Genomic DNA, 288,358 nt, shown 5'->3' with positions numbered 1-288,358 from the left:
GAGCTCACCAGGCAGCAGTCCAGGCAGGGCAGAGACACAGGAAAACTGGTGTTGCCCCAACACCTCCCAGTGTCTTTCTCAATAGCTCTGGCTCTGTACATAGCCTATCCTGAACAAACTTCAGTCCAAAGACTTTAGATGCCTCCAGGCTTGGGCAGGGTGGTTGTGAGTACTGTTTGTGCACAAGTAATGGAGTTAATTCCTTTCATTTTAAAAAATGACTACAAAGTATTTAAAAAGATACTTTGATGTCCTAAATAGATGCCTTATTGTATATGAAAGCTACCTTCAGAAATCAGACCTTAAGGCTGTGGTTTCTATCTGAGACTTGAAAGTGGTTAAGAAGGAACTAAAAAGAACATGTCAGCAACAGTGACGCAGAACACTGTTGATGTTTACTATGACTTACATTAAAGTATTTCTCCTGCATATGGTTTGTACTACTATTTTAGTTATGACATCTAGAAAACAGCAAAATTAAAATACTCCCTCCACCTTTGTGTATTAATTAGCTTAAACTCACAATATCTGAAAAATGAGTGATATTTACTTAGCTGTGAAGGAAAATGTAGCAAGTGTAGTCTGGAGCAGAAATGGATGACAACATGCCATGGATTTTCATAGACAAGGGGACTAGTGAGATGTGTCAATCATGGAATTTCTATCTGTATTTCTGCTTTGTTAATGTCTTAAACTTTGAAATGAAACAAAACTAATTTCAGTTTGGGAAAAGCAAAGAAGTTCCCGGCAAATGAAAGACGTAGCTCAGATGATGTTGGAAACTTCAGAAGCAGGAATGCTGGAGCTGCCTGTATACACTCAGTGAACAAGAGAAGGTTTCTTGTAACCATGATTTTGTTATAACTCATAAATTATTGCTGGAATTAAAGGCCTCTTGGTTGCCAGCAGGGCAAATTTATCCATAAACGTAATTTCAAGTATTTGTTCTGTATGAATAGGAACTTTACTTGGAATCCAAGAGCAGGTATGCAAATTAGAGTCACAAATATAACCTGTTACCTCTAAAATTCTTGACTGTACAACAGTTGACCTAGACCCACTCCCTTGCACATGAAATCTCAGGCAAAAATCCCTTAATGACTTTGCTGACAGAGAGCAAGGGTGACCCATGTGCAAGCTGACTGGAACTGGAACACTGGATGCTGCCAGGGAATCAGCATTACCATGCTGGAGACCCACAGCTGTTATATAAAAGCCAGAAGTAGGTCACACACTCATCTTTGTCAGCAGTAAGATATTTTTGAGGCTAGGATTGTGCTGCCAGGTCTGAGAGTTTGCAGCACAGCCAGGAAGGAGGTGCCAAAGGCACTGAGTTAAGCAATGTTCATGGCAGCACAGGCTGAAATTGCAGTTTTACAGCTCAGAAGTTTCCCCTGCACAGAGCTGCTCTCCCAGGTTTTGGCCACAGGTCCTATAATGCTACCAGAGTTCAGCCTGGCCAGGACACTGAGGGTACATAAGGCAGCAGAGAGGAGAATTTCAAGCTCTGAGTAATTAAGCCCTTGGCTTTGTACAACAAGACAACTTAGTTTCATCCTATTGAGGCTCTAAGAGATGTTCTTTTTTTGCCTCTGTACTACATAATTCATTAGTTTTAATGAACTGTGAATTAGCAATAACCTTTGTGTTAAGGTTAATAATAATGACAATAAACATATTGTGTTGTATGTTATGTCTTGTGTTATATGTCTTAGGGTGGGCTATGGGAATGCATCCAAGGCAGAAGATTAATTCCAGAAGAGGAAGAGATAAGGGCAATCCTAGGAGCTTGCCCAGACAACTTTACAGGTTGTAAAAAGGAGAATATAGTATTTTTCACACTGACTTCTTTAAGCTGAAACCAGAGATAGGCATTATATATTGTGTTACTTCTGGATAAAGTCACCTCAAAGAACAACATCAAAGAAAGTCTCTGTGATAATGGAATTTTCTTTGTGAGGCATATTCTAGGTGGTTGATCTCCTGAGAGAAATGGAGAATAGTATCAAGACAAGTGAGAAAGAGGTTGACAGAGTAGCAAAAGTATGTGCTTGAGAAAGCTGATAATCAGCAAACTATATAAACTTCATTAATACCTTCCTAGGTGGTTTTGATGCCTTTTAGTAGCCCTCTCATTAGAAAGATGAGGGATGAAAATTCAAGACCTACAGGCTGGAAAGTTACTTCTTCATTCTAGTAAACATGGAGACACTGAGGGAAAAGAAAAAAGAGTTGAAAGGCTGTATGTGGCTGTAAGTACCAGAAGCTATTTCTGCAGAGAGGTACTGTCAGTGTGTAAACTGTACAGGAGAACTCTGCACCAATTTTTGGATTCATCTCACCCACTCTGGTACACCTCACAAGGGAGTCATTACCAAAAGCTCCCTCAGGGGATTGCTTCTCCTTGACTCAGCTGGTCTGTTTTTGGTCATTCCCTGTCCATCTCCTTCCAGGACTACAGAGAGGCTTTTTTCCCTAATGGAAATGCCTCAGGTAAATGTCTACTCTTAGGGTAGGAGTTCAGTCCTCAGTGACCAGATAACCCCTGTGGAGTCACCCCAGCCTTGCCTTGCTCTTTTCACCTGCCCAGACCTAGCAATCCCTCATGTCCTGCCTGTGGATGGTCGCAGGCATGCTGTGCTCTGGGGATCCTTCTGGTACCAACACAGTACTCTCAGCAGGAAATAATTTCAGCAAACACCTCTAGTGTACAATATATTTATAAACTCTCCTTTCACATCTCTGTTATCCTGGCAGCTCTGTGGAAGGGGGTTTATCTCTCTGCACATTCAAAGTCTCACCTGCTCCTCAGTGCTACAGGCTTACCCAAAATCCTGTGTCAGCCCCACACAGAAGTCTCGGATACGTAAGACTGTCTTGAATGGCAGTAGACATCTCTCTTCAGGACTTCCATCCCCACTGCTTTGTCCTCATTTGTGGTAGTGATTGGGCATGGAGAAAAAGTGGACCCAATCTAGAGTGGGCCTGCTGTTGAGTCTCAGCAGTTCTTACCACCAATGGCAGAAATGGAGAACAGAGGAAACTCTTTGTGGCAAGGACAGCCATCAAAGAGTTTGATCCAGAAAATCTCATTGCTTTTTAAAACCTTATAGTAAGTATCAAAGAAGGAGAATCTGAAATTAAGTCTTCGGGCAAGTCTCTGAGAACAGTAGGAAAAATGCTGAATAAAAGTAGCATGAAAACATCTTGGCTCAATTTTTTATAATTTTTATATATGCTGGGAAAACTACTTTCATTTTTTGTGTTAATCTCACATTTTCTTGCAAAAAAAAGATCATTTCATCCAAGTGCAAACTGTTTTGAAAAATAGCATAAACAAAGCACAGCTTCATAAAGCAAGGAGTTATAGCAGTGTAACTCAACCAAAGAGAAAGATGGTGGCACCATAATAGCCTCCAAAAAAAAAAAGGTGTAAACTCCCCTGGGAAAAAAACCTAGAAAACTACTTTTCTGTTTGTAGTCTACAGTCCCATAACATTCTGTGAATATTTATCCCTTTAGGCACTTCAACAACCATTCTGAAATCAATATTATCTTTGAATGGAAAGCATTAAAGTTATATGCTTTATGTTTTGGAGAGTAAGACTACATTTTAACAATTAAAAGGTTAATAAGCTCATAAAAAAGAACTACAGGTCTATTATCTTCTCATTAATCATATTTCCATGTTGCAAAACCTGCACAAGGGTGGAACCGGATGAAAGACAGCACTGATCTGTTTTATGGTAAAACTCTTGTTTTGCATGTTCTGTTGCTAACTAGGCATTGTGAGAATCAGTGAGTCAGGCATTGGAAAGCTTTATAAAGCAAAAAAATACTATATAAAGGTGAAGCAGGTGTGTGGCAGACTAGAAAAAAGACTTCTACAAAGGCTAGTGGAAATGAGAATGGGAAATCTCCCATTTCTTCTATTATTATGTGTAGCACTTTCTTGTGCTTTTCCTGCAAATACAAAGCAGACAAAGGAAGAAGACATGCAGCTTATCCAGGTGAGGAAGGTAGAGCTCTGGGGAGTTATTGAGGTACTGTTAAGCATCCACAGCAGTCTGTGTAACCAGTATAGGGCAGACAAAGAGCAAGTAGAATAAATAACTGATTGAATATTTCTCAAAATGGATGTGTGATGACAAATGCTACTTAAGCATCATCTTATTATACTTTTTTTAAGAGATCAATTAAATCCAATGATGCATTCACTCTGTGTAAATTCTACAAATAATTAAACTCCTGAATCAGTCTAGGGTGGGTTTGTAGTTCAGGTGGAAATGTGGTTATTTATGTGACTTGTGATATTATGAAACATAACTGTTCATGAAGTAAGTATAGTATATTTTTCCAAACTATTACTGTCTAAATTGTGGGGAAACAGGATACAACTACTGAAATTTCATATTCAGTTATGTATTTCAAATTACTTCCTCCAAAGGACTGTAGGTAACCTTGGGGGGCAGGGTAGGTGGAAGGCACATTATCAGAAAATAATCTTTTGAACAAATGCTAATTTAAAATGTATTTTTACAACTACAAAATATTTATAGTGATAATGCAATTTTTAAAACACCATTAGGAGAAAAATATTTATACAAGCTATTATCCATTCTGCCATAGAACAGAAAGAAAAGTAGCAAAGACACATGACTGACTGATATTAGTTTAATATCTCATAAGCTTCAAAAGCAAACATCATTGATTGTTCTAAGTTTTGAGTTTTGTTTTGTTTTTCCATTAGAAGTACCTAGAAAATTACTATGGCTTTAAGAAAGACGCAGAACCTTTTGTTTGGAAAAGAAACAATGCAATGACTGAAAAACTAAAAGAAATGCAGGAATTCTTTGGGCTGGAGGTGACAGGGAAACTGGATTCTGGCACTTTGGACTTGGTACAGAAACACCGCTGTGGATTCCCTGACGTGGCTGGATTCTCCACCTTTGCAGGAGAGCCAAAATGGACAAAACAAGTCCTGACATACAGGTAATCACAGTGGAATTCTTCATGTCAAGACAGTGTGAAGTACAGGGTGAGTGGTAGTAACACAACTTGTTCTCTCCTGCATTTTGAAGGATAGTAAACCACACACCGGACCTGAGTCCAGCAGATGTCCATGCAGCCATCAGGAAGGCGTTAAGTGTTTGGAGCAGTGTGACCCCGCTGAGGTTCATCAAGAAGGACAGAGGTGATGCAGACATAATGATCTCCTTTGCAGCCAGAGGTAAATCTCTATGTAACGATTGCAATGTTATTGCCAAATTACTGCCTACATGGTGCAGTTGACCTGGAATGATTTCTCCCATACAAAGCACATGTGGAGGTCAACACCCAGTTGAACAAGCAGACAGAAAAAATACAGTTCTTGCTCTAGCTGCTATGGTTACAACTCATGGCAGACTTTGGGGCAGGGCACAGAGGCAGATGAAGACAAGGAGGAAAAAAATTTAGGGAGCTGCAGGTAGTTCACTGGATCTATACCTGCTATGGGCTGCTCAGTGTGTGCATAAACCCCCAGTCAGCTGTGTTTGGGGTTTGCTTCTCAGGTCACAATGACTTCATCCCCTTTGATGGCCCGGGAGGCTCCCTTGCCCATGCCTATGCACCTGGCAAGGGCTTTGGTGGAGATGCTCACTTCGATGAGGACGAAACATGGAGCAAAAGCACAGAGGGTAGGTAATTTAGTCCTCCTTCTCCAAGCCCTTCCTGAAGCAAGTTGCACATGGAATCCAGGGTGCAGTGTCTGTTTCCTCTCTTCCTTAAGAAATGTTTAAATCACCACTGATTTGAAGGAGTATATGGTTTGCATAGCTATAAAAAGCTCTGAGCCTCATGTTTAAGATGTTAAGGCCCCAGCTCAGCTTCTACCATACACTGGTATGCATGAAAGCCCCATTTCTTTCCACTCCTCAAACCTCTTCCTACACAGTTACCTCACTTGCACTGGCCCAGGGTCCTTCTTCCACACTGAATTCTACAGGATCAGACTATTTCTACAGACTATTTCCTTGCACTCTGCTATAATGATTCAGTTTTTTTACTTCTGATCAGAATTTCTTCTCCAACTGAATTTCCCACAAGAAGCTCATTTGCTTGGGCAAGCAGTTCTTGTGACCTACCTTATGCCCTTCCTGTTATTCAGGGCAAATAGAAAGACACAGCTCTCATATTATGTGTTTTGTTTGATGTTTTCAGGCACAAATCTGTTCTACGTTGCTGCCCATGAGTTTGGCCATTCACTGGGACTTTCCCATTCCAAAGACCCCAATGCTCTGATGTATCCAGTTTACAGGAAATTTGACCCTTCAGTACTCCTTCTTCATCAGGATGATATTACTGGCATACAGTACCTCTATGGTAATTCAGCATTTTTCTTCAACTACTGCTTATAATTTCAAAGACCTCAGATACCATTTAGTAACATTTTTGTGTACTGGATGTACCTCAATGAGTTCACACTATAATTTCTTCCATAAACTGCTTCTTTTAGGATCATCTCCTAACACAAACAATGATCAAGGGGAATCCACTGAGATAAAAGACCCAGCTGAGTCAAAAGATCCTGCACTGCCAAACAGCTGCAGCTCCAATCTAACTTTTGATGCTGTCACAACTTTCCGTGGAGAAATAATGTTCTTTAAAGACAAGTAAGTCAGCTTCTGAAAGTAGAATATCTGAGTGTCGGTTTTTAAATTATGCCCCACAGCACAGAAAAATTAATTAGAATATCAGCCATTTTAAACAGGAAGACAAGAGAGGGAATCAGGAGAAGAGGTAGGAAACTAAAACAAAGAGGGTGGTGGAGAAATGAAGAGAGATATCAATAAGGAGGAGGATGACCTTTGGAACAGGGGATGCTGTGAATAGACTGAGGGAAAATGGCTTCTCTGCACATATGTGCTGTTTTCACTTTAGGCTGTAAGCAAGTCCCAAGTGTTCAGCATCTGGGAGAGTTCAGCTTTGGCAAAACACATCAGCTGCTCTGGGACACTTCATACCCCCTTTGCTATCCTTGCTTTGGGAGAGCTGAGGAATTACCAGCCCTGACAAAATACCTGCTTGAAGAGCCCCTGTAGTGAGGATTCAGTGTACTAATAAAAGGAAAGGAAAACTGGGCTTTTGTTACCAAAGCCTTACAGCATATCAGCCTTGTGAAACACGTCTCTCTAAGCTCCTCTTCTGCATAAGGGGAAAGAAATGTTTGGACAAAACCGTTCTTCTGAGCATTTTAGATGTCTGCATCAAGAAGAGAGCAATCCCGCCATGGAAATAACTGTCTTTACATTAAGTTTACAGAGAATGCAGATTTAATCAGATAAATACTGCCCTTGTTGCCATAATGTGGTTGCATGCATTAGTGTGTGTGAACCCAATTTTATTTAAAACCTGTTCTATATTTACTCAAGGCATATTTGGCGCAAACATCCAGCAGTCAGAACAGCTGATTTTGAGTTGATATCTTCATTCTGGCCACAGCTGCCACCTGGTGTTGATGCTGCATATGAAATTCCTGAAAAAGATGAAATGGTCATTTTCAAAGGTAAAATGTCTTTTTGTTTTCCCATGTTGTCTTCCCAGTTAGCCCAGAGAGTTTGCATCTGGCTTCAAAACCAGTTAAGCTCTTTCTGCAGGATTCCACAATCTTGAATCTAGTCCAATAGATTGGTGTGTTTCAATCACAGGAATAATAAAATTTTCATCCAAGTTAAAGAAAATCTTATTTTTTAATATCCACATTGAAAATTTTCCCTGCCAAAATAAATGACATTACTTTTCTTCTGGAAAATTTTCTATTGAATTTAAGAATGATACTAGCATTAGTATGAAGAAAGACTGAAATTCCAGTTTTCAAAAAAAGTAATGCGGAGAACTATTGCAATTTTTTGGACTCTGTTTTCAGTTATTTTCAAGTTCAATGATTATTTTCAAGTAACCATCACCTTTCATGAAAAAGATTGTGTCATTCCCAGAAGAAGATTCTCACAACATGTTGTTATCAACTTTTCTTAATAGGGAATGAATTCTGGGTGGTGAGAGGAGATCACATACTTCCTGGATACCCTCAAAAACTCTACACCCTGGGCTTTTCAAAGGATGTTACCAAAATTGATGCTGCTTTTCATAATGGAATTGAGGGGAAAACATATTACTTCATGGCAGACAAATTTTGGAGGTAATATTTCCTGTGCTATTTCTCTAAATAGAAGCAAACATAGGCACATGATCAATATCCTGTCATGATTTAGGATGCATTAGTCAGACACTTCTGGTGATCTCTTTCAGTGTCACAACTGGCTTTGGAAAATATTTGAAGGGAGGTGGAACAGTGCTTTTAGTTATCCTTTTTGTTCATTTAACAGTTTATTTGTTTGTTTGTTTTCATTTTGCTGTCATGGTTAGAAAGCCATTGTACAGCTCCACAAGTCATCTCAGGAAAGCAGGCAGAAGTTCCCTATTCACACATCAAATATGTTTCTGTGGACTTTGAAGGAGAATGTCACCCACTTTCCAGTGACTAACAGTTTCATAAAGTTGCTGATAAATGCCATGTACTGAAAAGAATTATCTGCTGTGCATGGTTGTTAATCCTTTCTTTTCAATCCCATCCCTACTGCTCAAGTTTGTCTTACAGGACATAGATTTCTAACAGCTGAAGGAGGTGCTCCTGTAATGGAAGCACTAAATAACCTGAATTATTTTAGATGAACAAAACTTCTCTTTCCTTCCACCAGAATACCCAAATGATTGTATATACAGAGATCACCCTAGAGTAACAATTCAGCCACATATCTGTAGTTTAAACACAAAATCAGACTTCCACATTTTAGGTCAAACTCTTGTAACTTGAATGATGAAGAATTTGATCATTAAATCTCCTGCTAAGCAAATTATAGAAGGGAAAAGCTTTCACAAACCTTCTTGTTCCAGCACTGATTGATAAACTGCACCTCACCAAAAATGTAATATCTTTCTGTAAGTAACTTGAATACATTGACTTAACTTCAGAAAAAGCCCAGATTTTTCCTGATAAACATATCTTACCGAGATACAACATGAAAGAAAACTTTTTATAATCTATTATCTATTGCTCCTTTAGGCATGGTCTCTTAGAAAAAATAAAATATTTATGGTGATGGTTCCAATATTAGGTATTCTTAGGTGGAGTAAATAGAAGTGAATAATTCATTCAGTGCAGCTAATAAAGTAATAATTAATTTATGGTAAATTGTGTCTCTTTCTACACTACCAAATGACACTGAAAATCTTCAGGGAACTTGCTTATCTGTTGATAGGTAGAAGATAATTAGCTGAGAGGAATTAATCATGAGTTGTTTGCAGGTTTCACTGACTCCTGTTTGTTTATAATTTTTCTCAGTTATGATAAAAGAAGTCAGTCTATGGATAGGAAGTCATTACTGATAAGAGATGAATTTCCAGGAATTAATGGGAAGATTGATGCTGTTTTTCAACATGAAAGTGAGTAACACTCCTTGCTAAAGTCTGTATGAAATGCTCAATGTGATAGGGCTGAAAGCACTTGGGCAGAGACAGGTACTTCTTCTTGCTGGTCAGAACTCACAGTATGACCAACAAGACCCTGAAGCAGTCACATAACACTCCCATACCTCACTTTACCTGCTTGAAAGATGGTGATGGATCTTTGGTGACAGCTCCACATCTGGAAAGGCCAGCTCTGAGGGAGAGTTGTATCTGTGTTCATGCTGATGTGCACATCACACCGTGAAGACTGACACTCAGCACAGTGGCATCTCAACGACATAAGGTGTACCCATCACAGCCTGGCCCTCAGACGGAAAACAGTCAGCACCAGCTTCTCCTGCAGGAGGGCGAATGTCCCTTAGGCATGGAAACACTGGACTAGACTCAAGGATATATTCACACTGCCACATGTCACAACTTCCCAGTTGCCTCCTTGCTCCTCATCTGCTGCTCATCCAAGCCCATGCATGTTCATTGTTCCACAGCAAATCTTACTTCCTCCTGAATGAGTCTCACATGTGGTGCTGAGAGACTTCACTCCCAAGAGGGCAGTGTGGACTTGGCTAGCCCAGGCTGGAACCCTCCCTCCCTGCGTGGAATCTGGCAGCACCCATCAAGCAACACCTGCTCACACCTTGCTGTGCTCTGTGCCACACTCTGGTCTGTGCAGTACCTACCAGGAGGGCTGGAAATGCCCTCCTGGGAGGGTTCAGCACAGCTGGTGTTTAAGAGCAGATACTTTAAACTGAAGAAATGCTCAGGATACATCTATTGTAGAGTGACCTTGTGGGGTTCATCAAGTACATGATGCAGCACGTGCATGGCTGGTTTGCTGTGGCGTGTCTCCATGCTGCTGGGCCATGTTTTGCAGAGGTTACACCTGGGAGTAGATGCTGTTGGCAGCATAATTGTATCCAAAGGTTTCTTTGAGCTCTCTGGGGTTGTTGTTAAAGTGTATTAATCTCATTTCTGCAATACCGTAATTCATCTGGGTTTGGTTTTTATGTTTGGTTTTGTTTTTTTTTTTTTCTAGACTTCCTTTATTTCTTCAGTGGAAGAAAGCAATTTGAGTTTGACTCTGATAAGAAGAGAGTTACACGCTTCCTAAAGACAAACTTTTGGTTTCTGTGTTAAGAAAATGAAATCTGTAATGGTGTTGAAAAGAATGTACTGTTACTGTACTAGAAAAGCTTTTTCTTTTATAAACATACAGAAGGTAAAGGTACTTCAGCACTAGTCAGCAGATATCAGCCCCTGCACAAACTGTGTTTCTTTAAATAACAGAACAATATTTAACATATTGATGTGTACATATGCATGATGTTAACATCAGGCTGGGTAGCTCACCAAACAACAACACAGTTTTTACTTTTCATACAAAATTGTGATTGGTTTTACTATTTCTGCCATCTTCTTTTCATTCTTCTTGCCGTACATCACCCTACACAGTCCCCTGCCATGGAGCCAGGAGTGCAGGAGAAAGAGTAGTTCTCTTCCTAAGCTCAGATTGCTTTCAACATAGGTATTTCAAAGCTTTAGATATTTCAAAGCTAAGCAAGAAGACTTAGCCAGTGCTCATAGTTACAGTGAGACATACAGGAGTTCCAGAGACCAATCCCTCCCAGCCTAAGGAATGCTGAGAGGTGGAAGTTCTTTTTTATACTGTTTGGAGAGGCAGTTTATGTTGGACACCTGATTATAGACGGCTAAATTTAAGTGTGACAAATTCTGCTATAAACTATTTATTGATATATGTCATTTCCTGTTCAGTGTGCTCTCGAGGAGGTTGGAGCAGATGAACCTACTGTTGTCCCTTCCAGCCTTACCTGTGTGAGCCAATTCTGTGAGCAAAGGCTTATTTCCACAGACATAGGGGCAGAGGGGCACAGTGGCATGTAGGGAAAACCCAGACACCACTGACCTGCCTCTGCTCCTCTCCAGTTTTCCCTGGGGAGTTCCCATTGGTGGGGGACACTCATTATGTGTCAGTGAGAAGGTCCCCATCACCTCACCTTAGGGTTTGGGGGGGATAGGCATCAATATCCCAGGTAAGAGCATTTGTGCATTTCATACAATTTATTCTGTCACGTTCAAAGGGGACAGTGGGAATGTTCAAAATTTATTGTAAGTTGGTTACTGGAAAGAACAAATGCAAGGAAATGAAAGGATAGATTGGGGAGGAAAGGGAAAACAGAGGGATAAGTGTATGAGAGGTTGGTTGTGTGCAGCTACTTCTTTGGCCATGCCCTGCACGTTTGGTCTCCTCAGTAAATCACTCCTTAGGTGTGGATGAGCTCTTTCTGTGTGAGTTTGGGTGAGCTTCGTGCTGGACTGGCTGTTGAGGAGCTTAAGAGAGCTGAATGCCAGCAGCTGGAGCATGGCTGCAAGCTACAGGGACGTGAATGTTCCTGGGGATACAGGAGGTGCAAGGCCAGCTGCTGTGCTGGGAGGGCTGTGTGTCTAAGCACAGCTCCTGAGGGCCTCCACACTCATTATTTCCATGTTGGTGCTTCACCATGGGACAGAAGATCTCATCAGAGGGAGGTAAGAAATGAGGTGGGGCCACGAGTCCTTTTCATATTTGTCCAAGTGCTCCATGGTTTCTGTCTGTGATGGTCTCTGTGGGCAGTCTCACAGTTCTCTGCACCCAGGGGACAGACATGAACCAGCTGTCAATACTGCTGACCTCACCTGAGGCCCACAGTTATTCACATGGACAGCTAGCAAGATCTAAGGTCTCAGAAGAGGTATCCTTTCTTTCATGCATATAAAAAAACCTCTCCCAGTATCCAAAGCCTTTCCCATTAAACAACATCCCCCCAAAAAGGAGAAAAGCTGAGAAAAAATAGTTGTTCTATTTGATTTTGCTTCTTCATGGATCACAGACTCACCAAATGACTGAGGTTGATTGGGCCTCTGGAGGTTATCACGTTCAACCCCCTCTGCTCAACCCACCTAGACTGGGCTACTGAGTCTCTAGGTGGCTTTTGGGGAACTGCTCTTGCACAAAGGAGAGACATCATCACCTCACTGAGCAACCTGTGACAAAGTTCTGTCCCTCTCACAGTAAAAAAAGTGTTTCCTGATGTTGAAAGGGAACCTCTCATGTTTCAGTTTCTGCTCATTGTCTCCAGACCTATTGGGAAAAGGGGATTGTGTTCTATTTATGCATAAAATTGTACTGCAAGATTGCAATGAGATATTTCAACACACTTTACCTACCCTTTTTTCTGATGCATTTTTAAAACCTCTGGTAGTAGGGCTACTCAAATGGGGCACTTCAGTCACTGAGGAATCTTTATCTGAGCTCAATAAGGATCAAAAATGTATAATGACATTGTCAGTCTTGCAAGACAAATACTGCTGCCCCACCTGCTGTGGAGGTGGCAAACAAGGCTTTGCTGTCCAAGTAGAACTAAAGTCAAAATGATTAGTTTTAATCACAGCACATCAAGAAAAGGAAATGAGTAGCTCTGGTCTGTCTGATATTGCTAAGGTCAGAGAAGAAGGTTCAAGCCCTGTAATTTCAAAGTTTCTATTGAATTTAGCAGAAAATATTTTTGTGCTGTTTATTTCTTTCTTATTAGTCTCCTTGTACTATTCCTGGTTTTTAATTCTGTATTACTTTCATGTTTCTAGTATGTCTTATTGATTGGTCTTGCAGCTGCAAGTCTTAATCCGTCCATGGTCTCAGTTAAAACATTGAAAGTTAAAAAGATGCATGAACAGCTTGGCTCACACTTTATAGTGTTTGTCTATTTGTTTTGGTTGGTGGGGGAATTTGTTATTTCTGGAAGTTTCTAACTGTTCTGGTTTAATTGTTTTCTTCTGTTGTTCCTACTGCTGATGTTCTTCTATGGTATCTGTGCATTGCACATCATTTCCATTGTGGATAACTGCATGAAACCATGTTATTTTAAATGGGATCATCTATTCCAGCTCTGGTCTATCTGACTTTCTTTTGGAAATGTCATCTTTCAAATGAGATTATAGCTCTCAGGACAAAGCTGGCTGGCCCAAGCCTTTCATGACTGTTTTGTAGTTTTCTGGCTGTCACGTAAGTATTGAACTAGTTCTTCTTTGGGTTTTTTTTATGATTTCTGATATTTGGAGTTATTTCTTTACCTATTCCTGTGCACACAGATAGCCATACAAATTGTGAAGTCTTAGATCTGTGGCAGAAAGAGAGCTTAGCTGACTTTAGTACTGTCTGTCTTAATATAATTTAGTTGGTTTAGTGTCAGATGTTGGTATCCTTTTTCCTTCCGAATTCTTATTTTTAAAATCTCTGGTAACACTAATAAGACAGTCTTACCATTTGAGTGAAAACGGGCTTTTGAACTTGAGGTGATTGACCTGTATTCAATGCTGTGCTCTTCTAAAATACAGTTTTAGGTTCTGAGTTAAATGCATTCATTGTCTGTGGTACACTTAGTCCAAGCATTCCAGTTATAGTTTTCTCAGTCTTCTAAACACATCAGATTTTCCATGTTCTAGACAATTTCTGCCCCGTTTGCATAGAAACTTGTGTGAGACACAAGTCTCTCTCACAAGGAATAGGCTTATTACGTGACTGTAGAATTCAGATCACAAAAATGTCTCTGTTTTATTCTGTGTTTTATATATAATAGTCTCATGGTTTTCACCATCTTGTCCTGGAAATTTTAGCTACATCTGTATATATTTGCCTTTTGCTTTTCAAGGACTTCATAGTATGACCATCAGACACAATCCAGAAGGTCTAACATGGAAATCTCAACACTATCTACCCAAGGAAAAAACCTGTTTGGCTTGCAAGTTGTTTTTCTTGCTATTGATTGGTTTTCTTTGTTTCACACACTCATTCTGCCTATAAGAATGACCTTTGCTATTATTCTTGGCAGGATTACAAATATATGATCAAACAAGGTAGGTCTGCAATGCTGGCCTGAACTGAAAGACATTGTGTAGTGATTTAAACACTCAGACTAACAGCAGAGAGTTCACCACCTCGGTAAACCAGACAAAGGTAACTGATAAGTTCTGGCAGAATAGAATAAGATAAAAAATGAGTTAGTTTAAACATTGTCTGCAGGAACTTGTTCCTAGTAAAATGTTTGGTTTGGTTAATGGAAATGCTGTGGGGGAAAAAAGCTCTCTTGGTAGCAGAAACAGCAGATTCATAGGTTCAGAAGACAACACAGAGCTGCAAAGATGCATGTCTTAGGTGATGTTACAGAGAAAATACTTTAGAACTGCCAAGGAGCAGGCTTTGTTTCCAGATTATTCTCCGGCAGCCTCTGAACTTCCATCTGGCTGCCAGGAGGAAAACTGCCTATGCAGGTTCACAAGCAGTAGCTTTCTCATGGGATGTTTTGGCATTTGTACCATGTATCCAGCTGGGGGTCTATGAACTTATAGGAGTTCCAGTATGTCCCAAATGCTGCAGATCTGCAGGAAATATGCAGATTTAGTTTGTAGATCAGTGTGGACACGTTGATTTCTTCTTGCTGCCTCTTTCAGGACATCTGAAGGTTACATCTGCACAGCTGGTGTAATAACCACCAAGTTTAGAGGCAAAAGGCTTCAAGCTGGTAATGCTGGTTCTGCAGGGCATTCCCAAGGCCTATCTGCCATCAGGGAAATCAAGACTTGGACAAAACAGACCAGATTCCTATCCCAGGTAACAGCCCAACTGCAAAGATGAAGAATGTAATTTGATTTTCCTGTGTTCAGGAAACAGGTACTTGGCATGAAAAGTGGCACTCCTTCCCTTCTCCTTTTACTGAAATCATTGATGATGCCATCTCTGAGACTGTGCCAGTCACTGAGGTGTAACACAGGCGCTGCCCCAGTGTGGGACTGGTCACACTGAATTGCTTTTCTACAATAGGTTAATTAGAACTGATTCAGCACCTGTCATGCTGAGCCGTATCACAGTGGCCTTTGGACTTCTGCGTGGTTTGAACCATAGAGTTGTGCTCCTAACACTGCCCAGCACTGCACCCTGGTTTGTAAACCAAGTGACTGATCATTCCCTTGGAGCAATACCAACAGCAGTTCCATAAAGGAAATGTTTAACACTGGGTGATGTGAAGCCATCAGTCTGTGCAAACTTCAAGACAGCTGATTTGGAGGCTTGCCTTTGGCTGTTTCATCTCAGTATTAAAATGTACTTGGTCCATTAAGGGAAAACTCCTCATGAATCCTCTAACTTCAAGCAAGTATCTGACAATCAGTAGAATATTGCTGCACAGTGACACAACTTACATCTTTGACACATTAGACTTCACATGAAAAGTGATATCCTCCAAGGAAAATAGCTTGTTTCAGGATAATATTCTAGGTTTGCAGAAAGATTTCTACTTTGTAGTTTCAAAATTGATTGGAAAGACATTAGAAGATTAGGATATGCATAAGAGCACGGAATGGAAAGGAAAATACTTCCTGTGGGAATGATGGTATTTTGTCATGCCACCTGCTACTGAGAAAGCAGTTGCAAACATCATTGTGACAAACTGTAACAGTAAACAATTCTTAGAATTATGAGGTACCAGTTTTCATTTTTGTAACATCAAAATTCCATAACTATCAACCAATGTTCCCTTTTCTACAGTAACTTTGTAGTGAGAGGTTTGATTTAGGGAAACCCCACAATGATTCACACCATGAATTTTGTTTTTCATTATTTAGTCAGTGATGTGGGTGGAAGTCATTAGAACATGTTACCAGAGATAGCTGAGGAAAAGGGGAAATAGCTTCAAGAGTCAAATCCAAGCCTCAGGTAAGTGAGGTACAAAGTAAATCGAAACACTGAGACAGAAAATTGTTCAAGGCTGGGAAATTCTTCTGGGGAAATATGTCTTCTCTCAACACCTCTGCCTAAATGTCTTTTTCAGTTAATGTTTGAAAAGGGAAACAATGCTGGGTAGACCTCTGGCAGTGCTCACATTCCTGTGCAGACCTAGAGAGTGAGGAGCAGTCAGTAGAGTACCTAGAAAAGGGACATTTTGAGGTCTCTTGTCTCAACTCAAGGAACAATTTTGCAGTTTTGCTGAGGAAGTAGTCTAAAAAATAAAGCAAGATTATTGCTAATACAGGGAGACACAAATTTGTACTGCTGGGGTGGACACCGGAAAAACCCTTTAAAGCACTGGCTTAACTTGTGTGCCACCTTCTCTTCCTTAGCAGTGGCTTAGCAGATAGGTACCAGACCTAGCAGGGTGATTCAGGGTGAGTGAGGCACTGATGCATTTGGTCCAGACAAGAGCTGCCTTTGAAGAGCTATTGGGGATAGGTAAGTGTAAAGTTTCCCTCTCTCCTTTGATTACATGGAGATTTTCCATGCATGCAGCTCTGGGACAGCTCTGCTATGAAGACAAGCTGAGAGAGCTGGGAAGAGAAGACTCCAGGAACACATCACTCTGGGCTTCCAGTATTTAGGAGAGACTTACAAGAAAGAGATTTAGGGACTTTTTAGAGGGGCAGATAGTGATAGGACAAGGGCAAACAGTTTCAAATTAAAATACAAGAGATTTAGATTAAATCTTGGGAAGAGGTTCTTTACTTGGGCTGTAGTGAGGCACTGGAACAGTTGCCACAGAAATTGTGGATGCCCCATCCCTGGAAGTGTTCAAGACCAGGTTGGATGGGGCACTGAGTAACCTGGTCTAGTAGAAGGTGTCCCTACCTATGGTAAAGGGGTTGGAACAAGATGACCTTCCAATACAAGCCATTCTATGATTCTAAATTTCTATGATTTTAAACAAACTCCAGACAGTGTGTTTGGAATTGTCCAGATCTGGTACCCTGATAGACCTAAGGCTGCTGCAGCTCCCTGAGCCCAGGTCCAGCAGTGAGGCTGTGCTTGTATCCCAGCAGGTACATACACATGTACATGTCCCCAATGGACTTGTGGACACCCTGGCTTCTTTCCAGTCACAGTCCAATGACACATGGGCCTCCAGGCCTGGCCCCACCCCAGAGGCTCTCACTGAGATCCCCCAGACAGGACAGAGCCAATTACATAGGAAAATAACTGGAAATGAGGTTTAGTGAGAGGCCAGGACAGTGCCAGTCAAATGCAGGTGCAACACAATGGTCCCCCAAGAAAAATACAGAACTGTGCAGACACCAGTTGGCACTCAGTTACAACTCTCATGAGACCTCCTCCTCTGAAGAGGTCTCAGTTTTGGCATATTCCTGTCTCTGTCGGGATTTGAGCCTTTATCTGAAGGCAAGTGCTTGAGAAAGAGAAGAAGGTGGTGTTGTGCTGGCTGCCACACCATGGGAAAGCAGATGAGTGAAGCCTTGAGCGTGGGTTCAAGGCAGCTGTGCCAAAGGACACGCAGTAGGAAGTCAATGCAGATGGTGAAATGAGACATGACTTTGTAGCCCAACACCATGGAAATTCCCTAGACAGGGGGATGCCACTGCTTCTGTTTCCTCTTTCTGATGCTGCTTAAAGTTTTTCACTCATCAAACACACAAAGAGTTCCCACAGGTACTGCTGGAGTCCAAGATGTTCTAGTCCTTCCACTAGCTGCCTTAGAAAGTAATTTATTTAGTGTCATAGAAAAAAAGCCAGGAGTCTTCTCTGACCCTCTGCCCAACTCAGTATCCTCTTGATCACATTAAAATTTGGCCACAGACCCTGCACAGAAATCTGCAAGGCAGAAGAAACTGTGTGTGAAAGCCACAGCACAGGATTTCCTTATGTTCCCGTCTCAGCCACCTGATTAATGTGTTTCTCCTCTTTGCGTGTATGTGCTTAAACATGTCTGTGACGCCTTCAGAAAATAAAAGGGGGGAAAAAAGATAGAAAAAATAAGAAGTTAACTACTCCTTATGGAAAAAAAATAAGAAGTGAAGATATTGAATCAGGAACTATATTAACCATCCTAAAGAAACATAGGAAGGAGAAAAGTTTACAGGGTCATAAGAGTAGTTTAGAAACAGAGTGACAGAAGTTAAGCAGCATTTGGAGAATCCCAAAATCCTTTGAGTTGTGGCCAAATCTTTGGAAAAGTATCCAATACAAAATTATTTTTGTGTATGTCTGAATCAAGATGGAGTAAGAATAACCAGTAATTAAGTCTCCTTGGACTATGAACCATGAAGTTGAATTTCTTTGGTCTACAACAGCTGAACCTTTTGAGGAATTCTTTTCCTAATAATTTCAAATCCCAGCTTCTGCTGTGGAAGTGTCCTGTATTCATTTCAATCAATCACTCCAGGCAAGCTGTGTGAGTCACATTGGAAGATATAAGGTAATTTACTTTTCCCAGGAGTGGTGTAAGCTCTGCTGAACCCAGATGTTACCAGGGAGTGGTACACTACAGTGAGTGCAGCATCTCATATTAAATAGATTAAATTTCATTATCTTTGGGAAAATAAGTGAAGAATTTCCTGGCATAATTAAAATAATGACATTTATTGGTACTTCTCCCTCTCACACTAACATTTACTGTTTGTCTTTTAAGGCTTACAAGGAGGGTCTTTATCTCCAATAAGGACAGAAACATCAAAAACATCCTGAAAGATGTCCAGCCTGTACCTGACAGCCTGCAAAGATAGCAAATGCACATCCCCTTCAGGCTAATTACTCTCATGTTTGCAGTTAGAAATGTTTTCCTCCGTTTGGGAGTCTACAGTCCACGATATTTAAACTTCTCTTATCACTGTTAGGGAGCTGGCCAGCACAGTCAATGTAGTATGGAGGGCAATTCTTCTCATCTAGAGGTCCGTGTCATGTGGTCAGTTGAATCACTCTCTAGAATTCATTGTCCAAAATGGGAAGTTGGAGACCTAAATAACTTACAGATATCTACACAACAAAACACTTAAAGCAGATTCCACCTCATTACTCATTTGTCCGTACTTCGGACACCCACCCCAGGGCTGGCTGCCATGGCACAGGAGCTGTGGAGACCTACATCCTTCCAGGGCAACTGGAGATCAGTTGTGATTCCCTAGAGAATTTCAAAGAACACTAATATTCAGGCAGTTGAATCCCAAACCTCATTTCTAAACTTAATCACTGTTGTTTAAGACCATACTAGGGTCTTGGAGACTGGAGGCTGCTAAATATTTTTTAAATGCTTCCTTATATTTACCAGCTTTTATCATGGCTCCTCTCACTCTTCCTTCTATGAAACAGTGAACACAGGACAAAAATGATTATTTTAATCTTCTTTTTCCACACTGATGAAAATTCCTGTTGTCTTTCATGGTGTCTTTTCCTCTCATCATCTTGCTTTGCCTGAAACGAAACACACTATTGCAGCAGAGACCTTATCCATGCTGGCAAGAGTGGAGATGTTACTTACCATACAAACGAGAACCCAGGTTATGCATTCCAGTAGCATGACCAAAACTGATAAGATCGGTAAAAAAACGTTGAATCATTTTAGCACTCCTGCCAAGATCATAAAATTGTGTTAGATAGAACTGTTAGATACCTGTTAGATGGATAACTCCTCCTGTAGTTATGCTGCTCGTTATTCCCAAATAAGATTGGCTCTTTGTTCTGTCATTTATATCTTGCTATTACACATTGCTGCATAATATGATATAGTCTGCTTAAGATTAAATCATATGTACCATATGTAGCATAATTTATCACACAATATATTATGTTGCTCTTAAATGTTATTTCTCATTATTTCTCCAGTTTGTTGAAACCTTGCACAATAAATAGTCTAAATTCATGATTCAAAAAAAATATTAAATGTAGCTCCACATTTTACCTGAAAAACATTTCCTTAGTTGTTAAACACGCTATAAAATTGCCCAAACCAGAAGACTTGGGCAAAATAAGGACAGTAATATTTGTTAAACACCTTGTGTCACTACCTGATGATGAAACTGCTATGCATCATTTTTACTAATCAGAGGATATTATACAGCATGAGTCAGGCTGTCACTGATTTACTATCAGCTATATAAACACAGCTGAGAAGTGTGCTCAGTAGCTCAAGAGTGAAACTGAGGCAGACAAGCTTAGATGAGAATGAAGACCTTTGCAATTGTCCTGTTGCTGTATGTGGCTGTCTCCTCTGCATTTCCTGTGGCTCCAGAAGCAGAAGATGAAAGAAAAACCCTACAACTTGTAGAGGTAAGTAATTTTTTTCAGTGTGTATCTAAGGGAAACATAAGGTATTCTGAGAGATAACTATAATTGCAATTCCCAGAATATGGGTGGAAACTAAAGATGTGATATTTTGCAGAGGTTTTAAGAGAAAGCTTTTCTCATCAGCCTAGAAAATGTGTGAAAATTATGTGGAACTTATTTACCCAGAAGTCATCTGAATATTATATACTTCACTTTTGGTATTGTCAGTAAAGTAATAACAAAACTACTGAGACGTGTTCTAGCAGAAACAGTCAAACTCAGCAACAATTTACATTTCAGAATATGCTTTAAAACTTGTGATATGACTGACTGGTCGTAATAATATAAGGAAGGAAACTTGATTGAAGTAGGCATGTTTTTCTGTGTTTTGGCTGAAGAGGACTCTTGCAGAACATTTTGGAAAAAGGGAACTCACACAGACACAATATAGTTTGTTGTAGACAAAATTCTTGAAATTCAGTAGAAAGGCCTGAGTTTCTAGTATCATATTGTGTAGCTAAAAATAAAAGGCATGGTTTGCCAAGTCTGACTCTAGCGGTAGTCATCTGCTTTGGTGAGAGTCCTGGCTGTGTGGATTCTCACTGCCAGCCTCAATTAGCTTGGATGAGACCAGTTATAAGCTTCCTTGTAAATTTTGTTGTTAGTGTAATTAAGCACAGTAAATAATGTGGAATTAATTATCAATAGTAGATATTAGATTTTCAAGACATTTCTTGATATATTTCATCAGTGAAATAACAAATTCATAAAACTATAGGAAAATTGTACTTAAGAAAAAAGGTTATTGGTCCTGGTAAACACAGGGCATGTCAATATGGGAATAGTTTCAGATTTTTTAGAAAATTTTAAGTGTGACCAAAACAGTACTGATAAGTCACAATGCTCTTTTTTTTTTTTTTTTTAACTCTGATTCAGAGTTATCTACAGAATTTCTATGACCTTCAAAAGGATCCCCATCCCCATTTAAGAAGCAGTGGTGAAAACCCCCTTACTGCAAAGCTCAAGGAAATGCAGTCATTCTTTGGACTAGAAGTGACTGGAAAACCTGATCTCGACACATTGGAGATAATGAAAAAACCCAGATGTGGTGTACCTGATGTAGAAAAATATGTGTTCACACCAGGGAATCCCAAGTGGAAAAGAAATAATCTGACATACAGGTAATCTTTCCTAATCTGGTTCAAAAATGTATAACTAGCACACTGACTTTGGGGTAATGGGTCTGAAAGAATCATATTATGCCATATATGGTCATCTGGAGTGATTTATATCTAAGACTTTTGATTTTTTCACAAGTAATTATATGTCAGCTAAAATGCTGAAATTTCCACTACTTTCTAAACAATGTGTTGGGTTTTCTTTGAAGGATTTTGAACTTCACCCCAAAGATGAGACGAGCTGATGTAGAAGAAGCAGTCAGAAAAGCTCTCAGTGTCTGGAGCAAGGTGACACCACTGACATTCCGAAAGGTTGAGGACAAAGAAGCAGATATAATGATCTCTTTTGCTTATAGAGGTAACAGCGATAACACAGGATATTAAATACCCATCTGAAGCTATAGAAGCAATATAGGATTATAAGTAGTTTTTTACTCTTCATTTTAGACCACCGGGACAATTCTCCTTTTGATGGCCCCAATGGACAGCTGGCTCATGCATTCCAGCCTGGTGAGGGCATTGGTGGAGATGTGCACATGGATGAGGAGGAAGCTTGGACAAAAGATGGAAGAGGTAAGTTTCTGTACCTGAATCTATATGGCTTTAACCTCATAAAGTCTTACCTCATGTGATGTTTACTGTTTCATAAGCCTGACTACAGGCAGAAAAGTGAGTAAAAGGGACAGGGCTTTAAATTTATAGTTGCTTTTATTTCCTTTGTTGTTGTTTTTTCTGCCACTTTTAGGCATGAACATAGAAAATAGACACTTAGATCATAGTGGCATTTATAATGACATATAAATAATTACGTCATAAGGGTTTGTATTGATTTTAAAGTCAGCACTTCAAAATACTTTTTTATTCAGAGGAAAGCTAAAACTAAAGCTAAAACTTCAATACAGGGAAACCTGTTGGTAGACTTCTGAAGGCAAATTATTTCTTTTTCTTAATCTAGCACTAACTACTGTTACAAGTATCACCGAAACTGTAGGCTCATTGTTTGTTTTGAAGTTCTTTTTTCTGTTGGATTACTGCCAACAATCCCTCACCATGGACATGATCCTTGATGTGAGCAGTTTGTGTGATAGCAGGGGAAACAACTCGTGCATAAGACAGAAAGACACTAGAGAAATGACAATGAGAACACAATTAAGGCCAGACACTCTTTACATAGTCAACAGCTCTTCTGTAGCAATGTTTCTGTGATGTTATGATGATAGCATTACTTACAGTCTCTCTTGTACCTCTAGAGTATATTAGTTTCCCATTTAGTCAATCGTGCAAAGTACTGAAACAGATTTTATCTTGTTCCATGTGGTTTTCATCCTACAGGTTACAATCTGTTCATTGTTCTTGCCCATGAGCTTGGCCATTCACTGGGTCTGTCTCACTCAAATGATCCTGGAGCACTGATGTATCCAACTTACTCTTACACCGACCCCAATGAATTCCTTCTTCCTCAGGATGACATTGATGGAATTCAGGCCATTTATGGTAAGAAAATATATATTTATTTAATATATATATTTGGGAGGCTGGCAAGTGGTAAAACGAAGGTATTTAATATTACACCAAAAATGAGAATTTTAACAGTTTCAGAGAAATAGATAACAAAAGAGACAAAATTCCTGGCAGCTAACTTCACCTGAAGTCCAGTTCCACAAAAATCTCATTTTGGAAAAGATGAACACAACTTGTTTTATCAACATTAGAAATCTGCATTTAATGACAGACTCCTACTTTAAAATTATATCCTTTTTCATTTTATATAAAACGTGTTTTCTGGGTCCTCTGAGACCTTCTGAACCCTCTCCTTATATTTGTCCACACTAAATGATAAATATTCATCCTACAGGACGGTCTACTGCTGCTGTGCAGCCAACAGGACCCATAACTCCAGAAGCTTGTGACCCAAATTTGACATTTGATTCAATTACTACCCTACGTGGAGAAATATTCTTCTTCAAGGGCAGGTAACAACAACGAGCATATAAATTATTTCTTTAAAATATTCAGTAGCTTAAAAGAATCCGTGAGGGAAAACTGTCCTTTTGGAATGTAATATGAAAAGAAGCACTAGAAGATCATTCTCAGATCATTAACCTGAAGAGCCCCATTTGGCAAGAGCAGGGAAGGTGACAGGGGCTTGTAGGTTGTTTTCCAACCATTCTATCACTGTGCCCACCACTGTGACACAGTATCTCTGAAATTGGTTCAAATAAACAGCAAAGCAAGAGCACTCATATCTTTTGGCGATGTGTCCATGGGTCCCACACCCATCCAGTACATGAGCAGGGACAGAAGTAAAAGCAGTGCCAGGCAGAAGGATGTTGGAGCCTTATTGCCCTACAGAGAAGTAGAAGGTCTTATATTCAATTTCCTTAATTTTTTGGCACATAATTGAAGTGCAAAAACTATGAATGTTTTTGCTCTAGATTTCTTTTACACTCAGTGGCTGGGAGTATTCACATCTCCCCTGTGTTATATTCCAGGAGCTATAATAATTATTTTGAATTTTTGATAGAAGTGGAATTATTTTATGACTTTAATTTTGTTTAAAACAGATACATGCTGCGCAAGCATCCCTCAAGGACAGAGACAGAGCTCAATTTTATCTCACTGTTCTGGCCACGGTTACCATCAGGAATTCAAGCTGCATATGAAAACATTGAGACAGATGAAATTACAGTTTTTAAAGGTAATTGAATTAGAAGGTCTCCACTTTTTCTGACCTGTTACTTTCTGCTTCTTACAAACTGTGCAGTTACAGAAGATAAAATGTTTTTAAGTAGAACAGACAATCTTACAATTCTGAAAATAATTACCAGAGGGTCATATTTCTGTAATGGATCTTCAGATGTCATAATCTAGAAAAATTTCCCCTCTTCCCTAAATAATGCCCTGAAAAAACAAGTTATGAAAGCAGCTACCCTTCTTTGGGTCTAGTTCTCTACAGGTAACAGCACTCCACTTTGTGCAGAAGTATTTTTACTGAATTCAATTGACAAATACAGGCCTTTTTTTTTGCTACAGTTACTGATATGTTTATTAGTATTTGTTATATTTTGAAAAAAATGCAAAAATATGTTGGTGGAAAACTGTACTGTGAGAGGAAAATTGTTCACTGATCTAAAAATCAGTCCTTCTTTTTCAAGGTCTCAAATACCCTTTAAATATCTCAAATAAATTCATTATGCACATACTATAGTACATGAGCTATTACCATATATAAATATGTTAGTTGCATCAAAACTTACCAAAACATTTTGATTAGACATGTGCTTTCTTTAATAGTTTAATTTGGTGCACATTGCCTAGTTTTGAAAATATTATATGGGACTATAATCAAATAGCATATTACAGGAATTTAACAAATTCAATATCCCAGTCCAAGGTCAATGGTTTAACTCACTAACCTCCAGCCCTCCCCAAGCTGTTATGCAGAAAAATACCTTATATTCATTTTTTTAAATTCTGGGCAATGTTCTATACAACACAGCTCATGATTCTAATGTTTTATTCATAAAAAGAAAAACCATTTCCTTTGTCTTCATGTTTTAGTCCCAGTGAAAGAATTAGAAACATTTTTGAACGTAGTAAACTGAAAGGAATAATACTGACATCTAGACACATTGTCTTCCAGACATCTAAAACACAAGTTTCATTTGCTTTTTATAAATAGCAAAAACAAAGGAAATTTGCTCATATTTTTCAGAGGATAAATATTGGGTCATCAGTGGATATGATGTTGTACCTGGCTATCCCAAATCAATCTATCGCTTTGGCTTCCCGAAGACTGTTAAAAGAGTTAATGCAGCTTACAATGATGAAACCACAGGAAAAACATACTTCTTCGTAGCTGACAGATACTGGAGGTAAGATTTAATGTTCATTTACCAGAAGACATGTTTTCATTTCCCTGGGGACTGATGTATTACTATAAAGTTTGAATGGATTGATGTTTAAATCAGGTATATTCCAGAAATTTAAATGTGTTTCTTTGGGGGTTTGGGTTTTTTTGGGTTTTCTGGGGGTTTTTTGTTTGTTTGTTTGTTTTTGGTTTTGTTTTTTTTTTTAAATAAATATTTGCTAGAAAATGTCACCTTTTCATCAGGATTTTTTTTCTAAATATTAGTTTTCTGTAGCAGGATTATAAGTATTTCCACCACAATCAAAAGCTACCCAATAAAAAAGATAAAAAATAGATTACTCACTTTTGCTCCACAACAGTGCTAATTTTTTGTGCCATGTTGTGATAGTGTCCACTCTCAATTTACTTTTCAAACAAAATGAGTCATCAATGTAAAGTGTTGGAATTTAATTCCTCTATGAAATAATTATAAATATTCTCCAATTTTAAGGTTGTTTGTATTTGTAATTGAAGCTCGTGACAAATTTCAGAGAGCAATTTTGTTTAAGAGGTCCATCATTGACCCTAATTCTACTATGGTTCAAGACTGTGCCACTGTCTTCTCTGAAGTTTTATGTTTTGTTTTTATGTTGAACTAGATATTCAGTGCCTTGAAATAGAAATTCATTTTATGTGCAAGTGATGGTCAAGGCTCTGCTAGTCCAGAAATACATAAATAGATTTCTGAGCTGTGTTTCCAGGGTCCCTTGGAGCATTGTGAAAAATTTTACCATAGGTAGGATTTTCAAATCTCAGGAGATTTGAAATCTCCTGATTTTCTCAGGAGAGAAATCTCTAGGAGAAACTTAAGAATAAAAAAGCTATTGTAGTCAATCTCTGTGAGACTTCTGAGTAACAGTAGAGTTGCATGTAAGAATTTGCTTTTGACTTTCAAAATATTGTCTACTTCCTCATAAATTATAATTATATTTCTTCTTCTAAGATATGATGAAAAGAAAAAATCCATGGATCATGGGTATCCCAAGAAAATAGTCTCCACCTTTGGAAACATTGGCAGAGTCGATGCAGCTTTCCAGAAAGATGGTGAGTTATCTTAACTTACCTTTAACCTGTGTTTATGTGAATATTTGGGCCTCTCTAGATAGAATAATTTTTTCTTTCAAAAAGCTGCTATTAACCTTAATGTAAAGGAAATGAAAAATATCAGGTATACATAGACTGTCTACAATGGGAACTTTTTTTTTTCCCAAAACAATAAAAAAAGTCATGTATGAAATATAACTGGATTAAATTTTTCTTCTAGGCTATGTGTATTTCTTCCATGGAACAACTCAGTTCCAGTTTGATCCTCGTGCCAAACGGATTGTTCAAAAAATGAAGAGCACCAGCTGGTTTAATTGTTAATTGCAATGTTTTTCCATGTGCACACTCTATGTTTTTATCTGCTGCGTTTTTTCAGCATTTGATGATTCTCAGGTCAGAATGGATTTCTGTTCAAATACTATGGTAGTATAGTCTTAATAATTATTTATTTTAAGCCAAATAAATATATGTAATTTATCACAACTTATCCTGTTATGGTCAAGTTTTCTAATAAACTATGTTTCTGATATAATTTTGTCCTCAATGTCTTTTTTTGCCCTGATGGTCAAGAGCCTAGTCTAGCTTTCGAACACTAAAAATTGTATTCTGACAGAAAATGTCAGGGTTTTTTCACAAAGACAAAGAAAGGAGGACACACGTGTGTCTGAACCCCCCACTCTTCACAAACCCTGGTGAAAATCAGGTGGTTAATTATTTGGGGCTCACTATCATCTGTGTACAGAACTAATTCCACTTTGTGTTCCTCTTTCCCCTACGTCTGCTCTTGGACTGCTCTCCAGGGTGCATGTCTTTACAACTGTAGGCAGAGGGCAGGGGAGAAGGAATATTCTCATGGGTTTGGGTTTAGGAAATGTTTTCAAGTTCAGAAATGCAGAAATGTAAAGGACCCCTGAGATAAGAAAGAAGTCACTTGGTCTCAAAGGTAGCCACATCATATAATAAACAAATAAATCTCCTTAATCAAGGCTCTTTCTAGTCTCTTACTACTTCAGTAATTACTAAATCCCACTAATTCCAGTGGATTAGAGAATCAAGAAGTTTGCTTAAAAGATTAAAAATTCTTGATCAAAAACACTTCTGATACATGAAAAGGACAGCTTGATTTCCAGCTTAACCACATTTTCTGCAAAAGCCCTCAATTAAAATGGTGTTTGAAGGGTTATCCACTTTCTCTTCAGTCTTTGTAGCTCAGCTGATAACATTAGAAGCTATGTGAACAGAATGAAATGTATTATATTTTATTTCTGTATAATTCAGCAGGCTTCAGAGGAAGATTTAAGGTTAGTTTAATATAAGTTACTATATTTTGAGAAAATAATGTGTAGTCTCATAAAGACATATCTGTTTCAACTTTTCATTACTTATCTCTCTGTATTAGAAGGCCGAATTTTATCCTTCATAAATAAAGAACAGACTTGGTAGTTCTTATTTTTATTAAATTCAGTATAGATCAGTTTCAATACTATTCAAAGATAAGAAATTGTATAGTTGAAAATTAATTTGATCATATACTTTATAAAACCTAAGAAAACATTACAAAATAATAAAAATAAATTGCAGCAAATCAAAGGCTTTAATTAAAAAGCTAATTTATATGAATCCTGTTCTCACAAGGTGCCATAGGTACTAGTTCTTTAATATCAAACCTCAGCAGCAATGCTATTGAATCATATTTTCTTGTGTAAGCCAGGGTTACTGAATGACAATTGAGCTAAAAATCGTTTTAGAAGTGTATAAATCTAAACTGATTGTGTTATGTTCTGCTTTTTTAGCAGAAATGGTCTACAAATACGAGATGTACAAGCAAAGATAATATTTCTTACTAGAACAATTTATATTAAAAAATAAAAACTGGGGACATAGGTTCCCTGCACATATGAAGTAAAAGCACAGGATCTCAAGGTGATGCCAAAAGAGCTTCTCAGATTTAGAATAAAATGCTAGTCCCTCTCTAGAAGCAAATAGTGGTGATTACTCATGGGGCAGTGAAAATGTTAAATGGGACATGAGGGGTAAGGAAGTGGTTACATTTTAGAGGAAAGAGAAAGAAAGGGTAATTTACAGACCATGGAAGATGAAGAAGTTAAAAATAGGATGACGTTTCCAATGCAATATTTTTAGTCCGTGCCTTTTCGCATCCTGTCCAATTTTTAGTTGCCAGACTCAGTTTTGAAATTCACTTTGTGAGTTTCCCAGGAGCAGGAAGACGAGAGCTCAAAATGAAGTGATTCCTTTGTGAGAAATCCGCCCTGTGCTTATGTGAGAGAACATTTCCTCTGCCTGCGGGAGCGCAGCGATTGCTCCATCCCAGCCACACCGTGAAGAGGAGGGCACATCTGGTGCCGCCTGCTCTTGTCTGCCCTCGGGCACAAAGCAGGCTTTCAGAAATTAGGAACTGGGGTGCTTTGTCCATAAAATCGCCTGCCACTTTCTTTCTTCCTTTTAAAAAGTTTAGGTCTATTTGCTAATTACTGTACCATATTAGAATACTGTACCCCTCCCCAGGGTCTTGCTACAGGTGTGGTGTGTAATTGTAGCCCATATCATTACTAAGACAGATTTGCCCAGCCAGGAGTTCAATTCCCTGAATGTGTTTAGTCCATTTGCAGTTCTGTAAGGTCTCCTAGTAACCCATGCAGGTATGAAACAAGACTCCTGGGAGACCAACAGTTTCCAAAGGCCACAGAGACTACACTGTCTCTAGGGTCCTGTGTTGGCGTGGTTGAGTCCTGCCCTCACACACTGCAGTCTACTAAAAGTCCATCAAGAGTCAGACAGCACATGGACCGTTTGCCCTTGCCCCATGTTTTTCACTCAGGCTGAGTAACAACTCAATTTTATTGGCTCTGTGTAAGGATTGAGCCTGAAGAGCAGTGGCACAACTCTTCTGCCTGAACAGTTCTCTAGTGCCATTAAGGTGCCTAAAGGTTTCCAGCTGGCTTCCAACTACCAGTCTAGAAACCACACGTCCCCTCTAGGTACTGGATCACAGCCACCACTGTGGCTTTCTTTTTGGAGATCTGTCTTATGTTTTCAAATGGATATATTTGTTTATGCCTTGGAAGGCTGACTTGAAACAGAGACTGGACAGAGCCGGAGAATAAAGCAGGTATTTATTGAAAGGCCTTTAGGGTACACCTTGGGCAGGACAGGAGCCCGACCAGGGCTGCACCCAAAGTGGACTAAAGATAGTCACAAAAATATGGCTAACCAGTCACGAAATCTTACATTTTTATACATTTTGGTCCATTTGCATATTGGGGTTTAATTGTCCAATTACAGCTTCAGGTTGTGAGGTCTCATCCTTCTTATTATTCCCTTCAGTCCACTGTTGTTTATGCTTTTGGGCCTGAAAGTTGTCCTTGGTTCTCAGCAGGAAAAGGATTTGTTTTGTTTACCTACTCTGTGAAGAGAACTTACCAGCACTTAACATGAGGCTCAGAACTACACCTAAGCAGCACAGAATCTGAAAACATGAAAGCTGAAACTTAAGGCATCAGTCTTAAAGGTTTCAAAGCTAGAAGGAAAGACCATTGTGCTACAGTCTGATCATATTCATCCATATGTCACAAAAGACAAACGCTGTTCAGGGCTTTTGCACCAAACAGGTTTTCCCATGGCACTAGAATACATTTTTGGAAAACATATTTCAGCTGATATGAATTCAGTTTTATAGAAAAATCAAGAACTATGGGCAGATTTGATATGAACTGGAAGAAGTGGTTTTCTTGCTCCCCACTGTGGCTGGCAATCAGCTGTCTGCCATGTAGCAGTGAAGGATAGAGACAATAAGAGCAGCTAGGTTAAGATCAGCTGCATCTAACTGTATGCATTTATTAATTAAGCTTTCTTCTACAGAAAACAGACACATCTCTGGAGTGATTCAACCAACAATCCTAAAATAGGGTCATCTGACCTCTGCAATGTCTTCATTCAATCTAGAGAAGTGGTAACCTCTAATTTAGACTACATTTTTAGCTTCAGCTAGCATTAGTGTATGCTCAGAAGACATTTGAGGGACAAATGATGGAGATCTTCATCACAGAAAACCCTACCAGGGTTTTGCAACACAGCTGTCTACAGAACACAGCAGCCACTTCCCACTGTTCATGGGAGAGAGACCGGAAAAGGTTCACAAGTGCTGTTTCACAAACATGTCTATAGCTGGCCTTGGGGTCTGGGAAAAGAAGAAGCTGTATAAGCAGCTTCTGGTTACTGTTTCCTAATGCTTGTCTTTGACATTTACTAAAGTTGGTGGATGTTGAACTACCTCCTGACTTCTTTTCTCCTCTTAGAAGACAGCAGCAATGTGACCCTGTTTTAACCTAGAAAGTTCACTGCCTATCCTCATAACATCAGTAGTGCTGGTGATGTTACAAGGAGCATCCCAGGAACCAGAAATAGTGCTGCAAGATGGTCATGATCTTACACTATACCAGCAGGGACTCAACATTCCTAGTTGTTCACAACATGGGGGTCTGTTAGGTAGCTGCCTAAATGTGAAATATATATAAAAAAATCTAATCAATAAGGTCAAATACATACAGAACTGAATGGGACCCATACAATGCAGTGATAATAATCAAGAGAAGGATTTGATTTTTTTATTTTTTAAGTAGCTGAGAAATGCCTTTAACAACGAGTTTAACGAGGCTATCAACATGAAAAAAATCATCATTAATGCCTCTAGATGAAGAAAAGTTGGTTGGAAGGGGCAGCAAAAAAGCCAAGAAATGGAAGCATGGATTTCTAAAAAAGCCATGGTCCAACATGAAGGCATTTCTTTCAACAGTTTTGTAAAATTTGAGTACATGCTGTGAGAGCTTCTCTGAGGTGTCAAACACCTTCATCTCCCTTTGCTGCCAATGGAAGAGGAAGGTGCTTGGCTGGAACAGGGTGAAATCTCATAATTTGTCACAGCCTGTGTGACTCTTGAAACTTCCCTTATTCTGAATTACTTAAGACAGGAAATAATCATATCCCCTGTGGCTAATGTGGTTAAACTGAAAAAAAAATTTTAGTGATGAAATGGCAGATAGAAAAGATAGATAGATAGATAGATAGATAGATAGATAGATAGATAGATAGATAGATAGATAGGTGCAGACAGAGATATAAGATTATTCACATTCTTTAGGCTCAATTTATAAGGTAAAATCAATCTCATTTATGTATATCTTGGATTCAACTAGAATAATTTAAAAGAAACACACTATTTCAGAAAGTCGCCAGAAAGAGATGGGTATGGAATTGGAATTTTCATCCATTTTCCAAAACATTCTCTCTCTCCCACTTAATGAATAAATTTGAAAAGAAAATATTCTGCTTACAGTTATATCTCCCAAAATTTGTTTTGTTTGTAATTTATGGGATTCATACCTCATGCACAATTCCCATTTTCTAGACTGAGAATGTAGAGTACCCCTACATTTGGTGGTCCCATTTCACACAAGTGGGTTGGGACAACTTACAAGGTTTTGCATTTGTCCACCACTTAATCTGGCATGAAATTGCTCAGGTTTGTCAGAGTCAGTGTAAAACAAGTAAAACTGAGTGCCAGTTTTGAAAGGGTAGCCAAGCGGCTTAGACATATTCAAATCCCAACTGATTTCGGATGACTGTGAAATCAGAGGGGTTCAATTAAGTTTTATTGTGTCAGTCTGCACAGTGTTACAGCTTGTATGGAGGGAATCAGAGCATGATGAGCTCTGAGTCAGTCTACAGCTGACTCTCCAAAGCACCCCATAACCATACGAGCAGGAATACCAGCACATGGAGCAGAAAGCAGACGGCTCTCCTAGCAGCACAGGGATGAGAGTGAAAATGAAGGCTCTTTCACTTTGGCTTGTAACATGCACGGCTGTTTCTAGCACTCTTCCCACCCACCCAGACAAAGACAATGAAGAAGATGCAAAGCTGGTACAGGTAAATGCATTGTCCATATCTGGGTTCTATTGAGCCCTCTATTTTTAGACCTATTCTGTCTGTTCCAGCTGCACAGCAGCTTGCTGCCTTTCTGAGACAATGCTATCGCATAGAACTTCACTATTGCCTGAACTTCACTAAAGTAGGATAGATGTGTACAAACTGGAAATGTTAAGTAAATAAGAGTCAGGACAATGTTGTCTGTTTCTGTTTAGCTATGATCCTCGGGAAAACATCTGCTGTGCTCCAAAATCACAGGCAGAAGGTTTTGCCAGCAACCTACACAAACAACACCAGTCCCAAGGTATTTATTTCTTCAAGACACAGATCAAAATGTGAAACGTGTCACTTTTTTTTTTTCACTAGAACTATTTGAATAAATTCTATGCTGTTGAGCCAGATCTAAATCAACTTGGATGGAAAATAAATGCTGAGTCTGGAGCTGAAAAACTTAAAAAAATGCAACAATTTTTTGGTTTGAAAGTGACTGGAAAACTGGATAATGAGACATTGGAAATGATGAAGAAACCCAGGTGTGGAGTTCCTGATGTGGGTCACTATGGCTTCACTCTGCCAGGATGGAAAAAAACCAAACTGACATACAGGTAATATTTCAGTAATTACTTTTTGAGTTTCAATTTTAGGTTTGTGGATATCCAAACTTATTATATTTAAATATAACTTCTATAGAAATTTTTTCCTGGTGGGAATACAAAAATGTTTCTCTTTCTACAGCTGTTAGCTCTGCATGCTCCTGAGAGGAATTTCAAGCTGGGTAATTGACATTTACTGGTTTAACCATAGTATTCTGCCTGTCATGTATCACTCCTGACATTCTGTAAGCCAAACAGAAACATCAATTTCACCCTTCACAAGCCTCATTATCTTTAAAATTTGCTGAGACAACAGTGTAGTAATGACAGAAACCTGAGGAGATAACTTTCCTCATGCTCAAGTGACAACCTCCTGGCTAAGGCCTATTTTAAGAAAAAACTGATTATGTGTACACAACTATTATTATGAGAAAGACATATTGGACAGTTATCACATATTCAAACACGCTCAGTTTTCACCTATCAAACTCACTCAGCCCAAGATGAATCTTGGGAACTATTTGTTTGCAGGTTATGTTGTTTCTTATATTTTCTGTTCATCTTCCTAACCATATTAGGGATTTTTTTTTCCTGCAAATATTAATTATTTTACTTGAATTCTCATAATTGTAGAATTGTGAACTACACACCAGATATGAGCAAGGAGGATGTGGATAAAGCAATTGAGAAGGCATTTAATGTGTGGAGTGTTGTCACCCCTCTGATTTTCACTCGCATTCATAGGGGAATAGCAGATATAATGATTGCTTTTGGGAGCAGAGGTAATATGAATAATGCATACAACAGTACAATTAATTACTGGATTTTTCAATAGTCTTAACCTAAGCTTGGTGTTGTATCAATTTAATATTATTTAGTTCATGGACATTGCCCTCGCTATTTTGATGGCCCCCTTGGAGTTCTTGCTCATGCCTTTCCACCTGGCAATGGTTTAGGTGGTGATGTACACTTTGATGAGGATGAAGACTGGACCACAGGCTCATCTGGTAGGTTCAAAAAAATGTTTCTAAAGTGTTATGCAGATGAATAAATTCCATTCTGATTTTATTTAAGTGACGGAAAAGACTGAGACGAAACACTGCATTAACCATAAGAGCAATCTGAGGATATTGCAGACCTTCTTCCAACTAGGATACTCATTATGACATAGACTTAAATTCAGCTTGATCTCCTCCAGTCTTTATTTAGTTCTGATAAAAATACCAACAGGGCCATCCTTTTCAGGCAAGAATGCCACAGACACAGCCACTCTTACCTGGGGGCTGGTGGTAGCCCAGAGTTTCAGAACCCTTGACAAAAACTTTCTCTTTTCCCCTCCTTGTGCACACCGGGCCTGGCACTGCCATGGCCTGCGCCTTGCAACAGCCCCCAGAGGACATTCCCACCACCTAAAAATCAATACAGACATCAGTGATAATGAATAGTCTTCACTAAAATTCCCAGCTTCCTACTAAAATTCCAGGTTCCAGGAACCAACTAAAAATTGTAGGTTCAACAATAAACAGCAGAGAGGAGAACACTGAGTGCCCAACCTGAATCCGTCTGGGATGCGTCTCCTTCTCTCAGCCTCCAGGCTGGCCATGCAGCACTTACTGCCTCTGGCAGGTCTGTCAGTACATGGGAACCTCACCCTCTGGGACTTTGGATCCTTTTCTCACCCACTTTTTGAGATGGAAAGCTGCAACAACAGAACTGAGGTCAGGAAAGAGCAAGGCACTAATGAACAGAAAGGCGGTGTAAAATGCACAAGGAGGAGAGTGTGGGTTTGTTGTGGTGGGAAAAAAAGAGAGATGAGGGCTGGATATGTCATGTGATTCAAGGTAATGTTTTCCCCATACTGGGACTGAAAGGGTCAACCACAGTTTTTCTGCTGTTCCTCAGCAGCACAGCTCCAGCAGCCAGACATTGCAGAACTCATAGCACTCGGAAGACTTGTGAGAGGGGAGGACTGCCTGGAAATGTGTGTGGAAAAAATCAGGGTTATTTTGTTTGGGTTTTTGAGAAATTAATGTCTTGGCTTCAGCCAGCCTTTCTTGGGCAATCTATGACCAGTCCTATCCTCTGCCACAGACTTTTGACCTTCATTAAATCTGTTAACATTTCTGGATCTTGGTCTGCAGGGCAGATGATCATTATTCCCTAATTCAGAAAGGCGTGTTACTTGGATGGATACTTGGAAATTCCATTTTTATTTATTTATTGTGTTAACATATTTCACTGGGAATAAGCATGCAGAAGCATATTTTAAAAATTTATTTTGCTTTACAAATCTCTAAAGAAAACATATGTTTTAAAGTCCCAGTGGTAGAAAGGTAAACTGTTCTGCTAACATTTTATTTTTCCTTGTCTATTCATTATCTCACCTTTTTTTCTTGTAGGAGGGAGAGTGACACACAGAGTGACACTTTGATACCTGCAGTGAGCACAGAGTGTGTCCTCCTGCCTTGCCCTGGAGAGCTGTTAGTTTGATCTGACTCACTATCTAATCTGTTCTACCTCAGCCAGGAAACCCTGCCAGGACATTCCAAAGAGCTGCACCCACACTCACCCCCAGATATCTACTCATTACACACACACACTTTCAGTAGCTAACAGAAAGCAAGAGGGTCAAAAGCCTCTCCTTTCCAATGGAGGAAGACCACAATCTTGTCCTACACAAAACAATGTTCACATAGATGCATTCCCTAGTGAACGTCAACATATTGTGTGAAAACTGCCACACCCCTGTTGTGACTGGATCAGCCATTTACTGAGTAAAATTTGACTAATCTCTTCTCTCTATCCATTTCTTAAGGGTTCAACTTGTTCCTTGTTGCTGCTCATGAGTTTGGCCATGCCCTGGGTCTCTCCCATTCTAAAGATCAGAGGGCACTCATGTTCCCTAATTATGCCTACATCAGCCCCAGTGAATTTCCCCTCTCTCCAGATGATATAAGTGGCATTCAGTCCATTTACGGTGAGTAAAATCCATGGCTTTTTAAAAAAGGCAAGCAGGGGAGAAATAGTCTGTTTCTCAAAGTTTCACCATAAACTTAATCATATTCGCATAATATTTTTAAAAAAACAAGGTGTGGAAACCGTAATATTTCTACAATTTGGTGTACTCTTTCCAAAATGTCTCCCTCAGGATCCCCACCAAATGCCCCAGATGAAAGGCCAACTACCCCTACCTTACCTAAAATCTGTGGCTCCCAGATGTCTTTCGATGCTATAACCACGCTCCGACGAGAAGTTGTTTTTCTAAAGGGCAGGTAAATACTGATATGACATTTGTCTGAGGAGGGTTTAATTTTTCTTGATTTATACAAAGACTGAATACTTTTGTGGTTCACATGCTTACAGGATTTACAATGAGACAAATTGATTTCAATTGATGGAAATAAAAGCTTTAGCAGGTATTAGCTATATTAATATTTTCACAGGATCCCCTGAAAAGCTTTTCATTTTTTTCAAGAAAAGACGTCAATCTTAATGAGACCTTAGTCCTAAATGTATAGGTGGTCACACTGAGTAGTGACTTGACTTAACAATGCAAATATTTCCTGAGAATCACATAAAGGTTTGGTTTGGAAGGTACCTCAAAGATCATCTAGTTCCAAGCAGGGACACTTCCCACTAGAACAGCTCGCTCAGAGCCCCATCCAACATGGCCTTGAACATTTAATTAAGTGCTTAATTAATTTTACTAATCTAACTAACTAACTAAGAAATAAGAATGCTTGATAATACAGTTGAGCCCATTTCTCCTCCAATCACCTCTGCAAGCCCAAAATCATCTGAGGAATTCATCTGCTGAAGAGGTTACAGTAAGTCCCACCTGGGCTCCTACAATCCTCTTACTATACAGTACACGAACAACCTGAAACATTCAGCTGCTTATAACTCATCCCATTTATCAATCAGTATCAATGAAATGTCAGAATGAAGATGGAATTAAAAAAACCAAACACTTTCCAGCACAGAGAGTTATTTCCTATTTGACACATCAAGTTAAGTAGCTCCACTGACAAGAAAGAACTTGTAAGTCGCAATGTTGTTCACATTCTCTTACACATATAGAAGTTTCTGTGGTTTGTTATGTACTACAAAACCTGTTTCATATTTAAATCAGGCACTTATGGCGGGTATATCCTGATAACTCAGAAGCTGAAAGGGAATTAATTTCTGTCTTCTGGCCAAATGTGACTCCTGGTATTGAAGCTGCATATGAGAACACAAAAGATCAGATCTTACTTTTCAAAGGTGAAGTATGAGATTTTTCTTTTATTTTTTTTTCTTATTTTAATTGTGTGAGAAGAAAGGATGTGTTCATAAAATTCACTTTCCAAATACATAAAATAAAAACTCAGAATATTCCATCTAGTTTTTCTACAACCTAGATTAAAGGAATGCATTTTATCATTTACTGTCTGAAAATGAGTAGTGAAACTAAATATTTTAATTTCTCGTAACAGGCAACAAATTCTGGATTGTCAGTGGATATCAGGTGTTGTTTGGTTATCCAAAGAATATCAACACACTGGGCTTCCCTAAAGGTATCAAGAAAGTTGATGCAGCTGTTTGTAATAAAAATACAGGGAAGACAGACTTTTTCATAGGTGACAAGTACTGGAGGTAAGAAGAATTGACAAATGTTTTCCTATGAATGACTGATATAATCTGGATAAAAATTAAAGTGACTATGTGCTAAAAGAGAAAGTAGACCTTTTAGGTAACTGTCTGTAAGTAGGTAATTCTAGTAATCCTACTTTTCATAGAAGTGTTTCTTTGACTCCTGCATAGGGAGAAGAGTATAGCTTTGTCTTTTGAGAGCTTAAGGGTGTCCTGAAGTAGGCATTCAATATATAGACATGTTTTGATACATTATGCCTGGAAGCTGGAAAAAATTCAGAATCTAGACAACTTTTACAAATACAAGAGTATCTCTAAAAATTAAAGATCAAAGCTAACATACTTCAGCAGAAGGCTGGCTGTGATGGCATGTGCAGGATTTCTCTGGTGTCTGAAAAGTCCTAGATTATTTTGTCCCTTTCAGAAAAAGGAAAGTGAGAGTTCCTTTCCTGTCTTTGACTGGTTAGAGCTGGCTTTTTGACAGGTTCCCTCTAAATCCTATTCCCAAACTGGCATGAATGACTCCTGATACCCAAAGAACAGGCAGGTGGAAGAAAGAAGTCAGCTTTGGGAAGCTGAAATATTCCTTCTGAGTGCAAGGACAATGGCTGCAAAGGTCTTCCTCAGCCAACCAATGCAAGGATGGGTCACACAGATTTTATTGTGACTAATTGTGGGGTTCCTCAGTGATACAGTGTCAGCTGGATTTTAGGATTCCTGTGGTTTCCTGTTTTTTGGGTTTTGATCAATTTGGGTAGAGTATTTACAATATCTTGCATTTTTTTTACTCCCTTGGTCACAAGACAATAGCATGCAAGAAAACCACAACACGCATTTCTTACCTAGTAACTCATTCTCTCAGCCTCATGTGTCTGGGAAAAATATTTCTTGTATCCAAGGAGAAGTAAAACAAAGGCTTTGTTGCTTGGTTTGTTGTTTTGTTGGTTTGTTGTTTTTTTTTTCCTGAGAGGGTTCCTCAAATCTGAAAGAACACTTTAGGTTCTCCTTTCAACTCCCTTAATTTAGCCCTATCTCATAAAAATTGTCCCGTCTCAGTTAAGAAGAACTTGGTTGTATTAGAAATAAGCCAGGTTCCTTGCCTCCATCTACATCTGTCAGCTAGTAGAGGACTATGTACAATATCTTATTAAAGTCTGAGAGGGGGAGTCAAAATTCATGTTATAAATATGTGCTATAGCAGGAATGAACCTGTCCGGTTTCCATGCACTGTCTGTCGCACTCTTGTCATGAGAGGAGGTAAATTCTATCCCTGGAGTCAAAAATGTGGGTCTTCCTTCAATTTTTCTTGCTTAGGATGATTCTTTGGAGCCGTACCTGCCTTTATCAGCAAACAAGTAACAACCTCATGGAAAACACAATGGCCAGCATCCTGCAGCCATTTGTGCAAGTACATAACAAGTGCAAGTACATCTCTCTTGCAACCCCAGTGAAACCAACTAAATTGCTGATGGTGGGCACCTTTTAAAAGCTGCTTAACTCTGTGCAGAATTGAGGTCTAAACTCTGGAAAATTGCATGTCTCCCTTAATATGATTCAGGTTTGATGAAAACAGCCAGTCCATGGAGAAGGGTTATCCTAGACCGACAGTCAATGATTTTCCAGGAATTAGTCAGAGGGTTGATGCTGTTTTTCAACAGAAAGGTAAAGGAAATGAGCTTTTAAGTAAAATCAGTTTAGTTCTAAAGATCTTAACTTCTGAAATTATGATGAAAATTATTATTGCTGCAGCTTGCAAAAGACAGAAATTAAGAGATGATCTTCTGTGTGTACAAAGCTGATTTGTCAGAATGAAGCTATTTCTTGTATCCATAACATAATGTTTTACTTTTTCATTTCCAGGATTACTCTACTTCTTCCATGGATCAAAACAGTGACCCTCTTGCTAAAAAAGTTATCAGAGAAATGAAGAGTAATAGCTGGTTTAAATGTTAGTATCATTAAACTTTCTTACGTTCAGCAAAATACAATAAATACCATTCCAGAGATCTCAGAAATTGTTTGTATGTACACTGCTCCACAGAATAGGCAACAGGACTAGTTTTCATAAATGCTTTTCATGTATTTTAATAAATTAACATGTCAGCTCAAATTTTATTTTCAAAGACTGGAATAAAACTGCATTTTTCCTGTAAGTAGAAATTGTACAAAACAATTTGTTACTTTATTCTCCAGATAGTTTGGGGATTTTTTAATATTGTGGCAATAAACATTTTTAGGTTGGTGGCACCTGTTTTCTCCTTCATCTGTTGAAGTCATGCTACTTTTCTGAGATGTGGAAGGCTGCAGGTTAATATGCTAATATCCCTCCAGCATACAATGTTTGTACTTTGCCTCTTTTCTCTCCAAAGAGCAAGCTTCTTTTCTCTCCATCAGCAAGATACAGGATTTCATTAGTCACTTGCTTTTCTGCATTCTGTAGAAGATGCATTCTGCATCTTGTTCTTCTCTTCTTTGGCTGTTGAAGCCTTGTACCTTTCACATCACAACAGTACTTTGCCACCAAAACCACCCTTAAGTCCCAATGTCTAAATAAATTATCTCACCTGATAATCACCCTGATCAGTCTTTATAGCATAACAACACTTCATCAGTGTCCACTTCTTCTGAAACTATGAATTACATCCTTCACAAATCAGTCCTTCCCAGTTCAAGAATAGATTCAATTACCATGTCATGGAGCACAGCCTTTGCTCTGCTGACACAAGTCACATGCTTTACATACATCTGACATTTATTGCCTGTTGCCATGCAAACTCCTCACAAAATCAGACAGAATCTATAGAGTCACAGTCATATTCTCTCCAGGTACTTCTTTTACATTTAGTTCTGGAAACAGGCCCGGAACACCCTGCCAAGTTGTTGGCCATGCTGTGTGCATGGCTGGGGATATCCGAGAACATGGTCTCAGTAGTGGTTTGTCCTGCTGTTCCCTGGTTCTCACATACACTCTTTTACACACCTCTCGCATGCTTTAGTAAAATGTTTCTTTGTGCTGTGCATTTTTATATGCAGGGATCCCAGCATATAAAACCTTGCCCACCTGATTTGCAGTAAGCAGCAGCAGTACCACCGTGCTGCTGCTATTGCTGTGGGAAACCCACTGGCTTTGTTCCCACCAGGAAATCAAAGTAAAGGATCAAATGTGATGTTTCACTAATCTACAAGTCTAGTCATGGTGAGCACCACCACTTAGATCCTTAAGAAAATCTAAGCCTTAAGTGGGGTGGCATGGTAGACATTTGAGGGAAATTCATCTGACTGCTTTAGCTTTCTGTCTAGATACATGAGTTAGGGAAGATCCCTGTGCTGAAGGAAGGCTACCCAACTTGCTTAGAGTAGCTAAGTTTCAGACAGATAAGGGTGGGTGGATTAATAATATCTTTGATGGACATCCTTCAGTTTTCATTCAGAATAGGGAATCCTACATTTCTCTTGTATGATGTTCGCTTTTTTGACAAGTTACAGCAGCAGCTTTTTATATCACCACAAGCCAGTGATAAAGTTGTCTGAAAGCACCTGCTTGCACTGCAGCTGTGGAGTGATTGTGATATCCCACACAGAAAAAGCAGAACATTCTGGAGGCAGGTGGGACAGAGACAATTCCTTACATATTTCTGTATTCTTGGGCTCCTTAAACTCTTATCCAGCATTCAATTAAATTGATGGCTGTATAGTAGAAAGCACAGTTTAACAGCACAGTCACAGAAGCTGCCAATCTACACCCAAGTGTTTATACTTAGAAGCAAGATTACTCTTTCACACACAGTCTGCTCAGTGTGTAATACGACTGTGATTTTAACTTCATAAAATGTTTAATCACTGAGTCATAAAGGAGGTTATTCAGCTCTTTGCAACAAATAGGCAAGTTCCACTGTCTTCAGATATATAAACAGACATCATAGTTACCCTGTGTTCCTTCTTTTCTCAGGTGAACCATTGTTTCATGATTTATATAAATCCCTGGTCTTAAGGCAAGTTAATATTTAACAGTGAAATGTAGTTAATGAAGTTTTCTGACTGGCAGCTCCGGCATTCTCTTAAACCAGTGTGGGATTCACGTCCACGGGTCATCTGTGAAAATTAATAAAGCAATCAGTATTGCTTTTCCTTTATTAGCAAAGAAGGCCTAAAAAGTCATTTGCAACACAGAAAGACTTGACTTCTGATTAGTGGTAACAGCCTGATCACTCAGTTTTCCCTCTCTGATTGTCATTTTATTGGAGGAGTAGGAACCAGAATAGGACAGGAGAGAAGAATGCTTACTGGTGGTCCTATCCTTCCATCTCTTCCAGGAGCCTGGACAGCATGGGATTATGTCTTGCACCTCACCATATCCTCCCACAGCCCTAAAGAGTTCCCAATACCTCTCCTCCCCTCTTATGCCTCCTATAGCTCCTCATGTCCATATGCTATATTTAAGAATCTAGCTGAGTAATGCTGTGTAGTCACCCATGGGGTGACCAGCCACTGGCCCCACAGCCTGGCCCAGGGATGAATTATCTGTCTTCCCATCAACAGGGATTTTCCTCCTCTACCCAGCTGCTATTTTCCACAAAACCACAGTAGGAACTGTGGAATTTCAGTTTGGCTTGGAAAAATCAGCCAGTACCTCCAGTTGCTGTGGGACCAGCTGGACACACAGACACACAGAAAATAGGATCCCATGTGGTCAAGCTGAAATAATTTTCTCATTCTTTTTACCAAACATTCTTCTTGCTTTCCGCTGAAGATTTCCATTCAGTTTTATAATATTATATTCCCCTACTGTTGACAAGAGAAGTTTGAGAGAGCAGACAAGGAAAGATGGAAATGATATATATATATAACCAAGGAGACAGCTAATCTGCACTTGCCTTTCCAGTTGTTCCATTCACGAAGAAAAATGGTCATTTGCTTCTCATGCAATTAATGTTTTTCAACAGCTGTTTTTCAAATGACTGAGATGATGAGACTGAACTGAAATGAGGAAATTATTCATCCTAATGTAATGTGTTACTGAGGTACACAAACTACAGCATTCCTGGTAGATTGTCCTGAAAAGTCCTGCTCACTTCTTTGCCTACAAGAACCCAGTCTCCTGACAATGGCATGGGATTATTTCAGCTAACAGAGTGGGGCAGGAACAGTGGATGATCAAATACTTGCTAGTTAAAGGAAGAAAAAGTCAGCATGAGAACTAATGAATAAAGAAAGAACTTGTTATTACCTGGCTGTACATATCCATTCTTCCCTGCACTTGCTCATAGCTTCATGCCCCTTGCTGCAAATTGCCCAAATCCCAATAATAGGAAAGGAAGGTGCAAGGCTGTGTTTAAGTGCTGGTAGCCAACATGCTCTTTGAACAGCTTATGTGTGAAGTTTGAACCTTTTTGAACACTTGTCCATCAGACATGCCAGAGCCATACCCAAAGCAGAGAACTGAAACCCAGTACAGACATTGCAGGTGCTGAAGCAGGACATCAAACGAGAACTGCAGATGAGTGGCACAGTGGGGATGAGGGGCCTGGCCAAACAGGGAGAGCACTTTTCTGAGGTCTACACACACAGGCAGAGAGCCTTGCAGGGTGAACACTTTTAATGACTGCCATCTCAGTGATCTTACTGAGCGTACCTTGCACGTGTACTTTGCAGACATGGTCTAGAGGTTTGAGATGTGAATTCTGTGTTTTTTGCTGTAAATCAACTTTTTCATGATCTGTCTGCATTCATCGATTAAATCAGCTTGAGATAAGGGATGTCTGTTGGATTTTTCCTCAGGCATCCCAGGCTTCATGTGTTTTTATGGTCTGTAAGCACCGTATCTTGCTAACTTTAGGCAAGTTAGTGGACATAGATCCATGTTTGTTTGTGGGCTCCTTAAAATGCCCTGTCCCCATATGGGTGCACTTGAGTCTGCACAGGCTCTGCAGGGCTCTGCAGCCTGCAGGAGCTAAAGGAGCAGGGAAGGTGTGGAAGTACCTTCTCTGTGTGATAGGAACAAACGCTGCTGGTGGAACCAAGGGCCATACAACCCCCATATTAATGAGCAGCACAAGGTTCAAACTATCAGATAAAAATCCAACATAGGCTCATAAAGACTAGGTGTGGGTCTGGGGTCGGTAACTCAGCCTCTGGATATTGTGGCTGTGGGCTGTTTGACCCTGGACTGATGAAGAAGGTGATTACTTTTGGAGCATTTGCTGCGGATGCAGGAGGTTAGCACAGGCCCCCAAAGAAAATGCTGCTTCCTGCAACAGGCTGGAGTTACGAGCTTCACCTTGCCGAGCACAGCCTAACAATTCCCAAGGGGACAGCCCGCAGGTACCTGCCAGCACTTCCCGCTGCCGCTGCTTCAGGGTCCGCTGCCCTGGGAACGGGGGTGGCCGCTGCTTCCCCAGGGTCACAGCTGGCACCGCACGGCCACAGAAGCCACCCCGCGGTTACAGCCGGCACCAAAGTCACAACTGTCCCCACGCACGAGATGTCACCCAGGGCTCACAGCTGCCACCTCGCGGTCACCGCTGCCACCTAGCGCTCACAGCTGGCACCTCGCGCGCACAGCTGGCACCTCGCGCTCACAGCTGGCACTCCGCAGTCACATCTGGCACTCCGCAGTCACATCTGGCACTCCGCAGTCACATCTGGCGCTCACAGCCGCGCCGGCATCTGCTCGGGGGTGGCTCCGGACAGCTCAGCTGCCCAGATGTTTAATTTCAGGTGTGCGGTTGCTCGGGTCACGATTTTCTAAATAAGCGTCTGCATAAACGTATTTTATAGAAAGAAAAGTATGCGAGGAGAAGCACTTAGATTTGAAAATGAAAAATGCTTTGTTAAATCTATTAATAGGGTAATTTAAATTGAATAAGCTGAGCTCTGTGTGTTGCCATGTTGGTGGTGATTCAAAAACACCAAAAGCACCCAAAGAAAAGCACCTAGAGGGTACTAGAAACGATGTTCTGAAGGACTGAGTCCCATAAATTATCAGCAACTATTTTAGGAGCTGGTAAAAGCTGTTTTGCCCTAGACTGAAAAAGTTGCAGTGGTTAGGAAGAAAATGCTTCAAAATGCAGGTATTTTCAAAAAAGAAATACTTACAGACATATGGAAAATGTCATTATTAAACAGAACAACTTGGTAATAAAGATGAAAAATATATAGTTTGCAAAAAGCAGGGAGAACCATTTTTCAAATGTGTGTGTGCATGTAATACAGATATATATGCATATATTTACCTCTAGCTATATTTGAGGCTATCACCATTACTTTTATAACTACTGCTTTTTGATTTTCACCAAAGATTATAGAGGACATGATTTTCACAATCAGTATATGAACTCTTTAAATCATGATGCAATTTCTAGTTTGGTTATAATTTTCCAAGCAGTTGAACAGTGCATTTATCACTTCACACTACTGTAAACAGGATTAGTGTGAACAGATCAGGCCTTTAGTGTAAAATAAACCCATTTAGTGTAAGAAAGGAAGGAAAGTTTACACTGATCTCAGGAGAAGACCAAACAGGTACAGGTGTGTTCTGGAGCAAAATTCTGCAAGTCAATAACTGTTTATGGAGATGTACAGAGCATAGAAGGAGAATGACTGTTAGTAAAGACATGTTGTTGATTGCTCAGTGTGATAAACTCTTTCCTCATTTCCAGGAACACAATGCAGGCAGTGTACATTGTGAGCCAGAGGACAGGATTTATTAGAGAAGAAAGTGCTGATTCAGCAAAGCCCTCAATCTCATGCCAAAATTCCAAAATGTATTTAGGTAACACTACTTTTGAAATCTTTTGCAGAGTCATAGCCCTGATGGGACATCTGTGCTCATTAAGACCATAGAAATATACAGCCCCAGCACAGTTCACACAAAGCATGGCCACTCATCAAGCACTTAGTTGAAGAAATGTACATTCACACCAGCACATTCAAAGGGATCTGTGTGTAAATGAGAATGGACCCCATCATGTTCCTTCCCCTTGCAGTCCCCTTGACTCTCCTTCCCACAGCTTCACCCCCAGATTGCAAAGCTTTCTGCCTCTGCCTCTGGTTTTTGTAAAGATTATTTTCAGGTAGAGATTATTGGGAATTTTGGGAATCAGTGCTATCAAAAGGCAGAGGTGTACACAAAATGCAAATTGCACAAAGGAAGATACAGAGATCTTTCTTTTATCCCTGAATATGCTGTGAAATATTTTTGCAGACATAGCATTTCTGTAAGAATTTGGTTACACTGTGAAGGCCAAGTTCAAGGTATCTAAGTACGTGATTTCCAACTATATCCTTGTGTCTGGTGTCCTCATGACTAGATCTGAGCCTTTCAAGATGCTTGACCATCAGGAAAAGTCTCTGTAATTTGGGATGAATTTGACCATTATTATGCCATTCATAAAGCTTTAAGGTCAGGGAATAACCTTAATGAAATGCTTGTAGAAAAAAAGATTCTGAGCTTAGAGAACATACTGCCAACAGGCAGGAATAAAGATCTTATCTCTTAGAGCATTTATGTGAGGAAAGGACAAAGGAAGTATCGACTTAAACACAAGGATGGTTTTAAAACCAGCTTCTTCATTACATTCACTTGCTTTGCATGGTTTTAGTTTGTGGAGCATTCTGGGGCCAAAATCCTGGTAAGAGCTGTCCACGTGGCTCATGGAGACATCTGAGCTCAGTCCAATGAATGTTTCTTTGGACATGTTCAAACCATGCAGCCAAAGGCAAGTGTTTTAGCACCATAAGTCAGTCCAAATCAGCTGCTAAATACTGTGTGTGGCTGACAGCAGAGACTTAGAGAAAAGATGGATATAGACCTCAGGTAAAGGTTTTCTGCTACACCTAGCAAAAAAATGGCACATGGTTATCTCCTGAAAGAAATTTCCAAGAGCCTTTTCTTCCTTCAACACGGGGCCAGGAACCATTCTCAGTGAGGCACAGACTACTTAAAAACCTGATCTCTGCACCTACTCTTGGTCACCAAGGCTGGGCTGACACTGTGAGAGAAATACAGGGCTGCTGGGGCTCTTCTTTCACACTGAAGAAAACAAAGTGTGAACACGCTGTAACCATTGTATGAACCACTGGTTTGCAGGACAGAAGGGTTCCTATCCTTTCTCTTTCTCTAAATGCAATTGTCTTCCTCCAGCAATGGTGACACCCTCCTTGGCTGGCAGCTGGAATTACCAGCAGTGTGTGGTATCTGACAAAGGGACAGAGGTCCTGTTTTATTGCCACATACACTTAGTAAGTTTGTCTCCATGCACAGTAGTAATTTTACATCTCTCTTTTGAGAAAAATAGTGAAAATAATAGTATTTTTTCTGGTGCTAATGCTAGACAAGGGCCTGTGCAAGTCATAGCTGATGTCACAGCACAATCTGTTTATTCAAAATAGAAAAGCTGAGTACTAACCATCTACAAAATAATATACACTCTACATACTGCAATAAAGTTGTTGTTTTGACCTCTTTGCCATATTTCTATTTGCTTTAGAGAAAGGTGATGCAAATAACCTAAAATCATCAAAACCTGAATGTTTGCTATCAAAGAAAATACCAAAATTACAATTTCCTTTCTTTCTGAATCAAACTTCAACCAGCATAAGATCTAAGTTTGCAGTATAAATACACCATACTGTCTTCATACTAATGAACTAATCACTCAGTTTTTATTGCCAGACTTTTCTAATAATCGTATGTTTATCTAGATAATTTTTAATCATCATTTCATACATTAAAAATTGTAAAATTTTATTGGATAATAGTCAATTTTTGTCAATCAAAATATTGACACGTCAATGAGCAAAATTAGCTTGAATTTTTCTGGTTTTTTAGGATTTCTTTCACGTGTATTATATCCAAAAGAGAGGGCATCTGCTAAGATGGCTGCAGCAGCATGACAGGAAATCTTAAGGACATGCAGCATTCCTAGCTTTTCTGGTGACCAGAAATGTGGCCTACAGCCCTATGACCATGAAGGACTCGGAGACCATGGCATGGTGCTCCTGACACAGCAAAGTACCAGCTCTTTTCAGGAGAGCCCAAATGGATAAAGAATACATGAATGCACAGGTGATGAGTTGTGGATTTTCTGGCTTTGGAAATGAGTAGGCATTGTTTGGATGATTTAAAAGGACCTTTGACTTTTTAAGTTTTGACAATGTTGTCTTCATTTTGTATTTCAAATATTTTACCTCAACAAGCACTTTGTGAATAAAGTCTCTAAGGTTTTTTTCTCATAAATTCCTAGTACTTAGAATTAAAGGAAGACTATTATAAAAGGGCACAATGCAAGTTCAAATACAAAATGTTTCATCTGTTTTAGTGCGAAACACACACTTGTCACTGCTCCACTAAGTGCATAGCATTACATTAAGAAGGCTGAAAATTTAGAAACGTAGATTGGTTATCAGAAAAATATACAATATGAGATCATGAAGGGCTAGAATTTTCCCACAGTGTGACATGCCCCGGCTTTCTTTTAGACCTTGTCCCTATGCACAGCACTGCCACTAGATGTCAGACGGTAAAAGGGCCCCCACTGGTCCCCACAACTGATTCTGGTCAACAGATGAACTGGAAAAAAGTATTGCACAGGGTAAGAGGAGTCGCCAGGTAAAAATAGATAGCTATTGATTTTTAGCTCTTGTTAGTATTAAATTATAGGTTTTCCAGGACAAATTGCAGTGCTGTGACACAAAAGAACACAGGAAAATTCCTGAAGTCATTCTCTGGGGTGTGACACTGTTTTTAGAACATCTTTCAAAATGAACCCTGATTCATTACAGGAGCTCTTCAGCATTACCACAATGATAACTCTAAATAGAAATGAATAACTGAGACTCAGAGCTTACTCAATGGAAATTAAAGTGAGATAAAGAAAAATAAATTATCACATCTAATTCCTTCAATCAGTATAGGCTTATCTGTATTTACATCTCAGCTGGCTCCACGGCCTTGCCCTTCAGCCCCGCACTCACATCTAAATTGCAGTAACTGTGGAGTTTGGTTGTGAAACATGTTTACATCCAAGGAATTCTTCAGACTGAACACTGTGAAGGAAAGGAGACTTGATACATCCGCTGTGTTATGTCATGGAGTCAATGAATACTCTCCATAGCAGTTTAAGGGAATTTTTGCAAAGATCAGCCCTGGACCATACCCTGGTGCACAGCAGAAGCACCAGCCTCAGATCAAATGCCAATGCCATCATGATCAAAACTTCCCAGGACAACAGCTAGAAAGGTTAGGGACAGGGAAAAGACAATATGTTTTGTAGAACAGAAGAAAAAATCTTCCCACTTTTATCAGCATACAGGTCAAGATGTGTATTCTGTGTTTGCAGCAGTTTAATCTGGTTCCTCAATCCAGGTTTATAGGAAAAAATGTGCTTCAGAGAAATCCATTTTCTTCTAGTACCTTGTGTAAAGTGGAATGAGGCAAAAGGATTTTGGTCACAGTGAATGATACTTAAATCAAAGCTGATGTCAGATTTATGCCTTCCCAACTAGAGAGGGAAAGCCATGGGACATAGTGAGTATGGTGTTGAATTCAATTACTTGGGATGAGTTTAAATTGCGTCAGAATGGTGCTGTAGCACAATTTCATAGCACTGCACAACCTTAATCCTTCAGTTGAACAAGTGAGCACAAAGCATCGTGTATGCAGTAGTGGAGACACAACCTTTTTTCCAGATTGATTTCCTTTCCTGATGTGTCTAAATTATTGATTTCCATGCAGTCTTTCAGTCACTGTTCATGGTCACAGCTGTGAAAAGGCACGTGCTCCTGTTATCTGGTTCCAAGGCTTATGCTGGGTTATCTTTCCTTTCAAGAAAAAAGTGCCTCAGTCATTCACTAAAAACAGAGTTTCTGGAATGCTGTGTCAGGGTGTTCTTCCTCTTTCCTCTGCTGTTATTTGCTACATCATTGTGACTCTATCCCTTTGACAGCCCACGTGGCACCCTGGCACATGCTCCTGCCCCAGTGAAGGGTTAGAAGGGGACAATGATTTTGCCAGCACAGAGGAATGGACTGTAGAAACAAAGGGTACATGGAAATAGTTTATAAACTTTGCAAATTCAAGGATAACCTGAGAACCAACCCTTGGAATTTACTTTGAGAAATCCGTCTATTCCTGAGCTACATGGGGAGAAACAGCCTAACAATGTGGGACATGAGAACAGTTTAAAATGTGGGAGTGTGAAATACAACATCCTACATCAGGGGATAAATTTGAGGTCAGTTTAGAAAGTTAATACTAAATAAGCAGATGATTAGCCTTAAACCCAAACAAACTCATTGAAACAATTATAAAGGAATTTAATATTACTCTTTCAAAACTGGACTGACTCAATAAACCCTGAGAAAGTTGTTTCTGACGTATCATTGTGAAACAGGAGGTGGAAGAACAAAATTTAATCCATCATTTCCAGCAAAAATTATTTTAATTCTACCCACAGGCCACAGCTTTTACTGCTGGCCAGTAAGAAGCAACATAAATATTAGTATAAATTTATAAAGTTGCTTTTTGTTGTGGTTTTCTATAAGGAGCCATAGTTTCCCTGTTGTGTGAGAGGGGGCTGTAATACCCTAATATGAGGGATTGTTGCTTTAATGTTAAACACATCCTCAAGAGCTTTGCAAGATCGGGACTGGAACAGTTGAGGAGAAAAATCCCAGAAGGTCTGTGGGACATACTGGTTCCTTGTCTTCAGTGAAGTAAATTGACCATCAGCAGAGAATTCATGCTCTATACTGTTAAATTAATAACTTTATCCCTGACACATTTTTTTTCTGCACAAACTTGCATTTGGATATTGTTCATGAGTCAGTAGAATTCAGAGACTTTCCAAGAAATCAAGCAACCTGCATGTATCTGCCCTGTTTTGAAAGACAATTTAGATAAGAAGAGAGTGGTTTCAGCCCTATTTTTTATTAGTACAACAGGAGTCAATATTTGCTCTTTGCACCTTTGATGGCTTGCCACACTCGTGTGGATAAGCATGACATACCCAACCGTGCTTTCTTGTCTATATCACCACATTTTATTCTCCTCTAATAGGTCATCTGTCAAGCACCTGGGTCTTATCCAGTTCTTTTCCCTTCAGGGTGCTCTGATAGCATATCCAAGTTTTAGTAGCCCTTATTTTGGGAGATGATAAGAAAAACAAATCTGAAAGTTAGATAAAGGTCACAGATGCAGTCTTAAAACCCTGAAAAAAATTGCAAAAGCCTTTTTTTTCCTGAATATTCCACTGTTTCATAACATGTTTTTGTGGGTTGGATTTTTGGGGTTTTTTAAGTGCATACCCTTTCAATCATCTCAGTCTGTTTGGGTGAGTTTGCTTAATGGTGCCACTGAAATCTAGTGCCATTAGGAGGTCTGTCCAATGTCTGCTGGTTGTCCAACTCTGTAATGTCCTTCTTCACAAGACAGAGTTAACACTGAAGTATTCTATCAGTGTGGCACTTGGTCTTTAGTCAAAGCAGCAATCAACTTGAAGCATGTCCAAGGCATCTGACAAGCCACTGACTGCAGATCTCTCTGCCAAACACCAGGCTCTTCAAAGCTCTGGACCACCTGTTTTCTAAACTGCCCCAGAGCTCATCTTTCATCTGTTTCATTTCAGCATCCATATAGGCTGTCTTGTCTGAATAATTTAGAGCCAAATCCAACATCATTTCTCCAGTCCTTTGACTTACCAGAGAGGTCCAACTCTAGCCACAGATCTCTGACCCAAGTGACTTGTTACCCCCTTCAGCAGCTGGAGAGGATGAAGATGGATGCATACCATTTCTGCAAGAGAATCAATCAAATTGTCACTTAGAAGAGGGTAGACAATGTTTGTTTGGATCCATTTCAGCTCAAGTTTACAGCAGAAATCCCAAACCCTAATTCTTCCACTAAGCTTTACAGGCCTGCCACTTCAGTTATTGTGAAACCAGAGACCAAGGGGATCAGAATCTCCTCTGTGAAAAATGTAAGGTTCTTTCAGACAAGAATCAATGAGCACTGTGCCTAAAGCTGTGACAATCACTGTTTCCACTGAGATTTCTAGACTTATAGCAGTCAGCCTGTTTATACCAATTTGGAGCAACAGTCCAGTGAAATCCCACATACTGCAGCCCTTCACCACAGCCCCCCACAAGCTGGTAGAGAGCCACACAGGATTTCACTGGACTTAGACCTTAATGACACTTTGCCAAAAATAACTAATGGCAGGAAAAACCTTTGGAAAATAAAGAAAAGTTCCTGAAAAACTGTGCAATTTATGCGACTTTTATTTTTCATCAGGAACTGAAAAATGCCCCAGATTTCATAAACCAGTTGCCTTATTCTCTGTGGCCTGTGAGTCATCTCCTAGATCTGTTACAAGACTAATTTAATTACCACTCAATCTGTCATTCTCAGGCTCGCAGAGGATGTACCACCTGCAAAAATGCCTGACAGACCAGAGGTAACCTGATTGTATCTCAGCTAATACTTTAATCGGTGCTGGGGCCTGGTCTCCAGCTGTAGATATAACTGATATGGCCAGATCAAAGAGAAATCACAGGATTGAGGCTACTAGAGTGAAGCATATAAGATGGCATCTCAGATGGAGCCTAAAGCCTAAGGCTATGTGTCTAGCAGAGAGAATACAGAATAGAGATGGAATGCGATTGGGACTATTCACTGACATGGTGCCCAGGAGACGTGAAGCAGCTCACACTCAGGCTATTACACCCACTTAATCTCTCAAGTAGTTTGTCTACTTCCAAACAGGTTATTTGGGAATTTTCCCTGACACATGACATGTCCTGAATAGCACCTGGGAACCATTCAGAGGGTTGGTATGAAATGAAGACATGCAAGAGCCATTTCAGCAATTTAGTAGGAAAGAGAATTGAGATCTAGTGCCTGGGAATGTTTTTCAGAACCACAAAATTTACTGACACCAGCCACAGACTGAGCATCATTCCATCTCTCTCAAAGTCCATCTAACATCAGGCTCACAGATGCCAATGCTGCAGTTTTCCGTGAGGCTCACTGGAAAAATACTTTGTGGACTGTTTCCTTTGAATTTTATGCCAGTTTAGTTTGTTTACATTTAATTTTATGACTGACAAGACAATTTATGTCTGACCAGAGTATTCAGATGACTTTCACAAGAATTTGAATCAGAGTCGCAGCTGCTACAACCATTTCACAAGAGGCAACATAGCAGTGACTTGTAGGCAGCCACCATACCACAGTTATAAAATGGGAAGAAATTATAAAGTAGGATATCCTTTGGAGACTGCCATTACTCATTCAAAACAGATGTGAAACACATTGGTCAGGTGGTAGGATGAACAGAGAGAAAATTATGCTGGAGAGCTGGCCCAACAAAATAGCACAGAATCTTTTTAGATGTACACACAAAAGCACATACATATATATGAAACAGGAAATCCTACATTAGGGGATAGATTTGAGGTCAGTTTGGAAAGTGAATACTAAATGAACAGACTGATAAGCCTTAATCCCAAACAATCAATCTAGTTGAAATGATTATATGGGGGGGGGGGGGGGGGGGGGGGGGCTGTGTGTGTGCGTGTGTGTGTGTATGTGTACTTATATAACTTAGAGAATTCAGGCAACATTCTGCAGAGATGCTGATCTGCAGCCCTTTGACTCTCTTCTGCTCCTTCCATCCCACACAGCCTCCATCAAGGTGACTTAGGATTCACTATGACCAAGGCAGCAGCCCTTGTTGCAGCAAATTCTGTGCAGATTTTCTGTGATCTCTTTTTGGCAGATTTTTTATACATGACCTACATTAGTGTTCCCTCTGCTGCTAGCCCAGTGGTATGGTTCTGACAGGTGTTTTTAATCTCCTTGTCTAAAGGGAACACAAAGTTGAAGCTGACAAGGAATCCACTGCCATGTGCTATTTATTCATCAAAGCATCATCATACTCAATCCAGACCTTTGATTCACTCCAATCTCTGGACAGTAATTTAGGGGATGCTTCACTGAACAGAACTAAAGACAGACAGAGATTGATCTGCCATCTCTCTAGTATCCCCAGGGCTGCCAATTTAATAGGCAAGTTGAGATCTACACTCAAGCCAAGATTAAAAATAAGCACAGGCACGGTTCATCAAATCATGCCTTCTGCAGTTTTAGCAGTAATGATCTCTAAAAGGTCCACAAAATATTTATCACATATTCTTTCACATAGTACAAGGCCCAAAATAGTCCTGAAATAAACTGTTCAGGTAACAATATGTGGACACAGAAGAAGAGAGAAAAAAACACAGAGATATCCCCCAAACTACACCAGATGAAAACAACAGCTGTCACAGAGGTATCTTAAGTTCGAGGACCTAAATCAGCAGAGAATGTATTAAATACATGTAGCAGATACCTTCTTACCTTGAGCACATTTTCCACCATCACTACTGCTCATTCTCTCTCCAGAATATGCTGGGGGAAAATATGCACAGAAGTCAGTCTAGTCAAACCTGAGTTTAAAATAGAATTTATTATTCTTAAAATGCTCTCGTTTCATCTACACAGAAGTGAAATTTGAAATATTTCCATGAGTTAAGGAAGTGAATAATAAAAATACCTTTAAATTAGTAAAATTATAAAAGAATCAGTGGAAAAGCTATGAGTTGTTTTCACATCTTTTCCCTCCCAATCAATTTTGATAATTTACATCTCCTATCTATCATACTGCTTTTTTTCTGAGTCATTTAAATAATTTTAATTTGCTTTCTTTTTTTCTCCTAGTGAAATGGGAAAAAATGAATGTTAACTGAAAATTGAAGAAAAAGGCAGTTACTTTAAAAAATTCTCTATGACTTTTACGAGAAATCTTTTCTGGAAAATTCTAACCCACCTATCTTAAAATCAGCTCACACTAACTAATCAAATGAAATAAGGTTGCACAGTGAAAACAATGTTATTACAGCTGCTCCAACCACTGAGCAAACACATTGATTCATTCTAAAGAAACCACAGTGGAAAAAGCTATAAAATCTTCATAGGAGGTATTGAATTCATTTGACTTGGTGAATAGAAGGTTTGTCTGTTTTCTGGCATAGGCATGGGTAATAAAATAAACACATATGGAACTAAACCAAAGGTCTGTGCTGCTGCAGTTGGGATGCAGCAAAGGTGTGTGGAGAAGATCAGACTTTCCTTGAAGACTAAGATTAAAAGTATCATCAAAGATTTAAATCTGATTTTCTAGATCTTCTTTCCAGTGGATATTAGCCTTAGAGAAAAGCAGCCATGGGTTGGTGTTCATGAGCTTTTTCTACCAACCCTAGAAACTTCTCTCATTTCCTAATGATATTTCTTACTTGCAGTTTCTTTAGCTTTCTTCTTTGTTTTTGAACCAATTTCCTACAGCTCCCTATAGATTTTCTACTCAGCGCATTACACCAAAATCTTCAAATATTTTGTTTTTCTGGCTTATTTATTCTAATTTTTTTTAAGGTATAAGAAAGTCTAGCTGCATCCCTGCAGATTATATTATGTAAACTGTATCAGCAAAGTGAAATTGTCCTAACCAAATTGCGTAGATAAGGACTCAAGGTTAGTCAGCCCTAGCAGGGCTGCTGGAAGTGAGCAAGTGTAAGGATTGCATGCTTTCCTGAGGAAGACACAGCAGGAAGAGGAAGGAAGGGATTGTTTATTGTCTCATTGCTCCTCACACACCACCAGCAGGTGAATAGACCTGCCTCTGCCCACTTTCTAATATCACATATTCAAAGTTTTCTATCAAAGGAACTATTTAGATGCCACTTGTCCCAGCCCATGGCAGGGTGCTTGGAACTAGATGACCTTTAAGGTCCCTTCCAACTCAAACCATTCTATGACTCCATGATTACATGACTGCAGTGAAGAAATCTTGCCATTTCAAATACATTTTCAAGAGTATGAAAAATACAGCATTAGCTGTTTATAATACCTGGCTTTTTCTTCTAAATCTATGAATTAAAAAAGAAATATCGGAAAGAACCATCCAAACAGTGTTTGTAAAAACTTCAGAGGAATCAGCAGCAAAGTGGATGCAACACTGAAAATGAAGGATGAGTATTTATCCTTGCAGCAAACAGGCCTGATCCTGTCAGCCTGTGCTGTGTGGAGGTGAGGACGTTAACATAAGCACGTTGTCACTTTCCAAAAATAGCACATTTATTGATTTATTTCTGCAATTAGGCTGAACGCAACTTCTTTACCAGCTGCTATAACAAAGACTCTGAAATGTATCAGCTCCATATCCAAGGCATGTAATCATCAGATTATTTCAAATCCCAATACATAATTGTGTTTTTCTCCCTGGGATCTGCTGATAGGACACAGGGGAATGGTTTAAAACTGCACCAGAAGATGTTCAGACTGGACATTAGGACCCATTTCTTTACTACAGTGTGGTCAAACACTGGAACTTCCTAGAGAGGTGACAAGACTGTCAGTGTTTCAGAGGCATTTGGACAATGTCATTAGGAACATGTTTTAACTATTGGTGAGCCATGAAGTGGTCAGGCACTTGGGCTGGTAAGTCCCTTCCCACTGAACTTTTCCAGTCTAACCTAGCCTAATCTAGGGCTATTCCATGTTTGTTTTGACATAAGACCTGCCATAACAAAGAAATGAGTAGCTCATGCTGATCCCATGAATGTCAAGAGCAAGCAGGGATGTTAGTTTTGTAGTGACATCAGTATTTTAGAATTGACTTGACAGTTAATTAGGGTTGTTTGACAGTGAATGTACGGAGTGCACTACACGTAGTGCAGCCCAGGGAGCCAAGCCTGGGCTGCCCTCGGGCACTCTGTGCCAACAGCTCAGGCATTGCTAAAGCTGGAGCTGGGCAAACCCAGATTTCAGTGCTGGTTCATGGTGCAAGCTCAGTCTCTGAGGCACCCAGATGAGGGGAGAGCCACCACTGCAATGAAAAAAGGAGGTCACAGCGAGCTGGGTCTCGGTCTCTTCTCCCAAGTGACAAGTGATGAGTGGACAAGAGAAAATGGCCTCAGGCTGAGCCAGGAGAGGTTTCTATTGGATAGTAGGAAAATTTTATTCATGGAAAAGGTGTTATTTAGCACTGGAGGAGCTGTCTAGGGAAGTGATGCAATCACTATCCCTGAAAGTGTTTAAACAGATGTTTTGATGTGGAATGTAAGAACACGATTTAGTGGTAAACACAGTAGTGCTGGGTTAATGGTTGGACTTGATGATTGTACAGGTGCTTTCCAACCTAAATGATTCTGAATAGATAAAGAAACACCTATAAAATAAAGAAAACATACTTTTTTTTTTCCAAATAAGTAATATAGTGATTCAGTAGTTAATTATCTAACAGTTAATGATATTTTATTCAAAATATAAATTAGTTTTCTAGAGCATGAGAAAGCTGAAAAGAGGCTGGCAACAGTCAGGCAAAATGTTTTTCCTCTGGCAGGCAGCAATAGCTACTGACATGGATTCAGCACTACAGATGTTCAGGGGGATCAGTCAACAGCTGATGGTTCTCCCTGGGACTCACATCTCACACTCTTCTACAGAGGAACTGCTTCTCAGAGCTCTGTCTAGAGGTGATTATGAAACTCTTCTCAGTGACTCAGCATCAATCATGTGGTTTTGCCAACAGACATGTTAGCCCAAAGAGAGCAGTGGGAGCATTTCATGAATGCAGACAGGATGTGGCAAGCATGAAATTCAGTCCCAGAAATTCTTCACCAAGGTTCTTAATCCTTGACAGTAAGTTAAAGATACATGAGAGTGAATTTGTCTGTCCTGTTTGAAAGACATTGTTGACAAATAGCCTAAGATGAGGTAAAGGACCCCAAGAGGAGTCTAGATTTGCGGTTTCTCTAATGAACTTTTTTTTTTTCTCCTTTTTTCCATTTTTCTAATTTTTAAGGATTTTCTTTTTTTTTTTTTTCTGATCCAAAGCCCTATAAATATGCAGAGAGAAGGAAAATGTGATCCGTATTATGAAAGCCAATTTCTAGACTGGTTGCTATAGCAGTACTCAGCAGAAGATCAGATGGGGGTAGAAGAAAGTAAAAACTGGACCACAAGGTCCAGAAACAGGGTTGATCCTTTTTTTTTCTTTTATGTTAATGCAGAGCACAATGAAGAATGCCACAACTCATCCTAGCAGTATAACACTATTCCAATAAATACATCTTTATTTAACCAGTGTTGGTATTTTAAAGACCTTCAGTCTTACTTCAGAAATTCCTGGACACAGAATATTTTTACTTTTCTTTTATGTAGAATCTATTATAATGGAATTCAATGAGAATCCTTTTCTAACCTCTTCTCAAAGACCTGCATTTACAGGGAAACCATTGAAGAAACTGTGACTAACCATGTTCTTTCCCAAAAGAACCAGAAAAATATTCTGGAGACAAGCTCTCTGGAAGAACCAGAGAGGAAGAACCATCTTGTTATTTAAGTGGTCTTATGCAAGACTAATGAGCAAAGAACCAAACATTCACACCCATCTAGTATCTAATTTTGGAATTCAATCTACAGTCTCTTCAGCATGTGCTTTTATCAACAAAATCTGGTTTCATCAAGGTGATGACAGAGCAGAAACCACTCACCACTTCTCCATTACCATTTTGAAAGAATTGAATGTGTGATCTTATGAATAGGACCTAACACAGTAACTGCACATTTATGTAGCTGAAAACAGTGGTAGAGGATTTGCATATCACTCATTAAAATACTGAGGAATCATAATTCAAAGTATGGATGTGAATGAAGTCTGGTGCCTTTTGTTGTTGTTCTGTTGTGTTGTCACAGTTGTGACATTGCACTGTACAGAAAAAATTGACATTGCATTGTACAATGTGTTTGCATTGTAGAGAAAAAAAAAGATATTTAAACATATTTTGTTTTTGTGTTCCTTCCTTTGTGCCTTTTCATGCCAATCACAAATTTTCTCTACCAGAAACTGTTTCATCTAAGATGCCTCAGATGACTGCCAGAAAACTGGCCAATGGATCTGTGCTGCAGATAAACTGCAAGTGTTTAAGACACTTGCACACAAAGCAGTTTAAGCAAGAACTTTGCTGCCTTTGTTCCTTTTATTAATAGATGGAATAAGCCATTTTGACTCCCAGGAGAGCCTGAGAGCTAGGTATAAGTGGAACACAAAACTGTTATGCCTACCCTCAGAACTGTGGAACCTATGCAGAAGACAAGCATATTTCATGTCTGGTATCTGCAATTCCTTGAATGATTTTTAGTGTTTTGCCCTACTTCTTTTCTACCTACTTCAGAACAAAACCAAGAGGAAAAAAGCTATGATCCAAAACTGGGACAAATTTGTTCCTGATTCACATAGCCTCCAGATCCACATGAGTGTACATATCCCTTTATTTTCCACTTCCACCAGTGAAAAGCAAAATCTTTTATAGCTCTTGCACTTTGAGCAAAAAAGTGAAAACATGATTTGTCAAATATGCTGATAAAAAGAAACATCTATTGCTGTTATTGAATTTAGCAGACATCAGTGAGCAATCCTGAAAATCAGGATAAACACAACAAGGAAGCAGTTGTCAAGAGTTTAAGAGACTTGTTCAAAGGCACAAAGCTAGTACAGTAACTTTGTGCATCAGAATCCATAAATGACTGGCTAAGATAAAGACAGACTACTATTCCCAAGATAAAAGCAGGTGCCATTTTAACAGATGAATTCTCCATGATATCAAGATCTTAGATTGGGAGTCTGATTATTTTCAGTAATACATCTCTTAGATGAAAATTTGGAGAAGCCATACCACCATCTGTCCATCAGAACAGAATATCCTCAGACAAAGAAAACAGGACATTTAATCAGATTTTGGCCTTGTGGATAGAGAAAGAAGAGGAATAATTACTCTATGGAGGAAAACAGAACTACTTCTGGGGTCATATGCACTAAATAATCAATTTGATTTTTATACACATTCTAGGTTATTGAATAAAAACATTTTAAAACATCAAAAAAATTAAAAATTAATATAAAACATGTCATAATTACAAATTATTAAAATGCATTTTCTAAGTGACATTATTGTCACAGTAGAAAACATATTTATTTGTGGACTTAAAACTAATCATTTATTTCTCATCTATAAGTCTTGTATTTCATAGAATCATAGCATTTAAATCATAGTATTTAAATACTTTTGCGTGGACTTGTAAATACACCAAGAAACTTGGGAGCTAACTGAATTTTAATATTCCATCAAAAATGGCAGTTTTCTAGTTAAATAGTATATTAGAAGATAGCTTTTTTTGTTGTTGTTATGTAATGTTTCTTGTTGCGATTTTCAGTGCAACTTTGTGAATTTTAACATAACATTTTAGATCTGAACCATCCAGATAGAACGATTTTCTGTTTGTTTTCACATTAAAATATCTAAATCAAGGAAAAGTTTGCAAAACATTCAGACTTGCACAATAGGAATACATTTTTCCCTGGTACTTTGTTGCCAAAGGAGCATGGAAAAAGTCCTGGGTTTTAATATGCATGATTTATGAAAATAGCAATAGGTTTATTTAATATTAACAATGGAAATATTTTGAAGCATTTGCTATGTTGTCCAGAAAGGTGGAATTTTTTCACTATTTCAGTCTGAAAAAGGATCCCATCTACCACCACTGTTTTCAGCAAGATAATGGAATCTTGCTTACTGAAAAAAAAAAAGTGCTGTTCCTAATGGTGTCTTTGAAGAAACATAATGTGTATCCTAATTTCTGCAGGGTAAAAAGAAAAAACTTGTGAGTCTATGGAAAGGTTACAATGAAACAGTTCTTTGCCTTCTTTCTCTATGGGTTGTGACACAGTGACAGCTGGTGAGAATGGGGTAAAGAGATCCAAAGGGAAGAACTTACTGAAATCAGTGATTTTTATCATTGGCCTTAAGGGGTGAGAGGTTTTCCCTGAGACTTGAGACTTGTGGAATCCAAGATCCCAAAACTTTGCTCCCACACATAGTTTATAGTAACTTGACATGTGTTGTACCATGCTTATGTAACCAAATTACGGCACAATAAATCTATTATGTCCGCATTTTCCTTGTTTTGAAGTTTCCCATTACCTGTGCTTTACAATAATGGCTCCTCTGTTATTTGTGTGAAGTACAAAGTTGCATAACTCAATGAAAATTAAGAGAGCCCTGAGCAATCTACCCCCACTCAGGTACCAGAAAAAGGCTCTGCACTGTCCCAGGTGAGCGCTGGCACTTGGTGTTAGCCCTCCCTTCAATATCTCCTCTCTCTCTCTGGTTAAGCAGCAGCACAGCACACTGTCTAGAAAGCCAAGACACAATGAAGGTGCTGAGCTCATGTTGCCACACATCAGTGAAAGCTCTACTTTGGGACAGAGGTCTTTGTCACTGCTGTCACCCCCATTTTTCTACTGGTGGTGTACCGTGTCACAAATGAGAAAGATAAATGCTGAAAATGGAGGATTTCAAATGTAACCTGAGCACACCCAGCAAGGAAGAACTTAAAGGACAGGGCCCATGTGAAAGACATTCTAGTTCACTGAGTTCAGAGATGTCTGGAAAACACATTGAGTAGTCCCTTGCAAAAATTTACCAAATTCCCTTTTGAAGACTCTCCAATTACTGCTCTTCTCACAAGAGAATTGTTTCAGAGCTTCATTCCTCTGGTGGTTAGAAACCTGTCTGGCATTTCTCTGGGGTTTTTTTTCCACAGAAATTTCTATATCCTGTAAATTCAACTGTCTTCCCTGTAGTTTAATCCCTAATATGTACTTGAATAAAATAATTATGTCCTCTCTTCATTGCAAAGATGCAAATCACTGCTGTCAACTGTCAGTAGTCTGGACTTTAGCTGTGAAATTAACTCAGCTGGGAGCTGCTCTCCCATTACATAGATTTTTCACACACAAAATTGTTGCAGAGCAGAAAGCAAAAAAACTGATTCTATCAAAATTCAGCAGTTCTTCTGACACAGCAAAGATGACAGTGAGGAAACTTGTGAAGTCCAACTTAATATATGATGGACATCTGTAGAATAGGTGTGTTAGAACAATGCAGTTATCAGATACTTTGCAACACAGTGTAGATGAATCCTCTTTGACTACCAACAAACTAGGGCATATAAATACTTGTAGGCTACAGTTTTTAACCACAGCAATGTGTATTGTAGCTATCACTAATGTGCATGGAGATAGCACTAGTATCAGTGCCATGTCTTCCTTTAGTCAAAACTTCTTTTTTTTTCTGACTTTTTACTGTTTCATCTAAACTTCCAGATTTCTTTGTCATCTATGAATTTGTCTTATTTTCTACAAGGTATGGAAAAATATACTGTATAACACTTCATTTCATCAGCTCTGAGTGTCTGACTGATTTTACCCCACAGATATTTCTGCCATACCATGCAAGCTTCTACAGTGATCAACTTTGGAAGGAAAAGCCATTCAACTTTTGTTCTCACTCTGTAAACTTACTGAATGTTGCATTCATTTCTTCCCAAACACACACTGCAGATATATACTGCTTCATATTTCATCCTGATCGTAGCCATGTTCTACACCCCTTTGATGCACTCTTACTTCAACTTTTGAAACTGATGAATCCAAGGGTGAACTTGCACTTTGTTGCTGCTCATGAGTGGTGCTACTCTGACTTCTCCATTCAAAAACAAAGTACCTCTGGATTGCCCATATACCAAAATCACAGCATTCCTGGGCTACCACTTTCCCTTGAGGATGTGAAGACAGGCTGTGAGACTTGGGGTTGTACAGGCTGGAGAAAGCTTCAGGGACACACTATAGCTGCCTTCCAGTACCTAGAGGGGACCTGCAAGTGAGCTAGAGAGGGGCTATTCACATGGGCACGTAGTGATAGAAAAAGGGGGAATGGCTTTAAATGGAAAGGGAAAAGTTTTAGATTATGTATTAGAAAGCAATTCTTTCCTGTGAGGGTGATGAGACACTGGCACAGGTTGCCCAGAGAAGTTGTGGATGCCCCATCCCTGGAAGTGTTAAAGGCCAGGTTGGATGAAGCTGGTCTAGTGGAAGGTGTCTCTGTCTATGGCAGGGAGTCAGAACCAGATGTTCCTTACGGACCCCTCCAGCCCAAATCATTCCGTGATTCTGTGAATCTACATGGATGAATGAATTAGCTCCATTTTACAGCTCTGCACTCTGTGCATTAAAGCATGTTTCACATTACCCAACAGGGCCTGCTGCCAACAGCATTGCCTGGTTTAATATGGAAATGCGAAGATGCATTAAGGGGTGCATGGAACACTAATACAAAGTTTTGCAGTTTGTGAACCCAAGGGTTTCAGTCTGAAAGCAAAGGTGAAATTTGAGGAAGCCATAAAGGCTGCCAAACCCAGCAAATCCCTCCTCATACACACCTCTTTATACCTGCATTCTCAAGTAGGGGAGTGCTCTTTCTTAGAATTCCATTCTGCAAATGCTTGTACACAGAGAAAATATGTTTCCTCGGAGCAGCCTTGCCGTTTTCCGTGAAAGGACTTCATTGTGCAAAGCTAAGCAAGCACAAAGAAATGTGAAGAACATAGATCTTCTTTTAAACATTGTGTTAGTTCTCCCTTTGTTTATGGCACTGTAAATCTCATTCATACCCTCTGGAGTTAAAATACGACAGTGAAAGTGGCCAAAAGAATAAAGCCCACCATAAGAACAAGACCTAAAAAATGGACACAAATGGCAAATTTCATAGGTATTTTATTCTCAAGACCCTATGCAGCACAGATCTCTGTACAACACCTCAGGGTGCAAACATAACACAATTTATTTAACATTAGCATGACAAACATCCCCTACCTTTTCTGGCTGCTGTGCAAAGTGAACAGGAAATGTGTCATCAAGATTTTTTTTTTTCTCCTTTCTTAATAGATCTCATAAAAAATCAAACCTATCTTGCATTGAAATCCAGGCCCACTGAAAATCTCAGCTAAACTGACACTGACTTTAAGATACAAATGACAATACCTTAGTTGATGTGATTCAAGGTCTCCGTGACAGCCAGTGACAGTCACTGGAAAGCACAAGGCAAAGCACATAAACAATAGGCCCTGCTCTGGTAAATAACTTCAGTGTTTGGACAAATATGTTCAAGATTTCATTTATTTTGCATCACTTAGAGATGATCAGATAAAATCCTCCAAATCCTCAGGTAAAACTAACTTGATCCTGTTAGTAGTCTCAAAGAAAACTGCTATAATCTTCAGAAATGGTTGCAGTAAATATTACACCATTCATTCTGGAAAGCAGACAGAAAAGTTATTGAATTCCAGCAGAAACAGGAGATTTTGATTAATTTGTACCAGTAACAAGGAAGAAAAGGCAATCTCTAGCTGAGCATGCTTTATAGAATTAATTTCCTTCTATTTTGAACTTTCCTCTGAACACAGAATCCTGCACTCAGGAGAAGGCAACAGGATGCCTCTTCAATGTTATGTGCATTTGTATCTGATGGAGGTTTTAAGAAGTTTTTCTGATCTTCATAAAGTTCTGTGACTTTCATAAGCCATTGAAGGTTTTCAAATTCATCTGTGTCCAAAACAGACAAGAGGAAAAGGATGTTGTTTTATTTCTTCTTATCTGAGACTTTAAATAAACAGATATAATCTGTCTATTGTTTGAATCATAAACAACTGTCTGTTAAGAGTGACCTTCAGCATGCTGTATTGAGAAACTTACAGAACATGTAACATATTGAGGTACATTTTTTAATACAAGGATTCTGCCTCACCTTTCATAATCCCTGTAGAATGGAAACTATCAAGAAATGCAAAATTTTCCAAAATGCCCTGTTAGAAGAAGAAAAATTGATTGAAGTAAAATACATCATTTAAGTATTTCATATGTGCTTTCCTCCGCCACTAGCAAAGAATCAAAACTCTATAAATTCAAGTGCTAAGTCAATTTAACATTTTGACTACTACTGTTAATTTTCATTTCCATGGAGAAATGTTTTAACTACAGCAGAATTGTTGCATCTAAAGACATGCCTTCTCATTTACTTCATTGCCCATTAATTATGTCAACATTTAGTCTATCAGAACAGGCAGATAAGAGGACTGGGAAACTAAAGGAGAACATATATCTGTTTAAGGAACCTGTGGCTAATGAGGCAATTCCTAAAGAACTTGTAGGAAAAGAAAGGGAGAAGGATGGCTTTAAAAGGGAAGAGACTGATGTGAGATGGAATAAGGTTGGTGAAATGACATCTGGCAGTAGCTTCTAGTGAAGGGGAATGGAATCAAAACAACCAGATGAGTAAGTCTCAAACTTCCCCAAGCTTGAGACTTGGGGAAAAGTGGCTGGGAAGGCTGCCCAGTGGAAAAGGACCTGGTGGTGCTGGTCAGCACAGCTGAACATGATCCAGGCTGTGCCCAGGGGGCCAAGAAGGCCGATGGCATCCTGGCCTGGCTCAGCCATGGTGTGGGCAGCAGGAGCAGGGCAGTGACCGTCCCCCTGTGCTGGGCACTGCTGAGGCCACTCCTCCAATGCTGTGCTCAGTTCTGGCCCTCACTGCAAGAAAGACCTTGAGGGGCTGGAGCGTGTCCAGAGAAGGGCAGCGGAGCTGGGGAAGGGTCTGGAGCACAGGTGCTGTGAGGAGCAGCTGAGGGAGCTGGGGGTGTTTATCCTGGAGAAAAGGAGGCTCAGGGGAGACCTCACTGCTCTCTACAACTGCCGGGTGGGCAGGTGGGGGGTTGTTCTCTTCCCCCAGACTACAAGCAATAGGATGAGAGGAAATGGCCTCAAGTTGCACCAAGGAAGGTCTGAAGATTGGGATGATTTTTCTTCACAGAAAAGATTGTGAACAGTCTGCCCAGGGAAGTGGTGGAGTCACCAGGCCTGGAGGTGTTTAAAAGACATATAGACATGGTCCTTAAGGTCATGGTTTAGTGGTGATCAGACAGTGCTGGGTTAACAGTTCTACTTTATGATATTTTCCAATGATCCTAATGATCCTAAATAGGCAAGGAAGTTCCTTGAAAATAAGCAACTTTTTTCTTTTACAAAAGAATAACATAGTTGTTAAACACTTTGCTCTTTCAAAGTGTGGCTTCAGTAGCAGAAGCTGAAAGTCTTCTTTCACAATCTTGGAAAAAGTTCTGAACTAAGGATGAGAAATAGATGATATAATCCCCATTATATCATCCAGAGGAAGGCAGGACCCACAACTTAGTATTTTCTACAGTTTCTTTCAGCTGACTAAAGCATTTTCTATTGCCTATTTTAGGACAGGATAAATCATTTCCTGTCATTGAAAATAATGACAAACAAATAGTGCTTGTTTGTCATTATTTTCAATAGAAAAAGAACATGTGACCAGCTAACATTAGATGGCTACCTTGCTCATGAGCTTGTAGACACTGATGTTGCAATCAGACAGAGATAAGTTCCCCAACCAATTCCTACTCTTCTGCCCACTCATTCTCCAAGGTATCCATAAAAGGGAACAAAACAAACAAACAAACAAAACTCCCAAAACAAATAAAAACCTGAAAAAATAAAACCCCTAAACAAAAACAACAAACAAAGCAAGAAAAACCAACACACAAACAAACCCATGGAAGTATGCAAATTTAACTGGCATAAAACCGGTAGAAAATGTAGAGAAAAATAAAAATATATTTTGAAGAATAAATAGGGAGGAATATTATAATAGAGGGACCACTGGGAAAACTTAAGCATTCTAGAAATTTCTGAATTTTTGTCTTGTAGGGATCTCAGACACTGCCCAGTAACAACTGAATAAAAGTTCTAGGAGAAGAGAGTGAAGATGAGCTGCTAGGAATAGAGGTGTGACATAAACCACACAGGACTGAGGAGCAATACTCTGTGGCTCATTTCACTGAATAGTATAAAGAGTGAGAATAAAGACATTCCCATGATGTTCTGTAAGTAGGTTCAACAAGACAGAGGATGTGAAGATCAGAGACCCTGTACATCTGAAATGAGGTCATGGCAATTTGCCAAAAATGAGAAACTAAACGGGTTTAGAGAGAAAATGGTAATCTCCAGTTCATAGTTATAAAATTGTCAAAAGATACAGGTTTTCATTATAATTAGCATTACTGATTGGTTACTTGATCCTTCCTTCCAGTAAGTGCTCAAAGACTAATTGTTGTGCAAAAGTTCACCCCACACAAACAAGGACGCACATCTGAAAAGTAAAATAATGTGATTTTTAATGAGCTGTCCTGTGAATCAGAGAACACAGAAGTATCTCCCTTCATTGCCTTTGAGTTCAGCAAAGTCCTTATCAGACACTCTACATAATTAAGCTTCTGCGACTTTGAACACAAAACTCAGCATAATTGGATCCCTGCGTTATGCAAAAGTTTCACTGCCAAGCCAGGAAGCACAGCTCATGCACTGTGAGCCGTGTGACAAATCACACTTGACAAACACAGATTAGTCAAAGTAAACAGTTTTGAAGCAAACATAGTTTGCAACCTCTGTCTTCAACAAGCTGTGAAGAATGAATGCATTCATTAGCAACCTAATGGTCAAGCCTAAGTACACTGCAGGTTTGTATAGAGATCATTTCCATAACAAGGTCACTTAGAACTCCCTAGCCTCATGTTTGTGTAACCTTTATCAAACCTAGAGTTGAGGAACTGGGCTGGAAAATTTGATTTGAGAATGTGAAGAGATTCACAGCGGGAAATGCAACCCAGAAATCTATTCTTTCAACTACAGAAGGCTGGCATCCTCACTAAATGCTGGTTAACTTAAGAAGTCCTGGGACTTCTCAGGAGGGAACAGAGTTTTGCATGATTAGGTCCTAATTGGAGGAAGTGCTTGCTTCACTGTTTCATGTAACACAGCTGCACATCTACTGAATTTTCTGGACTGGATTTTAATTGACAACTCTTTGGCATATATTTTTTTGTTGTTGTTTCCTCCTAGCTAGGCTTTTAGGAAGAGTAGAAGATGAAAGGATTGTTATTCTTCTTCCACTAAATTTCATTTTAAACCCACTAAATTGACGTGTCCCAATTTCTGTAGATACATTCTTCTGGCAGGAACCCAGATAGTAGGAAATAAGATTGTTCTAGGTCTGCTGAGTAGAGGAACATTCAAACAAAAACACTTGTTTACCATGAAACACATTCAGCCACAGTAAGTACATCCAGTACAAATGGTAAATGCAAATATTGTAAAAGAAATTGCTATAGACGAGAAGAGGTGTCAGTGCATCCAATACCTTGAACTGCAGAGAATACAAGTTAGGGCCGACTGTCCAAAACTTGCCCTTTTGTGTGGTGTTAGTTTTGCATTAACTATCTTTCCTAATGGTTTAAGACATTGCCAGAGGTAAATCCTGTTAATGCACAGGGATGACCCTGTAATTTCACAAAATGTTACGCATTCCAGCCATGTTTCAATTCAGCTTCCTGAAGTTTTGACATCTACCTTATGTCATTTCAAAAACAAGGAACTCGTTATACAAACCTAAATTTCCCAGTCAAAATACCCATTGTCCCAGTCAGATCTCTTTAGAAAAATTGTGTACCTTCCTTTTCAAAACATTAAGAGTATATTTGAAGGTACATATTTGTTCCCAGAAAAATATCCAAATGTCCAAGAATCAAATCCTACAAATATTTACAATCAGGGGAGCTGCATTAGTAGTAGGATTACCTGGTAGGGTGATCAGCACTAAGTGTTTGGAGCAATATATCTCACCTAAAGTCTCTCAGCAATAGAAATTAGCATTTGGACATCGGATTACAGATAAATGCTTCAATACTCAAAAAAAACCACTTTTGTAGGTTTCCTTGTGTTTTAGTCAAATGAAATATTTTGCTTGACCTTAAATATTTTATTGGCTTCTTTTAAAATTTCAGGTACTATAGCTTTGAAATATCATCAGTAGCATGAAACTACTTTATCTAAAAGTTGCAAAAATAACCAAATATTTGGGAAGGGCTGAAATTATTTAACGAATTGGGGTTGAGCTCATAAACTGTTCTATGTAACATGAAAGTACATTATTTTAACAGATGATTCATTTGTAAGAGTTCAGTCCATTCTGTTTCTGTCACTATTTGAAATGTATTTGCAAGATGCACTGTTCTCTGTTTCTGCACTGCAGGTACATTTGCACAATGTATATCCACACATCACCAGTTGTTGGTGACGAGACAAAGCATAAATTTGACTGGACAGAATCTTTGCTTGGAGTTAGTTATCACCAGTTATGTAGAAGTGCATTTACCTTTGGTCTTTGAGTACACTCACGACAACTTTCTTCCTAAAATATTTGATCCATCCATTGTCATACTGCCATCTCCATAATAGTCTTGGGCTCAGACGTGGACTCCAGCTATACAAAATAAATGTGTATAAATCACTTACAGGAAGATTGAATCACATCCATAGAGCCAGAGAAAGACAGTGGGGGGAACTGGTTTTGAGAAAGAAGTTCTGTCAGAAGATAAAAAGCTAGTAGTTCAGTTTTCCTCATTTTGTTAAACTCTGGACTTTAGTTTTGATTAACCTTGCCACACAAAGCTGAAGGTATAACTTTAATATGATTTTTCCTCAGCAAAAGGAGGTGTGAATTCTTTCACAGCCTGGAAGGCACCAAAATAAAGAAGGCAGGATCTTTGGGTTCCATGGGTGCTATGTGAGGCTCTGAGGACTGCTGCAGACTTTGTGAGTCAGATCCTGATCTTATTGTCCTGGCTAAGCTTCAGGACCACAAACAGCCCTAACAAAGCTAGTGGGAAAGGGTGGAGAAAAAAATTATTTGTTATCAGCAAGAGCTGATGATATCTATGATGCAGTGCTTGTATTCCTTACTCAGACAGACCATCTCCTTCCAGATGGAAGGTGAATAAGTCTACAGTAGATGGAGAGGGCTGCATTTGCTCCCAGGAATTGATTTGACTCCAAAGGGTTCCTTCAGGTTGATTCACAAGGCAGCTGAAGCCCTCATAAATCAAAGTCTGTGGTGGTGTTACAGAAATGAAAAAGCAAAACAACATGTGCATCACCATCAGACTGTACTACCAAGTATTTCTGGTCATCCTTTTGGATGGTTTGATTTTGGAATAACCATTGATAAACACTACATCATTTTATTTTCTAGAATAACCTTAAATACTATAGTATCCTCAGCTTCATTAGAAGCAGAATAGCCAGCAGGACAAGGGACCTGATTCTCCTGTTCCACTCAGCTCTCATAAAAAGCCACTTGGAGAGCTGCATCCAGGTCTGGGGCCCCTCAACATAAGAAGGATGTGGACCTGGTGGAGTGTGTCCAGGAGACAGCCATGAAAATGAACAGAGGGCTGGAGCAGGCTGGGAGAGTTTGGGCTGTTCCACCTGAGGAGGAGAAGGCTCTGGGGACACCTTAGAGACACCATCAGGTACCTACAAGGGGCTGCAAGAGAGATGGGGGGGGGACTTCGTACAAGGCCACATAGTGATAGGACGTTTGAAAGGGAGGAGGTTTAGATTAGATAAAAGGAAGAAATTCTTTGCTATGAGGGAAGTGAAACAATAGAACAGATTACTCGAAGAACTAGTGGAGGTCCCATCCCTGGAAGTATTCAAGACCAGGTGGGATGGGGCTCTGAGCATCCTGGTTGGATGCAAAGTGTCCCTGCCCATGGCAAGTTGGGCTGGGTCTTCAAGGTCCCTTCCAATTCCAACCACTCTGTGATTCTGTAAGTACTTGTGAGGTAGGATTTTCTCTTAATGACTGATTTCTGTGTCTTCTGATCCCAACATGTGCCTACTTTCAGGCAGACTGGCTCCTGTCTGTTCCCTCCCATACTTGCAGTGTCCTTCAGCTCCCTACAATGCACATTTTGAACAATTCACATCGAGAAATAGCTTCATGTCTTTCAACAGGATAGCCTGAGATGTGGGTTGGAGTGGCAAATGTGTGATCTGGGCATGAGGTTTCCTCTGTTCCCTAGCCTGTGTTGACAGCAGTTTCACTCATGCTGCTTTCTTACTCACCACTACTCAGTCAGTGCTAATGGAAAATAGAAATGACAAAACCTATGTATTTGCTTCTGAATTTGCATTTGATTTTTTTGCCTAAAATATAATCATTCTTAGGTTTTCCTTCAGAGGACAGATATATTGCCTCTTGTTTTGACTATCTAGCTGCTGCCATGAACAACTTCTGAACCTGCAGTTTTCAAACAGCAATATCTGCCACAGGTTTATAGATAGTTCTTCAGGGAGGGGTAGGAGCTATGTTCAGTGTCTCAGAAATAAGATCAAATTAATGCAAACATTCTTTCAGTTTCATGTCCCTAGAAAACTGGATGCTCAGAAAGTCACAAAGAGAAGCAGGCTTAATGTGGAATTCCTGATGTGAAGACAGAGCAATTCTCTCCCTCTTCTTGTTTTCGTATGAGTGTGACAGCTTGCTGTTTGTCATTCTTACACACTGGCTGCAGAACTAATACTGCCTGCATTGCTCTAGAGTTGTAGAATTGTAACACAGTAGAAAAGTGTCCTCTTTTGGTAATACCTGGAATGCTTTATTCTGATGAAAATTTAATTGAGTAAAAATTTTACAAACAAATCTATTCAACAAATTGAATATGGTCTATCTTCTGCACTGTCAGTGTGATTGCCATAGTCATACTCGCATAACCTCACAGCCTTCAAAATTTCAAAGAAACATCAACTAATACATGGACAAAATATAGTTGCACATTAAATAACACGAGTGAGAAAGGAAAGAATAACCATGGTGTCCAGCTGAGCACTCTGCAGTGTGTCTGTCAGCACTTTCATGCTGTGATGCCATCGCTGTGCTGCTATACCCAGGGGACCTCTCTGCTTGGACCTCTCTCATCCCCCAGAGCATTTCCTTCTCCCTGAACTATTTTCTCAGGAATCAATGTGAGTATCACTTCCTGGTCCTGCACTGCAAAAGCACATGTTCCCATTAACATTTAATATTTGAATGCATGTTTTGACCCTCAAAAGTGCTGGTCAGAAGAGAAATGGTGACTCTCTAAAAACATCTCTGTTTACTTGGTCATTCTGAAAGCATAAGATGATGACATTATCCCAAACATCCATAAAGTGACATAGACATTTTTCCAGAATTGTCTAAACAATAAAATACCACTGCATGTAATTCAAAAGCAAGAACCCTTCTGTTCTGCTAGCTAGAGTAATGCCATTATTATAGTCCAAAATAAATATTTAAAATAAATCTGACTAAGAATTTTGCTTTAACAGAAAGGTTAGTAAAAGATGGAGATCTGAGCATTTTTAGGGAAAATTGCTTCTGACTTTTAAAAAAAATCTACTTCCTGAAGTCACATAGCCAGTCAAAATTCATCCAGAGTCAACCTTCATTGCTCAGAGAAATTAGATCACTAGGTGATGCTGGTTTAGAACACTCCATTGTATATTTATCCCTACAGAAATTTGAACAAAACTCCATTTTATATTTATCATTATAGCACAGATACAGGATTTCAAAGCATGTGGCCAAAAGCCAATTTTTTTTAACCTGTTAGCAGATTGTAACTTTTCCTTTATGATACGTGTGGACTTTGAGCAGTACTCTATATCTTTGTCACCTTGATTTTAGATTGTAATGCAACATTACCCTCAGACTAAAAAATGCATATTAAAAGAAATGTAAAGAACACATTTTGTGTCATTCTCTTCAAACAAAACCTAAAGGTAGATTACAGTAATTCTTCAGGGTGTGATGTGCACCTGTGGCTTCCTTATGTCGGCAGACAATTTTCCCCACACAAAGGGAAACCCCAGTGCCAGTGGCTTTGGATGTACTTAGTGCTATTTTCATGAGGCTATAAACAAAGCAGAACTTCCTAGACTGGATAATAAAATACTTGTCTATCAGTATGGATATTTTTAAACTTTCCTTAAATACAATGATAAAGATACATCAGGAAAAGGTTACAAAGAGTCAAAAGGAACCCTAAGGAACTCAAGGGATGTGACACCTCAAAACTCCTTATAACTGCAAAGTGAGGACACCAATATCAAAAAACAGTTTCTAAAGTTGTTTGATTTCTCTGTATTGGTGGTTTAGTTTTGTTGTTTGGTTGTTTGGTTTTGGTTTTGTTGGGGTTTTTCTTTTGCATATCAGCTGTCAAAGAGAAGGTTTTCTTCTCAGAGAAGTGATGAGAATCTCCCTGCTATGTTGATGCCTTAAGTTTCAGCTTTCATATTTTTCAGATTCTGTACTGCATTAGTATACAACTCTGAATTTCATATAAAGTGTTAGCAAGTTCTCTTCACAGTGTAGTTAGACAAAACAATCCTTTTCCAGCCCGAGAACTGAGATCACCATTGTATCTTCCAGTATACTAAGAAAGTATAAACAACAGCAAATTGAGGAGAGCAATCTGAGAGGATGGGACTTCATAACCTGAATCTGTAATTGGACAATTGACCCCAATATGTAAATGGACCCAAACTTATAAGTGTGAAAACATGTGATCCGTGGTCCATCTTGGCTGTAGCCTTGCCAGGGTTCTTGTACTGACCAAGGTGTATCCTTTAAAAATGTTTTTAATAAATACCTACTTGTTGGGGGTTAGATTTGCCTCTTTTTCACTTACAGATTTTTTTCCCATAAATTTCTAAGAAACTTTAAGGACAGTACTTAGCCAGAACAAAGGGAGTAGTTGAAGGACATGGCAGCACAAGGCTACACCTATTGTTTTTGAGTCCCTGGGAGTGTCCCTCAGAGGGGAGAGATAACACAAGCTTTGGGAAAGGCAAAAAGACAGATCTGGGGGAGGGGAGCTCACTCTTGCTCTCAGCATCGAGGAAGACAGTCAAGCTGCCCCTCGCTGCAGGAAGAGTTTGCAGCCCTCACTCTGCCTCTGCCTCGTCCTGGGAAATCTACCGTCATCTACTCCTGTACCTGGGAATCCTGAACTCGCTTTCTCCAGCCTCCCCCCACCGCCGCAGCTTCTTCGGAGTTTTGAGGTTCCCCTGCTGCTCTGTAGCCCTGCCCTGCCCAGCCCTGCCGGGACACCCCTGCTGCTCCAGCTGCCAGCGCAGAGCTCCTCATCTCATCCACCAGCCCGGGACTTTCCTTCCTTCCAGCTCGGCCTCTCGGAGTCCTGCAGGGGCACCGAGATCAAACTGCCTTGGGCTTTTGTAAAAGAAAGCCCTCAAGGTTCTTGGTTCTGTTTATTATTAATGCTGTAGTTGTTGTTTGTTTGTTGCTTTGTCATATATACTAGTAAAGAACTGTTATTCCTACCCCCATACCTCTGCCTGAAAGCCCCTTTAATTTTCTAGATTAGAATAATTTGGAAGGAGGGGATTCAAATTCTCCATCTCTAGGGAGGTCCTGCCCCCTTCCTAGCAGATACCTGTCTTTCAAACCAAGACACTACTTTATTCCTTTAACTCTGTCCAGCCTCTGTTCCTGGTAGCCTCTCAAGGCATCAATGTCCCCTTCTCATGCGAGCACTGTTGAGGAAGGACAACTTGTTTTGGTCTTAGCATGTACAGGGGATTTGAAAGTACGTAAAGTTAACAGGGAAGAAAAATACAAGGATTATTGTCCTCTAGGTTCAAATTACACCTGTTTCTGGTTGAACTGAGTACAAGAACTGCCAGAAAAAATTCAATATGCCTTTTGCTACAGCAACAAGAGAATCTTTCTTTCCATTTGATGGATGTCTTGTTTTACTAGCACATGTATAAGGATGTGAAGGGAAGGAAACAGGATACTATACTCACTAAGATGAAGAAGGACTTTAGACAACAGTCTATGTCCTACAAGCTCAGTTATCTGCTTCCTGCCAGTAAAACCTTTCTGACGATTTCCATGAACTCTGGATCCTGTCCAGAACAATGAAGTGGCAAACCAGGAAGTGTGAAAATCCAAAGCCATTTGTGTTCAGCAGCTAACAAACCTGTCACTCAGCGTGTAGGTCCACACTGACCTTCAGCCAAAACCAGGGGTTTTCCACCACAGATCTTCTACTGCAATACGTGCCAAAGGGTTGAAGAACAATCAGTTCCAAAGACTCAGTGGGTTAAAATAACATATGAATGGGACTATTTCCTTGGTCATATCCACAATATAGAAATTTTTCAGCAGAGAGAAAATTCTACTCTTTCTGTTGTGCCTTTGGGCAATAATACATGTCTTGTACGGCAAATTGAACTGAAATGCTCCCCATCTGCAGGACTAAACTTCTCTTCTCCTCAAACACACCATAATATAATAATTTATTCTAACCTATATATGGATTAATTTTTTTTTAATTTAATAATTATTATATTACCTCCTGAGGCCTGGAGGTAATATAATAATTATAGGTAAACGGGATATGTGAATGTCCTTTAAAAATATTAGTTCTCATTTAGGAAAAAAATATTATTTTTAATAATATCTCTCTTATTAGTGAGAACTTACATGTCCTCTGGAAAATTAGCTCAAGAGCACCTTTCACTGCATAACATTCTAGAACAAATCTATATTTTGGTGCATATGTAACAGATTGAACAAAAATCCAGAATGCAGAATAATAAATAATTTATATGCAGTTATTTCTGCTCCAGCAAGAAAAGAAAAACCCCTGCTGTTATGACTACTTGCACAGTGGCCTTATTAAAAACCTTTAGATTAAGTTCAGATTCCTATTCACAGTACTATTTTCTTCTGTTTCTTCTATCTCCCCTTTAGCTGAGAATATTTCCCAACTATTTTTTTTTTTTAAGGGACAGTTCAATAATCTCTTGATAGGCAATGCGACACCTCTACAAGCTAGATCCAAAGTAATAAATCCCTATTGTGCATTTGGTCAAAATGTCTTAGGCTTGCAAAAAGATGTGCAAGCTCTGGCCTATTCTTTTTTATTTTTAAGGCAAATCTGTGTTTTTTCAGTGGATCTTCATCCTTGTTTTGAAGTTTTTCACACCTCTGGGATCTCACTCGTCAGGTCATCTGTGAACCAACACACCCAGTGAGCCCCCGGCACTTCTTGACTCACTCTAACATTTCAGGAACGCTCCCAGTAACATGTGAATGAAGGATACAAATGATTTGAAGATCCCTTGGATGATTTGCTAGTAAGTACTACCATGGGAATAGCTACAGACTGCATATTTGAGCCAGATTTTTCCATGAGGTTTCCATTTCTCTCAAGCAAAATTAGATATAAACATATTCATTGTCTGATGAAATTTACAAAATACTTCAAAGAAATATAGTAAGCTTTCTCTGGGATTAGCAGAAAATTCAGGCTTTGGAAGAGGAGTTGGTTAGCAAATATAATGTTGAGAGAAAAGAACAGGTGTAAGTATTATACTTGCTTTACATGTACTATTCACTTTGCAGAATACCAACTGGCTCCATCAGTCAGTTGCCAGTAGCCCCTGTAAATTACTTCCCTTATGTTCCCTTGGAACAAAACCATGTTGTTCTACAGTGGCTGTGGAGTCTTAAAACTAAAAGCAGAGTCAGCTGAGGCCACTAATGTGGTATCCCTTGAAAAATGGTTTATTCCCTCAAACTCCATTCATGGTTCAGCCCCCATGTCCGTCAAACCCAACTGTTATCTCATCCCACGCCCACCCCATGTCCATCATCCCAGACCCACCTCCCAGTTCTGGAATGTTCTCCCCAACTCTGTTCCCCATTTGGCAATATGTTCAAATCACACCTTCGTGTTTTCCCTGATTGGTTCTCCCCCTGTGGGGTGATCCCATACCCCACCCCTGAAAGTTACTGATTGGTTCCTGATTTTTGTACCACCCCTCTTTAAAAAGGCTCGCATTTCTTTGTTCTCTGTCTTGTGGTGCTGGCTGCCTTCGGACGGTAAGGGTGCTTCAGAACTGCCAACCCTTAAGACCCTTCGTGGTCCTTTATCAGCCCTCTGTCACCACCCCACTTCTTCTGGACCTTATCACAATCCACTCCACCGAGCTTGCCGGGGTTTAGGGGTCCGGGATTGTGATACACTAACATGCTGCAATCATTGCTACAGAACACTGGGAAAGAAAATCAGATGTTCCATAGCCATTTATATTGACATCATGATGGTTTGTGGTCCAGAAAATCAATGCTGGCCATGCACACGTTATTTCCTTAACCTCAACAATCTTCATAGCCTTACATAATTCATAGGAACTATGAGCAAGTAAAAGTCAATTAAGGTTTGGTCAGAGTTTTTTCTAGATTTCATTTAACTTTTTTCCTGACTCTCAGGAACAGACATACAATTACAAACAAAAAAAGTCCTGCCTGGATGTTAGTGTCCAGAGACATCAAATGGACATCATATACATCAAATGCTGCTGTTGATATGAATGCTGAGCACTCCTTTACACTCATGCAACTTTGAGCATTTGAGTACTTTGCTCAGGTTTTTTCAGGATACTTCTGCCACTTGTACTGCAAGAAAATGAAGCATGCAAAGTACATTTGGTCAAGCAAGACTACCTGAAAAATCAGTCGTTTTCTTTTGTACCACAGGTCTAAATCAGACACTGTAGTTCTGGTTTTCTTGCTTCTGTTGGCCTTAAACCCAACTGGCTGTTAGGAATGAAGCTCCAATTCTCCAGAGAGAGTGGCAGACAAATGAGTGGTATCTTTTAACCTGCTTTTCTTAAAAGTAGCCTCATCAAGCAATTTACTGCAGCCTCAGCTAACCTCTAAACTTGGTGTTACAGCATTTGCTCTACCTGCTAAGCTGAATCTATTCACAGCAGACACTTCCTTCTCCTTTGCCAGTATGACCAGTATAGCTGTGGGGTCATTATCACATCTTTCTTCAACCCTATCTTCTCTAGATCTAGCAAGCCCATTGTCTTGATCATTTCCAAGGAAGTTATGTTTAAAATAACATTCCTGTGGCTCAGCTCTCTGCCCTGTTCAGTTGGTTCCCACCTTCCTAGATATATGGTGCATAAAACTGCATGTGAAGCTCTCCTCAGAGATGTACCAGCACCTCTTGGGGCTGGCAAAACAATTATTTCATTTGTTTCACTTCCGGGATAATGTTTGCCTTTTTCAAAAGAGCAAAACACTCTTTTTATTCCCATTCGACTTGTGATCAACTATTAACCAGTTACTCATTATGCCTGGTGATGTGCAATACTTAATCACAATCACAGCACGTAAGTTTAATTCCTTTTAAAACTGCACTGTTTGGCTGGATCTTGGAGGTCAAAGGATAGGTTTCCAACTGAAATGTGTATCGTTGTCTGATTTAAAGTGCAACAGCAGATTCTTCAAGTCATCACTGTTTCTATCTATGATACTTGTACTTCACATGAAATTATTAATTTAAAAATTCATTATTCATCATTAAAAATTTCTCTACTTGATTTTGATTCAGAACCTGACAACTTATTATTATCTTATTTTCTGTTACAGTGAGTTTATACCAGCTAACTACTATTGTAGGATTCTCTTCTTTCAGTCCCACTGGGATAAATATATTCTATAATCATTAAAAGCTAACCCAGCTTCTGTTGGTTTTTCCATGCTATGTGAAAGAAATCCAGCTGTTGGGAAGATGCTGGCATCTGTGAAGCAGCTGATTAAAGTCCTAGTTCACACCAGGCCACTTCTAAGTCCATCAGTGCAGCTCTCGCCTATCTAGTCCAGCTGAGCTGTATGAATTGCTTGTCCACCCTCACCCACTCTGCAGCATAATAAGCGTGCTATAACCCTGCTCTGGTTGTAAGGTAAACATAATTTCAGAATAAATTTGTATTTAAAAAAACCCTAAACAAACAGCTAAGAATCCTAGAAAAAAGCACCTGTTTTGCTCCCTGTCAAACTAGAGTAGATATGTGGTTTTGAGGTCTCTCCCATTCTGCTCCTGCAAATCCACAGATTTTTTCTAATTGCCAACTCAATTACCAACTCATCTCATTCATACATTTGAGAGCACCTTTAGCTATCTGAAACATGCATCTGTTATCCAGTCACTGACCTCAGTCTAGAAGTTCTCCCATTCATGACAGTGAAATGAAAGCTATATTTTATTCTCTTTGGTAGTGTTCAAACGACGTCACTGGCAGGAATCTTACCTAGTACAGATCAGTACAGTAAGTAAACCACTCCTTTCCCCACAAAGAAATTGCACTGTAATACCATTGTCTGGCTAGAAAACTGCTGAAAAAGATCCACACCCAAGTTCGAGTGGGTTGCCTTCCCAGTTCACTGAGGAAGTGCGGATAGCTTCCTGATCTCTGCAAGGATGCTTCACATCCCATGATAGCTCAACAACTGAAGCCTTCACACAGTTCAACTGGTAAGTCAGTAAAGTTGCATAAGGTTGCATCCCTAAAGTAGAAACTGGCAGAAACTGGTTTCAAGCAGATTCATCATCACAGAATTTTTCCTTTTCACAATTAACAAAATTTTTCTTGTTAGGTATAGGCATTTTCTCTCCACAACTTCATATAGGTCTTTTCTCTCCACAATTTCTCCTCCTGTGTATCTCCAACCATAAAATCTCACTGTTCAAGTAGCATAATATCCCCTTAGCTGCTCAGTGTATTCATTTGCTGCTTGCTCACCACATGAGAATCTATTGCCATCCGGAGGTATACTCATATCACACTTTCTTCCATTCATAGCATCAAAATCCACCCATTTCATTTGCCCTTATGCATAGAGTCCTTAATGACAGAACCTCTTTCTATATTCCTCTATTATTACACTTGGCTTGCAAGTTAGGGTTGTGGCACTATGAAATTATGTGGTGTGAATAGCCTGCTAGCATATATGCACTCTATTAAAAAAAATAAATAACCTTACATATCTTCTAATTTCACGTATTTCTCCTCATTCAAGTACCTCTTACAAGACAAAGTTGCAAAGAAATAAGGCACATATAAATTCATAAAAATATTATGTAGAAACAAAAGAATCGTGGGAAATGTCTGACTGCAATAGAGTCAAATTCTGTAGAGGTAAAGAAGGGATTATAAGCCATAGAACAGGCCAGCTATATATCAGGTCCAACAGAAAAAAAAAGTCAATCACCATAAAAACAGTTGATCAAACATTAAACCACATTTGCATCCTAAAGACCTCTGGTACAAGCATGTGAACTTTGTTTTCATGCAACAATGCCCACAGCTTTGGTTTGTTGGGCATCTCTAGAGTTGTTTTATGATCAGCTGCAGTTTTGATTCGTATGGTTTAGGGGTTTTTTGAAGCCTGGGGGCAGGTGTGGCAAACCATGGCAGAATTCTCCAGAAGCCTACTCCTGCTCTTGCAATTAATGTAATTGCCCTCAGTGTTTTAGGTCAGATGTCCTCAGTGAAATTAGGACAGTAAGAAATTGTTATTTCTTCACAAGGAACAATGATAATAAGGCAAGGAATTAAATCTATTAATTCTACAAATACTGATGTCACCAAGCGCATGATGCAATTGCTCTTTAAAGATCTGTCACTTTTGTCTATATTAAGTGGGGAAAAAGTCACCCTTGCTTGCCAAAAACAATCACATTTTTGAAATTATTACATATTTTTTCTCAGGATTTGGGAAGCTGTCATAATCCCCAGGTAGAATGGCCTGCACAGTCCTGCTCTGACCTGGACAGAGGGCACATCCCCAGGGCAACACTGCTGGTTTCGCTGTACACAGGAGATTAATTTCAACTAACTGTAAACTACAGAAAAACAGTTATATTGCAACTACGTAAAGTCTACTGGGTTTGCTTTTTTTCCCCTCCTTGTTGTAGTAGAGCCATGGATCTGTTATTAGTGTGATGGAGTCAAACTCCTTCCACCCTTTGCAGAGCAGTAACTGACAACAACCTGCAGAGCAAGGCAGAGTTACAGCAGGCTGGGCCAAATTAATTCTGCCTGCAAAGGTGCTGCTCATCTGTAGGGGAAAAAAAAGAAAAGAAAACAAAAAATTAACAAACACACACACCAAAAACATAAGCAAGTAGGCTAGTTTCCTCCTTTCGTAAAGGAGGAAAATTATGTAAAATGCAAACTTGATTTACAGTAAACTTCGTAGACATAGAATGAGGACTGGACTGAGTCTTCTTTCAACGTGCAATCTCCTGTTGTTACACATTAATGTAATGGATAATTAAGGATTAATATTTACAAAGGCCTATTGTTCCTGCCCTGTGACCAGCCATACTCACCTGACAGTGAAACTTGCCTCTGGAGAAAATGTAATGATGTCAGTTAGATTTTAAAGGGCCAGGGTGCTGGGTGCCTCCAGGAGTGTTCCATGCTGGACCAGGTGTGTGCTTCCAGCCTTGTGACCATCTGCACTTTTTGAGCTTGAGTTCACACAAGGATCAGGTGGGCATGAGCCAACTGTGTCCCTTTCAGATGGTGCTGAGCATTCCACTGAGGATGTGCTGGACCAGACCTGAACTGGTCTGGGACATTTCCCTCCCACACAGGCACCCCAGCACTCACTCTTTCACCCTCTACAACCACTTAAATCCTTAGTACAGACAGAGACTTTGGTTTACTCAAATTGAGTTTGATTAAGCAACCACTCAGACTAGTGAGCAGCTGCCTGAAAACATTTTCTAAAGTCAGCAAGGCTTCTTTGTGACTCATTTCTCACCAACCCAGTGCTAAGAGTCCTTATTTGGTTGTGTATCTTTTAATGGTTGGATTGCTTTTCAATGGTGCCAAAGCCAAAACCCACCATGTTGGAAAACTCATTGTAACTTGCTTTGTGGGACACAGAGGCTGCAACTCTGTTCAAGGAAGGAAATTTTTGGTGAAAAAGAACCTCAGTGGTATAACCAGATTTAGCAACAAAGTGATGTTATTGTCTTTTTACTTAGGTACTGGAAAGCAGACAGGGCAATAGAAAAGGACTCGTCCCACACCTGGAGTACCTGCCTGAGCCGCAAACAGCTTCCAGACATGAATCAGTGCTGGGAATCAGGAATCATTTGAATAGCAACAATAACATGATGAAACCTGGCAAATTCCAGGGAAATGCCGTACAAATTTTTTTTTAGCTGTTCACATACATCTGGTTGTGGTCTTTTGCAATGCTAATGGTTGAATCTCAGCTCTAATACACAAGATAAATCAAGATTTATTAAATTCTGCACTGATCTTATATTGACTGCATTCAAATTCAATCTCACACCTTCTATACTAGAGCATAACACCATGGAGGTAAGCCTGTAATTCCTCTGGAACTGCTTTACTGCATGTCAATTTACGATGAAATCTTGTATCAACCTTTTGGTATTTCAGGGCCATTGATTTTTTGTATAGAAGTAGGATTTTTCAAGTTGGGCTAAATGCAAAATTTTGGTTTATGTCATTTATACTCTGAGCACTTCTTCCAAAGACTGATAGAAGTCCATAAGGCTCAGCACAGGTCAAGTCCTGCAGTGTCTATCCTGTCTTTCAAGCCCTGTTCTCCATAATCACCAGAGCCCAAACTCACCATGCTGTCCCAGCACATACAGACACTTGCAGATTGTCAGGATGAGTCAGGAGGAGCTTCGGACATTGACTGTTCCTCAGCGTGGGCTACAGTCAGTGCGGACAGACCGAGTCCAGCATGCCTCCCATGCTGTCACAGCTCCTCTGCCTGTCCTCGAAGCACCACTACATGCTCAGTCTATTTTAGGTGGGACTCTGCAGCTCATTCACAGGGTTCTGCTGCAGGATTACAGGCAGTCTGAGATTGTCATAGTGCAAACACTAAGTTAGGGAACCATTTACCATGAAGTAATATAGTTTTGCCAAGACAAGATGTATGCGGTGTTCTACTTTACATCTTTACATCAGTCATTTAAAGACAGTGTTGAGACAGCCATAGAAATGGATGTGGACAGCCAACTACAAAAAGTAGATTCACAAATGAAAGCTGACTATGGGAGGTTATGTAGCTTTTCCTATCCAGCACGGTTTCAAATCACACTGCAGCGAAATGCAGCTGACTGACCTCTGGCCCTCCTCCCTTCCCCAAGTCCTGTGCATTGCTTCTGGAAGACAGAAGGACTGCATACAACTAAAGGTTGTGACTTATGTTTAAACGGAGTAAATTTAATTGTTACGTAGGCATTTTTGAGAGATCCACATGTCTGTTAGCTGGAGGAAGGAGACTCCTTATCACTGGCTAAAGGACGAGACAAATCAAAGAACTGGAGGAGTCTGAAGGTCACACAGGTAGGTAGCATTTACAGGAAAGCCATTTCTCTTGTGGTTTGTTGCTCAAGATTATTATTGTAAAATCTTATCTCTATATTTGCATCTTTTCCCACCAGGTGTCCCAATTAAACTGTTGTACATACAAAGTAATTAGAGAAACAAAGCAAAGCAATTCTAGACACTGTGAGAAGATGGTAAATCCACAAGTCGAGATGTGTTAAATTTGATTGCTTAATTATTAGTGACATAGATGTGCTAGTTGTCATCACATTGTTTGTGCTGAATCTGAACATCTAATCCCTTCCTCAGGCCTTTCCTTCCCTAAAGCAGTGGGATTGTGCTGAGAAATAGCTCAGTGCAGCTTGATCCAGACAAACAGGAGAGAAGAACTGGCTTGCCTTTCTCCTGAGATGAGCTGATGCAATGCCAAGGGGCCCTGGCACGACCCGGGTGCCCAGGCAGGAATGACTGGAGGGTTTTACCATCACACAGCCTGCAAAAATTACACGTAGCCCTGTATCACAGGTGCTAAGGTGCTCCTTTGAAGAGACCCCCCTCAGGGGTAAAATCTCTGGGAATGGACCACAGAAGCCAGGAAGGTTCTGAATCAGACTGCACCTCGTGCGACTTAGCTTCAGAAATTGCAATGAGAAAACCCAAACATTTTACTCTGCAAAGATACTTGCCATGTTTGAATTTTATTTATAGTTAGTCCAATTGAATAACCAGATAACAGAAAAAACCAAACGTGTCCTGCAGATCCTAAGAAAACAGGTCTATCCTGTTTGGTAGGACTTTAAATACAATATTGCATAATTCACAAGTGACCCAAACAAAACATTTCTCAGGAATTTTCGGCAATACTTTTTTGCTTGATATTCACCATAGTGGGTAGAAAACAGCCAACATCTAATCACCCATATAGCCACTTACTTGCTCCCCATGCACAGTGGGAAAGATTAGGAAGTACAGACAGTTTAATAAATGAAAGGATGGGCTGAAGGTGGAGCGAAGTGTTGCACAGGATCACCACCTGCTGTGAACAGATTGATGTCCAACCATTCTCCAGGAAATAACCACCTTGGAAGACAACCCTCACTCCGCCTCCTTCTTCTGCTAACCCAGTTTCATTGCTGAACATCACATTGTATCATATGGAATACTCCTTTGGAGAATTCAGGTGAACTGTCCTGGATGTGTCCCTTCCCAGCCACTTTTCCACCCAGCCTCCTCCAGCTCCAGTGTGAGAGCTAAGTGTGAGCAGAGAAAGTCTTCACATTGTGGGAACACTCTTCATCAATACCCAGAGCATGGGGGTAGAGCACCATACATGCTGCTATGAACAAATTTAATCTATCCCAGATAGATACATAATACTCACAAAGATTTTTGAGCAGTTCTCGACTTGTATAAACTCTGTTGTCTGCATTCAGATTGGGCAGAATTCAGCTGAGCCTTCTGCCCCAGTCAAATGACCAAGACAATGATCATTCACTACTGAATCATTTATTTCTACTTCACTTTTTCATCCTAGTCATGCTCGAAGGAGACTCTGGTATTAGTTTTTACTGAAGTATTTCTCTCTAGAACTCAAAAGGTCTGGTGTCTATCAATGAGTTCCACATAAGACATAGTTTCATTAAGCATTCTTGATCACAACAGGCTTACTCTCCTCAAAAATGTCACAGTATAAGATTTTCCATGGCAATGCTATAAGTCTTCTTAACAGAGTTTACATCATGGAGTACTTTTGTCTTCACCATGTGGCTACAGCAACTTCAATTATTAAATGTTTCTACAGTGTTACTTCTGATCTCCTTGATCTTTGTCTACACAGGTCACACTCTCCAACACAGACACTGGTTCTCTGCTGAATATGATTTTTATGCAAGAAATTATTTTTCCTAACCCATAATATCTTTTATTATTCAAGACCAAGACAAAGCAACATAGTCTGCAAAATTCACGCAGGTAACTCTAAAGAAACAGAATCTGTTCCTTTTTGATACTGATCTTATTAGAATTGGATTGATTCATGCTGATTTTGAGCCCAAATAAATGAAGTCTTTTCACGGATTTTTTTTAATTTCCATTTAAGCCTAAAGTTCTTCAAAATCTTCTCACTTTTTTTGGGAAAAGTGAGCTTTTGGCAAGCTTACAGCAGAAAATGAAACACTGCACAGAGCTTGTCCTTTTTCATCAGGCTCTGCTGTTTAAACTCTCCTTTTTAGTTCTGTTCACAGCCCAGTTAAAGATATACGTGAATTGCTCAACACTTCATCAGCTCTGAAGCCCTCCAGATTCCTCTTGTCTATGAGGAAATAACCAGTCCCACACACTGGAGTCATGGAGTTCAAAGTGTTTTAAACACATCCTCATCTCCTGCAACCCAGACCCTGGTCCAGATCCAACTTTACTACCACAGTCAGACAGAAAGGCAGATGTTGAGGAAGAAAAAGCTCAACCTACTCCTAGCAAAAAAATGTTTGGACTTTTTAAATCAAGCTTTAACACTTGGACATGGATTGATTTTCTGTATGATGCAAAAACATACAGAATTGATCACATGTTGGTAACTAGGCTGTTTTCAATAGTAGGTGACAGCACCATTCCTTTAGCAACTGTTTCAGACATTGCTGTGTAATCTCCTGCACAATTCAGCTGTGTGAAGTATAGATCTTTCTTTGAAATGAAATTTTTTCTGATCCCATCAGTCATCATTGGATACAAGTTAATAACCCACAAACATTTCCATACATGTTCAGCTATAGCCATAAGAACTCTCCTAGTGTAAGAAATGTCAACCTTCTTTTCCTATTTATGCACATTTCCTTTCAGATTAGAGGTAATACGGTCACAAAACTGCACACTCTGAGATAAAAAATCATAAACTAGTCTGTGGACTGGTGTTTTCAGGCCTCAAAAACTATCCAGTGGAATTTAATGGAGTGAAGGTGGGACCAGTGTTGGAGTCAGGGGTTCAGGGAGGCTGCATGCTCTGTCAGTGCTTCATGCAGCTCTTCCGGATTGCACTGGTAGAGCAGGAGGTCTAAGATAGCTCCATATTTGCTAGGGAAAACTCCTCTCTTTTCCCTGAGAGTTTTCACCTACTCTTGTAGACTATATTCTATATGTAGTTCTCAAATGTAAAGAGATTATTCTGAAAGGCCATCCCATTTGGTAGAAAAGGGACAAAGGTACCTGATGTCCTCCTAATTCTAGAGGGTGCTTTTAAAGACCTGTCTCCTGATCTCTCTAAAAACTGCAGAAACCTCTGAAAGTTTATTGACCTGGGCAGTGCTGCTCATGCTCCCTGGGTAATGGCAGTGGTTTCAGTGAGACAGTGCTCACACCCATCTCCTCTCTGCATCGAGTGATACAGGTAGGCAGCCAAGGGGCTCTTGCAAAATGCCTTTGTGTATAAGGAACATGGGAAAGGCACGGTGTGAAGTGATTACACAGTAACTGTACCGATAAAGTTACAGAAAGTGAACTTCCCTATGACCCGGTGGTTTCACTGCTGGAATAATATGAAAAGAGCGAGACAAAGCTGGCTGCTAGCTGTGACGTGACATCAACAGGGAAGTTACAGGAAAGATTTGTTTAACGTGCTTTCATTTACTTCTTCGAGCACTGATGACATTACACTAACATCAAAAAGTGAGTCACATGTGTAATTGCTGCTGGAGCTTCCAGGATCTATATAAGGGGTTAGCTCTGGTCTTGGGAGACAGAAAGTCAAACCCTTTCTGCTGCAGCAAGGCTCCTCATCAAGATGGGCACCATGCACTACCTCCTGCTTTGTGCTGTCATCTTCCTACCTGAGACTCCTGCTTTTCCAGTACAACTGAGAGCAGAATCATGGACCAGCATAGACCTTGAGAAAGTCAAGGTATGTTACATGGGGGGAAACACAACTACATGATGAATAATCTGATTTTTGATGTAGTTTCTACATTCCTTTTATACCTGTTTATATTATCCTTCTCTTACATTACAACAGCTTTTGCAGACGTGATAAAAAGCAGTTTAAACTTGCTTACTGACTTAAACCTCCTGAGACTAACTTTAGAAAGAGACCAAGTTCCAAGTAGTAAATGAAGGGGATTGTGTCATTTTAAACATAAGTCCAAAACTTTATGGGTACTGTGTTAGAAGGCTGTAGATTTGAATGTTCAGTAAATTGTGGTAACTTAAAAGGATTTCTTACTTACAAAGTTTCATTGCTGTTACAATTCTTTTTATATATGCTGATCTACTCTACTGAGAGAGCAGAATTTGGCAAATTGAAATGGAAAGATACAACTAAAACTAGACGTGGATGATGCAGGATGATGAAACAATTCAACCAAATGTAAAATGCAATTACCAAAACATCACAGATATATGAATTAATTTTTATTTTTCCTCTCTTCTTCCAGGGATATCTTGATAAATTCTTTCCAATTTTCACAAAAACACAAAACATAAGCATAGAAGAAAGGATTAAAAAAATGCAGACATTTTTCCACCTGACTGTAACTGGAAAATTAGACAAAGAAACAGAAGAAATAATGACACTGCCTAGATGTGGTTTGCCTGATGTAGCAGAATACAAAACGTTTTCTGGAACTCCAAAATGGGAAAAGACACATTTAACTTACAAGTAAGTGATGTTTCAGGTTTTATGGGGAAGGGGATTGCTTCGTATTTAACTAGGTGGGTTTCCTTCACAGCCTAAATGATATTAACCTGCTTTTCTTTGCTGACAGGATTCTCAGCTATACATCTGATCTACCCAGAAAGAAAGTGGATGATGCAATTAAAAAGGCCTTTAAGGTATGGAGTGATGTGACTCCACTGCACTTCCGAAGAGTCCACTTGAGCCGGGCAGACATTGAGATTAGATTTGCACGTCGTGGTGAGAATACCTGTCATTTTTAAATTACATTGGTCCATATTTTACTCAAAGAATGCATTTTGATAGCCACAGCTTTAAGAAAGAACAAACAGTTTGGAATTAATCAAAGTCTGCATAAATTTTATCTTCTTTATATCATGTCATCAAATTTGTATGTTGTGATTCAGTTTTACTCATATAAAACCACTAGGAAAATCTTTTCAGAGTCACAGCTGTGAAATGAAGGGACAATTCAGCTCCAGAATGAGACACTTAAATTTGATGTTCAAGGCTCTTTTTGCTTTGATAAAAAGTGCAAACTACTGGGAAGAGCTCTGTAGAGCGAATCAGCAGGTTCTGAAGCTCCAGCCTCCACAGGCTGGATTCAAGCAGGTTAAGGCAGGTTTACTTAGGCCTGGATCTAGTCTGGTTCCCAGGATAAACACCCTTTGGCAGCTGGGGTGCACTGTTTGGCCATAGAAAGTGTCTTCTGGTTGATTTGCTCCTAGAAGGAATCGTATGTTGCACCCCAATATTGCACCAAGGTGCAGCCGAAGAGTGGTAAGTGGGGATGAGCAGAAATCCCTTCACAAATCCATCTGTGATCTGGAGCAGTCTAGGGATGTAGCCTTGCCTTTAACTTGTGCCTGGCATGTGAACTGACTCAGCTTAGACAAACTAAATGCCTACTTTAAGGTTATCTGACTTGTTCTCCAGATCCATTGACAATATTTACTAGGGCTCCATTGACTGTAAGTGAAGACAACTGGCTTGCAAGCAGATGACTGCATATGAACACCAAAATATGCAAAGCCTGTGTGTCACTGATGGGAAGAACACCATGGTGCCATAAAGAGGTGTGACCTAATGTCCCAGTCAAAGTGAGAAATGATCCTGCAAACTGGAATGGGTTTTAATCCCATGTCACACACTAGGATTAGATCTCTTCTGTGTTAGTTGTGCCCTAGGGCCATCACATGGTCTGGGGGAAAGGACACAGGATGGCATCTGATTTCCCAAGAACTCCTCAATAAAGTCACTACAAGGGAGAGGGAAATTTTCAGAGTTGGTACAACTCTGATCCAGCTCTTGCACTCGAGGTAGGAAACAGTAATATTCCACCTGCACTATGACAGAAGCAGATGATAGACCACACCTCAAGGCTGGGAATAAATGAATTTATCTCTTCAGAAATATGGTTATCTACCCCAAATTACCATCTCATACTAAAATCACTGCAAGTGAGAATGTCTACAACTAATATTGCCCAGCACTTCTTAACATCAAAAGCATTCAGATGTTAACAACAGTGTTGTAAAGCATTAAGTATTTATTCTGAAATAATCCCTGGTTGCTGCCTCAGAACCACACTTCTGACAAAAGCTTAGGAAAAAAGTATTCAGCTTTCTGAAAGGTGCAGTAGACTGACCTATCAGATACAAGATTTGAACTTAAGTCATGAATTTGGAGAGTGTTTCCCTAAGCCTCATGTCTCATTTTCACAACCTTGCTGCCATTGTGATATTTTTTTAAGGATTGGTAACCAGCAAAACTAGCACAAACCAACAGCATGCTTCAATTTGCTGAATCTAAATGTGACAGCTGATCTCATCTGATGACATTGATTTATTTCAAATGCAGAGCACGGAGATGGATTTCCTTTTGATGGAAAAGGTGGCACGCTGGCCCACGCATTTCCACCTGGAGAAGGACGTGGTGGAGATGCTCATTTTGATAATGATGAAAAATGGTCAGAAGTCAATCAAGGTAAAGCTCACATGTGTATATGAAAGGGAAAGGCAAATATTGTACATGTTGGAAGAACACAGCCACAGGAAGTGCTTTCAATTACTCTTCAGCCTTCAGTACTACTTCAGTACTAATGTTTCTATTCTTTTCAACTACCTTTTCAAGTACTTGTGCTTCATTACTATGAACAGCTACATAATGCCTGTTCCGTCTATATTTTAAAGCACTTTTTGCAGGCTAAACAAAGACTATAAGCCCCTGTTTTCTACATAAATTGTGAAAAGGTAAATTGACTTGCTCCTATGAATGAGGTTGCTCAAAAGCAGAGTCAGAGACTCAGGGTCTCCAGATGCATATGCAAGGAATCAGTAGATTTTTAATAAAATATTACAGCTATATAAGACAGCTCAACAATAATGGATCAAAAGCCTGGGTTTTCATTCCAAGATGAATTGAAATATAAAAATTCTCTTGCTATTTCAATTAATTGTATTTCAAAAAGAAATGCCATACTTTTAACACAAATTTATATGCTTCTCTATTGCAGAGGTCAATTTGTTCCTTGTTGCTGCTCATGAATTTGGCCATTCTTTGGGACTTGACCATTCAGATGTCCGTGGAGCTCTGATGTACCCCATCTACTCATATCAGAATCCAGAAAAATTCAAACTTCCGGCAGACGACAGGCGAGGAATTCAGAAGTTATACGGTAAACTCATGATGAAATTTGATTTTCAAGACAAAACCTACTGGGGTACAGGTTTCACTCTCCCTGATTGCACGGGCCTCTTCATATAACCAAAAAGAAAGAAAGTGAACAAATTTGGGAAAAACAAACTCCTACATACTCTGTCCACTCACTTTGTTTCTTCTGTAGCCTGTTCCCCTGCAACCAAGAGGTGACAAAGCATCAGTGCATGGTCTGGTGCTCTGTCCTCCTACACACCTGGGTTCTGCCAAGCAAATCCTGTGGCCCTTGCTCTGCAAATGAGCTGTTTCAGTGAGTGGTGTTACTGGCAGGAAAGGAGAGGTACTGCTCCACTCACCAAGCTCAGTAAACTCCTCAGCAACAAGGAAACATAATTAGAATTGACCCCACAGGACAAAATCTGTCAGGTTTGCTTTTCTTTATGCACTGCCTGACTCAGGGCATGCTAGAGGAACGCTAGGAATAAAACATAGTTGTCTGCATTGTCAATTTTCAGTAGGGTCCCTATGTTTTTTGCTTCTTTTCTACAGGGAAAAAGTCATCAAACTCTTGAAGAAAGTGCTTAACGAAGATCAAAGAATTCACATCTCATTGCTTTGGTGTTCCAAAACAATTTCAGTCCTCTGGCTAATTAAGATGGTAAACTCCTGGGCTGCACTTTCTCTCCCTGAATTTGTATATATTGATTTATTTGCACTTTACACAATTTTACCTAAAAATAATAATAATAAAAAAGTATACTCTGTTTTCTAAGGTTTTCTTTTTTCTTCTGGAGTTTCACTGAGGGATTAAGTTACTCCTGTATGCATGATAGATAGACAAGTATCTTTGTAAATAGGTTTATAGGCACCTAAAAAGCTCGTGTGCATTTATTGTTGTAAGAACAAACCCTGTTCCTGGCTTGCTTTCAATTCCCATGCATGTCCTGCCATTTCACAGTATTGACTCCTCAGAATCAGCATGCTTCCCATATGGCTCATACATAAAGGAGGTCTCCACAGTGCTTCCATCACTATGGGCTGGGAAGTTTTCCCAAAGGGAAAAGCTTTTGACTATCTTGTCCTCCCTGACTTTTTGGAGAAGCAGGTTTGAGAAGTAGTGCATTCCCATTGTCCTCTGTGATATTCAAACTCTCTTCTGTATTTTTAAATAAAAATTGGAACTAAAAAACCAACCAACCAGCCCACCAAACCAAACCAAAACACCAGGAATATCCCCAGGAATATTAAAAATCTTCAACATGAGCAAGGTAGAAGGTGTATTTATTAATAGTTTCCAACAGGTGGCTCCCTGCACACAGAGATGTGGAGCACAAACACCAACTCAATGTCACAGCCAGCATCTTCACCGTCTCCTAAACCAGTGTTACCCAGTACTAGGGATTACCTTAACCCAGCCCCCACAGGTGACATGGCACAGCAGGGAACGTGGTACTTACCCAACGCAACTCAGAGAACAGACTACAATTCTAAGAGCAAATAAATCAACATTGTGACCAGTGACTATTAAACTAACGCAGTGGATACTTGCAACAGATTTGGCTTAACATGCTCTGGTCAGATCTGCTGTTATCTCAGCCCTTCCTGACTCATGTTGGATGCCAAAAAGGACTAACACTGTTTAACCCGACAGGTAACCAACACCACACTCACTGCAATCCCCTCAGTGGGATGGGGGAGAGAAATGGAGAAAAAAGGTAAAATACATGGGTGTAGACAAAGACAGCTCAATAAGATAAGGAAGGGGAAATAATAAATAACAAACACAACAAGAAGGAGGAGGAGGAGGAGCAAGGGAGGAATATACAAAGCAAGTGATGCATAATGCAATTGCTCACCACCCACAGACCAGTGCCCAAGCAGAACCCTCTGGCCAGCTTTCCCTCTAGTTTAGATACAGAATATGACATCCTGTGGTATGGAATATCCTTCTGGCCAGTCTGAGTCCCAGCTGTGTCCCCTTCCAGCCAATATCCCCCAGCCTTCTCACTGGTGGGGTAGTGTGAGAAGCTGAAAAGTCTTTACTTAATGTAAAGGCTGCTGAGCAACAACCAAAGCATCAGTGCAATATTGTGAGTTTGAAAATGTTCCCACCAATTACCAGACATTTCTTCCACACAAAGCTCAGAGATGAAGTAGCTGGTGCTAAGTGGATATTATTCTGAGGGCACAGGTGAATTGAGGTATGAGAAAAGATTTGAAGCCCCAGGATGCAGGGTCAGATCCAATCTGTATTAAAGACTATGAAGAAGGGGTCTATGGTCCATGCGGATGCTCAATCAACTTGGGTTGACCTGGAGGGTCCTGGAAAGGCGCAATGTTGACAGAAAGTACCCTCTTCCCTTGGCCAAAGTCCCCACGGGGAACAAAGCACAAAACAGAGACAAACCACACTCGTTATCAAGCTCAAGTCACTTGCTAATGCTCCATAAAGAGAAAACAGCCCTGGAAGACAGGCTTTATCAGAGGAAAGACTGTGCAGAAAAAAAACACTCCTAGGGCCACACAGAACAATTCGTGCACAATGCTGGAGACACTGTGACAAATGAAGCCAGGAGAACAAACACTTGACTGAAAGTAGCAGATTTGTTTTCTAGAGTACAATTAGTATCCTTATGAACTGATATGAATGGGATAAAACCCAGATGTGCATTCCTAGGAACACTGTCCTGACAATGGGACATATCTGGGAGACAGCTTCCTGTGACACCATGAGGTCAGTGGCCTGCAGTAGGGCCAGCACAGGCGGCAGTGAGGCACCCTTGTGCCTTGAAGGATACACCTCAAGAGAGACAGCAGTGCCAAGTTAGCATCTGCACAGCAAGTGAAATAAAATAGAAGCCAGGAATTTTGTCCTCAGAGACTGTAAAGGTACCACTGTTGAGGCTGCCAGCAGCATTTTAGCTCTTGCTGAGCTCCTATCGCGTTTCCACTCCCATACGGGACCTCCGGTTTGGGGAGAACTGCTGCCATGGGCACACCTAACCCGGCCTGGCAGGTGGGAACTGTGCAGTGTTTGCCTCCATCTAGCGGCACAGCTCGGCCAGCTGCCCTGGCTTGGCACCCCGCTGCAAAGTGCGTCCTGTCCGCAAGCGCTCAGCTGGGCAGCTTCTGCCGTACGTACCATGGGTGGGAAAATAGGGACAACAGCAAATCCAGCAAATGGGCTGCTGCCTCTTCCTTCTTCACTTTCTCCCACTGCATTCTGTGTCAGTTTTTACATGCTCTCTCTAATACACATCTGAGGACATCTAGGCACCTTATGTTACTCAAACAGCACCTTGTCCCTCCTTTTCCATACCAAAGGAGAAATGGCTAACCACAACATATTTTAGTTTGTTGGGGATTTGAATTTTTATTTGCTTTTACCACTGTTCTTTTAAATAAAAGTATACTTAAAGGCATCTTTAGTGTTCCAGATAGTACAATAAGCAGTAAATGAATTCTCAGATGTGTTAACATTTCTGATAGATCCTTTCATCGTGCACATGTAGAGGATAGGCTCTACTCCTGTACTATCTAGAAAAGCTATTAGGGGGACTTACCCACTCATTTAGGTACCTTGACCCCACTCCATCAACACAGAATGATATCCTGAGAGGGCAAAATCAATACCCACTATACCTGGTATTAACAAGAGAATAAGATCTCAGAAAAAGAAAATTAATGATATTAGCAGCCTTAGCAATGTATATTGAAGCTGTCACACATAAAAAGTTCACAGATATGTGATGGGAAAGAGCTGATGAGCTGCAAAAGTGTAAGTATGCCCTGACCCAGTAATGTCCTCTTGACTTTTTCTTCACAGTGTTAACTGAAAATTTAATCCCAAATCTTTAATATTCAAATTTAAAGGATTTGAAGATGCCTTTTACTTTTTTGTTTTTGTAAAATTATATCTTCAACAAAACCTGCCTCAAACAGGATGCTCTTCATGGTATCATTATGGTGTTTTCAATTTCAGCAACGACAGTAGGAAGTAGCTCCACTGATGTCAATGGAATTATTTTGGATTTATCTATTAGAGTAAAAATGTTAGCAAAAGACTAGAGAAATATTATCTGTTTTGGCTATTTTTACAGCAGGAACCACCACAAGCCAGAAAGCTACAGATAATCACTGTTTGTTGGAGAAAGCTGAGGAAAATTATTAGGGGGAGAAAATTGTTACTGCATTCTGTTAGCCCTAAAAATAAATTTTACAGATAATGAAACAAGAATCAGAGAGAGAAGCAGCAGGCAGCTCATGTATATGGAAAAATATGGAAGTCTATCCACATCAAGAAAACAGAAAACATTAGAGGTCTTCTACTTGGCCACATGAAATGATCTGACAGAGCTGCTGTACTGTGTGCAGTGAGAGAGTCAGTATTTCTTGCATCTCAGAAAGCAAAACACTTCCAGTTAAATGTTGTGGAAGATTTTAAATGAAGAAGGGTATACATTTTTACATAGCAAGCAATTCAGTTGTATATTCATTAACACAGGACATTCAATGACAATGGTGACCCAAATTCATAAATGGAATTTGGAAGGTTTAGATATATTTATGTAGCCTAACAGCTACTAAGCATGAGGGTTTGGTGGCAAATGGTGGCTCACTGTTTTGCTGAATACCAAAGGAAGGATCCATCTAAGTTTACCTAGTTGTGCTAACATTGCAAGACTTACTATAGGGAAAAGGAAGCACCTTGGCTACAAATACTAGTTAAAGATTGCATCTAACATTTTAGTGACGGCCTCACATTAGAAGATTGTGTGGATCTACCTATCTACCAAGATTTCAAGTTCTTTTCAGAATCACTGTCCCACTTTTCAGAATCAAGGCACACCACCCTGTTCTAAAGGCCATAATGAGGCTGAAGGGGATCTCTGGTACTACTGTGGGCTTTCTCTAGATGAATTCTTGCCTCAAAGCAGAGGTATCAGGAGCAAAGTAAGATGGCACCAAAAAACCAGTTTGCATTCAACACCAATCACAGTTCAGGCATGAGTTACAGAATACAGTATGAGTGAGCACACTCATAGGAATGCCAAGAGCATGAGAATGCCAGTCCATTAACTGTTGTTTGTGTAAAAATTCTGGAAGTAAAATTGAATCTCTAATGTTAAATATCTTTTATTTTCAATTACAGGACAGTGTCATGGTAGTGCTCCTGATTGCATATTACTTTTGACAGTTAATTCATTCCAACCAGTACTCTGAAATGAATGGTTCCCTAACATAGAAACAATTCATTAACTACAAAAATGAGATTTGTAAAATCAAAACCAATGTTCTTGTCATTTGTGACTGGACATAGGATCAGGAACAGCCTGAAACAGTACACTGTCATCTTTCCTTGAAGGGAAACACTCTCATTGTAATCATAGTATTTATGCCCAGCAGAGCCTCTTTCTCACGATGGTTACAACAACAACTCACAGCTTTTAAGGATGAAAGGGAAAAATGTTGCAAAATACACTAAGAGACTTCCTAGTTGTTACTCTAATGCTCTCAATGCTGCTCCATTTTTGAATATTTGGGGGAATATGCAGTACAAACTGACATTGCTTTGAAGTAGAGAAGTATACAATAATGGTGCTGTTGTTGGTAATTTGTCTTAGCAAAGACATTTTTGCCTCAAAATTATTTTAATACTTTCTAGGGGTTCCAATATGGATGGACAGAGCAGTAGAAGAGGTGGAAAAGAATTATAATGAGCTGAAGAATTAACTTTTTCTCTCTGGTTACATTATTTTCTTCATTCCTACCTTCATTGCCAGAAATAGGAATGAGGATTGATTCTTTGCATAAAAAGATTTAAGCTTTTACCTCCTGAGAGTGAAAAGTTAGGTAATAATATGAGCAGAAGTCAAAACGCTGGCACTACTCTAGTATTGGCACAATATTCTTTTAAGTGTGCCTTAACTTTGCAAATAAAACTAAACCACTAAGAGTTCTCCTTGAGATAATTTTTCCAAACCTGGAAATCAGGTGATCATCCAATCCTGATGCAAAAAGATGTGATTTTGATTTGCAGTGAGTAGAATTCTTTAAGATAATAAGAAACACGATCAAAGAAGAATCACTTCTCTTTCTCATGTTTGCTATGGCTGTGAAGCAGAATGTTTGTACCATATCACTACCAGGCTACTTCTATAGCTGTTCCAACAGCTCAGAGTCCATACACATTGCAAATCATCATCAAGAGGATGGATAAATAATGGTCAGCACTTTCCACTGAGCTACTTGCTCCCACCAAATGATGTCTACAGTGCAGAAATGTGGATGTGGGATGCTCTGTACACACTCCTTGTATGTAAAGTGAGGAATGAGACCACCTATTTGGAATGCCAGCTATTCAGATCTAGGTTGCTTGCCAGTTCAGCTCAATCATTTTTCCACGTTCTCTCATACAACCTTTAGAAAAGCCCACAAATTCTACTCTTCATTACACTGCCCAGCTTCATGTTCTGGCTTAACACCGGGTTTCAACAAAAAGGTGCTTAGGAATCCAGCATACCTATCCCTTAAAGCACTAATCCTAACCTTTGCACGCTGTCATCCTGAATTTTTTATTACCTTGCTATCTCTTAGCTCTAATTTCTGTTGTAAATCTTTCAGTTGTTAGCTGTGGTTTCATCATGTTTATATGGTACCTAAAATAATTGGCCCTCAGTCCTGTTTGTTTGGCCTCCTTGTTATTACAGAAGAGGAAGCAGTAAAAAATAATATTCACCCCTTTCACACAAATTAATTATTAATGCTAGAAGTAGTACCTTGGCAATAGTTTACTTAATTTAAAAAATCCCATAGCAAGAACTTCAGTGTGAATAGCCTGGATGTGCCTGATCAGACCAAACACTTTGTTTTTAAAAGTATCCTCTATTTTTGTCAACCTGCCTGACATTCCTCCAGGCACCTGTAGATTCTGCACTTCACATGCCAAATGTTGCCACTGTATCTATTTGAATAAAATATATTGCAGTGCAATCTACTGATCCATTCTGAGCATACCACAGTTTTTTCACATCTTCATGCCATTTATCACTCAGGAGATCAAGGGGTTTTTTACCAAGTAAACAATGCAAAATCTGCATAAACAGAAGTTTTATAAATCATGTCTTAAGTGCCTAAATGCATTTTTTATTTCAAGCAGTAATTTAAGGAGTTGAAGAAAAAACATCATCTGGTAATTTGTGCTATCAGAGAGGTACAAACTGTGAAAGTTATATTATTCCCTATTGGCACTTAATTTCTAGGCTATGTCTATAAAGCACAGGAAGAAGTACCATTTTTGTAATTATTTCAAATTTAATTTCAGGTATCAGATGATATAAGCTGTGCATTCACAAACTGATGTGCATCATTCACAGCCACAGATGCTTCAAAATGTACCTGCTTCAGCATGGGCCACAATCCCTTCCCTAATCACCACCATAAATGCTTTGAGGTATGTTCTGCTGGGGACTTGGCCATGGCCACAGGTGTTTCAGGGTGTCCTGCTCTTGAATGGATTCATCCACAGGTCACAGTCCCTTCAATTCTAGTTCCTGCTGTAGTTCCAGCCTGTCCAGCACAGCAATACAGACAGCAGCCATCTGCCAGCCCAGATGCATTTCCTTTGCTGTTACCAAACTGATCCCAGGCATAGCAGAGTCTGGTGATAAGCAGCACAACACTACAGCAAGCAGCAAAAGGAAAAGCAGGCATTAAGGAGCACTGGGCTCTCATACACAGTCAGGCAAGCAAGCACAGGAGCCTGTCAATCAATAGCTAAATAGCAAGAACCGCTATGAATTCAATCTCACACATTCCAATGAAATCCATCATTATCTCAAACTCTTCAAGCCCCCCAGTAGGTGCCAAAAAGGGTTGTTGTCATTTAACCTCAGAGGATTCCCAGGAATCTCTGTCAGCAAGCCACTTAAATGAAAAAAGTGAGATTAAGAGAAGACGGATGCACAGGCAATCACAGTAAGAAGTTCAGATATTTGGAAAAGTTGTCTCAAAATATCAAGATTTGTAAAATCAAAACCAATGTTCTTGTCATTTGTGATTGGACATAGGATCAGCAACAGCCTGAAACAGTACCATCTCAGCACATTTACTGATGGAAAACAGTTTCTTGTGATACTGATTTTTGCCCTCTTGAATCCTGTAGCATGTTTTTTCAGTCCAGGACTAAAGTCTGATATTTCACCCTTGCTGGTTCAGGAGAATGTGCTTTCCAGCTGCTTTGTGTCATTGTTACAATATTGGCCCACGTGTGCCAATATTGTAGTGCTCACCATGAGCAGTGCATCAAAACCTCAAACGAGTTTGGAGCTCACAAACTGTTAATTCCCCTAAAGGTGACCCAATTTGTCAAACAAAACGATGGCCTGACCAAACTAATTCCAGTATAAATATTTCATCTTACTATTATGGTAGATTTGAGCAGAAACAGAAGCAGAATCCTCTGGAATCTAAAACATTTTCAAAATGAAGACTCACATTCCAACATATTGCAGCAGTGACCTAGTTCAGATGCATTTTCATAGCAACAACAGACATATCTGCAGTCTTTGCTTAAAAGACATCAGTCATAATTACTATCTGGAAAAAGGATCAGTTAAAGTGGATGAAAGCATTTTAAGACCATCAATACTGAAAGCATGGAACTCTGTGACAGACATCATTTACAGGTTTTTTGGCTGCTAAATCACAAACAGTATTTCTTGCTTTCAGAAAGAGTTTAGTCTATGTTTTATATATCAGGACTGATTAATTTTCTCGACTGTTTTTCCTCAACAGAAATAAGAACAAACAAGAACAATTATGAAGCCTACTAGAAATTCCATCTTACTTCAGGATACGCAGTAAAATTAAAATTAAAAAATTAGGAAAAAAAAGGAATAAAACTTGGCAGCCCTGTAGTTGAAGTAGACTGCTCAATGCTGCCTTCCTTGCAATGCACTGTCACCGAGTGCCAGGCTCTGAATTAATACAGTCTAAAGTTAAGAAATCTTTGCAGCTGATCTGGAAAGCTTGGCTATTTAAAAATAAAAAAAATTACATCTCTTACAAATCAGCAAACACTTTAAAAGGATATAAAATGACTGCAAAGCAAGCTTATTAAATAAGACTGAACAATGTATTGGTTGTACAAAAGATTATATAAGGATTCTTTTCAACTAGAAAAAGAGAAGTCTGAACATTAGAGACAGGGATGGTAGTGAAGATTAGGTAGAATAACCCAGGTTTGGCAGAGAAAACACCATCTTGGGAATTTTCTAGTCCTTTGACTGTGGAGTTTTAATGTAGCTGTTTTTAAAAGCATTTTTGTAATTTTCTGTGCCTTCCATCAGCCCTGTCTCCCCGAGTGCTGAGGTGGCTGTCACAGTGGGTGGAGTTTTGGTGGTGGCTGTGGCAAGGTCCATGAGCCATGTCCTTGGGTCAGTGGGATGAGGCAGGAGGCAGATGGCAGGAGGCAGCCTGTGGCACATGGGCTCCATGCAGACCTCAGTACAGGGTCATTTCATTTCAAGTCCACAGCTGGGATGTTTTCTCCTCTGTCTCTGTAAATTTTCACTTCAGGCTGTTAAAGGAAAACATTTCACTGTCTTACATTTTTTTTCTCCTAGAAAACACCCACTAGGCATGGAATTCCCTAGAGATTCATGTGAAGGTGCATATGGCTGCTATTCTGGATTTATTAATTGCAATATTACCATACAGTGCATGGAATCTGGGGCAGACTTTATTAAACACTTAAATAGTTTTCCTCCAGTATTTCATTCTATAGATTTTAACCCTCTTCCAGTTCTCAGAAACTCATAAATCTAAGTCAATGACAACAAGAAAATACTGGTATCTTATAAAAAATATATTGGTAACTGCCCACAGTCATGGTACAAATCTAAGTTTTGACATAGCATGTAAGACTTTTTTTTATGATGCAGGTGTCTCTGCAGCAGATTATGTCATGAAAGCTGGCACAGCAGTGAAGCCGAGCTCTGGTTAAGCCGGGGACTAGAGTAACGTGCGTCCACACCAATATGGTTTCAAGCACGTAATCCAATTTATTCCATGAGATGGCGGGTTAAATACAGACAGAATAGTTTACAAGAACAGGTGCATTCTGATAGGCAGTGAGAATACAGAAGTATGTAAGCTATTGCAGTTTAAGGTAGCCACCGTGTCTTCCCAGTAACTGTTTTATGCTAGTAACACTACTACCTTAACACATTCTCAGTAGCAGATAAGTTTATCTGCTACTACGTATGCTGAACGTCTAAGGCCTAGTAGGATCAGGCCCGAGGCCTGGTCAGAGGCCCAGATGTGGATAGCTCTACCTTATAAGTTATCCTCCTACACAGCACCCTTTTAATTCCTACCTAGATGAATCTTATTTGCCATCTTTCTATGGTTAGTTTTTATTTAAATAAAAAGAATAACAGAATTGTTTGAATAAAAGAGACTGCTAATCAAATAATACAACACAACTAATGCACAGGAAGAGAGTACTGTCTAGACTCACAGACATATACTGGGAATGTAACCATCTGTTGTTTTCTTTCCTTGCGCTCTGCTATGATTTTTCAAGGCACGTCTCTCCCAGAAATGTCAATGCACAGAAAAGAAATGCATAAAAGTCATGTTCTTCAAAGCCTGTCGGAGTCTAGAACATCCCTCTGGCCACCCTGGAGGGTTTGGAGACCGGACAGGGGTGTCTGGGATCTGTACAAGGGGGTCAGCCAGCCTCACACAGAGCCCAGGAGGACACTGACTCTGATCCCTGTCCATGGGAGTGAATGCCCACATTGTATGAAGAATCACAAGCTGAGAAAATTCAAAATAAGTAGTATTTAGTTTATCATAGAATGTAAATGTAGAATCTAGGATTCTCAGTATATGGGGTTGAAGAGGCAAGATGGAGGAATTGGGGAGTGGCCCCTGTGCTCCTTGTTCTTGCTCTCGTCCCCCATTTTCTGCTGCGTTGGATCTCAAGGATTGGTTTAGAGTAGAAATGACATGTTAACATAGGTAGTAAGTATTGGTGTGATTCTGTAAATAAAAAGTACGTTGTGGACGGTGGTTGGATCAGGGGAATGGTACAAAAGGTCCAGGACCCTCTGATCCGCCCAGTCTGCTGCGTGTCCTGCTCTGCTGGGGATGCCTCACAGAGCTGAGACAGAACTAAGATAAGGTACCCTGCCAGGGAGACCTGGCAGAGCTGAAAAAGAATTGAGATAATGAAGAATAAACAGCCTTGGAAACATGCACTGGCAGACTCAGCTTGTCATCTCCACCTCTGGTGTGAAACACTTAGGGCAAAGAGAAGACGAAAAACCTTATTACCTCTGGGAACAGCAACCCAGAGGAGAATCTCAGGGAAAAGCAACCCTGAGAAAAGCCAAGTGTGACACCTTCATGTCACTCAAAGTGACATGAAAAAGAGATAAAACAGGACTGTTGCCAAAAGATCTGTCAGATAATTAGTCATGTTTCCAAACCATATTCTAAAATAGCTTTTTACCTTTTTAGTTGCAAGGGCATGCCAACCTGGGAGACAACACATACGACAGCTCCTAGTAAGCTTAACAATTGCAGAATCCTGATCCCAGACCTAATCAGACTGGTTTTAGGATTTTTGTTGTTAGGTTCAGTGCAAATAGAGGCCAGAAGCAGTAGCAGGAAGACTTCATCATATTCAATTAAGAACATCCATCCCAAAGCAAAGAGTTTACCCAGCCACCCTGTCAGTGCAATAACCCATTTATATTATCCAGCTCCTCTGCACTCTGACAAGGTCAGCAAAATCTGCTTGCCCCACTTCTTTTTAAATAACATCATCATCATTTAATATTACTTTTCTATTAGTTATTATAATAATAACAACTAATAAGTTTTCCTATTATATCTACTGTTTCCTCAACCTGTGTGTTTGCTCAAGAATCGAAAAGTAGAAATCCTCCCCATTATCAACCCAATATTCAGCTGGGAAAAAAAGGACAAGTATTATTTTCCATAATATACTAGAATTAGAAATATAAAGGAAGCACAATTTTTATTGAACTGTCTTCTGCAGACTCTTCTAACCCCTATTTGAAACCATCTTCTGTCTAATTTTTGAATTTTTTTCCTCTGTAAATGGCCTTCATGTCATTAATTTTCTAGTAAGTTTACAATGAGGTCAGATTAGTGTCTCTGGAACACTTTTTTTCACAAAAATTAGAACAGCAATATGTTCATAATGGGCATGGACGAATAAGTAATGGAAACAAGGAGAGAACTAGCATGCTCCTTCTTCCCAAACACAAGAGAAGAAGAAACCAAAAATTAAAAAAAGTCAGTGAGCACAAGCTAGTCTCAGCTGCAGAACAAATAAAAGAGAGCTAAATACTCCTTGCAACAGCAGCAGTCATGCATGACCTGCAAAGGCCTGAATTAGGACTCAGGCTCTTTTGAGCTGATGAAATTGTAATAACGCAAAGGCAAACCAACAGATTGGTAAGAAAGTCAGGATAGTTTTAGCATTGGACACTGCAAGGTGCTGATGCTTCATGTGGGTACTGATTTTTAAAACAATATGGCTAATCCTGGTTGTGTCAATATAATTTAGAACTTAATTCCTTACTTTTTAAAAGAAAATTGCATGAAGAAACCCAGATTTGCTAATGGTCCCGATTAAGGAGATTGACACTTTGGTCAACCTGTGTTCTTATCTCTCCTTCTACAAAGCTCAAGTGCTAACTTTGTGTTGCCAAGAAGCAAGGATTAAAGCTGCCCTTGCTAGTATTTTAGCAAAACATGTTACATGTTCTTGTCTTTTCCTGATTGAAATACTTTGCTCTAAGCCAGCAGTGTTGCTCTAACATTGACATCTAAGAATATAAAAATTACATGGGATGTGAAGAAAAAAATAATCTATTATGTTTGGAATAAGGCATTTTGGGGTGGAGAATAAAAGCTAATTTAAAAGTGGGATCTGTACAGAGCAGACATCAAGCTAAGTACAGGCTAGGAGTGACTGCTCTGGTTGTAACCTGAATTAATGTTCCTTAAGAGAGTAAGACAGCTCATCAAGTATGTCAGCTAGGGGAGATGACAGATAATAGAAGTGAAATTCCATGGCACAACAAGTAGCTCATGAGATGTACAGAAAACAACAGTGCTTATAAAATTTTTGCTGATCAAATACTGAGTCCACAGTTTTGATCATGGACTGGAATTGTACTTCGAGTTCCCAGATTTGCCTTTGTAGGTCTTTCCTGAGGACCAGGTTTCACATGTGAATAAAGATAGTTTTCCATCTTCAGGCTGGGTGTTTCTGGTTTTTCATTGACCATCCTTGTGAGTTAACCCTGAACCTGTTTTGTTTCACCTTCACCATTTCCCCAAAGCCATTTAAACTTCTCACGGATAAAATGGATCTGAGATGTTTATGTTCAAGATGTTTAGGTTTTTGACAATTCTGTTGTGAGGCTTTAATTTGTAATCCTTGCGTGAATGTCCCAGCAGTTACACATCTACCTCAACAACTCTTGTTAAGAGCAACTCTTACCAATCAAGGACTTTCCTCTAAGAGGTCAGATTGTCCCTCTGAAAGAACTGCCTTCAGGCTGTTCCTGTCAGGGCTCTGAGTGCTCTGGCAAGCCTAAACTGGTAGTAACAAGCCCTGACCAACCTCACCTGTGACCTCCACACACATGCCTAAGCTCATTCACCCAGCAGCTCCGTTTTAGCTCTTGCCTGAGCCTTCAGTCCCTGCCTGAGCTGCTGCACAGCTGTGCCTGTCCCTAGCTGCTCTAATTTAGAGATTGGTTTTACTAAAGGGACTCCAGACTGACAAAGATGGTAACTTTATATCATGTCTCCTGGAATGACATTTGACCTATAACATAGCCTTGTTCCTAAACCCTCTCCTGCTCTTCCTTCCCAACTGGACTCCCAGGATCAGGCTCATCACCTTGACTGGGGCTGCTGGTGGATCCTGTCACTATCACCATCCTGCCCTGCTCAGGTCCCATGGAACTGCACCAGGTGAGCTCCTGTGGTTACCCTCAGCACCCATTCTCGCTGCTCCCTGCCGCTGGATGTTTACAAAACTGGGGGGGAAGAGTCCTCCCACCAATCTTATATGGGAAATCATTATTTACACCGTGTACCAAAAGTGCATGATTACTCCTACTAAGTTTTCCCAGAATGTTTCCTTCTCAGTGTAGGAACAACTTTTAGCTACTCCAATGCTTTGCCAGAAATTCACCTCCCACAGAACAACACCAAAATGAAACAAGACCACACCAAAGCCATCAACAGAACTTCCAGCACCTCTTGCTTTACACAGCAAAGAGCCTGTGCAATTTTGAAACGTGCCTCAGTGCCTGCTAACTCATCACTTCTAGGTTAGCTACATGCCTGTCTCTCACAGCCCCATGACTGCTCTTTGTTCCATCTATCTTAACTACTCTTTTCCTGCAGGTAGACAAGTTAAGCAATGTTAATTAGGATGTTCCCAAATAAATTGTTTCTAGTCTGGTTAAACCTGATGCTCAGTAGAGTTGTGCAAGAGCTGAAAGACTCAGATGTGTTAAAGATACACATATAACTTCTATAGAGAGATATATTCTCTAAATGTATGTTAGTTAAATAAAATACCATTTCTTTTCCTCTCTATAAGTTTTGCCTCTGTAACCAGAGGTCCTTATACTTAGTGGCATGGATTACTAATATTTCTAAGCTTTTCTGGAATTAGGCTAGCTGAAGATGCTAGTCCTGCAGCCATCATAAAGAAAAGCTTTGGAGGATCATCTCAGAAAATTCACAGTGAAAAGATGCATACTGATCCTTGGGTACCTCAGTCATGAAAATCACACAGGAAACTGCAGAACAAAGGCATAAGAGAATGCTGGAAGTATAATGCATGCAGTATTTTCACTGAATGCAGACTGAGGGGCCTAATTAGGGTAGAACTAAAAAAGAATGAAATATTTATTCACCATTTTAATTCACCACTCGCTTGCTGAGACTTACAGGGTAAATAACATGGGAACACCGTTGTGCTGCAGTGAACATAAATGTAGTAGTACATGTGAAATATTCTACTGTGGCTTTGCTACTGATCCTTAATTATCCACATTAAAAATAGTTTTTTCCTCTGCTATATATTTTTCAAGTTGCTTTCACTCCCAAGAACATTAACAAACTCCCTTTGAAAAACAAATTCCCAACACCACTTTCATATTAGAAGTACTCAGGAAAAGTCTGAAAGAACTGAAGTTATTCATGGTTATTCCCTTTCACTTTTCCCTATGGCCTTTGTATTCGGTTTCACAAATTTCCAAATGTATCAGGAAATTTCAGGATGCCTCCAGCCCCCCGCGGCTGTGACAGCCAGCAGCCCGCACACGGTCCGAGCAGCGGCACCTCGGGGAGGCGTGCGCGGCCAATCCAGGCGCTGGTTAGGTGGAGATGATTAACCAGGATGATAAATCTACGCAGTTGAGGCTCTGCGGGCAGATGGTGAATGGTATTTGGAAAACACACAGCCTGACATCACCAGGCGTGAGCGCAGTTCGCAGGCGGCGCTCCTGGAGCTTGCCCTGTTTCCACAGATGCTCACAGAGCGCCACTCGGGTGTCACCTCTGTAGCACCCGGTGAAGCACGCACATCTCTCCGCTTGCTAGTCTCCTCTTACGGCTACAAACCCGTTTTGCCGTCCAGCCTGCTGGAAAACGCTGGGAGCAGGGAGGGAGAGAGCGGAGCCCACCTCGCCGCGCCCAGCCCGGCCCCGCCCCGGCCCGCCCCTCTCCGGCAGCGCGCAGACCGCGCCCGGCGAGCTCCGGGCCTCTCCGCGGCCATGCGGCTCCTCGGCGGCGCCTCCTGCGCTCTGTGGCTGCTGCTGCTGCTCGCCCGCGGCTCCCGTGAGTAGCGCCCGCGGGGGCCGGGCGGGGCCGGGCGGAGGCGCTGGCCCTGCGCCCCTCGCAGCCGCTCTGCCGCCACAACTCCGCTGGGCCGACCCAGGCCCCGTCCCGCCGCTGGTGGCCGGAGCGGGGCCGGGGCTGAGCCCTGGCGGCCCCCGAGCGCCCGGGGCGCGGCCGCGGGACGGGGCGGGACGGCGGCCGCTGGCGCTCTGCTCCCGAGAGGGAGCCGAGGTCGCACGGCCGGCGTGTCCGGGAGCTGTGACAGAAACGGGGAGCGGGGTTAACATGCAGGATGTTTGTTCCGTGGAAACGACAGTCACCGAAGAAGCCCCCGAGCAGCGTTGGGCTCGGGGGTGCACGGCCCGCAGGGATGCGCGGCCACGGCCGGAGCGGCCCGGGAGCCGCAGCGGGGCCGCGCCCGCAGGTGTCCGGCCGGGGGAAGGGCCGGGCTGGGCAGGGCCGCTCCCTGCCCCCTTGGGTGCTGCTCTCTGGGGCTGTGCTCGGGGCGAGGGGCTTCGGGCTCACGGTGGCGGTGCGGACGGGACAGCCGCTCTGCTCGGTCGCGTTTCTGTCAGGCGCTGGCAGCAGTGCCCCTTTGTAGTGGCCGGTTCTAGCAAATGCGCAGCCCTGTGCCCAGGCTCAAAACACCGCAGTCAGGGGATCGGCGTTGACAGGCACTGAAATAAACCGAGAAACGTGCAGGTTTGAGCTGCCGGAGCTGCCTTTTCAGAAGGAATTTTCCACACGATTTTCCAAAGTAAAGAAGCCAAAAGATGATGGGCACCGGAATTAACCTGTTGTAAATACTGCTGAGGAATCTCAATCCAGCAGCGTTAATATGCTGTTGTTTAATCTGGTGAAGTTGTAATATAAATTGAGGGGTTGTAAATTGATTTAAAAAAATAGAATGAGGAATGTAAATAGCCGTTCCAAAAGGAAGCTCCTTTTAAAAGGAGTTTACAGGTAACCCGTTTATTGCTTTGCTAAGCTCTTACGGCCTCCATTTAACAGCAGCCTGTCATTTCATGTGATACAAGATTGCACTGATCTGGTTTCTATCATGTTGCTTCCTGAGTGCATGTGGTGATTCAAATCAGAGTACAGTCACTGCTGTCTCCTGGGACAGGGGTGATCGCGTGTAGCTCCTGAAACTCGAATGTGGTCCTTCCTCTGCGTGTGAATTGATTGTCTGGAGCTCAATTATGATATGTTGAAAGAAGTTGTGCCCTTTTAAGGCTCAGTTTAATGTATCTGTTGAAATAGCTTCCCCCCCCCTCTGTCCACTTAGAAACTTCCAGAAAGTACTGCTGAGATTTGTGTTGATTTCAGCAGAAGTTTGTGATTATCTAATCAACACTACAGGAGGAAGTGTGAACCTCATCAATTACTCTAATATGCAAAAAGTGAAAGTGGCAGTAGATGTGTCCTTACTCCGGTTAATATTTTTGTGCAGTCTGGTTATTTCAGTATAATGCTGCTTTTTTACTCTGCTGGACAGTTTATTTCTATGTCTCAGTCAAGTCAGTGGAAGAAACATCACCAAAAATTTGGTTTAGAAAAATCCTTCCCACTATTATGTAATATCCATCTGGCTTCCTGGTACCTGAGTGAGGAGAATCCCGTCTCCCTGTCAGGAAGTGGCCCCCACCCCCTTCCTGCTGTGTTGAGAAAAGATAGCTAGTGACATTTTCCAAGAGCTTACTTGTATACAAAACTACTCACAGTAAAAAAATCAGCAGCAGCAGCAACCTCCACGCCTGAAAACAGGCATGATATTTTGATTTTAGTGTATCATCTTCTCTTAGAAGAGAATATATTCATACTGCTCTAACATCTCTGCTTTAACCATTCCAGCATCTCAGCTCTTCCTTATCTAGATTTCTCAGAGATTACTGATCAACTGGGTTATCTTTCTGATGGACTGCACATTGTCAGTGCTTCTGTACTTCTGGGATTTTAAACCAACAACAGCAGAATGACTTGGGCATAAAACTCCCCTCTGTGTCTGCTATGCATTAAGCTTGAAAAGAAAAAATGCCCAGAGAGAATTTTATATATGACTTTTGACATGTCTCTGATGCCTTGGGAAGGCTGACCTGGAACAGAGACTGAACAGAGCTGAAGTTGATATTTATTGAAGGGCCTTTGAGGGTACACCTTGGGCAGGACAGGAGCCTGACCAGGGCAGACCAAAATGAGTATGTAAAGCTGTGCTTAATGAAAATGAGTACCAGCATTTTCTGCAGCATGAAGTTTAGCTACACTAAAGTGTGTGAGTCCTTAGAAATGTGTTTATCTTTTATTGAAGGTTGGAGTGAGCAAACTGACCTTTGTCATGTGCAGGTAATTGAATGACTATTGCCATTCATTTGTATAGGTTTCTTCTACCAGAGTTCAGCTGTGCTGAATAGTAATCTGGTATTTGTCTAAGCTGGAGACTACAGATTCCAAACATGAATGTAATCCACTGTGTTGATTTTTGCAGGACCTGGCAAAATCAAGTCCATTTAACATCCCATCCATTTCATTTTTAGCAAATATCAGAGCTACCCCTATCACTCACCTTGTATGTATTTGTTTAACACACAAGCACAAATCTTCAGTCTCTGCCACTTCAAAAAGCCCAATTCCAGCTACAAAACTGGAATAGCTGGACTGATCTTATCCTTTTGAAAGTTTGCGTATCCAAATTGTCACCAGTTCATGACTACTGACGTGCTAGATCAACAAAACCACAGGAGGCCCTGAAAGCACTGGAAATGCCAGACTCTGACAGGGGCTTTCACAGGAAGCACACTTGCCTTCAGATACACCCCAGTCAGCCACACTTCTGTGGTTTTTTACCTGCATCTGCGCCTGCCCTTAAACAGAGCAAAACAGGCAAAAACAAGGTCGGACAAAAATTCTGTTGATCCTGTCTCTGTCCTTCTCCAGTATGTGGTGCTCCCATCCACTTTTAAGTTGGGTATAGCCTTGTGTTGGTTCAGCTTAATCGTGAAAATGAAAATGAGATCCTTTCTGTCCGTCCCCCCTCTTCTGGGTGTCATGGATAGTAAACCTCAGCACAGAGTTTCTCTGTTTAACATTCCTAGGCCCAGTCTTGCTGCTGATGCTGTGGCCCCAAGAGCTCTGTGTCTGCTCATGCACAGGATGCTGCAGCTGGCTGCTGGCGCTCCCCCCTTCCTTCCTGTGTGTCTACACCTGGTCAGTGTGGATTTCTAACCCTTGCACTTCTGCTTCCTGGAGAAGGCCAGAACCCCTCCCTGTTTTGCTTTGGGACAGCTGAACTGTGAAGCCTGTGGTCAGGGATGAGAGCTTCTACTTGTCAGAGCCATCACTGCATGAAAGCTGTGGAGCTTTTTGCTTTGCTTAACCCAGAGTCCTTTCTGCCTCCGTTTGAAGTCTTCTGCTTGTCACTGCAGTGATACATGCAGCTTCAAATTCAAAGGCACAGTCTCAGGATAGAGAACGCTTTGGGAGTAGTATCATTTTAAGATGTTCTTTTATCTCTCTTGTCCCATTCACTGCCATGTGTTCCAATGTGATGTATGCTTATGCAAGACCCTATTTAAAGTGTATTTATATTCTGGACCCAATGCATGTTGTTCAAACTAAGAAACTTACCAGTGTTTGGGTATGTTTAAGAAGGAAAACAAAAAAAGCGTCTTTTAAGCTGGATAAGGTTCTTGGTATCTTTCAACGTGTGCAGTCCAAGCTGATCTGAACTAAACTAATACAGTCCTGCCTTTACTTCCACTCTTTCCTGCCCCTCTCTTTCAGCTAATTGTATATGGAGCCCTTTCTGCTAGTTAAAAAATTTCACTGCAGAAAAAAAATTGTGTGATGTTGAGGAGGGTCGTAATGTCAGTTTTGTGGTGGCTTAGCTTTCCCAATGAGGTCATTGTTTCATGTGGGGAAACTTGCTGGGATGTAGAACAGTTTTTGCAGCATTGGGTCCTCTCTGGGAAAGCTTAGTTTAGCAGTGTCCCATCTTTTGTTTGTTTGTTTCCCTAAACTCCCTAATTAAACAGCATAAACATACCGTGCAGTGCTACCCTCAGTCTTGATATTGCAGAGATGAGATACGAGTTATTTTGCCATTTGTATTTGCAAACTTCACCATTTTGAGACCTTGTCTAGGGTTTTTTAAGCACAGATAAAATGTCCTATTTCTGTGATACTCAGTTCAGGTAATTTGCTTGTCTTTTACATGATATTAGGTGATCAGAACTAAACTGCTTGGCAAAGGCAGAATCCACAACTGATCCTCTTGTATCGGTGTGAATGTCAGTCTGTTCATTCTCTGTGCTTTATCTTTAAATTTTACCCCTTCTTTGGAAGTGTGATCCTTCTTAGTCCCATTCCTCACCTGCCAAATGCTCAGGGGATGCATTAACGTGCCCTAGTCCCAAACTGAATAATGTAACTTCTTAGTGGAGCTAATTGTGTTATCATATTGGCCGTGCAGGCCCAGAGCAAGGACTTGGCTGCCTGAAAACCCCTGGCAAACTTCACAGGAAAGATTTAAGTGAGTTCTTTCTCTTCTACTGTAGGTGATGCAAGTCAGATGTTATTACTGAAGGAAGGTGCCTGATATTTTGGCTCTTTTGGTCTCATTTCATCTCAAGGAAGATGAAAACTTCTTTTCATGGGGTGGGGATGATGGAGAAGATAAAGCAGAGGATGGGAGGAGTTCCAGTTCACTTGGTGCTTGGGTAGTGTAAATGGTGTCACTTTTAATGTGCTCAGAGCATGATGTTGTGCTAACATGCTTTTATATCATCATTATGACTGACTCCTGTCCATGGTAAATTAGTCATTTATATGCCCAAAGCAAGTGGTAGATGCCAAACCTTTTTTCCTTCTTCCACCTAAACCGATCTTATTATTCCTGCTTTTTTAAAATGTTTTTTAATGTAGATAATGAAGAAATGAACAGCACTGAAGGTGTGAACAGTACCACTCCGACTCCAGGCAATGGGTTGCCAGGTAATACTTTGGCATTTCTGTTGTTGTGCCTCAGTAGCATTGAGAAAAGCAATATGTATTATTGTGTGCCTTAAACTGTCTTGTAATGATTTGCCCTTTATTTTATTTTACTGAATTGTGAGCAGCTGTAGGGCAGAAGAGAGTCTGACTCCGATTGTCACATCTATTCTGGGACAACTAAAGACATTTAAGGGGAACAGTAAAACACAATTCAATTCTCATATCCTTGGGTACCCCAGAGCAACAGAGAGAGGAGAAATATAATGCAAAATACTGTGTGTAAAACTAGAAACATCTGGCAACATCAATTTGCAGTTAAAAGGAGAACCAAGAAGTCTGCTAGATTAGAATTCAGTGATCTTCAGATAAAGGCAAGGCATTTTTTCATTTGAGTAATTTTTGCCCTGTACTATTCCAGCCATCTCATTTGCTGTTGGCCAACAATACTCTGCTCATTAACTCCCTCTGTGTTAAGTGCAGTACTGACTCACATGCAAATTCCAGGCAGCAGATGTGGCTTCTTTTTACCTGTATGAACATGCTGAGCTGTCCCAGGGTTGCAGAAGTAAGCACTTGGAACCTGGGGAAAACTCAAAGATGTGTTCTGGTTACAGGATTGGGTCTGTGAGGAAAAGATTTAACCTCAGGCATATCCATGGCTTATGCTGGGATAAGGGTCAACATATGCAAGAAAGAATGTGTTTGTAGTTGTACAATCATAGACCCTTTCTCAAAGGCAATTAAACCTGCACCTTAATGTCCCAGTTATGTCAGTATAAGAGTTGTGTGTTCAGTACAATGTGGGGGGCTACTTGGCTGTGATTATACCAAAGGAAAAGCAAATTCCCTCTGTAATTTTAACCCCCTCCTGCCATTTTTTTGTATGAAGATGTAAATTTGGTGCATTTGTTCTTAACCTGACCTTTCTCATAACATGTATGCAGTTGCAAAGAGTTTTAGACTAGACTTTTCCAGTGCTAAGAACAGGATTCATTCAAAGGAACAGATCCATTCAAAGGAAATAGATATAGGTCTGCTACTTGATTGCAGTAGCTCTGTTGCTCTCCCCTTAATCTCTGAGGTTACATGCTTTGTTTTCCAGCCATGCTGGAAAGCAGCAGAGCTGCTGCAAGGCACATAACCCTGCCAGAGTGGGAGGGTGCTGTAAAAGATGCCTTACTTCAGAGAAAAGAATGATCATAGAATGGGCATTCACAACAGTGCAGAATGAAGGGAGGAAGGTATGGGCAGTGACACTCCCAGGAGCAGCCCAGTAGATCTTTGCCAGGAGGAAGGGACACTTAATCTATGAGAAATACAGAAGAGGGGTGCAGCAATGACGACAGAAGTGAGTGGGAGAGTGCCTGAGAAACACAGAAATAGGAAAGAGGACCATGAGGAGGAAGGAGGGACAAGAAAAAGAGAACTGGAAAAGGAGAAGTGGAACAAAGTAGAGAAAGGCAAACCCACTAAGACTGGAAACAGGTACATTCTTAAGACTCCTTTTGTGTAGAGAACATAAGTATGCAGCAAGACGTTTCTCACAGTATCTGTCTGCCCCTACTTGACTACAGTATATTCCCAGTATCATCCCAGTTTGCAACAGAGATGCAACAAAGTGAAGAAAAGATCAAGGGACAAGAAATGGAACTGAAATAGAGGAATAAAAATACAAAACTGCCCCCTTCCCCCCATAGTGCATAAGTAGGTTAAGAAAGTTAGTGACAGTATGGCTATTTTACAGCAAATGGAATAAAATGTGAGATAGAAGTGGAAGACAACAAACAGAGGATGTGTAAAGAATCAGATGCAGACCATTTGGACACTGCTGTTCATACAGTGTTAACTAAGTTCTTTTGCACTGAGATCTGGAAGCATTTTGCAGAAGGATAAAAACCATCTGCTTTGGGATGGGCTACTCTCTGCAGTATTCCCAACTGTAGTCTCCAGGCACTGATACCCTGAGGGCAGTATTGTGTTGTGGGTACTTTAATTATAGTATGTTAAAATTAAAATTAATAATACTGATTTTCTTGTTTCTTTTTTTTTTCCTTGAAGACAATAGCACTTCATCCATTGTCACTGCATCATCCACACAATCTGCATCAACATCTGCAGGAGGTATGTATCTGTTCATCATTACTATGAAACTAGAAGTTAGTTCCAAACCTAACCCTGATCATACCAAATTCCAAAGTGCAGGCCATCAGAAGTGGGTATTTGAGACAGGTGTTACCATTTTAGGGCTGGGAAGTAACATGTAAAACAACTCTGAAAAGAAGCTATATTGTTTTTCAAATTTAGGTACCATACTTCATCAGTAATTACATTTGTGATGCCATTTAAACACAGGAATCAAAATTTAACTTCAAGGAAGAATTGCAAGAAGTTGGATTTTTTAACCTTTACTCTTCATCTTTAAGCAAACTTCTTCCATTTTCATAAAGTAAAGATGAATAGGTTATTATGCAAACAGTGCATCTCTGTTTGTTATTTCACAATAAACAGATTTAGGGCATAATGAACTCCTGGGAGCTTGAGTTTCAGGAGTAGGACTCCATTTCCTTTTACTTAAGACTCAGAATCACAGGATCGTCAAGGTTGGAGGGGAACTTCAAGATCATTTGTCCAGCCATCAGTGTAGCACCACCATAATCACCCCTAAACCATATCCCCCTGTGCCACACCCAGGCTTCTTGGACACTTTCCAGAGACGGTGACTCCACTACCTCCCTGGGCAACTTATCCCAATGCCTAAGCACTCTTTCTGTGATTTTTTTCCTAATAACCCCTGGCACAACTTGAGGCCATTTCCCCTTGTCCCTTCATTTGACCCATGGCAGAAGAGACTGACCCTCACCTCACTATAACCTCGTGGCACCTAATACCATAGAAAATAATCCTTAGCGAGCTCATAGCACAGAATAGTGCCATTTAAGCCAGTATCAATCAAGTGGAACAATTTGTCCTGGGTGTATTTTCATTGTTCTGGCACTACCATACTTCCTTCACAACCTGCAGAACAACTGTAAGTAAGTTTAAAAAGGGAGTTAAAACACTCATCTTCTGGAAGAACTTGCACAGGCAGATTTCACTGCATTAGTAAGGACTGGATAAGAGTTAATGTCATGGAGTTGTTCAGGCTGTGATGAACAGAATATTACATCTGAGAGAAGCTAGTTCTAGAAACTGGGGCCCCTTTGTGCTAAGAGCCATATGAAAGCAGGGAGGAAATGCTGTGTGTGCTTAAGATGCTTTGTGTATTTGTGGAGTTTTATGCTGATCATAAAGCCCCAGCTATGTCATTTCATTTCCAGTATGACTCTCACATTCTGTCTCTGTAATTTCCAGATAAACTCTGAGGTACCACACTCAGAAGTTGCTTGTTTTTTTCATTTAAGTATAAAATGCTCACTGGAAGAGATAAAAACCACCTTTGCACAGAACTTCCTTTTGAAAGCAAGCAAGTGGTGCAGTCTCATTGCATTGCCTGCAGTGTAGCAGTTCAAGCATGTCTAACTTGGAAAGTCCAGGGATTTCTGTAATCTCGTTGTTGCCTTGTGGCCATCCCCTAAGTGTGTGAAGCCATAGTGTTTCAGGCACCCTGTGCTCCATCTGACTTCTGCTCCAGCCCTTGCAGATTTCTTGGAGAGGTCTGAGTTCTACTAGTTTTGGATAATAACAGCAAAAAGAAGCCTGAGCCCTTTACTGTTAGGCATAGGATAAATCTAACAGATAGCTGTGCCTTACTTTCCAATGTTCAGCAATTCCCATCCTTTTCTCTTTTTTATTTCTTTCCCATTAGAAATATAATAGGTTTTAATACAGTGTTCATATATTTTGATTATCCGTCTCAAACTCTTCAGAATAAAGACTAACGGGTATATGTACTTACTTAATTTTGCTTAAAATCTCTGCCATTGTTTTTAGGGGTGTGGGGGAGGGGGAGGAAGGAAGATTCTTGTGAAGGAAGCAAAAGTCTCTTTTATTCAATAATTTTCCATGCAAGAGAAAGCATTTCTTTTAGGAAGGGCATTCCATAGTAATCTTGCATGTTAGCACAGTGCTTATGCAATTTGAGTTTTGTGCTCATTCTTGTTGAATTAGAACACTTAAGGGAGTAGTAGCATGTGCTACTAATGATTCTTATCTATATGCTATATAATTTTTTTAAATTGATGATTATAGCATAGCTATTTAATGCTTAAACACAGGTAGCAAACTATGTAAAACACTTGCCTCTTTTAAAAACAAAGCGTCATAAACGTGACTATATTATTGGCATGCATCCTTTTTAAATAATAAAAATTAACTTGGGCAGTCAGGGTTTGTTTACTGTAGTGTTTGATGAAGCCCAGCTGGTCTTTTGCAGGGAAAGTAGTTAGGGAAATAAAAGATAAAAGGACAGATGTTGCTAGCAAATATTCTTTCATCTGTTGATGAAAGCATTGTAAAATAATACAGGTAAGATTTTCCAAAAATGGAGAACAGATTTGTCCCTGATTCATGTCAGCTTCCCAAATTCCCCAGCTGCCTCAGCCTCCCAATGATGTTTTGAAATGACTGATGCTAAATACATCATGAAAGATAAGTGTAGAGATTAGGCAGATTTTACTGTTAAAGTGACATCACCAAGGGCTGTAATCTTGATTAAGTAAAAAGAAAAGGATTGCTACTAGAAAAGAGAAGGGAGGAAAGTAATGTGCAAATATGCTGAAATTCCTCATAGATGTTTGGAATTTTTTTGCCATGACTCAAGTTTTGTGTAGGGTAATTTAATACCCATGGAATGAGTACCAACTTTGTGTAACATCATTTTATAGTGCTACACATCTAACAGTTAGCCATTGTATTGCTCAGAAACAGAAGGCTCTTTGACACTCAGAAATCTCGGCTCAAAAACGACCCACAGAAAACTGCTTGACACTTGCATCCAAATTTGTCCTTCTTTGGTATTACTTATGCTAGGAATGTACTTACCAGGTGTGGTTTCATGTCATGTAACTGTAGGTGGTTTCCATGTAGACATTTCCTTGCTTACTTCCTACAATGTGGAACCATTTGATGTTTATGGGTCATTATGCCTTTGGGGGAATTTTACCTGTCAGTATTAAAATGTGCCCTGAATTTTATCTGATGTATTTTATGCATGCTTCATAGAGGAACTGAATTTTCATAATGGTAACAAGGTAAGCAAATGAAGATAGTGTTCCAATTGTTCCACCTCAATGAATGCTCATTTCAAAGGGTTTTCTGGGTTTCTGGCACAATACAGTTATAACATTAAAGAACAGGAAAACAAATAACATTTACAAAGGACTCTGTTTTGGTATTTCAATAGTTTTAGTGCTGAATGTCTCAGAAGTGTAATGTAGGCTAGTTTCTTTCTGCATGTTTGCATTGTTGTATTGATGAGTTTTTTGAAGTTTTTGATGATCATATAAGTACTGGTGACTGTGATACTTACATCTTAGCAAAGACACAGTTTTGTTTGTAGTTCCCCTTGTTTTACACAACACAAATTTTATTCTACGGAAGCATTCTAAATTCTGTATAAAAAGAAGGCAGAAACTGAGTATCAAGGTTAGTCTGGAATTGAGATGAAACTATGCTTCAATTATTCTAACTTTAGACAATTTCAAGAAAACATGGATATAATTAGATATTTGAAATTCCATACTGAAAGGCTTTTGAGGTGTTTAAAATGAGACCAGCTTGTGTGAAGCTACAGAAATAATAGAGAAGTAGACAGCTGCAAAGGAGCTGTTTCTCTCTAGAATTCTTTCATATGTAAAAACTATTTGCATCCTACTGTCTGCTTAGAGAAATATTAGTTGGATAACAGACTCATGTTTCTTGTTAGTTCCTTCTTAGAAAAATAAGTAAATGTTTTACAATCATTCTAGCTGGCTGCCTTCCATGAAAGTTCTAAGGATTTTGCTATAAATAGCAATTTCTATTATTCTTGAGTTTTGTATTGTGGTATTTTTATTCTGAACAGTTCATTAGTGTTTTCTGAGGAGGGAAGGGGAAGTGTTAGGTAAAAGTAAGTTAAAAGACACTACGTCAATGAAACTTGAGAAAAAGCATTCCAGCCTTTGTTTTAACCTTCGCAAGACTAAATAAATTAAGCAGTACATTTACTTTAGTTGAATTTTTATAGTGTTTTATCCTTACCACATAAATACAGAATTCTCTGTGGTGTTAATGTATATGAAACCCTAGTAATGCTAGTGTTTCATTCAAAAGCAAATGAAAGATCGTAAGATTGGGGGATGGTGTTGTTGTGCAAACGCTGTTCTTATCAGAAAAGCTTTGTTGTCTGAAAAAGAAGGCACTTCAAATAGAAAGTAACTCCTGATCCGGAATTTTATTGCATTGTAGCATATTGTAAGTTAGGCACGATGCTGTGGAATTGGGTTGTTACCAAAAAAAAAAGCTGACTTACCTAGAAGTCATATATTATCGAGGTTTTCTTCATAGCCTTTCCTTTCCAAAGAATTCTTGACTGTGAGGCCAAGAAATTTGAAGTTAAGTATTTCCAAAGGAAAGTCTGCATGCAAGCCTGGATACTGTGCAGTGGCATTTTCATTGTTACTCTGTTGTTCTCTTTGGGCATGATAAATGCAGTCTTACTCAACAACTGTACAGTTGTTTATTTTTATGAATTTTTCTGTGTGTTACCACAAAAATTTCCCAGGTGTGTCCACCAGTACTACTCATCTGACCAGTACCAGTCAGCCCAACACCACCACCACCATCTCTGTGATCCTGACAACTCAGCCCACCAAAACCAGCCAGACAGGAACGCCCACCACAGCTTCACCAGTCACATCACCACAGGCTAATATTACAGTGGTGACCACTTCTAAGACTTCCTCCACTTCTGTAACAGGTGAGTTCTCAGTTCAGGAAGCTCATAAAGGCTCCGATGCACGTTCACATAGGTTGTAGAACAGTTAGTTTTACAGCAGTGTAAAAAAAAAAGAAGAAAGGAGGTATTTGTGTGCTGAAAAACAAGACTAAAGTGGGAATGCATTACTGAGCTGGATACAATAATATTGCTCTGAGCACTCTGCTTACTTAGGACTCAGTTAACCTGAGAGACCTGACAGATTTAGGGAAAAGAAAAAAAAGTGCAAGTGGTCTTAGCTAGCAGCCACCAGCAAGGAGATCAGCAATGTAAAGGAGAAAGCCTTGATTTTGAATATTTTGAATACAACTTCTGTGTTTGTTCAGCTCTTCTTTCTGCAGTTCATTTGAACTCGTTTCTAATACTTCCTTTTTCACAGCTGATCTGTATGTCAACATATGTCTGCTGGCTTGGTAAAAAACCTGAGTTCTATTAGCAATGTAATGAAGGTTACCCTAACAGAGAATAGAGCATAACTGTGCATGAGTCACCCCTTATGTAAAAGTTGTCAAATACAGTTTAACTGTACCCAATAATACAAAAACAGTGAGTGCAGATTTCACTATTTCCTTGCACTTGGCTGTGTTCCCATCACTTCATGCTTGCACTTCTAAACACATTGGGAGTGCTCACGTATCAGTGAAGCATCATTGGGCAGGTGAAGGTGTCACCACAAGAACTTGGAGTTGATCATGTAACACTGTATGTAGCGAGTACAAATAGAACTGGGCTCAGACTGGGTCTTCAGGTGGGAGTTTGTAGCAGATGGTACCAGTTAACTGGTACCACACTGATGGACTTGGTGGCTCTGGGACCCATCTTGCAGGATCACTCAATATGCTCATCTGACTAAAAGCAACTTCCTTTTATGATTGGGTTCATCTCAGGCCAGCTTAGTGAGTTAAATTGGCTCGTGGAGGGTATGAAAAACACGAGAACTGGCCTAAGAAGGTCAGGAACTCCATGTGTAGAAGGAGGGGAAAGCAGCTGAGAGAAAAGGCAGGGAGAAAAAGGGAGGTGGAGACAAGGAGCAGTCAGACTTTCAGAGACAGCAAGCAGTTGGATCAGCTGTGCCCATGTCACATGAATATGACACTTAAAACCAGAGCCCTAGGTTTCAGTGTGCTTGGCTTGTATCTTGTCAGTTGATCTTGGTTAAATTTGTCTAATTGGGTCTTCAGGTGATAAATGAATGGTGAGGGCAGGATGTAGAGTTGTCCCTCAAAACACGATTTTGCAAGCTCTGTAAAATGTGCCTTTTGTTTTCTTATTTTCAGCCACATCAAAATCAGAGGCTGTCGTAGTCAAAACCTCCAGATTTGATGTGGGCAGTTTTGTAGGTGGCATTGTGCTGACTCTTGGAGTCCTAGTCATTCTCTACATTGGATGCAAAACTTACCACTCCAGAAGAGGCATTCAGTACAGAACCATGTAAGTTCCCAAGGGGTTATCCCTTGCCTATACATTACTTCCTTGAGGGGGGAAAAGGAAAACCAAATAGGCAGAATGAACTCAGATACATTGGTTTAATGTACATTATATTAATTTCATTAAGAGATTCAACTCTGATGTTTTGTCTTTTACCACTTCTGCCCTTCCTCATTAATATTATGCCTCTCTTCTGTGCGGTTTTTTTTCTCTGATCTATTATATAAAATAATTTTATTCTTTTTAAAAGGATCCTTGTCTTTTGGCTAGTCCATTAATAGTTAACATTTCGTTGAAAATTTCTCTAGTTTGCCAGATTTCTTCTTTCTCCTAGACTCTGTTTACCTGTTCATTCTTTGGTGTTTTCCTCCCCCTTGCCATTAATTTATAGTGAATTCTAATAAAACTTGTACTATCTCACTTGCTATTTATGCTCAGCTTTAGTCCATGCTTCAGGACTTGCCCACATTTAGTTTAAAAATTAGGTTGCTTTTCTTTCATGTCATCCATCTCAGTCAAGAAGCTTGTTTTAAGTGAGGTGATGTCATTAGACCTGGTGGGATACTGGTGTCCAGGCCTTTTTTTCCTCTCCATCTTGACTCCTCCTTACTGGCCATGGAATGAAGCCAGTCCCTGCTGCACCTTTACCCAAAGTGATGCTTGTGAAGGGACACTGTAAAATTCAACAGTGTCTTCCAAGCCAAGGGAACCTGCAGTGCCTTGGATTAACTGTTACTACTGGTTCTAGGTAAGGCAGATAGGATAAGCAGGCCTGAGCTGATGTGAGAATACATGAATGGCATGTGGAAGGTGTTAATGGGGCCAGTGAAGCTGGAGCAGTGTTGACAAAACAAAACTGTTCAGCTAACTTCATGCTTGGCTCAGAGAGAACTCTAACTCCCAGATCAATGTTACTCCTTACTCCTTCCTAGGAAGACATCCTCTGCTCACAAAATAACCTTCTCAGCAGCAGCTGGGTGCCTCTTTCTCGTGTTGACTGTTGCTTGTAGTGCAGAACATTAATTACTGTGTTCCTGTTACAGCGATGAACACGATGCCATCATTTAAAGAAGACTTCAGAGAAGACAGTGTTGGAAACCCACCCTGTCACAGCTGTTGAAGCTTCTGAAAGAGTTTCTTTCATAAAGATGATCACAGTCTCTAAACCTGTCTTGGGTGTTATCCTGCAAAATGTTGAGAAGCTTTTTAAACATCTTGATTTTTTACATTGGCTCTTCTAAGAGGAACTCAGCACTTTGTAGAGACAGTATTTTCTTTTTCCAGTACTTGTAACCAGATTTAGAGAAAAATCACATATTGAGTCATTTTAAGGTACACACACAGCTCTCTGAAACAGCTAATTACTAGCACAGGCAATTGCATCAATGCAATTCTAAGTTCAGGGGTTTTTTTCTAAAATTTTGTATTAAATTGTATTTATTTTTAAGTTTGATGTGAACTTTAGTTTAGAAATTTCAGGTTTTGAACAACTCAGTTAATTTTTAATAGGCTTCAAAGGAGGTGTGGTTAGGTAACTGTATAGAAGGTAATGATGAGTACTCTAAATGTCAGCTAAAGATGTTTTCCTTAATAGGCTGTATAAGGGGAGTAGCTGCAGGAAAAATGAACAGAATGGAAGTATCCATCCACAACCCTTTTCTCTAAAAGCTGCTTTTTTTCCAGCATGTCCTAAAGAAGCTTGTGCAACTGAAGATTTAATAAAAATGGAGAAAAGTAATTTTGCCTTTATAAATATAAAAAAAATTCTAAAATTGGCTTTTAAGTTGAAGGTAGCAATCACTTGACTCTAGGTTTTTCTTACTATGAAGCTGTCTGCAGTGTTTTAGCAGCATTTGATAATCATTCAAGGTTATAGAGAAGGGAAAACCTATAAGACAGCATTTTAGCAGACTATAAAGTGCATTTTTATAGCTGTTTTCAGAACTTGATCCTACTGCACAGCTGTACAGCAGTCTGGTCAAAGGCCCAGCTGAAGGCACTGGGGCATCTCTGAGCACACCTTTAGCTGAAGGCTCAAATGCTCTGCAGGATGGCTGGTGCTGTTCCCATGTCACTTCTGCAGGTCCACTCAGGTAGGTGGGCTCCTGAGTTACACTGCTGTAAGGAAAACTACAACAAGGATCAGGAAACACAGGCCTGCATCTCTCTAGGTCACTGAATGATTGTCTTGCTCAGGCTTTACTTGTAGAGCCGTCTCCATTGGGGAGGGTTGGTGTGGTGGGGTTTGCCTGTCCTGGTTCCTGCTGGCACCAGCCCCTCATGCTGGGCACAGGGGGGATGGTGACACATGAGGAAAGTCACAGAGGGAACTCCAGATAGGTCTGTTGGGGGCTGGGGAACAACTCATCAGGGAAAATGTAACTACTCCAGAACAGATTATTTTCTTAAGCAATAGTTTATTCTGACATGCAGTGTTAAAGTGGCCATATGGGGTTTTTTTTCCTTTTTCACATGGAATAGTAAAACTGTTTCAAGGCACAGCCAACTCCAGCAGACCATGGCTAATGAATCATCTTACTAGCTACTCACCTGAAAAGGGTAAGGGGGCTGTTTCATTTTTCTATTGTGTTTGAGGGTTGGGGGAGAGAGAGTGATTTGAAGTAACTTTTGTATTTTTTCTTAATTTTATTGTTTGGTGGAATATTACTGGATTTGACTTGAAGAGTTATGGAAACAATTCTTTCATAGAACTGTCATTCCTTACATTGTAGAAATTAAGATAGTTAAGTGCAACTCAATTACTGAGATTGTCTCACCTCTGCTGTACAGACAAATAAAATTAAATCTTTGGAGTTACTACATTAATTTCAGTTGAATTTTTAATTTATTAGCTGGTTTTGTAATTCCCTCAGTCTTTTCCACAGTCATCATAACTATTTGATAAGAAACATTCACTATATACTTTTAAATGCTAGAATACCAGACCTAGTTCATTTTTTCCTAGTTCAATAATTTCTAATTTATTCTCTAATCTCATTACTACAGGAAAGCAAAAGTACGTGCTTAAGACTTCAGAAGTGTCAGTGCAAACGTAAAACCAGACCTCCTTTCAGGTATTTGGAATCTAGACAAAGGGCAGTGCAATCGATAAATTTTACCTTATCCTTGCTTTCCAACAGAAAGTGAAACCCCAGCTTTGTTACTAATTTATAAAGGGAGCTGATGCTAGGTCATTCAGCTCTGACTTAACTGAGTTTACTTGTAAAGATGATTCAATTGTTTCCAGTCCATCCCCTCACGGGACTGTGTTTTGTTTCAGTGCTGGTGGCGGAGCAATGCAGTTCCTAATTCTGTCTGCCTTAGGAGCCCCTCTGGTGACACATCAAGGAACTGCATTTACAGGGTCACGTTTTAAGCCCACACCAGCATTCGATTCATTATTACAGCTTGCTCACACAACCCCTATGCAAACATTTTTACCCTTCGTATTCATGGGTTTGTGTTTCATGTTAAAGCCTTTTTATTTAACACTACAGGCTGGGGGAGTCAGTCCTAACTACAGGACTATCGATTAGCTTTCACAAATGTTACTTTTGTCTTTCAAACACATCAAGATCAACCTTATAGTCACATCTCAGGGCTGCAGTATCCTGCCTTCATCCCACAGGTCTTGCCTTTTTAGGCAGCTCTCCTTTGGCCTGTATTGCAGTACCGAATCCTAGCACTTCCAGCTTAATTGGTTTGATGGACCTCTGCATCAAAGGCTTCAAAGCAGTCTGGAAATGCTGCTGTGCTATACTTGTGTTTCTATTAAAAAAAAAAAAAAAGCCCATACTGTTAAATCAAGATCATGTTGCTGTGATAACATTCAGTAACTTGCACATTATCTTTTTTGTAAATATTTCATACCTTTCTTCTTTTTTCAGAGCTCTTATATACTCATGCCACTCTATTTTTGCCTAGAAAAATTACTTAGCATTCTTAACGTGCTTTGTTGAAAAGGATGTAAGCAACAATGTGACAGTATTACCAAAAGCACAGTGGAAGGGCATCACAGACTGCAAATTGCCTAGAGAACTCGAGGTTAAGAATGTAGCTGTGATATGGAAGCAGAGGGAATGAGAATGGACCTGTGGAGAAAGTAAACACATTTTGTAGACAGCACTGCAGGAGTCCCGATTGGTTGTTCTCACAGCTGCTGTGTTCAAAACACGTTTTTGCTCCACCTGGGAATACTGCTGTGCTCCAGCCACAGGATGTATGCAATACCCCAGACTCTTACACTTGAAGGCAGCAGTGGGGAAGCTGGGCTGGAGCATCAGTAAACAGTGATCACATGTTCCATTACAAACAGAAATGGTGATTGAGGGTTGTCTCAGGAAGCTGACACTGTGCAACAGTAACCTCTGGAGCAGGAGTGACAACAGTTACACTTTGGAAGTAGTTCAACAGAACAGAAAGCACCTTCCCTGTCCAGAACAATTTCCTGCCTGCATTCACATCCCACCTGAGGTGGGATATTCGGAAAACTGAATTTCAAGTGCAGTCCATCGGCAGCATTAAACATGACACTGCACATCTCAGCCTCACTGAACTACAACTGCCACAAGGCAGAATTCAAGGCAGCTAAACTATTTACAATTTTCATGTGCCTCTCCTCTGGTGTCTTGTGAGGAGTATAGCAAAGGATCAAGTTCTGGAAAGCACGGTACTATGGAGATACTGCACAACCTCTAATTTTCTCAGGAACAAAAAGCAGCAATATAAAGATTTTTCTATCATGCTAATGGGGTTCCTCAGTATTTCCTACATAGCAATTCATTTTGGCATGTAAGAGCAGTGCTCTGGCTGTGGCAGTCTGATCGCTTGTGGGCACTAGAACTATATGATGTCTTCAGTTTGGAGAACACGGGACTTCCTGGTCAGTGCTTAAAAGCAAACAGAAGAGAGAGATGTGCATTCAGTCAAAAAAAGTACTTAAAAACAAAATTCACAAAACTGCTAATTAGAATAAAGCTGCATGGCACTGGCTTCACAAAACATGCAGCTGCTACTTGGGCAGCCTCTGTGTTGCAGTATCTCACACTGGTATCAGAAACCACAACTGCTTCAGGCTAGAGCCATTGCAGATATGGTAAACTTCACTCCAGCACAGAAATTGTGCATTTCCAGCAGCTGGGAGTACAAAGCAGAGCTGTACAGGATGCTGGGGGTCAGAGCTGTGGAAAATGCTTTCAAAGAAGGAAGTGGATGCAGAATGAGGTGTGAGCATAGTCAGCTGGTTCCCAAGTGACAGAAGTCACTTGACCCTCTCCCAATGAAACGCCAGACTGTTATTAGCCATGGTTTAACCTTTTGCCAGGGTTGTTTGCAATGTGCTACAGACAAACCTGACCAGAACTTTCTTGGAATAGTCGTAAGGAGAGCATAAGTGCTCACACACAGCATTATCCATCAGGGCACCCACTCATTATAGCAGGGTGTAGCAGAGTCATAACCTTTGGCCTTCCTGCCAAAACTAGGTCACAAGTTTTATCCACGAGTTTCTAGATCACGTTCTTCCACTTCTCAAAGCAATTCAGGTGCCTAGTGCAGAGAGCTGGTGCTGTTTGAAGAGATATTCAAAACATTCAGTGATGGGCTGACTGGTGTGTTGCAGGTCCTGAAGGAGATACACACAGGCATCACAAATGGCATTAAACACTTTTTAAAGCCCTGTATATCCTCTCATCTGATTTATATGTTGTTAATTGCAGTGTCTGAAAAACTCTCACCCCACACAGTTCTAAATAAGAATGCATTGCACAAAAAGTCTGCCTGCTAGTATATTTTTTCCTATCCTCTTCCCTTGCTCAGACACAAGGTGTACCTGCTAGCAATTCCACACTTGTCAGGTGAGCCTGACCTCCCCAGCTCCCCCTGCGGGTTCATCTTGTAGAAAGTACACTTGGTTCTAATTTTGTTAAATTCTCACCTGGAACAAATTAATGAAATGTCAAGTCCTGAACTTCTTACTTAAGACGTTTTCACAATCTTTGAAAACTTTTCAAGTTGTTACACAAGACAAAAGAGCATTTCAAAACCAGAAAAGTAAAAGCACATTAATCAAAGCTGTTTAAAACTACATCCTAGGTTTGAAACGTTTACATTTTTAGTAACAAAATAAAGGGAAGATAAGTACATGTAGTAAAGTTGGACAAAAGTCTGCATTTGAAGGAATTACAGCAAGACAACCTGTAGGTAAAGAATCTAGGTCTGGACTGAAGATTGTTATCCACACTCAGGCGCTAAGTGTGGGCAACTGTGGACTGAAGATGACTTTAAATGAGAGCCAGACACACTGACTCCACCACTGCAGGACCTGATGCCATGAACCTGGCAGTATTCTTCCAGTGACTGACATGAAATCCTTGTAAACTACCTATGAACACCTCTCTTTGCAGGTACCCACCATGCAAGTCTAAGGATACAAAGCTTAAAAGGGTAATGAGTCACCCAGTAAGGGAATAGGAGCTCCCAAAGTATCAGCTTACAAAACAAAATCCAAGACTTCAGGGGTGCCTGCGAGATCCTATGATTTAACTGCACAATCCCTATAAAGTTCCAAACACAGAAAAGCAGCTTTCACATTAAATCCCTAGCACAGACTGTAGAGCTACCTTCTGTCTCATCTTTAAGTTCATGAGGACCAGGATTTCTGTCATTTGAAAAATCAATTCAGAAGGAAGTATCAGATGCTGTTGGGGTTTTGGGGGGCTACTGTTTATTTTTAAATAAAGAGGAAATCACCAAACAGCCAAGAAGTTTACTTCCCTGTTCAAAAATGAAAGGAAGACAAACAGAATGAAGTTTTATTGTACTTTTACAGGCAAACAATCCCAAACGTTTGTCAGGAAAAGACAGCATTCTAATCACTGCAGTCCACAAAGAGAAGTCAACAATGGCAACAGAGTAAACAAGCCCAAGTTTGAGAAATAGAAATATTTTAATTATCTTCATAAAAACTATTAATAATATACATAACACAAGTATTAGGAAATAAAAAACTTTAAAAGTCCTGCTGTTCCTGCAACAGTTAGCCTCTTTTCTCCTTAAGTCGAGAAGAAAGCCAAAACAGAAGTAGCTGAAGTTAATTAACATTAACTATTAATAACAGCAATCATAGTATATTTCCTCACATCCACATGGAGGAAACTCATGAGAAGAGTTATGCCAAGTTCCATTTTAGGAACTTAACCAAAAACTTACTTGAACAAAAGTGACACTAGTGAGCCTACTTTCCCTACTCAGAAAGGAACGCCACAAAAACCTCATCCTAATACTGAGTTAGTTTTATGAACGGAGAATCTTTGGCACTGAAGGCCTTCTATACATAATCATACATCATGAGGATACACTTTACTATCACAAAACTTCATTAGGTAGTTGATTAATCCTCTTCTATGCCACAATTTTCCATTTTTAAGATACTACTGTCTTAAGCCTAAGCAGCTGGAGGATGGCAGGAACAGACATTTTGCAAATTTCCCTCTTTACGAAAGAAATGTCCGGACTGTACCCTTTATTGTCCCCCTGCAAATAGGGCATTTCCTAAGGGATGGTGCACATTCTTTGCACACCACTAAGTGACCACATGGAATAAATACAATAGAAACTTCTTTGTCCATGCAAACTTTGCATGTTCTTTCCTCTTGTAATCTTCTTAATTGTTCTTCCATAGGTAAACCTGGAAAAAAATACATAATAATAAAAATACATTTATTTAAAGTGTGGCCCCTTTTCACCTTTTATTTCCCTACCTGTATTGACTAAATATAGATGGCAGTAAACATTTTTCAGAGCTCAGAAAGTGGCATGCAAGGAACTAGTCTGTACTTTCCAGTTCTGTGACATGACAGCCCAGGGGTTGGAGGCCAACCAGTGTTTACATTTTAGTAAATGCTGTACTGTTCTTGGTTGGCTGTCAGAAACACAAACAGAGCCTGACTGGTGGAAGTGAGCTATATCCAGGCTTGTATACTTTTCTGCAGTCTATTAACAGATGAAACTGCAGGACCAAAGCAAACTCAATCTCATCTCTGACAAGTTTTTATCTACACAGCTGTTGGTCAAGCTACATCTCAGGGTATCTATAACCCACTCTGGAAAAGCAGAAATGACACCTATTCTAAAATGCTAACCAACTTTTCATTCTCCAGCCTTTACCAAATGCTTGAATGCTTCTGTCAGGATCAAGGCCAGCATGTGCTGCTTGAATTGTTGAGCTCCAGAAAGCTCTACATCCTGTGATGTGCAAAAGCAGGAGCAAGGCACAGCTTAGAGCTGATACACTTACTTGCAAATATGCACATGCACTTAACTTTTGGTTAACTGTTCCAGACCATATTACTAAAACAGAATCAGAGAGGGTAAAGCACCAAACCTATGTCTTAACCAAAGTAATTTTTATGTTAGCTGTTTGTTCTACTATAGTCTTTAAGATAAGAAGGAAGAATTTAAGGTACCTGAAACATCTTCTGTGGGAACATACTTGAGGGTCTTCTCCACTAGAATAAAAGGAAAAAATCCTTATCATTTAACTAATCTATGTTCAAACAGCAAATGTTTGTTTCTTTTTCTTTAGATTGCTGTGAGAGCACTGGTTAGACTTCTATAAAAGGATATCCTTTAAAAACAAAAGGAAACCAGACAGACATACCAAATAAATCTTTGTAGAGCACAGGGTCACAATCTCGTAGACAGTTCTTGAAGATGCTGGCTGCTTCATTTCCTTTCACTAAAATTGTATCTATCAGTTCCCTCGCCTGCAGTGGTATCTGAGTCTTCTGCTTAATAACATCATGCTCAAGTTCTGTTATCACTTTAGCGGATAGTAAACTCCCGAGGATTGGGAGTACACATGTTAAACGCTGGAATAAAGCCATTCGATTCTTCTGGATCAAGTATAAATCATCTGGAATGTAAGGGGGAATTAGATAAGAGAATTAGGAATACACTACTCCAAGTTGCACTTCTCTTTAACAATAATTGATACATTCTTTAAACTACACTTGCAATGTTTGCTTACTACACATCATTAATAAAACTCTCAGCAAGTTTTACTGGTATCCACGTAATGAACAGACTTAAGGAAACCACATACAAGCAGCTTCTAAGCCAAAGCCTCTTCACCAAGGAAACTTCCTGCTCCCATCTCTAGGTTAAATGATCACAGAGGATCTTGTGTCAGCTCCATATTAACAGACTTACACTCTCTGGACTGCAAAGAGAAAACTAACACCAACCCTAACTCATCCACATGGCAGAGATTAACTTCTGTCAGTGCTAGGCTGGAGATAAAAGAAAGCTCTTCTAAGAAGTGAACACAACTGCGTTCAAGAAAACCAGAAGTACAGCACAACCAGACTCTGGAGACTATTTTAATACTCTGCTACAAACAAGAACAAAAAAATTTCCAGTAGGATTAAATGCTGAATCCATCTATGTTTTTTTGACAGAAATGCAACTAGGAAAGAAGCCTCCTTAATTCCATTTATAATTGAGAAGTTTCATTATGCTTCAGACACAAAATCAGAAGGATTTCTACAGGCTTCAAAACTTACATTGCATTGAAGCAACAGGAAGTGTTAAAGATACATCAAATAAACAAATTGCTGACATGCATGGGCTGAGTCAGACAGAAAAGCAGATCTTAGGCAATCTTACAGAATCGGAATTTGCAGAAGTCTATGGCTCCCTCTAGGAGGTGGATATGGTGATTTACTGATTTTCAAGCAGCTTAAAGAGCAGGCAAATTTGGATGAAAATTAGTAGAGTGCACCCAGTGTTTCATTCACAGCAATATAAAGGCACACAAACTTTAAAAAAAATTGCTTTAGAAAGAAGAGATGATTCTGAACCTTGGCCTCTGCTATGAACCATTGTCCTAAAAGGGAATGAAACAATCCTCAGACTGCTAGTTCCATACAGATATCCCAACAATGCTTTTAGAGAAGCTGATCCTAACAGCAACTAAACTAAATCCCTTAGTGCATAAAAGCAAATATAAAAGCTACACATATTACTAACTGCTTCAGATTTCACTTTTATTTATGCCTGATGCCTACCTGACGCCACTTCTTCCAACTGCTTTTCTTTCTCTTCTTCCATCTTCTCATCTTCAGCCGTGAGCAGATCAGACACAAGCTCATTAACAGTATTGTAGTTTTCTCCACTGGCCAAAATTTTACTTTGCACTGTTTGCTTTATTAGCCTTCTGCTGAATCCCATCTCCAAGGCAGCCATAACCACAGGCGTGTTCATCATGATTGCATCTTCTGAACGGCTCTCTCCAGGTTCAAAACGAATAACTAATCAAAAAGGGAAATCCTCGTGTATAATATAAAGAATAAAACACCCATACATACAACTCCAGAAGTCAGACACAACATTACCTACACACATGAACACTAAGCAGTAAAAAGTTTCAACTTTTTAAAGAGAATTTTTGTAAAATAGTTTTAAAAATGGAAGCTGGTCACTCAGTCATGGATTGAATCCAAGATAAACATCAACCCATGTCAGGCCTTTGTTAAAACCTAGGTTAATCCAGAGAAACCACTGAGAATTCCATTGTGTTCTAGCAGCTTTTTTTATACTCCATTATTTCTAACTTCAGCCATGAAAAATGCCTGGGGGGGGGCAGGGGTGGGGGAGGGAAGTCAGAGTTTAAAGCACAAACAATTGCTCTATTCCAGCTCTTGATCAGTAATTTGCATTCAATTTACTAAACACCAGACACATGGGACTCTGACTCATTGTCCTCAGTCAGCAGGGACTAGGACAGCATAAACTCCCAGAGAGGGAGTCGGTTTTTCCACCATAACTAGAGTCCAGCTAGAAAGACTTCACTGTACCAGCCTGGCCTGCCTTCTTCCTTAGCTGCTGCTGCTCAGCTCAGAGTATTTACCTAGTTACATGCCTAGAGATGGAATTGCCTAAGTGCATAGTCATGACACCCTCTAGCAACTGTCCCACCAAGTTCAACACTCATTTTACTTAAACCAACCCTGAAACAAAAAAACCCCAGTGTACCCACCCAAAAATTTCAATATGAGCTGCTAGCATGAAACTAAAGAAAATAAAAAACAAGATCTCTTAGAGGTGTTGCCTTGGAGTTTGTCAACACAACATCAAAATGATTAAACTTTTAGGAAACAAATCTAGGAATTGGCTATCCAAAGCTAACTTGCTTAGCAATCATTAAGTTTGCAAAATGCTGAGGAAGTTTAAAAACATGCTTTAATATACATACTTGGAGGATCAAGGTTTTCATCTACAGGCGGATCAGAGGTTGACAAGAGCTGTAGAACACAAGAGAACTATGTCAGTATTGAAGTATTGCTCTTCCCTCTATGTACCTTTCTAACATATTGTTCATCACCAATCCTACTAAGCTTTCTACCCAATGAAGATTTCACCTGCAGTTACACAAGTCTACAAATTTGTGCAAGTGTACAATCAACAGAAAGCTGGTGCTGACCACTTCCATGAAGAGAAGTCTGGGTACTCTTGATGTAAGAATTGCAAATAGAAATAATTCATGTTGTCCATGATTGATTTCTGAAATAATAACTGATCTGCACTATTCAATGTATAACCAGAATTTCCCTCTGCTAACATAAAGGAGATCACTGCTTCATAGGACTCTCCATAAGTAATCTTATGATAAGATTAAAAGTTTAACTTTACTAGTCCAAGACTAGCCACGGTTCAGCACTAGTTTCTTTTATGTGCTCATGAAGAGCATCTATGGTGTCTGAAACCCAGAAGAAACATACACAGAAATGAGGCAGAAGAAAAGACTGAACTCAGAAAAAGAACAAGCACTGATCAACAAGGGAAGACCAAAGTTACAGGACAGTAAAAGTTTACCTGCTCAAGGAGATGGGGGAATCTGGCCTGAATTTGACTTACAAACTCTCTTCCTTTTACACGAAGCAGATACTCACACCTGAAACATTGACAAAAGTGCATCAAATCATAACTTTCTACTTGCCAAAGGAAAAAAAAAAAAACCACCCACCACAGTAGAATGAAAAAGTTTAAACCCAGTGTAAGTTAAATACATTTCTCTTCCTTCAGAAGAGAAAGAATACTCTTAATTGGAAGCCTGGTGCAGCCTAGTGTCTGGTGACACTTAAGATCAAGCTTTTCCATGACATCCAGCTATCAGTAGGCATATGTATATGAATGCAGCTTTACATTCTCCTACCACTTGTAATCAAAATGGCATGTCATAAGAAATGATACTGTGTCAGAATAACTACAAAGTGCACAATAAACTGTTTCTATCTTGCATCTCACCATTCTTATCTCGTACTCAAATCATTCAAAAGAAAGAATTTAATAAAATATAGCACCATTATCAAAGCCTGCTTCACTAACACAGGTTTATCTCTTACGTACATTTACTGACAGGCTTAACACAGCAAGAAGCTACAGTGACATTTAACCCTACATACATTATATAGTCCAGCAGTAGCTGATAAATTGCCTGTGAAAGCCTAGCTGGAGATCTATAATTAGAAGAATTATTATTAGCTTTCCTGAAATCACGTGCAGCTACTTCTGTAATGGAGGTGGTGATTTCCACGGTCATAGATAGCAATTAGGTATGAAATTGCCATTTAATTATAGGTGACATTAAAAAGTTCTGTCCTTTTTCCAGTAGACATACTGAAGAGCCACTGAAACCTTCTTCATAAGCTCTTCCACATGTAGGAAACTAAACCACACAAGCAGAAAAACTCGTTCAAAAGCATTCAGCATGGGCAGAAAACCAGAAGCAATGAGTTAAACATTCCTTCTACTTCATTTCTCAGTAGCCTTTGCTCCCCTTGGTCAGCTTACTGACTGCTTCTCTTACAGAGAAAAGTATGCTCATTAACAATGCAGTCTCACTGTTAGTGATCTGGGGATGCACACTTTTCATAATGAAGGGGAAAGCATTATATGCCATGGTTCAAGAAGAAATGTTTTAATTACACCCACCTACACACTTCAGAGCTTTTAGACATACATGCAATACATCCGAATGAAAGAGTGAATCTGTACATCAAATAAAGTTAAATAAAACTATTAAGTGCAGTACATATCTGCCAAAATTAGAACATTTAAGACTATGAACCAACTGTGATAAAGATTTTGCAGGTTACCTTGGAAACCACTTTGCATGCTCAATCCATGGATCATCTCCAGATTCCCAGCACCTTAGCCCACCATCACAGCAAAAACACTTCACATCATCATTGCGACCTTAAAAAAAGAAACCCAAGGCAAAATATCTAGCAAACATCGACACAACTTACTTGAAAGTAAATGCTGACATAGCAGTATGAATAAAACCGGAGAAGTCTGGGTTTCTTACCTACGTAGTAAAAGCCAGCATCTGCAAGCTGTTCAGGCTGAACTGGAATTCTGGTTGGCCAATTTATGAATGTTTTAACCCGTGCTTCATGCGTTTGCATGCTCACATTTGAAACATTGAAACTCTGCTGGTCTCGGATAAGGTTTTCCACAAAAGGGCAGTTGGGGTAGTGTCTCCGATGCTCTGACACAGCATTATCTTTTGGTTCCCAATTACACAGCTGACCACCACAGGTGAAACAAGCAACTTTGTCTGCTGTCCCCAAGTAATAAAGTCCAGCCTTTGCCAGATCGGTGGGTGACAGAAACGTCAGTGGCCACGACTGAAAGGTGCGTAGCCTAGCATCTTCTGTCCTCATAGAAGGATTGTGAAGCTTAGGGCTCAAGAATGGAAGGTCTTCAGCTGCCCTAGTAGTTACTGGGTCTTGAGGAAAACTGGAAAATGAGCCACTGAAATATCCAACCTGTTCTAAACTTGGAGAAAGTGCTAGGGAATGTAGAGACGGTGAGAGACTGTTTGCAACTGAGGGTGAAAAGGCAGAACGAGACGACAGTCCGAGGTTGTTAACTGAAAGCATTCTTTGAACAAAACTGCAGCTAGGATACAGCTGCTTATGTTTTTCCATAGCATTATCTCCTGGCTGCCAGTTATCCAACGTTAAGCCACAACTGAAGCACTTTACTTTATCTTGCACGCCCGTGTAATAAAACCCAGCCCGGGCAAGGCTCCGCTCTGACACCGGCGCGTTCATGGGGAAAGTCGAGAACGTCGACATTCTGTAGAGTTCACAGGACAGGTCATACTTCAGTTCATCACACAGAGCAGTCTGCCTCATGATGCTGGCCAAGAAAGGACTATCTTCCACTATGTTCATAATGGACTGTTTTGGGAAAATTGGGACAAGTCTTCCTCTGGGAGGTAGTTGTGTGCATTAAAGGCAATTTGGAACAACCCCTGCCTGTACAAAAGCAATAAATACTTTAAAATGTAACTTCAAATGTGCATATGAGCAGAACTGACCTGATGATTTGACAGCCTTTAAACATTTGGGAAGTTCTTGTACCTTAGTTTAGCAACTGCTTTCACCACAAAAGCTTTTCCATCTCATTTTAACAATTGAAGAAAGCATGTTGTAAAGCAATTTCCATTGAATCATATAAACATCACATGCTTTACTTGTTCGGTATATCTGGGAGAGCAGTAACAATTTGTCAGGCTTGTGGAGGTGGGGTCAAAAGAGGAAAAACCTCAAATGGGTTTATCAAAATCCTTTGTCAATAAAGAAACTAAATTGGGAGGCAACTAAAACAACATTGTTCTTATCCAGAACATATGTTAAGTTATTTAAGGACAAGATTTCACCCTAGACAGCTGATAAATATGTAGCTTATACACACACAAAGATTTTAGTTTGTAAAATCTCACTAGGAGGCTGAAAAGAAGGGTTTATCAAGTTCAAAGGGCACACAAAAAAAAACAGAGACCCTTAATTGATGTTACTAAACTTATCTTGTATATTTGCTACTACTGGACTCCAAAAAAACACCTCTCAGGTTCTGCATATTGTTGTAACAAGTTGTTAAGAAGTTAGTTTATACTCAACTTCACATGTAGAGAATATTCAGCTATTAGAGAAACAAATCCTATACACTGTCTCAGACAAGGATGAATTCTCTTTATTCACAAACCTGGGACAGCCCCAGGCTTGTCTACAAGTCAGCACCAAATTAACAGAGCACTTCAGTTTTAACCTGGTGCCTTAGTTACAAATACAGAGTTACCAAATTTAACATAAATTAATTGCCTTGTGTTGAGACATTCTGATGCTTTATACTGTTGAATCAAGTTTTTTCTGTATGCCATGTTTATGGCACACAGAAGCAAACAGAACTCTCAGATTTAAAAAAAAATAATTTGATTATCTTCCTTATTTCTGCACAGAACTACCTCCCAGAGGTAAGACTGAAGTCCCTTCTAAGGTGCCTACGCCTCCATGTTGGTACTGACTGTCCTCAACAAGAAACTGAAAATATCTGTAGTTTCAATCATTCAATTTTTGTGGCAGAACAAAACCTGTAAAGAAGAAAATGATAGCTTTAAAATACACAAGATGTGGTGCATGCAATGTCTATGCAAACAGCAATTAAACGAACTGAAACAACATAAGCTTTTTGCAATTATAATGTTAAGGGTTGGAAGAGACCTTAAAGGTCATCTATCCCAACCCCCTTGCCATAGGCAGGGACACCTTCCAGTAGAGCAGGCTGCTCAGAACCACATCCAACCTGGCCAGGAACACTGCCACCATTAGGGCGTCCACAACCTCTCTGGGCAACCTGTTCCAGTGTCTCACCACCCTCGCAGTAACAAATTCATTCCTAATACCTAACAACAATTTCCTCTCTTCCAGTTTGTGCCCATTACTGCTTGTCCAGTCACTACAGTTCCTGATGAGGAGTCCCTCTGGCTTCCCGGCAGATCCCCTTCAGACACTGGCAGGTTGCTATGAGGGCTCCATGCAGCCTTCTCTTCTCCAGGCCGAACAGCCCCAAGTTCTTCTGCCTAAAGTCAGCCAGAATGTTTCAGGGAGTCAACTTCACATGCTGTGATATGGAGTGGATTTCGCACACTTCATTTCCTTGTCATTGACGCATATGCAAAACTGTTTAACCCACAAGCAGAAATTTTTGGCAAGCAGATTAATCAGGCTACTTAATCACAAGCTGTATAACTAAAGGTAAGATCCTGTACTAAAGAAATTGCATCCATTTAAATTGGCTTGAGCTTGCAAATTCCCAAACAACGAAGACAGTTTTATAACACTGACTTAAAGAGTAGTGGATTTTCTTATTTAGGTAAATCCAACTATATTTGAAGCAAGGACAGCGGCAAAACGGAACTTCCCCAAAATCTGAGGTAAGGGCAAACGCAAAGTTCAAAGGGTTTTTATATACGTAGCTGTGAATAAATATAAAATTATGTAACTAGTAGTCTGGTCTGGAGGATCGGTTTTTTAAAGTTTTTCCAGGAAAGACTCGGTCACGATGACACAGCACTATAGAAACAGCCCCCTGCGCTAAGGCACCAGACCCCGAGCACCAGAGCCCGCACGGCGGGGCCTGAGCGCGGCCCCGGGCAGCGACAGCCGCACGTTCCACGCCCGCCCGCGGCTCCCCCGGCCTCGCTCTCCGCCCCCCCTCCTCCCGCGGCTCCCAGCCCCACTCCCCGAGCGAGTTCCAGCGGGGCAGCCGCGCTGCCCTCCAGCGCCGGGGGCCACAGCCCCGGCCGGCGCCGCCAGACCCGCACGGGCACAGGGCACAGGCGCCCCGCGCCCCCGACGGCCGCGCCCTCCCGCCAGGGCCCGCCCGGCCCTACCCGCAGCACCCCCGTACTCACGGCCGCCGCGCAGGGCCCCGCGACGGCCCCCAGCAAGGCCCTCCCTATATGCCCGGCAGGGCGGGGGGGAGAGGAAGCCCCGCCGGCACCGCCCCGCCTCGGCAACTCCGGCTGGGCTCGGCCGGAGCTCCGGCGGGCGCCGGGCGCAGCCCCGCCCTTTGCCCGGGCCCTCCAGCGCCCTCTGACGGGGACGGGAAGGGCTGGGCGGGCCCGGCCCTCGGCACCGGGGCTGTCCGGCGGACACTCCGCCTCCTCTGGCGCGGCGCTGCGGGGGAGGACGGCTCTGCCGTCTGCGGGGATCTTGGGTGCTTTCCTTGCCCTTTGCCTGGGCGGGGAAAACCCCAGTGGGCCTCACGGGCGGGGATTTCCAGCCCGCGGCCCGGGGCTGGCGAGCAGCCGGGAAGGGGAGCGGCCGGAGGGGCGGCGCCGCTGGGGCGGGCTGGGCCCGCGGACCCCGCTGCGGCCGTGCCGGGGCCCCGGGCCCGGCGGTGCCGGCACCGCGCTCCCACGGCTCGGGGAGCCGGGCTCCCGCAAACCCTGGGCTTCACCCTTGCCCCCTGACACCGGCGTAAAACACAGTTCCTCGGCCGCATTGCCTAATATAGGCAGCTCTGCTGCCCGCAAGAGGGGAAGCATCATGAGCCGTGAAAGACTTTGTCACTTGAAAGCACTGGGGAAGAACAAGAGGAAGACAAAATAAGATCGTAAATTTCCACTGGAGCGGTTTAAGGCGGTCTCTCTGCATATCGAAATCTGAAAAACTTCCACAGCACCTACCAGAGCACTGACCAAAAGCACAAAATGTCCCAGCACATGGTCTGGCATTTCCTATGAACAAACAGCAGATAAGGGATTTTAAAAAGCCCCGTTTTGTGATGACAGATTAGTAGCAGGGTGTTTACACAACTGAGAACTGGAGAGTAAAAAGAAGGAAGTGTAACAGCATTATGACACTAGTGGGTAATTTTCTTTACTGGAGTTCCAGTAAGATGAATTTGCAAGAGACTCATTCATATATTTTCTAAAATTCTTTCAAATTTCCTGCCATATGTGATGACACTTATCATATATAACAATACTGTCAAATTTGAACTGCGATGGTTGTGTCTAGTACAGCACAGCTTCTACTGTAACACTACTTAACATCATTCAATGATAGAGAAACATTTGCTTTGCAGCAGCTGCAGGAAAAAAAAAAGAAAGTTAAAAGCTTCCTTTTAAAGTTTAAAATGGTTGTCAGATCCCTGATACATTGTTTTAAGGAAGCTGCTGACAAGGGGAAGAGAAGGTTCAAAAAGGGAGCGAGATCTTCAAATACCTTATATGTGCTGAGGTGTGGTTTTGTTTCACATAAGGAACTGTTCAATGTCACACAAGGAACTGAGCTCCGTATTTATATGTGGCTTTAATTGCAAGTGCTTAAAGATTTACTTTGAGTGGTTATCCCCTCTTTCGGAACTTCAAGCAGGACTCCCCAGATGAAGTTATACTGATCTATTATAGATTCTTGACGTTTTACTGTACATTCTCTCAAAACTAGTTCCTCCTTAACTCTCCTCCCTCCCCCCTCCCTCCCTTGTGCCACTCCCAGCCATTATCTGCCCTTGCCCCCTGTACCCTTGGCCTCCTGCTAATCTGGCAATATAAACTGCTATTTCCGCCCCTCCCAGGCCTCAAGTAGAGCAATTTCAGGTTCCCCCTTTGTGCTTGACAGCCCCACGTCGCAATGGAGGAAGGGAGGGAGAGAAAATAAAAAGCAGGCTAAAATGCTTGCGATGGGAGAAAAAGAGGTGTAGCTGCCCCGAGCTGTCAGGCACTTTCTGCTTGCTTTGCCTCGTTCAGTATAGTAGCAGCCCCCCATTCCCAGTAATTTCTTCCCTTTTCAGAGAAAAAGAGGTAAGAGGGAACTTTCCCCACTTAGCTGCAATGATGTATTGTCCTTTACCCAAAGGACATGAAGTAAGAACGTAACGAAAGGGTCCTTCTTAGGACTGAGATTCCTGAGGAACAGTGCATTACCATTAGCATTCCGTGTTCAGCCTGGGGTCAGGGTAACCCTCCAGAGGTAGAGGACAGCAGTGGTGCTTAAGCCCTACCCGAACCAAATACGTGCTTTGGCTTTGGTTCTAGGCTGTAGCATATCACTAGGACTGTTCCTTATTCCAGCCCTTTCACCAACCGCAGCAACCTTCCAAGATCACAGTCTTGACCTAAAAACCAGTGAGTTGGTGCATGAAACAAAGCCCTCTGCTTTGCAGACTCTTAGCACTAGAGATGGGGGAGAGAAGGCAGCATTCAGGTAAAGCTGTCCTCAACCAAAGGAAACCGCAGAGGTCAAAGTGCTAATAAAAGTGCCATTTCCACTTTACCAGGGTTTTTGAAAATAAACCTCATGGTAGTGTTGACTGAAATAGCAAAGATGAGAGAGCAAATTTCTGGAGGTGGGAGGCATGACCTGGCAGCATGAGTGCATTATCACACCAAGTAGCACAGCCAGCCCTTGAAGTACCAGACAGGAGTCCAGAAGTCTTCTCTGAAAGTCCTGCTGAATGTCAGTCTCCCCATGCCATCTTCCTTCTCTGATGTGTTCTTCAGTTTACCATCTTCCACAACATTAAAGCACCTGGCTTTAATGGTGCCTCTGTAACACATCTGTAAGCATCTGTGAAGAGGAGAGATGGAGAAAACACACATTGTTATTTGCCTTTCCATTGCTACTGACTCCTGCATCCACTCTCCCACAAATCTAAATCCCCCTGTAAAACCTGTATTAAAAAAATAAAACCCGTTATCACTGGGTAGTGCCCACATTTGTCAGCTTTCCAAAGGTATCAAATGCCTCCATGGAACGTGACCTGCTTATCCTGAGCTCTGTAGTGTTGGCTTCACTGCAGGCATCAACCCCCATTCCAGCAGTAAGGAGTAGGTTTTGTCTTATCAACTGACCTAACATGGTGATTAGGGTTCCACAAAAAAACTTTGGAAGGAATTTCTCAACTCCTTCAGGACGTAAGGGGAAGATAATGATGAGAGAAATAAGAAAAAAAATATATATTATGGAAAACTTTGGGAAAGCCAACTTGAGGCAAAAAATACCAGCTGTAGATAGATTGCATTATCTATTCAATTTACAAATGAAGCCGAGTCCCAGAGCAGAATAGTTCTGACATCCTGTAAACATGAGATCAGATAAACTATGTTATGATAATCTATGTGGGTGCAACTGCCCACTTCGTTTTGACTAAACAGAGCAACTTTTGTTTTTTAATTTTTTTTAAACTTTAGTCACGGGTTTCTTTGCCTTTGCCCAGGGGGAAGGGAATTGAAGTTTCTCTTCAAAACCTCTCTTCATCGGGAAAGGCCTGATGAGCTTAACATCCACAGATTTGGAGAAGCCAGAAGAGGCGCAGGAGATAAGAGAACATTAAGGAACATTACCCTCTTGTGTAGCTGGAGATACCTGGTCTGGGAAGAGATTGATAAGAGAACCAAAGAATGAGGACCAGATTAGCATCAAAGGCAAAGGGATCAGTAACCAATAGGAGATTGAATAATAAGAGTTGTGTAATTTAAGACCAATGAATGTGAATTTCTTTGGGGGTTTTATATATAAATATGTGAAAAGTCTGGTATAGAACCATGTGAATGATTTTCACTGCACAACCTGAGCATGTGTCGATTAAATAATTCTGCTGCACATCCTGGCCAGAATAAAGTAATGTCTTGATTCTCTAACACTGAAAAGATGTTGTTGTAGAGTTTCTGTTTTTCCCATAATTTCAGTGACAAGGGCACCTACATCTACACCAGCAATAATGATTACTTCTTTTCTTCTTTTAAACAAAGCTTTTTAAATTGCATTTAGGCATATAGCAAAAAGAAATTAAAATGTCACTAAGGACAAATATAATATCTAGATATTAAGGGCATCCATGACTCATGGTAATAATCCTAAATGTTCAAGGAAAAAAAAAAACCTCTTGTTGCTCCCTTTCTGAAGGTCAGTACATTCACAGTCTGCAAAGTTTCCGTTCCCTTTGCACACAGACAAAAGTTTTCTTTTTCATATCCTCCTACAAGGGATCACGAGTACAAAAGTTTAGGTTTACCTAAATCAGTTGTGGACTTTCTCACATTTAGTGCTCAGATAAATTCTCCCATAAGCCATAAGTAGTCTCAAGAGCATATCAAAGCCACACTGAATAAGTTGAGGTTTTTAAATCAGTCAGAAACTCTAATATTTACTTGGAAGAGAAAAAAATAGTTGGAATTAGTTGTGAGAAGATCTTGGTAGATGCTGAGTTCAATTCTCATTTTAGATTGAAGAATCTGCTCACTTTTCTAAGCTTTATTGTCTGCTTCTAAGAAGACTGTTTTGTTCTCTTGGTGGTACAAAAAACATACATTCAGCAGGAGATAGGAACGTGAAGAATGACAAAAGAGATGACTAAAATAAACCACAATCAGGTGGAAAGAGGACCACTTATATATTAGAGAAATAAAAAGGCTTCTATTCAACTGCTACAAATTATGTCAATTCAGAGCCCCACATTCCTGTTTCTTTCCAAAGGAGTTGTTTTTCTAAACAGCAGGTTGTCTGCTTTGACTCCAAGTTACTTCCTGCTGTCAGAGTAAGAAAATTTCTCTAGATCTGACTTCCCTCATTTATTCCCCATTACCTCTCTGCAGATATTAAAACCTTCCCAAGGTGTTTAATTTGCTTTAGTTGAACTAGCTGCTGCTATTCATAGAGATTTTTTTTTTGTCAATACTCCTTCAACTGAAATAGAATCAAATGTGCCACTGTTTAATTTCCTGAGGATTATACTGGAGGTTTTCTACCACGACTGCTGCTAGGTTCAGGAAGATACAAGTGATTTCTAAATCATGCTAAATGTGATTCCATCACATTTTACCTAGAAAATGGGTGATTGCCTCAACAAAGAGTTCTGTTCTAAAGGCCAAATACCTCAGAAATTAAATCATCCATCCAGAGGCTACAAATACAAGATGAAGTTTCCCAAAGTGTCAACATCACCGTTTCAAATGGCACATAAGCACATGGGAACACACTATCTTCCACAAACCCACATACACAGGGGAGCTTCAGCCTTCTGTTGCAACATGCAAAATCAGGGCCTAATTCTGTAAGCAAAACCAGAAATCTGATCTCTGTGCCTGCCTGATTTCCCAGAGCAGCTCATGGGGAACTGATTTGTGATTTACAGCAAAACCAAAAAACCCCAAGCCTCTGTATGCAAACTGAACAAGCCATAAATCAGCTCTTCGTGAACAACGATGGCACAAGCAGTTGCAGCAGACAGAGGGTTAAATGAGAGCAGTGGGGGCTGCTTAGGTTAATCCTGGTGCCACAAGGTACTAAAACTGCAGCCTGAGAGAAGATGAGCTTTCCAGTTTTGTATTCTGTTGCACAGTACTGTGTTTCTGAAGAGAAATAAGAGGAATCATAGTTGTACTGAAAATGCTTTCACTTTCACTTCTTAGGACTTACAGGAATAAATAAATTAAAAGTAATGTAGCATGCACTACTGGAAAAAAAAAGTTTATTTTAGACATTAAATTGTAATATTTTCATGAGAATATATTAGAGGAAAAACATAATGAAAATAGAAAAATAATGATGCAAAATAGAAAAAGAGTGATGTGTTTTTGATAAGGGTTAAGCTAGTATTTTTTGGCTAGTAGCTACAAATGGATTATTAGTTTACATATCAGTACCCACTGGATACATGGAACAGGGAGGGGATTCAGGTGAGGAACAAGTGCCAATTGAGTGAATATAAATGGCTATTTATGACAAGGTTAGAAGGCTGGAATGTACTATCAAATTTTGACAGATTTGCTGTTAAGTTGTTCAAAAATTTGAAAAGTTACTGGGATGGAGTGGACAGACAGATAAATTCTTATTAAAAAAAAAAAGGCATAAATGAGATGCCAAAATCAGGTTAAAATGACATGAGATGTCATGCTGAACACTCACCTGTTTTTTTTTAGTGGACTAGCTAGAAAAATTGCTCTGTTCCTGGTATACTTATTTAAAAGGACCACCTCAGACTCAGAAAACAAAGAATATACTGACAGGGCTTGATTTGGCATTAACCAGTGGCTGCACTGACCTAAAATCCATTTATCTGAGCACCAGCCAGTACCAGCCATCTCTGGAATCAGGTAATCTCTTTATGTAATGAAAACCATCTCAGCCTCTAGTGCAATAATCTGGGCCTATTATCTGAAGTTCAATGTTACTAATTGTGATAATCCAAAAGGTCACTCCAGTCCTAATGAGCAAAGATTTTTTGGGAAAAGAAGTTTGCATGCAAATTGAAGCATTCTTGGGTCAGGAATTCAGAGTGGCAGTGAACACAGCTGGCTCAGGAAACAGGAGTTAGATGCTGTGTTCACTGCCCCACAGAGCTGCTGAGACAGAGGGTGAAGTAGCCTTGGAGAAGCAAAGGGTCCTTTGTTTCTCTGCTGAGTTATTTCAGCCGAGAAAGACCTTTTTCCACTGAAAAAGCATAGTCCTAAAGATCACTGAGATCAAAGAATGAGAAAAGGCCCGAGGTAAGATTCTCCCATCCTTCCATTGTGCAAGATTCAAGAAGCAAAGCACCCCATTCCTAACACACAAGACAATAGGCACATGTTTTGAACAAAAATTAAAACCTGATAGAATGTGCTTTCCAGCATCTGGAAAATTAAGCCCCAGCTTTTGAGGTTTCTAGTCTCTGCTTTATAAAACATTATTGTCGTAAATTGACATGAGGTGGATTTTATCGTGCTCTGAGAATAAAGTACATATTTAAAACAGACTAGACCACCAGTTCTGAGACACAAGGTGCTGTGCTCCCTTCAGGCTCTGGACTAGTGGAGATTAAATTACCATCTAAGGACTGCCACAGAAGAAGTCTCAATATCAAATGTGTTGAAGCCTTAGGCAAACAGCATGGTTTCTAGCACCACCTGCACGTTGAGAAGTACAAATGCAAGGGTCTGAATAAAGTACCAGTGTCTTGAGGCTTGATACTGGCCTCTTGCCACTTCCATATTACTTCCTTCATTTGATTTTAAAGAAAACTACCTTTTATCCTGTCTCAAAGCTCTTCCTAATACAGTTTTGAATGTATATCTATCGAGGAACATGGTTTGTGTCAGAACTTTTTCAAACTTTGTCAGAACTTTTTCAAACATGTATTGTAGGTCTCCAGAACACTGTGTCTTTCACTTGGCCGCACAGTTATAAAGCACAAAATAAGCTACTGTGAGAACATTTCCAAAATTAAGCAGGTTATCTTCCTTTGAAAGTATATACAAGAGTTTGGCATCGGCCCAGGACTGTAGGAGTTTCTGGTTTTAGTGATTCTGTTTTTCTTACTTGGAAACAATTGTGGTATTCATGCCTAGGGAGTTCATGAGGTTACAGCTTCTGAGGCTGCGTTTCTCAATACGCAGCAGTCGCTACAAAAGATGCAGCATACTTCAGTGTTACCACAGTGATTCCCCTTCTGCTGGCTCCTGTGGAGTAATTAAAAAATGTGTGTGTTTTAAAGTGAAACATTGCTTGTACATATGAAGCTACTCAGTCCTTCATCCAGACATGCAGACCTGAGGGCCAAGGCTTGGTAGACTGGGATACATGTACTTTGTAATTGTGAGCGCTCTTCTTTTGTTTCTGGCCTTCAAATCTCTTTCCCCCTCCAGTCAACTCCTCTCTACCCAATGCTAATCTCCTGCACACAGAAAATGAGCACATTTATACAATATCCTATTTGTCAAACGTTGTTTTGTCCCTTTAGTTATTACACACAAGTACTCTTCAGCTGACAAGTTGTCAGCTGCATTGTTTGCAGGTTGTCAGGCCTCCCACATTACAGTGTACTTGCCCAGCCTCAAAGAGAAAGACTATGGCTTTTTCATAGACAAAAATAAGCCAAAAAAAAATTAATTGTGAACCAAGTTCTTCTGTTCAATAAATAGTTGAACAAAAGACAAGTCCCTGCAAAGCGATGTGTGCCTTCTGTAATACAACACTATGGCAGGCACTGCACTGAGCTAAAGAAGGCAGGCATGCCACAGCAGCTCCAAAAACAAAAGGAGCTGCTGACCAACAAAACTCTTGGGAAACACCAAAAAAGGGTGCAGAATCTGAATGTCAGGAAAGAGAGGGACAAAGGTTACAATGATGCAATTGCCAAGAGAGAATTATCTAGTAAAATGTGTAAGGGCTATAGAATAGATATTTATATCTGAGCTGGTCTGTCTTTATAGTTGAATGAAAAGATGAACATGCCTTTAGGATGTGTTTTTGTGTTAAATCCTAAAATAGACATTTAAAATAGATTACATGCATCACCCCGAAGTGCATTTTCTCTTCTGTTGATTGCTAAGTAGGTGGGAGTGTTAAGACGCTGGGGACATTGTTCTAAAGTCTTGCATTTTTTTAACATCATTTGGAGGCAAACATAACTAAATTCAGAGGACAAGAGAAAATGATAAACAAGTCAATGGTTGTTCTAGATATGCATGTTTTAGTGCATGGTTTATGTAGCAAGGGCAGGAACCCAACAGTTGTCCTCATGGAGCAGACCTGTGGTCTGCTGCCATTTCTAGGAACCACAGAAAATACAAGAAATTCTATAGCAGGAAATTATGAGTAAACACAGCAGCTTTTCAGATCCTTTTTTCTTTTTGTTTCTGTCCATTTTTTCACTTTTGTTCCATCAGGGAGAGAATTTGACTAAAAACTGAAGAAAAACAAAATGAAAATTCTTTTTGGGCAGAAGATCAGAACAAGAGTTAGTTTTTTTGGTTTGTTTTTTAAAGCACTGTTGTGCAGTGGGTTTTTTAAGAAGCTAATCAGGAAAGCGTCATTGTTTTACTGGTACAATTACATACAATGAGCTATGGCAATAACATATTCCTAAGAGGACACTATCTGTAGGTGTCCTTTAGCAAGCCTCAGATCATAAAACACCAGCCCAGGAGGCCTAGGCTGGGTAGCCACAAAAAGCCTTTTCTGAGCAGCAAGCACCTTTTCTTGGGTTGGGCTAGCCCTCCCTGCAGTAAAGGCACTGTCCCCACTGCCACTACATGTGAACATGAAAATCCAGGTACTCACCAGCCATGGCAGCTGCATCTCATGTCAGCAGCAGTTTGGCCATCTCATCCTCATTCTGTGTGTTCAGCAGGTAAAATAAAATGCAGGAGGTGACTGCTGTTAGGGCAGCCAGAGGGAAGAGAGGGTGTAAGGATGAACAGCTCATCGGGAGGGTGGTCCTGCAGAAGAGCACAGCAGTGCATTTCACACACCAGAGTTTTGGAAAGCTGAGCAATCCACAGGCGGGTTCAGGCACAGAGAAACTTTTGACCTACTTATGAAGTGTGGCATGGGGCCAAATTTCACGAACAAGTAGTCAAGATAATCAAAATTATCTGGCTGCTCCCACCAAGGGCTGTGTTTTCCAGAGTGTGATCTATCATGCAGCATGACAGTAGTATTTTATTGCCAAAGAGGCTTCAGTGGAATCCTCAGCAAGGTTTCAGATTGGTTTCTGGGCAATGAACTTTACAGAGGGCAGGATATTTGACAGCACTACCCTGAAAATTTGTGGGAATCTGAAGGGGTGTGAGAGTTCATGGATTGAATGTGGATCTCTCCAGTCCATGGAGCCAAGGACTCTGAGGAGTGATGCACATTGTTGCTGTGGAGCTGCAGTGTTTCTATGGTGAACATCTCCTCTTCCAACAGAAGTGTATTCAGCAGGCAAAGTCCATCCCTGGGGTGGCTACAGTCATCCTAAGTACTGCAGACCACACACCTCAGTGCAAGGCTGTTGTGAAGAGAGGGAAGCAACACAGCCAGGCTATCTCACCTCCCCTTTGACATTCCCATAGCCTCCTGCACCCAGCCACTGCAGAGCCCACAAGGCCGTGCCTCCCATCTGTGCCCCAAAAGGGAGCTGCAAACAGCCGTCTCTGTCCCTGAAAGAGAATTCACGGGACCTTCTTGACTTGCAGCACAGGAGAAGCCAGAATTCAGGTAAATCTGTGTTTCCTGGGCAGCCTGTGAACTGGAAGAGATCCAGCCCGGCAGAGCACAGACATTGCCTGACTCAGTGTCACCCACATGGATGAGTGTGGTATCCAGTTCAAAGGACAACCAGGGCAGGTCATGTCCCTGCCACGTGGCCACATTCCTGGAGCAGGGGATGGTTCTTGCGTTTTTCACACAGAATTTGATTAAGAAGTCTGTGCAAATCAGCAGGTCATAGGCTGTGACTTAGGCAATGAACCTCCAAGGCTGCTTCTGGTCACAAGAAGTTAATGAGGTAAAAATTCATATGAAGAGGAGGAACAAAGTACAGCATTGTCTGCAAGGATTTAACCACCCATGTGCCAGGTGCTGAGGACGACTGGAATTTTTTCATCATACCAGAGTTTAGAGGTACTATTGCACTTTTCCATACAGAGCTCTATTACAAGAATTCACAGAATTATAGAAAGGCTTAGGCTGGAAGGGATCTTAAAGATTATTTCATTTCAGCCCTGCTGCCATGAGCAGGGGCACTTTCCACTGGACCAGGTTGCTCAAACCACCACTAACCTAGCTTTGAATGCTTCCAGGGATGGGTCACCCACAACTTTTCTGGGGAACCTGTTTCAGTGTCTCACCACACTCACAATAAAGAATTTCTTCCTAATATCCAATCTAAGCACACCTTCAACAGTCACATCACATGCTGTAAAGGTTTTTCCTCAATGACTTTAATTTCAGAGAATCCTCCCCTTCAGTGCTACTCAGCTGCTTGCCAGTTTTTGAGTGTTGACTCTGAAAATTAGGGCTACGAAGCATTCCTGGCATTTCAAATGCCAATCCTTCTCATAGCGTTCCACTCTACACAGTGGGCTCTCTGCTGAATGCTGAGATTCAGCTCAACTACACAGTAGTTTAAAAGAAATTGAACTTGAAGAGAACTAGGTATCACATACTAAACTTTGAGGGTTTTCACTTTTTTTTTTTTTTTTTTTTTTTTTTTTTTTTTTTTTTTTTGTTGGTTGGTTGTTGTTGTTTGTTTGGGGGGGGTTGTGTTTGTTTGTTTGTTTGTGTTTTGTGTTTGTTTTTTTTTAATCAGTTGGTTAAAGCAGCAAGCACCTTCTCTTGGGTTGGGCTAATCCTCCCTGCAGTAAAGGCACTGTCCCCACTGCCCCCACTGCCACATGTGAACATGAAAATCCAGGTACTCACCTGCCATGGCAGCTGCATTTCACATTAGCAGCAAGAAAATATTTCCCTCCCCAATTTTTCCCAGCAGAGTCAATTCTTCCCTGTCAACTCTTTTTGAAAACAAAAGTAGTGCCCATGCTTCTTCCACTTTTTCTCTAAAACTAACACAGAATCCCAAATTAATTAAAATATGATCAACATTAGAGAAAAAGATCATGGATTTGCTAACCTCATCCTATATAATTAGGCATGAAAAGCCTTATCTCTATTCCATTGGAAATGCAGCAACAGGATACAAAGCAGAGACCCAGGGAGCTGATTTGGTTTCCTGACCCTCAGATTTGCAGAGGTGGGTTTTAAATGTGGTGACTTGAACAGAGCACAGACACTCTGCCTGACACAGGCTGGTGAGGAAATGCCAAGGAGGGGCTGGTGGTGTTTTAGCACCACCGGGTGGACAAATAAAGGAAAAAAAGTTCATTTTTGAGACTGTGTGCATGGGTGTCCTGGCAGGCAATGGTCCCACCTCAGAGCAGGAGCCCTGAGCATTGTCCCAACCTCAGCTGTGCTGTTCTTCTTATTGACAAGTATCTCAGGAAGTTCTCACACATCTCTTCACCAAATCAGGCATTCCTTTTACACTGCATGTGATCCCTGAGTCTGGAAAGTCTTCCCAGAAAACACTAGATTTGTAAATACAAACATAATATCTGTTAAATATGATCACAATAGAAAACAAACACTATGTATATTTTTTAATTCAGAATTTCAGTTGCCTCAAAACCAGCTCAGATATTGCTCAGACACTTCTCAGTGTTTTCATGCCAGTTTTGTTTCTCCCTTGAAATCAATGCCCTGGTAGGTAAATGAGTGGATTCCTTAAATCACAGGAAAAAAAAACCCCTGCTTTATGTAGTGTTTCAAAGTGTTTCTTACACCTTGACTGTTCTGTGGGCTTTTGGACAGTAATTGTTGTGGGTGGCTGGCCTTGGACAGCTTTAATGCTGTTCACAGAAGATATATGAAGACATGCAGCAGCTGTAGCTACATAAGAACTGCTTTCCCCTGGCACCAGATAAGATAGTCTGTTGAATTAAGTAAAACTGCTCTCACCCTCCCACCTATATTCTATGTGATTTACTGGCACACTTCTGCCTAAAGCTTTGGCCAGCTCTGTGCCCTGTGACTTATCTGTTGTGGAACTGTTCTTTGGATTGCAGTACAGCCCAGAGAGCCCTTTGTGCTACTCCACAAGTGCACATGCTGTCTCTACACGGGCACTTACCTTTGGCTGACATAAGCCAGGGAGAAAGTGAAGCACGGGGCACTCTGGCAGCAGGACCCCGCCCTGGCCCGTGTCCCCCTCACTAAGCTGGTGGGAAGCAGGCAGGGATGGCTCCTCTCCAAGAGGGGATCTTCAAGTTTATGTGGCAGGCAAGGACAGGCAAAGCTCCTAAAACACATCCTATAAAAGGGTGTATTTTGGGTGACTGGTGAGTATCCTTTGGGTTACCTGACCGCAGTGCTGTAGCCAAGAAATCTCTCCTGACAGCAGCTCCAGGGCACACTCCACACACCCTTTCTGCAAATTCCACATTTAACAGCACGTTTGCTGCTTGCTTATCACACACAGCCTGCTTAAAATAGAAGCATTTGAGCTGACGCCTCAGGTCCTCTCAGCTTTGAATGAAGGAGGAAAAAAAATCCCCTTCAGAGATTCTAAGTGTACAAATTGTAGTTCTTGCTAATCTGAGTCATGTACTTCTTCTTCCTCCATCTCACACAGCTCTGAGGGTCAAGTGAACTGCTCAGTCAGGTCTGGCAGTAGATTTCTCAGCTCTTTATAAGACATCAGAATACTTGAATCTAAAATAATGCAGCCAAAGCAATTAGTCGCCTGCCCAAAGAAAGTGAGAAGGACTCTGACTAGTATTTTAAAATAGTTTGGTAGAGGAAATTCCATCTCCTACCTATCTGCCACTGTACCATACCAGACGTGGCATTTATTTCTTCAGCCTCAGCACTCTGTAATCCTTGGCTGCTTGATAGGCGAAGCATCGATAGGAAGATTGGGAAATCATGGCATTATTGTAAGCTCTCTATAACCCAGACATGTTGGTTGTGCTCATTTAACACTTCAGAGTAAGGAGGGAATTCACAAGAGGTCCTCTGCATCCTAAGCTGTGCAGCAGCCTGCCAGGCCAGGGGTCTCAGCGTGGTGGCCCAGGTGCCCGGGCTGGCTGCCCCTCTCAGCTGATGGCACACAGTGCAGCCACAGGAGCCTCTCAGGGGGTGCTGGAGACCTGAACCCACTGGAACACTGAAATTCCTCAAAATCAGCAGGGATGGGCAATCAGTATGTTAGATCCTGTGCAATATCCCCTATCACAACAACCTCAACCACTTTCTCTCTTTTAAAACAAGTAATAAGTTGCAAAGACAGCTGGGCTGAAGGGAAGCCTCTGAGCGATGGACTTAAGTAAAGCAAGGCCATGAACTCCCTGAAAGGCAGTATTTTAACAAATGTGTGTCCCTAGAACTTCTCGCTGGTTCATTCCAAAAAGCTTCCCAGCTCTTGCTTTACCTGTAGGCATTTTGGATCATTTGAGTGCTCCTAAATGTTCCACAGGGGAAGGTGGGTGCCTAATGCAGGGTCCAACCTCCATTTGGAAGATCCTTAAACATCTGGTTCTCAACATCTGAGAGATCTATTCTAGAGCTTGTTTAGAAAGCACACTCTATCTTGGGAGCAGAGGGCCTGCATTTTGTCCTTCCTCACTGTGCACTGCCCAGCTGTTTGTGTACCACCTTTCTGTGCAAACAGAGCTGCTGCTGCGAGGTTCACCCAGCAGTTTCACAGGGCAGCATCTGTGACCTTGCAGTTCCCAGGCCTCCCCTGGAACAAGGCTGATTGAAGGAGAGATTGTGCTATCCCACAGCTGTCCCGGTACCTCACAGTAACAGGAAAAGATACAAGTGGACCACAAATGCATTTGAATACAATGAAGTTACTGTTCCAGCTCACCCAGCTGTGGCAATGACTTAAGGAAGGCAAAGAGTTTGTGCCTTGATTTTCATACTAGGACTACAAGGGCTTTAAAAAGCTCAGAGTCCATGACTCTGGTTTCTCTTACCCCTCTTGCTATGTGGCTAGCTTAAACCCTCAGGCTCTCTCACCTGCTGCAGATTTGCTCAGAGCTGTAGCAATGTGTTTTATTTCCCAACTGAACCTCCATGGAAATGCAGCCTGAAGACCCGAACCTGTCTGACTTAACAGCACTCACCATTTCCCTGCCTCTGCCCTGCCTGGGCACCGCCCAGCTTCTCACCCTGTTCCCCACCCCGACCATCTGATCCCCCCAGGAGGCACCAGTAAGCCATTTATGTTCTCATTCTGAGCTTGTTCCTCACAAACACCATTCCATAATTGGGTAACAGAAAACAAACATGGAAAGGAAACGGGACAAGACCCAGCCAGCAGGTCCCCACACCCCACATGCATCACACCACACCATGCCACACCCCACCACGTCCCTCTAATCCATGGTGCCACCCACCAAACAATCCGATTGCATGCAGCTTTTCCAGAAGACAGTGAAGGAAGAAACCAGAAAGGTTAAGCTTGTAAATAGAGGTTAAAGTCATAGAACCCAAAAATAAAGAAAACTGTGGATTCCCTGCAGGTCTGATTTTCTGTCTTGCTCCTTTCTGACAAGGTCTGCAAACATCTTCAGAGCAGGATCCAGCATCGGTGCACTGCCTCCTCAATGCAGTGAGCTCCCTTTGCTCCAAGGGAGTGGGAAAAGAGGTTTGGACTCACAGAAAACCCAGGTACTTGCATTGATTAGTGTAAACTGTAGGCTAGTTTAACAGCAAATAATACAGAGGAACGTGCTACCGAAATGTAGTAGGCTATTTTTGAAACAATCGTTCTTGTTCCACAATTGCAGCTGGTGGCACAGTTCTCATCCCAACGGAGATGTCCATTTGTATGGCCAGGACTGAACTGCTGGTGTTACCCAGCAGCTGGCTAACTCCACATCACAGGGATTCATCACCATTTAGCAGGCGCCAACGATTTAGGTAACTCTCAAGTTACACCCACATTTAACCTGAGAGCACTACAGATGCAAAACCTGAGGGCTCATACCTGGGGGCTCAGTGTGAGAAGTACCTAGAGCTACCATAAAATAGTGCCTGTGTATTGCTTTTTCATGAAGATTATGGTCTAATTGAGTAAACATCAATTCAGGGAAGCCCCACGGCCTGTGTTATGCTAGATATCAGATTAGATAACAAGGAACCTGTCTCCTGGATTTACAGCTGTGAAATGGCTGAATCCTTTCTACAACTGACTGGGCAGACTTTTAACCCTCTGTGAATCCAAAGGAGAGCTGGCTAACCAAGTTGTCCTGTAGACAGTTTATCCTGTGTCATTGGTGAGCAACAAATCTCCTAAATATGCCTCTTGTATCAACTATCTCATTTTTAAGCTAATATCTGAAGGTGATATAAAGGCAATTCAAACAGTGTCTGTAGACGGGTATTATAAACGATCAAGTTTTTTAGTTGCCTTTATCTGAAGCTTATTCATGTGCAAAATTTTAAATCAATATTTCTTCCTTGCTTCTCACATGCCGATTTTTCTCAGCATCAGGAGTTTTAAAAATCATTACAAAATAGGCAGAGAGTGAAATGAAGCATCTATTAATATTTCTGATTTTGGGAAGAAACTAGATTTTACTAAAACTGCCTTTTTAAAATTGAGCTACTCTAATCTAAGATGTCCATGGCTTTCTCACTGATTTTTTGCCTTCTTCCTTTAAATAATGGTTCATGATCTGGAAGCAACTTTACATGAACTGCCCAATGAAACTCAGTATCAGAAATATTCATGTAGTCAGGATCACATGAATTTGTGGATTTGCCTCCTTTTCATAACCCTTTTTTAAAATGAACTCTCAATATTCTCAGCTGAGTTGACCAAAGCTTTTCAGAGATGAATATTAGCAGAATGAGGAGAAAAGAGCAAAAGGCAAGAGATCTCAGATACAAAAGTCACCCAAAGCTGACATTAGAGAACTGAAAGAAGAATACAGGAGCGCTGCTCCAGATGGCAGGAGCTGCAAAGGAGGAAGAGCACGGCTGAGAAGCAACGAAGGGAAGCTAACCATAGATTAAGGAGGATGAGAAACAGACGCTCCAAGGCATGCATCCAATTCTTCAGGTTACGTAAAATGATTTTTTACCATTTATGCACTTCCCTCCTTTCTGGGTGATGCACATTGCAGATAGAGTTAGTAGCAGTGCTTGCAATTACCCCCGCCTGACAGCTCTTGTTACAAGCTCCTGCTTTCAATTGCTGCTAAGTTTGTTAGATGTTACTCATCCAGGCTGAAATGTCTTTTGCCAAGGCTTGGCCTCGGGCTGATCCTTTCCTCTTCCATTTTCTTTTTTTTTTTGGGGGGGGAAGGGGAAGGCAGTTTCAGTAAAAATGGTTCTGTGGTTTCCAGGGCAAGATTAGGCAACTGTTTATTTGAGCAAGAACTTGAAATTTGGCAAAACAGGGGTGTAGGTCACCCTCGTGCCAGAAGACATAGCCAAGTTATGAATGTGTTTTTAAAAAGTCTCAGCCCATGTAGTTTAGCAGAGACTTGTCAGATGAATTTTCAGGGGGTTGTGTCGGTGCAGGGCACAGGGTGTCCCCTGCCAGTTTCCAGGCCCTCACAAGACTGTCCCCAGCAGAGCTGGATGGTGCCTGCCTCCAGTGCTGCCACAGGCCCTGGGCAGGGCAGGGGCTGCCCCTGGGTGCCCAGGCTGCCACTGCCTTGGGGGGCTCAGGGCTGGAGGTGGTGTGAGCAGGGAAGTGGGGCTGAGGTACCAAGGTAAAAAGGCACTAGGACAACAAACCACAGAGAATCAGCCTGTGATGACATAGGAATGGCCCAGCCTAGCAAAGACCGAGGGAGGGAGGGAGGGAGGGAGGGAGGGAGGGAGGGAGGGAGGGAGGGAGGGAGGGAGGGAGGGAGGGAGGGAGGGAGGGAGGGAGGGAGGGAGGGAGGGAGGGAGGGAGGGAGGGAAGGAAGGAAGGAAGGAAGGAAGGAAGGAAGGAAGGAAGGAAGGAAGGAAGGAAGGAAGGAAGGAAGGAAGGAAGGAAGGAAGGAAGGAAGGAAGGAAGGAAGGAAGGAAGGAAGGAAGGAAGGAAGGAAGGAAGGAAGGAAGGAAGGAAGGAAGGAAGGAAGGAAGGAAGGAAGGAAGGAAGGAAGGAAGGAAGGAAGGAAGGAAGGAAGGAAGGAAGGAAGGAAGGAAGGAAGGAAGGAAGGAAGGAAGGAAGGAAGGAAGGAAGGAAGGAAGGAAGGAAGGAAGGAAGGAAGGAAGGAAGGAAGGAAGGAAGGAAGGAAGGAAGGAAGGAAGGAAGGAAGGAAGGAAGGAAGGAAGGAAGGAAGGAAGGAAGGAAGGAAGGAAGGAAGGAAGGAAGGAAGGAAGGAAGGAAGGAAGGAAGGAAGGAAGGAAGGAAGGAAGGAAGGAAGGAAGGAAGGAAGGAAGGAAGGAAGGAAGGAAGGAAGGAAGGAAGGAAGGAAGGAAGGAAGGAAGGAAGGAAGGAAGGAAGGAAGGAAGGAAGGAAGGAAGGAAGGAAGGAAGGAAGGAAGGAAGGAAGGAAGGAAGGAAGGAAGGAAGGAAGGAAGGAAGGAAGGAAGGAAGGAAGGAAGGAAGGAAGGAAGGAAGGAAGGAAGGAAGGAAGGAAGGAAGGAAGGAAGGAAGGAAGGAAGGAAGGAAGGAAGGAAGGAAGGAAGGAAGGAAGGAAGGAAGGAAGGAAGGAAGGAAGGAAGGAAGGAAGGAAGGAAGGAAGGAAGGAAGGAAGGAAGGAAGGAAGGAAGGAAGGAAGGAAGGAAGGAAGGAAGGAAGGAAGGACATTTTGGTGATAGCTACCCTGTCCTTTCCAGAGCCCAGAGCAGAGCTGAGGTCACCTCCAACAGAAACCTGGAAGTCAACTGGCCTGTGTGATTTTTCCTGCTTGCAGGGTCTTCTGCACTGGCTGAAAACCTGTAACTACTTTTCCTTTATCAGGTCTAAAGCTTCAGTTCTCCAGCAGAGAGATGGACTAGTACTTCTCATTGGAGCGCCTCAGCTTGGGATCAGGGCAAACATCTCTGCCATCTGTCATGCACGCTCTCCCCAATGCTGCAGGAGAGACGAGGAGTGAGAGGTGGTGCAGAGCCTGACCAACTCTCTGTGCTCCCTTCTTTGCTGCTTGGTGAGGAAAGAAGAGCAGCTGTCCCTAGGCTGGGCTGCACAGAGGTGACAAAAGGCCCTTACACCAGGCCAGGCATTGCTTCCAGCCCTGCAGCACAGCACAGAGCAGTTATGGAGGAAGAACAGTAGAAAAGCCAGAAGCAATGGCTGTTAACCATTTCCTTACTCCTGGGTCCCAATGATTTCTTTCTTCCTCAGCCAAGTCAACAGTCAGTGCTCTCTCACAACCCCACCAGCTCCTCACCCCAGTATTTTCAATCGAGATAAAGCTAAAACTCTATCTCTGTCACGCCAGCATTTCTTCGTTCTGCACCTCAGCATCTTCCCAATACCACTGCCACCAGTGACCATTATCCCTCAGGCCTCAGCTCCAGTAACTTCTGAATATCCCAGCACCCTCCTGCTAACTCAAATCCAGTGACAGTCCTCTGGAGCCCTTCTGGCTCTTGCATTAAACCCCGATACTCTGCAGCCTCCACACCCTCACACTCCAGTCCTCCCCACATCACCACTGACCCTGCTCCAACAACTCCCCATCCCTGGTGCTGCCCAAGACTCCAAGGTCTGGATCCCAGTGTCACCCTGAACACCTTCTCCAGCCGCCTCCTCCTCTTCATGCAGGGGCAGGTGGGCACAGAGACCTCACCAGCAAAGCAGCACAACACTTGTCTGACTTTTCTAGACACAGCCCACTGCCCAGGGTTGGGGTTCCTGCAGATGGCCTTGGACACCTGGATTCAATCCAGTGGGTATCTGTTTCCTTCACAGTGATGAATGGAGATAACTGGATACTTTTAGGGTACCACTGACCTGCCTCACTTTAGGTATTTACTCAGACTGCCTCAAAAGCATCATTACTTTTCTAATCACTCTAAGTGGAGAGAAGAATTATCTCAGTTTAGATGTATCCTTTGCTCTAAACATAGTCAGGCACAGAAATGCCAGGGTGGTAAGAGTTATTGAAAAGCAGAAATAAGGGAAAGCTCCAGGAATGATTTCTCTACCAATTCCACCCTTGTGCCTAGAACACACCATTCTCAGCAGGGTGTTTTTAGAACAAGTTTAAGTGTTATCTCGTTTTAAGGTCAGGGTGTTCCAGTTTGATCAGCTTGACCAGAAAAATTGCTTGAAAGTCATAGAGACTATATTCTGCACTGGAGAACTCCAGGCTGGGCTCATGTCTGTAATTCTGCAAGCAGTTTTCCCTGTTGAAAATGATAGCATAGGAATGGAAAGGCTCCAAGAAAGGATGCAAGGGCTTGGAGGTTTGGGAACAATTTCACACAAGGAGTACCTGGATGAGCTACAGTTTTTCTGCTTGAGAATAGGAAGAACTAAAGAGAAAAAAAATAAAACATAAATAGGAATAAAGTCAACAGGAAACTACTTCCCACCCTTTCTGGTGTTAACAAAAAAATCAGACATCACCAAATGAAATTTGTAGAGAACAAGTTCAAGACGAGTAAGATGCAATGGCTATTTTCACAAGAGTTAATCAGGCAAAGAGGAGGGTGACTCCTTACCACACGATGTAGTGAGTACTGGAATGTTCACCCTCTGTCAGGACAGCCTTCAGGGCTCCTACACCACGCTCACAGTGTGCAGTGTGAGCTCCTGCACTCTGCCCTTCAAACAGATGTGTGTGTGTCTCCCAGTGCTTCCAGCCTCTCTGCTCTTGGCCACAGCTGGCAAGGGGGTACCTGCCTCTGCACAGCTTTGCCCTAGGGGTTTCTAGGAGAAAAAAAAAATTTAAACATGAAAACTCAGAAATGAAAACACAGTGCACACATATGTAGATAAATATATCTAAGATTTTTTTAGTTGATCTTAAACAGTTGTTTTCAAAGTTTTACAATAGAAAACCTGATTTTTTGTGTGTGTGTGTATTGAAACGAGAAATTACGAAGTAACATTGTCTTTCAAAAATTAGTCTCAGCTCCAAGTTTCTTTTGCATAGCATAGGCTGGTTACTCATTCACTGAGTATTTTCCTTATGTGCTTCTGCAAGGAAGCTAATTTATAGCCATATTTACTTGAAGACTATATTACAATGAATAAGCATAAATAATGTATATGAGAAGGCAAGATAGAATAGCCTGGCAGGCTTCAATCTGTCATCCTTTGACTGCTAACTTGGAAATTATAAGGCAAATAATCCTGAGGTAAGGCTTTCACTGCCTTCACAGTGCTGAATGTATTAATTTTTTAATTCCATTCAGGTCTCAAGAGCTGTCAGAATGGCAGAGTTTCAGTCAATATGATTTTTCATACTGCAAATTCTTCTTTTTTTAGTTTAAAATGGAGCTGTCAAGTCTGCTGTGATGACTGGGGCAATGTTATTTTACAAAGATATCAAAAACAATTGAAACTTTCCAAGGTCTCCTGCAAGTTTCTGCACAAGATAAGGTTGTTGAGGTGCTCTGAGTCACATCCAGTCACAGCTGCTCTGGAGGCTGATAGAGAACCTTATCATCTCTTAAGATTTTTATCTTTTTTTTTCTTTTTTCTGGTGGTTTAGTAGGTGACATGGTGCCCATCAAGAGCTGCATGCTCCTTTAGAACACTTTCAGTGATGGTGATTCCACCACTTACCCAGTCAGCCTGTTCCAATGTCAGACCACCCTTTTGGTGAAGAATTTTTACCTCATGTCCAATCTAAACCTTCCCTAAGGCAAATTCCTCTTGTCCTGTCATGAGGTCCCCGTGCAAAAGCATCACCTGAAACTAAAGGTCCTGCAGGTTTCCCTCAACCTGCCTCTGCAGCAGCACTGAGCAGGGAAACTCCTCACGGCATCTCAGCAGCAACCCACTGTCATGGAGGAACAGCATCCTGAATGCACATCACCCACTTTCCAAGGGACTTGCAAAGGCTCCTTCTTCCTTTATAAAGGGGCAGGCAGTGGTTTGCCTGAGTTGGCAGGGAAGCAAATCTCCTAATGCTCTTCAGCTCGTTCCCTCCTTCTTCTTCACATGCAAGTGAAAGGGGGAATGAAGGAGGAAACTGAGCCTGCTTCTGGGGGTGAAGGAGCTGAGGATCCAGTTAAAGCTGCCAGAGACATTCCTTCTTCATTTACTGCTGCAAAGCAGAATACAATTGCCAAGGATGTAGTTAATCTATCATAAAAAATCAATTGACCTAGAAGGCTGATGCTTTTCTTTGTATCCCTACAAATGACACATCCTTTTGCTGTTTCAACATCGGTGGCATGACAGTTTTGACAATTAACAAAAAAAGCTAAAGTAACCACATTAAATTTGTAAGCATGCACTGTGAGAAACATAAAAATAGCTTAGGATGCTAGAAATGTTCCAAACCAAACACAGGCTAAAAAAAAATGAAGTTAAATTTAACAGAAATCAAATATATTTAAGATCCAGGAAATGTTAAGCTAAAATAACCCCACTTTGCTCTGACTCTAGAAAGTTATTTCAGGATCATAAACACCATTCAGATTTATACTGAGCTGGGATTTTTTTGAGGTTTCATCTATATATTTTCTTCTGTTTGAGATTCTAACCTTTACAAATGCTTAGCACTGGGCATTCAAGAAGAAATTTAGCATTTAGAAAGGCACACTCCCAATTGACTATTACGTTGTCTTGGTTTGGAAAGACAGGTATCTGTCAGAGAAAACTGGAGTTTCCCTTGGAAGGGAGAATGTAAAAACCCTCTCCCTCCAAATTATTACAATTTTGCAATTAGGAGCTTTCAGGCAAAAATATGGGAATAGGAATAACAGTTGTTTACTAGGAATATTAAAAAATATATAAATGCAGTAGTATAAAAAAAAACCACAAACAAGCAAACAAACAAAAGTCCTAGAAAACCCTGACAGAGTCAGAGATACGACCTGGCACCCTCTTGTCAGGGTTTTGGAAGCAGTCCAAATAAGTCTTCCTGGAGCAACAGATGTTGTTCTGTGGAGGAGAGATGATCCTGTAAGGAAAAAAAAGGGGTCCAGTGCTGGCAAGATGGGTCTGGTCTTCCTCCAAGAATTCAGTGGAAAACCAGCTGCATTAATGTTTGGAATTGCAGGTTTTATCCCACTGGAAAGGCTTTGGCTCCTCCCACTGGATGGAGCATCTCACAGTGGAATGAGGTGATGTTATCAGTCATGTGAGAGGCCTTAAATGGCCCATTCACAGGTGATGTCCCTCGGAGGAGGATGGGTGGAGGAAGAGATAAGAAGGCACTGCCTTATCTGGTGTTATCAGCTGTCCCATTAACAGAAGGCATCTGCCCTCTTTCCACCCCTAGCGTTACAAGAGATAAAGAACAATACTTCCCAACAGGTTTCAATAGATGAAAATAGAATACACATTTTTGGTTACATTTCTCAACCCAAGACATGTCTAGAGCATTTTTCAGGAGGCAAAGGATTGAGGACAATGGAAGTTCTTCCATTTAAGACATAAGCACTTCGGGAATTAAGCACTGCTCTGCATAAGAGATGTTTGGTTGAATAATAACATTTTTAAAGAAAACCACGAGACATATAGTGCCATTTACTTCACACTTGGTAAAAACATAATTCAGTTGCATAACTAATGTAATCTATGAAAAGAATCTCTTCTGATTTTCAAAACATCAGCAAGCTCATATTCAGGTTGTATATTTGAGATCCATGCTTATATATTGCCTTTTTAAAATTAGTGTGGTTCCTACCAACACTTCTCCATAAAGCCTCAAAGCTTCTGAATTAGGTAACACTATATAGGATACATTTCCTTTCTCTTTTTCAATGTAAGCAGCTGGTGTAAACTCCATCTCTTTAAAAATTAGTTACCAAGTATTTTCTTCTTTCCTGGGAGATAGTTTTTATTTATCTCAATTTTTCCATAAAGCTGGGTTGAGGTTGCCATTCTGTTTGGGAGAAGGAGGGGAAAGACTACTGCTTCAGATAGGACTGTCTGTATCAGTTACAAATTCCTCTGGGTTGGAAAAAGTAGCAGAATTAGATCAGAAGAAAAATTGGAAAGGGCCAAAAAGAAATTTTAAAAAATCAGTTACATTTTGTAAACTGCTCATTTATTATGAGGGAGAAGAGATGAAGTCCTAGCTTTTTGTGTCTGTCAGTGAAAAACTGAGGTTCTCCCAGCTGGTAACACAGCCAAATTCACCCCAAGCTGGATGTTTATTAGCTTTCTCTTCCAGACAACTGTGAACTAATCACATAAATGCCACAAAATACAGAAAGTCAGCTTCAGCTGGAGAGCAACAGCCCTCAGGCAGTTTCAACAGCATGAGTGTCACAAGGAGCAGCTCACCTGCTGGAGTTACTTGGTGGGTTCTCCAGGCTGGTTGAGCCAAATCTCTCAGCACACACTTCCTAAAGCTATATGGATAGCTTTAAAAATTCCCTTGCTCAGATACAGCACTGCTACGGCCCAGCTTTTTGAGGGGATCCCTGTTGTTAGTGGATTTAATGGGTTAATCCCATCATCACAGGATTATTTTGTGGATGTGTGGACTTTGGAGGACTTGCTCAGGCAAGGATGCTGGTGCCTGAGTCACCAGATCATTGGAGATCCCAGTCTTTCATGTCTAGTTCCCTGTGGTTTGGGGGAGATCTGTGCTGAGAGGAGCATAGTGCACAGAAGGGGCTGCTGGAGTATCAGGCACGCTGGTAGGAACTCAGATGGTTCAAACCAGATTGGCCATTTAGCATTTGGATCACTTTTCAATTCCTCCTAGATCTTTTAAAGCAAAGCTGGAATTTACCCTGTAAAGGGACGGTTAAAATCATGGAAGTATTCATCAAGGAAAACTGGATTCAGTTGTTGTTGAAGGTTCTGCACACAGATCTGTGATTTACTGTAGGCTGGAAGCAACGTTTAGAGTTCCCTGTCACAGCTCTTAATTATGTTGTGCAGAGCTCCAAGCTTATTTAAACTTGTAGCAGACAAGTGTGATTTGTGTGTTTAGGATCAGGGTGATTCACTCAGACACATGAAAACCCGTGGCCTGTACTGGCAGGGGGACAGCCCAAGGACAGCTCAAGGTCTGCTGAGAGTGGGCTCTACTGGTATCAACTGCAGTTATTCCCTTGCTTTATTTAAAGCCAAAAAGAAGGAGCAATTTGAAGGTAGTAGATTTAAAAGAATTACTATTATAAATTGGGAAAAAAAAATCCAGCTAAATGGAGAAATCTCTTTTAGAAGCTGTATCTCCTACTGCCCTGCCAGGCGTGTTTCATTCTTTTTCCCCAGACAGCAAAATAAAGATAGGACCTAAACCAACAATCCCATTATTAACTTGCAATTTATGGCATAGCACAGCTGTCCAAAAGGATGGTGCATTACTGGCTTGATTGCTTTTATCTGTCCACATTCTGCAATGATGCACTTAATTCAGTGTTTCATAAGTTTTAACTGTGGTCATGCTTTGATAATTGAACTACACCCTGGGAATGGGATAGATTTCTGACACCAGGCTATCACACCCTCCACTGGAAAAACACAGCAAAGGTGACATCATGGGTTTTTTGGTAAATGATGGAGAGACTCCACATACCTACTGAATGGATGAATCAAGCAATTCACCTTTCATCAAAACCACTTTAAGATAGCTTTAGAGGATTTGTAAACTTCATGGGAAATAACAGATGAATGGCAAATATGCTCTCACTTAGGTCAATTGCACTGGCTATGACTGCATCATTACTGGCACCTTTGCAACCACTTTTGTCAGTCCTTAGAGTGACTACAGGTTCCTGTTCCCCTCTCCTGGCCAGGCAGAATGGCATTAACAGGTTTGTATCAAATGGGGAAGGCAGTTGAAGAACAACCCTGGCTCTGAACCACCTGTGGCAGCTCATTTCTACACCTGTGATTTGTCTTGCTAGCATTTTGATCTTGCTTTTCATAGAAAAATCTTAGCAGCTTCTAAAAGATCACAGAGTTCATGAACCCTCTGGTGCAAATGAGAGATACCAGGCTGGCCAGGGCAGTTTTCTGGCATCCCAGAATTTCGTAGCAGGTGTAAGCACTGCCAAGTCCAACAAGGTGACCCTGTCGATGAGCTAGGCTCCCAGAGAAGGCACTTGCACTTTCAAAAAAAATTTTGGGAGTTCTTAACCCTATATATTTTTTGTGGATGCTTTTCAAGTATGACTTTTTAGCTTGTAACATAAAAGAAACCTTGAAATGGCTTGATAAAGCAAGTTACTTTCACAGTGGTAAATTCACTTTACCCATTTCACCCATTAATACAGAGATGTGAGGGGAGCAGGTTTGCCAGGAGTGTGTGCTCCATGACAGCTCAGGGTTTGGTTTGTGATCCTGTGTAACACCCCTGCTTCACTAGTCAGAAGTATCAAGTGACTGGTTTTGCTTTGCCTGTCCACGCAAAGCAAACCAGAAGAACTTGCTCGTATAAAATGGCTATATTATTAATATCTTATTTTCCATATCAGGGAACCAAGAGAATTACTGCCTTTTGTGGATCAGGCATCCTGATTGCTGGCATCAGCTGCAGTTGACCTCAGAAAGATGGTGTGTTGTCTTTTGTGTAAGATGGACATTACGGTGCTCAGGAGGTCTCTGCTAACTGCACTCAAACACTACTTGAAGAGAACAAAGTGTTCCCAACCCTCTCTCCAAAAATAGAAAAGGGAGAGACGATACTCCTTAAGGCATTTGCCAAGCGATAAGGGAGATGAACAAAAACCACTCTCAGCAAAACTTTAAGCTCACCAGAATGCTGCTTTACCTATTCCAGTGCTGACGCTGCTGATCCCGAACCCCCGGAAATCCCGTCCCACCTGTGTGGGGCAGCAAGAAACAGCAACATTATCTTGCCTGCATTTTGAAATAAAATCATTTGAGAGGGGAAAAATGTTAGTGAACTCCTGAAGGAAGTGATAGACTCTTTGATGGTATCACCTAAGTCGGCATGCCCGAGCCTGAAACCCCACCTCTCACATGTTGTTCGCTGTACATTTAGGTCACTGAAGTACATCTCCAGGGAGGGGCTGTCTCCTGAAGGCTTCAAGATACATTGCTTCCTGTCTCCCTAATCAGCTGTGCAACAGGGTAAATTTAGAAACAAAAGGCAGCGCAGCAGTGCTGGCAAATGCGTTTAGTGCACATTAAAACCTGTTCTGGAGAAGTCAGAACAGGTTGTGCGTGTCTTCAACTCAGGCTCTGAGCAAAATAATAAATGACTTGCATACATTTAGCACCTTTCATCCTGAGAGAGCCTGCAGTATTTTACATAATAGGAGTTATCACCTACCCACCCATCAGCAGGCACCTGTGGAAGGCAGGGTAGGCTGAACAGGCCAGATGGGGCACCAGCGTGGTGAAGAGGCAAGTGAAGATGATCATCTCTCTTCAAACACACAGGAGGAATTTAGGTGGGCACATGAAATAACCAGGTTGGAATTCAGCCAGGAAAACAGTGTACGAAACAGTCCTTGCTTGGCAATAAGTACAGTGAATTATTTAATGACCCTGAGCCAAACACAGAGCATTTCATCTTAACTTACTGAAATTGCTCCCAAGCATGTTTATATTCCACAAAATTCTCTTTTAAGTCTTCTGAAGCTTATTTATTCAAGGGCAGAAGTGCGAACAGCAGAAAGTCAGCTACAAGGGAGACCTTCCTCAGTAGTGAAAAAAGGAAAAAAAATGTTGTAGAGAGAAAGTTTTGAGGTGAAGGGGGTGGGAAATATGCCACTCCCTTAAGGGAAATACATACCAGTAAACAAATGATGTGTAAGTCTGCAGGCCATCATTTTTACCACACTGCTCTACACCAGAGAACGTGCAAAAAAGACTGTTCCATTAGAAAAGACCACACACTTCTTTGGCTGGATTTTTTCCCCTCTTACCCAGTTTGATGCTTTTGTTTTTGCCAAGACTGGTATCTGGGCTTAGCTTCAAGCTCATCAGTACTTCTCCCCTAGAGTTTCAGCCAAAAATACATCTTTTTCACAAAGGCTGGATGATTTTCAGGATGATTTTACTTCTCTGCAGGAGGTTTTTCTCCTACTAAGTGGGAGCTGTGCTCAATCTATTGTATCTTGGCCACACTCAAACTCGACTTGCTGGGTTAATTCACAGACAAATTGCACACATGCAGTATATTTAGTTAGAAGACGGATAGCAATAAAGTGCCCCTTACCACAGTGGAAAATATTTTGTCCAGTTTATTAAAGCAGTTGACCTTATTTAAAGCATGCAGATATTTTCAATAGGAGAAAAGAGTAGGTAGCAAACGACATCTTAAACAGGGAAGTATTCAAAGCTGGACAACTAGCTAGTTTTTGTTAGTTGTTTTTGGATTTAATTTTTTGCATTATTACTCCAACAGTACGATTGTCCATTGTAAGGAATTACCAGAAAAATTTGCAGGGTCAGAACTGCACCTTTCTGAGGTGTTTTCCTTAGATAACAACAAATTGCAGGAGCAACAGGGGTTACTAGGGTATAAGGAGGGGTCCATAGCTCTGAAACTCTAGGAACCTGCATTTTCTAACTAGTCCTTGAGCTCCAGCACTGGGCCCAGTTCTTTGACCTGGTGCTCAGGAGTGGACCTCAGAGGTCAGCTGGATCTTTCAGCCACCCCGAGGCCAGGTCAGCTCCATCCAGTTTCTGAGAGATGCTCATCAAACTTGTTCTTTGAATGCTGCCACAACAGAGCTACTACAGCCTCCTCAGGCACCACAACCAAACAGCCAGTTTAAAAAGTTTACTCCAGTGTAACTTCTCACCCTTTACTCCACAGATAATAGATTCATAGTGGCATTTGCCTTTTACTTGAAGATCATCTTTCCCCATTTAGTCAGCTTTTCTGTAGACAAACAGCCCAGCTACTTTAATCTTCCTCTCTCACACTTTCTTCATCATCACTGCTTGCCTGTGGAGCATGTTCAGTGCCTGTCTTTCATCAAATGCTGTACCCAAAAGTCTCACCAGCACTCCAGCTGCTCACTGACATGAACTAGCACAGGATTCCCTTGTGTCTGTTCTATTTGCATTTGTGCATGCCATGAGAGCATATACATTTATTTCCCAGTTAAATAACAGATAAGTCAATTTTGTGTTGATCTCCTGAGTCACAAATGCAATTTTATCTACAGAGCTCATAGGTCCTAATTTATGATTCCTATAGGTTACTACTTAGTACATTTGTGTGTATCTGTCTCAATTGGTTTGTCTCCATTTTTTCTCCAAACGCTTCATTGTCTGATCTCATCTTATGGCACACTCGAAGCCCCTCCGAATTTTGTGTGTATTTCTGAAGTTCACAAATATGTGCAAAGTATTAGTTCATATAAATGCATAAAATGTAAACATCTCATCTGAGATCTGAGTATTTGGATAACACAGAAAGTATAACATCCATTTTTACAGATGACACAATGGGAAAAAAAAAAAAGCAAAAAAAAAGCGCCTAAGCTAGTAGCCACTGGAGTCAGTTCTAGAAGCAGAGTTTGAATATTATGGGATATAAAAATCTGCTGTTTGTTTCAGTAGCAGGCTCGGTCCAGTGCAAGCACAGCATGGAGTCCAAAGGGCTGATTCAAGATCTCAGGGCACACAATCATAGAACCATTATGGCTGGAAAAGACCTCCAAGATCATTGAGCCCAACCTTTGACCAAGCACCCCCTCGTCAGCTAGACCATGGCACCGAGTGCCATGTCCAGTTGTTTCTGGAACACCTCCATGGATAGTGCCTCCACTGCCTCCCTGGGGTGCTGAGGGGGCACTCCATCCCCTCATCCCAATCACCAATAAAGACATCAAACAGGCCTGGCCCCAGCGCAGAGCCCTGGGGAATCCCACTTGTGACTGGCCCCCAGCTGGACATAACTGCAGCCACCAACCCTCTCTGGGCTTGGCCATCCAGTCAGTTCTTCAGCAGGCAGCAAGCAGCGCCCCTGTCCAAGCCATGAGCAGCCAGCTGCTCCAGAAGAATGTTGTGGGACATGATTCAAAGGCTTTGCTGGAGTCCAGGCACACAACATCTACAGCCTTTCCCTCATCCACAGGCAGGTCACCCAGTCATAAAAGGAGATCAGCTTGATCAAGCAGGATCTGCCTTTCCTAACACCATGCTTCCAGACTTCTGGCTTCAAAAGCATCCTGAATCTGCTTCAGATGCCTGGACATCTACTTGTCATCTTACCTTCCAGTGCTGCTGCTCTAACAAAGACATACCTGGCAACAAAGTCAGAGCACAGAAGTAGTTACACTCAAGTGCAGAGTAAATCCATGTTAATACATTTTAAAACAGTCTAGGCCCACCCACGGAGGCATCTTAAATCTTTAAAACCAAAAGCAACCCCAGCATCTGTCATGGGATCTTGGGGATAGCAAAGTAATCCAAAAAGCCATCCTAATCTCTATTTCAAGAGAATAGCTCAAGCAAGTACCACAGTATGTGCTATGTATCAGTGGAACATGGCACTCCATGGTATTAGGAACCCATTTGGGGTTAATCCTTGCTAGGAGTAAACTCTTTGCTCTATAATGTACTTGTTCATGTCTCCATAGCCACACACACACGTCTCTCCTTGTGATGTTCAGCAACGGAATGCACACACACTAAGGTGCAAAGCATGGATGATGCATTAAATGTTAAGGTAAAAGTCAGTCTACACAAATCTGACCTGCAGCCAGCTTCCCTTTGGTCTCAGCTTAAAAGCAAAATATACTCCCTCACAGATGGCAGAGATTGGAAACCCTACTTCTCTTACCCCAGCTCTTCGGTTTTAGGTTTTTTGTGTGCAAGGTGCCTTTAAACCTGCAAAAGCTGACTATTCAAGACTGGTTTCTTGAGAGGCAGCACAACAGAATAACACGTGTGTTCGTATTCTCTCATTATTCGTTCTGGTTTTCTGATTGAAATGATTCTATGTCACACCTAAACCCCTAAATATTTAAAAATATGCAAGAACCATGCAGACTTTGTAACTGGGATGACACTTTAACTGTTTTTTTTTCCTTGTGAAGCCTAGAACAAATATAATGCTTATGAGAAACTGAGTTGTCTTTAGGCAGGAAATTAGTGTTTATATATAGAATACTTATATATAGACACACACACAAATGCAGGCAACCATACTCTATGCCTGTATATATGTATCATGATGCAAGATTTCTCCCTCCTCACATTCATGATCATTCAATGTACTTCTACACCTAAAGAGTCACCTGGCTTCCCAGAAGCAGCTCAACAAGAAAGCTCAATCTAAAAAATAACTGAACCTTAAGGACTTAGGCACTAAAATTTTGAGGGAAGGAAGAACTGGTGCAGGTTAATCTGTCAGTGGTAACTGTGCACTCTACCAAATAGAAGGGAATTGAAGCTAACTGGTGAGCAGCACAGCAGGGCCAACTTGAGTCAGTTCACCCTTCTTACTGAGTGTTCACATGCCAGTGAAAATCATCATCCAGTATGCACCAATATATGACCTTCCTGCAATGCATTTGTGAGTTTTAAGTTGTAGAATCAGATGCATACCTTATGCTACATTGCAAAGATTATATTCATATGTGGTGATATCACTGAGTAGAAGCCCCGAAATAGCACAGCTTGAGAATGAATTAATAAGGAAGTGCTTAATGCTTAACCCTCAAAGCATTTTGCAAGCGTTAACATTCAGTGCTCCCAGGACACCAGTAAAACCATGCACACAGCTTTCCTGGGAAATGGCAAAATGCCTCGCTCAAAGGCTCAGCAGGAGGTCACATGTGCCATTACAAGGTGGGAACTGTCTTTATCCAGGGCAACGTGTACCCAGGCAGGTTGTACCTGACTACATTTTAAAAAACATTGTTATCCTGTTTCAGAAGTTGCCAGTGCAATCACTTCAATGATGTGGTCATCTGCTAGATGTTAGTGACATTGAAAATAAAATGCAAGCAGATGTGAAGTGTCATGACCACCAGATGTCTTCAAAGTAAGACATTTCCAAGAGGAGCTAAGAAACACGGTCCTCATGCTGCAGCAGAACACGTCTGCTTCCTTCCTATTTTCCTGAACCTCACCAGGGTCCATTACTTTCTTTTCAAGGTGATGATAAAGCACAATCCACATATTGCAATAGCAAACTTCACCAGCAGAGATGACATTTGTGAAGAACCTGAGCCTTTGTGAAGAGCTTCAACCTGAACTGCAGTCATGGATTCTCATGTAAAACCGGCTTGTTTTCCAAACCATGGCTAGTACATGGATAAGAGGAACTTGGATGCTGATACTACTGTCTGGGTGACAGATTTTCTAGCATTCTTGCCACTAAGCTGCAAAGAGAAATTTCTATTTCTCAGTGATCTATTCGTGCTTATCACATTCACATGAATTAGAAAAATCTATATCCACAGAAAGATTACCAGATCGTGAAAGGCTGTTCAGAGGAACAAAAACCTTTAAAAGGAGACTCAAGTGAAAAACAAACATTTGAAGAATAAAGGAAGTCACGGTTTTACACACTGGCAAATACAAATCTAAACTCCAGGGCTTTAGAGCAGTTGCTTGCAGAAGCTGTGGGCAGGGATGAAGGGGGTGGCAGGTACAGCCTGCATTGACAGGGGAGCTTTAATCAGCCCAGCAGCTGTCACCTTCTGTAGCACTGACACGTTTCTCAACCACAGCCTGAATCTCTCCCGTATGGCAAGAGTCAGGCCACCCCACAGGCTTTGCTTTTGCCAGCAACTTCTTGGACTACACAGGCACTGATAACCACTTTCAGGCTGAACCGCGCTGGCCTAAGCAGGAGGCACCTCAGTTACTGCCACTTGCTGTGAGGTATCGCCACCTAAGCCACACTTAGGCTTAGGCCTAAGCACTGTGGGTTTGGGATTTTGTCACACACAAATACAACCGGTTACCTCGTTTCGACTGTGGACTTTGACAGTCCAGGGTTGCAGCTGAACCTCTCAGAGGCCTCTGGGTCACACTTCAACAGCGGATGATGGGTATGAAAGAATTACATCCTTTGGCAAAGTCTGAAAAGGGCCCCTTGTCAGTGGAGCACGCCTAAAAATGAAACTATGAGAGAACGACTGAATTACTCTGTCAGCTTAAAAAAACCAAACCATAGCTAACATCAGGTTAAGGGCTAGGCAGGATTCCTCCAACAGGCACCATGGCACTCCCTGCCCCTGCTAGGACAGCTGGCTGCAGAAATCAAAGCAAGGACACAGCCAAACTTTCCCAGCCTCCAACAAGAAGAGGAATCCACAATCATTCAAAAAAATCATGCTTGCCCATAACCATCCTGTACCAGAAGTTGGGCAGCAGCACGTTTGGAGTCAGACTGTAATCCTGTGTTACATTATAGACCTCAAACATGATGGCAGCTGGATTTAAGAGTGGAGGAACTCAGCTCTCCTCTGGGGACAAACAACACTTAGAATTACAGTCCACAGTCTTCACGTGTTAGGAAAGCAAAACTCACAGATGGTAAAGACAATAAATAATTTAAAACACACTAGAGCAGCTCAGAATTGACATGTATGGGAGGAGGAGAAAGAGCATTTCAGGTGAGATTGAATGTACCATTTTTATAGAGCTCTAGTTTGTTGTTACAGGACATTGAATAAAAAGCTTCTTGGGCTGCTCCTGACCCCTCCCCTCAAAAAACAAAACAAAACTAAATAGCCCCCTCCCAGCTAATAGACAGGAAAATCCCACAAAACTTCTTTGCCTCTCATGTTCTAAACCAAGCCAATTTAATATAGAAAACGCTATCATCAGAGTGACCAACTGCATTTCCACATAGAGAAAATAAAAACAGTCTGTGACAGCCTCGATCTATAGCATTCACGGCTATGACCTCTGCATTAAAGACAGAGGAATATATCTGGAAAAGTAAAAACCGTGAGTTTTGCACAAAATCCATTAAACAGCTTTGTCAGATGTGCCAGTACTTTTGTTTCTCACTCAACATGCTCCCTCAGTGCCTAGAGAAAAACACATTGGCTGTTTTCTTTAAGAGGCATTCAGTACTGGATATAGTTGGTAAAAAGCTCTACCCTCTGTTCTAAAGACAATTTGATTCTTCAGTTAAGAGCTGGATTCACCATTTCACATCAATCAAGATCTCTCATCTTGTACTGACATCTTCCTATTTTGATGGCACCTAAGTTTAGAGGGTGCAGATAACTCCTGTTAGCAATAAGAAGTGGTGACAAGGTCAAAAAGCACACCTTTACTCTTCAGAAGGAACATATAAACTCTGGATGCTGATACTGTAAATAAGATCAGTGGCCTTGGTTTATCTCTGAATGAACCTCCAAAACAGGAGCCTAATCTCAAATAATTATTCTGCTGATGATCCAAGATGAAAAATGCTTTCTTTGGCTGATAACCTGCACTTGCTTCCTTGGAAGCATATTATTTCTGGCTTACTGAAACAAATACTTTTTATTTTTAACTAAGTGTTGAAAATATTTCAAAGAGAATTGCCAAGTGAGCCTGTAATACCTGGACCAAATATCCTGTTTTGCAGTAATACAGTCTATTTAGGGCTGCCTCAGAAGGTCACTCATACTTCAACTACTGCAATATGTCACCACCTTATAAACGAGAGTGATATCAGCAAACAAAATTGGTGCCTTATCATTCCCTGGCACCGGCCGCCTACTCCCAGGTGGAAGGTGTGATGTTACGTTTAAGTTTAAAGGATCTGGGTGACTAAAGCTGGCCATGAACTCAGAAGTACAAGACAAACTGACAAATCCATCAAGGGCTGTACCCTTAACTAGGAAAACACACAAATGTGCCGAATTCCACAGGGTTGGGGCATTTGGTGCTGAATAGTAACAGCTCTGGAACTGCTAAAATGCAAACAGTATATGACTTTGGACTTTCCACATTGCACTACACTTAAAAAACCCCCATCTTTCAGACTGTTATACAGAAGGTCAAAATTAATGAAACTTGTCAAGATACTTTAAACTAAAATCTTCAGGCACTTTCAAGGCATATCATTACATATTTCACAATTCATAAATCAAAACTTGGAAATGAAAATAGTGTGTCTTTATTGATAGTCTGCCACAAATTAATGCATAAACTTAAGAGTCAGCCAAAAATGTATCTGCCATCTGAACATGGCAAGCATTATCTGCAAAAATGGATGCTTTCTTCTAGTAGATACCAGGTCTCACTATAGTGCCATTTGCAATTACAGTATTGTTTTACACAAGCTGCATGATGTTCACCAGAGTCACTGTCTCTTCATTACTGCAAGCACACAGAGGTGTAACTTTAATGTTAAGCCTTTACTGAAGCCAGTGGAACTCATTTGTCTCTCATGTGAGCTTGCACACCATATTTGCAGAACGGGAGTTTATGACTACAAAAGCAATGACAAGGGGGACAAGAACAGACGCACTACAACAGGCATTCCAACAATTCAATGCATCTATCTTACTGAAGGGAATCACATCTTTACATACTACTGAATGTTAAAAACAAACAAGGATGTTTAAGCACAAAGTATATATTTATACCAAATAAAACAACTGAAAAAGTATTACATAAAGAAAAATAATGTAACAGAATGTACTTAAGTACCTAGCTTACAGTCATGCTCGTATCTAAAAATAACATTGTTAAGTAATATATATAATTTTGGACATAATTCTCTAACATACAACATGATTCTGTGATTCTAAATGTGGAGAGTACTTTTTCCATGATACAGAACACAAATTATTTTATACAGGCACACCTGCTAATTTGTATAAAAACATGCTTGTAAGTGAAAAGGTCACTGTAGTACTAATTTATCATGTAGTGTTAATCACGTTGAAATTGTCTCTTCTCCTTTTGCATTGGTGAGCGCCAACACTGAATGGTACAATATTTGATCCATATGGTTCACTGACACTGCAACCTGCTCCCAAGCAGTAGCCCTGCCCGGGTGTTAACAGTACAGTTCTGTATAGCCCCATCTGTCTGCATATAGTGTATTTCAAACTAACAGCTATTACAATTATTACAATGATTTCTGTTTCAATATATACATCAGTATAAAATACTACCCAAAACACTTTTGCATTTCAAACAATTTTAACCACTTCATCAAACAATGCATTTGCAGAATTAAAAAAAAGATCCAAATTAAAATTGATTGCCAACAGTACAGCATCTCTATGGTATGTTTCCTAGTAAGTGATAAAACGGAAATGTCTTAATTAAAATAAGTATCACAAAACATAATTCATGTTAGAGCAGTTCAAGGATTCCCAGTTTGTCAGTATCTACCCTAAGCAGTGCTACCCAAATACAGTATAAGCCGTTTAGTGTTTCTACAATGAGAATAAAACATTCAAATATTAAAGCTGTGACAAACACACAAAAGCAAGGAAAGATAATTTGTTCTGTACTCATTTTTGTTGTCACAAGGTACAGCACATCAGGAGTTTGCACTCAGTGCATCATATCTGGTTGTGTGCATGGACTGGGGAATGAGGTGCTGCAGAGCAGCGCTGCACAAAGGGACCTGGGGCTCCTGGTCAGTGGCAGGCTGAACATGAGGCAGCAGTGCCCTGGCAGCCAGGAGGGCCAACCCTGTCCTGGGGGCATCAGGCCCAGCATGGCCAGCCGGGCAAGGGAGGGGATTGTCCCCTCTGCTCTGAGCTGGGGCAGCCTCACCTCCAGTGCTGGGGGCAGCTCTGGGTGCCACAAGATAGGAAAGACACTGAACTGGGGAGAGTGTCCAAAGGAGGGCAATGAAGGTGATGAAGGCCCTTGAGGGGAAGCCACTCCTCATGGCTGTTGCCACTTGGTCTGTTTAGCCTGGAGGAGTCGAGGAAAGACCTCACTGCAATCTACAACAACCTCATGAGGGGAAGAGAAGGGGCAGGCACTGATCTCTTCACTCTCAAGACCAGTGACAGGACCCGAGGGAATGGCCTGAAGCTGTGTTAAGGGAGGTTTAGGCTGCAAAAGGTTCTTCACCCAGAGGCTGTTTGAGCACTGGACCAGGCTCCCCAGGGAAGTGGTCCCAGCACCAGCCTGACAGAGTTCAAGAAGCATTTGGACAATGCTCTCAGGCACTTGGTGTTAAGTTTGAGATGTCCTACACAGGGCCAAGAGGCCACTTGATGATGCTGATGGGTCCCCTTCCAACTCAGCTTATTCTGTGATTCTCTATGTGCTATGATACCTGGATACAACTGTGGAAGACAAGTGAAAAAGAATCAACTCTGAATTTCCTTGCTGTTGTGGTTTTATGTCAGATAATTCAAGTTATGAAAACTTAGTGTCTTTTTCTTTTCCTGAAGGGAAGGAGAGAGAGGAATTCATAATGAAATTGCAAAAATGCTACTAAAATCCCTATCATGGACACAATACACTGCTTTAGGAGCTACTGTGTCATTGCACAATATAAGTGGCCTATTAATTGCTGAATTATTGGTGTAGCAGAATATACATCATTGTGAATGTGTTTTAAAAATTGGTATTTTAAAATCTGCCTGTATCCCATAACAAGCCACAAAATTTTGTGTTTTGCAAACACTAATATGTAAAGCAGTAAATGTACCTATATAATGGCAAATTTCAAATCTCTGCCTCTGCTGCTTCAGTTTTTAAAATGGGATTTGGTTAAGAGTTTTCATTCTTTACATCATCCTAAACCAAAATTATTCCTGAAACACAAAAGAAATCCAAATGGCAATAGTAATATGATGGGGGTTTTAGTTTGTTTTGCTGATTTGTTCCTAGCTTAAAAAATTATCAGTGTCTTTAAAAAATGCAAAACAGTAAAACCCAAAAAATCTCTCCTCAGGAGAAGTTCCTGCTGAGAGTTTTTTTCCACAAGTAAGTTTCATGCTTACAGTATCTTTATAGTCAAGTTATACACCCTTGAAAATAAAGGCTCAAAGATGAGAATGGTGACAGGCCCTTAATTATAGAGGTGTTAACTGGTGACACTACTTTTCATCAGAAAAAAACCCAAAAGCCCCACAAAAAATCATAGCTTATATTGAAAATTTGATTCATGCTCATTTTGTTCAGTTAAAAATACTCTTTGGAAACTTGTGTCAACTCCTGCAGACAACTTAGTGATACATCTTTTCCTGTTAAAATAGAAATGATTCATATTCATCTCTACCCCATGCTAAGCTCTACTACTAATATACACTTCATTACCTGCTCATGTCACCATCTAACACATATCTTTACATTCTTCTACTTATAGTGTCCAGGGCTTATTTTTCACCAAACAGAACTTGATAACTATTACAGTTAGAAGTTTTTATGAGAAGTTTTTTGGTGTTCTAGCCTTTTGATTGCAATGCACAGTGATATTAATAGTTCAGAATTTTTGTGCGTGTTAAGAGAAACTTTTTATAATTTTTTTTCCCCATTAAGGATTTTAAAATCTGAACTCACTTAAGAGACCAAAACCGAAAACCAGAAGAGAGATTAGATGTAATTTTAAAATGGTTCTGCTACTTTAAAATGTGTTTAAAATTTGTACACATGACAAAGGACTGTTAACTTTTACATTGCTGTAATCAGATTCTAATTCAAAGTCTCACAAATACACATGAAAAATAAGCCACTGGTCATGAAATCTAATGATTACATTCCAAGCTAGCCTTTAAAAAAATTAAAAAAGTTACAGGCAAAACATACTGGTTTATGTACTCACTAGCTTATCAGACTACAATAGGCATGGTTTAAGTATAAAAAATGCAGGCAATTCAGATTTAAATAAGACTGTGTGAAATCAGAAAAAACCCCTTAGATTTCACTATAAAAAAAAAACCCAGAACACCTATAATTACTTCCCATCCTACAGCTACAGTTAAACGAACTAACAAAAATAATCAAAGTATTTTTGACAAATGGAAGTTAGACTAGAGTATGTGGCAACAATCAAAGTTCATATATGTTTCTATGTAAAATGATTCATGATTTAGTATAACATAAAATACGAACAAGAGCACTTTGTGGCTAATGCAAGAGCTACTAGTAGGAACACTTAATGCCAAACAGTCTTCAGCCCTCCTTTACGTTGTATCTCCAAATCAGTATTGACTTCTTTTGACCAGATACATCATTTTTGGCTTGTCACCCCAGTACGTCATGTTTTACCACTTGCCACAGGCAGCAGGAGACAACTAGCTGAGCAAACTACAAGCAGTGACATGCAGAAATTAACTCTCAAATCTGAGTACTTAGATAAAATGATATGCAAGCGCACACTAGGACAAAAGGAATGGCATTCGTCATCCGAATAGGCTCATCATCCCTCCCCACCCCCCTTGAACAGTAGTTGCAACAGCAATAGAAAAAGATCAAGAAGATGTCTGTTCTTCAGAGTCAACTGTGGAAAAAAGTCAGCTATATATAACAGCAGCGATGGACAAGGAAGAGCAAACCCAAAGAATCTTGTTGAGTATTTGTTCATTTACTTTTTCTGAACGCAAGCCAAAGTGCACCACACTGGCTTGTTCTGAACTTCAGATGTCCTAATCTCCTTAGATCCTTCACAGATTTAGAATTCAGTCTCCCTGAGGCCCCTATAACCAAGTAAGAAAACTCTCTTTATCTAGCTTGGTGGCTGCCAAGACAGATTCCATGTCATTAAGGATGTCAGAGCTCAAAGCCTCTTGCAGACTTGGCATTAGTTCTTCTCCTTCTATATTCATTCCATCTCCTTCCAGTGTCCCAAGGTCCACATTTGTCCCTGGAATGGCTTCAAGGTAGTCTGGGAAACGGTTCTGATGGGATGGTATGTTACTTTGGCCGATACTGTCACCTAGGCATAACACAAAGATGGATATTAAGTATACCGGAAGCACCAAACCTACAATTTATCAGGACAACTGGTTTAAGGTTAATCAAGTACCTCTTGCATCATACAAACAGTGTGACTCACAGAAATCCACCACAAACCCCAAAGGTAACTTGACTGCATACAGATGCACAAAGAACGTGCCTTTGTTTCCAACTTTCACCTACTGACCCAAATCTTACAGATCTTTGATGTCACTTAGCATAATTTGATTTTTACACTTTAAGGAAAAAGACAATACTGAGTCAAATATAGTTTTGGAGTAGTGTTAACAACAATGTATGAGGTACTATTCTTAGCTCTGAACAACATTACTTCAAAAAGCAAACACACTCAAATTCTTTATAAAAATAGGAGTGATACTACTTACAAGCAATTTCCCCGTCCTCCCAATACAGTTGATTACAAATATATTTTTTCACAAATCTAACCATAATGTCTCTATCAGAGAAGTAGGGGAAATAAGAAAAGGTAGAAAAACCAATGCAAAAAGTATCACAGCTTTTCAGAATTGCTTGTTTTCATTGCAAATAGATACAAGTGTATTTGGAAAACGTGCATTAAAAATGTACACAAAATCAGACCTGTATCCATCTCATCAACACTGTTCAGGAAGTCATCTGGGGTTCTGGGTACACTGTAACTGCTCATGCTAAGTCCACTATCTGTGCTTTCATCTCTGGAGTGATATGTTCCACTGCAACAGAAGAAAAGGTGATAAAAAATGAGGGTACAGCACTGAAGCAAATAAAACACATGCTTGTTTTGAACTAATTCATGGCTTTGAAAACATTGCTACCATGAGAAATCCCCCACTGTAATAAAAAACTGAAGCATTTGCATGAGGCTCCTAGGTTTTATTTTATGCAGACCTTTTCCAATTAAAACTATATTATTTGGATTCAACTCAACTTGATGAGAACATACCTAAGCAGCTTTTAAGAAACTGCTTACTTGTGTTGTGCATAATTTTAATCTTTTCACACACACCCACCCACAGCTAAAACCTTTCGAAGCATATCAGATAACCCATAATGATCATAAAAATAATAATAATTATGGTGCACCCTTTTATGCTTCCATAAGGATAAAAAAAGAACTTATAACTAATGTTCCCATGTTTAATCAACCACTGAAGTGTATTTTTAGGTCACTGCTGTTATAAATAGTTGGAACTCCTTTAGCAATTCCTCAATTGCTTCCCACTGCTGCATTACTACTTGTTCAGTCACACATATCAAGGCAAGAGAGCACCCAAATATAAATCAAATACTGGTACAGAAGCCATCCTATAAACAAACCCTGCTCAGAATGATCTTGCTGACAGAACAGTTAACCAAACTGATGGCACGGGGCCTTACATGCCTTCACTTTCCTACTGCCATCTCCTGCCAGCGCAGCAAGCAAGACCGAGAGAGGCCCATGGAGAATGTGGCATGTGGAGGGGAAGAAGGCCCGTGTGTGGAGTTTATATAGCACGGTTTTGGTAGCAGGGCTCTGCAGGGGTCACAGTGTGACACAGCAGGAGCAGCTGATCCCGTGTCACCCAGCTGCTTCCAGCTGTCTCCAAAGTGGTCCAGCTGCCCAAAGCTGAGCCCATCAGTGACAATAGTGGTACCTTTGTCACAACACATTTAAGAAGAGGGGAAAAATGAGGAATAGCAGATGAGAGAGAGAAATAATAATACGTCAAAGCATCAGCCCTGCAAACCCCCAGTGAAGAAGGAGGGGCTGGAGGTGCTCCAGGTGCCAGGGCTGAGATTCCCCCACAGCCCACGGTATAGCCCATGGTGAGGCAGCTGTGCCACTGCAGATTCAAGGGGGAGCAGAGATCCACCTGCAGCCCCTGGAGGATCCATGCCAGAGCAGGGGGATGCCTGAAGGAGGCTGTGACCCCACAGGAAGCCTGTGCTGGAGCAGGCTGATAGGACATGTGGCCCCACAGAAAGAGAAGCCCATGCTGGAGCAGCTTTGCTGGCAGGAGCTGTGGCCTGCATAAGCAGCTGTTGAAGGCCACCATTATCTCCCTATCCCCTGCATCTTCAAATATTCAGTCTTGACAAAATATTTTCAAAATCTGTATTTCTTCAGGTTATGGTAGCATTCACTGAGAATCTTTACTGATTTTCCATCCTGCATCCTAAATGAACATGAACTTGAGTTACTGTTCAAATTATCATTTGAAGACATACTGATTCTCCTCATGATGTACTTGTGAAGTATATAGTATATGCTTTTTTGTCAAGTACAAAGAACCAAAAAAATTATAAACAGCTATTCAACATTGGATGCCAGTAGAATGCCTTCAGCCATGTATATAAATATATATATATAAACATATATATATGTATATATTTGATTCCAGGAGGACATCTTTGCCGTACAAGAAAGGAACCTAACATTTCTTTATAGATAAATTATAAATATTTCTCTTTTTTTATAAAAATTTCTCTGATTTAAAAACAGAATCAGCACACATTTGATACAATCCTGGTAATTAGATGTAAATCCTAGTAATTAAACGATTTAGAACTTCTGTGAACAAAAATGCTGGTTTACTTTGTGGGACAAAATACTAAAAACAGAACTGAGACTATGCTGAAGTAAATCACTCCAGTGGAGAAAGCTTTTTGGCTGTTGCTCTCACACTTGGAATGTCCAGCATTTCTCTTCAAATCACTCCTCAATACACATTTCCTCTTTCTTCAACAAGGATTTGTTCATTTAGTATTCACACCACCCAAAATCACCACATGTAACTAAACAGCATTACCCAAAATAGAGTGGATTCTTCAACTAATCATTGTTAAAATATGTGTATACAAAAGAAGAAATACCAATTTAGGAGTTAAACAGTGAACGACCATCACAACCAATATAAATCTAACCGACAAAAATATATAAACAAGTGTGGCAAATCAAAAGGTGAAATAGTCTAATGAAGTCTGCACTGATGAATATCCCATAAAAAAAATATCAAATATACCATAATGACAGTAAGTACTGAAGACAGCAGGCAGATTTGATTATGCATTTTAGGTCACTACTGAGCATTATCTCAAATTGCTCCAACGTAGAGATTTTCTGAGATTTTTTAATGCTTTTATTAGATAGGCAGCAGAAAATATTAAACAACCTAAACCCTGAATATATAACTCTGGGACGTAAATTTAGTAGTGTCTCACCGGGAACGTTATATACACGCAATAAATATAAAAAGGAGCATTTCTCCAAGTCTGAACTTGAACATAAGGAATATCAACAAGATCTTTAGATCAAAACTACTGGACTACTTTCTGAGACAGCAATGCATAGTCACAAATATCCTTTCTTAAAAATCCCTTTCCCACACCCATATGACAGAACTAAGTGTGGTGCCACACATACACCAGCCTAGAAGGAAAATGTTCAGACCAAAATGCAAATTAAAATAATCTGAACTTAAGTCAAATAGAGATTTCCATTATTTTGCATGGGGTAAGGGCTACATTTAAAAAAAATCCAGTTAAATATATATGCAACTAGCATATAAGCAGCATCTTTTTGCACTTTGGAGTAAATATCAACCTGCAACCAACCAAATTACAGAACTAGCTTTTTTCCTAGCTTTTTCCCCCCCCGCTTTTTTTTTCTAGCTTTTTCCTCTTTTCTAGTTAATGGCAAAGATCCATCACTTTGTATTTTGTGTGTGTGGACTCACAATGGATAAACTGCATCAGTCCACTACTGTGGCCATTTGAAACCTAAGGATGCATTTCCTTCAGGTCAGAACCAGAAGAGGTTTTGAAGATGTGAGGACCTGTATGATGTATGATGCCGACAGCCTTCAAGAAGTTCAAGCTAGAATGTTACCATACCACATCAATACCATTGTCTACCTACAGAGGCTTCCCATAAGAGAGCACCTTTAAACTGCCTCGTCAAAATCTTTTGTTACAACAAAGCCGGCACAGTTGAGGCTCACGTAAGAACACCCTACAGGATGAATTCCATGTAGGATAATCCCTCCAAAAACCATCAAGTTTTCTAATCATAATTGTCTGTGTAAGAGATAAATCTTCCCAAAGGGATTACCCAAAATACAGATACCACTTATCTCAAGCTGCAGCAGTGTCTCTAAAGTTGTAATGTTTGATAGGAGGCATTTGCAAGCTGAAATTTGAACAGTATTTCCAACAAAAGGAACACTTCAAGTCAGAGGGATTTAGGAAGAAGTTTTATGAAAGACTAGTCTATACTGTAAGATTCTAAATATCAAATGAAAATACCCACTTCAAAATAATACAGCATTTAAAATGAAACATGCCACTATTTGTAGACCTAACATTAGCAGAGTAAAAATACTGCTAAATACCTGAAGTGGAGGGGAGGGATGAATGGAGAAACCTTAAAATGAACCTCAAGCTGTAATCCTAAATGTGCCTCACAGTTAATTTGATCTCACAGTGAGCGATTCACAAATTCTTTGAGTCAGTAATTTGAAATGACTGTTAGTCAACAGATTATGCAGAGGCAAACATGTTATGACTTTGAATAAAAACCTTCCTACAAGTCTGAACAGACTACTTCCTCCCACAGGAGACAGCTTTTAATCTTCAACTTTTACTAGACTTGCCATTTAAGGAAAGATTCATTTACAGCTGTGGCTCTTGGCACGGACAGATGTTCAAAATAAACTATTACACGTACCAAACAGAATTTTAAATCAAATTTCTTTCCTCTAGTAGCTGCTCCTACAAACCTGTTAAGAAAGGGATCAGAACTATTTGTAGTCATTGTTCTCAGTTCCTGAGACATTCCAGGAGATGACACGGGGTTTTGAGTTCCACCGTCTTGCTCCATTGTTGGAAGCTGGCTACGGAGAGCCAATTCCTAGAACAGCAGGAGAGGGAGAAACAGAGATCATGTTAGGCATTTGATCATGTTAGGCACTTTTTGGATACATAAACACGTGACATTATAGATAATTGATGCTTTTACTGTTTCCAATTACAAGAGTTAAATGTAATTAAACTAAAGTTTCTGAGGACAAAGCAAGAATTTGTACTGGCTTCAGTGAAAATACAAGTTCCAGCAGCCATGGCCAGCATTACAGGGACTGCACTGTAAATGTATTTATGGATATAAATATCTGTATGTTTACACAAACATTTTCTAGTTCACATCAGTACCTTTCTGCTAAGCCTATACTTAAACGAAACCAAGAATTGTTAATACTATCTGACCCCTAATATAACCTGTTTAGCTCTGCTAAATAGCATTTTATCCCCATTTCTTTTAAATTCTGATTTAGTTCCTGGCTTCCTTTGTACTCTTCTTGTTTCAGTCAGCAAACTTTTAAGTCTTTCCCTAAAAGTTTCCATTCCATTTTTCTGATTGAGGCATGCATTTGGAATTTCTGACTGAACAAATCAGTGATTACTTCCCTAGGCAAATTTCAAAGCTCTTCAAATTCTGAATAATTTCTTAGTAAGACCGAAACACTGCCCTTCTGAAGTTACAAACCTAAACTGCATATAGTTTTTTACAGATCTGAATGTTCACCAGCTTGAATCAAACCATCCATTAAGCTTTGAATTACTAATTAATGAAAGTAAGTGTTAACATAAAATGAATTATATTAAAGGTGGATGGAAATAAGTACTATTTTATGTCATTTCCAGTGACGCCTCTCCCCTTTTAAACAAGTAATCCATGAGTTACACATGTGAAAATAATTTTCTTCAAGCAACTCTATTCCAACATCATCAGTGTCTCACCAAGACTGAGCTTTATTACTACAGAGACTGGTAAATCTATTGACTATCCTGTCACCATTACTGGTAGTATGTGACTTCCAGGCTGTGTCTGGGAAGATAATCTCAGGCAAAACCAATCCTGTCAGTCTTGACAATACTCATTATTTCTCACTTGTAAAACGAGAGGTCTTCATCCATTTTCAATGACAATCTTAAGGACTATTATACTGCAGTTCTTTAGTATATAAAACTATCTTCGCCCCTATTCTTCTTCAAAGTTATTTCTTTTTAAGAAATCCCAAGGTTATTTTATTTTTATTTCCAGCAGACTGTGTATTGAAGTTTCCCTACCACCTGGTTTTCTTTTCTTTTCTAACCTGCATATGCTTCATTCCCATTCCTATGGATTACTATTGTATATACTCCTTTAAGTTCTACATCTTGCACTAGAAAACTTTCTCATACAGTTGATTAGATCTCTGCAGATGTGTACAAGCATACCATTGGTTTTTGTGTTCATCACACCCAATTACTTCTTCAAGTAAACCCACCCCTCTGCTCATCACCACTTATATGGCCACTGCTCTAACAAACAGTAATAATACTCCATCCCATTTTCAGATCACAGGATGTTAAGCATCTTTTAATGATTTCTAAAGGCTTATCCATATGATTTACTTATGTAATAAAACCAAGTGTAAAGTATAATGACATAATGACATCTTACTTCACAGCTAGATTTGCAGCCTTGTATCAGTCACAAGTTACCTGACATACAGGTAGACTTGTCCATTTGAAAAAAAAAGAAAGAAAAAAGTGTTCTTTCCTGGAATGCTTCCCAACAGTTTTCTGAAGAAGGCAGAAGGTCTTAGAGCAGCTATCCCAGAGATGGCTCAAGAACTGCTCACTCATGTGCTCTGTACTTTTCCCTTTCCCTCTTGGTTTGATCTGTACATTACATCTTTATTTCCTTGGGCTGCAGTCCCTGATTTGGATGAAGAGGAGGAGCCGTAAGCCGTAAGTGCCATCAGACTGCAGAAGCAGCTTAATCACACGCCAGTGCCACAAAGAGTGGTAACAAAGCAAAATCTAGTCATTTCCGTATGTAAGCTAAAATGACATTTTATCTCCTTTGTGTGGCCTTTCCAATCAGGACTGCCTCCTGATTCAGCAGTTGAGAGGAACATAAGAAATCCATACACGTCCCCTTTTCAAGAGCTACTGACACACTAGGAAAGAAAAAAACCCCACAATTTTTCTTCTGTTACCTTAAGAAAAGAGTCAGTACAAAGGAACAAGAAATTTGGAAAAACAGGGAAATTACTTTTATACTTTTCTAAATCCTCAGAGTGCAGGAGAAGTTGAAGTTTCATCAATACATGAACTTAAACAGTATGGTAAAAATAAATGTAGCTCAAGATACTAGCCAGCTAAAACAAAAAAGAATCTCATTTTTCTAAAGGCCCACTAAAGAGATATATTAAACCAGGAGAGAGAACTGTATTTTGCCTATTCTTTGGCATGTACTATGCAGTAAAACTAGTATTTTTAAAACTAGTACTACTTTTATCTTTGTTTCAACAACATTGCTAAAAAATGCAGAAGTGAAACTATTTTTAACTATTTATAAGTAGCATTACTGCTGCTTTTTCAGCAGTCAGAAGTGCTTTCCCCTCAAAAGAATGTTATTACTCATCTAAGCAATACATTTATGTCATTCTGGGAGTCTGAAAGAGAAAGGAATTACCAAAAAAGACAAGCTATTGAGATAGCAATTTCTAATCATTCTGCAAGATAAGCAAAGTTTCCTAAAGGTGTAAAGAATATGTTAAGATAATTTTTCCTAAAAGGTGTGTAAAATGGAAGCTGAAGTTGTGTTGTTTGAAGAAGTCTTTTCATTTCTCCTTCCTTACAAACCGATTTTGCAATAAAAAGTTGTATATTTTCTACACTTAAAAAAATGTATGGGAGTGTCCAAGTCTCTTCCAGCTCCAAACAGAGCATTGTGAACTCTAGGATTTCAATTCATGCTTTAAAATATATGCTTTATTAGAACCATTTAAAGTCTGGAAGCAAAAATAAAACAATGACAAAATCCTGGCTTAGATTTTTATGAATTGATCTCATCCTATTTTTTAAGTATGTCAAACTTGTTTTAAGTACCTCTGGGAAAGGAAAAGCTTAGTATTCCTATTATTAGCACAAAAGCTAAATTTTGGTTATTACATAGAGACCAAAATCATCTGTCATCTCCTTAAATAAATTTAAAAATAAGGCCAGCACTGTGTAATTTATCTGGCTGATCTTTTTTTTTTTTTTTTTAACAATTCCATACAGATTAAGTTTGATATGAAGTTACAGGTCATTCACACTATGTCCAGCTTTATAAAACTACCCTTCTGAGAGCATTTCTACCTTCACTGGCTTTTGAGGAAAGGTAGATGACTTGTGCAACTCACTTATATTCTTTCTGTGTTAAAACTGTGATATGCTACTCAACTTCACTTGACATGTCCTGATAACTGGTTTTGCAAATTTACTTTAAAAGCACCAGTTGTGACATTTCTGCCCCCAACAATCCAACCATGTGGACTTACAAATGATCCACAGGCTTTCCTGGGATGGGAGAGAAGTTTTTGGGGAAAGAGAAGACCATAACACTTATGGGCAGACTTAGAGCACCAGTTGCTTCTTTAGATTAAGTGTTTGCACTCTTGTGAGGGCCACACAGTGACAGCACATATACAAAAGAAACAGGGAAGATAAATGAACCCAGCAATGAGGAGTTGGGCAATTTATGAGGACTGAGTGGGAAATGCACCATTCACTGCTTCAATCACGACACCCAGCACAGCCAGTGAATGCAGCTCTGATTTACTATACAGACTTCTAAACAAGGTATTTATCCATAAAGATCTACAGACATGAGCAAGCAATACAATTATTTTGTTGATCTGTAAAGCTTAGAAACAAGCTAGAAACAAGTAGCAGATACAGAATGAGCTAGCATATACAGAAGAACTTGTCTCATAAATGGGTAGTATGCTGATCTTACTAGCAAATAGTCTAGTATTAGCAGCAGATAAATAAGAAATCTTCAGTTCTCAGCACAAGAAAATGGTCTGCACAACATCCAAGAATAATGCCATCAGTACCTCGACATTATTTGCCTCTATTTCTTTCCACAGCACACTGTAAAGGAAGAAATCTGTTACTTAACATCTCTTCAATTTTGTGACATATACACAACTTGATTGACATCTGCTCTATATTAGAAATTGTTGACAATCAGATGCTAACTGCAGGAAAATGAAAAGAGAGCTAGTGGGGATGGAGTGAAAGTCAAGTCATTCAATCTCTTTACCAAGACAGATAGGCATCTTTAAGGTTTCACAAATAACTGATGATGAGCACAAGTAACTGAACAGATGCTTGGTGTTTTTAAAATTTCCTGGATGTATCAACAGTTCTCACTGATACACAGTAAGTCTGAAAGTTGTAATTTTGCTATAGATACCTTTGACATTTTTAGAATTTCAGTAAAATACATCCTTCCTTATTCAAACAAGAAGAGTCTCTTACAGTGCTTGCTATAAAAAAAGAAACTGAGCAATTATTTACTCTTTCCAAAATGTGCTAAGGCTTCCATACGTAACACTTGGGAGTGTTAGGGTCACCACAGGATACTTCAGTATCATGGCAGAGATATAAACCTGGCAGGGACAACTACAGTTATCCAGCACCTAAAAAACCTGACCGTGGATATCAATATATGGTACTGTATCCAGGCTACATGGGGAAAAATGTCAAGAAGGATGAGGATGTTGGGCTAGATGACCTCCACCAGTCCCTTCTAACTTAGTGATTTTGTGACATGGAAAGCTCAGAGATCCAGTTAAAAGTCAAGGAACATTTATCAGATGTTTTTAATCCATCTATACAAGAGATTTCATTAGAGGCAAGCTTCAAGAATGCTGGTGTTATGTAATCTCTTTACAAACGAAAGACCTTGGCAATCCCTCTCTAAAACAGTCTTAGCCTTCCCAGAACTAAGAGCACTGAACATAGGAAGATTTAATTTTTAGTATTCCTTAAAAGAACATCTAAAATTTAGCAAGAGAAGCAATTACTCTGCCACCAACCACAGCTCTATCATCAGGAGAGCAGATAATTCCTCTGAACTTCATTGATTTTATTCAAAGAGAAAGGCAGACCTGTCAGGAAGAAAAAGTTGAACAAAGAAATTTTTATTCTTTCTATACATTTTCCAGATTCACTAGGTCAGCTGTGATCTGATCAGATGTACAGATTAGGACCTCAGTAGCAGCATCATTAGAGAAGACAGGCTACAGATGCCTCTACAGTACGAGGTCTCAAGAAGCATTTAGAGAACCAGAACCCAGAAGCAGTTCTCTGAGGAGTTTCATCCACCTGTGGCTGGCTGTTCATGACATTGCTGTAATGAAGGATATACTGTAATGAGGTGATATGAAAACACAAAAAATACATTTAGATGGTGCAACAAGAACAGTCTAGTATTAGAGAACTTTAAAGGTGACATGACTGCCTATTCTTCTACTCAACAGATCACTCACACACACCTTGACTCATTAGCAAGTGCAGACTAATAAAACTGATCCCACACAGGAGGTTTGGTAGGAAGCAAGTTTAAATATAAATATAATAATTAATAAATATAAATGGAATCCTGATTTTTGTATGAATCCTTTCATCAGTGCCCACTCCAAATAAAGCAGAGTGACCACTACCAGTATAGTCCCTTTGAGTTTTTGCAGTTTTTTAGAATTTAAAGCCATAATTTCAAGAAGTTCCAAAAACCTCATCTTACAGAGTTAAGTATGAAACTGCTAACAAATTTCTCCATTTCCTCTATTTTTTTTTGAGTTGGCAACAGGAAGAAATTAGTGGAAGAGTGAACAATGGTATGACAGGGCTTCAGGCATAGAAGAAAACATAGAAAACACTTCTGGCATTCCATAAGAAAAACATCCCCTTATGAATGACCTAATTATGACAGAAGATAACGTGTTTTCAACTGGCTTGGGGGAGTCCTCCTTTATTTATTCTCTTGAGTACTTAAGGACTCTCTTTTCTCCTCCAGAGTAAGATCTAATATTGATTGATAAAATCATTACATGTCTAATGCTTTGTAAGTTAATCAAATTACTACATCTCCATTAAAATGCTTCCGTTTAAGAGCTGCTCTGGCATTAACAAGAAAGTTTTTTTTCCAAGGTGTCAGCACAAAGGACTGAGGTTCCTGTTTCTCAGAACTCGTAACATACAAGTTTTGTGGTACTCTTCAGAATGCAACAGTACACCAGTACTCCCAAACAGAGGATACTTTCTTTTATTCTGTTTTTCTTGCCTAGTGCATACAGAGGTTTCTTCTTAAAAAATGAAGTACAATATGAGCCAATATAAATATTGTACTAAGAACCAGTAGATTAAAACACTGTTAGCAATAGTAAACATGAAGTTCTCTGAATATAACCACAAATCCAACCTTCCAGAGATTCAATCTATATTCAACTTCTTTAGTGACTAAAAGACAACACTAAAATGTTTATTATGCTTCACATTTTGAACAATTTTATTTTGGTCTGAGCTTGAAAGGCTTTTCATAACTGTTGTTTCCTATACAAAAAATGTATCAGTCCAAGAGTCAGTTAAACGTCAAAATGGAAAAATTATATCTGCATAGGAATTGTTCTGTTAGTCTAATCTATTAAGTAATTCTGTTGTACTATGCATGCTTAAAATCATAACTATTTCAAGTGACTTTTTATTAACTGATAACAGATATCCTTCTCTAAGATCATACCTGCTTAAACAAACTGATAAGAACATGCATGCGAACAGTACTCAAAAGTCACCAACCTAGATAGTTTGCTTTAAATAAACATCTTGAAACATCAGGACTGGAACAGCAGTATCCTCAAGAATGCTAAACAAGAAGGTTGTTTTCAATGTAAAAAAATGTGCAATGAATTCCTCACTTGCTCTTAAATATTGATATAAAGTTGTGGTAATGCAGCACTCCTAAAAACAGTGTTAGGGCTGTGACCAGAAAAGTGATTCAAAAATGTGCATGGCAAAGCTTGGTTTTTTCTTTTCTTTTTTTAGAATGTTTTCATGTAGCAAAAATTTCCCTGCTAGCCTAAATTAATGCTTTAATTTTTCTAATTATGCTGAAACATCAGTTAAGAGCCTACCTGATGTTTTGGAGAATTTGCTGTGCTGGGATTGATATTCCGCAATGCCTAAGAGTAAAAATAAGATGGATAAAAATTACTTTAGCTGCATGGTTTACCTATGCAGGCTGTCTTATAAACACCATCTTGTAGTATGAAGCCCCCGAGACAGGCCAGATGAGACAGGATAAGGGAGTTAAGAAACTGTGAAAATCATGACACAGTGAAACAAAACTCACAGATTTACCAAGGATGCGTATTTGACAGGTAAGCCGAATGACTAAGGAGAACAACATGAAGTGGTTGTCACCTGCTCCAAAGTTAGTCAGGTTCTCAATGACAACTGAGGCAAGAAGACAATTAGAAGGCCTACCCAGAAGCATGCTAGCACAGGGTAAAATGTCTGTTTGTGGATTAATTGCAAAGCAGGAACAGCAGGTGCTTAAGCAGAGAGAAAGTCCTGATGCCACCTTTGCGATGTATTCTTACCTAGAGCACTATAAAAAGTAATGGCTGTAAAGATGACCCATCTTACACCAAGAGATGCTGAAGATTCCTACAAAACAGTCCTTGACTACAAAGGGAGTCAGATTCCAGGACAGAATACTGCAGGTGATGAAGAAAGAGAAAAGCTGTCTTTGAGGACATTAAGATATTATCCTCTTCTGATACAAGGCCCATCACCCAAAGTGAAAAGGGAAAGGTTTTAGAAGATTTTCCTCAAAGAAAAGATTAGTGCTTTTTCTGGCAGTGTCAGAAACCCAAAGAAATATCTTAAGTATCTAGCACAGATGGTAGTAACTCTTAAAACATTCAGATTGAACAACTGAAGCAGAAGGCTTAGAGTCAAAAGGAGATCAGGCCCGAATTCCAATCCAGAGATTGCAAAGTCCAGCCCTACACTTTAATATTCGCTACAGCCATATCCATATAGTAGAAAATACTGAAAGCCTTATTATGAAGTTCAACATTCTTCAGCATAAGAAAACCACAGGTTCAAAATGCAGCACAAGTTATTCAGTTGTTCCACGCTCACTCCTCTGTTGTACAGGTCAGATTGTGGCAACTAGGCACCTCCTCACTGTATCTTATATAAACTTTAAAAATACTTCAAAATCCTACAGACTGCAGAAGGTTCTAAAACTGAAGACTTTCCTCCACTTAAAAGGGAGAACTAAAGTAGCTGTGGGGAATAACTTTTTGCTTCTCTTGGAACTCAATAAATATGAAATATATTCTCAGGAGGAATATCCAATCACATCAACAGTCCATCTTGTCATCCTTATAGTTTATGAAGCCTCTTTGTAAAGAGTTTTGTTAGAGAGAAGAAAGCAAAATCTTTCAGTCTAAAAAAATTGGATACTTTCACCACCAAGCTGATATCAGTAAGAGAATGAATTCAGACCTTTTTAGATCTCAAAGCTGTTTGTACAGTTACTGGTCTTCAAGGCTCACTGAAACAACAACTTAGAAAAATCAAAACATAACATACAAAAGAAATAGTGGAATTAGGTGTCTAACCTGTGGCCTCACCTGCCGAAGCAGTTCTTGATGCTTCAGTCTCAGCCTTTCTTTCTCCATCTGCAGCTGCTGAAGTCTCATTTGTTGTTGCTGATTGGAGCTATTCCCTCCCATCACACCACCCTGGGGACTCTGAGGAGCCAGAGGAGGTGGCTGTTTGACTGGAGCACTTTGGCTGATTCGTTGATTCATGGCTAAGGAACCAAAACAACAAACGTTTGAAAAATAAATTCAAAATACATGCAAGGAATGTATTATCCATGAAAGGTATATACCAAAAACAATCTACAAAATTATAAGGCATGACAGTACAAAACATGCAGTTACACTGATGTTCAGAATGTGAAACATATGCTCACATGTGAGCAATTGATGTGTGTAAAAATAATACAACAGTGTCATGGTTAAGACTACATACTTGTTCTAAAAGCTTCTGCAAACAGTTTTATGTGCTAACTGGTGAAAAATTCCAAAGTGGTAGTAAAATATTTCAAGTTGAGTAAGAAGAATATCTCTTCTTTCTAATAAACTACTCTTACTGCAGACACAAATAGTAAATAACTTGTTTGATTCATGTGAAATCTTAGGTTCATTTAACTTGAGAACACGCAGAATGACAAAATGGATCATTTCACTTTTATCGAGAACAATTAAAGGCTACCCACTGTGGTGCAAGGTCATACAACCAGCATTCACATCCCTGTCACATCAACATTTTAGTGTTAGAGACTTCATTTAGAGCTTCTTGACATGCAAAATTAGAGTTGGGACAGAAATGGCAGATAAATTACACAGCCATAAATACTGACATCAACATAGGAAACATTTTGCTAGTGCTTCATTTTCTTTTACCCCTCAGAACTATGCACTGCATTTTTCCTGGGGAGCAGAGAAGAAAAAATGCAACCTTGTAAGCATAACACACAATGAGAACCCACCATCCCTTCCCCTACAAAAGGAAGGCCTAAGACAATTTTATTTTACAAAATAACACATGACTGAGATGCATCTATTTGACAGGCCTGATTTCTCTCTCACATGATGCCAATGTGGTTAAAGTCAACAGAGGCACTAGAGTTCCCAGAGTGGAATAGAGGGTGGGAAAAGCCAACTGCATTGCAAGGGCACTATTTTCAGGGGCTTTCAGTTTGGAATTAGCTCTCCATAATGTTCTCTGTAACAGACTGAATCTGTTAACAGTCACAGTATTCTGCAGAATGCTTTTGCTAAAGCAGTGATTTTTTTTTTTCTGGGAATGAGGATTATGGTTTACAGAAACTAAGAAAAGAAAAAGGAGAGAGCTTCTTTTAGGATGACAGGGTGAAGTGGGGCAAAAAAAAAATCTGTAGAATTAGTTTGAATTAATGTTTTCATCATATAGAGGATGCCTGGAATACTAACGTTTCTACCTACCATAAGAAAGGAGAATTCTCTCTCAAAAAAAATCTCTATCATCTTTTCACTGAAAAGCCCTTCAGTCTCCACTGTCTTTAGAGTATTCAATTTAAGATACAGTAGTGCTGCTCTTCTGTTCCAAGAAAGCCAACATATATTTATCCCATAATACTACACCACTTGGAGACCCAACTCTGCAGTCAACCCCTGCAACTAACCCACTGGTCCACCACAGACTCAACAGTCTAATGGGCAGAAGAGTCATATTTTCATGAGTCCAGTCAACATAAAATGCTGTCAAATATCTTAAAGTGATCTGAAACAGTATTTCATGCAGTTACTTGTTAAAGAGCTTCATACACGTGATTGCTAATATGATAAAACTTCCTGTAAGGTAAGTGAACCTGTGAAGTAGGAATAGAAACTGGATCGCAGCATCAAGCAGAAACAACTAGGGCTGCAGTTCAGCTCCAACCAACAAGTCTCATCCTGACCCAGCATGAAAAGACGTAGTGGGAAAATTACATTCCTGTGGATCAAGGCCTAAAATGAAGCAGCTGATATTACGAGACATCCAGTACTACTTCACCATCAGAACTGAACTTCAGGACAAAACGTGACCAGAGTGAGCCAATTAACCAGCTCTGCCACAAGAGCTGTGGTCTCTGGGCCAGTGACAGGAAGATGGGCCCCAGGACACTACAAACTGTTAAGCAAAAGTTCTAACACCATCAACAGCAGTCCTGTAAGGATGTGGGCAGTGAACATTTAACCACAAGTACCAGGAGCTCCACTGGGTAATATCTGCTGGAAGCTTGACAGCAATTAGACAATCTTCATTTATCAAAGCTGAAGGAAAGTTCAAGCTAGAGAAAGCAATGCAAAAAGCAAGGCAGCTCATCTAGCAGTTTTAGACAAGCTAGATATGATACTGTTGGAGTGGGGAACAGATCTCCTCCTTTCTCTCTCCCTTCAAATCTGGAACCAGGACCATGCCTTCTGCTGTAGCTACCTCTGAGAAGTTCCAGGATCCAAACCCTGCTATTAATAAGATGGGAGGCAAATTACAGTGTAAAGTCAAGAGGGAGAAAAACTAGAAAATTACAATCACCTGAAATGAGCACATCTACATTAAAAGCAAACTAGCTTGTAAAATTTGAGTACCCAAAGCTGAAAAATGTCAATTTTCTTTTGGTTAAAAAGGTTTCCCTTTATAGTCTAGTCCCCAATTATATAATCATGGTTTCAGAGTACTACCTTAATGCAGTCCACAGCCAAGCCATGTTACAGATAACCTCATAAAAATTTAACAGTGTCTAACCTTAGTTAAACACTTCAGTGCAGTATCATGAACATTGCTTCAGCATGTTATGAATTCGTTTTTCCTGCATGCACCATACAAGTATCTCTTTTCCACAAATAGGCAGCTTTGTACTTCCCTGCTCATGCCACTTTCTGCTCTTTTTATTTTATATATATGTGTCTTTCTGACAGCTGCTTATTATTCCTGTTCTCTCTGAATGTTTGCTCCATTCTTCTTACCTACTGAATTTGCAATTTTAACTTGAAGAAAGAAAACATGTTTCCATGATGTTTTTCATTTTATTCCCTCATCCTAGATGCCCAAATGTCTTCTAATGTCCATTTTGAAAGGAATATTTCTAACTAAAAGCATATCTAAAGCAGGAATATCGTAAGATATTGAGACTTTGGTGCATACTTAAAATTCAACTATTAGGGGATAACTTAATGATACGATTTGGTAAATATTCAGAAACTGAATCTAAAATTAGTTTCTAAATTATATTATTATTAACACATCCATTGAAAGGATGTTTCTGAACATTTTATTTTCTCAAGAATGAAAAGTGCAAAAGACTTCAAATTGGTAAGATTTTAAACTGTCCTCAGAACAGATCATAGAGACGTTTCTACACAGGCCAATTCTTTTAAACCGTGAAATTAAACTAAAAGTTAGGATATTTGAAGAAGACGCTGCCAACTGAATTTTACTAACTTAACATATCCAAGTGAAGAACCAATGAAAAAACCACAGCAGTATCAATGATTTTCATACACCTTAGTGATTACAAGTGTGCTATCTTCAAGGGAAACTCAAAGAAGAATGCAATTATAATTTCCAACACAGTATTTAGTGAAAAGAGGGGGAGAAACACATCTTGTTTCAAGTGACAGGAAAAAACAGAGGGTTTTAAAGCTTTTTGGTTGTTGCTTTGGAGTTTAGGGGGTTTTGCTTGCTTGTTTTTTGGGTGAGTTTTTTTTTTTACATTCCTATTCCCCATTACTTACCGGGACATGACTGCAGAAATCTGCACTCTAAAGAACATGCTTATTAATGTGATCTCAGATGACAGATTTTATTTCTCTACACCTCATGCATTTGTAATGATCCTGACATGGCACAGCTCTTTTCATGTACTTCAAATTCAAAGGCAAAGAGCTTCATTTTATCTGTTAGCTAGGACTTAGCAGTTTCTAATGCATCCTGTTCCTTACCTTCCATGGCTATGGAAAGCATTTAAATAAGGGGCTCTGCACCCACACAGTGGAGGCTGCAAAGACCTCACAGGCAGAGCAGGAACAAACAAGTCTTTGTTTCTAGAAGAGGGGGATTTGAGGGAGGAGGAGGGGCAGACAAGTTAAAAAACATGGGCAACTTAGGACAATAAAAAAGATCTCATCCTAAAATATGGCTTCACAATCTGCAGAATACAGTCAACTGCAATTGCTGCAGTAAGTTTTTGAGAAAATTAGTGGTCTTGAAATGCTACCCATTAAATGTTCTACTGTCAACAGCAGAAATACCTCTTCTGTGCTGTACCAGACAATACCTAACAATTCCTGAAAAAAGTTTAGACTGCTGTCTACATACATGACAAAATCCAAACAACCAAAACCTAAAAAATAAAACCAAGAGAGATAAACAATTACCAGGTATTGGTGCTAGAGAGAAAAGGCCAACAAATTTTTAACAACTCAAACATAAAAAGCTAATTTCTCTCCCAAGATCCTCTGTCAGCTCAAAATCCCAAGTCCCAGGGCAGTGACAGTCTGCAGTAACACAGCACCTCTCCACTGTGCAGAATTACATGCAGAGATTGCACCTTTAGTGATTACTAGACACAGCTGAATGTCTGATGTTGTTTCTTTCCTACTTATAATTTCACTCTTCAAAGTTAATCTAATTTTAATCTGCAATTCCTGAGACATTATTTAGTTGAACAAACAACAAAAAAGCTCAGGATGTGAGCATATGATAGCTGACTGTCCTTATCAATAAATATCAATGTTTTCACTGGGGGAACTAAAAAAAAAAGAACTTGTCCCCTTCAGCTTCATTTTGAAACTAGACAGCTATTATGCATCATTTCTGGCTATAATCAGGTTTTTACCTGGTGCTAGTTTGCAACCAAGTTCAACAAAGGCAAAAATCCTCTTTGATTACATTTAAAAGAGCTGTGAAGGGAAAAAAATACCAGTAGGATTTGAAAGAGTTTCGGAAATAATAAAAGCACGTTCCAAGGGGTTTTTTAAGAAGGGCTTGGTCAACAATTTGTTGTTTCATCAGGATGTAAGTCATGTTTCTGGACTGTATTCTTCATAATGTATTGCTATGTCCTCTAAGGAAATCCTAGTCACAGTTTCATAATGCTGCTACTATAAAACAAATTAAAAATTAGCACAATAAAATATTCCACTGCTTTCATTCTCTGATTGATCCTGGATCTTAGGGTATGGGGAAAACCACAAATAGACTGTTCTCTGAGTTCATTTTGCTGCTTTAAGTGTACAAACAAACCTTAGTGTCTTAGGCAAACAGAAATATTTACAGGCTCCTGAGCTCAACTTTTAGTTAAAGCAAGATATATCCCATAAAAATACTATTACAGGATCACGTCCAAACTACAGGTTGGTTACTCTGCATTTATCAACTAGTTTCATTCAAATTAAATTAGTATTTTTCTTTTTGTTTTATTACCACTATAGTACCTGCTGGTTAAACAATATAAATTAAGTTCCTTTTTCTTTGATAAATCTGCCATTATTTTGAAGTCCTTCTGTACCATCAAATGTAGATGTGCAATAGTCAGACTGACTAGAGCACCATTAACACTCTACAGCATGTACAGACACTCTTGAATCACTGGCAACTACACCAGAATAAAATGCTGTGTCAGTTCTTCTCCCCCCATAGCAGTAAGCAGGAGTATTTATAAAGCACTTTCACACAATGTATGCCACTTTCAGAAGAACTAAAATATTCTGTCCAGACTCTAAAGCAAATGATATTCAGCAGTAAAGTAAGTTAAGTAAGTAGCTTTTAGGAACTTCTGCTCAGTGCACACATCTAAAACAAAACTCTTTAAAAAATGGGCTCTTACTAAAATTCTCTTTAAACTCTTTACATAACTCTTTTTCACTTTTTAAAAAGAAATCAGTTTTAATTTTGGAAGGCTAAACAAATTTTAAATTACTTGACTTACAGAATGCAACTAACACCACAAGTATTAGTACCTCAGAACTATACAAGACACACTGCACTGGACAGATTATGAGAAGAAACTTGAACTAATGCTATTCAAATTTAAATTCTATGTATGAAACACTGAAGACTACAGTAAGTGCAGGAATCTGAGCTCACCAAGGTCCCATATGTCTGTTCACTGACTCTCTGGCAAAGTATATTTAATGAAAACTAGTCCACATGTGAGACCGAAGGTTAACCAGAGAAGAGTCGATGCAAAGCTATTAGTTGTGAACAGTTTCACTGTTTAATCACCACATAACACTTCCTGGGTTAACTAACCAAAAGACAGGCTTCTTTACAATTTCTCATAAAATAATGTGATAACTTTTTAAATGCAGGTTTCCTTTGATTTCTTTGAGTGGAACGAACCCTGTATATATGCACCTACACATCTTCACCTTCATTTTAATTTCTTTCATAAGCCCATCAGAAATGATTAAACAGAAATTACAAATCCACGAAAAACTACCATAAAAAAAATCAACAGTATTCTCTCAAGTAACATATACTTGTATATATTTCTATATATAAGAACTTCTATATATAAGAAAACTTCTATATCTGAGAAACTACCATCATGTTTCAACACGACTGAATTCAAAGGCAAAAACCCTAATATGTCTTAGAATTTAAGATCATATATGATTAGACAGAGATTATATAATTACTGTGTGTATATATATTTAGATTACAGATAATGAAACGTGTTCAAAATGATCCACCTTTGACTTTTAACACAGTATGCTCATTAACAGGGAAGTGCAAAGTGCTATGTTAGAAGGATATGGTAGAAAAAATGTCCCTGTTAGGACAGTTAGGTGCAGTTTCCTTTCACTATCATGGCTGCTTAGCACAACACTGCAAGCATGCATTATTTTTATTGGCACCCACACATCATTAGCAATAAATCTCCTTTCTGAAACAGGATTAAATTACTCTGAAAACAAAACAAACCCCAAAACAGGCATAAACTTACATAAACCTACTGTCCTGATAAATTATTAAGAAAAGTGTGGGTTTCTCTCTCTTTAATAGTCTAGAAATATTCTATCTAAAGTAGATACCTGCATCCTGACACAATACTTGTGGACAGATTTAGTGATTTCTTCGAACTCACTTCAGTTAAGAGGTCTAAATACATCCTGCTTTCAAACAAACCGAGATTTCACTTTCTGATATACTCATACACAACAAATAATTATTTATCATCATTACCACAAGGCAGCACCTGCCTTTTACCAAAGGGATGCTTACCAGTGACATTTCATCTGCCTCTGCAGATTGGCAGCAGGCTTTGACAGAAGTCACTGGTTCACTGAAAACTGCTGCTGCTTCGTCTGTACACATCTCTGACACGCATACCAAAATACAGAAGTCTTTACCCCATCCTAAGTCATCTCCTGAAACTGCTCTTTTGGAAGGACAGAAGACAGGGAAGAGAAAAACCTTATACCACTAGACCTTTTTAGATGAGTCAAATCCTCTTTTGTTTTACAGTGTATGTAAAGAGGATACGCCACTCCATTTGCAGATCAAAACCATTTGTGGCTCATGCTCTGCTTTTTGTGCAAAAAACTGAAGGCAGATCTGGAACTTTAGAAGTCTAAAATGTTACTACCATCAGACACAAGGTCTGGGGTTTTGTTTGTTTTGTTGTTTTTATTTTGTCTAGACAAAAGCCAAACTCAGTTTTTTAATCTAGAGCTACAGTTTTATCTTGTCCAAAAATCTGCATCTTGAAAAGCTCCGACAAACTAATTTGAAGGAACATACACTAAACAAAGTGCTAGACAGGTAAGGAGTAAGAAAGTAACCTATGGAATACCTCCTTTTAACACCTCTGATACTTAAAAATTAACAGATGCTCTGTAGCTTAAGCTTTTAATTGAATTTCAAGCTTTTTGTGTTTGCTTGTTTTTACTTTAAACAAAATGATAAATATGTTTCAATGAAATGTATATTTTATTACAGTGCTTGTGAACAAGCTCTTTTCACTATTTCAAAGGTGCAATGTTTTCATAGTAGAAAAAAAAGGAAGCAGAAAATCCTGGTGTGCATTCTCTATAATCATGCTGTCATAATCAGTTTTATTTCCTAATTATGTAGTCAGGCAGCTATTGTACACAGAGCCCCTATGGCACTTTCCATAATGATATTAAACACTGCCTTGCCTTACCTTCCCCTCATCCAAAATTCATGCAGAACTTCAAAGAATATTAACATTATCTCCAAGTGGGAGTGATAAATTTGTGAGAGTGATAAAGTCATGTCAGTGATTTCAACCCGAGGTCACATATTTTGCTTCATACCCCATTACTGCAGCTCCAAGAATTGAAAGACCAAAAGGAAAGAGAATGGGAGCGTGCAACACTGGTATGACTACTAGTTACAAGCCTTTTAAACCAAATTTAGAATAAAATAACAAGGAAATCGAAACAATATCTTGTTTTACTCCAACCCCTACAGACACTTGTCTAGTAAGGTCTCCACACCAAACTTAAACCAGCAGAGACATGGAAATCAACTGCCAGTCTCCAGTATTTTCCGACTTCAACTTCATCTTTGCATTTAATATACTAAGCACCTCAAAGGGCAAATTATTTAAGGTTGCATTTCAAAACCAAGTCCTTTCACTGGCAAACTTTAATGGTTAAAATCTCTTTAATGTAATTTGATACAGAAGCCAACTCTGGGAAACTTACAGCTGAACAATTTTAAACTTCAACTCGTTCTAGGAAATTCGACTTTATAGGAAAAGCAGATGTTCTCCTACTTCACCAACTCCAGCCACTCAGAATGCATAGCTGACCTGCTTCCTATCCAGATGCTCTCTGAGTATCAAGAAAACACATATGTTATCTGAAAGGCTTAAAAATCCAGTAGGATCTGTGAAGGATGACCAATGAACAACAGCAGAAAAGACAAAATGGTCCAAAAGACAAGTTCAACCTGACAGTCCAATTCCCTCAAGGTAAAAAAACCAACTCTACTGAATAATAATAATAAAAAAAAAAAACCAAGGCAACTTAAAGCCTCTCACTATGAGACCTGCAAAGGCACTGAGAAGGTAGACAGCATGTTTTTACCAGATGCTCCACTAGACAAGAATCCTGCTGACACAGGCCCAAGGACCAACCCCCTCCCATCCCTAAGTCCTTTGATCCCAAGTCATCTTTTACAACTGCCTGTGCTTGGCATAAGAAGACCCTCCTTTCATACTTAATTCTTTCCTAGATGTTAAAGTTTGTGAATTGCCCTAACAAGAAACTGTTTTACACTATATTTGTAGATTTGGAGGATGGAAGTCTGAGTTACAGGTCTTCACTGACACTTAAGTGGTGTAGCTGAAGACCTCAAACCCATTTCAAAGATGTTAGACTTGAGTCTTGGAATGAAGTTCTTATCTTCAACTTGGAGCACTCAGGTTTTAGACTCAGCCTGTCCCACAGCTATTCTGACAGAGGCTCTTTTCTGATGCATTATTTCTAAAAGCCTGCTCCAAGAAAGAATACATACTAGCTACACTCTTTTATTTTCTGTTTAAAAGCATGAATGCTATACCAAAATGCCCTATACCAAGTCAGTCCACCTAAAATAATTTTTTCCAACTGATTATCCTTCCCCTCTCTCCTTTCTAGCCAGAATAATGGAAAATTCCAAGCACTATTTAAAAAAGAGCTGTATCCACACCTCCTAGAGAAAGTAAAGATGAATGCAAAGTGTCCATCTGATGAGGAACATACAGAGACATAAAAGCCGTCTCCCTGGAAGCTGGGAATTCAGAAGCAACAAGGGCAAAGACTCTTCATACCTTCTGCTTCTGAATACTGGAACAGAGGAGTATGTTTGCACATACCATTCAATAGCTTTGTTTTCTTCAATGGTTCTTAGGACTGGTGAAAGTGGCAGAGAGAAATTAATTCCTCCATCATTTTCAATCACCGTTAAATCACTGTAGTAACCAAAAGCTTCAACAAGACAAAAATGAATTCATCCTGCTTCTGGAAGTATTAGTAGTTGAAAATATTGAAATCCAAGCCCTTATATTAAAGCACAGTGATAGAAAAGGGTATGGCCATCCTCTGGGGAAAAACACCAATAGAAGTTTCAACCTATATTAAGCACAGAAAGGTAAACTTCTGAGTCATTCACATGCTATTTAGGGTCACAGCACATATTTGTCAAGGATCTCCACATGATAAATAAATGCAAGGCTCAGTAATTTAACTGTCAAACAGGTTTTTTTTCTTCTTGACTGGAGTGAATTAGAGAGGTCACAAGTAAGAAAGAAACAGGAATAGAATTTTGTATTTTCTTGGCTCAAATGATAAAAACATAAACCACAATACACTGTGTACAACTTAGGTTTTCAAGGAAAACTCCTTCAAGCTCAACAGCAGCTAGCAGCTTGTCTCTATTTGCCGTCACTCTAGATCAGAAGGGCCCACATGCTTTTTTTCCCTTCCTGCCCCTTTCAGTTACACTTGAGCTCTTTGACTGAAAAGGTCTGGAACAGATTAAAAGCCTGACCACAAAATAAAGAGCCTTGGCATGTACTCAAGCCTGTCTGGGATACACATACACAGTGGGCCCAAAAAGGGAAGCTATGCAGCAAGAAACCCTTAATCAGTCTTTTGGACATTTCTAACTTCTTTCAGTTTAACTGCACAGCTTTAACATTTGATGGAGTTTCAGTATGCACAAGACAAGAAGCTTTTGCCCTTACAGTTGGACCACTCTATTTACAGGAATACAAAACAATTGTGAAAAGCAAGATTCATCTCACTCATAACCTCTGTCCATTAAGACATTTTCCACACCCCTTTTTAATTCTGCTTCACCTTTGGAAACTATGAAGTAATGCATGTAAAGAAAAACAGATACCCCACAAGACTACCTGAGTAAATGTAATTGCAAAAGGCAACACTAGTTTTCAGAATGACTGCTTCCTCTTCAGCCTTATTCACATACTAAGTAATTGTGAGGTTGCAAATTACCCACACACTCCTCTTGCAACATGCAAACAGGTCTGTAGCTCTGGCTGGTGTTAAAGCCAGCATGGACATTTGCCAAAGCTGACGCCCCACCTTTGGGCTCAAGTTGCATAGTGGTTCAACCTGTCTACAAACTCGTGAGCACTTTATAAACAAAGTGTGACAATCTGGTGTTATCCATAAGAGTAAATGGATGTTGTAAGTAAGCACTCAAGCCTAAAAATCAAAAATGCAGAATTTCTAACAGACATTTGAGGAAACAAAACAGAACTGTGACTGCCGAGTTTTGTAGCTCTGTATTTATATGGCATTCATGGAGTTAATGCCTCTCCCAAAAGGGGCCCACAGTTGTTGTTAGGTCAACCCCTGCAAAGCTTCAAAGGTTTTGCATCCCCTCAGCCTGACCTACTCAGCGATCTGCACACTGTTTTCATTTAGCTGCACTGAGTCCAAAAGTAAAGCCTGAAAACCACAGTGATTTTTTTTTTTTTTTTTTTTTTTTTACTCCTACTGTTTTTCCATGGCTCTGGAAAAATAACTATAATCCAAAGGAGTTGAAAATAGTAAGTTATTGCGAAAACAAATCAAGGGCAAGCTAATAAGGCTGACACATACAGGTCACGGGCTTACAAAAAGCAGAAACTGTAATGCCATATTAAATACATCCCTTGGACAATCTAAGAAAGTAGTTTAGAGTCTTCACATTATATGTGATTTCTATTCATAGTCATCAGCACCAATATTTTATCAAAAGGTTTGCATTTCTGCTCTTCAGATCAAAAACATTACCCCAAAAAACACATAAAAGTTCTGTTTTGTTGAATTTCTCCACCTAGACTCTGTGATGATTGTTACTATTTCTATTTCCAGTATTATTTAGTCTTTACCCCACAAAAAGTTATTAGAGTAGGACCAACAAAACTAGTCATTCCTCATCATATTGTTTAAAACAGAAAGTTTTGTCATGATCATCACTGTGACAAGCTGGAATTATAAGCTGGTATATATTTCAAGTGTATTTAAACAGCATGAATGATTATTTGCAATGCCCTCTTAAGATAGCACAAAGGAAAGTAAATATTGGTTTAGGAATTAAAAGATTCTTCTGTGGTAAAGTTTTGCTAATTAAAAGGGATGAGTGAGCTTGACTGAAACTCGGTAAGTAATTTCTGAATGTCACCACTTCGGGGAACTGTATGGATCATATGGCAAAATACCAACCTGTAGCATTAGAAATTTGGGTAACATACAATCCTGAAGGATTTATGCTCATAGATTTTATCTTAAAGAAAAAAAATAAGGCCTCTATAACTCAAAATATATTTTAATCATACTATAAAAAGTTTTCAAAATATGCCTGCAAAATTAAAGCTGAGTGAACTGAAGCAAATCAAGAATTCTGAATTGAGATGAACTTTTACCAAAGCGTGGGTCAAGCCTTGGGTCTAGCCAAGATGTGGTCTTGTTCTTATGGTTAATGTAGTAAATTTCTCCATCCTGGGTCATAGCTTGTTCCCATCCATCGGGGAGTGGGCCTGCAATATAGAAGGAAGGAGTTGATGGCGGGCTCTTGTTTGCTCCAGCTGAAATTGATCTAAAAAAAATTGTAACATTTTACATATATAACAGTACATGAAACAGAAGAGTTTCAAGTTCATTTCTGGAATTAAGGGCGAAAAAGTGCTGAGTGGAAAGCCAAGGAACAGGAAACACTTCTATCATTTTTATTTAGGATTTGGACTTCAATTTTCAAACTTGTTTGCATCCTTTCATATGCTTTTGACACATAATTTTGCTATAGCATTCTAGTATAAAACCAGCAATAAGTCAAGCCTGCCAGAATGAAACCAACATGAGCAGCAGGAAAAAGAAGCATAGAATAATTCTACATCTCACAGCAAAGTTCATCTAGTGATTAAGACACAGCAGTAGCAACAAGCTGACACTAAGGAGATCCTGAAATATTCCTGTCTTTCACAAACAATTAAAAGAAGAAGTGAGAAAACTCATTTCCCCTTTACCTCATATCCTAAGTTTCGGTGAAAGCATTCAAAGCTTAAGCAGACAAAAATGCAAACCTGAAGAACAAGGCAGGCAAACAAGCAACAACAAAGCAAAGCCAAGAAAACACCACGAGCAGCCACAAAGACACAGTGCTATGAACAGCAGTGCAACGCCTCTACAAGCAGAAAGGCATACACAGGAAAAACTACTTCTGGAAAATGGTCTAAGGGAAGTACATAACGATGTTGTGGAGTCCACAGTTGATGTCTGAACACAGAGCCTGAGGAGTGGTTCCCATATGTTCCCATCAGCAGCTTTCAAGAAATTACCTTTCATTCCTATACAGTTCTTAAACCCCTCATTCTCATCTCTGGATGATCACGTAGATTCACCCATACTTTGCTTAGACTTAAAACTATTTTTAAAAGTTATATTTATCTCATCTTATCTGGCAGGTGCTTTACAAATAAATACATGGTTTTGATTCTTGCACATGGTTTACATGGTTTTTCATACTCACATTGACGTGGACTTAAAAAATATCTAAATTAGATACAGGAAGATCTTCCTTGGTATTTTAGATTTAAGTACAATCCTCAAACAATTACAACAAAAGAGTCATTACACATATTAAGAATGTAAAAGAAACTAGAACAAAACCTGCTGTAGCAGCAAGTCATTGTATTTCAGGTCCTTCTACTCTTCCTCAGTGTAACAGAGTAATACAGCAGAAGCCATCTGGCTGTTAGACTTGGACTAACAGATTATTCTGTATAATGCAAGATATGCTAACTATACACAAACATCATTATTTTACACATGAAATTCAAATATACCCAAAAATATGCATCTATCTGATAAATGTCTACTATATCCATCTTCAAACTACGTTAGCTCTTGACTGTAACTTTGTCCTGAAGTCATGCTCCCGCTGAAGAATTCAGTCTAAAGCTAGGAGGAGAGGTGGAGAGGATAGATTTGTTTGCTTAATCTCAAAAGATGTTCTTGGAGAAATGTCAAAAAGAGTAAAAAAATAATTCAGTTGCATTCCAATGATATCCTAAGGCATAACCAGGACAAGAATTTCTTACTGTGGTCTTTGAAGATCCCTTGCAAACTACATTTCTAATTTAAACTTTCATTTTGGCTCAGAAAACAAAGCCCTTCTCTAACAACTTCACTACTCCATCATTAGAGCTACAGATTTTCAAGTGAGGAAAAACAGTGAACACTAGACGTTCTCTTCCCACCTCCAAATGCTCGTAAGCTTTAAATGTTGTCTATAAGTAACAAGTACCTTAGCTTTTATCAGAAGTTAATGAACAGAACAAGCAAGAAAGAGTGACAATACTGCAAATAATTCTTGAACCCTAACATATTCACTACACAAAAGGACTATGATGGAGAAATGAAAGCTCCAGTGCAAAGAATGCTGTATTTTGTTACCATACCTGAAGACCAGGCAGCTAATCAGTAAGATTTTTTTTATAAAATTGGGGCACAGGAGCACAGAGACATGCCCCCCACCATCCAAGTGTAGAAGCCAAGAATCAAACCCACTCCTTTACTGCTGAGCCAACACACTAGCCATGCAGGCAGACCTCACTACCATTCTCCTCAGAGTCCTGCTTAGCCACACAACTCTTGGAGAAACTCAGCACGAAGTTCTCTGTGAACTGCAAAGCCAGAAAAACCCTCTTTGGCTTTAGGAAAAACAAAACCAGCCTTGGGGTGTCAGTCCTGCTGAACGCTGAAGTCTGTACTGGTCCAGCATGTTCCTTTGTAGCAAGTAAGAACAAAATGCCTTTGAAGAAGGCTGCCAGGAGCTGATCAGTCCATCCACCTGGTGGAATAATGCTACTTACAAGATTCAGTGATCTGATGAGTAAGTACTAGCTTACCACTAGAGACAAATCTGGGCAAGGTTCCCTTTCTAAATAAAACGCATAGCTGTGGAACAGGACAGAAAGGCCCATCTGCTCACCTGGCTGTCACAGCAGCAAACCTTTCTTGCTAAGTGCCATAAATGACTGCAGAAGCACAGCTTTTCTCTCTAGAAACTTTCTGCATTAATAACGTAGCTTTCTTCCTTGGACAGCAAACTGCTTTCATGTTTCTGCTCTCATCCTTACATATTGAAAAAGCAGATCAAAAATTGAAATTATTGCCTTCTGTAATTCCTGTTTGGTTTCATGAGTAATTGTGATGCTAGAAGACAGGTCTGATTTTCTAAATGGTCACCTGGCAAACTCTATTAGGGGCGAGTACCAGAGGAAAGAACTAAACCCATGCTGAGGAATAGGAGACATACGCACCCAGAGCACCTAGGAAAATTCCTTTGCAATTACATGCCCATTTTCCCCCCAAAGGCTCAACAGAAACAGAATTTTCAGTGTTAGATAACTTAGGTCACAAAAGCTAAGTCCTATATTGCTGCTATTACAACCTCACTAAAATTTCCATAGTTGCTGTAGCTCATGTTGTAGAGAAACAGCAATACTGGGTCTAACCAAAAGTCCATTTAGTCCAGACATGTAGCCTGGGGTGATGGACAGATCTTGTTGGTTGCTGAAAGCAGCCCATTTAGTGACCGTCACACTCTATAAACTCTTAAATAAAGCACCAAATACATATAGAGGCTATGAATAGTCACTTGGCCTCCAAGTGTGCTCGGCACTGGAACAGGCTCCCCGGGGACATGGTCATAGCCCCAGTCCTGACAGAGCTCAAGAAGCGTTTGGACAACGCTCTCAGGCACAGGGTGAGACTCTTGGGGATGTCCTGCACAGGGCCAGGAGTTGGACTCAATGATCCTTGTAGGCCCCTTCCAAATCAGGATATTCTGTGATTCCATCACAAGTTATTCTTCAGGCCAGTTTCTGTCTGCTTACTAAGAGCCAAAATATCTCTTTTTCAAGTACTTCTCCAGTCTCCCCTCCAAATTTTGTAAATATTTAGCACAAACAGTATCTCTGTGACATGGTCTCCTACTAGCTCTGTTTGGTGCCTCCTGTGATAACTGAACACTATCACAATTGTAAGTTTGAATTCTATGAAATAATGTGCACAGGGAGACAAAACCTTTCTAAGTAGGACTCGGCCGGCATTGTGGTACTTTTAAGGACAAAGTTACCAAAAAAATTAAATTCTAATTTCCAGATGTAAGCCATCTTTACAGAACTACTGATAAACCATACCTCTGTAACTAAATATTTATATAATGGTGTAACTTCATATAAATAACATGTAATTTTAAAAGCCTGTGTGCATGTCTCTACTTTTTATGAGGTTTTTTTTGTTAACTTTCTCATATGCCATGGAATCTGGAATGCAAAGCAGAGCTTGCTGCTAGCAGGTAGAAAGCAACTGGAAGAGAAACAAAAGCAAAAATGTAGTAGAGATTCAACCTATGCTGGAATGAGAAGTGAATCTAGGAAGACTATACAGTTCCTAACGCCTAATTTTAAAACAAATGTAAACAAACATTGACCTAATGTTATCAATAGGTCAATGCATATAGGAGGGCATCTGTACCTATCAAGCAACTGAATATGCATGGACAACCCAGGAACTAGAATACCTATGTTCAACAACAGGAATCACCTTCACCTAATACAGACACTGATCTCCAGGACCTAACTGTTTCCCTTCAGTCACAGTGGTTCTAAAACTTCCAAAAATTATTTCAAAGTCTACAAAATTTACCTAAAGTGCACCTTTATCCTGTCAAATTAGTATAAAAAGACACTATTTAAAAAAGGGCGGTTTTTGCAGATGAAGAAAGAAATGAACATTACTGTCCTGCAGATATTAGAAACTCGAGTTTCACAACAGATCATGCTGACAGTACACAGAACAGAATTTTGTAGTATGACTGGCTACACAGGAGTGATCTGCAACTGAAGGGACCAAGGATCTAAGAGAAGTGCTAGAACTTGTTTTGGCATAACCCTCCTGTCCCCCGAGAGTTATGAATTCAAGTGTCCATTTTCTTACCAACACTTAATGTGGCACTACAGCCTTACCTTAAGACAAAATGGAATTGCACTAGGTCTACAAACCTTCACTGGGAAGCTCAATTCAAAACTGCCCCATAAGAATGAAGACAAAAGAGGACAAAGACACATAATGTGCTCCAAAGCTAATTATCTAAGGTCTATGTGCAAGCGGAAGAGGCTACAGTATGCAGTGCTGTCAAGCATGATTCAAGCATGATTCAGGAAGTAAAAGTATCTGAAGAACAGAAGTATATAAATACAATTATCCCATCTCTGCTGTATCAACTGTAATTGTATACGAAACAGCCGCTGTTTATTTACAAATGTATAAGTTTACCTCAGTAGGAAATGTATAGGAGATGTTCCTAAGAAGAATAATGTACCATTATTACTACGTTTTTGTTTGGTTTAAATCAACACAGAAGAAACTATGCTCTTTTTCTCTGTTCTTTCTGAACAGTCACAATGAATTTTTATATACATGTGGCGTATTTACAAATAACAGGCTTGTTTCCTTTCCTTTCCAATTCACTGCTGAAGATTCAATCCTGTTTCACAGATAAACCAACATGCCACCTAGAAGAGCACTGTGCTGCTTTCTGCATACATATGGCCTAAGCTATTTTAGTTGATTACATGTAGCAAGCTAAGTTAAGAAAGACTGAGACAAGACACCCTCACTTTTCAAATACTGTTGACTTCCTATGACTTATTCATACTGATAAAGGACGTAGCTAACTAACACACACAGAGAATTATTCATTCACAAAAATCATGCCTGGAACAGATAGAACTGGTTCAGATGTCCATTAACTTCCTTGAAGAAATGTAATTTGCAGCAAGATACCTGGGTTCTCATCCAGTCTTAAGTGCCTCAAGAGATGGAATTTCTTAAGACAGATAACCTAAAGATTTCAATATCATGCTAAACTGCATCTGTCTCCTTTTTATATTTTAGTGATCTTTTGACTTGCCCTTATCACTTCTTTCCTGAGTTGTTCTTCTGCTATTTATCCAAAAAGACAACAGGTTTAACCTCCAATAAGCACACATCAGCTTTCAAAGTTCTATTCTACACATCAGCTTTCAGAGTTCTCTTCTCTCTCTGCACTTTCAGTTTGTTCTCCTGTTCTTAATTCTAGCTAATGTCAAGTACTCTAATTCTGGCTAAATGGTTAAAGCTGCTAAAGGTTCTCAAGACAGGTCCCAGAAATCTCTCCTATGTTTCAGCACAGCAGCTTGACTTACAAGCTGCTGTACAGTACAGCTGCAGCAGTACATTAGAACTTGGACAGTAACTTTAAGGGCTAAAATTAACGAGCACCATACAAGGTCTATACAGAAAGAAAATGTTCTCCTTTGTGGCATTTCAGACACTTTTTGCAAGTCAGTGATCTCCAGCTGTCACAATACTTACATACACTCATTCTTTTCCAATCTCTTTCATGAAAGGCTCTCGTGCACTAGGATATGTTCCACTGCCAGCAATATTTCATAACAGGAAACTTCTGTCTTAAAGGTCTCAACTTGATTTCCCAGTTCTTGAGCATGAATACCCAAATTAGAACATTAAGTAGACTTAAATCTGAGTGCCAACATCATGACTAAATTCCACTGTGCTGAAGTGGTACATAGTTACTTGACTTTTCCATTTCTCTCAAAGATTATTCAAGAGGCTACCCAGGAAGCATAAGCTATTCAGTAATAAAATGTAACAAATCCAGGTATAAGAGACTTTAGTGAAAACAAATATATAGTCATAATTTAAAGTTAGCACATGAACATTTGCCAGATCAAGGATCAGAAGCAGAATCACACACAATAAATGCAGCTTTGGTATTATTTAATTCAAAGCAGACTTTTGTTAATAGCAAATAAGGGTAAGCAAGTGCATTCAAAAAGCCAGCTCCAAGTCATACTACCTCAACTGACTTAAGGTAAAAAAAACCTAACACCACATAACATGTGGTGTAATTCAGTATACACAGGAGTTCTGAGTCCTTCATGCACTTTATCAGATTCAGAGCAGTGGGAGAAAAAAAAACTTCATGGGATTTTCAGTTCATATTCAACACAGTATCATCTGTGAAATTAAAAATAAATGTTCAATGAACTTGTATCCAAGGAAGTGCTTTCTCAAATCACAAGACAACCCACTTGCACATTTCAACTGTTCTTTATTGCATGAACAACAATATCTATGTAGCATCACTCTCTCACACACATCAGACAATTACATGTAAATTCTTCACATTCTTTTAAAAAAAATCCTTGTGTCCAGATTGCTAGCTTCTTTTCTAGTTTGTTACAACCCTGTTACAATTTAACAGTACTTTTTTTTTGCTAAGGACTCTTAATTTCTTTTTAAGTACATAAAGTGATTCCTACCTTACTATCAATATTTTTTCCTGTCAGTTCTTGGTATAATGGAAGGTTTGAGGAGTTATCTTGAAATACAGAATTTATGTCAATATTGAAACAGCAAGCATCTAGTTTTAGCACAAATAAGTGAAAAGGCAGGGCAAACCAAGAGAATTGTTTCCTTTCTCCTATTCTCCCTCCTTTAGAAGTGTCCCTGCAAAAACACGCAACCTCTATTGCTGCAGGTTTCCTGGGATAAATTTACAGAAAAAATAATCACACTATTTTATTTTCACATGAGAGCCTGAGACCTTAATTGCTGTGAATCACGACTTCCTGAACTTGAACAGGACTCATTTGTTTCAGGATAATCCAGCCTCCTGGCCTAGCCAGCAAAAAGTTTGATTAACTTCCCCTCTAATACTCAGTCGTGAACAACACAGTTTGGTCACGCCGGTTAATCTTTCGGCATTGTCTGCAGCACATGAATTGCAGCATGAAACAAAGCTGTCTAAACAGACCACAAAAAGCAGCACCAGAGAATAACCCTTGGGAAGTACAGGAACAGCAGACACACACAAAATACAGCCAGACTGTGAGAAAATAAATATAACATGAACCTCAGTGACAGACAGGAGGTGACAAAGCAAGGGGAAGACCAAGCACTCAAACTAGCATGGCGCCAAATTTATCTGCTTGCTCTCTGCATAATTAGATGAGAGAGCCCTGAAAACATAAAGTAGAATTCTACAGCAAGAACAAGAACATTTTACTGTTGTCTAGTGACAGCCCCCCACTCCAGGCCAGCTGAAAAAATGATTCTATATTCCAGAAAAAGACATCAGGCTTCCCTAGCTAGAGCAATAATGACCATGATACTGGATTTTGGAAGTAATACAAATATAAAATACTGGATTTTGGAAGCACAAGAGGAAAACCAAAACATTTAGGCTTCTAAAAAGATTTTCAAGGTATTTGCTTAATCCATTTAGGGAGGACAGGAAAAATTATATTAAATGTAGGAAATGTAAACAAATGGCAGTATATCATGTTGAGTCGTGAAAAAAATGGAGGCAGAAGAACACTGTGAAACAAAAAAGCTATAATGTAAATTGATACTAATTTAATGGAAATTCTGGTCTTCATCAATTCAACAGCATTTTTAGTCAGAAGAAAACAGACAAAAATTCTGCTTCCTTCGAAGTTTGAACCATTCATTTGAAAAAATATAAACACTGATCAAAGAACTACAGTGTACCTTCTGTTGACAACATAAATATTAAACAAATTCTCTTACTTCAACTATCAGCCTCTTACTTGATGAATTAGGCATCAACAAATTTAAAGTTTCAAACCAAGATAACTAGAAGAACATTTATTATATCTGGATTCACTCCCTTCCCATTGTAATAGCTTATGGTTTATCTGTATGATCTTTTCCATAAATATAAATTTTGCTTACCTGATGCCGAGTTCATGATGTTCTGCTGCACAGAAGGACTGGTGGGAGCTGTAACATTCATCTGGGAAAGCATGGCCTTCCTAGGATCTTGCCATGTTGTTGTTTGATCAATGTGACTGAGACAAAACAAAGCAAGAGTTAGGACAGTCATGCATTCACAACAATGACCTGCTAGCACAGAAAGTTTAACAACAAAAGGTTAAGTCTGCCAACAACAGCCACATTCAAAACCAAACAAGAACTGTTTGAATTCTCTCCAAGCATCGCTGTATGTCAGATACTCAAACCCTTGTCCTGGCCACCACCACTTGCCCAAACAACAGCTGCAGCAATCAGAGCTGAAGCAATGGAGAGATACAATTCATCATGAATACCATAATCTAAAGTGCTGTACTATAACTACATGTTGTACCCTTGAACTAAACATTTGTTTCCTTCTCTCTTCGATCAGTTATTTGCCATTTTTAAATGTGACTTCACAGATTTTCAAACCAAGCCAGTTATGTCTGGAATCTCACGCACAGTCCATTACCTCGGCATGATGAGTTTATGTTCAGGGCCTAGGGAGTGGTAATGAACTAGCAATGGCTAGTATGAAAACATTGTCTTCCCAAACGTTCTGTGCATAGACCACATCCTCAGAGCAGGGGACAGACTCACTCTCCTCATCACTGACACCTGAACAATCTCTCGGCAGAAGCTGCATTAAGCAGTCACACTGAAGCAGTAATGTGAAAGGGATGTGCAGCTGCCTTTCAACTTCATGTGAAAAGATCAGGACAGTGGGACTGTCAAATAACCTACCCAGCCCTCTGCAAAACTCTGGAAGCTTAGATTTCTCTGTTTTGAAAAAAAATGGCAAACCATTCATGCAAGTATTCAATTCAATGAAAATACAAAAGTGTAATGACTCATTACTTTACTTTTGGAGTATGCGATTAGCATAGTTTGCTAATGAGCACTAAATGCAGTCTATTCATTACAAGCATCAACGTTATCTTGATGCCATTAAGCAACGCTGCTCTGAGAAGTACATGGGGACAAAGACACAACTCCAAATGCACATGAACACCACCACCAAAATTTGCTATCCAATCATTTAAAACTGGTATCAGTTGAAAATAATATTCAGATAATATTGTTACAAATTAGAATACAATGTATTGTATTAGAATACAATGTAACTTGGTACCATTCCTTCCTTAAATAAATAATACTTAAGATTATGCTTTTCTGGATTACATGGAATGCCCATTTTCATATACTTCAGCAAAACCACAAGTAACGAATTCAGAAGAACATCAAATGAGGCAGTAGTCACCAAAATAATTACTTATGTCAAATTATTTGTCACATTCTAATCTAACCTTCTGTTACAAGGTAGACATACCAAAACTGGCTTTTAAAAAAGTTTTAGGACATGTATATTTACCCACACACACAAGCAATTCCAGATCAAAGAGTTACAGACACGCAGTAGTAGGGTCACAATACAGCTCATTTAGTACAGTATGTGCTGGTTTTGTCTGGGGTAGAGGTTATTTTCTTCACCATGGCTAGTACTGGGCTATGTTTTGGATGAACCTGACCTCCCTCTGATCACCATACCAATAAATTAAATTGCTTGATGGCCAGGGTTAAACTTCAACAAGGTACTATTAAGCACATTGCATCTTAGGTTGCATAGGTTTCCAAACATTCAGCTTCACTGAAAAATATGCCACATATAGCAAGACTTCTTTATTTCTTTTTTAAGCCTATTTATTTATAAAACATGTTGCAACATAGTAAAGACTGTCTTATATAGACTGGACTATACATAAACCTCCATACTGGAGAACAACTTTTCACTCTTCTGCTGGTCAGTTTTGCAAAGCAACGAAAACAGGTAAAGATAATACAGATGTAAAAACACTGTACTGTAATGCTCCACAAAGCATGTGTTTAAATTACTGTACCAGCATGTGCTACCTCTCCTACATTTCTGATTTGTTATATTTGCTCAACTGAGTTCTGGCAATACTGGAAACTGGGAAAACACCTCTGTACCCATAATAACACATTCATCTATTTCCATTTAACTCTTGTAAAAATCGATGTAACACTGTGAACTAATAAAATGTAAGGCATATAATTTATAGCCTTTGTTTTCATATGCTATTTGAGTGCAGAGTAAGAAATAGAAGGAAAAATGTTTTCTCTCTGCATTACAGAACCATTTTTACAGTTAACTGTAGAAATGCATTGAAACAACAACATTCATCAATTTCTCAAAACATATCTGAACATGGGACAAATGAATGGACTACGGAAGAAGCAGTTTTAGATGCACCTCCAATTCTGAGCACAAGGACAGCATTACCGATTCCTCAAGACAGCTTAAGCATACCACGTAAAGTACGGTTAATGTTCATATGGAGTTGTTAACAAGGATAGCTATTTTAGCAGCAGCAGCTTCCAGCTTTCCCCTAGCTCAGTTTCACTTGAGGAAAGTCAGCACGTTCCTTATGTGACCAACTGAACTACAATCAGCAGTCTTAAAGCCAAGAGCCATGGAGGAAAAGCCTCAACATAAGCAAGGTGATTAAATTAATATCATACTGACCATATGACTGGTTCAATAAGGCAAACTTTTTCCCTCCCACTCAGCTCAGTGCTTCATGACCTACATATCTATTTCCTTTTCCTTCAAAACCTTTCTCTTCAACCTCCATCAAACCACTCCTCATATGTATCTTACCTGCTCCATATCCTGAGTGTTTATACCATATACTAAGAAACCACCCAAAACACATCACAACAGATCAGTTGCTTCCTACAAATTCCAAATAATGCTCAGCAACTGATGGAGTACAAAGTAGACAAGCCCCCACTTATACGGATAAAATGTTTAAATAAATCCTATACATGTAGGAATGTAGGACTTAATTTTGTTCCCATTCACAGCCTGTGGACCAGGGTAACCTACTATAAACACCATGTATTTTTAATTATTAAGTTAAGTATTGAAAAAGGACATTCTTCATAGGTAAAGATTTTTCCCTGTTTTGAACAGCAGAAAAGGTCACAATGGACATAACAAGAACTGACATCAACACTACATTATCTTTCTCTGCATTAAGTAATTTTTTTTCATAGTAGCTGCATTACATGACAACTGCCCCAATCTTTACATTCAAGATCTTCTATTTTACATGAGCTTCACCGTATCTCAATAAGAAACTAGTACCAACACAAAATAAAAGATTGAAAAACATTAGCGAATGATATTGAATCAACGAAACCTATAAATCAGCGACTATATGTAGTATGTATCATTAAATTAAAAATTAAAATTCTACCTACTCAGGAAAGAGAAACACAGCTCTGTACTGTGTGAACAGAACAAAGTGAGCAATTATTCCTGGCATTAAATCAACATCTCTAAGATAATCAAGCAATGTAAGACATTTTATTTCACAGAACAAATTCTCAAATCTAACATCTATCTATCTGGCACTATTTATTATTGGTCATTTATGTTGCGGAGAAGCAAAACTTTGTTAAACTGGACAAACATAGTATAAGCTAAAGAAATTAATTCAGACGGTACCATAAATGTACGTCTGTGCTAACAGGTCTTAGAAAAACAAAGCTAAACACCCACCACATGCTAAGCATTTGTTAGCAAACTTACGTCAATTCTAGTATCAAGAAGAGTGACTGTTCCAAGATACATCACCCACCATCCTCCACCAAAAAGGACTTTCAAAGTACTGTGCATTACAAAAAGCACAAGCTGTATCTCCTCACCCATCCTCAAGTTCTACAATCAAATACAAATTTTTGCATTTTGACACAAACAACTCAAAAGAAAAGAAAAATGTTCTCATTTTATGTACCCAAAGAGCATTTCTGCAGTTACTAAGAATTAGAATTTCCAACTGAAAGAAATCTTTACTGGCATTTAACATTATCACATGCCTGAAGATTCGTCAGATTCAAATTCTAACCCAATTTTAGAGCTTAAGTTTTGGGTTTGTTGTGGTGATGTTTGTGTTTTTTGGGTTTTTTTTTTGTTTTGTTTGTTTGGCTGGTTGGTTTTTTTGAGGGAGAGAGATGTTGAAGATGTTGAGTTTTTGTGTTGGTTTTTTGAAAGTACATTGGAAAAGAAGCAGACGATCTAGAGACCAAAAAAAGAAAAAAATATTACTTTTTACTTTAGGAACCCTTTGGATCCTAGGAGACTGGTAAAATACAATTTTAAAAACAAAGAACTCATCTGCCCTTGTACAAAGTGTGATATACCTTCCCATTCATTCTCCAGTTGCTGCACTGAAAAGACACATACTGTTTTGTTAAAAGCCATGTCAGAAACAAACTAACACCAAAAAGACTCTCCAAGAATTACTTAAATGCTTCAAGAAAGGTTTATCTAGGAGGCCTTCAGTTTTGATATTCTCTAGTATGTACTGCAATTCCAGTGTCCCCCCTGGCAGGTACACTTCCCAGTGTATGCTGAGAACTTCACTTGTGAAACAGAATTCTCAGTCATTACAAAATCATATGAATTTCTCACCCTTCTTGCCTTTATTAGCATACAGCCACCTTAAATATGCTCCATCATTTGTAATTAGAATTTCCCTTTCACAAAAACAGATCTTCTTAGGACAGACATTATTAACATAAGCAGGTCTGAAACCCAAGACTATTTTACTGAAGTGTGCAACAGAAATGTAATGTAAGGAAGAAAAGCAAAAGAGAATGAACAGATATTTTAATCGTCACTACCAGATGAACATATTATATGAAATTTCTGCAACATCAAAAAAAAAAAAGAGGTCTGATCTACACATAAAAAAAATAATCCGTTGCTTCTCAGTACATTTAGACATGACTCTTCATAAAAAGACATTTCAAAAATTTAGTCTCAAACACACAGAAAGACAAGTTGTTCCTAAGTATAAAAGCATCACTATAAAAAACTATGCAAGCATGTCTCCATAATGTAATGCTTGTGTTTTAACAATCTAGACAAGACTTACATTTTATGTCTGTGAGAAAATTATTTTCAGTCTCTAGTGAACTTGAGATGACTAACTTTGGATTTTGGTTTTCGGATTTTGGGGACTGTTAAGAATTCACTGGAAATTACATTTTAGGAAAAGTAAAACATGAACACATGCCACTGACCACATCATGACAGACCTCCCAAGGCTGTTGACGTGGCATTGAGTACTTTTTTCTGGGGATAGCTAGGAAAGTCTTTGTGTAACATAAGCACAAAGGGCACAAATTAAACTAAACCTAATTATGTTCTATTTTTGGTGTGAAATTTGAACTTTTCATTAAATTAACTTTTCATTAAATCCCAAATGTCAGCTGCTCCATTGACAAGCATGTCACCTATAATTCTGTTTTACATTAAATGAATGAGATATAGATTCTACTCTTTCATTTTTCCTTTGTCTTCCTAACCAGCTAGTTTCTTTAATCCACATGATGCATCACTTTCTGAAAGGTTTTTTCTTTTTATTTATATTAGTCTATTAACTTTATGGACTAGTAAAGAGAAAGTGTCTCCTCATAAATGCCAGAATTATTTTAGAGTGCTCACCAGTACATTTCAGCACATCAGGTCTTGACGTGTATACTGCAAGTTAGCTTTCCTGGTGATGCCAGGAGAATCTGTGTATTTCTGCTCTTGAAGCTACCACAAATTGTCAAAAAAATCAACTAACCTCTTTACCAAGTCTGTATAAGACTTGTCCTGTGTACAGACAGTGTAGGGTACCTCCAAGATACCCACTTAGCTACCTTTTAGCAAGCAGAGAAGAAATCAGAATATCTACTTCTGCAGAGGCCTGGGCTCTACAGCAGAACACTAATGTGGTGGTCTGACCACACAACAGCTGTGAAAGTGGCAGTATCCACTAACTCAAAAACAGGGCTGGATGCATATTCCTAAGAAAGTGGCAATAGCTAGAAGGCCAAGATCAGTTTGACAGGGCTGATGAAGGGATTACCACAGGTAAATTTTCCATAGCTGCATTTAGAAATGTATGAAAAAGAAGGTTTAGAGGTATAAGGAGACCTGACAAGAGCTGGTCTAATTACCACTCTCTGGAGTGTAGCATGCAGAGACTTCTGAGTTATGGCTGCTGATGATCTTAGGATATCTGCACACAAAGGAGTGGATTCAGCTTTGGCTGAGGATAGAAGGTGTCACATTCTTTGTGCATGTGGCCCTTTCTATCCTACTCAGGGGATTTTGAGAATTGGGAAGGATTAAAACATGAATCTAAGTTTCAGATATATGGGCCATTTTTAATTAGCATAGCTAACTTTGCAGGTGCTGTAACAAAATTAGATTTACACTTAAAATACATTCTTTGAGATTATTTCCATTCCAAGCAGCAGCAGTAGTACAGAGAAAAGCCTGAAAGGGAGATAAGACAACTCATCTCTACCCTCAGTCCAGTCGTTCATAAACATTTTCCTGAATCTGCATCCTTCTTAGACAAGGATACACACTGAAAGTGGCCCTAAACCCTTTAAGGACTTTCCAAATGGCTTTGTAAACAAAAAAATGCAATACAATCCAGCAAAAGAAAAGGCTGGTTACAGAGCAGTGAAAATCTCATCTGCTTAGAGATTATATTCCATCCATTGCTGAGGAAAGTACTATTACTCCACTTGTGGTCTCCATGTACTTGCAGTATTTCCTTAGGTTTCAGGACTGTTGCAGTCTGATTTATATAAAAGCACATGGCAGCAAAATTCAGAACTTCCTCATCTCAATGTTTCCCAAAAGAATCAGAAAAAGGCCCTAAAATTTGTAACAGTTTATTTCTTAAGGATGGTAATATCTCCAGACATGGTCTAATTGCATGAAAGAAATAGAAACACTGATACAATTTTCTGAATATTCCTGCAATACATAAAATGGCTGTATTTTTGAGTTTTCTTTATTCTTCCTTCTTCTTGGCAGCCTTAATGCATCAACTAAACAGAGCTTGTGTTGGACCACTCCATCTACACCACTGATCACGTTCTCACCAAACTGCACCACAGGCATACGATGCCAGAGAGCAAACCGGTGAAATGACAACAGACAGTTCTAACCTTCATTCAGCTTGCAAAAGCACACCTTAAAATTGTCATGCAAGTGTTCACTGTGCAATCCTGTGGTGCCACAGCTCTGATTTCATTAACTTTGAACTAGAACAAAAGCAAAAAGTAAGAGAATGGTGGGCATAAGCATCCTGATGATGAGGTGGGAAGAGAGACTGTCAGGGCTCAATTTCCTTAATCTAAGTATGAAATAAAACCACACATGCTATCCTACGAAATTAGAGTCCTAGGCTGCAGAAATTCTTCCAGGAAATTAATGGCTTGAATCTGAACTAGAACAATGCAGCAAGGGAAACATAAATGCATCTGACAAAAATCTAATTCACCAAGAAACAGATTTTGCACACAGTCATTACTAGTCAGACAAGCTCTTCTACAAATCCCTCTGGAATTTATTCCTAAGGTGGTTGAACAGTGCAAGATACTAAGAGGTACCACAAATTCCAGGACGCATGGCCCACGAAGCTGTGGACACTGATACACAAAATAAAGACCATTTACAGATTTAAACCCACAGTATTTAGTGTTAAATATTAATACTAATATCAATAAATATTAATAGAAATAATTAAGAGAAATACTAATATTAATAAATATTTACATATTCAAAGGCAGCCTTCAGTAGCACTGGCTTGCCTGCAGACAGCACACAATACACACACCAAAGACTTAAAAACTAAGGTTCCTGTTCTGAGTATAAGCACCACGCTGTTTTGAAGCTGCAGAACAGCACTGCACTTCTTAGGAAAGCACTCACAGAAAGGTCCTCACTTCAGAATGTAACGCTAAAATGCATGTGTGGGCAGTAGGCAGTCTGACCACACACACATGATGAACACGAAGAGATGAATGCATGATATGATTTTCAAAGGTTTGCCAAGGTGGCACCACTTTTATTATAATGTGCTCTTGAAACAACTACCTTTTGTCAAAACAAAAATGAAAGCAATAACATGCTTATTTCTGCATTTATTATTCTTTTTCCTCCTGCCCCTTTTTCCTACCCTGTACTTAAGGACCTCATTTAGAAAAGCAGGGCTGGTATCTTACAATGCTTACAAGTTTTTAAATTGATTCTAAAAAGTATTATTCTTGGATTCCTCTATGGATTTCCCAAACAAAATAATTTTCTGAGTTCCAGGAACAAATAAGGAGTACAACTACATTTTAATTTCCAGAGCTTTTTCCATTACTTTGAAAACTGTAAGACACAGCAGTACTATAGACAATAAAACTACAAGTCCTTGTTTTACAGAGTTTTTACCAGTTCAATTATTTTCCAAAGTCTATAAAGAACTAAATGCTGTGACCACATTATGTGTCACCAGATTAGTTTCAACTTCCCTTCTCAGATCCCCAGCAGAAAAAAAAGGAAACCTCCCCTTCTTTCTAGCCTACCCTCAAAGTTAAGAAGTTTGCTTCCCAAGGCTAAGTCACTCAGCATATGCAGAATTCATCTTTTTTCTCTCCTTAATTTTCAATGAACGAGATAAAGATATATCACCAAGGAAGGCAAATCTAAAGGAAGCACTGTCTCTGCTGCTATTTCAAGTGAAATTATTATATTTGACTTTACAGATACTTTCCTACACTCCTGCTTAGCAAATGCAGAAGACCTTCTCAAGATGTAACCATTTTGCCTTCTGTAACACTAAAGACAAGACTGCACAAACACTAGCTTTCACATTTATTAAGGGAAGGCAGATAATTTTTGAAAGTGATGGGCCATGGAATACTTTATCACTTTTGTGTCCTTTTATCTCTGAGATTCTATCTCATTTCTCTCAAAAGGAGACAAAGAAAGCAAGAGGGAAATTAAGTGCTTCTTTGCATGAAGAGAAGCCAGGCAGTTTTACGCCCCTCTCAAAACACTCTATTTTTGTTGCCTGAAGGTTTCAAGTCGGAGAGGCTTGCCTAAGCTTGCTGCAATAAAAGCTGCTACAGCCAGCTGTCTAAGTACCTAAAGGGGGTTGTTGCTAGCAATCCTGTCTATTAACGCTCAGGCTAACCACCACTAAGGAAAACAAAATATTAAGATAAAAAGATTCTTTAGGTTGTTTCCTTATTGCTCTAAGTAGGAAGTCTCAGAGGGCAGTTCCAACTGGTTGCTTGAGTGTTCAGACAATGATCACTCCCAGATGGCCTTGGCAGGATGAGCTGACTCCCAGGGAATCATTAAGTAGGACCTATTGGAAATGAAGGCACAGCTTTCTGTTACAAAGTGAACCTGTTTTTCTTGCCATTAAAATCATTGACGTCCCTCTAATTTATGTTTCAGAGCTCACACTTCACACCTTAAGCTGAACATCTGTTCAGATGGTTTTGGTTTTATTCATACAAAAGGACTATCTTTTCCCTCATTTGAGGGCCACACTTTATTTCATAAAAAAACCCCAAGTCATCTGTTTCCTTCTTATGACTTTTCCAGGGAGAGATTTTTATTTTTACAATTCAGACAACCACCACGTGCTGCTGAGGTAGGAGGCAATTATTCCTGTTCTTCAAGACTCAAGACTGTTAACTAAAACAAAGAAGAGAATCTTCCAACAACAAGTTGCTGCCTGAGTCAGTACCTGAAAGATACCTGCGCTCAGTCAACCCTAGGCAATGGCAATCTCATGTACTGTTTTTCACCAGCAGATTATTCTTTTTCCTCCCCCACCCTTCAACCCCCTGAAGACAGATTTCACAAGTTGCAAGCCACCAGAGGCAACAGATTTCTTGACCCAAGATACACCATATTGTCTGAAGGCTATGCTTTGAAAAGTTGATTTTATTAACCCATTTAACTTAGAGTGGCAAAGAAAATACAGGGCAAAGGCCTGAGAAGAAACGAAACTGCTTAGTGTATAATTTTAATTATTATAGTTATCATTCAAATGTACAGTACACTTAAATATAGCAGCTATTATATTTATCATTAAAAGTGACCTAAAATGTTTTCGACCTGAAGATTTTATAGCTTCAGGTTCTACATTTTTCTTCACCATTCACAAAGAGTTTAAGGAACACCAATTTAAACAGCATTCAAAGGCCCACTGTAAAATAAGCAAAGGAAACTAAAACTAATTTTGAACTCAAATTTCACTGCATGTTTCAGAAGTTATCAACTGGAAATATTAATTTACTTTCTGGTTTATTATTAAGAATTTGAGTATTCACAGAAACATAAAGGTTGAAGGGATTACTGGAGGTCAACCAGTCCAACCTCCCTGCTCAAGCCAAGTAACAGAGCAATAGCAAAGTCCAGGATCGAACAGAAACTAAAAGTTTGACTGTAAAATCATAATCAGCAAAACAAACCCTAGCTTTCAGAAGTTTTAATTTTTTTCATTAAATCATCATAATAAATACTAATACCTCAGCATTTATGTATTTGATTTGCAGTAATTCAATTTGCTTTCGGAGTATCTTTTGGTACAGAGGAACTACAAACAGGAATGACAAAATATGCCAAGCACATGATTTTATTTAGAAGCACATCATTTAAATTACTAACAGTTCTTAAAGTACCAGCAGTTTAGTCTTTGCCAAAATTAGCAACTACCACGCTTTATCAATAAACATAGGGAAGTACTTATTTAGAAATCGTTCAACCCTACCCTTAGACGCAAAACAGATCACAAAGCAAAAATCACAGATATCCTAATTTCACTAAATTTCAGCAGATTTGTAAGTGTTGAAGTTTCAAAAAAATCCTAAATAAATTAAAGCTATCACTTCAACTTAGTATACATTAATCCCAAATTTATAATCACTGCAGTCTTCATCTACCAGTTATGAAAATCAGCATTTGTCATTGGAGGAGGGGGATGGTGAAGGGATTGTGCTGCTGCCATGAGAGAGGGGGGAAAACCACTGTATTTACTTATTGTCATCCATTTTTAAAAACCATGTACTCACTAAATGTACGTCTAGCATGTAAAATCCTGCGTACTAGTAACAGGCCTGTCTGAAGATATGAATACATTGTACCCAGAGATGAGACTACAGGTCACACACTACTGATTACTACTAACTTCTGTATCAGAAGACCATTGTGTGGATTTTTTCATGGCTAACATCATTACAATCAAGCTTTCATTCTAACCTCATCCCTCCCCACTTTCTAACAGTCCAGTTTAGAGACTTCCCCAGCCCAAACATTACACTTGGATAGTATAGAGTTTACTTTCCTTTAGGAAGTGAGATCACTTCTAAATTCAAGAACTCCCTTACAGTGTTTGCTCATCGTTAGTCAGTACTTCCCTATGACCCATCCCTTTCCTCCACTCCCTTTCAGTTCCAAAAGCTATCATTATCAGCTTCCAGCTTGTTGGGATTTTTGCCTGCAAATTCACAAACTACTTTAGAAATCCCCAGGAGAATAAAGCAGTGTTTTTGTACAAGTATTATCACTTTGAACTCTTGGACAAACTGAGTTCCTGTAATCTCTTCTGTAGGATAGAGTTCCTATAGCCAAAAGTCTTATCACCATCCTACAGGACTACTTTTGCCCATCAACTAAGCAGCCAAAATTGTTTTGAAACTTTCAATTCAAACAAAATTCTAAGTGCAAGCTCTGGAGGTTGTCTAGGTTTTGTCTATTTGCTTGGGTTTAGCTCATTCAGTAGTTAGCACATAAAATTCCAAAGACAAAACATATTTGTTTCATAACCCATGTTTGGAAAATACAATGCTCCTGATGTCAGAAGAGCCAATGTGCACTATCGCATAGCAGTAATTTCAACAGCTGAGTAATAAGACACAGGTTTTCTGAAATTTAAGCAGTAGATTAGAGAACACAGTTAATGGAACTGTACTGGCCGCAGTTCTATGCCAAATTCTCAGGAAGCAAGCCTGTATAAAGGTTACCTGATACACACCTGCTGGGGCAAGGCACCTAAACTGCACATGAATAGTTACAACACTCAGTGACTCACTGTCACTGCAAACTTCAGAATATCCACTCCTGCCCTTTAAACTCAGTACTCTAGATTGTAATCTGCAGATCAGAGGATGTAAACCGCACCTGAAGGCAAAAGATGAAGGATGTATCAAGAGGAGACTGAAACTCCCAATCTATTTTTAAATTCGGAATAATTCATAGTTCCTCACACTTAGCTTGCTAAAACTAAAACACCAAGCTAATATAACCCTTTTGGTCTGCCCTGTTCCAGTAATCTTTGATATTCCCATAAAATGTCTGAACTGTATTTATTGATGTGAATCTAGTAATCATGTAAAGAAAGCTTATTGTAACAGATTTTTTTCCCCCACATCATTTTTACATTCAGAATTATGGAAGAAGGAAACAAATCACTCTGCTCTTCAGCTCCAAGTTTCTTAATTTTGAACTAAGATGCTTGAATAAACAAAAAAGTAAACATTTACTTGGCTAATGCTTTCTATGCTGTGGTTTAACACTTACACAGGTCATAATTTTAAACTTTATCTCAACTTTTTAAAAGTAAACTGTACATTAAAAAGAAATCTATTCCTAGATACTGTGATTCTAGTTGTATAAACTGGGACATTAAACATTCTGGTCACTCTTCTCAGATATCTTGTTATCCTTGATATGTATTTTCAGAAATCTATTCCTTCAAAAAACTGTTACAAAACATTTATGTTCAAATGAGAACTGAAAAGGACTGTTACATGTCAGACAATGTAACATGCTTCTTTACAAGAAACCTACTTACATTTTCATGTATATCAAGAACAAAATCTAAGTATACCAAGAGGAACGAATATACTGCAGAAGAGGTATGAAAGAAAGTCAACCAGGCCCTGGAGTGGACTGGCTGTATTCCAGAGTCCCACTTCTTCGTGCTACATTTCTCCTCACCTCTGACTCGACCACTCCTATATGCTGAGCTTGTCAGGATTGCAATTGTACTTAAGTAACTTGCAGCAGCCCTGTAATCTTGCATTCTATCTGGTAACTCTCCTACTCTACTACAGGGAACAGCTGCTTGGACAGCAAGCATCACCCAAGCAGCCAAATACCACTTTCTGTGCTAGAGCATGCACTGAGCTGGGGGGAAGCTGCTGCTGCCAACGCTGCTCCCACATGTGGGGGAAGCAGGGCCTGGGGCACCCTTATCCTGCTCACAGAGCAGCCAAACTGCTCTTTGCTGATTCTCTGGATGCAGTCAGAGGGGGATTTGTCCCTTAAACACAGCAACTGCACTGAGACCATATCAGTGTCAGTACACACAAGACAAATCTGCTGATAGACTCACGCTGCTACAATATACTTAGAAAATCATCTGTGATGAGAGAAGATCATCTGTGATGAGAGAATTTCAAACAAATCAATTTCCTGAATATCTTCATCAGATGCTAAGTTATCTAGCACCTTATCTAAAAATCACTGTATATGTTAGAGGAAAAAATAACCCGCAGGTGAAAGCTGCTGAATAGCAGTTTGCACTAAAATAAATCACATGCATTAAAAATTAATTTGCATCCTATCCAGAACTGTGCAAAGATCTAATAAACTGTTTAATTATTGAACACCTGTGGCTATTTTGTGAGATAATGACACTCAAGTAATTTCTGTACTTTCATAACATTGCACTACACTTCAAAACATCAGATGTAAAAGCATGGTTTACCTGACTCTGTAACTGCTATTTATTTATTTATTTACAGTCATGGAAAAAAAAAAGAAAATCACTGTGAACCACTTCAGCATTGACTGGGGGTGATTAATTAGGGAGTGGCAGAGGAAATGATGAAACATCAAAAGAAGATGAATACTGTAAGCATAAAAGAAGAAACATCTTGCAGAGGGATCTGGCAATCTTGTAATATCAACTTCTCCCAAGGACATAATCTGCATGGAGAGATGCTGAAGTAGCCAAGGAAGGAGGTCAGAATCTGCAAATTTACAAACCACTGGAAGAATTCTTGCCGAGAATGAAGGAACTGTTGAATCCACTGGATAGAAATATACTGGTCTGGGAGATTAAACTGGGAGGCAGACTCTCACAAGAGTGGATGGAAGCGCTGAATAAAAACATTATGAACCCTCTCCTACTCTCAGGCAGAGAAAGAACACAGAGCACTTCAGCTCAGGTGGGAGAATGAACCCAATTTGTTGAGCAGAAAACTACCAGAGATGAGCAACACGACTTATCAGAATACCAACAGTAACAGAAGGACACAGAGGCATTTGTGTATCAGTGCAGAAGAACAGTGAAAGAACATAATGGAGAAGAGAAGCTAAGAGCTGATATAAAATTTTCCCAATGTTAAGAATGGGTTTGATTTTCAATCTGTGTGAGCCAAAACAAAACTTTACATACTTGCAAAGCAAAACTACAGTTCTTTCTTTAAGCACGCGTCTGAAATTCCCTGTAAGCATCAACTGAGAAATGGGGGAAAAAAAATCATCAAAAGCTGCAAAGCAGTAAGTTTTACAGTAAAAAATATATGCCAGCTGTATACAAGAAATGATCACTTCCCAATGTTAGAATTATTTTTTAGCATTGTGCAATCCCCTTTTGAAAATCTTGACCTCCAAGAAATAAAAGTTTCCTCACTCTCACATTCCAAATTATTAGATGAAATGCTTTTACTTCACCATAACCGATATTTTCCCTTAGTTTTGAACTGAAGGGTTTTCTAAATATGCAACAAACATCCCAGTAACCTACAGAAAAGTGCACATACTCTATGTAAGGTGGTAACACTGTTCTCAGCACAGAGAATGCCAGAACTGACTTAGCAGTTTTGTGCACAAAGCTCCCATTTGCTTCTTGCTCTCCTTGTTTTTGCTTTGCTGATCAAAGAAGTTGCCAAGTTTTTTCTTTACCATTACAAGGCAGGAAAAATGGCTCTCCTCGGAGAGGCCCCTTGTGAAGGTCACAAAGGTTAGCTCCACAAGCCCTGGAGTCTGCTCTGATGCTGGAGTGATTGGCTGGCTTCCCTGCAGTTACCCTGCACTTCCCCTCCTTCACAATAGTGCACTGGTTATGGAAACTAAATATGAAAGAACTTGGTGGGGGAGGAAAGAATTTCTATGGAGACACATTCTAAAACACTCACAAGTTCTACTTGTTTGAGCAGCCTAGAAACACAGGATTCTAAAACATTTGATTTCTTTCTGGAAAACTCAAAAATTTCAGTCTGCAAGCCTCTCTGCTTTCAAAGAAAACCCACCAAGTTTGCTTTTGTTTGGCTTACAAATACATAGATACTAATCTGCCTTAGTCTGGAAAAAGTTTAAGATGTTTACCTGCCGCATCTCTGGATTTAAACAAGTGGAACTCACATGTCACACCATCTTAATGAAGACTAAAATGAAGCCAACTAATCAGAATTCAGATTTGCTGCACTTTCCAGCTCCACAGCAGTATCACACCATAGACACTTTTTTTACTTTTAGGTCCAAAAATTACATAATGAAGACATCTTAATATATCCAGCAAAACAGTCATTGTGTTTTAAATGGCTGATTAAATACACTCCACATTTTCTATAAATTCAAACCTACCAATTCTCAAGTAGCCACAATTATTCAGGTTTTTCTTACACACAAAATATTTAACTCATAGTGTATACACTGAAAGGTCTAAGCCACTTCAATCCTAGAAAACAGATTCAGTATTGGCCCAAGTAGGGGAAAGTAGTATATATCTTGTATATTGAAGAATGAACTTTCTGAGGCTTCACATTTTGGGGACAGAATTTCATACCACTTTACAAATAAAACTTTGATTCTCAGCATTGCTCAAGAAGCTTTCTTACCACCCTGAAAGTCAAGCCAGGCTCTTTCCTCTCTATATAACTGTAGGTGTCAAGTTCTGTCTCCAGTGCCAGCACCCGTATGTTTGGACAGATGAAGCCAATTAAAATTCAGCCAGTGTGTTTGATGCTGAACCTACCTCTGCAGCTGTTCTGAGTTGATTATGTTACAAGGAGTCAAAAGTATTTCCAGAATAGTGAAGATGTACAGCCCCACTAACTAGGTATTTCAAGCTGTTTAAGTACTCTCAAGATTTAATAATACCGAGCAAGAGAGAGGCTCATAGTACAGCTTTACCTTCCTAGGTGGAATCAACAGGCCTCCTCTTCTTAACCAGTTGCCTCCGTTCACAAAACATTAAGGAAGACAAACCCTCTCTATAGGGACACAGCAACAAAATACTGAGAATGCTAGAATCCAAAGTTGAAAACAGTAAAACAAATAATTAAAGAAGGAATATTATAGTTCATATAAAAGCACAGAAGTGTAAGTGGGATTTTGACCCAGTTACTTGGATTTGCTTACCTGTAAAAAGATATAAAGAAAGTAGGGACACCTCATGGAGTCTCCAGAACTACTTCACTGAGTTTAGATGTAGATGCAAGGAGAACTCCGTACAATAGCCATATTGTAATAAAAAGCAAAAAGTATAGGTAGGAAAGAGCTGCATCTGATCATCACTAACATTTACTGGAGAAACTTTTAAAGAGATACAAAAACACAAATTCCTTTTCCCCTGTTTTGCAGGAGAGCTTCTATCACCAACAATTGCCATTTTTTTGTTAGCTGGTATAATAAAGCATAGCACTTCTGACAAAAAGCTTTATCAAACTTCTCAAGCCTCTTTCGGGGTGGGCCACAAAGGTCAGCACACCTAACACCTACCAAACCCAAGCCTTTCTCCACTCTCATGCAAATGCTGGGTACACAGGGTGATGGCCAGCAGAAAGCACAGACACCAGATCACCTGAGACATTTGCAACACCAACACACTGCTTAACTTTGGAACTTACCATGACAATAAAACCCCAGAGGAGAACGAACTGGGTCAAGAGTCCAACTGAGTCAATAACATATGCTATTTTGCTACCAGGCCCATCTTTGACCCTTTCAGTACAGAACAGAAATTCTTATACTTCTAGCTGATGTTGCTATGCAGACAAGAAGCCTCCCATGGTATATGTTGTGATAATATGAAGCCATTTCTCCTGCTTTTTTTACTCAGGCAATACAGGGCAAAAAAACCTTTCTTATGCCACCACCTACCCAAATCCCACTAGGGGGCTCTGCTGATGTCATCACATTTTCTGTGATTTTCTGTGACAAGTATTTACTTCATAATTAACCCATTCCTATCTAAGGAATTACATCTATTATCTGAAAAATGTGAAGCAACACTAGCTTAGTGCAGCTTCTGTGTTCTTAAAGTCCCCCCCCAGTTAAGAGGAAAGAAAATACTTTGGTCCAAAATATCTAAAATGTTCAAAAGTTAAAAAAACAACAGACACTAATAATTGAACAAAAACCACTCTCTATAAGCAGCAGTAAGACCAAGATACCACATAAATCTGTAACAAGGGAAAAGGCTAAAGTTTAGGACTACAGTTTTGTAAGTTTTTATGTTAAAGGTTCAGATTGCTGTAATGTTTTAATAACGACACAACTGGGCCAAGGAATAGATGCACTGTAACCAGCCTCTTTCTGCTGTATGTAATAAGAAAGGATGTCAAAGACTGTTTTGGAAAGCAATCCCCTTCAAAAACATACTTTACAAAACTGCTGAGTAACTTCCTGATACAAGATTAAAGCAATATAAGAATTCTTGGAGTGGCTGTAGGACCAAGTGTCCGACACCAATCCTGCAACTGTACAGAAGAAATGTTCAGACCTACTGCCTTTTTTTCAGTAAGTTGTAGAAAAATTACTAAAACCAGCCTGAACACCTATCTTTCTTGAAATTTGAATTGAAAAGAGGTTCATGAATTGAAAAGACATCCAAAGCTTAAATGTCTTGTTTGCACCTCAGTTTCATTCAATTTCATAACCTATGATGTAACCAAGAGGTCAATAAGCTTATAATTCCCAAATTAACAAAGAAAGAACAATCCAAAAATTGACATAAAACATAAAAGGAAAAGAATATAGACAAAAATGGGAGTGAAGATCAAAATAATTCAGTTTTATGTTTTCCACTTGAGTAATCTGTATGTCTCAACTCATCAGTATGACACATGACCTCCAAAATTCAGTTTTTAGCTTAATCTGTGACAGGCCTTATTTTTTGATTTAGCCTATAAACACTAGTAAACCTAACACTATGTTGTTAAAAATGCACAGTATTTCTTGGGAATGTAAATGATATAATACAGAAGTGCAACTTCCAAAACTTTCATACCAGAGCAACTGAACCAAAGCAATCTTTACTACAATTCCAGACCTTCACATACACCCACAGAGGAAAACCTGATCTACTAAAGTGAAAACCCCTTTGTTCCTGATATTTAAATACAAAATTATAAGAGAATGCAGAGGTTTTCCAATAGGAAAGGGGAGCAGGACAGAGAACATAACAAAATTACACATGCCAAAATATTTGCTACAAGGCAGCTTAGACCAGAGGTCTCCAAACTTCTTTACCACAAACCTTACCAGCAAAACCATTTTGAGCATGCATCCACAATATATGTATATCTGTAAATACTATAAATGTAATACATGATGTACATTATAAAACACATACAGATGCAGGAAGAAGAAAAGGATGTGCTAAAGATGAACTAAGCACTATTTTACTTCTTATTTTTTATTTATTCATGGTCCAAAATACATTTTCCTCACCCCACTGGACCTTCACAGCACTTGGGTTATACACACCCCATGTTGGAGACCACCAGCTTACACTGTCCAAAAGATGAATGTCGTTCTTCTGAAATGCACTCAGGTTCAGAACTTGGACTTTTAAATGTGACTAAAACAACAATTGGAAAGGCTGATGAGAGCTACACTTTATATTAAGGCTAAAATCATACATGTTTTGACAGTAACAGACTTTTAAACAGGGATCACATTTCTTACATTCTAACAAAAGTTTTTGAGACTTCTAAGTGTACGGAGGAGGCAAGACAAAGCTGGCAGCATTTAACAGTGCAAAATACTATTTTGTAAGAGGTTAGCTTCACCTTTCCAACTGGGTAAACCATTTAGGCACATTACAAATATTACCTGAAATTAGAAGTCTACACTGAAAGCTACTGGAATTTCTGTTGCCTGTTTTCATAAATGCAAAGAGAAATCTGATCTGAGGTTCATGCTGAAGGAGATTCAGTGTGAATTAATTCTCCACCAAAAACAACAGGATTGGGAGAGGGGTTGAAAGTAGGAAAAAAGATTCCAGTACAAAGCCGAGTCCAAATCCAGAAGACAAAACAAAATCATATCCAGCAATGAAACCAGGTCTGATATGAAAGGCACCATCCACTACAGAGACAACAGTTCCTCTGTTTGCTGGTTGCTGCAGACAAGAAACCCTTTAGTTTGCCACAATTTTAATATTAATTCACATCTAGCAGGTGACCAGATAGTGACTGATCACCTCCTGAAAACTATTACTTCAGAGGATGCTGACTTTAGCTTGAAGGATGATGCTCTATTAAGAAAATGGCTATGATAATTTACAGAAATACTTATTTCTTCTAAAGGCTATTACTTTTTGCTAGATCAAGCAATTAGGTAGTGTATTCAAGCTACTGAGAAGAGGGACAGGTTCAGCAATACTCTTAGTGATTTCGAGCCATTGGGCCTCAAGGTTCCATTTCTAAATATGGGTAAACAGAAAAAAAGAAATAAAAATCATGTACCCAGGAAAGTCAGGAAGATGGACAACACTTTGAGAAAATCAGCCTTACGCTGATCCTACACTCCCTAGGCACACAGTACTAGCACCCCAAGCCAGCCATCAGAAAGAGTGAAATTCTCTGTGAGTACAGTTGCCTAAAAAACGCTAGTAAAGTGGCAGGGGAAATTATGGCCCACTTACTGAGCTTACATTTGTTATGAGAGAGCGCTATTTATAATGTCACATGCTGAAACTTGTTCCCAAGCTAGCTAAACCTACATGCTTAATTGACTCAATAGACAATGCTGCATTGTTAAGACTAATCTCTTCCTACAGGCTACAGTTTCCAAACCATGAAAACTTTTACACATTATAATTTTTTCAGCAGTTCTGAAATCAGAAAACTTCAAAATACACATGCACATATAGACACACACAGTATGATATTGACTACCACTAAAATTCATATATGCAAATAGAGTCATCAGAAAGTCCAAGTATTTTAAAGAACATAGGAACCAGGGGGTTCTTAAAGTTGGTATTTCAGACATCCAAGATGAACGGGACTATAGAAGAAAAAGCCTGGGAGCACGTTCATGTCAGCATGGAGCAGCAGCTCTCACATCACGCAAGATTTTGACTAAGCCACCTTATAAAGTATTTGTTTCAAGTTACTTCCCAAGAGTAAGGTTTTTGGAACTTCTAATTAGTTTAAAGTCTGACAAGTTCACAATTAAAAACCAATTTAAACAAAAATTACCCTGAATGCTGCAGACAGACTGGATTGCAGACTACCTTAGTTTTGCACAGTAAACAAGTTTCATGAAGTAAATCAGCCATGAAAAGGAACTCATGTTTTTAAATATTTGCATACCAACTATCAAAATAAATGCTGAATTTAGGAATTGAAGTGATTTAATTACTATTTATTTGAAACAGCAAATTGATTCAATCGCTTTTACAACCAGCTTCAGAAAGCTCAATGTTGATATCTTAGGAACCATCAAGCTATTTTGATTTTAAAATATTCTGACTCCACTCCAACCTGAAATGGATGAAAAGAAACAACTTAGAGAACAACACTATTAAATCTCAAAATTTCTTGAGTAGCTTTAGGAAAAAAATAACAAATAAAGATGAAAATTAATTAAACTATGCCTTCTCAAACTAATGCCAGATGTAAGTGATTAGCAGAACTGAAGTCCTCATAACATTGCCAAGCAACTGTGACAAGAGCACTTGAGTTTTTTTAAGTCAATCACGATTGGCTGCTCTAAATGCCTATAAACCACAACTACACACATGCAGCAGTTACCAAAATACAGAGACTGTAAAATAAACATTAAAAGGCATCAGTGTACAGATGTAGTTATGTTTTTCTGTACAAATTTGCTGTTTAACGAGTTTACCTTTGAAACTTTTATAGTTAACATCATGAAGATTTGTATTTGAACTCCCTCTTTTTCTTGCTAGTATCTCAACAGGATAGCACTCAACAACCAAAGCAATCATCCTCTTTAAACAACAATGCTTCACTGTAAAGACAGCTTCCAAAAGGATATATTTACATACATGCAATGTTTTTCAAATAAAATGACAGCACGAATGACATGCTGAGCACTGCTGATAAAACCTGTTTTAGATAGTCTCCCATATCTCATGTTTCATTGACTCAAGCTGAAAACAGCCTTCTAAAACACTGGAGGGTTAAATTAACAACCATCACAGCTTTCCTCTATAATGCATCTTCTAATTTTCCCATATCAAGAAGCCATCAGGTTTATACTGCAGGAAGATAAAACAGCTTTGCAAAAGCAATGTATGATTCCCTTTAATCTGAAGGAGTTTTTAGGCTAAAGGGCACCTAGTCCCACTTGTTTCACTTTCTTCTGATCTTCACAGAAACACCATTATTTAACCTGACTGTAAAAACTGAAAGAAAAAGATGTCGAGAGAAAACTGCTAGATTACTTAAAGCATAAAAAATGGACTCCAAGAAGTCAAACTGTGTTGGAAAGATGCTCTTTCAATTGCCACGGGATCTAATGGTATTTTGACAAGACTGCAATTACGTTTCTGTTATAAGAACAGATCTTGCTCTCCATGTCTTGCCAGGATAATACTGCTTTGAATTAATGCTTTTGTTGTGAAGTGTTCCCTCAGGCAGTAATAACTTTTATAATAATTTCAGTATGTAGCATGTATTTCCCCACACCATTTACTCAAAATTTCTCATAATTTGGCCTCATGGATAGTGCCCAGGCCCTTGCTTCCCAGAAGGCTTCAAAACATGGCTAACCACTGCCTTGCTGAGTAAGACACTGTTAAAACATGTCTTCGTACGTAAGATTGTTTTCCTCTGCTTCCCTCAGGAAGAAAGAAACATTACATGCCTATCAGACTGGCACAATCACAAGAGAACCAAATTTCCTTATAAACATCAGTCCCAGTTTCACTTTCAGGACGCAGCACACACGTCTTTCTTCTTTTCAAGTAGTTGATACGCACTTTTAGCTTACATTTTAAAAAGAGTTGTAACCACCGCCGAAGTGTCATAAGATGCTGATCATCAATTCCATTTACTGATCACTACATCTGGGTAAAACAGTGCAAGTGCAGCTTTTCCTCTTACAATCCATTGCATAACCCATCTCTCAAATTTGTTAAGCTATGCTGAAGGATGTTCCAAACCAGAGTTTCAGCAAACAGGCCATTACTGAAGCTGTGGAACTACAGACAGACATTTATCTGAAGCTTGAGGTAAGTACAGTAATGGGTGGGAAATATTATGAAATCCCTGTCAAGAAAACTAGGCCTCAGATTTAATCCACTCACTGCCTCTTTCTACCACAAACAGCTGTGAAGTAACTAACTTGGTGTCCTGAGGTGACTTTATGATGCTTGTATCCCCAACTGTCTGTTCTGTTTGTGCTGTATATTGAGTTCTGTGCCTTTAAGACTGATTCGGAGAGCGAAGCAGGGAGAAGACGACGCTTGGATTGAGTGCTGTTTTCAAAATACTTCTTCTCCCCAGGATACTTGGTTTTGATTTAGATGTTACTAATTAATAAAACATGAATGTCTAACTCCACAAGAAGATGGGCAGTTTCAAACTAATTTCTGTATGCCAATTAAAATTGGCTTTCCAAGGTGTTTTGATAGATTACATTGACTTGTAAAGTCAATAAACATACTGCAGGGACTCATTTTTATCTGTCATATATTCTCTGACCATTTTCAGAAAACAAATTAAAATATTAAATCTCACTTCCACTGAAATACTCAAACTTTCTGCCTATTCTTTCCTTAATTAAAGTGGTCACTGTATTTTAGTAGGTTCAGTTCTCCAAAGTTTGGGCACTAAAACCAATGGCATGTTTATACCTTCAACAGAGGGAAGAATTAATGTTAGAATTACAAACTTTATTTCCAATTATTTTCCATTACTTTTTTATTTCTCTAATAAAGCAAGTTCAATATTCTATTTGATCTCTCAAAAGCAAAATTTCAGAGTCCTGTCCCCATTTCAGCACAATTTCTCCTACATGGTCTTTGCATGACTTCACTGGAAGTCAACATTTAAATACACGACTATTTGTTAAGAATAAATGTACATATTGTCAACAGCAAAACTGACGGATTACATCATATGGCCTTTATCAAGAAGGTCAAACTAGGTGACAGATGTCTCTAGTGTTTCCAAATTCCCTGGCTGTAGCTGGAAAGTGCATCTGTCTAAAAGGGCATCACTTGAATTTTTTAGCCAGGTTAGACTTGTATGTTTAGTCTAAAATCTGATGAACTAGTCAAACCAACAAGTTTTGTGATCGTGATTTACAAAAGCAACCAGTCGAAGAGTTCCAAGGCTTCCAATGCAACAAAAAAATGAAGTTATTTAGTATGAACTCTATTTAACAGACATAAAACCACTCACACGCAAAACAAAAATTGGAATTGTGATTATGTAACTTTTTTTAGACTCAAACCCCCCACAACGTTGAGCTTTTGCAATGTTAACTGCCAATTTCTTTTACACTGCTGACATATTCGCTCAGAAAATAGCTACTGATTGACTTAATCAGAGGTCAAATCCAAACCAATAATAAACACAAGCTTTTTTTATAGATGGGTGAATTGCCCCAATCAATAGAGATCTACTGGTTGCCTCTGAACAGCAGGCTATAAGCATCAATTTAAGAAGTTATCCTTTTGACCCTTCCCCTTTTCTTTCAGAGGAAGCCTTGCTGCATTACTCCATTCCTAACATTTCTCATAATAAAGCAAAACATAATCCTGGAATTAAAATGGACTCACCAAACAGAAGCAGATTGAATAAAGAGTTGAAATACTAGACTTCTGGTAATCAATCTTAATACTATTAATATCATATCATTCACTAAAGAAGACAGTATTCAACTTCTAGAAACCTGTAGATCGGCTTCAATTAACCTTACAATCAAAAAGCTTGTATTATGAAACAGGAATACTAAAAAAGGAAATCAAAGTAATTAATGTCTCTTTCCTGTAGTTACTGGGTGACATTACCATTAATGGCATATCTAGTATCTAGTGCTAGTAGAAACAAAAAATAGCCGAAATGTAAAAAAGTGCGTAACTCAGAACTGAGATTTCTTTCTGATTTTGTCACACTAGCTAAGTTGTATAGTTACTGTGTAATGACTATTAAAAACCACATGAAATTACTTCAAATATGCAAATTTCCAGAACCAGAACTACCACCTTTAGATCTCAGGCACACCTGATAATTCATATTTTGAGAGAAATTTCATGCTATACAAAGTCCTCCACTGAATTTACACAAAATATTTAACAGTGCTGTGCTTTTTTGTTCCAAGCATGTGTCAGGCATTGACATTCTGTACTGAGCACTGAGAATTTTAATGGCACTTATTTCTTAAAACATGCTTTTGTGTTACAAGTGTGACTTCTGGTTAAAATCAAATTGTATGTATTTTGATCTGTGTATCTGATTATACACATATGGGAGAAAAAAAGGTTCACAGATGAGTTGAATACATCTTTCTCTAATGAAACATACACTGAAACTATTTGCTCTATCCTCATATAGTACAACAGTTAATTAAAGCATTCAAAGTTTTCTTTAGTTTTACACTGCACAGCAGTTAAACCAAGCTGGTCAACAGGAAGAACAAGTCATAAATCAAAAAAGAACCATGTGTAGCAAGGAACAAGATCATTTTTTATTCTGATGTTTGAGATGAACTGCTAATTACATACGGAACAAGAGACTTTAGAAAAGGATTGAACTTTAGAAAATTTATAAAATACTACTGTTTACTCACACTTTTAAATGTTTAGTAGAATATCTGAAGACAATGGTACAGGCTTGAATTCTTTGTTAGTATCGGTTCTTCCAAGAATAAACCATGACAAATTCCTTTAGTAGCAGACCTGTACCTACATGTTTCTTGTTTTCTTGTTTCCCTGCATCAATTACTGTTGGTCCGACACTCAGTGCTCTTCATCACCCTGTTTAGCCTACAGCAAACAAACAACCACGTGTATTTTCTGTGAAAAAAAAAAAAACTGCAGCAAAAACCCAAGCCCATCTCTCCTCTCAGGCTTCTATATCAAGCCTAATTTTATTATAAGACATAAAGCAGTAGCATGCTAATTTTGTCACTAAAAAGCATAACAGATTGTACTGTATAAGCATGCAATACAATTTCAAAGTAATTTCAAACTGTCATTACTACTTAAAAGTGAGCAAAATTATTACCTCTTTTATTGCTCCTGCTGAACAACTTTTCTTTAACACAAGAAAGAAATGAAGAAATGCCAATACTGCATTATTTTTCAGTTCCTTTCTGTTTCAGTCTCCCTCTAAACCCTCCCTCACATTGCGTGCTGTATAAATTTGAACCTTGCTCAACATTGCAATTTTGCTGGTAAGTGTGCTTCAAGAACTTGCAACATGTTCAGCAATAAAAAAAACCCCAACACGTTCAGCAACAAAAAATCCAACCAAGAAACAAGAGTGTGGTGTGGATACACTTATAAACAAAGTTATGCATTTACCCTTCTTAATAAAGCTTGCGTTGTGTGATTTATTCTACTGACACAGACCTTCAGAACATCCAAGACTTTTGCTTGCACAGGTGTATTTATAACAAAAAGCTTTTGAGAACAGAAAATACTTGTTCCAATTTTACCTGGACCAGGAGCAGTCAGAGTTGCAACAGACGCACTGCTTAAAAGTTGTGCTGCTAAGTACAATAGTTACAGTGTTAAATGCCCCACTTACATCTAGTACAACTCACAGTATTTATCAATACCTCACTTTAGATCTGAACCACTTGGCTTTTGTAAATGATTTTTTTTTCTCCTTCCATTTTATTTTTAGCATGCTTTGATCAAATTATTTCTGAGTAGTTTTTGCCAACAATGCAGATATTCTGGTGGGAGTCTGTTACAGACCACCCCACCAGGATGAATAGGCACATGAAATATTTTGTAAGCAGCTGGGCGAAGTCTCACCATCTCTAGCCCTTATTCTCATGAGGAACTTTGATTTACCAGTTGTCTGCTGGAAGTATAACACAGCAGAGAGCGAACAGTCCAGGATATTCCTGGAGTCTACAAAAGAGACTTCCCTTACAGAGCTGGTGAAGGAGCCAGCTAGGGAAGGTGTTCACTTGGACCAGCTGTTTGTGAGCAGAGAAGGACTGGTGGGTGATCAGACGCCATCTTGGTCACAGCACTCAAAAAATTACAGTTGTCAATTCTCAAAATAACAAGTGACATCAGCAGAACTGCCACCATGGACTTACCAAAAGCAGATTTTGGCCTGTTTAGGAGCCTGATCGAGAAAGTCACTTGGGAGGCCATCCTAAAGGGCAAAGGAATGCAGGAAGGATGGACATTCTTCAGGAAGGAAGTATGAAAGGTACAGGAACAGGCCATCCTCATGAGGTAAAAAGACAAGCTGTTGAGGAAGACTGGCCTAGCTGAACAGGCAGATCTGAACAGAAGTAATGATAAAAAGAAGAGTTTGTGATCTTTGGGAGAAGCAGCAGGTAACTCATGAGGACTACAAAGACGTCATAGATTATGGAAGGAGAAAATGAGGACCAACTAGAACTTAAACTGATTACTGCTGCTAAGAACAATAAAAAACGTTTCTGTGAATGCAATAGCAATAAAAGGAGAGCTAAGGTGAATCTCCATCCTTTACTGGAAACAGGGAGAAGCATAGTGACAAAGGATAATTAAAAGGCTGAGGTACTTAATGTCTTCATTGCCTCAGCTCCTCTTAACAGTAAGACCAGTTGTTCTCAGAGTACTCAGCCACCTAAGCTGGAAGACTGAGATGGGGAGCAGAATGAAACTCCCATAATCCAAGCAGAAACAGTCAGTGAGCTGCTATACCATGTCCATGAGGTCAAATGGAATCCAACCAAGAATCCTGAGGGAGGTGGCGGAAACACTCACGAAGCCACTTTCCATCATTTACCAGCAGCCCTGGAAACTAGTGAGGTCCTAGCTGACAAAAGGTCAGCAAACATGATTCCCATCTATGAAAAGAGACAGAGGAGCTGTGGGGGTACAGGCCTGTCAGCCTAATCTCAGTGCTAAGAAGGTCAAGGGACAGATCATCTTGAGTGCCAACACTCAGCACACGCAGCACAACCAGGGGATCAGGCCCAGCCAGCACAGGTTTATGAAAGGCATGTCCTGCTTGACCAACCTGATCTCTTCATGTGACCGGGTGACCCCCTCAGTGGATGACAGAAAGGCTGTGGATTTCATCTACTTGGACTTCAGTAAAGCCTTTGGCACCATTTCCCACAGAATTCTCCTGGAAAAATGTCTACTCATGGCTTGCAGGGGCACATCGTTCACTGCATTAAAAATCGCTGGGATGTCTGAGTCCAGACAGGAGTTGTGAATGGAGTCACATACAGCTGGTACCCAGCGTGGGGTTCCCAAGGGCTCAGTATTTGGGCCAGTCCTGCTTAATATCTTTTCTGATGATGTAGATTAGAAGATCAAGTGTCAAATGAGCAAGTTTGCAGATGACACCAAGTTGGGTGGGAGTGTTGATCTGCTGGTGCCTCTGCAGGACAATCTGGAAAGGCTGGATTGATGATACAGTTGATCAAGGCCAGTTGTATGAGGTTCAACAAGACCAAGTGCTGGGATCTGCACCTGGGTCACAACAACCCCAGGCAGTGTTACAGGCTGGGGGTAGGGGCTGGGAAGCTGCTCAGTGGAAAAGGACCTGGTGGTGCTGGTCAGCACAGCTGAACATGATCCAGGCTGTGCCCAGTGGCCAAGAAGGCCGATGGCATCCTGGCCTGGCTCAGCCATGGTGTGGGGCAGCAGGAGCAGGGCAGTGACCGTCCCCCTGTGCTGGGCACTGCTGAGGCCACTCCTCCAATGCTGTGCTCAGTTCTGGCCCTCACTGCAAGAAAGACCTTGAGGGGCTGGAGCGTGTCCAGAGAAGGGCAGCGGAGCTGGGGAAGGGTCTGGAACAGCAATTCTGTGAGCAGTGGCTGAGGGAGCTGGGGTTAGCCAGGAGAAAAGGCAGCTCCAGGAGGAGCTCATCACTCTCCACAACTGCCTGAAAGGAGGGTGTAGACAGATGGGGTCAGTCTCTTCTCCCAGGTAATAAGTGACAGGACAAGATGAAATGGCCTCAGGTTGTGCCAGGGAGGTTTATGTTGGGTATCGGGAAAAATTCATTCACTGAATGGGTTGTCAGGCACTGGAACAGGCTGTCCAGGGAAGTGCTGGAGCCACCATCCCTGGAGGTATTTAAAAGACATGTATGTACACATGGCACTTTGGGATGGTGAACACAGATGTGTCAGGTTAGCAGTTCAGCTCCAGGACCTTAGAGGTCCTTTCCAACTTAAATGATTCCAGGATTAAAAGACACTTGTAGATCAGTCATTAATTCAACTCAATACATTTCTTTTTATAATAACTTTCTAATACCAGATGCACAAAATTTACACTGTTAAACTAAAACTAATATTCTGTTCTCTCAATGAAAGTTAACTACAGTAATATTATTCATTTTGTGCAGATTTTAGATCCTGTCAATGGCTTGAACAGGATGGAATTCAGCTGAGCACTTGTAGGCTCAAAAATCAACACTTACATGCAGTGACAGAAATCCAGGTTGTCTTCCTCCCAGCACTTCTCCAAAAACCCATGCTATTTCTAGAAGTTTTGGACTCTAATAAATTACAAGGAAACAAAAGATTCTATACAAAGGCAACACAATTTTTCAGCTTTATTAGCACATCATCTTTGATAGCATACATCACATGAGCGAACAGCACAGTTCAGTGTTCAAGCTTTTTAACTAAAGAAAAAACCCCTCAAAACCACAAACCAAAACAAAGAAAAAAAAAAAAAAAGAAAAAAAAAGAAAAAAAAGAAAAAAGAAAAAAAAATCCAACCACAAAACCACCACACAGCCCTTGCTGATTTCAGCTGAATTTAGTTCACACATCAAATCTGTAACTGCAGCAAAGCCAAGTTTATGCATATTGTTAGACTAAAACCAAGCCCAAACCTCAATGAATTAAGCTACAGAACGCATACTGGATCACAGCAAAGTATAATCCTTATCAAGCATTACAGTATGTCCTTTTTCTGGATTGTCCTTTTATTTTTAAGTCCTAAGTAACTAATGTTTGTGTGTTGATGAGACTGGAAGAACCATTGTGTTATCCTAGTCCAGTTTCTGTGAAGAAGAAAGGTGGTAACTCCACACGGATGGCTGCAATACAACAAGTTTACAAACTAGACAAATATTTTTTTCCTCCATATGGCTCACTAAAAACTCCTTTTCCTTTTTTTTGTTTGTGAAGTTCATATTACAATACAAATTAATGCATGGGTTTATTTACTAAAAAGAAATCAAAACCACCAAGAATGACCCCCCAAAACCCCCACCTAACCTACAGAATTATTAAATTTTTCTATATGATTTCCTCTGTCCCCCACTGATGTGCCACACATTTGGACCAGAAGACAAGACATTTTCAGTTCAACACCAAAGCAGACCATCTCACACCATGTTTCAAGCTACTCCATTCAGTGGGACCTGTGCTTCTATAAGCAGCATAAAAATGCAAATTCCACAAACAGAAGATTATGATCACATACCTACAGGAACCTACACAAGGGGAATTGTTTGGGGGTTTTTGTCTTTTTTTGAACCAAATATCTCAAAATACAATTTAAATAGTGAAATTTTGTACACTTTTTAAACTAACTTCTTGAGGACTGCAGTCAATCACCTCTCCGAATTTTAGATTAAGGATTGTTATATTTGTTGAACATCACCATAGCTGATATGATGTGCATAAAGATTAAGAGAAAAACCTAAAGGGCCCCTTCTCTGGATGTTCATAATAGTATCTGGATTCAAAACAGACAAGAATAATAATTATGTCTTATTACTCAATTACTCCTGCAATGACTGTGTTCAATATCCACAATGCAAGAAGATTATTAAAAGAACACAGCTTAGAAGCTTTAGTCAAGAATTTAGAAGTAATGTTTCAATGAAGCCTTAAAAATGTTGTTGTTTCTCCTGTACATGTAGGTTTATGTTCAGTCACTAAGAAGTTCATTAAAATATTGTTTGACTGCATCACAGGGTAAGAGAGTAAAACCAGCATCAGTTAAACCTAAAATATATTTATTGCAGACAAAACAAATAGATCAAATCCCCACTAAAGCTGCCCAGAACAAGGCAGTAAGAATTCACTAATTTGTCCACAGGAAATGCTAAGCACTTGATTTTGAATTGCAGAGAATAGTATTGACAGTAAATGTAAAAAATAAGCAAATTACAAAACAAAAAACTAATTCAACAAAGCAAAATCCATAACCTGTCACACAACCAACAAGCTCCTCTAAACCCCAACCCCATTCAGTACATCCCAAGGATAAACAAAATACTTTATGGAATAGAGGCTTGTTTTAACAAAAAAGCAAAACTAGATTCTGATGTCAGATGGAACGGTTCCACATGCACCTCTCTTTAGTACCATCACTGATTTGAGGTTTAATTAACTCTCAGGAAGCGTCTACCTCACTTCCTCCTCTGAGCAATCACACCATGACTAGATCAGAGAATGAGTTTAGTTGAAAAAAATATAATCACAGAAAAAGCTGATATGTGGCTTATAACAATAACTATGCACAGCTTCAGCTACAAAACCCAGAGAGGCTGCCTCAAACACAATTTAACAACAAAACTTGCTTTTTCTCTTCAAACTCAACCTCTTCTAACATCTTTAACCTCATCAGGTTCTGCTGTCCTCCCATGACTTGACTTATTCACATCCCATCTGCCATGACAAATTCAACAACCGAAAGAGAAAAATTAAGACTGACTGTAGCACCAAGAATCGGGGAGTACGACTGCTGACAAAAGACCATCCCCATGTACCAGTGTGATGAGCTCACATTACAGCCACACTCTGGAATCAGATGAGAGAAGTCAGTGCTGTAAGACTTCTTTCTAAAACCAAGCTACATTTTAAGACACGCTTTCCCAAAGCAATTAGGCTTCTCTCTGCTCTATCTAGTTTCCTCTTCTCAGTTCTAGCTTGTTCAGAAGCCCATAATTACAGTACACTGAGAGTACAAATATAGATGATGATTTCATACACAAGGAGCAATTTCTTCTATTTTGAATAGGATTCCCTGCTATTATGACTTAGCACTCACCATATATATTTAAGAAACCATGTCATATGCAGACTGAAATGCAATTACTGTATTACACATCCAGTAACCTGTCAGAGCTTCATGAAATTTAAAAGAAATTGCATAAATATGATCACAACTTTAAGCAACAACCAAGAAAACTGATATATGTTAACCAGGTATTCCAGTAAGGCAGATCCCTGGATGCATCACTGAATACATAGAATACAGCACAGTCATTTGGAGAACTTACTCAATGTAAAATGGTCATGGGATATCACAACACAGGAGTAACTTAAGTATATGAAACAGACTGTGAAAATGTAGTAGGCTGACCCTGGTGGCCCACCAAAGCTGTGCTATCTCTCCTCTCTTCAGCTGCAGAGAAAATGTAACAAAAGGCTCCTGGGTAGAAGGAAGGACAGAGATCATTCACCATCTACCGTCACAGGCAAAACATGATGCAGGAAACAAGTTTAATTTATTGCCAGTCAAATCAGATGGGGATAATGAGAAATAAAAACAAAACCTAAAAAAGGCCTTTACCCCACACTTCCTTCTCCCTGGGCTCAACGTCACTTCTGATTTCTCTAGTTTCTCCCTGACAGCAGTGCAGGGGGACAGGGAATGGGGGCTGCTGTCAGTTCATCACATGCTGTCTACTCAGGGGAAGGGTCCCTGCTCCAGAGCAGGGTCTCTCCCATGGGATGCAGTCCTTCACTAACAGCTCCAACATGAGATCTACCCATAGGCTGCAGACTGCTCCTGTGTGGGTCCTCCCCACAGCGTGGGGTTCCCTTTGGGAACAGACTGCTCCAGTGTGGCTGCCCCATGGGCTCACAAGTCCTGCCAGCAAACGTGCTCCAGTCTGGGCTTCTCTCTCCATCGAGCCACAGGTCCTGCTAGAAGCCTGTTACAGCGTGGGCTTCCCATGGGGTCACAGCCTTCTTCAGGCATCCACCTGGTCTGCCATCAAGTCCTGCAGCAACTGCAGGTGAATCTCTGCATCCCCATGGACCTTCATGGGCTGCAGGGGCACAGCTGCCTCACCATGGGTGAAATCCCAGCTCCAAAGGCTGGAGCACCTCCTGCCCCTCTTTCTGTGTTGATCTTAGGGTCTACAATGGCTGCTCCTCTCACATACTCTCACTCCTCTCTTCAGCTATTGCTGTTCTGCAGCCATTTTTTTCCCCTCTTAAGGAAGGGAACATTATTCCAGAAAAACTACCTCTGTCACTGCTGGGCTTGGCCTTTGCCAGCTCCTTAGAGCCAGATGGCTTTGGCTCTGTGAGCACAGAGGACACTTCTAGTAACTTCTCAAATCATCCCTATAGCCCTCCCACTACCAAATTCCTGCTATGCAAACCCAATATAGCAACTTCCTTAAATGCCTTCTTTTTTTTGAATCATAAGAAAACACTACCTAGAGAGTATTTTTTTTTTCTTTGCTAGTAGAGAAACTTCAGCACCTTTACAAAATCTCTGTGTCCATCAGGAGCTACGTTAGATATTTTGCTGTAATGCAGAGAAATCATCTTATGAAGGATCACCTTAATATGGAGGATGTGGTATCTCCAACCTTGGATGTTTTCCAGACTTGGCTCAACAGGTCATTTCTGACCTGATTAAGCTTTAGCAATATTCATGTGCTTGCAGCAGAAGGCTGGATGGACGACCAATCCTCACTAAGAACTAGGTTGGACAGATAATACAACATTAATTAATGGCTATGGTTGTGAACTTCAGGGGAAAAACAGAGAAAAAACCCCAAACCATGTCTAGATCACTTGTTGATTCATGGTTCTTTGTACTCCCAGTCAACTTAAGACCCAAACAGTGCTGAACTGTCTATGCGGAATCAATCAACCTTTACTGGTGTGACAAGAAAGCTTCCACAGAGCTAATTACTCAGGTGTTTTTCAGACTCAAGACAACTGTCCCTTATTAGCTATTTACTAGTTGCTACATTTGAAACAATGTATTCAATATCACAAAATCAGTTACAGATGGTCGACAATCTTTATAAAATCACAACTCTGGAGAGCCAAATACCTCTCTTTTGATTACTGAACTGTCGTGCTGTGTAGACATACTGCATGACACAGAAAAATATGGTGTAAGAATCTGGTATTCAGATACTAGGAAGTAAAGCATGGTACAGGCAGAAGCGGTTTTGCAGCAAAATTTAGTAGAATATCAAATGACAGTTCCAAAGCATGGTTGAGACTGAAATCCTTTCTGCATCACTGAAACTGAGTATATGAAGAAACATAAGCCATCTTCCCAATACACTGGGAAGATGTTCACTTTAACTTGCCACTGTTCACTTTAACCATACTTCCATTCAAGACCTACATACATTAAGTAGGTTCAGTACATCTGGTAGATCATTTAGTACATGTGTACTATCATCTACAAAATATTTTGTTCTAGAAATTAATCTTGCTTGGGTATTTTAAAGCACATGCACATCATTTTATCACACCAGCATACTTCCATTTAGTCGAAGTAGCTCCCAAATATAAGCCAGACACAAGTGCAGATGACCTTTCTCTTTCAAGGTTAATGTACCAATAGAAGTATTTTCATCCCAACGTTTATAGAGAAGACCCAGCAACAACAGTAGGCATTAAGCTTCAGAAACCAGTGACTGCAAGTTCTAATTAGAAATAGCAACTATTGTTGGTTTTTTATTAAAACAAGCAAAAGGCAGCTACAGGATGCGGACAGGTCCTGATATGACACAAAGAAACAGTTACCAGTAAGAAACTACAAAGCAAACACACAGCACTAGGAAGGAGGAATCAGCAGCTCTTGCACCAGAGGTGGGACTCTCGCAAGCTTCCACAGGGGCCTATTCACTGGAATCTATCCAAGAGAAAGCAGCAGCACCATAGTTCCGCAGTGATACAAATTTACTTTTGGTCAACTGCTAACTGCAAGGAATTGTGGAGAAAAAACAGGTATATCACATAAAAGGACAAGTGGCAATAAGAATATATTGAATATTTTTTAGATGGAAGGTTCAGAATGGTGAGCGCTGCAAAATATTCATCAGTTTTCACTTGAAAAATAACAAAAATTGGAAAACGGATGAGTTAAAGATATGAAAAAGATGGGTTGCAGGGATAACAAAAAAAGCTATTCCAGGACAATCTGGCAAGTTAGGGCTCCTAAAATTTCAAAAGAATTAGTTTCCAAAAGGAAAGACAGCAATCTTGAACAGAACACATATGTACCAACTGTTCACTGTCACATTTAAAGTAAGAACTGGGCACCACTGGCTGACGGGAGCCAAGCTTAGCAGAGATGGAAGGTGTAGCCTTGGAGGACAACTGGAAAGCAGCAGAGTTCTCAGAGAAGAGGATTCGCTTGAAGAGTGTATGTTTGCCCTGCTTAGTCTTTGCAAGGAATTTGCTCATGACCACTACTAGCAACAGGACAGTTACCTGGACAGGCACCTGGACTCAGTTTGTATAAATGGGGGCAGTTTCAAGTGATGCTGTGAACAAACTCTTACAAAAGCAACACTGGCAGGGCCCAGCAGTTGCTAGGTTTTAAAACTGAACACCTCAAAAACGAGAGGAGACTTTGGGAGAACAGCAAAGCTACTTCTACTGCATCCTACTGCCAGTATTGCTGGTTTTTATCTCCACTTCTATCACATATGATCTTCTGACTTTTTTTCCTTCATCTGATGATTTTAAGTCTACTTTAGATGTGTTACTCAGGAGGACACCTCAACAACAAACAACACAACACCATCATCTGATTCTGCAGTCCAGTCTTGCTGTAGGATCCACCAGCACTAATCTAAAATGCTGGGCATCAACACAAACTAGACAGCCTAATAGCTCTGACAAACAAGTGGTTTTTTTCTTTAGCAGAAATATTGCCTCAAATGGTATGCAAGATTTATACTAACCTAAATGAAAACCTACTAGTCCTGATGAAGTGCAAATGAAAGGAGTGCGGTATAAAGCACAGTGTGACAGCACCAGCTGCTACTGCACTGCAGTCTGTATATACTAATTTCATGTAACTTTCTGGAGCTTGCATCTTCTTTATTCTTCTGCAACTTGCAGAACAGACAAGATTTTTAGCCAGAAGTCGAGAACTGAATTGCATCCTATACAATAGAAGAACACCTTTTATCTAAAGTGTATCTTGCAGTTTGACTATATAAATAGATACAGTATGTGCATAAATGCCTGCATAAGGTAGTTGAGGCTGCAAAATTTTAATCAACGGTGGGTGCATAACTGAATGGTTACATTCAGTTTTTATATACCTCAGTAAAGTATTCTAAGGTCTGGTAAGTTCATATCCCAGCTGCAGGTAACGGCAGTAAATGATCAAATGTATTTATCAGGAAGAATCAGGAAAAAGTCATATAAGCTAGGTAAGAAGTAAAAGCACCACACATCAGCAAAATTGCAGGTTTGCTTACACTCTTCACATAAAGAATTTTACCAAGTTATGGGCAAATTATGCAGAGATCCTGGCAATATAAAAACCATCAACACCAGGATCTCCTGTATTTCAAATAAATTCCATACAATGGGCATGCATGTTTGTGTGCACAAAACAAGAGCTTAACTGTTTCTTGCAAATATAAAAGATGTCTTCCCATAAACTCATTTACATAAATTTTATCCATGACAAAAGCCAGCAATTTTCACTTTATTGCCACTCCCTCAACTATTTGGTAAGTTAGTTGTTACCTTAGCTTGGAAACCACTTAAAATCGTCCCCCTGAGGTTTCAGAGAGCAAGCATTTGAGGCCATTTTTAAAAGGTAAAGTTTGGCACAGACAGGAGCCTACATTCTACTCCAAGACGTCTGCAGAGCAAAGGACTCAGTTAAAGTTCATCCACAATCTCTGAATTGCTCACCATCACAGCAAAAACAGGATTCAAACTGTAGCTGTCAGCAAAAGCTACTTAAATAGTTGCACCAGAAGAAAAAAAAAGCATCCCCCTTCCGCTTCCATGCTCCACACTCCAATGCAACACCAAACAAAGTAGGAAAATGGGTACCACAATGATGAAGCTGATTGATTCTTTCTTTTTTCCTGATTACATTACCACATAAAAGTGAAATTTAATTCATTAAGAAGACAATGAACTGTCTAAGTTCCTCAACAAATTTGCATAACACAAAGCTGATCACATCAGGACCCATTTGACAGCGTGATAAAAAATGTGGACAATTTTCAATTGGAAACAATTTTTTAAAGCATGTAATTAAGACTTCCTTTGACTTTGTTAACATGGATGCTAAAATGTTAATTCTTAACTAACTGTTTATGCTAAGGTCTGTTTCACATTTTCTCTTCCTTATACCTAACCAATGTCTAAATTACCAGGATATTGTTAAATATCCAATAGATTTTTTTCCTGTTATTAGTCATTACAGGAAGAATAAAAAGACAAAGCCAAACCCCCACAATCATAAAGATTAACAGTTCTAACACTACAAATCTGAAAGTTCTTGCCCCCTGTTACTTATTGGTTCCAAAGTACTTAATTATTTGGTTCCAAATTCTTAGGTCTGATTAGTTTTAGAAATAAAATCTCATAAAAAGTGAAAATCTGAAATCCTGTTATGAAAGAGAATGCTTACTTTAGTTCAAATGTTATACTCACTGGCCAGAAGTGATATATAGAGACAAAAATTAGGTATGCATGTGTTTAGAGGACGAAGGTATAAAAATGAAACAGAGGTCCACACTGATGATAACATAATTCTGTCAACAGCAGCATAACAAAAAGCTCTCAAAAATCTATCCATACATGAACTAGAACACAGGCAATTTTAGCTTACTCAGGCTCTTGTGTTTAAAACCCCGTGACCACAGAATGTGCTATTAACGTTTTTCACTGAAAACTGGAAGTATTTGAAATATTCCACTTTTAAATGAGTACAATTCATCATGTCCCACAGACCATCACTGAAGTCAATGGACACCCATGTTCCAGTTACAGCACAGTATTACTTTTTTATGCAAATATGTTTTTCTTATATATACAAAAACAGTCTCTAAAGATGGCATAGAACATGCTTCAAAGTAACTCTGTCACAGCCTTTTATATATCAGATTACACCTTTTTAGGTATATGTATTTCATATCTAACTTATGCAAAGCTGGCTGCTCTGAGCGTGACAAAAGTTTTGTAAATAAAAATTACTACTGAATTAGGCGTTCATTGGACGTTTAGGTCTACTAACCATAATAACTGTGCCAACAGCATAGTTAGTAAACACAGGAAGAAATTTCTCTTTTACTCTATTTTTCACCATTCTAAAGGGACTACATGAAATGTTGCGAAGTAATTGCAGAGGACTTGCCAACCAAGCTTTTCAAATAAGTATAACAAAACAGAAAAAATAACTGAGACGTGAAATCCAACAAGAGAATATACCCGTGAGTTGCATTTATTTCCTTCATTCAAAGAAGTCCATTTTGCCTATAAACCTAGCCTTCTTTGCTTTCAGATGCTTTATTCAGCCATAGATGTCTAACTTGATAACATATCCAGTAAAGGCAAAAAGTTTACTTGTAACAAGGGAATCAGAAAGGGAAAGGCATCCTCGAAGCTGTAACACTGTTTAAACAAATCTGGGTAGTGTGGACAGACTTCTAACAAAGTTCTCAATAAATCAGAACTCATTGGAGATAAACTAGCAATAGTAAATGACCTTTACTTGACTTTCCTATAAAACAATTCAGCAGAAAAAAACTGGCTTCACAACCTCGGTGTAATAACCAGTAACTACACTGAATCCCTAACACTGATCCAAGTTACCAAACAGCACGTCAGAGACTCAACAAAAGAGACCTGGTCTTTCACTGAGATGAAGCAAAGCCTCGTTAGCAAAATTAACGCAAAGTCCAAGCTGTCCAAGCTGTTTTCAAGACAGCTTTGTCTCCGTAGCAACTGACATGACTGACAGGCAGTATACTGGTAAAAGTCTCACTTTACAAGGCAGCTTTGTGTTATTACTTTGACTTAACCCGCAATTTAGAATACTTGCCTGAAACACAGCCTGAAGTAACTTAGTTAAAAGCCAAATAAAACGGCAACAGAGTGAATCCCAGAAAACAGACTCCAAGAAGGACTTCAGGAGGCCACGAAACAGTGACACAGCTTAGTCACGCCTTACAAAAACTTTTGTTCTCCAAACAAAACTCCAGTTTTATTTAGCAAAAAGCAGCTATGAGGTACCATTTTCATACTAAAAACAAATTTCACCCATGCTGTGATTCCTATTCAAATGCGTAACAAAAATTATAGATCATCTGGTAAATTTCCCAGTAGAGCCTGACATCAAAATCAGGTTTAGCAAACTGTTTGGGGGACAGTGTCCAGCCAGCACACGGCATCTGTGTGCTAACATTTCAATACAATATCCCCCAAAGAATTTGATTCCCATCATGCTAACCCTCATGCTGTTAATTTTCCCCTAGACACAATTCTGTCATCCTCTCAAGCCAACTACCTGGTACCCTGCCTGTATCCTAGGGGCACCTACCAGAGGACTACTACTCACAGAATCTCCTGTAAATTTCCTGCATTCAACCAAGTGAAATTTTCTTTAGAATTTACATGAGAAACTGAGTAAGGTAAATATCACTGTTTATACAATCGCTCACAGCTTGTTGCCAGGGGGAGAGAAAAAAAAAAAAAAAAAGAAAAGAAAAAACCACACCTTAAAAAAGGAACATTTACTCAAATGGCAAAAGACAGCAAGTTCCACCCATCACTATTGAGTTTCACTGCACAGGTATATGAGAACTCTACATACAATAAATGCAAGTGTGTTGGAATGTATAAAAATGCAAGGACATAAATTAATATGAGAACTGAGCAGCTATCAGTTCTAGAAGGTTAAACTAAATCTACTTACATCATCTGAATTTGTTCCCAGCTATGACGATTAACACATGCAGTGCTCTGGCCGCATATAAAAAGAAGACAAACATCTCCAGTTTTGGATGACAGATCTCTGTTGCTGTTTACCTCATTTTTGTTTTTTTTCTTTGGTTGATTGCAGAGGAGAGGTGTTCAGTCTTAATCAAGACTGCTTGTAACTCAGACTAGTTTTAACAGTTAATCTTCTACCTCAGCCCTGAGCAACACCTCTTGCTCTGCTGGGCATCACTCCCTAAGTGCTTACATCCAGTGCTTATGTCCAATATGGGAAAACTTGTCTTTGAGAGCAACAGGAACTCTGCTTTAATTTTACATCTGACTTAATTTAGGTCCTGACGTTAAACATTTCAGCACTCCCAGTGCTAATAAGTTACTTTCTCTGAAGGTTTAGCCTAAAACCAGACAGAGTGAAAAATCCAATTTGTTTGCTGTGTCAGCTTTTAAATATTTGCAGCTGTTGTGCCACAACTGCAGAGGGAAATTGAGCAAAGTATAAATGGTGGCTTTACATTTCAAAATTTAAAGCTACTGTTATTTTTTCATTTTCAGAAGGAGAAATATAAGAGAGTAAGAGATGAATCCTGTAAAAGTTGGTATGATTTTACCCAAACATGCCACTGATCAGTTCAACAGCATTTACCCATTAGAAGCTGCTTGTAAAAATAATGCAGTAGTGCTCAGTCTTATGTTCATGGGAATTTTCAAGTTAACATTCTTTTATTATTTTACTGCTTTCTATCAAGCAGGAATTTCCATCATGTGACTGAGGGGTTAAGACTACCCTATGGCACAAGCCAGATGACTACTAAAACCCTCACTACTGTAACTCTTTGCCATCTTCCACATACAGAAAAAAGGGATAAAAATCCAGAAGATAGTCATCTTGATTTGTATCAAATTCTTGTTTGTCTTTAGAAGTCAAGACTTCAGAAAACAGAAGTAGTTCCACAGCAGAGTAATTACACCCATACAGCTTAATGCACAACTCTACAACTCTAACTCAAATATAACCACATGAAATACTTAATAAATCCTCAGAGAGAATTTAATATTAACTTCCAACTATGTGCCATGGATGCTGTTTTCCCCAGTTCTATTTTCCTCTGAAGATAACAAATGTCAATATGCTTATAAATTAAAAAAAAAAAAATAGTGAAAACCATGAGATATGTTTTTGGTTTACCTGAAATCATACCTAAACTGCTTTTTGGAATAGTCTTATAAAATCACCCTGTACAGCAGGGTACTGAATGCATGGATATCGCTGTTTGGCCAAACACAAGAAAACGTGTGCCACTGCTTTCACTGCTGCCCAGTCTCAGTGCTAACACAAAGGAGGCATGTTTGCCCTTATTCTTCCTTGGCCTCTTCAAAGATACTGAAATCTTCAGGAGAATTGTGAATTCGAAATAACTTGTGTTATTGCTCTTCATAGGACTCCTCAAAGTAAGAAGTAGAAGGAAAAATATACACTTAGTAGTACTGTGACTGTCTTCTAAATTGTCAAAAACATTGACAACACCAAGCTTTCCTTTGAAAGTTTTTCAGCTAATGTTTTTCCTTCAGCTATGCTCTGAAACTGAGAGTGTCCACTGTGCCATTTTTTTCATGGCTTTGAATAGGGAGATCTTTGGTCTCTTGAGTATTTTCTTGAACAGTCAAATCATCAATATAAAAATGCAACTAGTTTAACATATTACAATTAGAATGTAGCAACCAAAGATCTTCAAAAGTGGAGAAGCACATCAAAAGCAGAGACTACAAGTTTTGACTTCCAACAACACTGCTATTTTACTGACCAGCTTGCCTGAACTATAGAAATAAAAACACAAGAAGTCATATTGATGACTCCAAATATGCACTTCCACACTGAATTAAGGTATTCAATAAAATATGCAGCTGTGGCTGCAGTTTTTCCAATGAACATCACTTGTCCTTGAAAACTAAGATTACTTTGGTGGGGTGGGGAGATTGAGGGAAGCAGAGGATATTGGTGTAGTGGGTAGTACCAGTCAGGGGCAAAAACAAAATGCAAGAGAAATTTAACAGCATCACTGGATATTTTTCATATGTGACATGAAGAAAGTAAAAAAACACCAAACAAACAAAACAAACAAAGAAACATAGTAAGGAACTTCCCTGTTGTCTTAAAATTAGTTGGTTTCATGACATCCAAAGCCATATCTCTGTATGGAGCACATGAGAAATGTGTAATAGCAATCTTTTTTTCTGCCAGATGGATAAACACCTCAAACACACCCACAAACACTAAAGAAAACCACCTTGGCCTCCTTCAGGAAGTCATTCGATACTTCACAGAAAAAATAGGAAGTTGTTGATAAACTGCTTGCAAGAACTACTTCCTGCAGAAAAAATAATTACAAGACTTGTTTGCTGGACAATCAGTTAACTTTTCCTCACACTACAACAAGAGAAGAGGTATTACACAAGCTCTGGAAGAATTAAAAGCATAATTCTACTTGAAAAGGATACACGAGTAGTTCTAAAACTGAGCAAAATTTGTTTTTTGTTTCTGCAGGCTGCTGTCTGCTGCTCCCGTTGCACATTCTCTTTTGCCTCGAGAGCGATGCCCTATCTCTGCACAGTTCACCGAAATGTCAAGCAGCAGCTGGCTAACAGGAAGCGGTTAAAAGCAATGCAATTGACATCACCACACAAACCAAGCTCGCCTCTTTTACCCTGTGTTTAAGAATGGGCTAAAGCTACCGCACACCAGCGAGAGATGACTCAGATGTGACCACTTACTAAACAGGCAAGTCCTAACTTATGAGCTCCACTGAAGAAGCAGTATCAATAAAAACTAGTTTTACCAGCTGTACAGTAAGCAAGCCGTAACCCACTGCTCGAAATCATCACTAAGGGAAAACTAAACTCAGCAGTACTACTCATCCCAGTGAGATGAATGCTAATGAGTGAATTCGGGCAAATCATATGTTGGGCACTCATACATAAGGGGGTCTGTTTATTCAGATGACAGACTAATTTACAAGAGTAGTTCTGGTTCAAACCCTAAAGTACCACTCTCACCTTCTTTTAATATGTATGGATACATGGGGTGTGTATGTAAAGTATTTGGGCAAATAACTCTGTGCATCTATCTCTGTATATACATACACACACTCACACACAGATGATTAAATACTTTCTCTCCTATATACACTATTTTAATTTCTTTGCACAAATTACAATGTTTGCAGTGCTTGACTCACTGATTAGTGGAAGTGACTGTAATTCCAGAGTGTATTAAGCATCGTACTGAATTTCGTATTATTCTCTTTGCACTGTGGCATACTATGATAACTATAACCATAAGGTTTACTGACATCTGGAAAAAATCTAATATTGTTACCTATTCTGCAAAGATCTTTCTATAGCCTGATTACCAGACTGCTCATGGAGTGGCTACAGAATAGAGCAAGTGGAAACAAAGAGCAATGCAGCCAATCATAAAAAAAAGCTGAATACTTGGAAGAGACACTAAAAATCTGCATATGGTAGAAGGAACTACATTAAATGTATTTAGAATCAGAAATCTTAGTACTCACATTTCAAGCAAGTGTTTAAGGTATAACCAGGCAAGATGTGAGTTTTAGCGGGCTTGTAGGTGTGAGCTAGAACTCACTCATCACTGAAAAAAACGTTTAGTATATAAATCTGCTACTCAAAACTAGTCTTAAATTTCTTTGGGTTTCTTACACATACAGAGCAAACATTGTGCCAGTACTTTAAATGGTTTTTACAAATCTTAACAAATTCCAATGAAGTTGGTGGATCTCACCTGTAGACAATATTAAGCAACCTTTTATGAACAAACGTTTTTTAAGTGTGAACAGAGCTGTCCTCATTAGACTCTCCCATACCACGGCATCACCCAAGGAAAGCCAAAAGGAAACAGCCCATTACACTGTTTAAAATCTCCCAAGGTCAGCATGTGACCCAGCAGGGAGAGGTTCAGAAAGTACAGCCTTTATTTTTTTTTCCTAACAACCTGGTTTGTTTCCACTCCTTTCCCCTTCAAGACACATCCTTCACAGCTAGCAGCTCTTTCAATCATTTACTTTGGATGTCTGCTTGAGAACAAACGATCTTGCTCATGCAGATGAGTTTGCCAGACTTGTGTGTACTTTCCAGTCTCAGGCTCTTTATTGTTCTTGCTGAAACCTGACCCTTTGAAATGGATACCAGGACACCAAGAAAGGACAAAAAAACTTGCAAAAGAAAAAGGAAAGATTTTTGTGGTAATAATCAAACTGCAGAAAAAGCTTTCCAAGAATAAATCTTTCACTCTGATTTCACCTGAATGAGCAAAATTTTAAAAATCCATTAGATGAGCAGAAGATATTTTTCATCCCTTAAACTGTTTCATCTTCTGTAAAATTGACAATGTTATCAAGAACAAACACTTGTGGCAGTAAAGCTTTAAAATCAAGTATCTATTTTTCATGCTTCATAAGCTGCTCTTAAAGAGCTCTCACTAACACAGTCAAAACAAAAGTTTGCTTTTCATTTCAAAACTCATTCTGTTCTTTCCTCAAGGTTCAATGAGCTACAGTTCTTAAACGGCATAAACTTACACAGTTCAAAAAACCTTCTACTTGTGCCTGCTGAAGAGCTCATACTCTAGAACACACTGGTATGTTAAACTTCACCAAAGAAAATATCACATCCTCAAGATCTACAGCTAATGGTTATTTTCATATTTCTAATAGAGAATGACTGTTCTCAAAAGGGAACCTTCAGGCTCAAATAATTTCAAACAACTACTGCAACCTCTTTCGGTTGAAAGAAAAAAGCTCATTTCTCTGCATGGAAACACCACAGCTACAGGAACAAGAAACATTTTTAAGAAGTTCTGCAAGTTCAACTTTCACTGCAGACAAAATCTGGTTTTGTTTTTGAAGCTACAAGCTCAACTACTTCAATCAGATGCACGTATTAATCATAATGTTTGAGCAAGAAAGGAAAGATAGGGATAAATATGCTTTTCTTGGCTGAAACAAGTTTTACATAAATATCACAGTGTTACCTCTTCCCACCCTGCAAATGACATAATAGGTTATTTAGAGACTTGTTGTTAAATAAAAAGTTCAAATTATAGTCAAAATATTTGAGAGCAAGTTATGGTCTTGGCGGGCACACTTTCAGAAAGAAGGACAAGTCCTTGCTGCAGACTTCAGAAAACTGCACAGAATTAAAGAAAATGCTTTGTGATGGATTGGGTGTCAGATGGATGGCATGTGTAACCTTTCTTCAGTTATAGAAAAGGTGACACCAATTTCACTTTGTGAAAAAGTTACAGCTCTAGGAACATGAAACAATGTTAGAAATGCTGAAATTCTTTTTCACTGCCAAGAATGTAGATGAGTTAAGTTACAAACACAAATACTGCAATCAAACACACATGTTAATTACCTCAGGAAGAAAGAGCAGATAAAAACCACTTTGGCTGTGTACTTAAAACAATTGTCCTTAATCAAAACATAAGAAGTCCTGACATATTGTCACCACAATAGTCTCTAAAGTTAACTCTGTATTTTTATATCTGTATTATTAAAATGAGGTCAAATGTATCTTGACCTGCATGACAACTCTGACAATATCCGGCAAACCCAAAAGTCTCATTGTTCAAGAATGACTATGCTCATTTCACTGACTTTTTAGTACACAATATAATGGATAACATTCTTAGCTAAGATCAAGATAGGACAAATATTCACAGAGTACCATACAGTTTTCAGACACAGCAGAGTTGATATGGGAGAAATACTGAAATGGTAGAGTCCTCTATTTAAAATCAGGAGCATGTTTTTAAAAATACATCTTTAAAACACAATGAAATTTACTGAAATTCTACAGTTGTAAAAACAAAATATATATCCCAACCACAACAACAACAAAAAACACACAACCCCCCCCAAAAAACCAAAAAAAAACCCAAACAAAAAACAAGAAGCAAACAAACAAACAACAAAAAAAAAGCCAGAGATACAGCTAATTGGAAAGAAATTTTACTTACTTAAGAAAGTATCTCTGTCCAGAAGGTGTCTTAGCCATCTCCCAACCTGGTGGCAAAGGTACATCATCAGGGATCTCAAAAGAAGACTGGCGCAGGTGTTGAGAAGATGGAGCTCCAGGTCCAGTCACTACTCCAGAGGGTGTAAGAGTCCCTGGAGAAACAGCTCCCAGCTGCAGTGATGCTGGAGAGGAATGAGCTCGGACATGCTGTGGGGTCAGGGCTCCTGCTGTCCCGGCATCAGTGCTGGCCTGCCAGGAGTGAAATTATTTTTATTACGATTCCTATACTGCAGTAGAAATGCAGCTGTCAGAAGATATTTCATTTTAAATGAATGTTTCAGGAGAAATTCATCGCTCAGTTGTTCTAAAGTTCTGCTTATTTTTCAGTTGTTACTATTCAAGCAAGCTTTCACGTAGTCCAGTTAATTAGCATCACAAAAGCCCTTGTGCAAGTCAAGAAATATTAACTGTATACGTAGAGAGCCCTTAGTTTTATTCTGAAAACTAAAGTTCTTACTCCTCAGCACAGGGTTAAGAACAAACCAGCCTTCAGTCAGCAGATCTCATCCAGCACATTGAGTGGTTTGTTACTGGACTTCACCCACTCACTGCCATCATGCCCACTTTCTGCTGGAGGAGCTAACTTCCCCTCCCCTTTTCCAGTGGGGGTGTGGGGATTCAAGTACACGCACACACCCCCACCCCACCACCCCCCAGGGGTTTAAAAGATCACACAAAGAGAAAGTAACAGTGAAACGCCAACTGGCTGCAATGAGTTCCAATGGAGGAAGACTCACTAATTCAACCATTAAAAAAAACCTATACAAGAAGACTGAACATAACATTTCCTAGTAACTCAAACTTTCAAGGATATGAAGAGTCTGTCCATGTTTTATCCAAAGCAAAGCTTCAGCAAAAGGTTGAATCAGTCAATCAGAAGTGACTCACAAACCCATTCACGTCAGTCACCCCTCGTACATACACAGAATGTCCTTGCCAGTAGTAAATATATGTCCAACATGGATCAGAAAAGGCAGCTCTGAAAACGTGACTAAAGTAAAAATGGCTTTTAAAAATATATTTACCAATTAACTGGTTTTATAGACAGACCAGAACAACATTGACACCTATGAGATGTATATATCAGCCCCTGTCACACCTCTCACAAGGTATTGCACCATATGAGGCCCCTTAAAGAGTTCTGCTTCACTCTATCTCCACACACACATAAAGTTCCATGTGTTCAACTGGAAATGAATCAGCATGCACTTACATTCAAACAAAATAAGCAAGTAATAAATCAAGTGGATTTGCAATATTTTAATTCCTGAGAATCACAGAATTAGAGAAAATAGACCTTTTCTTTAAGCAAAATGTTTATGTGGCACAACTATACGAAAAGGAAAAATGAAAATAGTCCACAATGAAGCAAATTATTCTCTCTTGCTTCAGCTGCATTTCAAGCTTATGTTTTAGGAATCACTGAGTGGTACAAGGAACAGTGATCCAACTAAATATGCTTCAAAGACAAAGAGTAACATTCACAAGGAATATATGGCTAAAAGTACAACCAAAAGTTGTATGACCGTCACACACCTTAAGTGCATTTCAAACACGATAGTTATTTAACTGCAGTTTCTGTATTTAACAAGATACAGCACTAAGTGTTAATCTACCCATTCAGATTTGTACACAATGGAACAGTGATGAGATTTGCACAAGTTGGGAGAACACTATACATAAACCCCTTACTCCTTGCTGGATTTCAGTATGTTATTAAAGGTCTGCAACTCAGAAGCGAGCAAAACTACAGAAGCAGATCAGCTCCACCCCTTACAATTTTCTTCTCAGTCTTCCCATATGAAGGTCAGACTGCTTTTTGGAGTATTTGGAAAATGAATTAACTCCTAGGCTGGGAGAGTACGTGCCAAGGTTCAGCCTGGAACGAACTTCTGAAGTAAAGTTATAAATCGTTCAAAACAGAAGTTTAATAATGGAAATGTTGACAAACCCCTAAAAACAGGGGTACCAGGCACCAGTACACAGCGAGTTTCACTCTTACTGGCGACACAGATAAAAGTGACAATAGCCAATAATAAAACCTATTTTATAGCTCAGCAACAAAGTTCATTACTTAAAAACACTCACTAGGGAGGCAAAGCCTCCTTCCAAAAAGTTGGTTAACAGCATTAGCTTTCGCTCGTATTCACACTAACACTTAGGTCTCGGTAAAAACCTCCCTCTGCTTTAACACCAAACGCTCCGGGAGGCCGAGTGCCGACCCTGCCCCGCATCCCCCGCCCCGCTCCTCCCCAGCCCTGCCCCCGCATCGCCCCTTCCCCCCGGCGCTGCCCCGCCCCCTTCCCGGCCCTGCCCGCATCCCTCCCCCGCTCCCTGCGCGGCCCTGCCCCGCATCCCTCCCTCCCTCCCTCCTCCCTCCCCCGGGCCGGCACGGCCGAGGCCCCACGGCCCCGAGCCCCGGTCCCGCCGCTGCCCTGGATGCGGGCGCTGCGCCCGGCACACCCCGGGCGCCGTCAGACCTGGCGTCTGGCTCAGGAATTAACTTCGGATGTGCCTGCGTGTGGACGCGGGGGGTTAATCCCACTCAACCCAGCGCCGTGCTGAAATGGTGGAAAAGTCACATCCGTATTTACTGTCTGACGGGGCGAGGGGGTGTAGGTTGGGCACCACTTCATCGACCCCTTCCACAGAGGGCAGGGAACTGGACCGCAAAGCGAAATTCCAAGCGAAGCGTTTTCCCCCAAGTTTTAGGGGCTCACCCCCGTTACCCCCACTGTCGCCCTCCCGGTGAGGCCGAGACGGCCAAGGAGCGGATGTAGAGTTCGAGGCCCCGCTAGAGACCGGGACGGGGCCAGCGCTCGCCCGCCCTCCCGCCGCGGTCCCGGCCCCGTCGGCGTCCCGGGAGGCGGCCCTGCCCCAAGGGAAGAACAAATAATGGGGTGTGGGGGCGGCAGAGAGCGCCCCGACAGCCCCGGCCGGGCGCCCCCCGCCCCGCTCGGCCCCGCGGATTCCCGCCCCGGCCCCCTCCCCCACACGCCTCCCCCGGGAGGAGCTCGGCGGCGGGGAGGGGGAGCACGGCCCGGCCCCTGCCCGCCCGCCCGCGGCGCGGGCCCCTTCCTTCCCTCCCCCTCACCTGGCGGGAGTGGGCCTTGGGCTCGGGCGGCTTGAAGAAGGAGTCGGGCAGTTTCCGCAGTCGCATGGGCAGCGTGTGTGGCACGTTGGCGCCCTTGGGGTTCATCACGGCGTTGAACAGCGCCTCCAAGTCGGTCTCCGAGTCGCCCCGCACATGGACGATCTGGTGCCCCGCCGGAGGGGGCCCCGCACCCGGGGGCTGCGCCGCGCCGGCCGGGGCCCCCGACACCGCGCCCGGGGGCTGCGGCGGTGGCTGCTGCTGCGAGGCCGGGGGCTGCGCTGCCTGCGGCGGCTGCTGCGTTTGAGGCTGCCCGGGATCCATGGCTCCGTCGGGACCCCCCGGCGCTTCCCTGGCGGGGCTCGGCGGCTCAGAGCCTGGATTCCCAGTCCCGCATGCCCCGCTCCCCGGGCCGCGGACTTGTCTTGCTGTCGCCGGTGCTTCTCACCCCTCGGTTGGGAAGCCGACCCGGCCGCGGCAACCGGCAAAACAACTCTGGCCGTACGGCGCTTCCCCGAGCCCGGCCCAGCCCGGCCGGCGCCTCTGTCCCGGCGGCGGAAACTAACTCACACAACACACCAAACAAAAGTTCGCAGTTACGCCCGCCCGAATCACTCTCCGCCGCCGGCTCCGCCCCTCCTGAGCCCGCCCGCACCGTATCCGACCGAGGGAGCCCGTGCTCGCAGCGCTCCTGCGCGCGCCCGCCCGCACCGCCTCCCGCCCGGGGCGCTGGGGGCGCTGCGCCCCCGGGCCCGCTCTGCCCGGCCCCGGCCCGGCCCGGCGGCTCCGTGCCCCCCTCGCTTCGCGCCCGCCCGCGCCGCTCCCGCCCGCCTGCCCGCCCGCCCGCGGCCGCCACGGAGCGCTGCCGCCAACCAGAACTTTTTTCTCCCTAACTTCTATCCCAGCTTCCAGGAGGCCGCTCCGCGAGGGCGTGGGGAGGGGCGGCCGCGCTTCCCTCGCGGCCCGGAGGGGCCATCGGCCCGGGACCCCTCCCACAGGTCCCTTCCCGCGCTTTCTCCCGGTTCCGCAGAGCTTTCACCGACTGCAGAGCCTCGCCTGCAGTTACGCGTCGCGGGTCTGTAAAACTGGCTCATAAAAATGACGAGACCTCTAGAGAAATACTTTTTATTAGATAAAACGTATGAGAGAAGGGGGGCAACGGGCAAGGAAACAGCTTGAAGAATTATAAATACCGGAAAACTTGTCACTAACCACACAGTGACATCTGAGCGAACGGGAAGCACTTCCGAGAGTGTCATCAAGGAGTGGAGCTAACTATGCAATGCCCACCTGAACCCAACAGAAAGAAGGCAACCTCCGCTATAAAACGGGGGAGCAGCCAGCTTTGTAACTAGTTAGTAAATAGGCTTCCACCGAAACAGTGATACAGGACATTCACGTGTCGCTTGCAGGGATCCACAATCAAGTAGGCAAAAGTCTGTTGGTGGCTTTTGCTTGAAGGGTAACACAGGCCATTAACATCCTGACAGAAAGAAAGAAACAAAACCGAAACAGTATTAGGGACAATAGAGATATCTGTAAGGGAATTAATAAAATCTGGAGTCAATAATTTTGTTCCAATTTTAACTGTTCATTGCACAGCAAAATAGAACAGATACACCGTAGCTGATTTAAACAGTATTATGTCCCCATGAGGATCCCAACATTACAAAATGCATAGTAATTCTGGCTGGATGTATCAAATAACCTTGAGGTAAATGCAATATTCATATAAAATGTAAAATTAAACATGTAAGCATGTTTTTACACAATTAGAGCCTAAAATACAAGTGATTAAATATACAACAGCCCATCATGCTTCCTTTGAAAGAGAAAAAAAAATCACATGCTCTATATTAATACATAAAGCTGTTCCATCCGTATTTTTTTTTCACTTAACATTTGCTAACGCATCTGTTCAGGTTCCAATATTTGCATTTAAGCAAAACGCTCATTACAGATCACATTATCAACTTTGAACTATTATTGAAAACATTTTGTGTGCCAGTCCTCAGAAAGGGCTTGAAGGGATTCTAGACACCTAGCTGCAAAATCCTGGTTCTGAAAAAACACATTCAGCTGACAATCAGCATGAGAACTGGGCTCTTCCTGTTAACATCCTACGTCTGCTCATGTCAATAAAAGCTTCAGTGTTGACAGAGCTGCACAGCTGGACACACTTCAAATCCAGTAGGGATCCAGAAACTAGATGGAGCGATTTTTATAGGATTGGGTTTTTTTAATTTAGTCAGTGTGATAATTGAACATGTGAAAGATCAGTGAATATGTAGCTGACACCTCCTTTCTTTTAAAACATGTAACAGTTTTCTCCCGCTCCCCAACATCTTTGTACAACAGTTGAAGACACGCAGGTTCTCTTACACTTTTCTTGGTTGAGGGAAGCTGCTATATTGCATATACTGTTCATTTTCTCCAGGAAAATTTTAAACTCACAGATTAAGACTATTCCAGATTCCACATCTCTCGTATTCTTTTGTTGAAGCTGTCTTCTCTGCATAAAATAATCTGTCCTTTATTGGACCAAGGAAACATGAAAACTGTAACCTCTCTCAATGGTTAAGTCAGTCAGCTGAGAAGGAAAAGAGCTGAGTTCCCATTTCTGCACCAAGGACCATTTGTGAATTTTATCCTTTAGCTGTTACTGGGACCCCATTTTTCTCCTGCTATTTCAAAGAGAATGAATCCATTATTAGATGTTCTGCTGTCTTCCTTTGGGGGATTATTTAAACTCCTAAATCTTAAATTAAGCTAAGTGCTCATAAAAGCACTGTTTTAGACAGGTAGAGATTTGACAATGTTTATTCCCAGAATTTTCCAATGGTAGTCAAATGCCACAAGCTAGAAATAGTATTCTATTTTTAAGCGGTACAGCATAGAAGCTCTGTAGCCTCAATTGTAGGATACCTAGCTCTCTTTAGGTGTTTTTTTAATGATACATGTGTAACAAACACTGGATTCTCAACTGCAGTAAGGAGAGCAAATTTTAAGATTTTATAGTGCTCAGCATCAAAAGGCCTTTGGAATTTGATCCAAAAATAACCTAAGCTCATGCATGTAACCAAAGAAAAAAAATAAGAGCAACATCAAGATGTGATTGCTTGTTAAACTCTTCCCATTGCTACGGAGGATCCCACTCCTGCAGTCTTTGTGGAACTGATGGATGGCAGTTGAGGTTTTGACTGTTTAGAGGCAGTGTGAGCCCACTAAAAATTTGTTCAACAACTCAAGAACAAAAACAATGTAAGTTCTGGTGATGAGGCATTTCAAGCAATATACCAAATGTGGTATCAGGAAAATAATATAACCTAATTAAATGAAAAGGGTTCTCAAATTTATTTTAATTCCCAAAAGAAGTCATAAAATGCCTAAAATGCTTGAACATAAAAGCTCTGATATTTACATTTATGCATGTACACAAGTTAAGAATCTTACCAATTTCATCTGCAGTGTGGACTTTGGTTCACACATGCAGGGGGTGTAATGATTGATTTACTGATGTTAGAGTAGGATAATTTTATTTTTCCTTGTAGCAACACAGCTGATGATTTAAAACAGAAATAAAAATACTGCTGAACATTCTCAAAACTGCATAATGTAATTGACAATTTTTTTAACTACTTCTTGAATAAACTCTGCATTATTCTGATTTCTAACACTGCCACAGTTTGAGTTCAGATAAAGAAAGTTCTAAAATATCAGTAAGCATTCCAATACTTCAGCTGTAAAAGTGTTTCATTATATGCAAAGCTCCAGAGCTCTCAAGGGTATTTGGAGTTCATTCAGAGTACTTTGTCACAAGATCTAAAATTATTTCTCTTGTGATGCCCAGGTCTATCAGGTTTTGATGCTAAAGACTACAGAGCTTTGTAACAGAAACCTCAAGAAATTAGAGGGCTGGACAATCACTAACCATAGGAAGTTCAAGAAGGGAAAGTGCTGGATTCTACACCTGGGACGGTTCAACCCTGGATGTACAGACAGCCTGGGGAATGAGATGCAGGAGAGCAGTGCCACAGAAAAGGACCTGGGGCTCCTGGTCAGTGGCAGGTTGAACATGAGGCAGCAGTGCCCTGGCAGCCAGGAGGGCCAACCCTGTCCTGGGGGCATCAGGCCCAGCATGGCCAGCTGGGCAAGGGAGGGGATTGTCCCCTCTGCTCTGAGCTGGGGCAGCCTCACCTCCAGTGCTGGGGGCAGCTCTGGGTGCCACAAGAAAGACAATGAACTATTGGAGAGTGTCCAAAGGAGGGCAATGATGATGGTCAAGGACCTTAAGGGGAAGCCATATGAGGAGTGGCATATGAGGTCACTTGCTCTCTTCAGCGTGGAGGAGACTGAGGGGAGACCTCACTGCAGTTACAGCTTCCTGGTGAGGGAAAGAGAAGGGCAGGCACTGATCTCTTCTCTCTGGTGACCAGGGACAGGAGCTGAGGCAACAGCACGAAGCTGAGTCAAGGGAGATTTAGGTTAGATTGCAGGAGAAGGTTTTTCATCCAGAGAGTGTTTGGGCACTGGAACAGGCTCCCCAGGGAAGTGGTCTGACAGCACCAGCCTGACAGAGTTCAAGAAGTGTTTGGACAGCACTCTCAGGCACACGGTGTGAAGTTTGGGGATGTGCTGTGCAGGGCCAGGAGTTGAGCATTCTTGTATGTCCCTTCTAACTCAGCATATTCTGTGATTCTGTGAACTATAACTTAAAACCTTGAGATATTTACATCTCTAATAGTGTGCTTTTTTAGATACCGTTTTTAAATAGTGTTCAGCTGCACAAGTCACTTTTACAAGATGAGCTTTTAAAAATTTATTTATTTAAAAAATTATTTATCTATTTACATCAGGCTAGGAGGTTATGTTCTTTTCTTCCAGATATAAACCAAGAACACTTGGCTTAAAAATTGTCAGCTCAACATAAGTGTTATAATAACACTCTACAGTTACTTATCAAATGAACTCAGAAACGAAATCCACTGCAGAAATGTAGTTATCTCCTCAAGAGAAACTTTTCATCACAAACACAAGACATTTGTGCTCCAGGAAGTGTCCTTCCTGTATGTGCCAAGCGGAGTGGAGTAGTTTTGATCCACATAATCGTCAAACAGTAAAGATCCACTGTTTAAGCCTTTCTGGTTTCTGAGAGAAAATTCTTCAGGATGTTCTTTAATAGAAACCGTAATTTCAGAATTATTCTTCACCCCACAAATTTTCAGAACGTGCAGTAATGCCCAATTTTCCTTCAAGGGTACAAGGCAGATAGCCTGCTCTGCATTGACACTGGATCTTCTTTTGTCCATCTATTTTGTTTACAAAAAGTTGCTAAAGTTTGGTTGTTGTTTCTTTCTTCATAGTACTGATGTTATTTAACTTAAAGCCAACACAGTTAGGGGAGCTCTTTAATGTCCATCTACCTAGACATAGAAATCTGCAAAGTTCACAACAGTGCATGTGACTCAGAGGTGGGAAAGGAGTAGTAAAAACAGAAAAACATCCAGTTATGAGGGTTTGCTTTTTTATTTTTATTACAGTCTGCAACCTAGTAGAAAGATAAATTTTGATACACCCATAAAGTGTTTATTTTCAAAAGCCTTTTATGAATCATAAAGTACTTAAAAGATGATGACCAATGGATGAACAACTGGGCTGTTGGCAACCTACAAGGAAGTTTGTGCAGTCTGAAATGACATCAGCTGCTGCTGTTGAAAGTGGGCACATTATCTGACATTTAATTATCACATATTCTGGTTACTCAAGAAGAATTTGAAGTAGTTCATACTACTGTAACAACTTAAATGACAGATATGCTGAATCTAGTAAACAGGCAGCCAGTTGTCAAACTTATCTTGATGGTAAATGTATGATTTTGCAAGGGAAACAGATAGGAATGAGACTTGACAAGGGAGGGGAAAAGAGGTTAGCAGTCATCTCACCACCCCAGCCTTTTTGTATACTAAACTTCCTTGCAGTCTTTACAGAAACAGATGCAATACAAGCTATTCACAAAGCTCTAGCAACATTTCAAAAAACAGAATGTTAGGAAGTCATCCTTGATCCTTACTGTTAACTGAAGTTTTATTATTATCTAAACCTAGAATTACTCAAGATTTTTTTTCTCTTTTTTTCATTAAGTAGTTTCTGGATGACTATTATAAGTTCCACTGTAATCCACTGTAATCACTATTTTTAGTGAGCTACCAAATAAAACTTTAGCTGGTCTTTACTAATGAAGAGTTAGTAAAGAAGATGAGAAACAGGATGAGATCAGGGAAAGAGTTCATGAATAAAAAAATGACAACTATGGGAAAATAACCCATTAAAATGGAATATTTTATTTTCTTTGTGTAAAAGTCAATTCATTATTTTCCTTTTATGAATATTACTGCCAGTAAAATCCCATATAAAAATTATCAATACTTACATATGCAGACACTCTGAAGACTGTAGAAATAATATGTATTTCTTTTGTTTCAGGGTTCTTTTGAACACTGAAATACAGAGGTATAATTCATACTTAATATATATGATAAGTCCTGATAATTAGACTTTAATTTAGTAAATATATTTTAAACATATGCACTGTGTCTTTGCTCAAATTTTATGAATGTCAAATTTATAGCTAAAATTCAACTTATGTCATATTGAACATGAAAAGCTATATGGCCTTTGTTAGGTAACATGGTTATTATGACATTTTACTGAAAAATATTGAATATATCTAGTCATCTGACTTGGTTTTACTGTTCTCAGCTACTAAAGCACAGAAATATTACCCAGACCTAGATGATTCCAAATATAGAGTTTTCAATTCGATAGACATGAAAATATATGGAGCTAAACATTTCATAAAAATGTTTTCACATATTCTTTGAGAAAGAAACCTGCAAAGTGAAATGCATCTTAATACAGACTACAAGAAGTAGCAGCAGTACTGGTGAAGACATATTTAGCTGATTTTTAATTAGTAACTAATTATCATTTAGGTTTATTTTTACTCCTTTGGAACTTTGCATATATAGTCAGCTATGCAACCTGGGATAGGATTAGTTCTGAGCTTTTATATTTCTAGACTGTGTATTGTGAAGATTGCCATTTCTTTCATCACATTTACTAATAATGCTGAATATTATTGCAAGGAACCCAGGCATCTCAACCTATTTAAAGTATTTTAATATATCATTTTTCTTCAAGTCTGCTTTAAGTGATGCTTAAATTTCTTCAGAAATTAAATCATGCAACTGCTATCATTTATCTAATTTTGCAATTCCTATTTACATTAACTCACTGTGGAACAGCTGAGGCTAAAAACTTCCATACTTACACACTTCCAAGAAATGCATAGGTCAAAACCTGCCTTGTCACAAATAGGTTCCATTCCCAAGCTAGGTCCCAGCATAGACGAGTCACAAGAGGATGTGTGAAACACAGCCCAGAACACCACACCAGGTCCAAGCTGTGACAGCAGTCCCCTGTTACCCATGCTTTGGCAAAGCTTCTTTTTACAAGAACAAACGAACCCCAAATCAACCAAAAGCACCTTTGTTGACTCAATCTCTGCAGCCAGTAAAAGAGATTGACTCTCCAATTAACTGATTTCATCTGTAGAGTAATGACACAGTCATGCTTGAACCTATACTGAGAAGCTGATCTTCCCTGTGGTCAGTCAGTAACGAGGCTTTCTCAGAACTTTTTGTTGCATCTGACATGTTGACATACTCAACAGTGGGTGAAGACTGCCTTGCAGAATTCCGTAGTGACCCCAGCTGTCTGCCTTCCCACCCCTCCGGAGATGACTGCCTTCCCAGCAGGACAGCTCAGCTGCCCCATGACTCAGCTTCTGAACCACTGCAGTTTGCGGAGCAGCACATTACGGCAAACTAACACAGATGTCACTTTGTGCTGACACACCAGGCTGTAACTGCAGCAGTTCAGAAACTCTTCAACCATCTCTGTGGAAAGAGTGACAGCTTTCAGAACAAGACACAGAGGATTAGTGGCATTATTGCCTTCTACCAGATATCACCATCCTCAAAAGCAACAGTGGTATTTAAGTTACTCCGGTTTCAGATTCTTCTGTCAGAAAACGATGCTATCAATTTCTGGTTTCTTAATTTTCATGTTATATATATATATATATATATATATATATATATATATATATATATGTAGGATACCAAAGTAAGAGTTGACAAAGAATAAGTCTTCCTATTTATTCCATGACATTGAGAAATTTTCCCCTTGTGGTTAGCTTCCTGTAAGTCATTTTTCAGATGTTTATTTCCAGTACTTTGGTTACTTTTTAAGGCAAAAAATTGTTCTGTTAAAATCAGATGAGATTCTTCCTTTGCTGACTTGAAAGAAAACCAAGAGGTTACCTTTGACAAGCTCATTTGCTCTATTTTTTTTTTCTGCTGAAAGGTTTTAGAAAAAAACTATCTTGTCCTTTTGAAGAGGATAGTATTTCCTTAAAAATAATGTTAATAGCCCCATGTTCTTTTGTTCTTTCAAATTGTTAACTTCTAAACTATTCATTGGACATGGTAGTTCATCATTTTAATGTGCATCTCTTCTCTTTTTATGAAGAACAAACATCCTCATGGTCTCTCTATTCACTTTGGGCTTTATTTATATTCTATCCTTATTGGCAATATTTTACTAAGCTTTTCAAACAATAAAAGAACAACTTAATACTTTCACATACATTCATTCATTATGGGGGAAAGGGCATGGAGATGGAGATTAAGAAAGGAGAAGAAAACAATCACTACAAGATGCTACAGCAGCTGTCACCATGGAGAGACACTGCCAGAAAAATCAGGGGTTAAGTACAGAGGAAAAGATTTATCAACAGAGATTCATAGATTATATTTTAATTAACAAGTTTTTTCATGTAAATACATTCTTTAAATTAAAATACTGCTACAAGGGATTTGAAATTATTTAGGTTACACAGGATAAAACACTAAGCACTAGAATTTTGGATGGATTCAACTGATCACAGACTAATTACCAGTGGAGTAGTAACAGACTACAAGTTTTGCATTAATTTTTTAGTAATAAGATATCACTCTTTTTGTAAAGAAAAAAAGTCTGCCATTTAGTAGCTATATGTAGAAGTCCCTAGCTTGTAAAATATGTAGAGCTGTTAATTTCAAAAAGCTTATTGCATTCTCTCATAACAAAGCAATGTACCTAGAAATGCTTTAATAAAATGAAACCTCAAAACCTTTGACACTATTTTAAATGCTAGTGCCTTGGAGTTAGAACTCAGCTATGGCCAGAAAAAAAAGCTGTAATAAAGATTAGTAGGGAAAAGCTCATTAACAAGTCTGCTGCTCCCAGCAGTAAAGGCATTTCTGTGGAACTCTTCATGCCAAGGCTCTTGCCCATAAGGAATACTGTAACAGGACTAAACAGTGGTAGTTTATACATCCATAAGCTCACTGTTATTAGGCTGAATTCATCTGTGGCAGCTAATTTTTCAATGCACGTCATCAGCCAGCAGCTAATAATTATTGAAATATCAATTTGTTTTTTAACAAGCCTTCTGATCCTCAAACATAAAAATTAAACCTTAGGGACAGTACAGCTTACAGAATTTTTAATACTATGAAAAGCTTTTAATATCACTTCACAAAGAGTAGAAAGTGTCCAATGCAACTGTAATCCAAGATACAATGAAACCAGACAGAGGATAGCAGTCTAAAAAAGAATTTAAACAAAACTTGGTATTCATAGGAATTTGAGGGTGAACTTTTTGGTAAACAGAATTTAAGAGATTACTACTATCATTAGCAATCTTTTACTCATAATAAGAGGCTATAAGAAAATAATTTTAATTGCTTTATTTTCTGGTGTAATTTGTGCAAGAATGAGGTAACACCATGCACAGCATGGACCAAAGATAAGAAATTAAGTCAAGATTGTCAGTATCCCTATTCAGAGCCTGTCACTGTCTGTTTCTCTCTTAACACAGTGGAAATAAAACAGAAGCATCATTTTGGATAAACTAGGAGTGGGAGAAAGGAGACCAAGAAAAAGACAACTGTGATACTGAAGGGGGAGGAAAGGTCTGAAATGTCAAGATGAAAAGCTTTTCTCATGGGACTGACAAAGAACTCAGTACCAAAGGAGAAAGATAAAAGATTCAGTGAAATGGTAAGTTTTGTTTTCAGCTGTAACCAGTGCTAACACCAGCTCCTATGGCAGTGAGAAACCAGCAGACATTTACAGGCACAGAAACACAGAGACACACGGTAGACACATACTGAAGATCAGTTACATCACTTCAGAACTTGCGAGGATAGAAAGCAATCTGCCAACTGGCAAAAAAAAGAAAACCAAACCCAAACAGCACAGAAATAGATCTTGAAATATTTTCTCCTAAATATTTTATAAAGGACAGAAGCAGCACACAAGAGGAAAATACAAAGGGAACAGGTTAAGGACATAGAAAATGTAAACTTTGAAAGCAGGATGAAATTGTGAGAGGTTATTGGCAGAGGCTTTTTTCTGTTTTAAGTAGAACATCCTTATCAAATTTTACAGCATGAAAAAGAAAAAGAATGGAAAGAGGTTTAAGGAGATAGGAAGGTAAAGAAAATTAGTGGCTTAGAACAGAACTTGAACATGTTTAGGATAAAACAACTCAGTAGCAAAGGGGAGCAGTAAAGTGAAGGAACTGATTGGATTTGCACTTTGTCCTAGATTAATTCAACAATAGAAGAGCAGAAACAGCTGCAGTCAATGCAGAGTCACTATGGCCGACGACTGAAGGAACAAGCAGCTTGATTCAAGTGCAGAGTGAATATAATATAAGAGAAAAGGGAGGGTAGAGTTAAACATTGATGGATCCTTTTATGTCAGATGCTGCATTTCTGAAGAACCCACTTGATGCTCATCTGAGATGAAAATACCAAAACTACTCATACTAACAAAAATTTGAGTACTACCTTTTACAATATTTATATTCCCATAAGCTTAACTAAGAATGAGTCTGTATAACCAATAACTACATCCCATTTTCCAGCAATGAGAAAATAAGAAGTTTTGTCAATCAGAGAAGTCAGCATATGGATATATCAGAGAAGGGTGAAAATTGTGGTTTCAGTCTGAATCTAAACCTCTGATCAACTACCTCTAATCTCAATGGAAAAAACCCCTCAAATAAAGTTCCAAACAATTCCATACCCCAAAGCTGGTAAAATGTGTGTTAGTTCACCGTGTCATGTTAACAGCAAGATTCTATCACCCTCAGCTCTACACTGTGAGAAGTGTATTTGCAGAACTAGGAAGACCAAAATCCAATGGTATTAAAAAAAAATCAGCAAGGATAAAAAATATACAGAACTGAAAATTTCAACTAATTATTTCAATTTTTAAAATCTAAATTAAAAGCAGTCCAATAGAAAGCAGCCCAAGATCATACAGGCAAGACTTAATTGTTGATATTTTATCAGTGACAGTGGGGACACAGTCTATTTCCTGTACCATGCCATGTTTTCAGGAGACGATTACAGGAAAAAGTATCTTTAAATTGGGAACAAATCATAAACCATCAATGTCCATAAATGAAATATAAAAAATATTTTGACATGGGACTGATGCAATTAAAATTGCATATATTTTGCCACTGAACTACTACCATTGTTCCATGGTATTTTGACAGTTGGTACAAATAATCTTGCAGGTAAATAACAGCCCCATTTTTGAAGCAGTAATGTACAATAATTTTACACAAATCGACACAAAGTATCTATGGACAGTAGATGCACACAGTTGTACAAAAAGTGAGCAACACTTACCTCACCAAGTCTTTATAAAAAGCTTTTGTAGTTTCTAAGTATGGGTCAACTACATCTTCAAACTGGCAAAGAGTTCCTCCAATGCAAAAATGCTTGAAAAGACAGAACAGGAACTCCTCGCGATCCAATTGAGTGAATAAGTCATAATGATCAGAATCCTCCAGAAGCAAGACCTTGTGGAACAAGGAAAAAACAAGGAAGTCAAACTGATAAAAAATTATTCAAGATTCAGTTTATAAATAAAGCAACTGGTATGCTGTATGGTACACAGAAATTATGTCCATATAAAATATATGGAGGAAGGATAGAAATACGAATTTCTAAATCCTTCTTCCTCATTGCATCCTTAAATGATGCAATGAGGTTCAAAATTCTTACATATAAAACAGAATCCCTGTCAGATTTGTGTCCAAAAGACATAGAGGAGTATTTTTCAAGTCTTGTTATGTCACTGGTCATTTATGTGTAGTGCTACTTAAACAATCAATCTGAAAAATAATCTACCCATATTTGATATATCAATTGCTGTTAATCAACTTGGTAACTGTTTTTGGTAATATTTGCTTTTTCTCTTTTAGATTGACACAGTTGTTTCACATTTGTAAAAGAATCCTGAGGATCTCCCAGAGGAGATCACTCAGACTCCCATCATTCTTTATTGCAGGCTCCAGTGAGCCCTGATCTGCAGCCTTGGTTAGCCAGACATGCACCCAGCTGCCTCCATGCATCTCACCTGCCTTTTGCTGAGATATTATGTGAACACAGAGGACTTGCTAGATTGGTGTCAGCACTGATTCATGTAAATGTGGACAGGAATTGTAACTCACAATGGCTACAAGACATTTGAATCATGTCAGCCAAACTGCAGATGCCAGCCCAGGCTAACTGGTCAAAGACATGAGCCCACTGCTCTCTGGCCCTCTTTATAACAAAACTACACAACCTGAGTAAACAAACTGCACCCCTGAATAAAAAGGGATCAGGGCAACAACTGTTGTGGATGGCCACCTCATTCATGTCCCAGCCTCCTTGGCTGAAACAAGAGAAGACATGGCAGGTAGGAAAGAAACATGGAGCCTTGCAGCCAAGGGCCACGCTCTGACACCAGGAGACAGTTTGGTGCCCCCTACAGTCTTCTGTCCTAGAGCCCTGACTAATTAATTTGAAGGTCACCCCCTTATTCTTTCTGCTGTCTTAGGAGTAAGAATCACCTTTGTTTCAAACCAATGTTAAACCCTCAACTTGCAAATGCTGACACACACACATCACTTCCATGGGAGGGAAACTGGGAAGACACTGAAACCCAAATAATTTCTAATTTTAAGTGTTGCCTCTAACCTTCCTACACACAATATATTTAATTTTCAGAGAGCATTTCACATGTACCCAGCTTATAAATAAATACATAGTATTTTGAACTGCTAGGCTACAAACTACATCTGAAATTCAAACACGAGCTCGAGTTCTCACCTTTTCCCAGAACTTCACAAGACAAACCAGTATTTCAGGCCACATCCTGTAACCAGTGTCACTGGTTCAAATACGTTGCCTTCAAAGGATTTGCCAAGTGCAAATGAGTGCAACTCTATAATTATTTAGTACTTATGTTGATTATATATACAAGGAAGAGCAAAATCCAGTTCTCCCACACTATGCTTTAATAATACTACACAAACATAAGTTTAAAAAAATTATTTTAGCTTATGAAGTCAAAAGAAACACAGTAAAAACATACATTGATTAAGAGTGCCATTGTTAGACATGCTTTTTCAGATAATCTGCTTTCTGACGCCTCCATTAGAGTATAACAAACAGTTTAACATTGCAGGCCTGTTCCGGAGTTGTATTTAGTCATTTTCCAGTATTACACTGAAAAATAATTCCCTCTTCCATAGTTCCTTTTGCTTTAGAGAAAATGTATTTAGATGGCCTTCTTTAAATGCCTTCACATATGATTTGATCAGCATTCCTGTCCAGGAATGCTTCAGGATGTAGCTATCAAATACATTCAGTTTCATGCACTATTTGGAAGGCTGGGTGACCCTACAGCTCTGAGAATCACAGCACTTTCTCTTTGGCACCCTTTGTTTCCCCCTCCTAAGCAAATGAGCAGCTGCATTTCCCCACACACCCCCCAGTACTGACTACCTGAGACATTGGTGGGTAGAAGAAGGCTTTGCCTTTTTCTCTCTCCTAAAAATGAAAGAAGGCTCACTTGGGAAACAAGTAACTGCTTTCACACACTAAGGCACTGCAGTGCCTTAGTTTCTAAACCATGGCTATTGATGCCTGTTCTTACCACTGTCAGAAAAAAAAACAACCTGAAAAATGTGTCCTTATAGTACCTAATAGAGTAGGAAAAATGAGAATAAATTATTCATTACTATACTGACCTTCCTTAATTCATCAGAGATGAGAATATCATCATAATAGTCATCATAACATTTCACAATAGTTCCAGTTTTTCGAACAATTCCTTCAGAGTACAGCCGATCAAAAAATGACATGGAAATCTGTGTACAGGGTACCACTGTAGCTTCAATTTTTGTCACTTTGGAACCTGGAAGATATAGGAAGCTGGTTGCATGTTTCCTGTTTTAAAAAAAGCCGTAAATAATGTAAGTATGACTCAATCACAGAGTCCCTCCAAAATAAAAACAAAAGTGCCAAAGAAAGTTAAGAAGGAAACAAGAACGAAACAAGTGTAAAGAAAACATTAAATTCATCTACTTTCCATTCAGACTCATGTTTCTGCTCCCCCTGTTGGTAAATACCATCAACCGAAACTAGGGATGGATGGAACACCGTGTGAACCCAGCATCACATTAGATCACACCCTTAGAAAATCATATTCCACAGCTTAAGCCTGAAAGCATCTGAGGACATATGCCAAATTTGGCACGATGAAGTAGGGAAGCTCAGTAGCTGCTTATAGTATCCCACAAAGTAAAAACCAAAATGAACACAGCCTCGAAGAATTTTTGATTTGTAAAGTATTACATTGAACTTTTACGAAAGTGCTTTTGTAGCCACTGTAAGCTTTATTAACCAGCTATTTCAGAAGATGAAAAAGGTACTATCAGCACTTCCTTTATGAATCTGGAGTATTATCTCTGTAATCATTAAACACAGAATATATTTTTCTATATTTTTTTTCTCTCTGCTTGCAAATTATCCAAGGCTGTATGCTGTTGCTCACAGACATCTGGTGCCATTTGAGATGCCCTGCAGTGTTTTCCTTAAAGAGGTATCAGTCCATAAGGGCACATCTCTTCTCTATATACAGTGTTACATCTACAAATCTGTCTGCATGGTGTTGGATAACTTATGGCATCTCAAATAGCATTAAGCCCTATGTTCAAGAAGCTTTGGACTCAGCCCAGTCCTGTCTGCTCTCTGCAGTCCAAGTGTTCAGCCCAAATGTCAGAACGTTTTCTACCCATCTCCAGGTCTGCCTGAACACCCTTCAAAGTGCTTCTGAACAGGAGAGAGGAGAGCACGAATGAGCACAAGGGCAATGTGTCTTAGTAGGGAGAATATTCACAACATTCCAGCTGTCCATGAGTTTATTCTTATCTCTCCTCCTCTGTAGGCTCCCTTGAGGGGACACTGGCCAGCAGCATCACAGTATCTAAAGGCTTTTTACCATACAATTAAAGATAAAATTCAGTGCTGTCTTGACAAACTGACCTAAAGGATAACCAAGCATTACTATTTCGGAAGTGTCCAAATTTCCCTCTAGATGACAGTATTTCAGGAGCAGAAACATGCCATAAAGGGATGCATGAACCATGATGCTTCCAAGAGCACCTATCATTTCACTCCAATCCTAATCTTTGTAAGCATAGCATAACCTGAATTTTCTCTTGCCCTCACATCTGCAGAAAGCCTTGGGATTCCTGCCATATACTATTACATAGAGACTATTTATTCATAGGTTAAGTAGGGCTGGCATTTTAATACCTAGACCTGGGTAAACTGTATCACCCAACCAGTCAATACCAGGAAAAAAAAAATAAAGAGGAGTTATAAGTTGATAGCTTGAAAATATGGCTACTTAAGCTAAAATACTGTCAGGAAATTTAAAAATTATTTTATTGGACCATTGTGATGTCAAGAAAATCTGTTAAAGACAAAAGCACAGCATTTAATTGCTTGGCTTCCTGTCTACAAACAATGGTTATGAAAAAGGATATCTTTTATTAAAGAATAAAAGGTTTAGTACATTCTCCTACCTGTACACACAGTGACTATAAAAAATAATCACATTACATAACCAAAAACAAGTCAGAAATTAATTACAGCCTTACAACCTATGAAAAAAAACCCCAAATTTATTTATATTTATTTATTTGTACTTCCTCCCACCCCCACACTTCCAGTTTCCTCTAACTTCTAATTCTTCATTCCCTTTCACAGAGATTGAATTTTTTATTTTATAAGGGATTTAGTGTGAACCAAATCACCTTTTATCACACAAATTATTTTAAAATTAACATTAAAACCTGAGTCAACGAACAAACATCAGATGCTAAATGACTTGAGGAAAGTGAAAGATCCAGTTACTGAGCCAAAAGCATAGGAAATTGAGCTATTTATAGGCCTTAAATTATAAGGATTTTATTGGTGAAAGGGAAGGAGACTTCTGCTTTGAAAAAGGTTTTATGAAAACTTTAATAATAAAAAAAATATCAAGAGCTTTGTAATCTATTCAGTAGTTCAGAAAATCAAAATGCACATGGAAAAGTTTAAATACACTGGAAGGTCCTACTCTCTGTTTGAGAGGTGAGATTTGAAATTCAGAATTTCCTGGACAAGAGTGATAGGTTTTTATAACACTATAAAAGTGAGCAGTAAAAGAAGAAGAAATGCCTTCACAACTCTACAACTGGAAAACAAATAGCTGAGAAATCCTCAAACAGTTTAAGCTTATTATAACAACCAACTCTGGAATATCTATAAAGTGCTGCCAGTATGCTTTTAGATTAACAAATCATTAATTTAAACATCTAGTGTGGGGCAGATAAACCCTGGACTAGGTATGGTTAGAATTCCTCCATAATCTAAGGAAGTTGTTTACGTCAGAAAAACATCTTGTAACTTACTATTTACAAAATAGTTTATATATAATGCAAGTTCAGTGCTCAGTATTAAAAAAATAGGGTATTTCAAAAGTAAAAGGTGAAGGCTGATGATCTGTGGGTTCATATAAAATCTAAAATTCTTTGCAGATTATAACTTATTATAGTAGTTTAAATTTTGCTGATTTAAGATTACCTTCCAAGCTTTAAAACCCCATTCTAAAGACAGAAATCTTTGAAGCTTCAAGCACATATGGCAACTCAAGAATCCTTTTTTAGGCAAATCCTAATTTTTTATTTACACAAATAGACGGTAACTTTATCCCTTTGAAGATAAATTTTCAAGTGTTAATTGAGCTTAAGCAGATACAGTCCTGCCTCCCTAGGACTGCTGACAGGTGCAAGGCCAGCAATGTATCCAGGGAAAAATGACTGTTTAGTTCTTGTTGCAGCTATTTAAAAAACACAAGACTCAATACATAAATGGGTATGCATCAAATTTGTTCCTTTTGCTGCTTCTGTTTTCGAAATATCAGAGTAACACATGAATAGGTGGCTTAAAGCACATCAGAAATATCAGATACTCTGCCATGCAGCCAGAAGGAAGGGGAAAAATATCCCTACCACAACAGGCAAAAAAAGTTTGGTGTGAGACTAGGTCATTAAGTATCTTACTGATCAGAGGAAGAAGACTAGAGAATATCCTTATATATCATTTACCTAAAATGTTTTTACCTAAAATGTTTTTACCTAAAATGTTTTATTTCAAACAATGTTGAAGCTGGAGTCCTTGAAATAATGTAGTATTGTGGAATTCAACCAGGACAAAAAACATAAGTGAAAAGGTGATAGGAGACCACAGCCTTAAAAAAGATAAAAAGATTATGAAAACAAACTTTACTGTAATGTTTTATTAATTTCCTTTATAATACTGACATTGTTCTGTGGGTCCATAAATACTTTCTGCCCAAGCTCAAGGACAGCAGAAGGGAGGTTTCTATGGATCTATCTAAATCCCACCTATATTATGCATTCAAACTATCTCCCCCATAAAAAAAATTACTAATGTTTTTGTTTGTAACAGAACAAATGTGGTATTTGAATCAACATAGACTATGTATTTTCTTCAGATTAAAAAAAATCAAAATAAGCAGGTTTACAGTATTTTTTAACAACATGTTAAGGAATGTTATTTTACAGTTACTCCACAGTGATAAGCAAATGATATATCTGGATTAATGTATCAGCATGCCTGAAGGAGAAAATACTGGAAGATGATTTTTACCTCCTCCCACTCACAGCTAATTCCTACTATATTTTCAAAAAATGCACATGAAGACTAAGTATAGAAAAATGTGCTAACATTCCTCACCAAAAATAGGCAAAGAATGGGAAGATGAAATTTTAAGAGCAAACAGGGTATACCAGCTGTTCAGGATTTAGAAAGGAAACCCTTCCAGTCCTTGGGACAAAATGCTTCACTTCTGTGCGAAAGAAGATAGAGCAGAAGCAAGAATTAAGCTGGGTTACTTGGCAAGAGACCCTCCACTCTTAACACAAGGTATGTAACCTACTGACCTCCGCTACAGGGACTGTCAAGTTGTAGACTAGACAGATAGCCTAAAAAAAGTCCTGTCTAAAGCAAGAAAAGGTTTACTACTGGCTTAAAATACATCTATTTTCTTTCTGCTTGCCAGAGAAAGAGGAACCTAAAGAGGTACTTGAGGAATTTTTTTGCATTTTATATATTTCAATTGTTTTAACAGTTGGGTAAAGTGTTTGGAAAATGGATTTTTCCTGATAAAAAAGTGGCAATGTCTAGTGTCATTGTATATAGTGGGAAAAACCTATGCCAATTCCAAAGAGCTGAAATGGAAAAGTTAGAAAATTCCCAAAGCTCCATTAAATATTTACACACAGTAATATTTGCAGACAAACCAAAAGAAACGAGGGCTTCCCGCTACCCTCTTTTAAGATATTCCTATGATGGAAAATCCCTTTGGCAATATCAGAGTTCACCTTCTGCATAAAACACCATTACATTATCACACGTGGTTGCCGTGAATTTCTGTGTGCCATTTACGTAATGAAAAACACAGTTTCAAAGAGGTGCCATAAATTTGCTGTTTGCTCTTGGCCGTGCTGCTTTAGTATCTCATCTGCCTCTCCAGACCTAAAGGAGCGTGTTCAGAAAGTTCTGATATGGCAACAAAGCTGACGTGACCCTCAGGGCATGGCTGCAAGTGGAGCAACCTGTCCCCTGGGGCTCTGCTGTGCCTCCATCACCAGGGCTGCACACACAGCAGATTTACACCAGCTCGGGCTGTGCTCCAGCAATCCCCTGCTCCCAACTTTAATTTGTAATACAGCAATCATCTCACACCTGTCCCAAGGCAGGCCATTGCAGCTAGAGAAGAAAGCCCTTCTCCAAATGTTCTCTGAATAAGGTACTACTATAATTCCTCAAATAATGCAGTTGTTTATGTCTGGACACATGACCAGGTCAACTGGATGCCACAAACCATTTATAAAAAGCTTCAGGTGCTTTATGGTTTATGGAACAATGCAGGGGTCAAAAGAAAAAGGCATAAAAGGTGACAGTTTAGTTATTTTATTCTAGAAGTGGAATCTCTTCCTCTTACTTAGTGTAATAAGTAACTTTTAAAGATATTTCGGCTAGCTGAAAACATACAAATATGAACTGTCATTATTAGAAAACAGTAAATTAGAGCAAAGTAGGTAAAACACAGGCTTTTAAATTTAAGATTAATTTATTCTAAATTTACCCAATGTAGTCCATTGTCCTGAAGCTGACAGCAACTTTAAACTGGAGTTCACACTTTGATCATTAAAAAATGCCTATAATATTCAAATAAGAGAAAACAAGTTAATGAAATGAAACATAAAATCATCAATTATAGTGCCTTGGATACTTCCAATCCAAATTATAAGGCTCCAATTAGTAAGTAGATTCCACATGATATTTCAGTTTTTACATTAAATATCACACCACCCAATCCATGCATTTGTAACTCAGTGTCTCTTATACATAAAGAGTATCTTCAGGTGCACATTTATATATGTAATATTAAAGTTTTATAATAAAGCAGTTTTAGTCCAAGAACAGACAAAAATGTATGAAATTCATGGAGGTACAGAAAATTGAGAAGACATGAAACAGTTCTATCTCTGCATACAGTGTTGCTGAAGTTAAAAATGAAATGCCAAGTATGATTTTAAAATTTACCCTTTTTAAAGAAATTTGAAGCTTTGAGAAGTGTAAAGACACACAAAAATTATTAAACAGATGCAGAGGAGATTCATAAGTTATTGAAGGGATGGAGGATATATTCCACAGTAAGATTTGAAGAATTCAATTTTATTGATTTATCAATTAAAAGGAGACATGCACAGTAATGTTGGAATTATTGGCCAACATGACTATGCTGGCAAGTTTCCATGATAGATATTAATGCTGGCAAGTTTCCATGATAGATAAGCTGACTAAGAAAATCCACACTTATGTATATGCATACAGAATGAATAATCACTGAAGAAACTGCTAAGAAAAATGAAATGATGGATCTTTCAATTTCTGCATCACTAAATTTCTTTATCACCCCTCTGGGACAGAGAGATCAGATATTACATGTACTGGTGCTTTATTCACAATTACTTCACACCTCTTCAGATTTCGTAACTTCACAGCGATATCTTTACATTTTTAATTTAAAAGAGACAAGAACTGAGAGGGTAAATTGGTATTTTGTAAACTTCAATAATTTGAAATATTTATCAGTGGAAGTTGAAATAAATATTGGTGCATTTCTGTGTGAATTTTTTTAATATATAAAGAGGCTGAATTATTTATCCAGGATAACAATATAAAGTAGATATACAAAATATCAAAGAGTTGTTTTTAAAACAACAGATGTAAAATCCACACTGTTTTTAAAACCGCAGGTTTGGGGTTTTGTCTGTCTGCAAACAGATGAGATTTGACTTCGCAGACTACAGAAATGGAGGAAACAAAACTGGCAAGAGATCTGAGTCTCAAAAAGCTGGGAGTTCAAAATTCTAGTATAAAGCAATGGTATCCAATGAATTTCAAAAGTTGTATTTCCAGGTATGTGGTGCACATGCACATCTAATTGCACTGTGAATTTACTGTGAGAAATTTACTGATAGCTGTGAGAGTGTACACTGTTTGAAGTCTTAACGCTAGCTGGACTTCCCAACATGAAACGCTGCAGCCAAGATCAGCATCCAGTTCAGATTTCCATTCTTGGGAATCCTGAAGGACTAAATTGTTCCCTCTTAAAGCAGAGTAACATTAATGCAAACTAAAATATTTTTACTGGACAATACAGTTAACCCACAAAGTCAGAGATTGAGCACCACACCTAAATCACCTCCTTTCAAGGAGACAGTGAGCAGGCCAGTAGCATTCAACACTGCTACATTGTGCACTGTTATGCAGTTTTCCCGTACCTTAAATTTCATGAGGGGGAGGGAGGGGAAGTCAACTTAAAATACAAAGGATTTAGAACTACCATAAGAAACTCATCCTTTTGGTAGGGCTTAAACTGCTGGTCAAAACTGAACGCTTGTGCTGTGATCCTGCCTTGCATGGACCTGAAATGAAAAAAATGAGATTAAACATTCTGAAGACATACATAAAGCCCTATTCTGACCACTTGCACTTTATTTCCCACCCCCTTCTCAGTCTGAAGCGCCTCCAGCCCTTCGTTGGAGGGCTCGAGCCGGGCTGCAGCCCCGCTGCGAAGCTGAAATGGATCGCGGCTCGCTGTGGGAGGCGAGGAGCGACGCCTCACACCTCGGAAGGCGCGGTTCGCCTGCCTGGAAAATATCAAGGAGGCTTGAAATAAAGGGGTTTGGGGGAATAAATAAAATAAAATAAAATAATTAAAATAATAAAAAAAATTTAAAAATAAAAATTAAAAAAAAAAAAAAAAAAAAAAAAATGGAGAGAGAGCGAGAAAGCGATCCGGACCCGCCGCCACGGGAGCGGGCGTCCGGCGGGCGCGGTAGCGGCTCCAGCCCTCAGCACTGCCCGCCTGTGCCACCGCCGCCCCTAAACAGACGCATCCCGCAGCGGGCGTCCCCCCCACCATTTGAGGAGTCGGTCCGCGATGTCCCTGTCCTGCAGGCAGGAGAAGGTTTTCTGCGGCAGGGCTCGGAACAGGACGCGGGCCGCGCCTCGCCCGCCCTCCGCGGACATCTTCCCGCGGCCCGGCGGTTGCCGCGGAGACGGCGGCGCTCCGGCGCGCAGCCCGGCCCCGCTCAGGAGCGTTCCGCCGCCCGTGAGGGCCGGCAGACTCGGCTGCCCCCCTTGTCTTTGTGGTTTGCCTACAAAATCTCTCAATTCAACCTTCTCCCCTCTCTCCCTGTCTCTGTGCCAGGAAAACGGAGGCTTGCCCAGCAGGCCGAGGCGGGGGCTGCCGGTGCTGCCTTTGCCGAGGCCACCCCAGTGACGTAACGCCAAAACTAACTAGGAAAAGGCCAAAGTTATGAATTATGAACTTCTAGCGAAATCAGGGCTGCTGCTGCTTCCCAGGATGCAGAGCCATCTGGGAATAGCAAAGCTGTGCTTTCAAACTCTTCCAGTCGGAGTTCAAGGAAAGACCATTGTTACTTCAGGAAATGATTTCTTCAAGTCTAATGAAGCAAGGGACACCTTGCACAGGTTGGGGAATTTCCTGCCCTTCGCAGGATAGGCAGTGAGAATTTAAGGCTGCTGCACATCTCATGCTATATCCTTCAGCAGCCCACCCCCTCCAAAGCCTGAGCTTGCTTAGCCACAAATTTCCAAAACTGTAGTTTTCCCATTAAACTATTGCTCAGGCTTAGCAGCATTCCCATGTCCAAGAAGTTTGGCAGTGCTTTTGTCAGTTTCTAATTAAAAAAAAAAAAAAAAAAAAAAAAAGGAAAGAAAAAAAAATAAAGATTAAGCTGATCCACATCTTTGATTATAACTCAAAACTGTTGGCACACATCTCCTGGTCTCATCAGCCTCTAAAAGGCTCCCAAAGATTTAACTTGTGAGTCGTTCATCAAACAGGCTTGTACCAAAGGAATTCAGAAGAAATTGATATCATAAGCCTGTTAAGAAGCCCTGTGTTAACATAGTTTCAGCAGAATTCATTGCTCACTACATACTTACTAAATTTTTTTACAGTGCAGTGGGCTGCAGTTCAGCACTCCAAATTGCTGTATAGCAGCTATGTATGTGAGATTTAAGGAGCCATTCCCCTATATTTTCTCCATTCTGTTTTCTCCAAACATTTTGTAACACACTTCCATGTTTCTTCCCCCCGATAAATTTTGCTGACACCTAAGCAATGAAGGAAAATAAAGCTACAGTATACCTCAAGATGTTTAAATGGTTAAAGATTTTTCACGGTAGCTCAAGAGGTGATAAAAAGTGTGCCTTTCTCAGTGTTTAAATACAAAAAAATGTTGTAACATGTGATACAAATTATTATAACCTTCTCAACAAGTTTCCACCTACTCCAGCACTACCCCATCTGTTAAATTCCTCTTGCCACTAATATTACTAGCCAGTGATTAAATAGCCAAAGTGAAAGAACTGGTTTGGGCAGGGATTGATGCATAGCAACAACTACCAAACACATAAATTCTTAATTTCAAGTTGTGTGGACTCAAACGCAGGATTTAAAAACCAAACAAACAAAAGACTGCAACTTTAGGTCTTTAGGGGAAAAAAAATTCTACTTACTTTAGTGAGGATTTTATCTGATTAAAGTGTTGAATCAACTAGCATATGCTCAAAATCCCACAGAAATCTAGAGTGTTTAAACACTTTGATGAATCAGGAGTAAGGAAATGAGCAAGGACTGCAGGACTGGCCCAGAGGGATCAAGACAGGAAACTCCAAACTATGGAATTAATTTCTTTAATGTTGTGCCACTTACCTATCTTAGTTTATGATTCAGTAGTTCCAGTTTAAGCAGCATACAATAATAAAAGTTAAATTGGGACTTTCAGTTTAAACACTGACCTCAGTATCCTCTGATGTCATGAACAACAGCCTGAAGAAGAAAGTCAGGCACAGTACTCTTTTAAACATAGACACTGAACTTGGTTTTTTAAAATGCTGAGGATTTTATTGTCTCACAGAAGACAGTTGGAGGGTGGAAAATGTATTTTTCTGCTGTAAAATGAAGTCTGGTAAGTACATACTGTTAAGCAATGGTAGTTACTCCCTTTTGAGCAGACAAATTTTCAGCATTGTTTGTTTTCCTCTTATTTACTTATGTGTGATTTTGAAGAGTTTTGCAGTCCTGAATAAACTGCAGGTCTTAAGTGCAAAGCAAACAAACCAGCCTTTCCATGGCAAACAAAAATCAAATTACAGAGGACCAGCCCTGTTGTACCTCTGTGAAGTGCATCAGTCTTTAAGGCAAAGGTCAGCTGGTGACAGAGGAGCAGCCTGTTCCAGTTGGGGTGGTAGTGAAGAACCTGAATGGCAGCACCTCCCTCCCTCCTGCAGAAATTTTCAGCATCGCTGAGGGATAGTTAAGCCTTGTGAACGAGCCGAATGGAGGAGGAAAGGGGTAATTATCAGTCTATATATTAATCTGTGAAATAAATTAGCCTTTCCAGTGTTAAAATACTGTGGGATAAGTCTGATGGAGAGTAAATTAAAGTCCAGATCCTGCATCCAGGCTGTAATGAGGACTAGAACCACCCAGCATAAAAGGCACTCTGCATTACAGTGAAGTTCAGCTCCTGCAGAAGATTTATGGGGTATCAGTGTCTAGGCACAGAATTACTTGCACTGATAAAAGATTCCAGGTTCAAATCTGTGAGAGACAGAGGCCAATTAGAAACCAAATAAAAATGCATCTAAATCAGTGAATAGAAGTCTGTGGTACACCTGAATTTCCCCCTTTCTCCACCACCATCCCAAGCATTACTCTGCAGTAATTCAAGATTGCAAGGCAGGAGTCATTGTCTGCTCCAGATTCAGATTCCTGCCCTCAGGTGAGGGCAGGAATTAACACCTCTGCTTGCAGAGACCTTTTTTCTTTTAAAAGACAACCAACTAGAGGCCACCCAGGAAGAGGAAGATCAGGATTTTATCATCTTTTCAGCCTGAGGAAGTCCAAGCTCAAAGCTTTTTACATCTCAAGTGCCTCAACTACTAGGGCTGTTGTCACATCCTGAGTTAACCTGATGCTGTCCTAGCAAGTGTATTTCTGGATCAGTGTCAGGACCATACAGAGACTCAGCAGCCACTTTTTCCTAGTGGCAGGGCTGCTGCTCTCAAGGCTAACTCTACTGTGACCTTGGATCAGACAGCTGGGTGGGACGGAAGTGTAAGACACCTCAATGGGACCTTAATCCTCTTGGCTTGGGAACTGCATTTCAGCCCCAGCCATTGCCCCAGCTTCTTGTTGGAGCTGCACGGACAGCATGCGTGCACCTGGCCATAAACACACCAGTCCTGAGCCTGACCTCCAATTCAACCTCTCTCATCCCTTTGCACTGGTCTGATGATCTGGACTCATGGTTGAACATGGTCACTGTCATCAGACCTGCTTTGCTGGTTAGGGTGCTGTGGGATGGGGCTGTGTCAGGGAGGGCACTGTCCTACTAACTTCACTGTCACCCTGGGCTGCCAGCTCAGCTGATTTTACTGAGCAACCCCCTCTTGCAGCTGCCTGACAGTGTGTGGTTAAAAGGTTGCTATGTTTATGGCAGATTTGTCCCTATTGTCTGTCTTAGTTTGATTGGGTTCATATATCTGAGTGACTGCTCCATTAATAACCTCTGCTTCCAAAGGGTGTGTGGTACATTGCTTTATACATGTACTACAGCCTATTATGAGGCTTAATTCAAAAAGTAATATATATATAGAAAATATAGATCATTTACAATTTACATCTTAAAAAGTATTTAGAAAAGAGTAGTAAAGAAAAATATGTAAGGTTTAATACCTACAGTAATAGGTACAATAATAGAATATAATAAAGTGAGTTTCGGTATCAAAGCAACAAGCATTGCAATGTCTAGATTTCTTTGGTCCTCAAGAAAGACACATGGCATTCTGGAGATGCACAGTTAGATTAGAGCAAGGCCCAGGAAACTCACCAGTGTGTGTGAAACCATCCAGGCCTATTCCTCCCACTCCAAGAGGGAAAGGAGGAGAATTCACACACTTAAGTTTCATCTCTCAATTACAATTTATATACTCTCCTGGAGATTCACTGCCTTCTTTGAAGGCTGCTGTCTAAACACTTTCTCTAGATCAGATATGGGCCACTACTACTTTTAAAACAAGCAGAAGAAAAAAGGGTTTCTGAGCTGCTAATCCCCTTTTCAAGCAGCACATGAGTTTATCGTATACAGAAACAACAACCGAGATGCCCAGTTTCAAATTCACCTTATGCTTTGACAGTTCAGCAGTATACTCCATTTACTCCATTTCTTCTAGGCCCACAAGGCAAACATATACTTGCATACACAGTCTTCCTGCACAGTTTACATACAAAAGCTTACAAGGTGTCTGGGTAGTTGTGTCTCAGAAACTGTTTCACTGTGTAAAAAATCATATTTTACTGTTGTAGTTGGAGAACACAAACATGGATTTCTTGGTTAAGGACTTTAGGAAGGAGGGGACAACTCTGGGGCCTATTTCAGTTCCAAAAGACTCTTCATTTCTTTTATCCAGTGACTGCCTGGCTAATAGCAGATACTGAAGTAATCTTGGATTTACGCCTGCAAATTCTTCAGAAATCCTATTTTTAAATGTTTTTTACTTCTTCTGGCTAATTTTTTCCTTATTATTTGTATAGCCGTACTTCAAGTGTTCTTTTACAAATTCCTTTAAAGCATAACAGTTTATCTCCCTGTATGTGCCTAAGCACAGCAGAACCAGGCTACTGGATGTGCTGATTTTCTCTGGACAGTGATCTGGGGGTTTGTAGGAGTGAGTGAAAGTCTGGGTGCTGGAAGCTTGATTCAGTTGCCTGAACTTTTTGTCTGCCTCTCAAGGAGGCTGGAACATCTTCATGGGGCTGTCAGATATTACACAACACCTAGAGAAGGCCTGTGCTTCTCCAGACCGGTGGCTGGAGGCCAGGTGGGAATTTTAAATGGCACTAGACTTAGAGGGGAGAGCTGAGACCTGGAGGTACAGAGACGTTATTTTATGTGTTTGTTTGTAGGTCTTTCCAGATCAGAAAAGCTTCCATTATCATCAAGGGAGATCAAGATCTCAATTTAATTGCAGAGAGAGGCATTTCAGATGCCCAAGGTAGTTTTCAGATTGCCCCAGACACCCCTTTTCTCGTTTTCTGGAATGGCAGCTAGAGGCTGAGTCTACTCTTAAGTAGTGGTGTATCTGCCAGCTCCAGAAAGGCCATACCCTACTTTGTCTCAGATGGAACTAGGTGGCTGTGTGGAGGCATCTGGACTGAGTTCCAAGTCAGTACTGTCATTAGAGTGAACAGATTTGTTCAGCTGATGAGATGAATAAATCTCCATAAGGTGAGCTCAAAACATCCTAAGCTCCATAACTGAAAAACAAAACTAAAAGCACAGCTGTCTCCTCTGTTGTAAAATTCCTCACTACTATCCCTCTTAGCTCTGTACACCTTATTCTCCACCTATACTCTCAATAAAGCATCTAAGACTCTTACCTTCCCACCAGTATTTTGTACATACCAGTTTATCCTCTCTCCCCATGAGCAAATTACAGATATCTACAGGATCCCGTCTTTCTCCCTCCCTTGCTCCCAACTCTCTCACATTGTACCCAGCCTTGGGTTACTTTGTCCCTTTTACCCACACTGACCCTCAGGGTTCTTTGCATCCTCTGCTGCTCTCTGTGCCATGGCATTCATGTCTCACTCACACGACCTTCACTTTGTCTACCAAGGCCAGGGAGTTGTTGATTTTCCTTACAAAGAGATGACAGAAATATCACCACTATCTTTTCACCAGTTTTTTTTTCTCTGAAAAGGGGATGCAATATTAATCCGATATTTAAACATCTTTTTGCATATTGTATATCAGACTGCTGAAGTACAGATTGGTTCTGAGCAGTTCACCAATGTATACTCCTTGAGTGCTTATTCTGTTAATTATTCACCTTGGTATTTCTTGGCTCTTTGTCTTACTGAATGGGACTTTACAGGGTTTCCATTTTTGGTGTATCAAATACAACATTCAGTTTTACAGGGTGCAGTACTGCATTTGAGGAGTTTATTAAATGTTTCAGGGAGGGAAAAGGAAAGCTCCATTTCAGAAGGAAACTGTGTTTTGTTATCCAGAAGGATAATTTACCAATAATATTATTGAGGTGCCTTTGGAGGTGCATGTGTTAAAATTAGCAATGAACAAGTACAGGTTTGCCTGCAATATGGATTTTACGTTGAAAGGGTTACATCATGACAAATGTAAATGTAGTCTAACATAAATAGTTTGAAGTTAGGATATTTAAGACCTTGATTTCCCTCCTTCATGTATATGAATGTGGGTCAGGTATGTGAGCTACCCATCAATACATTTCACTTTGAAAATTTTGCTTAGTGAAAAATCAGGGTGTCCACAGCTGCTGTAAAAGTTGGGAGCTATGAAGAGGTAAGGGGTTGTGTGGGTTTTTTTTCTCATCCAGAGACTGAGGTTAAGGCAAGGAGGGAAGTTATTAATATGTAAGATCTAGAATTTAGCACTGTTGCCTATCAAGACCTCTGTTTTTGACATTAAATTCAGTCTTTTTTCAGGGCTGACAGGCAAAGCAAGTTCCGTTGCTCTCTTAAAAGCTGGGTAAGAGATCATGTGACTTTTGCTTTTGTAAAAATAGCTTTTATTGCAAAATGAATTTTTCCTTTGTCTGCTGTTTATACTGTTTAAACAAAGCTTATGAAGCATTATAAAATAAGGTACCCACATGTGATCTTCCATTCAGTCTGACAAGCATCCTTCATTGCATAATCATGGATCTTAACCTAGGCTGTCTGAGAGACTGGCAATCTAAACCCTGATCCAGTCTGGAAGGGTGGAGAAACTGTTTTGGTTTTGGATTTGTTTACTAAATTTATGAGATTTTTGCTGAACTACAGGGTATGTTCTTTGACCTTTATAAAATGCCTTATTTATTTGTGAACTTATTTTAAACCATTAAACTGGTCTAAATTCCTATGCAGATTTTTTCTTGCTATTGTTTTCAGTCATGTAGGGAAATCCTATTCTTCCTAGGCAGGGGAGGAAAAGATGGGCTCCACTGTGAATTTGCTTCTTCTGGGCTTTGCAGAACTGAAGTCAGTTCCCAATGTGACCACAAGCTTCTACTGCAATCTAAGCAAGTGATTTAACACTAGACCACAGAGGGCAGAGAAAGTAATGTTGTTGGGCTGAGGTGACTAAGATCCAGATTTTTAGTTATATGTCTGAGCTGCTACTTTGGAAAGACCCACTCCAAGCAGAAAGATGCCTAAACTGTCAAACTGGAAACTATCTGACAAAAGGACAACTTCCATATGAATGATGAGAACTGAGATATGCCCTTGAACTGAAGTGTCCCTGATTTCAATTAAAAACCCTGGCTGCTAAATCTGGGGTCATTTTTATGCTCTTCAGCTCAACAAGTGTAGCACTTCTACCCAAACAGACACTTTCTGGAGTGAGACTGATGGAGACCTGTCCTATACTGCCCTCTGATCTGGAGGTTATAAAAGGCAACACATGAATGCACATTTCCCCTATGGGTAAAATCCACATCGATGAAAGGAGAAGGGTGACACAGCCACTGTCTCTCTTGTTTTATGCAGGATTCTCTCTACTGGGACACCTCAGGGAATGCTTACTGAATTGAGCTTGGGAAGTCACATCAAAGAGGAAAGTCTACACTTTGAATCCTGATAGGCCTAGGACAGATATTCAAGTTTAAGATTGTTGTAGACTTGTCCATAAAAATAAAGTAAATACCAAGAAATTTTTTTTGCGGGGAAATTTTCCTACCTTTTAAATTTTCCAGCCAATTATCTTGTTGTTTCCCTCCACTATTATGATTTCCACAGCTGCCAATAGACTATCAGCCAAGACATTTT

General features: G+C 39.8%; 8 protein-coding genes across 18 annotated transcripts; 5 read left to right on the top strand and 3 right to left on the bottom strand.

Annotated features, from left to right (window-relative positions):
• Positions 1-3,902: 3,902 nt before the first annotated feature.
• LOC134548601 (stromelysin-1-like) lies at positions 3,903-10,738 on the top strand. Its single transcript, XM_063393511.1, has 10 exons — positions 3,903-4,010; positions 4,751-4,992; positions 5,082-5,230; positions 5,553-5,678; positions 6,202-6,363; positions 6,497-6,653; positions 7,413-7,546; positions 8,020-8,179; positions 9,383-9,483; positions 10,541-10,738. Exons 1-10 carry the CDS (start codon positions 3,903-3,905, stop codon positions 10,639-10,641), a joined length of 1,440 nt encoding a protein of 479 aa, XP_063249581.1. The 3' UTR covers positions 10,642-10,738.
• Positions 10,739-20,211: 9,473 nt separating this feature from the next.
• Positions 20,212-27,251, top strand: LOC134548600 (interstitial collagenase-like). Its single transcript, XM_063393510.1, has 10 exons — positions 20,212-20,602; positions 21,536-21,780; positions 21,987-22,135; positions 22,225-22,350; positions 23,110-23,271; positions 23,633-23,750; positions 24,342-24,475; positions 25,493-25,652; positions 26,631-26,731; positions 26,952-27,251. Exons 1-10 carry the CDS (start codon positions 20,492-20,494, stop codon positions 27,050-27,052), a joined length of 1,407 nt encoding a protein of 468 aa, XP_063249580.1. The 5' UTR covers positions 20,212-20,491; the 3' UTR covers positions 27,053-27,251.
• A 5,185-nt stretch (positions 27,252-32,436) lies between these two features.
• On the top strand, positions 32,437-39,797 carry LOC134549110 (matrix metalloproteinase-27-like). The gene is made up of 10 exons (XM_063394560.1): positions 32,437-32,677; positions 33,044-33,282; positions 33,904-34,052; positions 34,149-34,277; positions 36,086-36,247; positions 36,419-36,542; positions 37,403-37,533; positions 37,746-37,905; positions 39,461-39,564; positions 39,763-39,797. The coding sequence occupies exons 1-10, from the start codon at positions 32,525-32,527 to the stop codon at positions 39,795-39,797; spliced, it is 1,386 nt and encodes a 461-aa protein (XP_063250630.1). The 5' UTR covers positions 32,437-32,524.
• Positions 39,798-86,620: 46,823 nt separating this feature from the next.
• On the top strand, positions 86,621-91,109 carry MMP7 (matrix metallopeptidase 7). Its single transcript, XM_063393509.1, has 6 exons — positions 86,621-86,901; positions 87,431-87,654; positions 87,761-87,909; positions 89,530-89,655; positions 90,185-90,346; positions 90,877-91,109. The coding sequence occupies exons 1-6, from the start codon at positions 86,785-86,787 to the stop codon at positions 90,897-90,899; spliced, it is 801 nt and encodes a 266-aa protein (XP_063249579.1). The 5' UTR covers positions 86,621-86,784; the 3' UTR covers positions 90,900-91,109.
• Positions 91,110-105,911: 14,802 nt separating this feature from the next.
• On the top strand, positions 105,912-122,392 carry TMEM123 (transmembrane protein 123). The gene is made up of 6 exons (XM_063394559.1): positions 105,912-106,236; positions 111,157-111,225; positions 113,284-113,346; positions 117,926-118,120; positions 119,416-119,569; positions 120,610-122,392. Exons 1-6 carry the CDS (start codon positions 105,927-105,929, stop codon positions 120,632-120,634), a joined length of 816 nt encoding a protein of 271 aa, XP_063250629.1. The 5' UTR covers positions 105,912-105,926; the 3' UTR covers positions 120,635-122,392.
• Positions 122,393-126,328: 3,936 nt separating this feature from the next.
• LOC134549108 (inhibitor of apoptosis protein-like) lies at positions 126,329-136,480 on the bottom strand. Of its 2 annotated transcripts, none has more exons than XM_063394557.1 (9): positions 136,332-136,480; positions 132,936-135,008; positions 132,724-132,823; positions 131,441-131,519; positions 130,821-130,869; positions 129,634-129,876; positions 128,226-128,480; positions 128,032-128,073; positions 126,329-127,253 (listed from the first exon to the last, which is right to left on the bottom strand). In XM_063394557.1, exons 2-9 carry the CDS (start codon positions 133,807-133,809, stop codon positions 127,060-127,062), a joined length of 1,836 nt encoding a protein of 611 aa, XP_063250627.1. In that variant the 5' UTR covers positions 133,810-135,008; positions 136,332-136,480; the 3' UTR covers positions 126,329-127,059. The 2 variants fall into 2 exon arrangements, with proteins under 2 accessions (XP_063250627.1, XP_063250628.1); XM_063394558.1 differs by lacking the exon at positions 136,332-136,480 and adding an exon at positions 135,321-135,504.
• A 34,790-nt stretch (positions 136,481-171,270) lies between these two features.
• YAP1 (Yes1 associated transcriptional regulator) lies at positions 171,271-258,960 on the bottom strand. Of its 8 annotated transcripts, none has more exons than XM_063394548.1 (9): positions 258,368-258,959; positions 255,215-255,462; positions 209,838-209,953; positions 201,434-201,547; positions 189,075-189,268; positions 187,575-187,622; positions 180,342-180,472; positions 176,185-176,297; positions 171,271-175,564 (listed from the first exon to the last, which is right to left on the bottom strand). In XM_063394548.1, exons 1-9 carry the CDS (start codon positions 258,686-258,688, stop codon positions 175,326-175,328), a joined length of 1,524 nt encoding a protein of 507 aa, XP_063250618.1. In that variant the 5' UTR covers positions 258,689-258,959; the 3' UTR covers positions 171,271-175,325. The 8 variants fall into 8 exon arrangements, with proteins under 8 accessions (XP_063250618.1, XP_063250619.1, XP_063250623.1 ...); XM_063394549.1 differs by having other exon boundaries at positions 189,087-189,268; positions 258,368-258,958; XM_063394553.1 differs by lacking the exon at positions 201,434-201,547 and having other exon boundaries at positions 258,368-258,960.
• Positions 258,961-259,475: 515 nt separating this feature from the next.
• On the bottom strand, positions 259,476-281,115 carry CFAP300 (cilia and flagella associated protein 300). 3 transcript variants are annotated; one of them, XM_063394545.1, is made up of 7 exons: positions 280,391-281,097; positions 279,812-279,893; positions 278,045-278,117; positions 272,571-272,737; positions 270,178-270,350; positions 264,795-264,861; positions 259,476-259,847 (listed from the first exon to the last, which is right to left on the bottom strand). In XM_063394545.1, exons 1-7 carry the CDS (start codon positions 280,498-280,500, stop codon positions 259,716-259,718), a joined length of 804 nt encoding a protein of 267 aa, XP_063250615.1. In that variant the 5' UTR covers positions 280,501-281,097; the 3' UTR covers positions 259,476-259,715. The 3 variants fall into 3 exon arrangements, with proteins under 3 accessions (XP_063250615.1, XP_063250617.1, XP_063250616.1); XM_063394546.1 differs by lacking the exon at positions 259,476-259,847 and adding an exon at positions 261,289-263,801 and having other exon boundaries at positions 280,391-281,111; XM_063394547.1 differs by lacking the exon at positions 264,795-264,861 and having other exon boundaries at positions 280,391-281,115.
• Positions 281,116-288,358: the final 7,243 nt, after the last annotated feature.

This window comes from Prinia subflava, chromosome 3 (genome assembly GCF_021018805.1).
Source record: "Prinia subflava isolate CZ2003 ecotype Zambia chromosome 3, Cam_Psub_1.2, whole genome shotgun sequence".
Lineage (NCBI taxonomy): Eukaryota > Metazoa > Chordata > Aves > Passeriformes > Cisticolidae > Prinia > Prinia subflava.
Note: the sequence above shows the minus strand (reverse complement) of the source record. Positions and strands in the feature narration are given on the sequence as shown.

Excerpts from the sequence above, each read along its gene's own strand:
- CFAP300 (XM_063394545.1), bottom strand. The coding sequence starts at position 280,500 with ATGTCCGCGGAGGGCGGGCGAGGCGCGGCCCGCGTCCTGTTCCGAGCC. Across the intron at positions 279,894-280,390 it reads GCGGACCGACTCCTCAAATG|GTCCATGCAAGGCAGGATCA; the intron begins GTGGGGGGGACG and ends TTTTCATTTCAG. Across the intron at positions 272,738-278,044 it reads AGGACAATGGACTACATTGG|GTTCCAAAGTGACAAAAATT; the intron begins GTAAATTTAGAA and ends TATATCTTCCAG.
- LOC134548601 (XM_063393511.1), top strand. The coding sequence starts at position 3,903 with ATGAGAATGGGAAATCTCCCATTTCTTCTATTATTATGTGTAGCACTT. Across the intron at positions 4,993-5,081 it reads AAACAAGTCCTGACATACAG|GATAGTAAACCACACACCGG; the intron begins GTAATCACAGTG and ends TGCATTTTGAAG. Across the intron at positions 9,484-10,540 it reads TGCTGTTTTTCAACATGAAA|ACTTCCTTTATTTCTTCAGT; the intron begins GTGAGTAACACT and ends TTTTTTTTCTAG.
- LOC134548600 (XM_063393510.1), top strand. The coding sequence starts at position 20,492 with ATGAGAATGAAGACCTTTGCAATTGTCCTGTTGCTGTATGTGGCTGTC. Across the intron at positions 21,781-21,986 it reads AGAAATAATCTGACATACAG|GATTTTGAACTTCACCCCAA; the intron begins GTAATCTTTCCT and ends TTTTCTTTGAAG. Across the intron at positions 22,136-22,224 it reads GATCTCTTTTGCTTATAGAG|ACCACCGGGACAATTCTCCT; the intron begins GTAACAGCGATA and ends TCTTCATTTTAG.
- TMEM123 (XM_063394559.1), top strand. The coding sequence starts at position 105,927 with ATGCTCACAGAGCGCCACTCGGGTGTCACCTCTGTAGCACCCGGTGAA. Across the intron at positions 113,347-117,925 it reads TGCATCAACATCTGCAGGAG|GTGTGTCCACCAGTACTACT; the intron begins GTATGTATCTGT and ends AAAATTTCCCAG. Across the intron at positions 118,121-119,415 it reads TTCCTCCACTTCTGTAACAG|CCACATCAAAATCAGAGGCT; the intron begins GTGAGTTCTCAG and ends TCTTATTTTCAG.
- MMP7 (XM_063393509.1), top strand. The coding sequence starts at position 86,785 with ATGGGCACCATGCACTACCTCCTGCTTTGTGCTGTCATCTTCCTACCT. Across the intron at positions 86,902-87,430 it reads TAGACCTTGAGAAAGTCAAG|GGATATCTTGATAAATTCTT; the intron begins GTATGTTACATG and ends CTCTTCTTCCAG. Across the intron at positions 87,910-89,529 it reads GATTAGATTTGCACGTCGTG|AGCACGGAGATGGATTTCCT; the intron begins GTGAGAATACCT and ends TTTCAAATGCAG.
- LOC134549110 (XM_063394560.1), top strand. The coding sequence starts at position 32,525 with ATGGAGCAGAAAGCAGACGGCTCTCCTAGCAGCACAGGGATGAGAGTG. Across the intron at positions 36,543-37,402 it reads GTTGTTTTTCTAAAGGGCAG|GCACTTATGGCGGGTATATC; the intron begins GTAAATACTGAT and ends TATTTAAATCAG. Across the intron at positions 39,565-39,762 it reads TGCTGTTTTTCAACAGAAAG|GATTACTCTACTTCTTCCAT; the intron begins GTAAAGGAAATG and ends TTTCATTTCCAG.
- YAP1 (XM_063394548.1), bottom strand. The coding sequence starts at position 258,688 with ATGGATCCCGGGCAGCCTCAAACGCAGCAGCCGCCGCAGGCAGCGCAG. Across the intron at positions 255,463-258,367 it reads CCAAGGCCCACTCCCGCCAG|GCCAGCACTGATGCCGGGAC; the intron begins GTGAGGGGGAGG and ends CACTCCTGGCAG. Across the intron at positions 209,954-255,214 it reads GGACAGAGATACTTTCTTAA|TCACATTGATCAAACAACAA; the intron begins GTAAGTAAAATT and ends GTTTTGTCTCAG.
- LOC134549108 (XM_063394557.1), bottom strand. The coding sequence starts at position 133,809 with ATGAACATAGTGGAAGATAGTCCTTTCTTGGCCAGCATCATGAGGCAG. Across the intron at positions 132,824-132,935 it reads TGCTGGCTTTTACTACGTAG|GTCGCAATGATGATGTGAAG; the intron begins GTAAGAAACCCA and ends TCTTTTTTTAAG. Across the intron at positions 128,074-128,225 it reads GCTCTACAAAGATTTATTTG|TGGAGAAGACCCTCAAGTAT; the intron begins GTATGTCTGTCT and ends CTTTTATTCTAG.